Below are 261,903 nucleotides of genomic sequence, written 5' to 3'. Positions count from 1 at the left end.
CTTTGTATTGTTTTCGTGGATTGCTAAGACAGTTCAGAATATATAAAGTTGGCATAAACAATCTAATATCAGATTTTTAAAATTTTAAGACAGTGGACTATATATTTAGCAGCATAGATATAACTAATTCTTAAATAAAGAAAATGGCATAGGTTACTGCGCAGGGAAGTTAACGCAGCAACGGGGACGGCGACGTGATCACGGAAATGGCAAGGAAACGACGATGACAACACGGCGACATTGGCACGAAGACGACCACAATGACGACAACGGTGTCGGTCGACGACGGCATGCATGATGATGACAGTTCGTTGACTAAAATCTAACACAGCGATGAGCTGTCTTTGTGAAAGCAACGCTAAGAATCAGTGCTGCTCTGAAAGCCGCGCTGCCGACACCCCGCTCCACCTGACCAGAGGTAAGTTAGGTTACTGGATTTCAGAACTAAACTTGATCTACTTAGAAATGCCAGAAAACTGAAAGGATCTAATCTATACATTAATTAAGACTTTCCTGCGCGTTTACGGCAAAAAGGATTTGTTTGATCACTCGGTTGCTATCCGTAAAGAAGCAGCCAAGTATATATTGCAGTACGATTCCCTGATAGTCGATAGCGTCCGCTACACATGGGACAACGTTCGCAAAACAATCGTTCAGACTCCTCATTGGCATTTCTAAGCACACAGAGTGACTCGATAATAAACAGGAACTAACACTTATGAACGTAAATGCTCGAAGTTTCCTTAACAAGGTTGAAGATTTCAATTCGCTAGTAGAATGTCACAATTTATCAGTTGCCTGCGTAACTGAAACATGGCTAAACAACCCTATATCGCATTCAAAAATTTTGCCTCCAGCTTATTTGGTCGTAAGAAACGACAGGCAACTCGGTAAAGGTGGGGGCATAGCTCTTTTTATTAAAAAGGCATCGAAAAGTCTGTTTAGTACTCGATAAAGGTTTATGGTATTGTGACAGTAGTGGGCGCTGTTTATCATGCCTCGTTCTGAAGATGCCTTTTCCCATATTACAGAATACATAACCGAAAACATAATTCATAATTATAAAATAATCATTACAGATGATTTCAATGCTCCTTGTATTGATTGGACCTCGTTAACGTTAACAGGTCGCGAAAAGGCTGTTTGTGAACTCTCTGATTAATATGGCTCTTTCGTTTCATTTAACCCAAGTGGTTGAACGTCCTACTAGAGTGAACTCTGTTCTTGACCTTGTTCTTCTCAAAAATGCATCTCAAACAACGCATTAAACGTATGTGCAAGCGTAACCGGCTTCACAGCGAAAATGACGATTCACTCCTTTTCTCGCTCAAGTCCGAACTAAAGAGAAAACAGATAGAAGCTAAAAGCTTTTACTTTAACGCGACATTAACAAAGTTCATGATAAAAAATCCATGGAAATTTTGGAAAACAATACTACCCTCTTCTCATGACTCCGTAGCACTCATTATCAACGATCAGATTTGCAAGCGGTACTCAGAATGGAATGCCCGGTATCTTACAGTAATTTTTCATAAATCACTGGACACGTCAACCGTTCTCCGAGCTTGGGAAATTGCTAGCGTGGTCTCAATATTTAAATCTGGCGATAAGCAATTAATAGCTATTTACAGACCGATATCTCACATTTCCACTTGCTGCAAGCTCCTTGAACACATTATTCATAAGCACATTGTTCAATATTTAACCTGTAACAATCTCGTTTCCGAAAACCAGTATGCCTTTCGGACTGGTTTTCACACTGTCATGCAGCTCATTCAACTCACGCACGACATAGCTTTTGCACTCAATAACCGCGATCAAATGGACGCCATTCTTATTGATTACTCAAAAGGGTTTGACTTGGTCTGCCATAAAATGCTCTGTGTAAACTGCGCGCAATATTCAATGGGACTATTACTAGACTGGATTACTGACCGCCGTCAAGCTGCGTCTATACGCTGATGACTACGTCTTGTACCGCACTGTTACCAACGCTAATGATCAGCAGGAATTAAACAATGTTTTTTTTCAATGTTTTGCGAATGGAGTAACACGTGGCAAATGAAAATTAATTTCACTAAAACAGTCGCAATGACCTCTGGTAACAAAAATAAGTAGCTTCATTTATCTTACAATGCTAATGGTAGTTACTTGTCCCACGTTAATGACTTCAAATGCCAAGGTGTCATTTTTCACATAACTTAACATGACATGCTCACATTATTCACATTTCTGGAAAAGCACTTAGGAAACTTTGTTACTTTAAGCGAAGTTTTAAAATATGCATCGATGGAATGTAAACTAACGGCTTACAAATTACTAGTTCGCCCGATACTGGAATCCGCTTCAACTGTTTGATGCCCTCACTGCGCATGTGACATTGACCTTGTAAAGGTGTTTATTATTCACTGGCGTTTCGGACCAACCGTTACAGCAGAACACGGACTCTCAGCACGAGCGGCGTCTGTTGAGAACAGCGCTGGAGAGGATGGCCCATTATAGTGTTCCTCTTCTTTGCTACAATTACCCCCGGGAACGAAAGGGGAGCCGCCCGGCGACCTAAGAGCTCCTCACTATGAGCGGATCATAGTACGGCTTGAGGCGTTCGACGTTGACAATGTCTCGTCCACGACGGCGCATGCCCGAACACGATTAAATGGGTTCGGTCACGTAGTTAACGGAGGATGCACGCTCGACGATACTGTAGGGCCTTTCATACTAGGGCAGTAGTTTTGAAGAGAGCCCAGGTGCAGCGGAAGGAACGGAACGCCGCACAAGCACTCCAGGAAGGAAGGTGGGTGCAGAGGTGGTGTCACTGCAGAGGTGGGTCACTGGAGGTAAAAGCCCGTGCGAGATCGTGGCACTCCTCAGGATGTCTTGCCGTGGCAGAAATGGGCGCACATTCAGATGCATCCGGTCGGTATCGGTCGGTCGGTCCATTCAGAGACCTGGATTGGGAAGAATTGGGGATAAGAGTAAATGGAGAATACCTTAGTAACTTGCGCTTCGCTGATGATATTGCCTTGCTTAGTAACTCAGGGGACCAACTGCAATGCATGCTCACTGACCTGGAGAGGCAGAGCAGAAGGGTGGGACTAAAAATTAATCTGCAGAAAACTAAAGTAATGTTTAACAGTCTCGGAAGGGAACAGCAGTTTACGATAGGTAGCGAGGCACTGGAAGTGGTAAGGGAATACATCTACTTAGGACAGGTAGTGACTGCTGATCCGGATCATGAGAGTGAAATAATCAGAAGAATAAGAATGGGTTGGGGTGCGTTTGGCAGGCATTCTGAGATCATGAACAGCAGGTTGCCATTATCCCTCAAGAGAAAAGTTTATAACAGCTGTGTCTTACCAGTACTCACGTACGGGGCAGAAACCTGGAGGCTTACGAAAAGGGTTCTACTTAAATTGAGGACGACGCAACGGGCTATGGAAAGAAGAATGATAGGTGTAACATTAAGGGATAAGAAAAGAGCAGATTGGGTGAGGGAACAAACGCGCGTTAATGACATCTTAGTTGAAATCAAGAAAAAGAAATGGGCATAGGCAGGACATGTAATGAGGAGGGAAGATAACCGATGGTCATTAAGGGTTACGGACTGGATTCCGAGGGAAGGGAAGCGTAGCAGGGGGCGACAGAAAGTTAGGTGGGCAGATGAGATTAGGAAGTTTGGAGGGTCAACATGGCCACAATTAGCACATGACCGGGGCAGTTGGAGAAGTATGGGAGAGGCCTTTGCCCTGCAGTGGGCGTAACCAGGCTGATGATGATGATGATGATGGTCGGTATGGTACAATTGTGTCGATTGTGTGGGACGGGTGCCGACCGTACAGTAAGAAAAAGGGTGAAAAGCCAGTGGTGCTCTGAGTAGCGGTGTTCTACGCGTAGGTTACGAAGGGCAAAATGACGTCCCAATTTGTGTGGTCGGAGGCGACATGCATTGCAAACATGTTGCCAAGCGCACATCTGAAGCGTCCTGTAAGGCCAGCGGTTTGAGGATGGTACGCCGTAGTGACACTCTTTAAAAATGGATTCAACTACTTCGGACAGGAAGACACATCCGCGATCACTGAGCAGTTCCTCAGGTGTTCCATGACGCAGGATGAATCGATGAAGCGGGAAGGAGGCAATATCGCGCGCTGTAGCTATCGGGAGGGCGGCAGTTTCAGCGTATCACGTGAGGTCGTCAACTGCCACAATGGCCCAGCGGTTTCCAGCCGATGTCAGGGGAAGGAGCCCATACAAACCGACTCCGACGCACCCAAACGGCCGAGTAGGGCAGGGTAAAGGTTGCAGACCGGCTGGTAAGAGGAGGGCTGGAGATTTCCGGCGCTGACAATCGGGGCAACAGCGAAGGAACTTCTGAACGTAGATGTACATCTCTCGTTAGTAGTACCGCCGTCGAAGGCGCTGATAAGTTTTGAAAACTCCCGAGTGTGCAGACTGTGGATCGGTGTGGAAAGCTGCGCATATGTCGGAACGGAGACTGTGAGGTGCTACTAATAACCACTGGCGCCTGTCGGGATTATAATTGTGTCGGTGAAGCAGGTTGTCGCCAATGGCGAAATGGTGCGCTTGACGGCGCAGCGTGCGAGTGGTTGGTGGTGCTGATGAACCAGAAAGCAAGCCTGTAAGAGAGAGAATCCACTGGTCCTTGCGCTGCTCAGACGCGATGGTGGTAAGGTCAAGCGAAGAAACGGTAAAGTGGGATAGTGAGCAGCAGGCATTGTCGTCAGGCAAGGGAGAGCGCGAGAGGGCGTCGACGTCAGAATGCTGGCGTCCGCTGCGGTAGAGCACGCGGATATCGTAGTCCTGCAGGCGAAGTGCCCATTGGGCAAGACGGCCTGAGAGAATTTTCAAGGATGACAGGCAACATAGTACATGGTAGTCCGTTACTGCTTTAAATGGACGACCGTACAAATAAGGTCTGAACTTGGGGACAGCACAGATGATGGCCAGGCATTCTTTTTCTTTCACAGTGTAATTGGTCTCAGCTTTCGTAAGCGTACGACTTGCATAAGCCACGACATATTCAGCAGGCCCCTGTTTGCGCTGGGCAAGAACAGCGCCGAGGCCAAAACCGCTGGCATCTGTGTGCACCTCGGTGGTAATGGCGCAAAAGTGGCGGAGATAGCAAACGACGGAGCTTTGTGAAGGCCTCGTCGCACTCGGACGAACACGAAGTAAGAAGCCTGTTGCTTCTCAGTAGCTTCGTCAGGGGCGATATGATGGCGGCGAAATTGCGAATGAAGCGTCTGAAGTAGGAACACAGACCGATGAAACTGCGCAATTCTTTGACGGACGCTGGCTTAGGGAATTCAGAGACGGCCATAATTTGGCTGGATCGAGGAGAATGTTATCCTTGAATACGACGTAACCTAGAATTGCCAGCTGCCGAACAGCAAATCAACACTTCTTGAAGTTTCAGTTGTAGCCCTGCGTTTGTTAAACACGTTAAAACAGAGCGGCGCCGTTGAAGGTGCGTGGTGAAGTCAGGAGCAAAAACAACAACGTTGTCAAGATAGCACAAGCATGTGTGTCACTTCAAGCCGCGCAGAACTGTCTATCATGCGCTCAAACTTTGCGGGCGCATTACAAAGTCCAAAAGGCACTGCGTTAAATTCCTATCAGCCGTCGGGTGTGGAAAAAGCTGTCTTCGACCGATCGGCGCCTGTCATGGGCACTTAACCAAGGGAGACGCCGAGCCCTGAGTGCAAATCTAGAGATGAAAAGAGTTCTGCGCCTTGTAGACTCTCAATCGCGTCGTCTATGCGCGCGAGTGGGCAGACGTCCTTGCGAGTGATCTTGTTCAGGCGGTGGTAGTCCCCACAACAGCGCACAGAACCATCTTTCTTCGTAACTAGGACGACAGGGGATGCCCATGGACTATTGGAAGGTCGTATCACCTCGCGGCGAAGCATGTCGTCGTCTTTTTCGTTGATTGCACAACGTTCTGCAGGAGATACACGATACGAACGTTGCCGCAATGACGGCTTCGGGCCAGTATCGATGTGATGTGTAACAGTTGCCTTCCGGCACAGGGAGGATTGCCCTACATGGAAAGAAGAACGAAATCCTTCTAGAAGGTACAAAAGCTGAAACCGACGGACCAGTGTAAGGGCATAGGCAATAGAAGAAGCGAACACATCACTGGGTGATAGATCGCACGTAGAAACAGCACTAAGCACACTGAAGTAGCACAGTATTGGCATTGGGCACGTCCATGACTTGCATGTATTCAATTCTTTCTACATTGCCAAGACATTCCCCCTGGAGCAGCAACAGAGGGTATGGAAACGGGCTGCATACGAAAATCGTGCTGTAGCCCTGTGTGATGTCCACTGTCGCAAAAGTCAGCAGCGGACCTTCCCGAGTGAGAATTCAGTCAGATGGAGACACTCTATGTAGTGCAATAGCGTCTGAGATTCCACTGCAGGACATGGGGACCGTTGAGGCGCCCGGAGGAATGTGGGTGTCGGCTTGGACAAGTAGTTTCCTCGAAAGCGAAGAATCGTCGGTGAGCGACAAATCTAACAAAGGCGAGAGTGCTATTTCGGCCCGTGCGCAACGAATAACGGCATTTTGGCCGAAGCAACCTCCACCAATTGTAAAGGCGTTTATTAATCACCGGAGTTTGGTACCGATGTCAGAGCAGGGCACGGACTCTCAGCACGAGCAGCATTCCCAAGCAAAAGCACTGGATAGCTTAACTCACTAGACAGCGCTGGAGAGGATGGCCCACTATAGTGTTCCTCTTGTTCGCTACAAGCTTTTCACCTTCATCCAATGCTCACATCTTATCATTGCAGACTTTGAATCTTAGGCACACACGGGAACGAATCACCATGCTTCACAAAATCATTCAAACGTCATGCGGCATTCAGGCACCCTTCTCTTCCGTATACCTCCTAGCGCACGTGCAACCCGACAAAGCCATGCACTAAACGTCGTTCCTTTCAGAACACATATAGACTGTTCTAAATTTTCTTTTTTTTTTCACTCACAGTTGAAATTTGTAAGAACCTAGATGGTTCGCTACGCGCATTGCCATTTGAAGAACTCATTGAGCAACTGCCTAAATATATCAACTGTTAATATGTTTGTGTATTTAGCGTTCCTTCTTTTGTTTATACTAAAATATGTACCCACATCTGCTATGAGTCGAAATAAAGACAGCAGTACTTCTAAATAAATGAAAATAAAATCCTCGAATCATTACACCTTTCCGCATACCCCGGAGCACCCCGTAGCTATTGTATCCCAATAGCGCTCTGTGTTTCATTTGGCCGCATTTCTCTTACCCTTTGCTATTTTTTTCCTGTGTTTCCTTATATCTACTGCTTTCGTTTATCCATATACCAAGTCATTTGCATTCCTTTACCCGAGATATTTGTTGGCCCTGTATGACACTGTATGTTCATTGTTTTCATTCAATACTATAATGCCTGATTCCTTAACGCCATATTTAAATCCTAAATTATCACCTTACTGTCCACAGATATTACCCAGAAGGAACGACTAGTTGGCCTAAAAGTGTAAATTCCAATTACAGCGCAGAAAATGCACGTACACATAAAGAAGACACGAAAGACGCGGACAAGCGCTACTACCGACTGTTTATTCCAATCGACATACCCTCCGATTTTTTTTATAAAGTGAGCCCCACAGAAGTGTCACGACACCCACCGCGATTGCTGAGATCGCGGGATCGAATCCCGGCCGCGGCGGTCGCATTTCGATGGAGGCGAAATGCAAAAACACCCGTGTACGTAGATTTGGGTGCATGTTAAAGAACCGCAGGTGGTCGAAATTTCCAGAGTCCTCCAATACAGCGTGCCCCATATAATCAGAAAGTGGTTTTGGCACGTTAAACCCCATAAAAAAAGCGTCACGTCCCTCATCTCATACGAAGGTGATAAACATAACTAAACAGGTGAACAATACTGCTGCCTGCTTTAGATAGCAGAATTCAAGAAGTCCAGTTCGGCACTGTGCAAAAGAATAAATGCTTCGCTTACACAGAAAGGTGAATTTTTGTGGATATGGAATGCTTCTAAAGCAACCATTACAGCCATCTCGTTGACGATATCAAATGTCTTTATAGGCGTGTTTCGTGACCTTACTTTGGGGTGTGGCCCACTGATCATGCTGTAATAATGAGCGTCGCACCCTACCTCATTGCCACGCTCCCTTTAGAACTCCATTCACGGTGTTCTCAAATCAACAGTGCATGCAATGACGTGCTCCCTAAACGCGCATATAATTAAGGTTGTGGAGGGAGACGCAGGTGTCGAAACAGTCATCTAGATCAGGGTGTCTACAAACTAAGGCCCGCAGGACCGGTTCGGACCGCGGGGGCCTTCCGACCGGCCCGCGGCCTATGCGGTGGTCCATACGACGACGGCCATGCCGTAGGCGAGCCGTTTTTTCCCGCAGATCCTGCACTGCTCCTCCACAAAACGTTGCACTGTTGCGCTTCTTCCTAGAGCCCGGCCTTGCAGCACTTACAAGAGATCACGCCACCTCGTCCAAGATAGCGTCGACCAAGCGGGAGCCTCATGTGACATAGCGTGTAAGGTGCCACGAAGGACGAACTACAAATGTTCGAAAGCCCATTCATCTGAAATGTGAAAACATGCTGCCAAGTTCCATTACATTAGAAGTAACTGAACTGCAGAAACTGCATCTTGAAGTAGAAGTGGATAGACGAACCCCTTGCCAATTTCTATAAATTACTATGCCCTGAACACTGTGGTATAAAGTTTGTAAACAGGGATAAGGTGCCTCAGAAAGGCTGGCCAACGTTTCGATAGGAGGACCTATCTTCGTCAAAGGTGACCTCGTCATCATCGGCGTGTTAGCTTTAAAGGGTTAGGGCAGTGACGTCACGTGCGGGTGTTGTCGCTGGCGGCTGGTTTTAAAGAGAGAGACTACCAGAGGAAACGAGCGCTGTCGTCCGACGTCTGTGAGCTTCGTTCCCAAGACGAGGGGACAAGAGCGGGAGAGTGGGCACGCGGGGTGGACTTCCATGCCCTGAACAGTTCTCAAACATAAAGGAATTTGCCTGCAAGGTCAATTTCTGGCACTACTTTCCTTCTTGAGCAAACTTCCGCTAGTACGAAAAATGAGAAGTCGAGATAAAGGGCGGATTTATCTGACGAGCACATGAGTACTCCGCTAATTATTGGCTCATCAGGCTTACCCCCACAGTTCACCGAAATAATACAGTCAAAGCACCAAGTCCACCAATCACATTGGCCCCCGCACCGCGTTTTGGCGAAGGGATGCAAATCTCGTACGCTTAAATATAGTACATTCTGCTTAGTGCTACATGTGGCATTTTGCTGTCGCCACATGATCTCACATAAGTACTAACGTTAAGCGAACATGTGAATTTACTAATGTAAATATGTTAACAATTTAATATCTCGTGCATTTTTGGTGATAATTGTATTCCGCATTTAATTAATGCCGTTATTATCACCTTTAATATTTTATCAGCTTTTTTTTTTATGTTATTACGTTGCAACTGGTATCCGTCCCGATCGGTGCCGTTCCTATAGCACAGAATCTTACACATTGTAAGTTGTACTCGGCGGCTCCCGCCGCTCTCAGTCAAAAATTGTAACTTTTCAGTGCTTTCACACTTAACACTGCTGCATGTGCCATTTGGATTCATCTCCTCTTCTCTGTAGATATTGTGCGGTTAGTACGAACTCTAGGGTATACCTGTAATTGTGCTTAATCTGTTATGTGTTACCATACAATGTGATTATTATGTAAATAAACAGTTTCCCCACAAATCGCGTGTAACCTTCTGCCTCAGATTTTTTTTTTTTCTTAAAGCCCCGTGCACTTGAAAACCTGTGATGAAAAGCTTCCTTTTTACAGTTTTACAGTTTGGTCGAATAACTATTATTTATTTGTTAGTGGCTGCGTCGCGGTTAACTTTTTAACCAGGTTATCGGTTCAACCGTGCAAAAAAAAAAAATTGTTTGCGCCATTCGAAAATACCTGTGCATGTAAACCTCAAGATATATCTTGAAGTATAGCTCGCCTTCCTAATTAAAGAGCAAGGTATTCATACGACAGTGAATATTGTTCGTAAATAGCACGCCGCAATATGTAGCAGTGAAGGCTGCATGGCTGCGATTACAGAGAACAGAAAGAAGAAAAAAATGTGGCTGCTTTTTTGAAACACGCGCAGTCGCGTAGCATTTCTAATTCTCATATTAATAAAATAAACCTTAATTCCAGCTTACACGAGTAGTCTATTCTGACAACTCTTAAAAAGCAAACATTGACGAGGGTAATATAGCGCAATACACAGGACAGACAGCAAGGGGGAAAACATGAGTGCTCTCTGTCATGTGCACTGCGCTATTTTATTCTTGACAATTCTACACTGACTGGCCTGCGCTCCTACACTATACGGAAAAGTGAAAACTATGCCCAGAATACATATGAATTCAGAGAAAAACCGGAGTTGCGGTAATTACGACACACCAGCAAAATAAAAGGCCTTTTTGCAAAGATGGGTGACGATTCCCATGCACACCACCTGAACGTCCTGTATATATCTTCTTGGCTCTGACAGAATGGCTATGAACATGCAAAATAAACAAATAATAATAAAATAAATAAATAATTGCGTGTTACCGGGAAATGTGAGCAAGCTTATTTGACACCGTGAGTGTTTATTATTATTTGAAATCGATATAAGCACGGAGAATTGGCACGAAAAGCGAAGGTATTTCGCTCACTTAACTCCTTTTCTCGACATTATATCAGAAGTTCGTCGCAACTAATAAAGAAAATTATCCGAAGAAAGCACGTGGATTAATAGCAATTAAGTTTTTAGTCTACGGCAAGTGCCGTAACTTATGTCTGAAATTTTTTTTAACCACTATTTAGTAAGAACTTCATTGTCCGGCTCTCAAAACCGCCACTGCTTGCAAATCCAGCCCTCCGGGCAAAAAGTTCGGAGAGCCCTGACTCGGATCAATATCAAAACGATTTCATGGCAGGAACAAACGGGAGAGCTTATTCGATCAAGCGCTCGGCTCATCCTACAGAAATTATGAACGCCGTGCACGTTTTTGCTGCAATGTAGTATGCAGTCGAACACCTTTATAACGGAGTGCTTGGGACTTCCGAAGTGATTCGTTTTACAGTTCACTTCGTTGTAAAGGCCACGCATCGTACAGCTTCCAATAGAACTGGGACATTATTATTCCTTGCTCGTACAAGTCATTCCGTTGTAGAGGCACTCGACAGCTATAGCTGCAGTGAGGAAATTTCCCACAGACCTGTCTCTCTGTCATAGCTCAGTCTCCATGCCAAAAACTCGTAGAGACTAACAAAATTGACATATATACGAGCCACCTGGAAACGTGTATGACCTGTAAGCAATGCGACGTAGTACGCCTGCGGCTGAAGTGGTGGTACACACGCGTTGCAGGAGACGAAAGCGGATGAAGTCGGCGCGCCCCGGCTGACGTGGTCGGAGTTCAGCAATTCCATGCCTCTCAGCATACACTCAGATGACCAGCCTGCGATCTTTAAGGTACGCCAGTTCGTGACGTGGCAGACCATTCTTTGAAGTGTTCAATCTAACTGAATTTTGATTGAATATTGAACTCTACGCAGTTTCTGTACGTCGCCACTGACTACCTGTACAGTACCTGCAGTAATGCAACAGAGAGAGAGGAAACAGTAATATATCAAGTGCCGATGTAAGCGTTGAGGCCAGATTACTTAAATGCGCTTACGCTGCGGCTAACGTCCGTAAACCCGTTATCTTGACTCCTCCGGTGACCCTTTCAGGTGGACTCAGTTCAGTGGGGGAAATGTGTCGTTCCTCCGGTGCTTCAATGAAGGGCTCCTTTTATTTCACAGCCAAATGTTGCGGTATTCTCTATCTCTTCTAGATGACGTTCCCTGAAATTTCAATGAGACGAATATACTGATGTCCTTTTCATGCACGACTCACGCGAGAGTTCATTAGTTAAGTGCGTTGACCACGGCCGTGCAAGAGCACAAAGGCGAGAGTACATTGTTGATAAGCAGCGCAGTCTAGATTAGGGTCGTCTTAGAACAGCATAAGTACTGACAGTCCTTTTCTTGATTATTTAAATAAAGTCTGCTGCGTTGCGGTTATGAAAATAGTGTCACACTACAAAGGCAGACTCGGACGTTAAGAAAGAATGTATTCAACAAATTGCTCAGGCACTTGCGGCGGAGTTGTGTTTGTTTCTTCATAGTGCACCGCATACATTCGCATGCAGGCTCTGAATTTTCTCCTAAATTAAGGGAGTCTTGCCTACTGCCGTCTCTGGTGACGTGTCCTAGCAGCAAAGTATAATGCGCTCATATAATGCACTCATATAAAACAAATTTAACCAAAGTGAAATTTCATTGCAGTTGGCCTTTAACCACCCGATTCTTGGCCAATGGGGTATGTGCCGAGGACATTCAGTTAGACAAAAACAGTCGAGAACATTGACCCTTTATTTTGTGTCAGCCAGTTCCAAGATGCAGGCAAGCACCCTAAAAAAACAAAAAAAAACAAGGAACACGCCCCTTCCTTTGCTCCCTATCACACACTCCCGGCGGTACACCCAAACTCCAAGGTAGACGCGTGCATTGCGTCAGGCCTGCGCGACGCTCTTGTCCGTGAGCAGCACCTGCAGCGTGGTGTTGGCACGCCGCCACTGAGCCAGCGAGATGGACAGCACGCAGAAGCGGACGCAGCCAAAGGCCACCCAGAAGACGGTCAGTACAAGCAGCGCCGAGGCGAGCGAGGCCTGGGACAGTCGCGACTCGGAGTGGTACTCAAAGAGGGTGTACAGCCAGGCCATGCTGAGCACGCCCACGTTGCCCACGCTGAACACAAGGTTGGCGAGGAACAGCGCGGCGTCCTCTCGCGTCTCATCCTCCCAGAACCAGCGCCACAGCGGCTTGGTGCGACGCCGCACCGGGTAACGGGCGCCGCACGTGGTGCACGCTGCGGGGCCACCCTCGGGGCCCGGCAGGCACAGCAGCTCCTCCAGGCACGACCGGTGGACGAACGCGTCCGAGCACCGGCACGGGCACCGGAACAGCGGTTCGTCCAGGCCACTGCCGGCTTCCTCGCGGCAAAGTCGGCACGACAGGTTGGCCGTCGCCGCCATCGTGCCCGTCTCGGCTGGAGCCGACGCTGACGCGCTGCCGTCATCGCTGGTCCCGCTGCGTCTACCGCTGCTGTCACCGCTTCCAATCATCGCAGCGCCGGCACCGCCTTCGATGGAACCAGCATTTCGGCTGTCGGAGTCCACGTCGCCGGTGTCACTTTCTTCGTCGGCGGCGACGCGGATGCCGCGACCTCTTCCCTTTCTCTCGACCTTGCTGACGTGTCGGCCCGGTGCGGGGCTGGCCTCGTCCGCCTGAGGCTCGTCGCCAGGCGACGCGGGCTCGTCGCTGCCACCGAGGCTCTCGTGCACGAAGAACGGCATCGACTCCGAGGCTGACTGCAGCATTGGTAGACGAGAGAACGCCGTGCGGTCTGAACCTGTGATGACAGCGGAATGGAATGCCAGATCCCTTGCGTTGTTTCTTCCTCGTGTTTTATCCTCGTGGCTCACGCTCTAATGGCGCTCGTGCACGTGGCGCACGCCCGTGTGAGCGGCGGCCACGATCACGAGGCGGGTGTCTTAGTAATAAACATAGAGTTTCTCACTAAAAGAGAAGAAAACTGATAAAAACATTCCTGCTTGATCTCCCACGGTGGACATATGCCACTTGTGCTTAGCAATAACAACACCAGGTCATTTTATGCAGCGTTTGGAGCAAAGTTCTACGTCTGGAATGTTTCGCTGCTATAAGGGCACGCAAGCTCTTCCAATTGCCTCTTCTCCCCACTATGCGAGTGCTAGATGCAGCTGGATTCTGCCTTGGCATTTAGACCATGAAAGAATTAAGAGCACGAACTATTCTCATTGGACATGTGGGTAGTGGTGGTTGGTTGGTTGGTGGGCTCGGTTCAACAAGTACTTTTTCTATACTTTGGGGCTCCTGGCTGTTGTCTTGCACGATGTGCAGGTATCAGAATATTGCAAACACAGGCGACCAGGGTCAACCAGAGGCGTTATATATAGGACTCCGTGTTTACGGAGTTTATTTTTCTTGAAATTCGGAGTGTATTTTTCGGAGTTCATATTTTGGCGGAAATTCGGCATTTATTGGAGTTTATTTCTCGTATATCCCCAATTCTCCGAAATTCGGAGTTTAAGTTTGCATTATTCTCAATACTCCAATATCTTAGATGAAATGATATCTGAACACGAAAACGTCAGAACACACGAAGTGTATTTTAGCTAAGAGGCTTGAAAGCACAAACACATATACACACAAGCACAAATGCTTTTATAGAAAAAACCCAAGTTTGTGCACATTACAACCTTAAAGCTTGTTGGAATAGACGCAAGCATACTTTACGAGGTTGCTGTTACTGATGGAAGCGGGCTCCTTTCGATTGATGATCCTCAGTTTCGAAAATGCCCTTTCAACGTTTGCGCTAGAAACAGGGATAGCCAGAAGGTTTAGCGCACAGCGAGAAAGCACTGGCCACTGCACAGGGGAAGTCTCCAAAACGACAGGGGTTCAACAACGTTACTAATTTCATAGCTCTGATAGTCCGCAAAATCACTCATGAGCTGGCTCATGTCATCAGTTTCAAGAAACACTAACTAAATATCGGCGTATAGGTTTCGGGAGTGTGGGGTAGCTCATGCTTCACATTCGGAATTAAAATTTAAACACTGTACCAAAACGATTCACTGGTGTTCTGGAGTGCATCGCAAAGGTTCCTCTCAACTGTCTGTCCCCACTTTTCAGCGACAGCAGCGTAGTATCTATGAAAGTCTGCGACAGTTGTTGAGCGGTCATTTTCATCAAGGAGATCCAACAGACTTGCGACATCTGGTGTGAAGACCTCAGGCAGGTCACACCTGAGGTCTTCCCACCAGATTGAGGAGCACGTGTAAACTAACCCCCAGTGTAGGTTAAACCTGGTGTACCAGGGTACTCTCTGCCTCACGTTCCTTAATGATTGAGAGCACAGCACACGAATTCGCCTTAAGAAACCTCAGCTTAATCAGCAAGTCGTGCACTACTTCAGGTGGTGAAACAAGAGTTTTGAGCTTCTCACACTTCTTTCCCTTGGCATCGTCACTTCTCAAGAAAAACGATATAGCGCGCCAATAGTCCAGAACATCTTCTAGGGCTTCATAAAAATAGAACCAGCTAGACGGACATACAGGCTTCAGCGACTTGATGGTCATGCCCATGGCCACGCACACAAGACCAATCTTACCACTTAGCTCCTGCGACGACTTCAACAAGGCAGGAAAGTGCACAACAAAATCGTGAACTACCTTAAACGAGCTCGTCTTAATCAAACCTTCGAGAGCATTGTTAATAGGTGGCACGGATCTTTGAAGTGGAGTGCCTTGAAATCGGGTATGGAGAATTGCAAGTCCTTGTGAAGCTTCTGCATGTAGGAAGCTGAATCAGAGCGCAACATAGCTACGTCGGCTGAGGCCTTTCCAACCTTCTGAAGAGCGGTTTTTATCAACATGCAAATTGATATTGCGTTATACTACTGTACTACTTGCAAGTATATCATGAGAGTCCTATGTCCTGGAAGCTCGTCGTCGTAGAAGGTTGCAAGCACCGCCACTGCCGGACGTCCGCGGAGTTCCGCCGACTCGCCGATGGTGATGGGAACGGAAATGGGGCGGTCTTTCATCGAAGAGCTTATCGTCGCAATGTCTTTCGCACTGACCTCATGTAGGTATTTCCGATGTAGTTGATCACTACCTGGTATCGTGAGTGCCGCCGGACACTTGCTTCGAAAGAGACTGCCAAGAGGTCCATCGGCCTGGTGCAGGGGAATCTCAGCATGACAGATTCCACGGCAAAACTGGTGCGGGATATCATGCGCTTCTTGTGTGTTAGATCGGGCCCGTGTGATGCATTCTTCCAGCGACCTTTGCTGTGACGAGTTGCCAAAGGGATATGAATAACAAGACGATGTGAACAAATTATAGTGTGATCATGTGAAGTCAGTTAAGAGGCCTGGCATAGAAGGAAGCGTGCACAATAAACGAAGAAACCGTATCAGACTGCACGAAGCATATGCTACATACACTCTCAGATAGCCGTAAATTCAGAGCACCAACAGTTAAATGAGGACTCACCTGTGTCTTCAACTGGATGTGCATGGCGTTGCGATTGTAGATGCTCTGCAATTTTCAAGGCGCCCTTGCCGTTGGCAATGCTGTCACACGACAAAACTTGCAAACAATGACTCCTTCGGATGACGTTGGCTCTTCAAAATCACTAAGCTCCTTTACGTAGTCGCTAGAAAGTTTTCGTTTCCTTCCCATTTTGCTTGCTCAAAATTTCTGTTCGTGCGCTACAGGAATGCGTCATGTGAGCATGCCGTGCTTTCCGCCAGCAGGCTTTCCGCGCTCGAGTGCCCCCAGGGGACCGTATATCAATATGTCGTCTCGCGCTCCCGGGGGAGACAAGCCCTTTTTTAAATGTGCGATGAGTGCGGTGAGTGCGGTCTACGAGATACTGTTGACGTGAGGCAAAATTTATATCGGTCAAACCGGCCGATGTATCAATGGCGGCTGAGAACTGTTGTGACTGGCGGTCCTTCAGAGCGGGGGATGCCCCACCAGCGACATGCGGTTGTCACGGTTGATGTTCACACCTCATCATTCACTTCACTTCAAGACAGCAACGCCATCTTGACCGTCCCGAAGAGACCACGACATGCAGTTGTCACTGTTGATGTTCACCCCTCATCATTCACTTCGCTTCAAGACAGCAACGTCGCCCTCCTGACCGTCAAGAAGTGGCCAGTTATCGATAAAAGGGTCCTTCCCGGGGGAAAGCATCGACGACAGATGGTTGCCTCATATTGTGACGCGTTGGAGACGGGTGTACCACGTACACGAGTAGCTCGAGATCATTGAAAACATGAGCACCGCGAACAGCACATTGAGGACAGCACCCGAGCAGCACGCTGACGACCAGTGAGGGGCAATGGAGATGGTGAACGATTCGGCGTTGTTATTGACCAGTGAATTCCCTCAATGGAAAGAGGGAAGAAAAGGGCATAAAAAGCGGTTCCGGACGGCTGTGAGAAGGGGACGCTCAGACATGCAAAGCGCTACCATAGTGTGCTCCGATAGTTGGAGCCGTGTTGTAAAACTTGATTATGCACCTTTTTTGGATATGATCTTTTTTTTTTCATTCTCTTCAAGGTCGCTCGGAACCCTTCTTTCTCCTGGCACCTGGCACGGTACCACCAATAGAACCTTCGTTGGCCGCACGGACCCCCGACTTCACAACAGAAGATGCCCTTTATCGAAAGGCTTTCGATAAAGAACGGAACAGGGTCATATTGGCCGTTAAAATCGGAGTTTACCGGATAAATCCGAATTGCCAAAAAATTTACTGGCGAGTGTTTATCGGATTTTTTCGGATTTATCCGAAAACACGGAGCCCTATACCATGCCTGTACTCTATTTCATACATCAAATGCAGCGCTGTGGAGGCTAGAGACACTTTTTGCAGAGGCTGCGTTCGCACTAAGAAACCGTTCGGTGTATTTTGATAGATTTTTGTGAAAATGTTCTTTATATAAGGATAGTTCTGAACGTAAACAAGAATTTGCCCTCAGAAGCAAACAAAGCATGTGCTCAATCGGCTGCCAACACGTTCTTTTATACCAATTTGCTTTTCGTTGTTTTTTATTTGCAGCTAGTCGCCGCAGCCTCACGTGCGTGAGCGTGCTCGCGCGAGCAGACGCCGCTGGAGCGCAGTGAAGCATAGACGGAACACGCGGAGTGATAAACTTTGGTAACCGCACTGCTTGCGCAGCTTCCACAGCGTTGCACCAGATGTATGAAATGGAGCCATAGACCAAACGCAGACGCGAGCTCCAACGCAAGCAAAGCGCTACCAAAGCGTGCACTTAATGCAGAGGAAACACAGGCTCGAATAGGAGTGTCGAGCTGGAAAAGAATGCCATCGATACGCAGCGAAGCGTAGTGTTGGACGCGAGACTCGAGAGCATGCTGGCTCATGAACGCAAGGTTGAGCAGCGTCAATCGCAGGCAATGAGCGCCGTAAAACCCGGTGAACGTTTCGCTCAGAAAAGCGAAGCGGAGCAGCGTCGACGCGCAGTGAAGAATGCATAGCTTCGAACACGCGAGTGTACAAATTCTGCGAAGCCGGGCGGTTTCGATACGCTGCGACGAGATAGCAACGCAACGGAACCAGGTCGTTCCCCCCAACCTGTCGTTTACAGTTGCAAACAAGTAGCTTGAGGAACGTTTCATGTAGGGGGCATTCAGTTCTATGCGTAGCGTGCGATAAACTCCGGTATTCGCATCTGGACATCGTCAATTTTCGGCATATTGTCAAATTATGAAATGCGGCATTTCGAGTCAATCAGAGGCGCCCAGCGGGCCGCTAGGGCCTCTCCATAGCCTCTCTGATTGGCCCGAAATACCACTGTTACCAAATTTGACAGTACGGCGGAATTTCACAATGTCAAGGATAGCACCGCTGATTTCTGTCAGACGTGACTGTGGCGTGGAGCAGCACAAGCCAAAGCGTTTCTTCGTGTGAACTTTGTGCAACTTGGCCCCACCAGCCACTGGCCAGATGGCGCTTCAATTGTTTCAGCACTATGGCTTCTAAGGTGCCTTAATAGTATTGCCACTCACCAGCCGCTTGGACCATGATGGCTTGGACTACAACGAAAATGAAATGCCACTCTGAACAGCAAAAGATGCACGCTTGTTTCATGGTTCTAAATTTATAAAAGAAACCTTGCTTGATCCACAGCAGCATTAGAATGCATACGGTATGGACGCTTGCAGAACGTGGAAACACTTGCCTCAAGGTGAACGATGACAGAGAGCATTGTGGACGCGCAACATCTCAGAGATACAATTACTCCACTAGCTAGGGTCTGAGACCTGGCACTGCTGTCGGTACAGAAAGCTTGAGTGTCCGGAAATCTTTGCAAAACAAGAACAGTGTTCCTCGCAAACACCAAAGCTTCGCAATACCGATTCCTGCAGCCCGTGGGATCAGAATTTTTTATTTTTATTTTGGGGTGCCTAATTGTTACAATTCGGGGTTGAAATTCTTATCTCGCTTTGTATTCAATTCCCTTGTGGGTATGGACTATGTTTGAGATTACACCACCACCAACCACAGCCACAAAATTGTTCAATTCTTCACTCGTGCCAAACTTGGACCTCGCACAAAGCATGTGGTGTATAGTCTCCGGCACCGTGCGGACATCGCAGTTCAAACTGTCCTCATGGCCATTAAGATGGCGATCGTGTAAAGGCCATGCCAGGCATCAATCTATGTAAAGGCTTGTGTGGCTTTCTTGTATCAGTTCTTGTATCCCGAGTCGAAGCTCGGGATGAAGGAGGTGATGACAGTGTCTGGTTGAGACCGGTAACTTGCTTTTGCGACGAACATGAATGCGCATTCATGTTGTTGAATGCGTAGCTGTGACTTAGTGGGAAGTATACGCAAAGCCTGCAGACGTTTCACATCGGATGGCACCAACCTCTCATTCAGTCTAATGGTGAAAGCCACAACATTTTCCATCTCTATCATACTTTAACATTTTGATGTGAATGGCCTCTTTTACAGTAATTTCTAGCATCACATGTATTTCAGTTTGAAGATAAGCATTCATACCTGTAAAAAATCTTCATAGCATGTCAATAACCTTTGAGCACAGTTCCAGCAGGGTTTCATATCATTCAAAGATAACAAATAATACAACCACCTGTTTTGCGACCCTTTCTCAGTGACAGCAGATTCCAATTGCACAGTGCAGCTAAAGCTGCACCACCTGCAGTCCGGAGCTAAAAGGCGCAGAGGGACCAGCCCTTCCTTAAGTTTTATTTGAATCCTGAAAGAAACAAATACAGAAACATGGCTACAACAATGCCTTCAAACTGGTTTCTTGTCTCTGAAGTGCCTCCATCTGCGAGTAGACGCTTTCTTTAATGACTGAACAATAGCTGCCTACAGTCAGAAAGGAGTGACGTCACATTACAAGACGTACAGAAGGGTCAGGACAGCAACTAATGATACTACACAAACTAAAATTATTTTGTGTGTGATTCAACTCTGAGCTCCCATCAAAACTTCACGCAGACATTGGCGTCAATGTAGTACACAACATACCACAGTCCATGGCTTGGAAATCTGCTGTGCTTGTCCATAAAATTCTGGGCCATCACCGAGGGCGGGGCAGAGCAAAGTATGCTTACCTGTGTGCTTTCAAGGTGCCCAAGGGCTGGCTGATCATCTGCACTACCTAGATGTCTCTGTGTAGAGTGCATTTCAATCAACAATGTCTATGAGGATGTACTACGCTTTGTAGCACATGACCGTCTGGCACTGTCTAACAAAGATAAAGTATGCTCACGTAGCAGGCACAAGAGTTTCACTGCCACTCCACATCGAGGCAACATTGTAGGTGTTCGAGGAGCCAATGTAGATTACAATGAGCCATCGTGATGTATGGATGACTCCAGATCTTGCCCATGATGACGTTATAGCTTGTTTACAAGCTTCCATGACTGCGAAGACGCCTTGGCTGCAAGCGTGCTAAACGGCTACCTCATGCCTGTGTGGTAAGCGCAGGGAATCTTTGTGAACAGCTAGCAAAGCATTTTCTGTTTCGCCATATTCAGAATGGTTTTGTGGAACGACGAATGTAGTAGGCAGCACGGACAGGGACAGCAGCACAAACACTCGCAACCCTCTGCTAGCTAGTTGTATTTGAAGTTTTTTTAGCATATCAACACATAACACAGAACATAAGTATACAAACATACCAACAAAATCATCAGTTGTCTGGCTTTTCAAATCGATAACTCTGATACCTTCAGATGGGATGATTCTGACTGTGTAAGATTAGGCGAAGCTAGCTAAATGGTTTTAACTTATAGGAGTTATGAAGGCCAACTGGTGATATTTAGTTTATGGTCGTGCTCTTTTCTGCACATGTTGATACGTTCAAAAGCCATACATTTGCTGGTTTGCAGCGTTTGCTCTCCGAGCCATCTCTGTCCATTTTGCTTGATGAATTTGTAATGCAATGGCAGCAAGTAAATGACAATAGTGGTGATCACTCCACATATTGTGATGGAATATATGAACTTCCACGTGCGATGTGCACTGCCACCCTGATGACAATGACAGCTGCATCATGTTAAGTTCTAACGTTTACAACTATGAAGAATTACTTCATGCCACATGGTTAGTATCAAGGGGACGCACAACCTTTAAAATTATTTCAGTAAACGTTTTGGCAAGCACTTTTAACTTGCGGTGTGCATCATTGCTACTATGAAGTGCTAAAGTAGGCAAACTTAAGGCTTTCTTATTTTTCTTACAGTCATGCGAAAGCTTATTTATTATTTATATTGTCAAAAGCAGCTTTCAGGTATCAAAGCTAGCAAGGCGCCAGCAGTGAACTAACAAGTTACTTGCTCTACCAATTCCTGATCTAAAAGTTCGTCAATAATGCCGCTGAACACACGCTCGACTTCTTCAAGAACGCCGCTCAGGACGTCACCCAAAATGTCATTTGTAATACTATCAATTACCGTCCACGGATTGCGTGACGTGTCGTGTTCAAGAAGCGACTTCCAAGTCGCCTGTCCTTCGAGCTGTTCCTTGTACGATTCCAGTTCAGCAGTTAAACTCGCTGGCACATGAAGCGACCTAGTGGGCTTCACACAAATCACCTCCGCATCGTGTTTGTTTATGTGTGCATTACAGGAAGCACGATAGCTTTCTTTTTCACTCTCGACGACTGAACCCGCCCACGTCACGCGACGACGACTGCCGTCCAACGGTCTGAAGACTCGTTCTCTCCTGACGACAGAAAAGCGGTCGTTCGGGTCCGGATTCAGCATCACGCGGAATTTGTCTCGGGCAGCGTTTAGTATAGCTGAATGACAACACTCTGAAACAGGTTCGGGAGTTACAACAGCTGAAACAGTCTGCGTCTGCGCGCACATAGTCGGGATGTCATTCACACGACTCGTTTGCGTCTCCGAACTTTTCAAACGGACAACAGAATCGCTCTGAAGCCGCTCCAGTTCACGGTAATAGACAGCAAGCTGGTCCGACAAACTTCGTATGCAGTATGCAGGTGACGATGTGAAAATTTTTCGGATCGGTACTCTTCGAGGTGTCGTGTGGACTGCAGTCCGCCAGGGTGCCGCTGACGGCCCAACTGTAGCGCTGCGAGCACGCTGCGAACACTGCGGTTTCTCAGAGATGTTGTGCTGGACGCAGTAACGCCTCCATTCCTCTTGTTCTCTCAGTCGTAGAAGTCGGTTTTTCACCCTTTCGTGAAAATTCTGCAAAACAGTCAGTGTCTCTGGGGAGACTGAAAAGTTCATTTTCGCCAGTGCCACTTTCAGGAAAACGCAAACTTCAGGTTCAAGCACATAACAAACTTTGACGTTGACCAATTTGGATCACAGCAGAGTGATTTGAACTTCTCTGCTGTCATGGGAACACGCGCGCAGGTTCTTTATTCTATGCGCGCAGCACCATTTTGCTAACAAGCTTGCAACAACTTGCAACATCTTGTGTCTGCTCTGAAAACTTTAGTGGCAGCACTAATTTGAATTGTAACGCCAAGTAACGTCATATGGGCAAGCGTAAATTAAGGAATTAACACTAAATGTTAAAACTATTACATTATTTATAGCATGTTATTTAATTTTTCTTAAATAAAGTTTGAAGAGTCCTCTAACGGAGAAATGCCGCGTACTTTCGTCTTTCGGTTCGTGTTGACTAATGCTGCTAATACCATAGATAGTACGCTCTGGGGGTGTTGACATTGATTAACGTGATGTTGATTCCTTTATTTGTTTTCTGCATTCATAAAACGCGGTTATGCGTTTGTCCGGTTCTACAACAGTGGGGTCTTTGATGAAGCGCCTATACAAAAGGAGAAAAGGCTGCTAAATCGTAGGGGGAAGCCGTACCTTGACTTGCTGCGCGCTTCGTATTCGTTTTCCTCCTTCAGCGGCAGTCATGGACACAAACGCAAAGATGCGTGATCTCCTGGCAGATATATCGAAGTTCAACGCGCAGACAACCGGTAGGGACAAATTTTTTCGGTAAGGAGTGCTACATACGCTGCTAATCTTTCCGTGCAGTTTCGTTGACGTGATGGACCGACTGTCTATGCATTTGCTTTTGATTCCAGGCTCCTGCAGTACAGTAGTCGGTTCTTATGGTACTGGCTGCAGAAAACATCAAATCGTAGGGACACTGTGGCCCGCCTTCAGAATCTGGAGGTGACATTCAGCTCGGGACGAAGGCGTGAGTTCTTTTGTCACGATTTGGCTAATTAAAGGTGCAAGCTTCCCTGACATTGCCGTGGCATTGACAGCCCGTGAGAATCGTGAAATGAGCGTGATAATGAGACCGCTACAACATTTCTGGAGACTGTTTAAGCGTAGCTCAAAGGTAGTATGCGCGGCAATGACAGCGTGTCGACTTGTAAACATGGAGATAAAGCTCCAGAGGTGATAGCAACCTTCGGATGTTTCGGGTTCCGATGACCCGTTACATGCATTACCTGTCCGTTACATCATCACAGTCCGATCTCGCCGATTCAACCTGAAAGGCGCTAATGTCAGCTGGAAAGGCTTCCAAACATTTGACGCGCGTCAACTGGACGCAATTTGCCCCTTATCACACCTGTGTACAGTATGGAAAAAAATAAAAAAAATCGCGTGCCACTGCGCGTAATTTTGTTCATTCTCGTAACTAGACGCATTCATTTCATTTATGGGACACAATATCGCTTATTTGTTTAGCGTGTGCGTGTGTGCTTTTTGTGCACTTTTTATATGTGCTGTAGTTTCCAAGCAGACATTTGTTTTGTGCTGACACATTATGGCAAAAAAGCACACATTGTAATAGCGCATTTCAAATGCTCGGTTTAATGCATTTAATCAAGGGCACCTCCACAGTACACCTGAAGGAAGGCCCTTCCCCGTTGAATTTTATTGTTGAAGAGCTTTCCTCAGAGTAGAGGCACTTCCTGCGGAAAATATCGGCTCAACCATTTACTCATTGTGGCCACAGCACAAATTCATGGCATATACAAGCTGATTCATCCAGTAGTGGTTGTGCTATGCACTGTATGTTGCAATGTTGCCCTGGATAATGCATATGGCTACTTTGAGGTTTTTGTGGGGAGCTGGCAACAACACTTAGTTCTGCAAACAACATTCTTTCCACACTGAAGGCTGCTGCAAAGCTTGATATGGGCTAACCATGCTCTTATTGAAGGCAGCGTTATCACACTTGCAGTACAATGTCGTTTTCGGAGTCCGCGCACATAAGTACTCCAATGTGTGCTTGAATTTGTGATAGGCTTTCACAGCCTGCACACTATCTTGGTAAGAGCACAGTTGTGTAAGCTCTTCTCTTCCACCAACAGTTTGCCTAGTGTGCCCATTCTCTAGCTTGAGGAGGTGACTTAAGCCACAAGGCCATTTCCAGACAATCTCAGATACACTGTGCACGTGGCTTGCTTTGGCACAGTACACAAGTTTGGCTAACACTTGAAGACATGCAACATCTGAACAGGATGCATGATACCTCCCCTTATTAACAACATTCTCATGTACTTTATGTCCTTGCAAAAAATATGTAAATCCAATGCACATGTTGAAATCTATGTGAAGCAAAACTTTTGTAAAGTGGTTAATAAAGTGCTACAATATTAACAGTGATGTGTACAATTGTGTTTCATACTATGTAGCAATTAATTTCAACCAATATTTATGCACCACAAAGGTAATAACATTGATCTCATGCAATTTTTTATGTTTATGCACTACACTGTTCACGAGCTATGCCTAAACGCAAATGCCAAATTAGCGGATGCATAGTATGAGACATCTACACACTGATGTCACGAATACAAACGGGATGTATGATACTATAGTCGGGTACAACTTTAGAAAAAAGGGGTGTTTACTCCTCCAAGGCGGATGCACACGACCCTCCACCAATGGGCATGCACTCTAGACGGATGTCACGAGCTGTACCACCGGTGACCCCGCCGATGGAGAAGATGGCCGCCTGCGCTTCATAATGGGCCAAGTTGCGTCAGTCGTGTGCATCTGGCCCTGGTCAGAGTGCCGGAAATAATATTGCGAGCTTATGATGCACCATTTGTGCTGAGTGCATTTGTTCTGAGCCGTGATCCGGCGATGAAAGATTGCAGCGAGCATTGCTGACGCTACGCTACGCGAACTGGCTACACCACATGCTTGCAAAAGAAAAGTGTGAAAAGAAACAAAAAAAACTATCACATTCTTTAAAATAAGTTTGTGAAGACAGAAAACCAAAAAAATATCAATCTTATGCTATTTAAAACCAAGAGTATTTATTTAAAACAATGAATGAAACATTTTTGTATCTTTCCTTCCTCGATCGTCTTCTTGCCCCAGGTTTGTAATGGTTTCAATAAATTCATTGCTTCTTAAAGTACTTGTTAAATAGCAACTGATTCATTTTAAGCTCAGAAAACAAGCAGTAAATGTGCCATGTACATGTAAACCAGCGCTAAAGCCATGCAGAGCTGCTCTTTCTACTTATGTCCCTTGCAACCAAGCTAAAAAGCAGACGATGCGCAGCGTTTGTAGAAGGCACGGGGTTATTTTTCTCTCGCGATCCGGCATGTGCTGTAGCATTCCAATCATGAGAGCTCTACCAAACTAGTCATCAAAATACAAAAGTCATTATTTATACCGAGAACTATGCATTTTAGAAGCACGGTTTTTTGAGCGGGACTATTTTAGTCACGGAGGCAATCAGCTGTCGCACTTCGCTCATCTGGGTGGGGCCTCCCCTTTTTTCTAAGGTTGTACCCGACTATAGTCAAGGCAAGAATGGGGATGACAGCTATATGCACAAATAAGTGAAACACATATTTAGATACACTTAAGGATCTATACCTCTTGTGTTACAGTGGCACATAGGGATTCTTGAGGATTGGCCAAGAATGGGCACACACAGAATGGCGCATACCCAACAGCTAAATCAAAGAAGCCGTTGAATATCATTACGTGGCACTTGAGCATGGACTAGACAATGGTGCCTTGACCTCAAAGAAAACGAGGTGGTCAAGAAGCGCTGCACAAGCTGGCAATGTGCTATTATAATGTGCTCTTCCATTAGGTCCTCGGTGTGATTCAATCATCAGCACAACCTGTGGTATTAATTAAGGCAAAGCTACTTAATATAGACTTCATTAAGGCACTCAACTCCATGACCTGTGGTGGGAGTTAAATCTACTGGAGATATGGGTGAACTGGCTTCTGCAAATTGGATTCCACTTGACATCGAGAAGGTCGGCAGTCGAACCCTGCTACTCTTGGTGTTAATTAAGGCTGTTAATTAAGATAGTTAATTAAGACACTCGAACCCAGGCCCTTTGGTGGGAGTCAAACCCACTTGGAGACGTGGGCAAACCGGTCATATCTCCAAGTTGGATTCCAATTGACATCGTGAATATTGAGTCAAGCCCATGACCTTTGCTGTTCATTAAGGTGAAGTTAATTGTAGCACTCGGACCCACAACCTAACATGGAGATATGGGCAAACCGTTCATATCTCCAAGTTGAATTCCAAAGACATCATGAAAGTTGAGAGTCAAACCCACTACCTTTGCTGTTAACTAAGGTGGAGCTAATTAAGGCACGGTTAATTAAAATATAGTTAATTCAGGCATTTAAGCCCTCAACCTTTGGTCGGAGTCGAGCCTGCGACCTTTGGTATAAATTAGTACAAAGTTAATGAAGCCATAGTTAACTAAAGTAGAGTTAATTAGGCACTTGAACCCACGACCTTTGGTGGGAGAAAACCAGTAATAGGAAGTAACAGCACATTTGAATGAAAATGTCAAGTAATGTAATAAATGTCTCGGGAACGCACAGGCTTTCAGTTTCACCCTCTTTTGCATATGCTAAAGGGACTGTCAACGTGTTTAGTTGAACACTGCAATAAATATGAAGGCGGGTCTAGGAATGGTTTGCTATGCTAATATAAAGCAGCATAAGGAATGCAAGCCTGAATGCTTTTTAAACTCGAGTGAAGAGGCTGAAGGGTCATTACTTTCCATTAGTTTAGTAGGAAAATCGAAATTTGAAATACCTGAATTTTGGCCAGTGACTTCATGCTATGATGTTTAGCTTTGGTCCCTGAAATTTTTCGCTTGCCATGATTAACTGCGTACACCCATATTTATGTCTTTCAGTGCTGCGGCTTGGACGCTTTGTGGATGCACTTCATGGTGCAACCCGCACAATCAACCTTCCGGATGTGTCCCTGCGCCTCAGCCTGACCATGGCTCGTATTGGCAATGCTTTTTACATTTTAACGGACAACCTAGTTTGGCTTCACCAAGTTGGCTTGCTGACATTGCACCGGTAAGCTTTATGCACCAAATTTCAATTTATGCTGATGGCCATTGCAAAGACGTGTTGCACCTGTATTTATCCAGGAAAGTGGAGTCATCTTTTGTATAATATGACGTCCTGAAAATACAGGCAACTGCCAGTCTTTTAAGCAGGCATTTATGGTTTTGTAACGGAGATAGTGACAATAAGTTTGCCGTAGTCTATGCAGAAAACAAGTTTGCATGACATTCATGGTACTTTGCGCTCGGAGCATCAAGTGATGTCGTGTGTGAAAAGGAGAAAGCAAGATGTCTCATGCAATAGCATTCGTTGTTTTACAACAAAGTGCACCTTATTGTTTCTTAATTTGTTTCCTACAATAAATACATAAATTATTAGCTATTGAAAGATGAAAAAATTTTGCATGAGACTGCACTGTTTATGAATTGTAACATTTAGGTAAGCCATATTTCTTGAAGGGACACTAAACCGAAACACTAAATCAGTTTAGACTAATGAAGCATTGTTTGAGAACCCTGCAGGCAGTCATTTAAAAAAAAATTGTTTGATTATTAGATGAGAAAATGAAGGTCCAAGTATCAGTATTCGAATTTCGCGCCAAAACTCCAGCGCTGGTACGTCAGCGTGACGTCAGGGATACCAAAGTATATTTTCGCATTTGGGCCGCGTTGGCTGAATAAAGGTTTCCGAAACTTGCCATGTTTAATATTCGGTTCCTTTAGAACACAATGTAGTCAATCTGTGCCGCTATATATTATTAGTAGGCCCTAGAAGATGCCATCAATATCCAAGACGTCACAGCCCCCAGGTGCGGGAACTTAAGTAGGCGTCGCCACCCGTATTTCGTTCTTGCGCTTTTTCTGGCTTATTGAACGTCTTATCATTGTAAGAGTGGTGTTTTTGGTGTTGTATAACGGTAATTTACTGATGCAGAAGAAATCATTTTTCACTTTAGTGTCCCTTTTTTTAGCATTATTCTGAAAGAAGTTTTGTTTGTGCTCATATTGAATTGCAATAAATTCACTCTTGTGACCAGAAGAAAATGCACCATTCAGATATACTTTAATTTCAATAAATTCACTCTTGTGACCAGGAGGAAATGCATCAGTCAGATATACTGCCAGGGGCGGCATCAGCATATTTCTGTCAAAGGGGGAGGGGGAGCGGGAGGGCAAAACATAATTTTCTATTTTTATCGAGGGTGAATGAGGGCACTCTAATTTTTGGCAACTACATGATGAAGGAAGGGGCGATGTGGGAATAGGAGGAAATACTGAGGGGATAAGCACCCCCTCTCGCCCTCATATATAGCCACTCCTGCATACAGCCAGTCACTCAAAAAAATTGTGCTACAGTTCAGTTTGATAATAACTTGAGTGTCAGTGATAGTTGTTTATCATTGTCAGCATGGAGATTATCTGCCTCTCAACATGGTTCCATCTGTGTTTAGCACCAGTCCCTTTAGTTATAGTAAATGCTAGAGATCAAGAGGGTATGTATACTGTAGAATCTCGGTAAACAGAAATTACATAAACAGAATTGCCATTAAACAAAACAGCAGCCTCTAAATTAGTTGATTTTGAGTTTGGTAATGCAAAGGAACGTTCCTTAATCGAAGCTAAAATGTTTGCTACTTTCTGTAAATGGAACCGTAGAAGCAAGCTCTAAAATATGTTTTTAGAAAGAGGCAGGATCTGAAATTATCTTTTGTGACACCAATCTTTTATCCAGAAAGCCATTCTTAAAATGCGGTGGCAAAGACACAAGCAGGCAAAAATTTGATACATTTTTAATGCATAACATGTGCAGACCTGGACATCTTTGCGGCCCTGCCACTCATTTTATAGACAACCAAAAATAAGTACAACCAAAATTTCAGACACTTACAGCGTGCCATTCGTTAATTTGGACTACTGTTGAATGCTCACATACAATTCTGCCACCGGCTGGAGCTGCTAGAGCCATGTTATTGGTTTTACATGTCACCGCAGGGCATCCTTGAAACTGCAACTCGCCATGCTTAGTCAATTCAGTGGCCATAAGCTGCAACCTAAAACCATATCATATCCAATCGGGCCCCTCTGTTAACCCCCTTTCTTCTCGTTTAACCTAAAACCATGGAACACGCTAGCTGCTACACTCAATTCTTTATGCTTAATGTATCTAACAGTGTTAACAATGTGTGTGACATACAATGCTGCACCTCTGTGCATATTCTCACTAAATGGAACTCCTTTTAATCAAAACATAATTCTCAGAATCCTTGAGGTCCTGTTCAACGAGATATTAATGTAGGTACATGCCAAGTATGGCCAATAAAAGAATGAACAAGCAATTTTTATGATGCCACTTTTAAAAACACAAGAAATTATTATCAGTAAAGGTATCCAGACCTGCAGGTTTTTCTTGAAAAATGACCTTGGAAAGCATGAGAAAGTTACTAAACGGAATTTATCAGTCTGCATGCTATCTTGATATCAGGTGAATGGGCAGTGCCAGCACTAGTAACTGAGAATGGTAGTGAAAGTACGGCATGAAAGCTGAGAAACTGGAAGCAAATGTAGCTTTTGTAAAATAATTTTTCTTCTTTAGAAATGCAATTACAGCTTTAGCACGTCATGAATACATAATTGGTTACTGCAGCAGCTTCTAATATAGTATACAGGCTTATTTGTGTTTTCATAGTGTCCCTGAGACAGCTTGAACAAATTTTGTAGACAAATAGGGTACAGCCACAGTAAAACATTAGCACCACAATTTAAGTGAAGCGTCTCATATTAAGAGAGCTATGGATGATTACAAGTTGTACTCCTCCCTAGCCATGCTTTTTCTCCTCAACTCGTTCACCGAGGGATCCGAGCTAATATCCACCTTCACTGGCTGTGCATCATGATGTGACCTACTACATGATGTCATCTACTTCTAGTTGTCTTGGAGCCTGTGCACAAAGCCTCTCCAACCTTATGCTATCCACCTGGCCATCGATCCTTCGCAAGCACTTATCCAAGCAGCGTGCGTTGCGAGCGTTTCGTTGCAGCTCCGAACATGTCCGGTATTCCGGTAACCGCAGGCGAGCTGGGCCTATAGACAGATGGGCGGAGGCGTAAACCAAAGCCCCTCCATACTGCTACCGTTGTGATGAAGGGGCTTTAGCATAAATGTGAACGGCCTGAGCGGTCTGCACAGTGCAGCCACCTGGTGACGCAGAGCTCAACCAGCCAAACATGGAGCTACTATTGTTGTAAACAAGTGTGAAGCATTTTAAGCAGTTTAAAAGACAACATGTTCACAATTACACTTCTGCCAGAAATTTACACCAGAAGCAATATATAATACATTTGGTTACTGCTATATTAGCTCTGTGTTTGTCTGACTGAGCTGTGTGCCACCAGGTTGCTGCACCATGCAGGCCATTCACGTTTGCTTTGCGCCTCCGCTCATCCAGCGTAATGCCCAGTCACACTTGCGCTTGTGTTTACCCAAATACCGGACATGCTAAAGCTCTCCATCGTGGTAGTAATCCTCCGGCATGAAGTGACAACCATGGTGGCAACCATGTAGATCCTGGCATCGATCGGATACCAACAGTTCGATGCGTTACAGCCACTCCGCTTGCATGTTGCTGTGCAGAGGGTCACCGATTGCTATATTTGCAGCCCAGAACTTAAGGGCGATCCATGGTGCTCGTGAAAGGAAAGCTCAAGACCAACACTGACAGTGCAGCTTGCGTCAACATGGAGAATGTTGTAACACAAGCAAACGACACTTGCTGTGCGCCAGAAGTGCTTGAGCATAGTGATAAATTGCTGTTGTGTATTCTCTTTCTGTTACGTTCTTTATAGGAACAAATTAACCAACATTCCAACTATTACGAACATTTGTCCCCAATAAAGGTAGAAAAACTATCGATGGCACGACGTAGGTAGCCAATCGGATAGCTTGCCCAACTGACGTCCATTGGGCTAACTACATCAGTTGTGAGGGGGCGGCTGAAAACTCAGGGGAGCAGTACTGCTGCGATTGGTAGTGAGGAACATTTTTAAAACCTCATAGCAAATTACTGTACACGCAGAGTGCTTAAATGCATCACTTAATGATCAGAAGGACCTACCCTAAATGACTCAGTGCGTTCATACAATATCGTTGAAATCATTTTAGGCTCCCTGTAACTGTATTTTTATACATCCCTGCATTGTTTTAGGGGCGTAAGGGTATTTGTCGGAACATAAACAGGTGTTTGGTGAAAATAAGTTAGCTGCAAAGGTTAGCTTTAACCAAGACAGCAAGAAGGGTCATGTGAGCTCAACTGCATGGCAGAGAAGAGTGGGTACTGGGCAGCATGTGGCAGTTGATTTGGCAATTAACAATATCACCTCAACTTGGATAACTTGAGGGAGTGGTCATGACAGCTGCTCTTTGCCTTTTCGTCGTTCCTTGAAAACCTTATAGGGCCCCTTACTATGTTTGGCCATTTTAAACAAACAAGCATAGCACGTACATTACGTACTCACAATCGTGTCTGAAAAGTATTATGGCACTGCGCACTGTGAAAATATTTCAAACCAAACAGTTGCACCTTCTCTTTTGAAAAAGCCCATTCCAGCCAGAGAGTCACTATCACATGTACATCGCAATTCATGTTTCGTCACTCACAATTACTAATCATCTGATGCGGAAGGCACAATGCCGCAAAAAAGGAGCCAGGGGACAACATTCCTCGGCTTCAATATGGGAGAAAGCAAGGAAGGCACACCACTTAGGAAAGCTACTAGAGGCAGAGGGAGAGAGTGTCTCTGTGAGCAGCGACACTCGCCTGTTCACGGCATGGTAACAGGACAGTTATTTCTTCCATCCTCCAATAATGAGCCGATTCGAAAAATTGTTTCAGTAAGACACTTCTTAGACAGCATTTTACAGCTTCCACTGCATAATTGAAGTTGGCAATGGGGCCTGGTGAGGGGTCTTTAATGAAGTACATGTAAGAGGAGTTACGGTTACATGCCAACAGTGATTGCCTAATGTTGCAGACTTTTGGGTTCTACAGCTTGTATTGGACTATATTGCAGGCAGCATCCAGCTGGTTGTGTCCTTGCCTTTTCAAGCAAGTTGGTACATTTATTTAGGACGAGTTGCTGGACTGTGGTGGAGCAGGCAGGCTGATATGGGCATTGCAGTGGCATTTACAAATCCCAGACTTGGCCTTAGTTTATACCTGAGCAAGATGCGGCCTAGTGATAGAAGCAACAGTTTAGCTTTTAAGTAGCTGTTGCGAGTTCTTCCCAACTGTTTTCCATATGAGCTAATTTCATGTCAGTGCTGTAGTTTTGACACCATCAACTCACTGTGCTAATATGGGATACAGTACTTGTGTGCCTGAACTACAGGAGCATGCTTTTACCTGGCATCCCACCTGCAGTGTACCTGTACTTGTTTTGGAACTGATAATACTAACTTTAGGAATGACCCTCATAGATCTAGGTGAAAGTCATGCTGCCTGTCATGTATGTTCAGGGTCTTTTGACTTGTGGTAGCCTAAACAGCGAAAATCATGATAGTCATTGAAGAGCTCTGGCTTAGTCCGATGAATAGTTCCTTCTGAACATCTTTCAACAACAAACAGTCCTCCTGTTGCTGGTATCTCAGGGTCAAGACATTAAAAAGGTTGCATTATTTTCTTAGTGAATATGACAAAAATATTGCAGTCAGTGAGCAGGGAGGCAAATTAAAAACATCATGCTTGCAGGAGCATTATTGAGCACATTCTGTTCACATGCTGAAGCAGTGATTTGGCAGTGGCAGTGTTTACAGGTGTAGTCATTAATTGTTGAACTGAATGATGTGGCTTATATCCAGCCTCTGTTACACCTTGTCACCTCACGTTTCAGATGAATCGGCATTTAGTATGACATTTCTTGAAGAGAGTGGTGGTATTGCAAGTAATATAGAAGAGTTGTTCAAGGCTCATTGGGATTTTCACCATAAAAGATACACAGACAATAGTAGGGTGATAGTGCTTTCGAACAATATAGTATTATTATTCTTCCAACATCTCCCTTGGGACACCCCGCATTATGTGCATGGCAGTAGTTCCAGCAATCGTGTTATTAAATGAGATGATGCCATTTGTTTAACAATGATTACTCAAATTCCTAAAGAAATATAATGTTTTTCCACATGAAATTCCAAGCTATATTGTGAATAAGTGCTGTGGACAAGTATGTGCAAGGTCTCGGCAATTAGTTGAGGGCATTGCCCGTGACAGCAGCCTAATTCCTTGTACATCTGTAAGCAAAAGTATGTGGGCCATAGGGTCGCCGAAGGAACTGTATTTATAAATCGGACGCTAACAAAAATTGAGTGCATTGGAAAGTTCACAATGGCAAGTTTGGACTGCAGTCCTCAATTTCAAGTTGCATTGACAGGCGTAGACTTCCACAATGGTGGAAAGTTGGGCTTGTTAGCAGTTCAAGACTATAGGTAAGCGCAAAGAAGACACGACGAACAGTAGTAGACACAGACTAGGAACACACGGCACTATCTGTGTTTACTCCTGACTGTCTTGCCTTTTCCACGCTGCACCTATAGCCATAGTCACCTGTAGGCTTTATTGCAGATTTCTTGGTCCTCGCACTTTTGCTCAAGGGAGTACACTGTAGCAATCGAAAAGAATGTTGAAAGGAAAGGCATTCGCTGTGAAAACAACCTGCTTCCCTGTGCGCTGCTACAATTGGAAAGCTGCCAGAACGATGGCAGTGATGCCAAAAAGGTACACAAGGCGAACATGGAAAAAATAAGTGGAATTAGTATTTAGTAATTGCAGGAAATTGAATTTTTTTGTTAGATAAACGTCCCTGTCTTGTGCAACCTGGTAGATGGGCTCATAGGGCACTACCAAAGCGGTGTTTTGGTGCTTTTACAAGAGTCGCAGTACAAGAACAATCTGATGAAACATGTGCACCTCATAGTTCTGAAGGAGCAGAAACAACAAAAATAACACAATAACACGGTGAAAGCTGAAGGTCAGAAGTGCAAGGCATCTGAATAAACTATAAGTGCAAATAGTATCAGACAAACATTGGCACTAACCACATGCTGTGTGGTGCAAAATGAAAGTTCCTGATTGAATGCACCACGAGTGACTGGTGACATTTTGGTGCTCACAGACTAGGAAGTCAAAGTAAGGTAGAAGCCCACACATTTTCTTGTTGACGACAAGTTGGTGTTGGTACAAGAAGAGAGCATTTTGCAGCATAACCAGGCCAGTCATGCTGCACAAGGTTTCTCTGGTAATGAAAGTTTCTGTTATTTTGATGACAGCCTTTGCATTTCTGCCAGCTTGAGGAACCGTACCTCCAACTTTGTGGCCTACAGCGGCACAAGCTTCGTTGAAACTGCGCTTCTATTTGTCACTTTCCACCTTCCATTCATGTGTCATTAATGGGTGGTTTGTGAAGGTCAAGACAGCTGCATTGCTAGATGAGATCTGAACCTTCAGAAAACGTGACAAGCTGTTGGACATTGTTAACCGCTCACCTGTATAATGTTTGCTCTTATCTCGGGGTTCCAGGCTATACAGAATCACTTTGGTGCCAGTATTGTCTGCTTGTGCCACCAGATGGTAAAATAATTATTCCTCTATCATCATCAGTAGCAGCCTGCTCGCTATTTATGCAGTAACTACACTGATCCTGGTGCCACATCACCTGAACATTTAATGACGGTTGACCAGGCCAGTCTGAGCTCTCCACCTACTTCATTCTTCCTTGGGCAAGCATCGCAGCTTTGCATCAAGCACAGTAACACAGCAGTGTACAGTTTGAGAGACTTGTTGTCTATACTTTGGCAGCCAGGACCTCCTACAAAGCCACTTCTGGTGCCCCTTACGTGTGCATTGCTATAGCGATGCACTATTCATGTCACTCAGAAATGTTGGTACCCTTATGGTTTTTCATTGCAATGGTATCACCTGAATGACATGTCTGCTATCATATGCGCAAGTCATGTTCTGGTGTTGAAGTCTCACAGGGATGACAGGAAATTCACCAAATGTTTTGGTCAACCTATTCTGGTTATAATGCAATGAAGGATAGCCACGAGGTGTCTGCCACTGCAATTGGCATTGACTATGAGAACATCTCACCATCTTTGTTTGTTAAGCACCTTCTTGATGAGTCATGTACAAAAGGTTTTCATGTAGTTTGATGTCTGTAGTGCGATGATAAAAGGACGAAACAGATAAGATGCCTTGTGTTGTGTTCATCCTGCACTACAAGCATTAAAAACCATCAACCAACACATCCAAATCTTCACTATTCTATTGCGGAGTGCTAGCAACTACAGCGGTACTATGTTTTCTCAGTGCCACCTACAGTGGAATTCTCCAGATACCTACACGTAATTGTGATTTTGTTGCAGATAATCTACTTTTTTACGTTGCCTTGCCTGATTCATTCTTCATACTCATCTTGCACAATGTCTGCCATTGTGCCATAATCGTAATCAGCTGGCTTACGTTTACTGCAATATGATGGGCTCTCTTGGCAATGTCCAGTTACTCTAGCCTGCGATGTATTTTATTGTTTGTGTTCGCTACTGCTATTTGCTGCTTTAATTAATTTTTCTACAATCACTACTCTAGGAGGCCTCGATTCAGTCTTTGGCTATGGGACCTCTTTCTGTACACACAAATTTTGTAATTTATTTAATGCCTAAATAAAATCACTTCCGACTACTGACTTCCGAATCTTGCCCTGCATCAGCCGAACCTATCCTGTGCCTGCAAATTTCCTGATCTCATTGCTTTGTCTAATGCTCTGCCACCCTAGAGCGTATTTCTGATCACATAACATCCATTCTGTTGCTCCCAGATAGAGCTTTGGTTATCGTTCTTCTGAGTAACTTGGCTACCTGTTCCATAGGCTCATTCGATACTACAAGCCTGTGCCAATGCATGCTCAATTGATAGCAATAACAATGAATGACACAAAGGTAACTAAAATCTGTGTGTAAGTGGTGGTGCAGTAAAGAAGCATTTTTTCTGAACGTCTGCTTCCAGATGCCAAATAGGTGAATATTTTAATACAGCAGACCATGTGCAGACGAGTTCATATGTAAATTACACGTTGCACAGAAGTAACAATAGAGAGTTTTAGAATAGGGGCCCTAATAGTTTGGGGCCCCAAACAGCTTTGCGGGTGTTAGCGTTGGGGCACGTAGGAGTGAAGAGTTTTAGAATAGGGTTTTACGTTTGCGGATAGCGTCTTGCGCTGACAGCGCCACTATACGGCGTCAAAGAAAAGCTATTAGAAATAATTAAATAAAATATACCATTTTATGATAGGAATAATAATTTTGACTTGCGTGTATTTGCGTTTAATTACAATATAGAGGTTATTCTGTAAGCAGCAAATAATTAGTTGCGCTTAGTTTTGAGCAAACCAACTTTACTAGCCTTCACCAGCCAAGCTTAGCCATGTTAGGCTTACGAGCCATAATATCCACAATCGAATTCAAAATCAGCAGCGTCTAATGAGTCAATCTTCATAACACACGCTAGTTGGGAGAAAGCGATAACCGCAGTCACTTCTCCTAGCTTGCGAACTTCTCGCGTTACCTCGAATCGAACCCAGTTTTGTGCTAGGTTAGAGCCGTCGCTTCGATGGCTGCCGCCATGTTTGCCGACGCAAAGCTTTTGGGGACGCTATTTGGGCTCCCGCTAAATCGGTGAAATAGCGTTCCCAACGCAAAACCCAAACGCAGTTTGCGTCGTGCGCATGCGCAGTGGCTCCGACACTATTTCTTTGGGGCCCCAAAACGTTTGGGGCCCCTATTCTAAAACTCTCTAATGATGTGTCTGGTGTGAAGGACTCTTGAATGCTTGGCTGATGGTACACATTTTTGCAGTGCAAGGCGTACATGGCTTGGTGACTGCATCGATTGATGTCCGTAATCGTGGCTTACTTTTTGTATCATTTTTCAGTGTCTTTGGTTTCTGTGCATAATATCCCCTGAAGTTCAGTGTGTAGTGAGTACAGAATGTAGGCATCATGTACTGAGGCATACTTAACCCTTTCACTACCAATGATGGGTATATAGTATGTCATAGGAATTTCTACTAACATAGCCGATGAGTATAGTCGTTATGGAGGCATGTTTCACGAAATCTCTGGGAAATTTGGTACACATATTATAAATTCCTACATTATGGAAATGGTCACACTATGCTCTTTAACAGTGTTTTTATTGTGCACGAGGTTCCTGTATGAGAGACAAAACTTCCGTAAATCTGCAGTTTCTTACCACTGTTTCGTTTTGCATCCTTCTGCAACATGCCTCTTCCTGGCCAAACTTTTTCCTTGAAACATAGAATTTCAAGCCATCTCCTGTTCTCGTGCAGGGATGCCTGGAGCCGCACAAGCAATAAGTTTTGGCTGCTGGCCATCGTGGCCGCACTTATACGCGATCTGCTCGAGCTGTACCAGATACTGCCCATGCTCTTGGCTGTGCCATCCAAGGGCAACACCCTGAGGAGCTCGCTTCGCCTGCTGTGGGCCTCGACGAGCTTCCACAAGGCACTTCTGCTTGACCTGGTCAAGAATTTTGCAGACCTGTGGATACCTTACACGGCGCTGGGCCATGCCAGACTTGAACCGGGGACAGTTGGGCTGCTGGGTGTTATCTCCAGTGCAGCTGCTATTTTGCCCATGCTGGATTCAACATTTTCACTCATCCCAGTGTGAAGTGTACATGTGGTGACATGTATGTGCTGCTACAAATGAAAGCAAATAGTGGTTGCAGTTTGCTGAGTGGAACATTTTCTGAAGATGTTGAACTTTGGGACGTAACTCACTGTCACGAATTGCAATTTTGTGAATGCGAAATGGCAACTCCTCCTTTGTGGCATTATCTTCAGAAATCAGGAACAGTGTAAAAATGGTAGGTTCACCTGCTTTCCTTAAGGTACACAATCATTAATGTTACATTTTAGCTTTGCTCATTTGTTAGCACTGTCAGATGAAATAAAATTGCAAATGTTAAGCTACAGAAATTTTATGTTTGCTAGCATTATCAATAAAGATTCCTTCTCTTGCTTGTGTTGCTAGCTAGCCACAAGGACACATCTTGTTTGAATTTTTATCCAGACCACACTGTGATTGAAAAATTTCTTTTGAGCATTTGAAATATCTACATCGAGCACAGGTATGTGCTTTTCGCATACATATTCAAAAGTCGCAAAAGCATAATACTTTTGCTAGGTTCTAGAAACACAATGTATTGTATTTTAAAATTACAACGTATTTGTAGTCTCAGCTTTGTATGATATTTGTCCCTCTGCCTTATCATCCAAAATAGGTCTTTAGAATAAAATACTTTCATGCTAATAGTAGACAGGGCATGAAATATACCTATGGTACACACAACAGACACAGGGACAGGAACAGCCTATTGTAATTGTACTTGTATTGCATGCTCAATCTTCTATTGCATCAAAGCACCAACTTTGTCTGCATGTTTGTTACGAAATACATTTTTTCTGAAGTGTAATTTAACCCTTTGAGTTCCATGTCTCAGTGAGTGCCTACACACACTCACACACCCCAAATAATGCCTGTACATGCCAAGCATTTGCCAAGCCATTCCATTTTGTACTCCTTCCTCATAGTATTTTGGCTACAGCCAGTGTTTGCTAGGAAAGCATGATAAACAAAAACACAGCACATAAAGACACTGGATGCATTGAGTTATCTGTGCAGCAGCTTGCTATCCATTGAGCAAATAAGTAGTATCATGCCCTGCACACGAAACAGTTTCCATGCGCCTAGTTGCGAAAACGTAAAAAAGTTTTATGTGCCACTTTCATCACCCATAGCTTCAATGAAATTCTCAGACTCTGTAGATTTTCCGTCCACAATTTACTTTCATTAGTTTAGTACAGATTAATTATCTTCAATTAATGTGATCTCATTCTAGAGCCATTTGTATGGAGTAAAAGGCTTAAATGTGCCAAACATAGGATAGTTAGACTAGAGGGTCAGCAGGATAACTTGAACTAGACGGCAGTTAGTAGATTATGGATGCTAGCACTCATACTAAAAACTGACAGCGTTGTTCTCTCTTTAAACGTTGGGCCTGTGTGCTGCCTTTGCTTCAAGGCCTGCCACCTTCTGTACGCATGGAGAAGTAATAAGAAAATAGTGACTGCAGTATAAAGGAACTTGGGAATACAGTACGGAGGCAGTCGAGGGGACACTAAATAGCTTTAAGTAGACACATAAACATCGCTGAAACTCAGCTGTGCACCAACAGACATGTAGGTTTCCTTTGCAGGTAATAGCCTGAATAGAGGAATGAAGCAACAGCAGAAATTAGAATGATAGAACAGTTGAAATTCAAGTACAAATAAAATTCTAACCATGTTTTACAGTGTTTATTGATGTGACAGTGACGTCTGGTACATTGCCCATTACTGAGCATGAGTATTACACATGCGCATGAGTCTTACTGAGCACTATTGCAAAGTATTTCAAGCAAATAAATGCTTATTTTGCTTTAATTTCATGCCCATCTTTTGATATTAATGTTGGATAACTCTATGCAATCTGTGAAAGCATACAAAAACTTGAACGCTTTTCTCTTCTTGGGCTAATGAAAGGTTTTCCTATTTTCTGTACAATTGCAAGCTGTAGAAACTGCTCTCACTTAGTGAAGGATGTGTTTGGTACTAGGGTAAAATTGGGCTTACTTAAGAATATTGGTCTAGGCTTACAATTTTAATACTGAATTTGTTATTGCAGGTACTTAATTGACCATAATTCTATAACAGGAATGCAATGCATCTTTGATATACACAAATTTTTGTGACAGTTAATTTGGCTCTGCCATTATGAAAATAATAAAAATTGTGGGTTGTTTGTAAGTGACAAACTAAGAATACACCTTGGAACATATAGAGACGATTGCTTCTGTAACAGCTATGGCAGCAAGTGTTGCATTGGAGTATTAGTTTTCTAATTTCTGAACCAATTGTGGGCTGAACCAAAGGACCTTTGATCCGTTGTGTGCGTTGTGATCCATTGTGTTGGCATTTTCTAGAAGCAAAGTTGTAACTTGCCTGTTACTGGTAGACATGCTGAGACCAAGGAATGGTCACTTAACGAAAACATTATCAAAAGATGGCATTTTCAACAAATAGCTGTTAGAGATTCATTACATGGCTTCCAGGTTTACCATGTGTATGTGCATAACCAATATTGCCAAATGAAAGCTGTTCAGCATTGGCCTGGTACGTTCATTGCCTGTTGGAATGCATAACATCGAGATTAATATAGCTGCATGCTACCGATGAGATGTTCTGCCTTTGTATTGCTCTTCAAGGTCCTTACAAGTATTGAAAAAAAATGTTTAACCATGCGTACAAGAAGGCATGGCAGCAATAATGTTGCATTATGGCATGCTGTAGTACTGCACCTTCAGCTTTCCGCACAGTTGTGCAGAACTGGATAGGTTTTGCACAGAATTGCACAGGAATGAGGTGTAAAACCACTACTCACCGAGTTAGACTATGGAAGTACTAAAATGTGCACAAATTGTGTTTATTAGAAGTTTATTTCATCAAAAATACTGAGTGACGCACTCATACAAATTTTTCTATGTGCATGAAAAGACATTGCTGGCAGTGTACTCTCCTGACTTATACATTGGGACACATGCTGGTGACATATTGGTTGCATGGCCCAGTGAGCCAATCATTATGCAGCTTGAAGTTTTCTGTTGCTTAACAGTTGCAATAGGTATACACTTGAGAGCTACATGGGATGCAGCAAAACTTCATTTGAATGGAATTCGGGAGGCCTCAAGAAACCATCAAACTTGTGTGAAACCTTGCCATCAACATGATTTTATAACTAGAGAGTTTTAGCTGAGTGTTTAGGGCCTGCTCCACTTTCGTAATGGTTTACACACAGCCGCTCGGTGGGAACACTAGTGTGCGTGCTTGCAACACTCTTGCACAGCAGCAGAACATAGAATGCTGCCTTCGCTCTGCTACAGAGTCACTTCAGTTGAGCACAAGGGTTGCATCCACATAGGCTTCTTTGTTGCTTTGCACCCAAGCAGGCTGCACGTAGATGGTGCTTCGGGCAGACGCATTATAAAAAGCAGGAAACCAATGCTGTTGTTCTCTGCACTGCCTCAGCACTTCAAATCTGAGCAGAGGGGGGGCGTAAGCGACACTTAGCTAAAATTGTCTACTGTGGAGTGACCTGAATAAGTGCGTTTTCTTGACGTGTTCAGTTGAATGGTGCCTCACTTGACTTGCCTGGTCCGAGTCTTTTCCAGATTCAACAATATGGAAAAGGGACCAACTGAAATGGGAGTTGTTATAATACTAAACAACTGCTCACACATTTTTTTCATTGTTCAGCGTGGGTACCCTAGTTACCTCCTTGTTACCGGTGACGAAATGCACAAGGTCTCGTGTTTAATGCCCAAGATGAAACAGGCTTAGCAGTAGGAAGACTTGTACGTAACCAATTGTATGTAATTAATTACTTGTGATCAATTACGTTTTTTGGGCAATTTTGTACTTAAGGTTTACTTTGTTTACTCGGCAATGCTCCCTGTAATTCAATTACTTTTTCAGCAACTGTTTACATGTAACCAGTGAAATTTTTGATGAAACAAGCTCTGACAGGCAGCATAGCTTTGAGCACTTAAATTTGGTGGGAGCTAGAGCCCATAGGGATTAAAACGTATATGAGTTAATCCCAGAATCGGCGTTCACAATCACGATCCTTGATCACCTGAACATGGCAGGCTTGCATATTTGCATACTTCTTTTAGAAGCTCGACCTCTGAGCTTTTCCTATATAATAATTTTCTCACCCCCTCTCCTAAAGTACTTATAGGCGACCTTCATAGGTGGTAAGAGCTGTTTCTGAACAATTCTTCGCATAGTGCAGTCTATGACTTCTTTGATATAGACAGAAGTTTATGGCAGGTAAACTCTTATGTCTCATCTGTGTTATATTACGTGACTCGTATACACCTGGTTTTGTTATTGCAACACACAAACAGTATTTCTAGGGTTGAATAATATGCAGCAATATATTAAATTACATTACAGAATGGGACACTTTTTCAACTAATGAGAACGTTCGCTGGCATCTGTTACAAATCATTGTTTAACGGAGCCCTAAACTGCTTTTTATCGAAGTGGAGAAAGGCATTTGAAGTGAAAATAGCCTACTTCAAAAATACTTTGCTGCAAAAAATACTTCGATGCATTCAGCAGAAGCGGAATTATTGGCAATCAAACACGGCCTCCACTGTGCTCCCGTTCCTTTTTCAGTGCCTTGCATTGGGAAGGCTACGGCGCAGTGGGGCGTGCCCACAATGCTTTGCCTTCTAAGTGTCACCGTGGCACGCAGTTTAAATTTAATTTTGGATGTTAATGTAGACGCCGCGACTTCTGCCTTTGGTGCCTACGACGTGCTAAACGTAAACCAAACGCAGCTGTCCTCGGCAAGCTGCAGTGCACTTAGCCAGTGTACTCGGAACGGGACCCTGCGACAGCCGCGGTATCTACGCCGTCTAGCTGACTGCAACTTGATGTCAGCTATCGGCCAACAGCAGCCATCTAAGGGAATGATGAAATAGTGCGTCCAATGACGAAATAGTGCATCTAGAAGAGAGTGAGGACAAGGCCTTCTGTTGAAAAGAGAGTGTTTGAGAGAAAGGTGACTTCGCGATTCGCTTACGAGCTATGACAGCAAAACTTGGCTGAGATGTTCATAGAGGCGTATGCTACCCGCAGACTATGTTATTTCACCAAGCCCAAGGGGAGGTTCAGGGCCCCTTTAAGTATAAATGGCTAACAAGTGAGGGGCACGAAGAGAAGGTCCACCAGATGTTAGCCGACAAATTGCAGTGACTCGAGAGCAATGGCAATTTCGGACGTTGATGCCAAGGGATCACCTAATATGATTTTTCACTGGCCTAGTCGTGAACCCCTTCCCCTAGCCCCAGTAACAATGAAGCACTGCACTTCATAGAGAACCTAGACTCGAGCACCATAGCTTTGAGTAACCACAATCGTTTGAGAAGGGTGTTTACACATTGCTACACAGCCCCTCTCTCCAGTGCACATATTGAGCGAGTTTTCAGTGTCGCTGCACATGTGTTCACAAGAAAAGGTGGGCTGTGGAGGATGCATTGAAAAAGCCAGGCCAGCTCATTCTATTTAATGTATTCGTGCAGTGTTAATAAGTGTAGGGAGGAATGTAGCACTAAAATGATCATTACTTTTTAGTAATTGCTTCAATTACTTTTGTGGGGCAGTAATTAGTAATTGCAATCAGTTACATCTTTGAAAGAAGTAATTGTATTGGTTACTTTTTTGCTGTAATGTGTACAAGTCTGGTGGTAGGACATTGTACCAGTGTTGGCAGTGCAGGACATTTTTTCTGCCTGGCACTGAAACCACTTGTGATTACGGTGATTTTGTTGCAGTGAAAATTAGCAATAACTGTGTGTTCATTCTGTTTGGTTTGGATGGCATCTTACGTTATTTAAACCCCGCAATCCTCATGTGTGCTTTCAGATCCAAAATGTGCCAAGTGGCCAGCTCAAATGAAAACGATCAATAAAAATACCTCAAGATTGCGCATATTTCTCCACGCTTGTAACTACAGGTGTTCAAACTGTTGCAATAAAATATTGCAAGTGTTTTAAGAATAAAAAATGTGTCAACACTTAACAAGATGTCATTATGTCTTACACGGATGACTGACCTCTTAGACTGGTGACATTATTATATTGGGTCATAGCTATAGGCATGTGCCGTTTTATTTTGGCAGTAGAAATCACATTCTGTGTCTCATTTGTGCTAGTACATAGATGTTGAAAAGGCAGAATACTTCATGTACTGGCTGTTTCAGTGAATACATTAAATATTCTACAGAGGAGATAAGATGGTTATTTTTTGAGCAACACATTATGTATGCCTATAGACATTAGGAAGCGTATACTAATTACTGGTCAACATCTTTATCTTCTAAAGTACCTCTCAATATCTTTTTAATTATTTACTTGCGGCCAAGTGTTGCAATTTCAAGGTGTGTCAAATTGTGTCAAAGTGCTTTGGTATTGCACTAATTTTTTTCCCAGAAGGGCACTTCTAAAGCAGAGGGTTGTAAGACTGTATGAGAAACCCTTGTATTTCAGTGCAAATGGGTCCTGAAGTTTTGAAGACACAATGAACTTTCATGAAATGAATATCTTATTAGTAGCCATAATTCAATTTCCACTGTCTGCTATCATTCATAGCAAGTTGCTGAAAAAGTAACCTGTCTCTTGTGCATCATTTCTGCGAATTACTCAAGTCTGTGCTGATAGTGGACATGCTGTATGAATGTAAAGTTATTGTTTTTTGCATACCTTGCAATGTGCTAGGTAGGTGACATGCAATGCTTGTCATGTTAGCATGTTGTTTACTTTTTCTTCCCCTTCCCCCCACCCCCCTTTCAAGTGATGGTAAGTCTGGGCAAAATATCTGCCTAGGACCTTAAAAAAATTTGAGTGAGTGACAACAGAAGCAAGCATCGCAGATCAGTTCATGCTGCAAGTTCAACTGTTTGTACTTGACCATATCATTGCCTAAATTTAAATTCCATCACGATTAATTATTACTGCATGTGCATGACTTGATTTCTTCACATTCCTATTATCATGCATGCACGCACCATGACATGATGACTTCTTTTTGATAGCACTGGGCTCACCCAGTGCCTTGCATTCTATGAGGCCCACAGCTTCACAACGAACTTTCACTCCCTTTTGAGCGGAAATGGCACAAGATAACAGTATGTAAGAAGAGGGCACAACAGTGCTGTCTTCAAGATGCAAAATGCAAAAGGACAGCACCGTTGTCTGCCCTTTTCTCGTCCGTTATTTTGCAATATTTCTGCTCAAGTCGTGAACTAACCTGCTCAAGTATGTACGCTGCTTTGCTCCCTTTTGTTGCATATGTCTTCCTTTATTGCCCGCTAACCTCCTTCCTCACTCTTTGATTTCATCAAAGACCATGGAATAGTTAAGTTGCCCACAATGCTCCGAGGCACTTACAATGCCCTCGCTCCCCGTTTCTCCCTCTATCATGACTATCTTGCTGTGATCAGTCGATTGGACATGCAGGCAATTAGTCAATTTCCATCTGCTGTGTTAAAATCCGATTATGTACATCACACTTGTATGCCATAAGAGTGAAAAATTATATTAGTCCATAAAATGTGTGTGAAGTTGTGCAAAGCTAGAACAAAATGCACTGCTTTTACATGTGTTGAAAGCTTCTGGAGCTTTTCGTCCACGGAATTTAGGATTTCATGCATACAGGGATACGGTTTGCTTCAAGCACAGTACAAGTGGCATGGAGCATGCTGTGGTGAATTTGATGTGCTTTAAATGTGTGCGTAATACAAATTATGAGTAGTGAAGTTTGTTGAAATGGGTGGTCAGTAGCATGCATGGCACAGGAGATTGATCTTCAACTATCTCTCATTATATACTGTGCAGCATGCAGCTGATTCTCTTTTTAATCTGGAACTTAATTTTATCCCCAAACAAGTTTTAAGATTTCTTTCACCATAATTAACTTTTCCTTAGTTAACATAGTATCTTGCTTGACCCTTCGCATACTTTCTGAGAAAGTAAACGGGGAGTGAGAATGATGTTGGTGTTTTTGTTAACATGCAAGTTCATACTGCAACAACGTTACATGTCTTTAATGTAGAAAGTCTTTGGATATCAATACAAGTTTAACATCACCACTACAAGGGTGGCATGACTTGGTACAGTGTAACAGTGATGCAGAAGCTCGACTGGCTTGGAATCTGCTGTTGCAGCAATTTCATGTTGCTTCTTTATTCCTAATACATAAAGATTACTAGATATACTGATAGTTACATGCATAGTTTGAGAAGCCCTGTAGGAACATGTGGTAAGTTAAATCAATTGACAAGTTTTTGTAGGTTCCCTGCTTCTAACTGCTCAACACCTTGTGCACATGTGTGTGTGTAATATTAGTATGTTACAAATAGGATCGTAATATTAGGTATGAAGCTACACTCGGCTAAGGAAAGTCTGGTCGCAGGTTCGGTTCTCAGCAGAAAAAAACAAATTCCAATGTTGGAGGAATAAATGAATGATCGTGTGCGGAGCTGCGCACTAGCGCAACCACTGCGGTAGGCAGATGCAGCAGCTTGGCGACTAAAATTAACAAATTAATCAACGCTTGACATTAATGATTATCAACGTAGTTTAGAAGAATTTTCTCATCTTTAAACGTTTGACATAAGTGCCTAGGCTTCTCGTTTAGACTGCCTTAAGAAAACAGCAAAGAAAAAAAAAAAAGACTCGTAAAATTAGCAATCGCAATAGAGGTTGAGATCGCCGGTGCTACGATATGGGCAATTAGCCGTATAACAATAAAGTGCTCGATTAATACTAGTTTAATGATCCGCACAATGTGTTCCAACAGACCACTAACGAGGAAAATAAATTCACGAGAAACACTGCGGTGCAGTGCTCAGCAGCCCTTAATTTATGCCTACAAGGTCAAGAGCGGAGCGCACGCACACGCTCGGTGCGGAACGCGCCCCCTACGAAAGGAAACAAAAACGCCGTCCGATCCGAGAAGCGGGAGCGAAAAGCCTTCCTCTCTCCAGAATCTCTTGTCGCCGTGGGCGGCGGCCATATTGCTGGATGTTAGCCTTATATTTTGCTACTCTCCGGCCGCTAACCAGCGGTAACCAGCACAAACCTAAGAAAGCGTAACCACTGGAGTAGCCATCCCCATCGAAAGGCTCCGCTGCTTGAGGCATCGAGACGCGACCACGCGCTGCATCGCCCGATTTCTTGTGTCCGTCGCATCTCGAATAGCCGTAGAGCCGGGAAGACTGACTGTCCGTCAGCGACCGAATTCACATCGGAGCCGGCGGCCACTCGGCACCCAACGAAGCATCGGCGCCCCAGGCGCTCTGACACTCGAGTGAAAGCAGTGCTTGTGCGACGTAGGATTCGGGATTTGTGCCGGCGCGTGCAACACAAATTCCGCCGTAGACCCACGATTCTGACCTGGGATAATCGAGGTCTGCTAAGCCTAAATGTGTTGACTTTTGATCTGGATGCCGGCGCCGAGCAGATGGAGGTAAGCGGCCACTTTCCTGACTCTGGGGTCACCGTCGGTCTAATGATGCCCAGCGCCGCGCTCTCGTTGCATTCAGTCTGGGCGTTGCATTTGCAGGTCGTTTGTAAGCCTCCGGCGGCCTTCGCTATCGACGCAACGGAATTGTCTTTTTTTTTTTTTTTTTTTTTCCTCTGTCGAAATATTGGGAGTGCGAAGAGAACGTGGGTTTTGGTTCTTTTTTCTGCACGTCGCTTTCGCATAAAACAGCTGAGCGTGGTGCTCGGGTTTTTTTTTTTTTTTTACTTCATTCTATGCGTCCAGGCATGTAATGCGCCTTCGCCGAGGAAGAAAAAAAATGCGAAAGCTCGTGATAGGCGAAACAATAGTCGGATCGCCATGTTTGTCTTGTTTTTTTGTGCATGTTTGCTTTTCATGTTCACACGTCTCGCCGGTCCTGAGGAGGCGGCGCTAGGAGTGGGGGAGGGGCGTTGGAGGGGGAATTAGTAGTCATTGCAATTGGCGACGAGGACTTCGATCGAAAAAGACTGCGGATCGAAGACTGCGCCGGTGCTGCCGCTTTCGAAACCTACATAGAGTTTAGTGTTTCCATCACAGGCGGATAGCGCGCAGTCACGTCCGTGGGCCTGATTGTCATTCGTAGCGTGTCGTTCCTTCGCGCGGCTGCAGTAGTTCCTCGCCGCCTGTAGCAGTTATACATCTAATTCGTGTGGGGCAAGCAATTACGAAAGAAAGCAGAACTGACGATTTTAAAGGAGCGTTCAGTTCTTCATTTACTTTCATTACATGATATTCAGAAGAGTTTATGAAGATGAAAGCTCATTTTGTGTTGCAGGAAAAAATGGGTATGTGTCGCCATCTACTCGTGCGCCGTCGTTTTCTGATAGCGATAGACATTTTGAATGTGTGTGTGTGTTTGACGACGGCAGGAGGTGTGTATGGTGGGGGAGGGAATGAACTCGCCGGCTCCATGGGCATGGCTTGGGACATGTCTGCGCTGGGGAGGAGGAAGGAGCAGCGGCCCAAGCAGGCGCAGCAGTGTTGCCTTCCCCCCGCGTCGCTTATTCCCTTTCCTTCTCATTTCTTTTTTTATCGTGTACTGGCGCTCTCCCTTCTCGGCATCTCTTTGTTCGGTGCGATCCATGTGTTCTAAACCCAGCAGCTGTCGGAGTTGTACGTCTGCATTGAGTGTCTGCCCTAAGATGTTCCAGGCCATTGTTTTAGAGTCAACGTTACGTGTCGCTGCAAAGTCGCGCCAATCGCTGTTTAAGAAAGCAGCCGATGCGATCACGCCGTGCTGCATCTTCTAGAAGAGAGATTATAAGATCGCAGTAGACGGAATCTTAATCAATTACGGATTAATTATTGAGAATGTTTTCTTGCGCGCGTCTAGTACTTACGGTTAAACGTGCGGTACGTGAAGCAGACCACTGCGAAGAAAAAAAAAAGATCAGAAAGGATTGCGCAATAAAAACAAAACAAAAATGTTCTCCCGCGGCGGCGTTGTCCATCGCCGTCGTCGCAAGGCAGCTAGGTAGCAAAGAGAAAGAAGGGGCGGCAGACGAAAACCCGAGACGGTAATTAACGAAAAGTTCGCCATTTTGAAAACGACACGGCGCGTTGGGGCGCGATTGAGTTCTCGATTTGTTGTTTTTTTTTTGGCACATCTCTGACTTCTTTTCAAAGTTGCTTTTGTTATTGCACTGTGATGAAAAATGTGAGTGGTCCGCAGAAGCGAGTGAGCCAGCCCGTTCCGGAGCGTCCGACCGACAGAGCGCCATCCAAGTAAGCCGATGGCTGCGATGCCTTTAATTGAAAGGTCGGCTCGTCAGCTAATTGTTTGGTTGAATGTTTTCTACTGATTTCTTTGTAGTTTTGCTCGTGCGTTGTGTGCTACAAGGTCGCTGTGAATGGTTCGTCTTCTGTTTGACATCGCTCTTATGTTTTGGCGCGTTGTGGCCGTCCGTACGGCCGTTTTCTACGCGAAGTGCTCTGGCGCTGATAGAAATGACCGGTCGGGTCAGCGACCGACGACGGCTCGCCGTCCGCTCAAGCTTACGTTGTTGTTGTCAAGATTAAGATTTCTAACGCAGCATTTCCGATATACTTGTAATATGGGGCTGGTGGTGCCTTTGGCATCGCGTGACTTCTACCACGCGTTGTTCAGTATTAAAAGCAGGCCCTGTACTGCATTTCATGCCAGGAGTCCGCCGGTTAATGATTCTTTCATGTTAAGAGTAGGCTTTTTTCGCCTTACGACAAGGCTTCTGCGCCGAATGTGCGTGCGTGTCAATAGCTGCCGACAATGAGTCAAAAGCCGCAGTTATATTCTATACTGAATAGCTCGTAATGACTTCGATTGCAGTGTACGTAGGATTATGTAGTAAGCCACTTTCGATTCGCCTTTGCGGTTCCACTTGATCTTCAGGCGCCTTGTGCAATTCGAACGTTTACGCTCCATTCGTGTCAAGCTTGTCTTCCCTGGAAGCAAACCGGTCAACTGTTTACTAAGTTCGTACAACATGAAAACAAAAGAAAACTAAAATCTGGCAAGATGTCCGTGTCGTGAAGGAATCCAGAAGTCGTGGTGTCATCTCGCGCTTTCGCGTTTCCTACGTCGACCGCATTATTTGTCCGCCCTTTTATTTCTAGGGCGCTGGTAGCGCGCGCGGCAGCTGACGGTGCGAAGCGAGCACTGTGGTCGTGTTTTTGTCTCGCGGGCCGTCGCATCCACCGGCGACGTTTGCCCAACACGCTTGGGCGTAGTGCGTGACCTACAATTCGCTCAGGCCGCCGATTCGTTGCAGTTTCAGCGCCGCGCGGACACGGCGGAGGCCACTTTTGCTGCTTGAGCGAGTACGGCTCGCACTGTTGGTTACACTTCCGCCGACGCGAGTTGTTCAAGGGGACGCGATCGTTTGCGACCGCAGCACGACCGAGAGCAGTCGGCAATCGCGACAGGGATCCATGCGGTAGGCAGCGTCGGAGTAGTAAACATGCCGCCTCTAATCTGTGACGCTTGCAGGAGGTTGGCATGCTGGCAGACTGTTGTGTGAAGCCCGAGCCCACGGCATGACCATGGCGTGAAACATATGCGTACGGCTGCGTTTCACGTCACAACATTACTGCCCGTAGGGCGCATGGGCTTGGGGAAGATGAGTGATGATGATAATGAGTGGTTCATTCTCTGAAACAGGGCGGCGGATTGTGCTGCCATGCTTTATAGGGTACTTCGGAAATGTTTAACTGCTACTTTGATATGGCAATATAACCTTATTTTGTATGTGTGCCCACTATTTTATGGCTGGATTTACACATCTTTATTCCGTGTCACCCTGCTCCCTCTCTACTCGTGGTTTTACTAAAGTTCTAAATAGCTATTACATGCGTTCGCCGTTCTCTCGTAGCTACATTTAGGTCTTAGTGCTTTACGAAAACTCCAACATTGGGACAACATGTGCCGAATTCTCTCTGCAGCATTTTTGCATGTCACGCATAGGTCACCTTCCTGGGTAAACCCGTTTGTATTTGTGTTCTAAAGTAACCAGGCCTAGCCTCAAAAAGTTTTGCAGAGCTCCTTGAACTGCCATAAAACTTCCACGTTTTTTATCGTTTAATTTTTCACCTACTCCACTCTGACTGAAAACCATATCCTCTCACGGGTAGAACTAAAGAGGCTGGCATTCAGTTAGCTTACAACTTCGCTTTTTCATTAATAATTGCACTGCTTTCTTGTGGGAAGACCACACTGCTAAGCACGATATGCAGTGATCTAGTCATTCCCATGTCCATCGTGCAAGGCATTTGAACCGTGCTGCACTGCAGTTACATTTGACATTCAAATGCTTTTATTTTGGTTTCATGCATGTGATGTGCTGTGTGAAATCACAAAGGGGCATGCATGCATTTCGCTCCCAGTGCAGTATTACTTCTTATTAATGTTTAGGGCATATTCTATTGCTTTAGTTGGTTTAATGCAGTTCAGATTAGTTCAGCCTATAAGCAGATAATTACAAGTGCCCACTCTAGTCATGATTGTCATGAGAATTACATAGACTACTAAAGTAAGAAACAGCAAGCAAAATAAGAAAGGCACACTTGTTGCATGTTGAATATAACTGCAGAGAGGGGACCTGCTGGACCCCTTATCTGCTAATCTTATCCTTAGCTGTCAAGCCCTGCTGTGTGACTTAGTGACAGGCATGATGTCACTTCGGCTGTAGGCGTTCCAGCCAGTAACTTTTAGCCACTCAGCGTGTTTACTTTGTCTGACCCCTGCCTATTTTTTCTATTAGCAATGTATCTTGCGTGCCTTTCATTTAACGCTCTGCACCCGGTACTTCCAGGTCACAAATGGCTTGTGCATTATCAGCATTGCATTCTTGACAGAGAGAGAGAGAAAATAATGCAGAGAAAAGCAGGGAGGTTAACCAGAGGTAGTTCCGGTTGGCTACCCTGCTTCTTGACAGAAAAGTAGCAGAGTTCTGAAGACAGGAAATGCAAGCAACACAGACGACTACTATATTTTGGGGACAAGATGTGCCCAAAAGGATGTAAACTTCTTTTTTTTGTGTGTGTAAGGGTTGCCTTCACCAATTAGCAATGAGAACCAGAAAAAAATCTTGCCTATTCGACCTCTCAGTGATGCCAACAGAGGATTAGCAGTGCACGATGAACGAAACCCCTTCCGCTTTCTGAAACACAAAGCCGACTCTTCCCCTTGATTTGCTTAAAAGAGCCATAGCTTTCGCTGCACTACATGCTTGACCACTACATGTTAAGACGGAATATATAGATGTGATATCGTTAAAATAATCTGTCCAAAATATGAGGGCCCCTGCTTGCAACATCCTCTCTTCTGTGATAAAATCCGGTAAAAATATTTGGGATGGCCTACTCCCTGTTACACTGTACTACATGACTAGTGTTCTCTCTCTAGTTATTCCAACATGCCTGCAAATGCTCGCTAGAGAAGGTACAAAGTTATTCATGTGAATGTATCTGTTGAAGGGTGGCCCTGTGAATTATTGTAGGTGCAGAACCTGCATGGTCACGCTGTTGCTGGAAATGTATTCCTCATTCTGCTTGTACAAGCAAGAGATCTGTGTATAAAAGAAGGAACATCTAATTCCCAATATTTTGAGTTTTATTATGCACTTACATGGATACACTGCTCCTCTGAATCAAGCAGTGTGTTTTTGAATGAAGAATGAACTCATGTCTTATAAGAAACCACAATTTCAGTTCCGTAAAACCCATATTGCAAAAGCAAACTCTCACTTGGTTCATGCAGCAGCTAGAATGCTTTTATCAATAAGCCTTTTTAACACCCCTCTTACTGTGCAAACGCAATGCCCAACGGGTTCTAGGGAGTTATTGTCTAGGAAATATAGCCGGCAAGTGACATGCATAGGTGTAGTGCTACATTAGTGCAGTTAGAGATGTTTTACGATACTGTCAACAACCATGCATGGGTGTTAGTAAAACTTCAAAAAGATTTCGTATAGTGATGCCAATTGTTTACTTATTAACTCTTTAATGTTTTCACTATAGAAAAGCGCATGTTTATATTGTTGAATGTTCAATACTCCATACACACACTTACTTCTTTCTGTAGTCCTACCTTTCGAGTTTACTGGTACCTTTTTCGGTAATCCTGTATGAGGCACAGGGTATTACACCTAAAGGTTATGCATAGTGGTAAATGTGATGCGTAGCGCATGCTTTGTACTGATGGACTGTTGTGAGAAGTATTTATGATCGGGCAGAGGTACAGGAGAGCTTTGCTGTAGGAAACCACAGGAAATTGGTACAATTGGCACCATCCAGGAAATTGGTACCTACAGGGGTTATGGGCGGACATAGTGGTATGGCAAAAGGAAGCAATGTTTTCATTTGAACCTCTGCCGTCGGCAAGTAACGGAGGCAAAGTTTAGTGCCTCGGCGACATTCCCTGTTCGATCATTGCCGATTACTTCAAAACGTTTTATCTTCCTGTGAACTTCTGTCTTGCTGAGTTGTGTTGGATTTGAGGATGGCACACATCACTTTGGAATACTAAACCTGGTGCAATAAGAATGTGAGAGTGTAAAAAGTATTAATTGTTCAAGGGAATGATATAAGCACAAGGTTTTTAAGAAAAATTTAAAATTTAGGTTTGTGACTGCAGTCTTACCAGCTTTTAAATTATACTTTTCATGCAGCTGCATCATTTTTTTATATGTGTTATGGTATTGGGGAGTTTGCACATAGGTGAACTTCACGCATAAATTGCGTGACGTTAGCTCCTATTTTGGTGAGAGCTGCTTAGTATGTTGAGGGCAGAGCGTTGGTTTATGCTTTGTGGTTATGCTGTGGCTATCCATGGGGCAGCACAACAAGACAGAAAGCACGTAAACAGTTTTAAACTGCATTATTCTTACACTAGATTACACTAGATCTTCAGTACTCGTTTATTTTTTGTAAGTCAACACCAGTGATATTACTGATGAAAATCAACTTGTTTCAAAATTTTGGAATGGTGCCAACAAGACAAAGGGAAAAAAAGAAAGAAAAGCTAACACTCTCTTTGAGCTGAATTTACTAAAAAAAAGAAAAGAAAGCATTCTGATAAGCTTGCTTGGGAGTCAGCACTAGCATTATTTGTCTTCTCTGTCCTTGTTTCATTCGTTTTAACTGATAAGCACCTTCAAGATTAACCTTACTTAACCACCTCTCCCACCGCTCTGTTTCACTTGCCGATTGATATCTGCGCAAGCATTCTGTGGGCTCAGGTTGTGGAAGATTGTTGTGGAATAATATGAGGGCTATGTAAAAGACAAGTATTACTACTGAAGCTCCCAGTCACACTTGTGTTTACCCATGCTGTGTTGTTATCACCTGTATAGCTTGCCTCCAAATGATTATTTGCAAATTGTACAACCAACTTAGGTTACACACAAGGAAATAGCAAGGCTGCACATTACAGTAGAACACATTGTGGGGCTAGTTGGTTCATAGCTTTCAAAAGCGCCTTGTCCTGTCTTTGTTCTTTCTTAGTGTGCTGTCTGTTGGCACTTAAATCTTTTGAAAGCTGCGCATTGCATGGGTAGAATGCAAACTACTTTGCACATTACTCCCATCCACAGTTTGCAGAGCATGCAACATTGAAGTGGTTAGAGCAAAATGTTTAGCTTAATGTTGTATGATTGCTTTGGCTGTTTGGCAGATGTTGCAAATGTAAGAAAAGAACACAAAGGACAAGTCACGTAAAGTGGACAGACATTTAACTTTTACTTCTCCCACTTCAGTCGCCTTGCCACTATGCCTACTATGCGTTACATTATGCCAGTATGCAAAAAAAGAATTGCATACTTCTTTTTTTCTCTCTAAAATGCGGACCCATATGTGTAGTCAATTTCTCTGAAAATGTTACCATTAGATGGTCCTTGCACTGTGCAACTTTCTCTTCTCTTTAGAATATTTTGTTGCATGTTCGTACGTGGGAAGAGGGGGTATGCTGGTTTATTACTTTTCTTTTTGTGTCTGTTCTAATTGAGAGCTCATTAAGTTATTCCGATTACAGTATAGGAGAAACGCCGACCTCATTATCATCTTCAGCATCATTTATTGTCCCGTAAAGGCCCCTTGTAGTGTGTTACATGGCTGGGGGGGGCATGAACACCCTACAGCAACATGGCCTCCGATGATACTGTGTTGGTTTCCATGCATGAATCTTTTCTGCTAATATGATACACACTTGAAACAATACTTTGTTTTGTATATGTGTTTTTAGCATGTGCCATGCAGTTTTCCAACGTGGTTGATGCTACCCTGGATTAAGCAAACGTTAAGCTCAAAAGCATGGCACTTTGGGCGAGTTCGTATGTCATGACTTTTTTAGGCTTGTAGTGCAGCTCAGAAAGAGCAAAAAGGAAAGTGGAAGGGGTAATGAAGAGGAACGGAGAGCAGAGTGAGCGCTTACTCTGTTCCCCGTTACCTTTCATTGCCCCTTCCACCTTCCTTTTTGCTATTTCTGAGCTGCGCAACAAGCCTAAAGAAGTCACAGTATTAAGCTGTAAATAAACAGCATGTCATGAAATGTAGTGCAGTAGTCAACATGAGCTTCGATAGCTAGACAAATCTGACATACTTTGTGTCGCTCACAAACTATGCAGCACTTGGTGTTGTAATGGTTCTTGTAGACTCAATCTGACTGCTGCAAGGTTTAGCTCATAGAAACTATTTCATATCGGATTTAACAGGCATGATCTAATAAAAGCACCTGTGCCCGTTGCAGGGTGGTGGTATGGAGGCAGTTGTTCACTGGTAGTAAAAGTGACTGCTTGCAATAGGCTAAAATCATGGAGACCAACCCATTTTTTCGAGGGATCCTCGGCCAGGCTCTTCCACGACCTCTTCTCAGGCCACCGCCTGAGCCAAGGTGGGCAGCATTTCTGTCTCATTTGTGCTCATTTGTTGATGACAGAGCTTCATATCCCTGTGTGTGTGTTCCCTGTTCATTGTTTGGCAATTATTTGGCACTGAAGTGCATGCTGTGCAGCATGTTCTGTATAGACTGCTCCAAATTGAGCAGACAACACCAATACTGCGACACAAAAGTAAACCTGGCAAGGGCACACTTGCATTTGTAATATAGTTGTGCTTTTGGTGGACTGGCATAAACTTTAGCACCAGGCTGTAGTGCTAGATTACTCTGAAACAGAGTGAAGACGTGCGCCAGCCGCCATGCGGGCACTGCAAAGTGTCGCATACGTGCACTCACCAACTGCACACACATTCATATTGCCTTTTGCTGCACAGCCCCTGTGCTATTATGAAGCATCGTTTTTCAATCTCATGTGCAGATAACTATCAAACGTTGTATCAAGTCAATGAAGGTGCACTTTCCATTCTTGGGCAGTGCACATACAAACGAAACACGAGAAAGAATACAGGACAAGCACTGGTCCTTTAGTTAATGTGTGCGCTGCCCAAGAATGGATAGCTTCCAACTTGCCTACTTTTCAGTCCTTCTGCAGGTGCACTTTGATAGCAAACTCAAAGGCGGCAGTTAATTCGAGCTTCAGAAAATTTTTTATAACAATTTCGCGTCTCCTGTGAAGCCTAGAGAAAATTATTCTGACCATACTTATAATTATAGTCTATTGTTTGAATGTGGCATAAAGTATTTGCTCTTTGCTGTTGCAACAAAACTTGTTCTTCAAGAATACGTAAAAGAGAGTGACTTTTTTTTCTGTTCTATACTGGCTTAATGATAATGTTGCCCATGCGGCTTGAAACTGCCACTTGGTCAATCAGTCAGTCTTGTGTTTGCTGATGGTTGAACCCAGTTAGTGAACTGTAGCATTGTTCACAACTACTTTTGTTGTTACAAAATGAGTGCTCTCATTTGACATAGTATGCATCCTGTGTCAAAACTGTCAGAGTAGACCACTTTTGAAGCCTCATGACATGTCTTTTGCCAATCAGTTCTGTGGAAGCCTTCAAGGTGGAGGAATGTTCATAAAATGGAAAATTGTCATCCACCCATATGAGTTTCCTTTGTAGTGTCTTGCTACTGTTGGGTGTATGACAATTTTCCAATTCATGAATCTCTTTTGTTGAGTGTATGTAAAGAAGCACACTGGACTGTACCATACTGCTGTACTCTTGTTAACCAAGTGCTTGTTAACTGTTTACAATAGCAAAATTGCTGAGCTTCTCATACTGATGAAAATGGAAAACAGGGGCATGTGCGTGTTAGAAAAAAAAAACGGAAGTTTGTGTGGCCATAATTAAAGGGCCCCTGAAACGGTTCGGACAAATTTTGTAGGCGCGTAGGGTACAGCTTCAGTAGAACATTCGCACCACAATTTAAGTGAAGCGTTACGTATTAATGGAGCTGCAAGCGATTAGAAGTTACCCTCCTCCCTAGCTATGCTTTTCCTCCTCAACTCGCTCGCCGAGCGAGCAGCGCTAAGCTCCGCCTTCACTGGTTCAGCGTCACGATGCGACGTCACATCGTTCACTTCCGGTTGTTTAGGAGCACGCCCCCTCCCGCGCGAGACCTTTCCGCTAGCCGCTTGGCCGTCGACCGAGAGCTATCGAAGCAGCGTGCGTTGCGAGCATTCTGTCGTAGCGCCAAACGTGTCCAGTACTCCGCTAAAAACAGGCAAGCTGGTCATTTCGGCAAATGACTGGAGGCATAAACTCAAGCTGATGAAGGAACTTTAACCTAGACGTACGTGAGCAGCCTGATCGGTCTGCACGGTCCAGACACTTGCTGGCGCAGCGCTTAACCAGTCAAACAAAGCGCTAATATTGCTCTAACCAAGTGTAAAGCATTTTAAACATATATAAATCAACGTGTTGATGATTACACTCCTGCGAAAAATACACACCAGCAGCAAAGAAGAATACACTTCGTTGCTGCTACTGTGTATGGTTGAGCGCTGTGCCACCAGGTGGCTGCACCGTGCAGACCATTCACATTTGCCCTTCTGCTCATCTCGTGGCTCATCCCGGCACAGTCAAGCGGCCAGACCCTGTCCCCTTGCGCTTGCGTTTGCCCTAATACTGGACTCGCGAAACGGTATTGCGTTAGTAATCTTCCGGTGTAAAGTGACGGCCACAAACGCGCAAATCCTGGCGCCGATCGGATACCGGCAGTCCCCTGCGCAGCAGCCAGTTCGCTTGTATACTGCCTTGCAGAGGGACACGATGTCGCAGCTTGACATATTGCCAGTCGCTAGGTTTGCAGTCCACAAGGCAACAAAGTCGAATCATAGTGCTCGCGAAAAGACTGAGACCGACTCTGACCGCGGAGCTCTCGTCAAAATGGAGTACGTTGTAACACAAGCAGACGACACTTGCTGTGTGCCGGAAGTGCTGAAGTGTACTGAAAAATTGTTCTTTTGCATTCTCTTTATGTTACTTTCTTTTTATAAAAACAAATGAACTAACATTCCAACTATTACGAAGATTATTTGTTTACCATACAGTTGGAAAAATTATCGACCATGCGCCCTGGTCAGCCAATCAGATAGCTCGCCCACGTGACGTCATATGGGTTATTTGCATCATATGGGTAGGGGCGGCTTAAAATTCCGCCGAGCAGTGTGCTACGATCGGCAGCGATGTGTATATTTAAAACCTTATAATAAATTACACGCTTTACGCAGAGCACTTAGATGCATCAATTAATGATCAGAAGGACCTACTCTAACGACTCAGTACGTTTGTAGAAAATCGCCAAAATCGTTTCAGGGTCCCTTTAAGGCTATACTTGTCAGGGACTCAAATAATTGTGTTGCTAGAACATGTATGTTGGTGCAATGAGCATTGTATTGCATCAAGTTCGGGTAGCAGTTCAAGTCGAAAACTTGTACGTCGCATGCAGCACCCTGTAATGCTGGATTTTGCCAATTCACGACACATACTTTGAGGGCATAATATTTTTTATGAGCATATCTTGATGCACGAACATTGACTGTTTCCCATTTTTTAAACACTCAAGCTTTTGGTGTTGACATGCAGTCTATGATAAGTTATTGGAAGCTGACAGCCATGTTGCTAGCTATGTTTCAGAGCATCCGGATTCAGTGAAAGAGCTCTCATGGCGTGGGATCGAGGAGTAAACCAGAGTTACATAAAAATTCACTTAGCTCACATCATTACACGAGCCATAAGATGTCTCAAAGTACTGCTTTGCACTATAGTTAACATGCTGGCCATCTTTTCTCTACTTTAGAAGTTCTGGCAACCAAAGTATGTTTTTGTCAAGTTGAATGACACACTGATGAATCTCTTCTCTTCCTTGTGATAAACTCTGTTGCTTATCTAATGGCCCTCTGTGTTGCTTGATGTATATCTACCGTAATCCTGAAACCTTGCCCTGCAGTAGTTAGTGGAAAGTGTGGAATACACATACTAAACAAAGAGTAAATGCACACAGTGCACATTTTTTCTTCTTTTTTGAGTGTGTGCATTCATAACCCTGGAATTGAAAGATAATATTGGCTCTTTTAAGACGGGAAGTCTTTCGGGCAAACATTTCCCATGTAGTGCTTTGACATTTTATTCCATATTCTATGTTGGATTGAAGGGTTACAGCGCTCACTTGTGCCTTTCCTATGCAGGAGACGCCATGAACGGCCTGAGCCTTCCGCCGTTGCCTTGGACACGATGGAAGTGGAAGATCTTTCTATTAAGTGAGTGTCTGCTCCCTCCTCCAGATCTTTTCATTGCCTAAATTTCCATTTCTTTATGTTTTACCTGTGCATTTGCATGCTGTGACACGCTATTACATTATCAAAGTTAAGACACCATTGGCTGGTCTTCATGAGCCAAAATACAAAGCCTGGATCTGTGAAAAGGGATGGTAAAAGACACCGCATCATTTCATATTAAATTAAGTTCTAGGATTTGACATGCCAAAACCATGATATGGTTATGAATCGGGCTGTAGTGGGGGCTCCGGATTAATTTTGACGATCTGGGGTTCTTTAACACGCACCCAGTGCGTGGCACACAGGCGCTATTGCGCTGCACTTCAAGTAATCCAGCTTAAAATGTATGCAGAGCAGTAGGCCCCAAAAAGAACTATCTGTTAAAGTGTACAATAGCTGGTGTCCAAAACCACGCTCCAGAGACAACTCCGTCAGAGTAACAACAGCTTGAAGGCTATACTTTTGCTGGCTGCATGTACCGGAACCAATTTCGGGAACCAAAAGCAGGTCATTGCTGCCATATTTTGGACACCACTTATAAGACGAGAAATAATTTGGCTAAAGCAATTTCTTTGTAATGAACATTCACTGTACAAGCTTTCGTCTGGAGGTTCGTCTGAAGTTGGTGAATTGTAGCTGTCTGAAGAAAGCGGCGTCTACAGGAAATGACAGCAGCCTTCGTGGCCTTTCTTTTTACACTGTGGTATGTCAATATTAATTTGAGCCACTGTGTCTCTGACCATACAGGAAAGAGCCTGTGCCAGCAGTGGCACCCGTGCCAGTAACACCGTCACCGGAAGTGGTGCGCAGCTCTGGAGGGCGGCGCAAGGCAGGCTTAGGACCACAGCGGCTTGGTCCTGACGATATTATTGTGCTCTCGGATGAGGAGAACAGCCGCCTCAACGGGCACCGGCTTGTCAACGGAGCCACTGGCAGCAGTGGCTGGCAGATGCAGCCTCCGCCGCTACCGCCTCAGACACCACTTTCCCAGCAAGAACTGGCTGCTCGCAGGGCACTGGTGCGAAGTCTGCGCCAGGAGTTGCGCAATGAGGAGATGAAGCTGGTGCTGCTCAAGAAGGTCAGTGTGTGCTTCTGCACGAAATACAGTTGACTCAGTGGAGCACCACTTTTAAATTGAAGTATTATTTCTCTGCCTCCCCCCAGTTGTTGCATAACTGGGTTAATCAGTTGCCTTCACACCTTAAAGAGTCCCGGAACCACATTTTATTGAAGGCGAGAAATGCATTTGAAGTTAAGTTAGACAATTTCATTAATACCTCGCCACAAAAAGTAATTAAATGCATTCAGCAGAAGCAGAGTTATTGGCAATCAAATACCCCTTTCGCGGTGCTTCCCCTCCTTCTTCAATGACTTGCACTGCGAAGGCTACAGCGGAGTGAAGCTTGCCTGCAACACTCTGCTTACTGAATGTCACCGGGGTGTGCAGTTCAATTTTGGATTTGAATGCTCACATAGGTGCCACTACAGTCGACGACCGATAATTCTGACTCCACGGGAAGCGTAAAGAAGTACAAACTATTAAATGTCCAAAAAAACGTACGTATCCAAAAAGATATAATTTTATTTACATATTAAGACCCCTGTGCAAGGAATAAGAGGTCGATTCATTGCTGCACACACTTCCGCTTATGGACAAACAAGTACACCTGCATTTCTGCCAGTTTTTATCTGTTGCTGTACGCCCATGCAAGGACTGCAAAGGTTAGAGTCAGGTCTGCATGTGAAGGCTCCAGAGCGCACGTCACATTATCATCATCCGAAGCAAAAAAAAAATAACAAACGATAGTACGGTGCAAAAGAAAGGACTCGTGATTTCACCGCCCGCCGCACCTGTGGAGTGGGGGAGTGCACCCACGCTGGCCGCCATTGCTGCCAGCTGAGTCTGCCATCGTCTGCCCTCAATACAACGGCGCAGCCGTTGTAGCAGGAGAACACAGACGTGTGCACCGCAATGTGTAAGAACCGGATTGTGCATTACAGAGGTAGACCATTGCAACAGTTGCAACTCCAACAAAAATGGGAAAAGTGGGAAGACCACGCGTTGTGCACACGGCCGGTGAACAAGCCAAGCACGAAGCGAAGCGCGAGTTGCCACCTCCTTGGAGTTTCACCGGGGCGAATTCCAAATTCGAGAGTGTTTCTTGACGCGTAGTTTGGCCATAGTTCAGCCTGTAATCGACAGCTTCGCTGGGTAATCCGCCACCATATGAATGGTTTGGCCCAAAATTTTAAACTGCGTCAATAAATATACGCAGTAACAGCACAAAAGAGTGCACCGATTCCAACACCCTTCTTGATTGATGTTGGCTATTGGCCAATACCAGCTACGTATGGGGACCTGCTATATTACGAAATAAAGCATCCAATAAAGAGTTATGAGCAGGCTTCTATCGAAAAGAAAGCCTCTGAGATAAAGGTGACTTAGAGCTCTGCTTGCAAGCTCCATGCGTTGCGCACGACTGCAAAATTTGGCTGAGGTGTTCACAGCAGTGCATGCTATCCATGGATTGTTTTTTCATCATGCCCGAGGGGTGGTTCGGACCCCTTTAATCACTCAGTACAGGCTGTCGCTAAATAAAGGAATTGCATGTCTAATGGTGGAAATCATATCCAGATCCCCAGCACATCAGCAGCAGGCGAGTAAGATGTGTACAAAAGCCTCCTTCCAGAATTTGCATAAGTTTATCACTTTTCAAAAACATTTGAGTGAATGAGACCCGTTGGGTTCTGTGAACTTGCCTGTGTGTGGATCAGTTGGTCCATGACTGCCAAAAGTTGGCTGCTTTTCCAGTAGGTTCCATGCTGCCTGTTAGTCTGAGTGCCACATGTATGCCATAGGTGCGTCAGAGTCAACTGCTGCAAAGGCAAGAGCCAGCGCGACCTGCCCAACCAGTGGCGCCACCCAGCTTGCCATCAGCACGAGCGTCAACGGTGGTGCCGACGGCGGCACCTCCGTTGGCACCCCCGCCTCGAAGTGCCCCGACTGTGGTGGCCAATCCAGGCCAGAGCCTTGGAGCTTCGGGCAAGATGGCACTGAGCAACCACCATCACCACCACCATCACCACCACCATCATCACCACCACCACCAGCAACAGCAGCACCAACATCATCAGTCGCCGCAGACACATCAGGGGTCCAATAGCCGAGCCACACCCGACCTGGTGGGCATCAACGCCAGGGTGAGTACAGGCGAGAGGGGCCACCCATTCCTAAAGAGTGACTCTCTTTCCCTCTGTTCTTATTTTCTTTCTATATTTGTAACCTCTTCAGCCAAGCAGTGATTGACAGTTGCTAAATCATTCTAAATTACGAGTTACAGAAGAGAGACTTCATGGCAGTAAATGCTGGCCCTTGCTGAGACAATCCTAGACAAAGGTTTTAAAAATGTCTCTTTGGAACCAACAAGTACAAGAGTGCCAAATGAAATCGGACAAGGCATGCCACAGCTTAGCAACACAGACTTTATAGGGTTAGTGTACTGATTAGTATAGCAAAGTAGCAAGGTTTGCGCCTTCACCATGTGGTTTGTTTGGCTGCGTGGTTTGCTTCCTGTTGCATTCCTGATGCTCCAAACCTCTGGGTAGTGAGTACAAGAGTTAATTTCAGTCCCCAGGGCATTCAAAGTTATTGCATGCCACGGAGACTACATCAGCTTGGCAGTCGCGGCCAGCCTAGCCCGTGTACTTTTGACAAAGTCTGTACACATATTCCTCTTAGTAGGTACTTGCCACTTGATTCTTGACATGTCACTGGCTGACTGTTGTGCATGCATCTCTTTTTTTGCTAATGTGGCCGTGGCTGTGCAATTGGCTATATGCATGGCTGAGTGCATACGCAGCCTGCATGCCCTGTTTTAGAGGTATTCTGCCGCGAGTACAAAGACTCGGCGAGCTGAGATGGCGTGGCATCATAGTTCGTCTTGATCGTTTAGTGCTGCAGATTGCGTAATCTCGAGTTTCGGAGACTCGTTGAAGCAATAGGCAAACGAAGCGCTCGTTCCCCGCTGCCGGAGCTTTTCATGATAGTGTCGTCCCACTGTAGGTGGCACTATCAGCTGCGGGGGCGGAGTGGATACGAAAGCGTGGCTGGCTTTGTTTCGTAGCACCGCTGTGAAGATATCGTCGACACGGCTTGAAACCGCATCTTTTGTTGGAAACTCTTAAATACAATTATTCTTTTTTTCTCCTTCTCCCCTCTCTATTGAAATCTGCATTTAGCGATTGCCTGATATAATTCTGGAAATTTTTCAACCCCTTCTGTGTAAGAAAAGTCTTATCAACGACTACTTATTTGAATACAAAATCAAATTTCAATACAGGGTCCTGAATATTTCGCTGCGCGTGTTTGAAAAAGATGGGTCTGTTCGATTCGCCTGCACCACTGTGAACTACCTTATTTACTCCATTGCCTTCGTGGCCTCGATAGTAACGCGCACCTGTTTTTCGTGACCAAATAAAAGGGGAGAAAACACCCTCGATTGTGACGTGCACCCGTTTGCCGTGACGTAAAGAAAAGTCATTTACAGTACCATGCACCTCATTCTTTCATACAGAAGTACAACTTTCTCTCATTCAAAAGAAACAAATATTTACTCCCAATGCACTAAAGTTGCGATAAATAAAGTCGCAGTTTCGCACGAAAAGCGAAGCATCGATTACGATAGCAAATTAGTAGACATCTATACAAAAATTAAGTATAGTAGATTTATCGGCTGTATAAACCTTTAGACGTCCACTTACTAACAAAATTAACAAGCATGGTGCCACGCGCACACAAGCATGAACACGTCTCACTCTATGACCGCGGAAACTCTTTTAACGCTGGAGCGAGGAAGTGCGAGCTCTCGCTTCGATGCAAACTAAGCAACGAGAACACAGCACGGTGCGGCCAGATGCATAGACTCTTGTCTCCGCCGCAGATCGCTTTCAAGATAGGGGCCGCGCGGCTGCACCGTACATTGCAGCCCCAGATGTAGAATGCCTCTCCTGTTTGTGATAGTCCCGCACGCAAGTTTCGGGAACTTCGAACACCCAGAATAAGGCCCGATTTCCGCCCGTCTCCGCATACGTGATCACTTTCCTTTTAATTGCGGTATCGTGATGAACTCGGCATGTCTTTGCAGTCGGCACTTCCATGCTGATAGAGCAAACGCAGAAAACGGAAAGACAGACGGTGCACTAACCTAAGCCAAAGGAAGCATTGCTTAAGCACACATACTACAGCACATGGAGAAAGCTATCGCAGCTAGGCTCGAAGCACGTACAAGGCGGCCATATTAAAATGCCGATGGCGATATGGTAACGCAGATCTAGGGTCGTACTCGATTCAACACTCACGCAATTTTTGGACCAGTTTTATCAGAAAAAAAGTATGCATTAGATTCGAGTAAATATGGTAGCTCACAGTGATTCACAAGAAGTTCAGCAATTGTGCAGCTCGATTTCTGTGGTGCAAGCCAGCGAGACACTCGAAACGAATGCAAGGATGCAGACGGGGCGCAGGCATTATGTCATGTCAGACTAATGTGCACAGTGTGCGTAGGTTTGAGAGGTCCTGAACTGCAGGTTTGATCGGCTTCTGGGGCATAAATACACACCACACTTGCGTATACACATCAGATGTGCATAAGTGGGGTTTTAATGGCGCTCACACCCGTGTGCTGCTTTGCACCTGTACGCCTGCACCAAGTCGGCACCGACTGTGGAGTGGGTGCAGCAAAATCATGAACCAGCCCTGCACCTTCCTGCACCTTTTGAAACGAATGGTATGGTTCAGCGAGCAGCCATTGCTGCACCGCTGAAACGAATGGCAGTGTGCAGCACCTCGTGAACTGGTTCACGTGTTGCAGGCGAATCGACCGTACCCGATTTTGCTCTCGCTGCTGCACTGTTCTTGCTCATATTTTGCAGAACTATTGCGTTTTAGCGTCAACTTCATTTAGAATAACACTTGGCACAGTTAATTGCTTGTTTTTAAGGAAAAAAATTGAAATTTGCCTGCACGTATGGGGATGCGAGCTGCTGTCACGACGGTGCAAGCATAATCTAGTGTCGCCGCCTACCATCAGCTGTAGAAAGCAGCGCTTCAGGGAGGGCAGTCGCCTGTTCCAAGAGTGGGCAACACACCGCAGCACTCCTTGAAAGGCTGCTTCCTGCAGCTGACAGCAGGCGGCAACACAAGTTTATGCTTGCGCCATCGCGGCAGCAGCTTGCATCCCCATAAGCGCAGGCAAATTTTCATTTTCTTTTTGTACAGGTCAGTATAGAATTCTAAACTGACCTGTACAGTACCTAGAGGAGCCACGATACCTCTATTCTAAGCAGTAATGAACAGGTTGCAGAGACTCCTCCTATAACTAGCGATGAGGTCAGAAGGGCCTTGCAAGACATGAAACGGGGAAAAGCGGCAGGAGAAGATGGAATAACAGTCGATTTAATCAAAGATGGAGGAGACATAATGATAGAAAAACTGCCAGCTCTCTATACGAAGTGTCAATTGGCTTCAACGGTCCCAGAAAACTGGAAGAATGCAAACATTATACTAATGCGCAGAACGGGAGACATTAATAAATTGAAAATTATAGGCCCGTTAGCTTACTGGATTCCAGTATTATATAAAATATTCCCCAAGATGAATCTACAATAGAATAAGGGCATCACTGAACTTTAGTCAGCCAAGGGAACGGGCAGGTTTCAGGAAGGGATACTCTACAAGGGATCACATCCATGTCATCAGCCAGGTAATTGAGAAATCCACAGAGTACAATCGGCCTCTCATATATGGCTCTCATAGATTACGAAAAGGCATTTGACTCAGTAGAGATACCAGCAGTCATTGAGTCATTACGTAATCAAGGAGTACAGGCCACTTACATAAATATCTTGGAATGTATCTACAGAGATTCCACAGCTACCTTAATTCTACACAAGAAAAGTAGGAAGATACCTATAAAGAAAGGGGTCAGACAAGGAGACACAATCTCTCTAATGCTATTCACTGTGTGCTTGGGAGAAGTATTCAAGCTATTAACCTGGGAAGGCTTAATATTATAACTAAGTGATCAACGGCAAATATCTCGGCAGCCTTCGGTTTGCAGATGACATTGTTCTGTTCAGCAACACTGGAGTTGTCGCAACAAATGATTGAGGACCTCAACAGAACGAGTGTAAGAGTGGGGTTGAAGATTAATGCGCAGAAGCTAAAGATAATGATGAATAGCCGGGCAATGTAACAAGAGTTCAGGATTGCCACTCAGCCTCTAGAGTCGGTGAAGGAGCACATTTACCTAGGTCAATTAATCACAGGAAACCCTGATGATGAGAAGGAAACTTATAGAAGAATAAAAAGGGGTTCGAGCGCATACGGCAGACATTGCCAGCTCCTGACTGGAAGCTTACCATTATCATTGAAAAGGAACGTGTACAATCAGTGCATTTTACCAGTGCTGACATATGGGGCAGAGACTTGGAGACTGACAAAGAGGCTTGAGAACAAGTTAAGGACCGCGCGAAGAGCGATGGAATGAAGAATGCTAGGCATAACGTTAAGAGACAGAAAGAGAGCGGTTTCGATCAGAAAGCAAACGGGTATAGCCATTATTCTAATTGACATTAAGAGAAAAAAATGGAGCTGGGCAGGTCATCAAATGCGCAGGTTAGCTAACCGCTAGACAATTAGGTTTACAGAATGGGTGCCAAGAGAAGGGAAGCACAGTCGAGGACGGCAGAAGACTAGGTGGGGGCGGTGAAATTAGGAAATTCACGGGCGCTAGTTAGAATCGGTTGACGCAGGACAGGGATAATTGGAGATCGCAAGGAGAGGCTTTCGTCTTGCAGTGAACGTAAGATAGGCTGATGATGATGAATTAATTGATGCTGGATCGAGACATGGTGAGGAAGAAGGTGCTTGAATTTTCCTTTTCTAGGCAATAATTTTCTAGGTATTGCAATTGGCACTAAAAAACTGCTTCATGGTTTCAATTAGAAGTTGTAGTGTACTGATGGGTATTGCGAATAATGCGTGCCTCGCCATGACGACAGTCGGTTGCTACCGTTGTGTGAGGGGTGTGACATATTGTTGATAAGGGCTATTGAGGGCCACCATGAAACATTTCATCGCTTGCAATTGATCGGCTCTCGGTTTTAACCACGAAACATTTCTTTGAGCTGATTGCTACTACAGTGGAACCTCGCAATAACGAAATCGGCGGGAAACGCGAAAAAATTCGCTATCGCGAGAATTTCGTTGTTGCGAAAAGAGACAGCACAGATAGGTAATGCATCGCAGAACAACACTTTACTGTCCAAATTCCATTAGCCTACTTTGCAAGCTTTGCTCGAGGATATAGAACCGCATTGTTGACAGTACAAAGTGTGCCGCATGCGTTGACCAGCAGTGGCAGTACTACCGTAGCGCAGAATTCTCGGTCAACTGCTTTCGGAGATGCAATCACTTGCCGAGATTTTGCGTAACTCGGCACCGGACGCAGAGCAACAGTGCATGCAGCAGCATTTCTCCAGCGCACGCTGTTGCCCGTAGGCACCGACGCGGCCGGTGCCGATTGCAAAAGTGAACGTATCTCGTGTACGCGAAGGCAAACGATCGAGATAACGGCCCTTTCGCGCAAATCTACATCCGGTGTAGAATCTGCACACGATGCCTGTCGGGTGGCACCAAAACCAGCGTTCTTGAAGCAAGGGATGCGTATTCCCGGACGATCGGTCAATCATGGCCCCATGCGTGACGCTCCATATGCCGCGACCGCCGTCTCAAGCGCCATAAACAATTCCACGTAGGTGGGACGTGGATTTCTTTGTTTTTGCTGCATTTTTCTCACCGAGGCGCACATTACGCCGTGCACTGCCGCGATCGGGGATTGTTGTTCGAAATGCGCGTCCAGTTTGTGTTCAGTCTTGCCTCACGCGATTGGCCTAGGCCTCGCCGAGTCGTCAACCGCGGAGAACGCAAAATGAACGCGCGTTTCGAACAACGATCTGCTTGGTGGGCGTGCAAACACCGTCGTCACATGTCGGTAGCAACGTGCGTGCCGCTCATGGTGCCGCTTCAAACGCGCGATCAACAAACAAGATGGCGGCCATGACGTGTTTCCAGCACACTGATCGCTTCCGGTGCTTGGTTGTTGTGAACAAGAATGACGGCGCCAACACAAGTGTAATGTGGTGGTATTTTACGCAATTTTAATGCAAAGCAATCGCATTTGAGCACATTTTGGAGCCTGCTGGCCTTACGCAATATGCGGAGTTACGTTCCGGCAAATTTCGTTGATGCGGGATAGCAGTACAGCTACATTTCGTTGCCGAGAGGTACGAAATGCATTGAATCCTATGGCCGTTCGCCGGGGATACGAAAATATTTCGTTGTCGCGGGAATTTCGTTGTTGTGATATTTCGTTATCGCGGGTTTTGACTGTATGGTATTTGTGGATTAACTACACTCTAAGAACAGTTGCACCCTTTGGGGTGTGTATTTGCCGCGCAACAATAATTGTCATCTATCTTGCTTGCGTTTCCTTTCTTGACAACGCCACAATCATTACTTTCCTGTCGAGAATGCTCTTCATGCTGATAATACGCGTGCTGTTTGTGACTTGGAAGGACCGGGCTCGTATAAAGAAAGGAAATGTGGGCAAGACAGGCGACGATTGTTGTTGTGTGGCAAATATACACTTAGAGTGTATGTAAATACTCTACATGACGCGCCGTCATGTTAGCAGCCATGAGCAATTCGTTTTATGGGGTCCTATTTCAGAAAGCAGTGAAAGTAGCAGCAAACTTTTTCATACGAAATGCATGCCTAACTCTTTCTTTTATGCATTGATAAAGTGGCCATAATTGCCTAGAACAACTCATCATAGTAATAAGAATCGTGGTGACAGCTTCGCTGGGCAGGGCCTTTCTAACACGGATAACATGTTGACACCAAATACCAAGATTTTTCTTCCAGGTAAAATGCAGTGTCTCTCATAGCTAAGTACTAAGGGAATGTTAAGTGTTTAGCAAAGCATCATGCACAACTTCACATGTTGGATTTGCAGACATTCTTTTTATGCAAAATTTATGGACAGCCACGGCGCATATAGGCATTGCAAAACCAGTAGACCCCTTCAATGTTACATAGCTTGCAATATCCAAGCCGTAAATTTTCTCGCGTCGCACGCTTATGAAGAACCTGTGGTTCAGGCATGGTAGTAGAAATAAGCCAACATATCCTTCATAAAGTACGACTCGAGCGACCCATACTCCAAGCATACATGAAGAGAACGAGCGTCCATTGAAGCCGTGCGAGCCAGAGCGAGTGGCGTCCTGGCCGTGTCATCACTCGCGAGAGGGCGCCACTCCAAAGTTCTCGCCACCACCACAGCAAAGCTAGGCCTAGCTGCTTCGACATTTGCTATTAAACTTCTTGCTGTTCGGTGCCGTGTTTTTCATTAAATCAATTCGCCGTTGTCAGCAATGGCACTGACTCCGCCTTTGTAATCTTCGCGATTGGCTTCGAAGCTCGGAAAGCACTGCGCATTGCATAATGCCACTTCCCGAAAGTCAACATGGCCTCAATACAACAATGTTACACGGTGAAGTATACACAAAGTATTGCGGTGAGGCTTAAGCGTGTGAAGGGGCAATTGTCACGGGATACAGTATGTATGTCTTAATTATACATGCATGCACACGCCGTCTCCTGTCACAGTACAAGTGTCAATATGTAAAATCAATGTACTGGCAGGCCTTCAGAGCTTTTTTGGACATGCTGGTGGCAATTTAAGCCCTTAAAGGCAGTAAAAGACATGCATTCATTTTTTCGGACTGCCCGATTTTTCTGACGTTTTCGCGGCCCCTAGGGAGTCCGAAAAATTGTATGTTGACCCTACAGTAGACCTAGAGGATGCTTCAAATGGTTCGCTGGGCAAACGTGCGACGGAAGGAGAACGAGAGCACAAAGGACCGACGCATAAGGAACGAATGGAAAAGGAAGTGTGCCGCCGTTTCTTTGAAGGAGCGTGAGCTGAGAAAGTTGGCTGATGCCGAGATGCAGGTGTCCCTTATCCAAGCCAAAACACTCTTTAAAGCAGTGAAACGCAACACTGAGTGCGCTGGCTGAAGGTATGTCCAGGCAGTTGAGGTTGACTTTCGAGCTGCTGAGAAAGAAACTCACATGCTACAGTCTGGGCCTCATACCAATGAGCTTGTTATCAGTTGACGGAAATAGCTCATATTCCAAAATATTTGCTTCTGTATGCATCTCTTTTTATTTGTACTTGAAAATGTTCGATTCTGTTTGCAATGGGCTTTAGCCCCCCCCCCTTTTTTTTTTCTTTTGGAGATATTTATTTGCTGTGCAGTTTACTAACCTGTCCCTTCTGTTTTCTTTTTGAATAAAATAAACACTACTCCCTAGTGTTCAAACTGATGAATACCCGTGCCACACGGGCAAGGTTAATGCCATTAAAAATGTGAGGCCTTAAGACCCCTGTCACATGGGCACCCGCAAACTCCTTTTCAAGGGCCCCTCACCAAGCCCCGTAGGAAATTTTGGTTACACGCTGGAAGTTGTTACGTGTCCTCTAAGAACGTTCTGCCGCAAAAATTTTTCAGATCGGCTCATTAACAGCCGACATAGAAATATTTCAGTGCCGCAAACCCATGATTTCACAAGGTGAGCTCCACTGCCAAGCTAGACTCTCTCCACTCGCCCAGTCTAGCCTCCGCAAGCGAAATTCTTTCCCTGCATTCTCCCATACCGGACCTCGAGGATCGTGTGATGAATACGTCACTGGCCCCGCCTTCATTTTTTTTTTCCCTTGCTTTTTTGCGGCGCGGCGCACTTCCACTGATGACATCGCGCGCGGGCTGTTGTGATCATCTCGTTTCATGCAGTGCATGATTTTGCGCGCTGTGCACAAGGATACCTCACTAGCGGTACAAGGGCTACACGAATACTGAGGCAGACACAAGCGGATCACAGAGCATGATCCTGCGGTGGAACATAGTAGAAATCGACATGTTTTGGTGGCTGCGCATGCGACTGCACGACATGGGAACTAGCAGACGAAGAGGAAGTACATCTGTCTTGCTTCGGTGCATAGTAAAACAAAAAAACACGCAGACATTCTGTTTGTGTGTTTCATTATTTTTCTAAACTTCAATTCGTCAATTCAAGCAACAGATCACAAAAATAGCAGATGTTGCCTTGAATAATTCTCGAAGTCGCGTGTCTCGATGATTGACGTCACACTGCGAACACGAGTACGTGGGCCCAGGAACATGTGTACGTCACCGTCTGCCTTGGAGTGCATTCACCGCGAGGGAAAGGGAAAACTGCGTTCGGATTGAAATTTCAGACCTTTCCGCGGCGCATAGTGATGTAATAGCAGTAACACTTGCAGACCCGATCGTTATCATGCGTTGTATGCTCTGCGCTTGTCAGCTCAAAATGGCCAGACCTGGTGAGGGGCCCTTTAACTCCGTCGTCTTTAGCTCAACGGAGATGCACTCAGTGTCACACGGTCGCCCTTCCACTATGGAAGTTTAAAGGAGCTTTTGGTCAAGAGAGATCGGCGATCTCCCTCGGCAGCTGAAGGAAGTGCACTTGTGCCCATTCTTCTTTTTGTAAAAGTGGTAATTTAATTATTGTTTGCATTAAAAGTAACGTGGCCTGTGTTCAGGACAGTCCTATTGAATTAAATAAATCTCCAAGCACAATTCAGCAACAGATATGCTTGCTGCTGCACAATACTCTCGACCTAGGCCACTTGGCGCCATGTTTTTCTCGTCTTTAAGGGCATTTACACGAGCCCTACAGAATCGGGTCGAGTCGGCTTGTTGGGCTGGAATATGCCTGTCGAGTTCGTGTAAACGCTAGCCAGTCGGACTGAACAAGCGTCGAGTCCGGCTGAGTCAGCCCAACTGCATGGGGTGGGTTGAACCAGCTTGACCTGTTTGCAGCGTGCATGTGAACGCGCACGGGTCCGGCTCGCCACGCCGACACTTGCACAGGAACGCTGGGACGTTACTATTTATGCGTCAGCAGTTGGAATAGTATCAGGCTAAAGGCCAAGACAAGGCACTGTACAGTGCAACCTCATCGTAGCAATAAGACCCATGAAATAGAACTGCTGCAGACGGCAGCAGGGAACCGCAAGTCCAGTTCGAACGCATTGTTGTCTCAGCTCAACACTGTGTTCCGTCCTTGCCCGGACTCGTGAGAAGCGAGTTCATGCAAGTGCGGTCACGTCAGACTCGGTCAGCTTGATTACTGACTCAACCCGCTCGCCTCGGGTTCATGTAAACGTGGCCTTTGTCATGCTAGTAGGGCAGTGGTCAGTGTGGTCACTCATGAATGACACCACGGCACAGTAGACAAGATAAAAGGAAAGCCCACGAGTTCACCGTGCACCAAATGTTGCATTTTGAGTATAGTTTGCGGCAGTTCGTGTAGCAGAACAGAGCCTACTCGCCACGCTATGGTGGCTAATGTCGCTGTCAGCAATGCTATGTTTAGCGAGCGCACTTCGATTCTTAATGAGGGGTACGACTATCGCATCAAATACATTGAATAATATTCTTATGGAAGGAGCTTTAATTATAATAGCTACGCGCGTATTTAGAAGTTATATTCTTGTACTTGTGCAAAAAACACACTGCTGAATGCGCCTCTGGTGGCTAATTTTAATACCTCATTATTAGCCATGTGACACGACCACAACTTCCTTGAGGTCGAACTCCCTTAGGATGTCTCGTGCTCCCTTATCCTAAAGGAGTTCATGGGAGCCCGTGTGACAGGGGTATAAGTTTCTTAATGCCATTATATTTCAGTCACTGCTACACGCGCATTAAACATCGTGATGGTGATAGGTGCAGTGAAACGGTTAAGGCTGCTTGCCAAAGATTACTTAGGCAGCAAACATGTAAGAAATGGCATGAAAATATTAATAGGTGTATTTTGTGCAGTTTACTTCAGGAGTGTCATTTTTGAATCCAGCTGCAAACTTTAGAAAAAAATAGTGCTTTGTGGAGACATTGCGAACGAGAGTACTCATTCGATGGCCAAGTGAGTTATGAATACGCACTGCACCCCATATGGCATTAAGCATGTCCATGTGCCACCCCACGAACGGCATTAAAATTTAAGGCATTACAGTCGAACCCGACTATATCGAACCCGTTTACATCGAATTATTCTATATATCGAACAATTTCTGGTCACGGTATAGCTACAATGAGTATATATGGCAAAAGTTACGCTTACATCGAACAAATATTGCAGTGACTCCCGATATATCGAACGTCAAGCGGCGGAAAAGTGCCCCCAGAAGTTGGCTTTCCCTCGCGGTAGCGGGGAAACCCGGCGGCGCGGCTCCATCCAACCGCTCTCCCTACCGTGACCGCGCTGCCTCGGGCTGTTCGGGCGAGCCGTCGACACTCCCCCTGTCGCGCATAGTGAAGTCTATTATCCTCCCTCTTTCTCTATCATCTTTCACTTCCCACTCCCTCTCCCCTGACGACGCTTCGCCGTGCTCCCTCACGGGTTGCAGAATCAAGCGTCCTTCCTTTCTTTAGATCACTATCTATCGACACTCCCCAGCGAAAAATGATCCTGGCCCGCCTACAGCGCTTGCTCAGACAGCCAATCAGAGGCTCTTGTGCGCTCTTCGTGTAAGATGGCGAAAGTGCGAGTTGTGTGGCTGCTTCTCTGGTTTATCGTGTTTGCGCCTTGTGGGCCTTCTCCCGCAGTGTTGCCGTGATGAAGCGGCAGAATTCGCCTTTCGTCGTGAAGATCGAAATCATAAATCGCGTCGAACGCGACGTCCCCGCAGCGTGCAAGATTCCGAGGAGCACTCTCGGCACGATTAGGGCTAAAGTGGCCAGACTCGCAACCCGGTGCCCATGGCGCCCGACGCGTACGCACGGCCGTGTACGAGGCGTTCTTCATACGTGCCGGTTTCCGCGTGCTCGGTGATGACTGTAAATTCTGATGAATGCGACGAAGCCGTTGCCAGTGTTGCCGAAGTTTGAAGCGAGCTGTCAAAATTTCAGGGACATTCGATTCAACGGTGGACGAGTTTGTGAGTGGTGTCGCGACGACGGTAGATCCCGAAACGAAGACTACATCGCCGACATCGTACCGAGCACAAATGAATGTAGGCACGTTGAGGAAAGCAACTACGGTCCTTTGCCCACATCCCCCGAAGTGATTTGGTGCACTCGCATTAGTCCGGTGCTTCTGCGCGAATGCGGAAGGTTGCGGCCTCAGCTGCTCGGACTCCTTAGACAACGTGGGGAAGTGCGTGCGTCGCAGGCAGCGAAATTGGCCAAGCAGAAGAAAATGCAGGACTAATTTATGCGAAACTAAGCTAGTTTCGCCAATAAAGTGATTTTATAAATGGTATGTGCTTTTATGACATCCAATTATTTAGCAGGCGTATATCGAATTATGCTCTATATCGAACTGATAGGCGTTTTTCTGCGAGTTCGATATAGCCGGGTTTGACTGTATTAGCAAGTTAATGACATCCTCAGTGCCCGTGTGGCACAAGTATATGTCTTCCTTTTTTCTTTCCTTCATTAATTTTTTTTCCTGCGTGTCTCTCACGAATATTGAAAGGCACTTGGGGAAAGCCTGGAAATCTCACAAAAATTGGAAATGTCAACTTGGTAGACACCCTGGAAACTAACAGCAAATGTCAATGTCACCATGGTTGGTTACCAGTGCTTGTCATTGCAAGACTTGAAATAGTGCTGCCTCTAAATGGATATTTCATGCCCCTCAAGATTTGCCTACACTTTGAAAACACCTACAGCTCGAATTACAATTGCTTGTACACATTAAGCCATAATATATGCAGTAATTTAAAGCATTTTACATGACTGTATTAGATAAACCCCCTGTCTACTGTGTTAACTTCATAACCAAATTTTATGTTTTTAGTTATGTATTAGTACTTCTAGCTAGGCCCTGTATGCCTTTTATTTGTTCACCGCTGTGCATCACCTTATTTTACTAAGCCATCTTCTTAATCAAAATCCCAACTATGGGCAGTCCAGCGGGCCCACGATGTGACTGAGAGGCTAGGTCTGTCTGTCTCGACTTGGGAGCAGCCTGCTACATGCTAGTGCATGTCCCAATGCACCTTATTAAAGTTTTTCCATCCATCCATCTTCCTAATGATCGTTTTGAATAAATACCCAGTTTCGGTGCTCTTTAATCTCCGATGCCCTTACTTATAAAACCTCATCAATACTCTAGATACTCTAGATTAGGTCACGAGGAAGAAGTGGAGTTGGGAATGTAAATATGTAGAACAGTGATTTATAGAGGGACAGAATGAGTGCCAAGGGAAGGGAAAATTTGGTGGAGTGGTGAGCCTCAAAAAATTGCAATCATATGGTATGGTTTTGGTTGTCTGGAAACAGAGCTAGTTTGTAATTTCTGGGACACTGGTTTGTCCTGGCAATGGACGTCGAAAGTAGGCTGCTGTTAGCAGGGATGAAGAGAACTCTTGTTCTTGTTAACTGGTGTGTTCCTTGTTGCAGCTTCGCAACCAAGGCCCATCACCTAGCAGTGCACTTCAAGGAAGCCTGAGCTCTGGAGCTGCATTGCGAGCTGGTAGTAATAGCGGTGGAAATCTTGGACAGCTGCAGCAGAATGTGCTCAGATTGCCCGCCAATGCAGCTAGCTCTGCAGGCATCAACAACTTGGCTGGTTCACTGTCCCGAACAGTGCCCCACAGCTCACAGCACTTCAGTGGCAACCATACAGTTCCAGGAGCTCACCAGGTTGCCAACACAACCAGCCAGCCACCACAGCCTCAGGTACATCGCCATTAGGGGCACTGCAACACTTTTTGAACACAGCGAGAAACTGTTCACGATCTCTAGACAATTCTGCTATAAACATATAATCCAATTACAGCAGACTTCCTTTAATACAACTCCGTTTAATTCAATTTTTTTGGTTAATTCGATCTCGGCCAAAGGTCCTAGTCTGAACCTATGCATTTCTATGGGCACAAACTTTCATTATTTCAATCCTAAAATTAGCCTTTGACTGGTCAGCACTTGACCAGTCAGCACGCATGTAACCTAACCCCTATGGTGACTGCTTTAGTGGCAACGTCCATCTCTGCAGAGCTTAGAGGACAGTGAATGCCTTGAGCACACATCAACTCTCTTCGAAAATGACTATTTTTGGCCCACCCTAGGAAAATCTTCAAGCAATAACCATAGCTCACAGTATTTGATTACGGTATTTACTCGATTCTAATGGGCTCCTTTTATTATTAAAAAATAACATTGGGCCATAAATAGCCTGCACGGTGCAATTAAAACAAACCCAAAACTTCCTTCACATTGTCTGCATGCTTTTTTTGCATGACACAGATGTATTGCGGCGAAGCTACCTGTAAGAGGGGGAAAAAATGTAGGGAGAAGCTGACTTTAGAAAACTGCCACCATTGTGCAACAATTTTCCTTGCTAAAAAATCGTGGTTGACAGAAGCAGTAAATAGGGTTTTTACTTACAGGGAACACCGCCAAGCCTGACTGCCACAGCTGACAACCAGAGCCCTGCACAACGCCAGGCTGCAGCCAAGTTGGCTTTGCGTAAGCAGCTAGAAAAGACGTTGCTCCAGATTCCACCACCCAAGCCACCACCACCAGAGATGCACTTTGTGCCCAATGCTAGTAGCCCCGAGTTTGTGTACTTGCTTGGACTGGAGACTGTTGTGAGCTTCCTGACAGACGGAGAAGCAAGCTCACGTGCTGCACCTCCCGAGCCATTTGCATGCAGTCAGTGCGGTCTGGACTTCACACCCGTGTGGAAGTGGCAGGACACACGCCGTGCCGGCCGACCGTCAGTCATCTGCGAAGCCTGTGTCACCTCAAACCTGAAGAAGGCGCTCAAGGCAGAGCACACACATCGCCTCAAGACAGCCTTCGTCAAGGCCCTGCAGCAGGAGCAGGAGATCGAGCAGCGCCTTGCCAGTGGTGCAGCGCCGTCGCCTCCCCCATCGTCAACACCCCCGCCCGCCGCGCACTCACCACGGCTGGGCTCAGCAGCAGGTGCCGGTGGCTTCCTGCCCAAGCTGAGTGCCCAGCAGCTGCTCCAGGCACAGCAGCTGCAGCAGCAGCTAGCGGCATTGCCTGGGGCTCAACACCAGGCCACAAGTGGGGGGCCCCAGCCCGCCCATGTGCTGCCCTTCGGACCCCTTCTGGCTGCCTACTCGTACCAGATGCTGAGCGCTGCTGGTGCAGCAGGTGCAGCAGGAAAGCTGCCGCCCGCAGCTGACCTCCATCGGCAATACCTGCTAGACATGATCCCACCACGATCGATGGCTCAGGGCTCGCTCAACTGGAAGACGTGATGACACAGCCCTTCCAGCTAACACCCATTTTCTTCTGGCGACATCTCTGGAGCACACCGGCAACATTCTCTCTCTCTCCCTAAGGTACTGGCTATGTTAGTGGGTGGGTTGAGGTGTTGTGACTGTGGTGACCAAGAGGTGCTCCAGCTGTAGTGCTGCGGTTGTGCCCAGTCTGTAGTCCTGTCTGCCCCGATGGTGGCCCACAGTGCTGACTTGTTTCGAATAGGACTCCTCGGGTGAGACAGCCCCAGTGTGGTGGAAAGAATGCTTTTCACACACGTTCACTGGAAAGACTCTTGCAAGAAAGACTTGCATATTTGTCAGTGCAAACATGCACACGTTAAAGACATTATTGCCTGGTTTCTTATTGTCTGTAAAGGCAGTATTTAAGCTCTCTAATTTTTTTCTTCCCCTTCTCCAACCTTCTCTCTCTCTTTCTCTTCACATTTCTTTCCCCATACGTGTGCAAGTATATATATGTGTGTGTGCGTATGCGTGCATGTGAGCACGCGTGTGCGTTGAGTCTTCATGTCCGCACTTGCCGTGGTGGGATGCTACAGTGCTGCGGGTGCCGCTTTGTTTTTGTTGTCACCACGCAAAATACCCGGAGTTGGGGCTGTGGAAACCAGTTAGCCTGGGACTAAGGATTTTGTAAACGGAGATTCTGGATAACAGCTTCAATAAAGGGTAATCCAGTGGAGGGCAACCCTCCAAAATTTTTGTGTTGCTTTCCTTCCGGTGGTTGCAAAAAAATGTATCTGTGTGACAAGGCCAGTGTACAGTTAACATTGTTTCCAAGTGATTATGTAAGTGGCTTCTATACTGAAAGAAAGTACGCAGAAATATGTGTTTGGCCTATTTGAAGTTGCCAAATGCAAGCAAAGGACTTCATATCTACATGTTAAAGTACCATGAAAACAAGATTCAGAGAGGAATGTTTGAGCTGTTTTCCATCATAGTGAGTGGTGATTTTTTTTCTCAAGGCAATGCAGAAGGGCATTGGTGAAGCACTCTGAACAATACAGCCTGATTTAGTATTTCTTTTTAGCGCCTCTTTATTCAGAGCTGAAGTTCTACCCCTGTGACCTGATAATGTGGAAGCTTGCTAACTGTGCTGGCTAATGCATGGTTGTCTTCATCAATCTGCAAGTGTATCTGATAGCACAGATACATTTGACATTGCCCGTGTCAGGAACTTAACGTCACTTAATCAAGTTTACTTTTTTATTAGCTTCATTCACAGCCTGTCATGTGGAAAGGGTTGTAGTGAGACACTCGCTGTCGTATGCCACAGAGTGCATACCATGCAAACTTTGAAGTGTGTAGCCTCGATGGCAACGTCTCAGAAATAAGATAACACAGTCGAACCTCGCTATTAAAATTTATATAAGGATGTGTTGTCCTATTCGATTTGATTACTAATGAAATAGTCACTATTTGTTGGAAAAAATGTTTTTGTTATAGCTTTCAGACTCGTCAATTGCACTCGGACGCAAGATTGGTACAAAAGTATGATAAATTTAATTCCTGGGGCCATGTTAGGCATAATATCAAAAGTCGCATAGGGGGAACAGGCTTTGTCGTTCAGGGAGCCATATTTTACAGGCTAACTGCTGTCATTCACATCTTCCTAATTGTCCTGGGTGTGTGGACAAACTACATATTTGTTTCTAATGTCCCCATTTGTGCTTTTAATTAAGCAAGGCTTCGTAATGTGCAATGTAATGACAGAAACTTGCTAACATTATTACTAGGATACGGACATGTTTTATAATATCAGTGAAAACAGCTATTATTCGGATTAGCTTCTGGCACCATTCAGTTCATATTTGGTGTGGTCTCGAAATAACTATTTGCACACCCCTAAATGGATATTGTCTGCCGGCATTGAGAAGCGTTTAATATTTGCTTCATTATATACAATAATTTGTCATGTCTATTGTATCAATGTTTCGTTATACGTACTTCCATGCTGAGACTCCAAGAATTTCAAAACCTTTTCTCAGTAACCTTTTCTCAGTTTCAAATGCTTTTAAGCAGCTTTCTGTGAGCAATAGAAACCACCTTTTTTACTCTGCTTACTGCTAATCTTGTCTTGGCTTGTGACTATTAATCATTGAAAATTTATGCTAAATACTGTTTTTAATTAGATGCAGTGTTAGCTTGCAAAATTGTTTAGAATAAGAAACACATAATATGCCTACTCATTTGCTCATTGACAATGCCATTAATTCCAAAAGATCCTTTCCAATGTGACAGCATGCCACCAAAGTTACACTCGGTGTAATGAAGTGCACTAGATGCAAGTGGTACTAAATTTGCCAGTGTGACTGCGGTAATAGTGTTGCCTCAGTGTAATTGTGAGACTTGGCAAAATCAGACCAACGGCTCAATACAAGTAGTCTCTGGTGACGCTGCTGCACTTTCATTTCCTACGAAGTCTGGCAATGTGGTTTACTGGAGTACCGACTAAATTGTTGTCTCGTTTTTATTTCTTTATTGCATAGCCGCCAATCCAATAAATACTGCAGCTTCAGTTCCCCGATAATGCAACAAATAATTACTTGTTGATATACAACCATTTCAAAACATGCACCAAGTGCAACGCTGCTTTGGACATGACAAGGGAGACTATTCGTGTCACTGAAACCCAGTGTGGTGGTTCTGTGGTGGCAGACACCATTGATGTGCATGCACTTTCACAGTGCTGACAAAAGCAGAGTCCATTCTACACTTGACAGGACTAGAGTGCAAATAAAATTTTGTGAAATGTTGAGGGGCATGAAAAAAGCTGGTTTCTGTCATCTTTTTTTTTTTCCAGACAAATACGAAAAATTGAAGCAAAAAAGATGTATTGCCCTCACAGCTATGAAAAACCGGACACATTTATGTATCTAACACTACTAACACTAAAAAAAATATAATCGTTACATTATTGCATCACGGAAGTCCCAGCAGAGTTTCTGGGTTCAAAATCTAAGTACGTTTTCACAACAAGGCATTGATGTAGCATAAAGGCCGGCATTTGTTTCGACCTGTGTCCAAAATATAAGGTTTGATACCGTAATTATGAAGTCAACAGCTGCCTCAAGAAGCAAGAAGTCTAGAAACGTAATGTGTTTGCGTCAGTACGCATTTGTTGTGCAAGCAGTAGATGTGTATAATCATTAGATGCTTTTTTTTTTTTTCTCGTAGAAAGCTCTTGTGTTAGCAGACTTGTTGCAGTTTGCAGCAATGAAGGCAGTTTCTTTTCTTACTCTCTACATCGTGTTCGTTTGCTTTTTAATACTGGCACAGTACTAATGTTTAGGGCTCAACAAGATTAGCCGTTTCTCTACCACCTACTATATTAGTCACCAGAATTGGTACAAGCGTAGCTGATATAGGTGAGTGTAGTCATGCAAAAGTTAGTTTTCAACACTAGATGGTGGTGCTTGTTAGTGTTGGTATCATTGTCTAATTTTATCTTTTTAATAGGGGCTGCTTCAATGCTTTCATTGGAAATTTGGCTGCCTGCTCCTCGCATTTCTAGGAAATTTGGCACAATTTTGGTCATTTCCTGGGGTATGGAAAGGGTTACATGTCCATTGTCAGCTCTGTTGGCATACCCAACATTTTGCCTGTTGTCTTTCTTCCCACTATATCTTGGTCAGAGGCAGAAGTGTTGATTCTTATGCATGGTTTGGTTGTGCTGGTGCAAGCCTTTCAAGGTGACTCAGAGAATACTAGTGATAAGTGGAGTGGTCAGAGCATTGTATGTGCTAGCCACTGTGTCACTGATGCAAGACCAGTCATGATGGTTGGCATATGTTGGCCACAGTGTGGCCAGTATAATGTAGAGGTGGCTTAGCATGGCATGCAAAAGGCAAGCAGCCATTTGTGCTATCATTGAAATGAAGCAAAAGAGTACAAGTCCTGTCTGAGAGAAAGGGGCTTCAAGATAATTTGCAAGAGGGCAAGGAGGAAGTGCCAACTTTAGATAGTGTATAAAGTAGGACTTCGTGTAAAGTCATCGAAACCAGCAGAAATCTTGGCTATATCATTAATTTCACTACCATTAGTAGATCAATGTTTTGCCCACTTACATGCGAAGACATATGTCCCAACGAACTGGTTCTTGTGCTAGGAGTGTAAATCACTGCTGTAAATGTCTCCAATCTTTTGAGGAGCAAGGTGGTGCAAAACAGGAAGCCGCAAAGTTTGACTGTTGTGAATATCTCCGAGCTGTGATCGGCATTTGAAAGCTCAGTATAGTGACCATGGGTTTCAGGTAAAACTGTAAATTGGTGAAGTGCACATTAAGCAGACGTAATTTGATCCAACTGGTGCCTGTGGCAGCAGCTAGCTCAATTCTTTGTTATTGCTTACCAGTGGAAATGTATTAATCAGTTTCTTTACTATAGCCAGCATTACTATAACGAAAAGGAAGAATATATGGAAGCCTGCGAGCTAATTTGTGGGTGGGACATTTCCACTGTAGCCGCACCTTTGTTATACGCAGGTTTACTGCAGCGGTGTTCAGTGCAAGTGCGTAGAATGATGAGGGAAGGTAAGGTGAACCATTGGAAGTTCAGTCAACTATCAAGTTGGAAAACAGGTGGTCAAATTTTTGCTCATGTCCGTGCTGCTATTCCAGGTTTTGTAGATGATTCACAGGCTACGATAAAGACATTTCAGAAGCGGTAAGCCTGGCCTGGGCCTTGCGATTGCTAGCTTTGGCATTTCGGGCAGGAGCCAGGATATGGCAGCCACAGTTGTGTTGTATCCATTTCAATGTGCCAAGCGGCTGGTTCCTACTGCGCTCCGACCCGCCACAGTGGCTTAGCGGCTATGGTGTTGCACTGATCGCGAGATCAAATCCCGGCTGTGGCGGCATAATTTTGATGTGGGCAAAATGCAAAAACTCTTATGTTGAACATCCTCTGGTGGTCAAAAGGTCTGGTCGTTCCGGCCAAGTTTCTCTGCACCTTCTGCACCTAGGCCTTCGATTCCCCAGGTGCAGCAGTGCACCCTGCACCCCCGTGCTCGATTGAATGGGGTTCAAGGTAAGGTCCTGCCGTGGTGCAGTGCACCCTTCACCCTTGCAGTGAGTGGGTGCAGCCCGGCACACCATAACCGTAACCAGCACCCCCTGCACCTTTTTGTTTGTGAAGCCGTGCACATTTTTCTGAATCGAACAAACCTAGGATGCCGCCACGGTGCAGTGCACATTTGAACCTTGCAGTGAGTGGGTACAGCCCGGCGCACCACAAGTCGCACCACCTGCACCTTTTTATTTCTGGTACTGTGCACAGTTTCTGAATCGAACAAACCTAAACTTAATCTGGAATGCCCCGCTACAGCGTGCCTTATAATAAATTAAATCGTGGTTCTTGCACGTAAAAGCACAATTCATTTCCTACCGCACTCCTACTTGGTTTGCAGCGATATGGACATGGATGCGATGACCTTTCGAGATTGGAGCAAGTGGAAAAAGACACTTTAATGGTAAATAAGTGCGGTTGTGTCGAAGCTGCAGCCTCGCTGACGGAATTTCGCTCCGATGAAGTCCGCCATGTAGTACCGTTTGGTAGCTGAGGCTGGTGGCAGAGAAAGGCTTGCCCACAGCCTGCCCATGACTAACACTCAGTTGCTCCCGGTCAGCGCTGTCCATGCATAGCCACGCTTCCAGCTCGAAGGTGAGAGTGCCACCGAGCGCGAGCGTGAGCTTCGCGCTGTGAATGAATATTTCGACAGGCCAGGAATATGCCATAAGTACAATGCGTTCCTGGCTTCCATTGCGCTGCCTCTCGTACTTTTCAGAGATGGTGAATAGGCGTCGAAGTCACGGGGCGCGATATTACTGAACTCAGCGTCACAAATTAATGGGTGGGTGTAATTACATGTTTTCAATCGTGTTTTTTTACTAATAACGTGTCATTATTTCGTATTACTGGCAGCTCCTCAAGGACACCAATGCTAGAACCGGCACTGGTCTTTGGGTTGGGGCTCGCCGATGCCTGCGCGTGCCAGGAGGTGTTCGCAAACAAAATTGGCTGTCCACGATAACAGACAGCCAATTTTGAATGCGAACACCACCTGGTACGCTTCGGTCTCGCCGGTCCCAACATGCCCCAACCCACGGACCGCGCGCTGCTCCCAGCGTTGGTGTCCCTGCTGGCCCTTGGGTGCGCTGGAGATACTGCGCCGCCTCCTTTATTATAATCTCAAGTGCTCTCTTGAGGCCTCCGTTTGCCGTTTACATGTTCCCTCCTGGAGCAGTGCTTGTAAAAGATCCAATCTATCGTCACGATGAGAAAAGTTCCCCGAGGCTTCTACAACACCAGTCAGAATAACCTTGCCCACTATAATGTATGCGAAATTCAAAGCGTGTGTAAACGACGCTATCACGCTACATTAAAACTAGTTTTCTGCAAAGTTCGTCTGCGGAACGGTAACGCTATTTCCCTTAACCCCACTATTACACTGACGCTAAACTAAGAACTGTCTAATATCGTTCACGTTGCACCCATGTAGCACCACCGTAGCAACAAGCACACGGTTATTGCGGTTATTGTCTACTTGAAACATGACCTCTGAGATTGGGTGCGGAGTAACAGAAACAAACAATGTAGCAATGTGTCTGCGTTGTCGCATGGCTTCCCCACAGTAGTAAATAAGGAAAGAAAGTAATATGCAAGCACGATATTATATATATATTTTTTTTTTCTTTCACTGCCATAGCATGTAACAAAAAACCGACTGTCAGTCTCAAAGGCGATGCTCTTTGCGTCGCTGCTAGTGCGCGAAGAACGCGTTGCGCCCAAGACGCACGCTAGAGTTCGTCAAAAGCATGAACTGTGCATGAATGGCATGACTGGCCGCATGGAAATGCCGCATTCCAGGCGGCCACTTAAAAGTAGGACTTTACACAAAGTCCTACTTCATACACTACTTAAAGTTTGCACTTCCTTCTTGCCCTCTTGCAAGTTCTCTTGAAGCCCCCTTTCTCTCAGACAGGACTGGCGCTCTTTTGCTTGATTTCAGTAATAGCACAAATCACTGCTTGCCTTTTGCATGCCATGCTAATTACCACAACATACGCCAATCATGATGCCAACTATCATGACTGGTGATGCAAGACCAGTTTTTCTACAAGACGAGGCCCAGTTATTTTCTTGAACGCATCGGTTTTTCTTTTTCTCTGCCCCTTGGTTGCTTCCTGGTCTGTTTATTTCACTTTTATTTTTTGACACGAACCTGTTTTTGTAGCACGTGTACACTTTCATTAAAAATAAGAAACGTCCACTTTCATTTGACTTTGCTCCGAAGCAAGTTTCTGGCGCGAAATACAGCTTCGCGCGCACTCTTTCGATGCGGTGCGAGCAAAACCGGGATATTGAAACATTCTATGCCTATTACATTACATTACTTTTCGCTATGGTGTTGGGCTGCTGAGCACGAGGTCGCGGGATCGAATCCCGGCCACGGCGGCCGCATTTCGATGGGGGCGAAATGCGAAAACACCCGTGTACTTAGATTTAGGTGCACGTTAAAGAACCCCAGGTGGTCCAAATTTTTGGAGTCCCCCACTACGGCGTGCCTCATAATCAGAAAGTGGTTTTGGCACGTAAAACCCCATAATCTACATTACTTTTCGCATTTCGTGCGTGGTCAGAGTGGCGCTTCGGCCGCCTTATCAAGGGGGTTTTGTTATCAATGTGATGAGTCGGCCTTGAAAGACAGGATAATAAGTGTGACGTAGAAATGAGAAGAAGGAATAGCTGCGAAGCCACGAAACTTGCTGTTGGCGCGCCTTCCGTACCAATATCAAGGTGACGCGCTGTCTCTTTTTTGCGACAGACAATGCAATTGCTTTCAATCAGCTTACTTGCGGACGCGACTTTATGACCCGGATGGGAGCGCACTCACGTGGTATTTTTCATAGTTCGTGAGGTTTCTTTTTGCCAGTCGGAAAAAAATTGTACGCAATTAGTACGTAGCTGAAAACACCGCAATTAGATGTAATTTTGGGGTGCCTACAAATGCCTAATTGACACTCTGAAAATTAGGACAGTACTTCGCGAGTTAGATAATTAATTGCAATTACCGAATTAAATCTCAGTAACGCAAGAATTACTAGCGGCTACTCCACTGTACTGGAAACAATGTGCACTAGGTTTTCTTCGAGTAACGCAACTGCTCTTTTTTTTTTGTCTTGGGGAACACTGTATAATTCACTCAGTCACAGAAATGAGGCCGAGCCGGATTCACTCGAAATCAGAATCAACAGCAGCGATGCGCAGCAGCACTCGGACTCACAGAAAAAGAGAGAGAGAGAGAAGAGAGAGAGGTTGCAGTTTTGCCGTAAAGGCGAAGCAGTATTAGTGATAGCCAAGTATGCGACAATTACAGGAAGGAAGATTACACCACCGGGAGAACTCAGGCTGTGAAATTAAACTCACTCCTACCATGATCGAGGTCTTGTAGATACTCGCATAACGCCATCACTTCCGCGCTCAATTCTTCGAGGTCACACACAAAAAAGATATATATATATATATATATATATATATATATATATATATATATATATATATATATATATATATATATATATAGTATCCTAAGCACCTTGTGCCTTAAGTGCCAGCAAAAAGAAAAACAAGAAATCTGTGCGAACAAGATCTATAGAGCTTCCAGCAAAGCGGCGCAGGCGCGCCGAGTCAGTTAATTGCCTCTCAGCTGTGCTCAGCGTTGAAAGTTCCGAATCCGAGAGCCATGAAGGATGTGGTGTCCACCAGAATGCTGCTGTACCTGAAGAATGCACGCCACGCTCTAACTCTGAAGCAGCAAGCGCGCAGAATGGAGCTCAGTGCCGGCAAACAAAGTGCCATCTTTGCCAGCAGGGGAAGTATTCTGCAAGAGTGCACATAGTGGGCATGTCGATAAATATTCAGCTATCGTTGAAGTTCTGATTGGCTTAGCTGCGCTGCGCGTCCGCAGCAGCCAGGTGCCACAGCCAATCAGCACTTCAGCAGCAGATGAAATGCACATGTCCACTAGGTGGACTCCTACACAATACCTCCCCAGAATCCGCAGCTTAACGCTTATTATGCTCGTGACTGTCAATTTATTGGCATTCATTCTATGCATTCCTACAATTTACTGCCAATTTAGTTCCATGCATTCATTGATTCAATGCACTCATTCAATTTACTGTCAATATCATTCAATGCATTCATTCATTCAGTGCATTCATTCTATTTGCTGGCAATTCCATTTAATGCATTCATTCAGTTTACTGTCAATTTCATTCAATACATTCATTCAATTTACTGTCACGCTTGTGACTGTTAGTTTACTAGCATTTTACGTATAATCTAGCCAAACCACCCAGAGGAGGAAACCGCCCACCAGACGTGGTCAAAGCACTGCTGAATCCAAATGAGTTGTGTTCAACAACGGGCGCAGCAGCCTTCTGGACAGGATAGACGGCCTGCTTGACCGCGGAAGTATCAATGAAGCTGAGGATATCATTCAATGTCTTGCGTCCAGTGGTGAGCATGAAGCGCAAACACACACAAAAAAGGAGCAATAGTGATTTGATCTACTATACTGCAGGCTATGTTGCGCGAAAGATCATTGCCAAAAATTTGTATCCGTAGTGTGGAGGAAACTGAAGCTTGTGCCGACGCTGCTTCATACTCCACTACCCATTTTGACAATTGAGGCCTTGTCTATCCTAGTCAGAACTTGTCAACCGCTGTAAAGGTCATGCATGGAAGATGGTTTTATTGTGTTTTTTAGTAAAAACAAGTTACATGAAGTGAGTCTAACTGAATTTTCGAGTATGCTGCAGACACTGGCCTTTCCTCAACTATAGTGTACCCCGAACATCAAAAGCAGCTTTGACAGCAGTTCTATAGTTCTAGGTTCTCTTGAGGTTTCAGTTTTTGTAAAAGGCGTCAACAAAGAGAAGGAAGCGCAGAGGCAACGGCAGAAGCTCCTTAAAGGGCCCCTCATATGGTCGGGCCATCTTGAGCTGACAAGCGCCGTGTATACAATGCGCGCTAACGATCGTATCTGCTAAGTATTACATCGCTACGCGCCGCGGAGAGCTGAAATTTCAAACCGAACGCCGTTTGCCCTTCTCCTCGCGGACGCTGCGCTCCAAGCCGGAGCATCGACGTATATCGCACAAGTGCGCATACGTACATCGCACCGCTGCGACGTCGCTCGTAGTGACACGTGACTTCGAGAATTATTCAAAGAAACAGCGGTTACTTGTATAATCTGTTGCTTCAATAGACGAACTAAAGCTTAGAGAGAGAATAAAACACACAAACCGAATGTCTGCGTGCTTTTGTTTTACTTCGCACCGAAGCAAGAGAGATGTACTTACATTTTGTCTGCTTGTTCCCGTCGTGCAGTCGCGCGCGCAGACAACGAAAGTATGTCATTTTCTACCTGTCCCAGCGCGCGATCATGTGCTGTGAACCGCTGGTGTCCGCCTCAGTGTTCGTGTAGCACTGGCTTATACAGCTAATCGGGTGTTCTCCTGCACAACGCGCAAACTCTTGTGCTGCGCGAAACGAGACATACGCAACAGTTCGCGCGCGACGCCGTCAGCGGTAGTGCGCCGCGCTGCGTAAAAGCGAGGGAGAAAAAAGATGGCGGGGCCCGTGACGTATCCGTCGCGCGATCCTCGAGCTCCGGTATGGGAGAACGCAGGGAAGGAATTTCGCTTGTGGATGCTAAGGTCCCTAGTAGTTTCATCTAGGGACCTTAGTGGAGGCTAGACGGGGCAAGTGGAGAGAGTGTCTCTCTTGACAGTGGCCCTCGCATCCTGAAATCATGGGTTCGTGGCACTGAAATATTTCTATCTCGGCTATTAATGAACCGATTTGAAAAATTCTTGCGGCAGAACGCTCCATAGATGGCACGTAACAACTTCCTGCGTATAACCGAAATTTGCTATGTGGCCTGGTGAGGGGGCCCCTCACCAAAACATGCGGACATTCGGTTTATGTTCTATTTTTCTAAACTTTAATTCGTCTATTCAAGAAACAGATTACAGAAATAAGAGACGTTGCCTTGACTAATTCTTGAGGTCACGTGTCACTACGAGCGAAGTCACAGCGCAAGCACGTGTACGTCATCCTCCACCTTGGAGCGCGCCGGCCCCGAGGAGAAGGGAAAACGGCGTTCAGGTTGAAATTTCAGATCTTTCCGCGGCGCGTAGTGACGTAATACTTTACAGACACGATCGTTATCGGGCATTGTATGCTCTGCGCTGGGGAGCTCAAAATGGCCAGACCTGGTGAGGGGCGTTACGGATTCGACGGCTAGATGCCGAGGGCGGCAGGACGACCGGGCCACGGAACAGACGACTCACGCAGCGCCAGGAAGGCAATGACGTTTGTTCTTTCAGCGACGCGCTTTTTGAGCGCTAAGCAGCCAATCAGGGGGTGACAATAATAAAGAAAAGATATCGCGGCAAGCGGGGCAATCTTATCTGCAGATTCCAACGTAGAACGCGACCAGCACCGCGAATGTTACACGGGCTCTTTAAACTGCGCCACTGCGACTAGATATTCGATGTATATATGTGCGCATTATTTAATTTAGTGCTGCCTTGTGCCTGCGTTTGACTGTTGTCACGCTTCAATAAAATCTTTGTTAAGGTTAAATAAAAGCTCTGTATCCTATTTACGTTCACGTTTGTTAGACGTAAAAAAGAACTGCACGGATTTACCAGGTATACAAAATGTATAGCACACGGAACACCAGCAGTGAGTTTTACAGACCAATATAATCTTAGCATTCTTTTACTTTATTAGAATAAAGCAACCTAAAATTACCTTTAAAAGAATTACACTGCCATCATCGCTAAAATGCAGATTACGTTTTCCCTTCGCCAGCATAGAAGCACTGGAAGGTCTACGCTCGAAGCCGAGCTGAGGTAGCGTAAGTTTATCACGCAAGCGACAAGCGCTAAAGAAGCCTGTTGTAATCAAAACAAACCCTAATCAGTTCTCAGCTGCCCACATAAGAGCTGTGCTACTGATACGGCTTAATAATAACAAAAGTAAAAGTTATGCAAATCCCACGCACTGTGGGAATCGATGTAAGCGAAATATAACGTGCTGGATGCCTTGATTGATGATAGTTGGCGGGGATGTTGATGGCTAAAGTTTAATTTCTTCAATGTTTAGTCTAACACGAGAGTGGTGAGTTGATATTAAACGTTACCTTGCGGGCACCCCCGCTGTTTGTCTGCGTAGTACACAGAACACACAGGGAGACGTGTTTGCTTGAGGCATTGTTGTGCGCCATATTTCATAACCTCTGAGAGGGTTGAGCATAGTCATGGCCTCGCATGGCACATCGCATCGTGGAAGAAATATTAAACTTGAATTGGATTATGGAGCTAGCTGTACGTGCCAAAACTACAATCGGATTATGAGGCACGCCTTAGTGGCGGACTCTGGATTAATTTTGACGCCGTGGTGCTCTTTAACGCGTCCCAAAATCTAAGTGCACGTGCGTTTTCTACTTCACCCCGGCGAAATGCAGCTGCCGCGGTTGGGATCAAATCCACGATCTCTAGCAATGCCAAAGCCGCAAAGCTAACGCGGCGGGCACAGAAGTGTTGATTTGACGGTCGACCGCTTCCGTAGTGTCTCCTGGATCCCGCGGTGCGCTTTAATTAATGCGGTTCTGCTTCTGGACGCCCTGCGTAGTTCGTCCGCTCGACATATTTGCGTGGTGTTTATTTTTCAGGAATAGCAGCAACGTACTGTACCATACCTTAAACTTGAGCTTATCCAGTTCCCCTGCAAAAGCCGTCGTATAGTAGTAAGGTTTGCTAGCCTTCTCACGTTACCTCCACCCCTCCCTTGCATGGGAACTGCCTCTTCTCTTCCCTCCTCCCTACAGTTCTATCTACGTCCTCTCTGAACCAATTTAGGTGGCGTTATCTGGACTCGTACCTTAGTAGAAAGAGAAGCGCTGCAGTTTCTGCAGTGCTTCTGAGCGGAGTCGCGGATAAATACAGCTGTCGAGAGGATAATGTGGCGATGGCCAGAGAGCTTCAGAGGGCATTGTGCACATTCGACGCGGTGAGGTGACAACAAGTTTCTAGCGTCGCCTTTCCTTTCTGACTGGCTCCTGTCATGTATGCACACGCTGCGACCCCCCCCCCCCCCCTTCCGACGCGGTGTGCCTGACAGCAGCAGCCACAGCAGCAGCAGTGGGAAATTCGAAGGAAGAGGCAGGGAAAGCTTCGCTTAAAAAGAAACTCAGTGCCCTTCTGCTCTGTGAAGAAGGATGACTAGCGAAGTTGTGCATGTGGGCCCCTTATGGCGAACAGCACCTCCGCAGCGGGTCGGCCCGGCATTGCACTATCTTCTGAATTTTTTTTAAAGGGTACTAGGCATGTGGCTACAATCAAGTCAACACTACCAACACGGGCTTAACCTCATCAAGATGGTAACACAACAAGTCGCAAGAATGATAAAGCGGGTAGCCACGAAAAGTACGGGGATGAAGGAATCAGACACCCTTCGCCTAATCAGAAGTCTGTTGGTTAGCCGCTTCATTTACAGCTTCCCGTATTACCAGCTAACAAAAAAACAGAGAGGGATGCGATCAATTCGTGCTTAAGGAAAGCATACAAAATCGCCCTACAAATTCCGCAATGCGCCTCAACCGAAAAACTCATGTCTCTCGGGATTCATAATACATTCGAAGAACTGGCAGAAGCTCACGATAACTCAAAGAAACAGACTCACACAAACGACCACGGGTAGGATACTCCTTAGCCGACTCGGGTATCACGAGCTCCTAGAAAAACACAACCAAGCTATATCCATCCCCACAAGAATCAGAAACAGCATCAAAGTGGCGCCCATACCCAGAAATATGGACCCAACTCTATACATGCAGGCAGAAGAGAAGCCAGAGCTGCATACATTGAGAAAACGCACGGAGAAAAACCGAACTCCCGCTTCGTGGACGCGGCAAGATACCCAGGCAGGCAGAAAAGAACGGTGGCTGCTGTCACTGATTACTTCGGCAGAGAAATCACTAGTGCCTCCACTCACAACGCCACTATTGTGGAAGCAGAAGAAATCGCAATAGCCCTTGCTATCAATGCGACGGAACCAAACCAACAACAAATAACCATCCTATCAGACTCTCGAGCGGCATGCAGAAGCTACCTCAGGGACCAGTATGCACCGCAGCCTATAGGATTATACGAGATATAAGGCCCGGAGCCAGATTTCACCTTTTATGGGTACCCAGTCATAAGGGAATCAGGGGAAACGAAGAGGCTGACAGAGTAGCTCGTGCGCATGCTAACACCACGGGTGCTCACAGGACGCCTCTGACGACCTGATCCCGATTGACCAGAAGTACTCTGCAATTTTAAGCTATCACAGAGAAAATTGAATGAAACTACCACCCCCATATAAGAATCTCAGTAAGGAAGAACAGGTTATATGGAGAAAGCTGCAAACTTATACATATAACAACCTGCACATTCTCCATAAAATTCATCCCGAAAGATATACGGACACATGCCTATGGTGCGGGGCCACGCCAACCTTAGACCACATCTCATGGGCATGCACGGCATATACACAAAAGGCAAACACAGAAATTACGGAGCATACACAATGGGAGGCGGCGCTGTCCAGTTCACAAGGAAGAGGTCCATCACCCAACAAGCAAGACGGCGCGCGGAAGCCAATGCGATGGATGGGTGGATGTTATCAGCGTCCCCTTTGTAACGGGGCGGTGGGTTGTGCCACTAAGCTCCTGCTATTATACTGCCTAATGCCCTACCTAGGTTATAAAAAGAATAAAAAAAGAACACTATGAACTCCCACAACCAAATTTTCTGATCCCCTATTGCGAACTTTGCTTTTGTACCTCTCCGTTTTTTGTCGTTCCCCTACCTTTCTTCCACCAACCCTCCAATCGCCTCTTACTAATTAATCACTATTGCGGACATGTTTACTTTTCCACGTACTGCTCTCGCTGAACCCAAGGGCTTCAAGGAGGCCAGTGGTGCCTAAATCGACCGCTGGGTAGACGCCTTCACATTCTAATAAAACATATGTTCCATAGTTTCCCGAGCTTTACCGCAGCAAGCACATGCTCCTTCTTCCTTCTTATATCTCTCTCTTTATAGGTGCGTGTTCTAAGGCATCCCGATGCTGCACTGCTGCACTGCTTTATCGAAGCTCCTTCCACTGCGATCACTTCGATTGCGGTGTCAACGGTGGAGGTGTGTGCAAGCGAGATAACGGAGTGTTTTTTCTCGAACGGCGCCTTTTGTTCAGCTTCGTTTGAAATTAACGCCGCCAAGAGAAATTGAAACAACATACGCTTTGTATGTGGATACTTACATTTTACTTTTCAAAACCCAGACGTGAGATCTAGGCTTTATATTAACCGACGGTGGTGTACTACTTCCATAACATATTCTGTCAAAGGCGCGTTTGCTCGTACTACAAAGAAGCTTGGTAATGCATCGGGCCTTAATTTCTTGATGCCGTAATTCTGAAGGATTTTGCTTTCAAATTGGTCTTCGGTGAAGTGATCCTAAGATGAATAAGCTAAGATTTGGTATGGCACAACTTTTTGAGAAATGATACAAGGCACGGAAGAAAATATACGCCGTGACATTTCACATATAATTTCGAAAATAAGAACTGTTGATATGTCAGCCGCCGTGTGCATGGCCATAACAATTTTATCAATGTCAAACGTTGTAAATGGTCTGGGTAATTGCGCGCCCTTTCGTTAGAGGATTCTCTTACCCGACCTATCCGCGTTAAAAATGTTTCAACCAGCTTAGATTTGCACGACATTTATGAACCCAATATAATTTCAGCTGTGTTTAGCGGTTGTCTGCATCCTGATCTATTATGCGCGCAGATATGGCGCACTTAATATATAACTGCCGTTACTGTGTGCAGGCACAGTAACTGCCGACTTTGGTAACAATCCCGCAAATACAAATACATGCACCAGTGCACGCTACATAAAAGTTAGACCTGCATCGCGAGTAGCATGAAGAGCGGGGGCTCAAACGATAAGAACCGCCGTTTTAGTCTCGAGTTCGTCAGCGGAGTCCAACAAAAAAAAATTAATAAAACATCAAAATACGTCTAGCAGTGCGCGTCACTTCAGTATGCAATACGCGTCACTGAACGGCGGGTCGAACTAACATATGAGGCGCAACTTTGGTGTCTGAGCCTAGCAACGGTTTCAGTTATATAACGAAACGAGTGCGCCAAGCAATGTGCGCAACATCATAATTTAGCCTGCCGAACCAGAAGTGTGAACGGCGATGCTCAGACAGCATGCATGAAGCATAGCTTTCGTGGCAGCGAGTGAACGTTCACAACTACAACCGTGCCGAACGTTGTTTAGTTCGAAGAAAGGCTGCAGACGCTCGGGCTTCAAACCAAATCGTACGAAAAAAATACGAGTGACTTCTGATGAACGGCCACTTTCCTCACAAAAACGCGGATTCCGCGCATTTTCAAAGTTTGCCCGGCCGATCCTGTGCAGACAAATATTTCGGCGAGCCGCGTTACTTCTTGCGGATGGACTGACGAAGTCTTTTCCTTTAACCTCCTCGGTTGTTGCACCCATAAACACATCATAGGCTAGGCAACGCCGCAATACGTAAACGGCACCAGCGCTAGAGAAACGCTGCATTCCAAAACTCCGTCGCCAGAAACCAACCGAAGATCGATTTCGATACGCACCCGGGAATGGCGCCGGCGTCTGCTACGGTCCAAAAATGTGTGCGCTAGCACGTGACCACAGCGCTTCGACCAATAGGAGGGCCGACTCTCGGGAGGTGTGGTAGGCGAGAGAGAAAGCGGCAAAGTTCAGATCAAGTCGTTACTTTTCTATTCAGGGGTTTTACACCACCTAGTGTTCCTGTATATGCTCCCTGCGGGAGCATATACAGGAACACTACGCCTACTTACATCCACCAAAGCCCCTTAAACTTCCTAAAGTAGCGACACTATCCTCCTCCTCGTTTCTCCTTTCTTTCATGCTCCCTCCTCATCCGTGGCGCCGCCTACACTGCTCGAGCGTAGCAACGGCGCCAACACGCGCTCGTCGCCACTCCGTAGACGCTTCTCGAGCAAAACTGGCGCTGATGCACCGCCATTGGCACGGCGCGAGGGACCGTGTAGAGCGCGCGAGGAGGAGGCGGAATTCGAAACGCTTGTCGCTACTTTACGAAATTTAAGGGGTTTTATACGAATGAATGGATGGATGTTATGTGCGTCCCCTTTGGAACGGGGCGGTGGGCGGTGGATCCTAGCGGCAGCAGCCGACATTCATTGCGTACGAGTATAGTGTACTCATAGAGTTTCATATTAGTATTTATTTAGAAACTCTATGAGTGTACTAGAATAGTATGACTATAGTACGAGTATGACTACAGTAAGGATGACCGCGGTCGGCACACTAGCCAGCATGCCAGAGAGAGAGAGAGACAAAAGGGAAGGAAAGACAGGGAGGTTAGCCAGTGTAAATACCGGCTGGCTACCCTGTGCTGGGGAAAGGGGTAAAGGGAATAAAAGGAGAAGGAAGAGAGAAGAAAAAAAAAAAACAAGAAAAATGCCCACAGTAACGCGATGTCTGGACCAGCGTCCTAGAACTTTCTCTTCTGTGAAGGGGCGATTGTCCAGTTTTTCGAGCACGGTCACGAGCACTTTTCTTTGCAAATTGTAACGTGGACAGTCACAGAGGAGGTGCGCGATCGTCTCTTCGCAGCCGCAGGTGTCGCAAGCAGGGCTGTCGGCCATTCCAATACGGAAGGAGTAGGAGTTCGTGAATGCCACGCCGAGCCATAGGCGGCACAGAAGTGTTGCTTCCGCTCGTGGCAACCCTGGTGGAAGACGGAGTTGCAAACTTGGATCCAATCTGTGAAGACGTGTGTTCGTGAATTCGCTGGTGTTCCACAGAGTTAGCGTAAGCTCGCGTGCGAGGGAGCGAAGACTTGTGGCTGCATCTGTTCTTGACAGCGGTATGGGTACAATCTGGGCACCATCATGAGCCGACCGGGCAGCGTCATCCGCACTGTCATTTCCCGAAATTCCGCAGTGACCCGGTATCCACTGGTAGATGATGTTGTGTCCCTTGTCGATTGCGTAATGGTGGAGTAGTCGGATGTCTGCGACTAATTGTACATTTGGTCCGTGGTTGAAAGGGGACAGCAGACACTGAAGAGCTGCCTTTGAGTCACATAAGATGGACCATGAATGTGATGATTTATGAACAATAAACTCCAGAGCAGCACGGATAGCTGCGAGTTCTGCAGCCGTCGATGACGTAATGTGAGATGTCTTGAACTTGAGGGTGACAAACTCTGCGGGAATCACCACGGCTCCAGCTGAACTATTAGAGGAGGCGGAACCGTCCGTGTAAACGTGGATGCGTCCTCTGTGCTTTTCATGTAGCACTAAAAGCACGGTTTGTTTGAGGGCGAAAGTTGACATCTCCGTTTTCTTTTTGATACCGGGAATAACAAGAAGAACCTGGAGTGGATGGAGGCACCACAGCGGTTGAGATGGTCGTGCTGCAGGCGTGAAGTTTGACGGTAAAGTTCCATGGTTGCCGGCAATAATCTTGCTAAACGCTGAACGAGGTCGAGCGGCAGGAAGGGAGGCGAGATGATGCGATGGAAGTCGGGCGAAGTGCCTGATATGCATCCTTAAAGTGTCGACTTGAAGATACGTGTTGATGGGGTGGTCATGCGCGATGGCTATTGTTGCTGCCGTGGACGCACATCTGGGAAGACCTAGGCAAATTCGCAGAGCTTGAGCTTGTACAGATAGATTGGAGGGCACGGAGGTTGGTCTTGCCGGTCCCACCCAGTACAGGTAAGCTATAGCGCAGGAGAACGAGGAACAGTGCGTTATAGAGTTGGAGCATTGCACTCACAGACGCACCCCATGACTTTCCTGCAAGAAATCTGAGCACGTCTGTTATCATCACTAGTTTCCTTTTTAGGTAAGAGACGTGAGGACTCCAGGAGAGGTTTCGATCTATTATTACTCCTAGAAAACGGTGCGTCTTCTCGTAGGCAATTGGCTGTCCATTAATTCTAACAACGTATTCCAGTATATTCTAGGCACTATAGCCAGGGCGAATTGGAGTCTTTGCTCCTGTTTTTTGGGGGACTGTATGCGAAGTCAACCAATGCCTCCTTTACTAGATGCCTGCCGCGTTGTCCGGTAAACTCGGTTCTATGCCCTTTCCCTTTTCTCGTCTCGATGGATGGATGGATGGATGATTGAGGCTCAACCCTTTGAATTGGGCGGCGGCGGCGCGCGCCACCTAGCCTTGAATGGTACTATATGCATGCATACCTATGTATTTACTCCTTTACCTTTGCGTTGATATTATCCACCAATCAGATAGCCTCCGTTTAGTTATTTCTACCTGTTCAAAGTCTATTTTACTTTCACTGTCTTTAAAACCCAAAGCTTTGAATAGTTCCCCGTTACATTCAACTGCAGGGTGAAGTTGTTTACAAGCAAGTATCAGGTGTTCAGCCGTTTCCTCCTCCTCTCCACACGCCCCGCACAACAAATCTATCTCCTGGTATCTGGCTCGGTACGTTTTAGTCCGCAGTACACCTGTCCTGGCCTCAAACAACAATGAGCTTCCCTTAGAGTTATCATAAATATTTCCTTTGGCTATTTCTTGCTTAAACGTCCTGTATGCCTCTAATGCTGATTTGGTTTGCATCTGTTTTCCACATACCCCTCTCTGTCTCCTTAACCTCTTTCTTGACGGATGATTCCTTACCTGTCCCCCCGCTGCTGCACAAGTATTTGCTTGTCAATTTTCTAGTTCACTTCCTCCACCTTGTGTCAACATTCCTCGTGTATAAGTAACTGAAAACCTTCCTAGCCCACCGCATTTCCCCCATTTTTCTCAATCGCTCCTCAAATGCTACCTTGCTACTAGCCTCTCTGCCCTCGAAAGAAGACTATCCCAGATCCCCCTGCACCCCAAGATTTGGTGCCTTGCCATGTGCGCCCAGAGCGAGCCTACCCACACCACGTTGCCTAGTTTCCAACTGTTGCCGGGTCTCTGCTCTCATACATAGAACTGCATTGGCAAAAGTCAGGCCCGGAACCATTACCCCCTTCCATATCCCTCGTACTACCTCGTACCTACTGTAGTTCCACAGTGCCCTATTCTTCATAATCGCTGCACTTCTGTTACCTTTAGTTGTCACATATTTTTCGTACTCCGTCAGATACTCAATGCCATTATTTATCCACACCCCAAGGTACTTGTATTTATCGACTATCTCCAGCGTGGCCTCCTGTATCTTATGCTCGCCGCAAATGTTATAATTAAAAATCATGACTGCCGATTTTTCTTTGCTAAACTTCAAGCCTAATATGTCTCCTTCTGTACCACATATGTCTATCAATCCCTGCAGATCTTCTGTATTGTCAGCCATTAATACAATATCATCCGCGTACATAAGTCCTGATAATTACTGTTCAATCAATTTTCCTTGTTTGAAAAATGATAGGTTGTAGCCGAGTCCGCTTTGTTGTATTTTGGCCTCTAAACCTTGTAGGCACAGCATAAACGTCAGAGGTGACAATGGGCACCCCAGCCTAAGCCCCCGCCGAATCATTACAGGCTCCGAAACCTGCTTTTCCCATTGTATAATCACGCGGCTACATTTACATATATCTTTTAAGAAATTGGTTACTCCATCTTGCACTCCTAAAGTTTCCAGAATTCCCCACAAACCCTCTTGAAGTACACTGTCATAGGCTCCCTTGATATCCAAAAAAGCCAACCATAGGGGTCTGTGTTCCTTTTCAGCTATTTCAATGCACTATGTTAGTGAGGACAGATTGTCTTCTAGCCTCCTATGCTTCCGGAAACCATTTTGTAGCTCTCCAAGCACCCCCTCGTTCTCTACCCATGCCTTCAGTCTGTCCTTTATAATCTGCATAACCACCCTGTAAACCACTGACGTCACTGTTATAGGCCGGTAGTTATTTATGTCAGCTTTGTCCCCCTTTCCCTTATATATTGTTACGTGAAGCTGAAGCCGAATACTATTTACAATTTACAGGGAAGCTCACGGAGGCCAAAATGGCGACGCTATATCAAGCCGGCACACACGTCGTCTTCGTCCTCCTCAGTGCAGCCACACTGTGGCGGCTGTTCCGTAGCATCACCCCCGGCTGTAGAAGCACCGTCCCGGTGCTTAATCTACACATCCGCGGTGAAAGGTCTGTGGTATGGTTTTAGTCTTGCCATGTGAACGATGTCACTTGCAGCTGATGATGATGCTGAGAGATTGGCGGGGATGATTTCATATGTGACATCGGTCACTTGTCGTACCACACGGTAAGGGCCAGTGTAGCGCGACAGCAGCTTTTCGGAAAGGTCCACACGTCGAACGGGTGACCAGAGAAGCACCAGAGAACCCCGGAAAAAAGTGCACGTCACGATGGTGTCAGTCATAGAGGCATCTATGATGCTCCTGTGAGGCCTCGAGACGGGTGCGGGCGAGCTGGCGCGCGTGGTCGGCGTGTGCGATCGCGTCGCGGGCGTATTCAGTGGCGGAACGTGTGGCCGAGGGTAGCAGAGTGTCCAAGGGCAACACGGGTTCTCGGCCATATAGGAGATAGAAAGGTGAATAGCCGGCGGTGTCGTGACGCGATGAATTATACGCGAACGTCGCATATGGTAAGTGAAGATCCCAGTCGTGGTGGTCGGTCGCAACGTACTTCGAAAGCATGTCGGTGATGGTCCGGTTGAGGCGCTCCGTGAGGCCGTTGGTCTGTGGGTGGTAGGAGTGCTGAACTTGTGCTTTGTCGAGCAGGAGCGGAGGATGTCCTCGACGACTGCCGACAGAAAGCTGCGACCACGGTCAGTGAGTAATTGGCGCGGAGCACCGTGCACTAAAATGATGTCATAGAGCAGAAAGTCAGCAACGTCAGTAGCGCAACTTGTCGGGAGGACTCTGGTGATTGCGTACCGCGTAGCATAATCGGTAGCGAAGGCGACTCATTTATTTCCGCAGCCCGAGAGAGGAAATGGTCCAAGAAGGTCTAGACCAACACGGAAAAAGGGTTCGGGTGGCATGTCGATTGGCTGGAGACATCCAGCTGGAGGTGTGGAGGGCTTCTTCCGGCGCTGACAGAGCTCACAAGCGGCAACGTAGCGCCGCACGGAGGAGGCGAGACCCGGTCAAGACAATCGACGGCGTGCACGGTCGTATGTGCGCGACACGCCCAAGTGTCCAGCCAAAGGAGCATCGTGAAGTTGCTGGAGGACAGTCGAACGCAGGTGCGATGGAATGACGAGCATAAGGTCAAGGTCGTGTGGATCGAAATTGCGGCGGTATAATGCCCCCTCCTTAAGGAGAAACACCGGAGAGAGGCGTCGCCAGGAGTTGACTCCAGACGGTCGATGAGGGCTCGTAATTAAGGATCGCGCCGTTGCTCGTTGCCGATTTGAAGCAACTGGGACACAGAGAAAACGCAAGCGATGGCGTCCGCATCAGCCGGTTCGTCGACGGGGTAACGGGACAAACAATCGGCATCCTGGTGCAAGCGTCCCGTCTTATATACCACGGAGAAGGTATATTCTTGCAGGCGTAACGCCCAGCGAGCGAGTCGTCCCGTGGGGTCCTTGAGTGTGGATAGCCAGCAGAGAGCGTGGTGATCAGTGATGACACAGAAGGGGCGTCCGTACAAGTATGGACGAAATTTCGCAACAGCCCACACAAGAGCGAGGCACTCTCGCTCTGTGATTGAATAATTGTGCTCGGCGGGTGATAGAAGTCGGCTGGCATAGGCTATAACGCGATCATGTCCACGCTGGCGCTGTGCTAACACTGCTCAAATGCCGTGACCACTGGCATCTGATCGAACTTCCGTTGAGGCAGACGGATTAAAGTGGGCCAAAATTGGAGGCGTGGTAAGGAGAGTAGTCAGCTGCGAAAAAAAATGCGGCATGGTCAGGACCCCAAGAAAAAGGGGCGTCTTTCTTCAAGAGGTCGGTAAGGGGACTTGCGATGGTCGCAAAATCCTTCACGAAGCGTCGGAAATAAGAGCACAGCCCTACGAAACTACGAACGTCCTTGGTAGACTTCGGAACAGGAAAATTCGTAACGGCACGAATTTTGTCCGGATCGGGTCGCACGCCTCTAGCGTCTACGAGGTGTCCAAGGACGGCGATTTGGCGGCGAGTTGACGAGTTCAACTGGAGACCGGCGCGGCGGAACACGTCCAGAATCGCTGAAAGACGGTCTAGATGCGTGAGGAATGTGGGCGAATAAACGATGACGTCGTCCAGATAGCACAAACAGGTGGACCACTTGAACCCCTGAAGGAAAGAGTCCATCATTCGTTCGAAGGTGGCGGGCGCGTTACAGAGACCGAAATACATCACCTTGAACTGATAAAGGCCGTCAGGGGTAACAAATGCAGTCTTCTCTCGGTCCATGTCATCGACGGATATCTGCCAGTAGCCGGACCGTAAGTCGATAGAAGAAAAATAGGTGGCACCGTACAGGCAGTCTAGAGCGTCATCGATACGTGGCAGAGGGTACACGTCCTTTTTTGTGATTTTGTTCAGGTGGCGATAATCTACACAAAAGCGCCAAGTTCCATCCTTCTTTTTGACAAGTACGACGGGAGATGCCCAGGGACTACAGGAAGGCTCGATAATGTCCTTTGCAAGCATCTCTTTGACTTCCTGTTGGATAACAGCTCGTTCCGACGCAGAAACACGATATGGACGTCAGTGAATAGGGTTCGCATCGCCAGTATTTATGCGATGGGTCACGACGGACGTTTGACCTAAGGGTCTATTGTCAAAGTCAAAAATGTCGCGATAGCCTTCAAGAACGCGGCAAAGAGCTTCAGCTTGAGCAGGTGTAAGGTCCGAGGAAACCATCTTCTTAATGTCGACGTCAGTACCGTGCGATGACGTCAAGGTATGGGCTGAGCTGTAACGATCTTCCACTGCAAATGGCTCGACCTCATCATCCTGCAAAGCGCTAATTATAGCCAAGGAGATCCCCTGAGGCAGAACTTGCGCGGTTAGCGCGAAATTGACAAGTGGAAGACAGGTGCGGTTGCCAGTAATTTTCAGCACAGTGTGCGGCATGGTAACACCATGTGTAAGCATAACGGCCGGAATTGGTGCGGCCACGTAATTGCCGTCAGGTACAGCTGGTGAAGACAACAAGTCGACGTGTGTCACAGAGTGAGGCGGTAGGCGAATAAAATCCATGCAGCTCAGATGGCTTGGAGGCGGGTCCACAGGGTCGGCAAGAAGAGGCAAGTCAAGGCGAAGTGAGCCGCACGAACAGTCAATGAGGGCAGAATGATTGGCAAGAAAATCCAGACCGAGAGTGAGTTCGTGAGAGCAATGCTCGATGACAGTGAAGAGAACGACGGTGTGTCTCTCAGCAATGGTGAGCCGGGCAGAACACATGCCAACAATAGCGACAGTCCCTCCGTCGGCGACTTGTACAACTCGGTTCGGGGCAGGCGTCAGAACTTTCTTGAGCCGACGGCGAAGAGCAGCACTCATAATGGACACATGCGCCCCGGTGTCAATCAACGCGCACACAGGAACATTGTCGACGAGAACGTCCAAAAGATTCTTGTTCGTGGGTAAGGTGAAGCGAGGATTTCGTGCCAATGTCGTCAATGCAGCTTCACCTCCAGAAGCTGCACTGTCTAGTTTTCCGGTCGGGGGTGCGGCGAGTAGGTCGGAGAAGGAGCACGGCGTGACGGAGGCGAGCGAGATTGGTGGCGGGAGGGAGAAGGCGAGCGGGAGTAGCGGGGTCGTGTCAAATGTGTCGCAGGGTCAGATGATGAAGCGGGCATAGAAGGGGCGAAGGAAAAGGATGCGCTATAGGGGCGAGGGGGGTAATCAGGATAATAGCACGTCGGAGAAGTCCAGCGGCTGCGGCAGTGGCGAGCGACATGTCCAATGCGTCGGCAGTTAAAACAGATCGGCTTGTCGTCCACGGTTCGCCATTCAGAGGGGTTGCGCTGTCCATAAGAGGAGTAAGAAGAGCGCGGTGGGGACGTGCGTGGAGACAAAGGTTCCGAGCGTACGGAACGAATAAATTGCAGACCGACGTTGGACAACTCTTGACGGACGACGGCCTGGATCAAGGAGATTGTCACCGGAGAATGATCAGGTAACGGGAATGAAGGGGCCGCCGGTTGTGCCGCTTCGACCTCACGACGAATGATGCGGGTCAAGTTATCACATCGCGACGGCTGATGGAAGAGGTCGTCACAGGATGACGTAGCAGCTTTGTTGGGAAGTCGCGTGATGTGCTGGGATACCCGGCGGCTTTTAGCATGCTCGAGACGGCGGCACTCCTTGAGGGTGGTATCGATGCTGGTGACGTTCGTAAACACCAGTAAATTGAAGGCGTCGTCAACAATGCCTTTGAGAACGTGATTAACCTTCTCGTCCTCAGACATGGTCGGGTCAGCCTTGGCACAAAGGGCCAAGACGTCGAGAATGTACAACACGTAGGACTCGGTCGACGTCTGTACACGTCTCGCAAGGGCTTTTTTGGCATTGGCTTGGCGACCGAACGGATTGCCAAAAAGGTCGCGGAGCTTCTCTTTGATTGGAGATCCCAGCTCGAAATATGTCCTCTTCGTGACTCTGGAACCATGCAAGTGGAGCTCCGTCGAGGTAGAAAAGAAGGTTCGCAAGCATAATAGTCGGATCCCACCTGTGACTGGTGCTGACACGTTCGTATAAGCGGAGCCAGTCGTCAACATCAGGACTGCCGACTCCGTTGAAAACACTAGGATCCCGAGGTGGGGAAACGGCGACGTAAGTCGGGGCTGCAGGCGGAGACGCTTGCGTAGATGAAGTGCCGCCAGCAGGAGCCGAAGTTGCATTGTCGCCGTTGCGACCGCTGCGAAGCTCCATGACGGGTACGGGGAACGTCCACCTCCACCAAATTAATGTTACGTGAAGCTGAAGCCGAATACTATTTACAATTTATTTACAGGGAAGCTCACGGAGGCCAAAATGGCGACGCTATATCAAGCCGGCACACACGTCGTCCTCGTCCTCCTCAGTGCAGCCACACTGTGGCGGCTGTTCCGTAGCAATATCATTCTCATCCTACTTAGCCTCCATTAATCAGGTACTTTACCATCCATTAGCATTTTGCTCACCACCTCCCTTAACGCTTTCTTAGATTTCGGGCCCAATTTCTTTATTAACATAATTGGAATACCATCGGGGCCTTCCGATGTGCTACTTGGTACCCTCTTCTCGGCCCTTTTCCACTCTCTTTGTCCAAGTGAAAGCAGTGGATTGACCGGGCTATCCCTCTACGACATACTGCATGTACCATTTCTCTGTTCTGTAAAATTTTCCCTCATCATGGTTCCTATATGCTCCATTGCCTCCTCTCCTTCTAACCGAGTACCTTGAGCTGTTACTATATACCTCTGCTCTATGTCCTATTACCCAAGGAGTTCAGATGTTGCCAGAATTTCCTAGCTGCTTGTTTATCTTTTTTATTGATTATTTATGACAGCCATTGGGACCCTTTCGTCTTGATTTTCTCGTTGATCAAATAGGATGCTTCCCTTCTGCATTTTATGTAGTTTACCCATTTCCTCTCTACTTCTGCTTCGGGTTCTCCCTCACTTTTGGAATACCTGTGCTCCCTGTAGGCTTCCTGATGTTTCTTTATGGCCTTCTTAACCTCTTCATCCCACCAGCTCTTGAGTTTTCGTATCCCTTGCCTTGTTTTCCTGACTCGCGCCTTACCTAGCTCACGCTCAAATAGTCTCGTTAACTTTGGGTAAGTCCAATCAGTTTCAGTACCCTATGATATTTTCTCTTCAATTTGTTTGGCCGCTATTTCCACTTGGTCTTGTGAGTAAAAAATCACATCTGCCATTTCCTCATGCGTCGTTCGTGCTTTAGTTTCCCTCTTAAAACTCAACTTGATACGTTTGTGGTCGCTACCTATATTTCTGGAGCCCTGTTCATCTATAATCATGGCTCCTAATCTATCGTACATCCTATGTGACATTAACGCATAATCTATTGTCGAGTGTCGACCCCCTACCTCCCATGTTATGATCCGGTCACATTTTTCAGTATAGTTACAGACAACTAAGTTATGCCTCTCACACATATCCAGCAACATGTTACCTGTGGAGTCTGTGCACCCATCCATATCTTCAACATGCGCATTCATGTCTCCTAATGCAATTATCTCACATCCTTTTCCTAGCTCATTGACATCCGCTGCTATACAGTGCAACATTTTTTTTCCTCTTTAGCATATGATCCTGTCCAAAGGTATACAGAGCCTAGAAGTGTTTTCGCCCCTGCTACTTTTCCTTTTAGCCATAAATTCTCCTTGCATTCCTGTTCGACCCTTTGCCAATTTGTATTTTTATGAATGAGTGCTCCAATTCCCCCGCCGTTTCTGCTACCCTGCACTCTGTTGCAGTATTCCCATGCATAATCAGGGTTACAGGGCAGTTGTTCCATGTCCCTAAGATGTGTCTCTACAAACCCATAAACCATTAAGTTCTCCTGCCTTAGTTGCTCTTAGATTTCCTCCCATTTTAGCCTATTTCTGCCACCTTGCATGTTAATGAACCCTATGTCTGACTTAATTTGGCTCTGGAGCTTATTCCTGTCGCCTCTCCTACAGTACCGATGTTTGCTTGTTTGTGACTCCTGCCTCGAATCGTCCACGCCTACACTGGTTCTTTCAGGGCTCTGGGTCCCCCTAAAGAAGCTGTTGCCTGGCGACCCATCCTGCCCCCTATCCTTTTGCCAGTGGCACCACAGTAGTGAATGCCATCCTGCACAAAAGGCCGGCAGCTGGCTCCGTACACGTCCCTGTTGACCTCCATCACGCTGTACCCGAGTCTTGCGCTCAGACTCCTAATGACCCGATTGGCGTCAACCACCCTCCTTTCCACCTGGTAAGACTGGCCCTGGACCTCTGGAATAGTGCATATGGTCACATGCACCCTCCCGGAGGCCTGCCTCCCACTTCGCCTGTAGGGTCTGCCCTACTTTCTGAGTTTTTGCCACCGCTTTGATGTCCTGACCCGACATTCTCCGCTGCCCGCGTCTCAAGTGCATCGAGCCGCCTTTCCAGTTCGGCGCTCCTGTCTTTCTCTTCTTCAAGCTCGGCCACGGTCCTTACTAACAGCGCGGCCTGGGCCGCATCCACCTTGACGAAATTGTCAACTTTCGCCTGGAGTGCTACCCACTTCTCCTGCTCCTTCCTCAGGTCTGCCTTAAGCTCTTCGAACTTAGCCGCCAAATTCCCTTCCAGATTTTGGACGGCTTCCCTGACACTCTGGCACGACCTGCACGTGAAGCTAGACCCCTCCGCGTCTGCTAAATTCTGGAATTTAGTCTCGCCGAGGAAGCACCATCGCAGGCACTCGTCGCACTGCACTTGCTCCCCGTCCCCCGCGGCCTTCACGTTCTTCGATTTCATAGTTAGGCCTACGTCCCTAGGCCCAACGAGCAAGTTCGCCAAATCACTCAAGCAAAGCCGACCTCGACCGCTATCCCAAACAAAAATAAAGAATTATCACTCCCTACCACATGTAAGAATCCGAAGAGCTAGCTCAAAGAATTAAATAAGCCTATCAAATAGGTCCCTCCTACCACCTAGGCCTAACGGGGGAGCCGCCAGACCTAGACAAAGCCGGTACGTTTACTACTCTTACCAAGAATTCAAAATTTGCGCCCCTACTCCATGCAAAAGAAAACACTTCAAAACACTAGCTAATAAAGATAAAAGAGTACTTAGGTACGAACGAAGTCGCTGAAGCCTCGACCACAGGAGCGTCCGCGAGCGAACCCTTTCCGGTATGGTGGCTAGCACGGAGGAAGGAAACTGGAGAGACCCTGACGTCACTCTTTGTGAAGCTAAAGTGACGCCGGAAGTTCGCGTTGCTCATGGCGTTGCTCCGCCTATCGGGCCAGCTCTCCTCTCTTGTTTGCATTTCTCGCGAAACCACGCCGCGCTGCGCGCAACCGTGCTGCTCGGACGCGCGCGCTCCGCAGCAATACTAAGCAATCGTTAGCACGTTAGCATGATTCCGCGAAAAAAGGCAAAATTTCCCGCGGATATTCCTTCGTGCGTAGCCATTGCCGTGGCGCGGTACATTGCGTACAGCGTTGCATGCGCGTTCATTTCACGAACTTTAGTTCCTCCTGTCCCACCTTGCCACAGCAACATCCGGGAGAGCACAGTCCAGATAACGCAGCGCAACAAAACACGGAGACCAACGCAAACCTGCCCGCACGGCGCCTTTGCCACGGTACGAAACATAGAATAAAGAACGTACGAAACCTACGGAGCAACACGTGTGAGCGCACTGAACCAAAACAAAGCCGCCATTATGGCCCGAAAGGCGTGGCCACTACGACAAAGAAATAAAAAATCAGCAAAAAAGAGGAAAACGTACGACGTCACTTCCTTCACACTTTTCTCCTAGTGCGCGGAGGTGGTAGGGCCTCTCCTCAGTTTCCTTCCGTGGCTAGAGTCCCATACATAGAGTTTCTCATGTAGTGAGAAACTCTATGGTCCCATACTTCCGGGTTGAGCCGCAAAAAAAAAAAAGAAAAAAAAATCTGCGAAAAGGCAACGAGCGCCTCTCATGGCAAACGCCTGCAACTTAGATCACGTGCTGCAGCCTCTGTGATTACTATGGCATCTGTCATCGTCTCAGAGGCCCGCGAGAACGCTTGCTAAGCCCGCGTACATGCCCGCGCATATCGGCTCTACCATAGGCCATGCTATGGTGGCTAGCCATGCATAGGCTCTACCAGGGCTCTACGAACCCTACGAACGCGCCGGCGGAAACATTCGGCCGCCGCTGCCGCCGGAAGTTGAAAAGGCAACGAGCGCCGCTTCACGGATTTTATGCTGAACTAAGGGAACCGCCGCCACCATAGAGTTTCCTACAAAAATTTTGTAGGAAACTCTATGGCCGCCACAATGGGAAAGCAAGCAACGCGGCAGGCATCTAGTAAAGGAGGCATTGAGTCAACCATAGAGTTTCATATTGTAGAAAATTCTATGAAGTGAACAGCCCGACCTTGTGAACTCCGTACCTGAGCAGATCTCCCTGCTCCAGCACGCCTGGTCTAGTTCATTCTTTTACCGCTAGGGACAAAACATATGAGCAGAGCGGCGCTAGTTATAACCTGTTCGCTGCCTGCTGCGATCAGCGCTCGTGCTGCCACTTCCGCAGGCACAAAACGCTTGTATTGCTTGCAAATGAATAAATTCACACACACACACACACACACACACACACACACACACACACACACACACACATATATATATATATATATATATATATATATATATATATTAACAATATTTGCGAATGCTTTGTGCTTGCATAGTGAAATTAGAGGAGTAGGAATGGTGCAAGAACGAACACCGAGCATAGCTAGCTAGCTATGCTCGGTGTTTACCGTTCTTGCACCGCTCCTACTTGTGGCAGCTGCAGCAATGCTAGACGGCATAAATTTCCCCTTCATAACCTCCGTAAAGAGACCGAAAAAATTTTTTTAAGGACTCATAGGATACTGTAGCTTTTATTAATTGATTACATGTAGCCTAATGTTACAGATGCCATTAGGATTTAATGCTGTGTGCCGTAGTGAAAGGCAGAGGATCTGGTAAAAGTATATTCACAAGTAATTCCTGTGCCCGATGTGTACAAAAAATTGATCGAGTCTGTTTCTAGGAAAGATGAGCACAGCTTGTTTTTAATATTTTTGGATGTCTAGATGAGTAGAAAGCTTGCAAAAACAATCCCAGTGCTTTAAAACGTGCTGCACAGGCCACGGAACTCTTTTCAAACTGCAAAGCTAGCTTTGTTGCGTGGTATGGTGGCAGCATAACAGGGGTGCTAAAAATACTTACGCAGTGAAGCCATAGTGAAGCTGTATGCGTAATTCTCATTATGAACTAGCGACACATTCACGGACAACTTTTGAAAGTTAAAATAAGTGGTAATCGTTCTGTCGTTGAACGTTGGTTTCCAGTTTCTAAATAGCACAGAAAACTTTACAATGTATACAATGAAACTGTTGTGAACTTTACGAACTCTGTAAACACTGTGACTTAATGTGCAATATCTATGCGGTTTGCTACTGCGTGAAAAAGGCAATAGGAGCGGCTATTTAACGCTATTTTAGAAAGCAACGGACTACATGCACCAACATTTTTCAGGTTCGGGCAGTCAACTTTTAGAGCCAAGTGACCGATCAAAGCCTTGTGATATCATCATCACTGTGTTCGCAAAAATCATCAACTATGCAAGCACTTCGTCGCAACACAAAAGCCGCTGTACCAATTACAATGCCGCACCAGTCAACCGTAGAGTAGCAGACGAGCAGGTTATAAAAGCGACACCAACGGCCATCGGTTGAACGAGATTTGGCGCAAGCGGCTCCCATAGAAGCCGGATGTCTGTGCAGGTCTGGATTGCAGTAAGTCGTGGGGGACGCACTAATCGCGCTTCACACCACTCGTGCTTCGCACTCGTGTGAAAATGGCGGATGTTTTAGATCTCGACGGCGGCGCAGAAGAGTTTGAAGTCGATGAGGAAGGAGATCGTGAGTAACGAATTTGTTTAGCATAGGAGTTGCTTGGACAATTGAGTTCGTTTTACTGTGTACGAGAAGTTGTCTTATGGCCTTCGCTGCCAATGTGGTAGGGCAACTTTTGTGCACACGCACGGGGATGGTCTTAGTTTACAGCTCGGCTTAATTTTCGAGTTTATTGCCTGCTTAGTATTTCTGAGAGATGACCATTATTTGTTGGGTGTTGTTTTGCTTGTTAGCCGTGCTATCAATGAAGGAATGGTGGCGGTAGTTTGGTTCTATGCCTTTGACGGCACTCGAGTGGTACCTACTAAGAGCTACTGGCCGTTCCACAAACATTCCAAGGGTTCGTTGTAGCATCACATTTCCTGTGCCAACAAATTGTTTGCCTTGTTGCGTTGTTTTTGTGGTGAAATTTCGCAGCTCATAAATGGGCTGAAAAACGCATCATATTTTGTCATTTGTTCACATTTTGCTTACAAACGATAACTTTGGAGACTACACCGACACTGAGAGTCCAGGAAGCAAACGCCTGCTTGTGGAGTGAAAAATAAGTTGCGAAAATTCCAAACATGCGAAGCTACTCAGGCGTGAGCCGTCGCCAATTGTGCTCTCCGATGTCCGACGTCACGGAATACTTGCGCGCGCCCTTCGAAAACGCGTTGAGCGTCGTGCTACTGCAAATGTGTAGGACTTGTAGATTTAAAAAGATCGCCGATGTCACGTTTCAATTTCACAATCTGTTTACTCTTATTTAGCAATTTAATCTCTGTGCTGGCTGCCATAGCTTGCTAGCCATATTATTAGAAGTGGGCGAGTATAATTTTTTAAAGACGAATAATAAGTATTGAATAATGATACGCAGCTGCATGTATTTACAGCAGGGATACTTATTTCGGCAGAAATTGGTAGCACTCCTGTACTGACCAGTGGAAAAAGAAAGAGAAATTATCAGGGAAAAATGATCAGCTTTAAACCCAAGATTGCTGATTGTTATTAGAAAACTTAATGAATAGCCTCTCAACACTATTAATCTTGGTGCCTGATTGCAACAAAGAATGGCTGCTGTGTGACTACCTACCCAGAAACATTAAATAAATGGTTGGTGAAAAAAGATTAGAAGTGGGAAAAGCAAAGAAAGGCAGCTGAAGGACTTGCATACTGCAGACACATGTAAAAGGGCCCGTTTCAAGATAAAACATTGCTGGTTCTAGTGTAAAAGGTAACAGGAAACTCGGACATAGACTGACAAAAACATTAAATGACAGACTACAAGAAAACATAAGTTGTCATGTAGGCTTTTGCTGTGAAACTGAAAACGGCTTGCATTACCCATTTAATTTTTATATCACTTCGAAAATATTTTCCCACCTCTGATAATTATGAATACTTTGTTTAGCAGATAGAAAACAGTAACCAAACTTTAACAATTGGTTGTTGCGAAATATTTGGCTAGTTTCAAATATTCGAAAATACCAAATAGCTTCTTTTTAAATCTGAATAGTTATTGTGTAGTATTTGATTTGTACTCAAAACTTAGTATATTCACCCACCCGCAGAGATTATTTATGGTCTGCGCCTTTGTTGTCATCATACTTTTTGCACAGTGCTTCTCGCACAAGTTTTGTGCGCGCATCCTTTGTAGCAGTAAATGCTTTTTCAAATCGCTTCTGTCATTGTTGAACCTACTTAGTACATGGCAAATAGACAAAGCTGATAATTGTTTGGTTCTGTGGCTGCGCTAGACTGTTTTATTCTACTCGTGTATCTGTTTGTACCGTCACATATGTGATTGGTTTGTTCAATGCTCCTGTAATGATATTAGTTACCTTTCCATTCATTCTGCATAACTAGTTCATGTAAGCTTTGTATTGTAGCTCAGTAATGGGATTCTGTTTTAATCCATTTATTTCTAAAGCATTCTTGGAGTAAGAGTATCTGCTCTTGTTTAATACTGTCAATATTGAAGAATGTCAATAGATTCCCCAAGCTTCTTGCTAGCTAGTTTGTCGCTTTAGCTGTTATTACTTATCGTGTTATTTTCTCAAGCATATTCGAATTGTGCCTGTTCAACTTAAGCAAGTGTCTATACATTGGTATTCACAGTAATCTTTCATATTTAAAGCTCTTGAATTTTTCACCAATTGCCACTTCTGTGTATCTTACATCACCTTTTTACTGTTTAGCAGCTGTTTGTTTTTCTTGGTGTCTTTACTGTGTTAGGTCTTTGATGCACCATTTCTCTGTAACAGATTTGTTGTGTCATTCATTTCAGAGAGCGTGCAGAAACTCAAAGAGCGGGCTCGTAAAAGAAAAGGTCGAGGTTTTGGTTCAGGTATGCAGCATTCCAAAATTTCATGCAACTTTGTACGCCTGAACTACGCTTTTGCTGAATAGGCGTCATCAACATTTTCTTACAGAAGGAACTGCTAGAGAGGAGATCCACGAGTATGAAGCTATGGATACTGATGGTAATGATGAACCGGGCCCACAGAGGTGTAAGTACTGGTCTTCAGATTTGGACATTTGAAGATGTACAAGTAGCATCTACTTCCAACAATGTGGCATCAATGTACAGGATATTGCCTGCAGTAAATAGGGCACAGGGGTCGTATAAAAAGAATATTCTTGAACAGGTCCTTCCACACCCTTTGCTGAAGCAGTGTGCCTTTGTATATATAGATTTCTCTCTCGCATGATGATTTCAAGCTTCTGTGTTTAGTCCAGCTTGCCATGTGTAGCTCCTGTGATAGTTGGCACTGAGCCTTTTTGATTATGACTGAAAGTGGCAGTGTTGTCTGTATTCTTTAACATTGCAGCGGTTGAAGGCTGGATTTTGTTCGTAACTGGTGTGCATGAAGAAGCACAGGAAGATGACATTTATGAGAAGTTCGCTGAGTATGGAGAGATTAAGAACCTGCACCTTAACCTTGATCGCAGGACGGGATTCCTCAAGGTAAGATGCTTTCCTTGTGTATTCAGCTCGACAAAATAAGTTCTCAGTACTATATGTTTGACAAATTTTGTTTGAAATTTGTATTGATGTGGTTTGTGACTTCTGGCAAATTCTGGTGCAACTACAGTACAAGCTTCTGATGCCTGTTATAATGGTTCCAAAGCTTTCTTCTTCTAGTTAGAATACTAGTGGAATTAAAAGCTCTAATAATATATAGGGCTTCCCTTGTGGCAGAGTGGGCTTTTCACAGATGTAAATTTACTTGTTGGTCAGGGTCTGTTCAGGCAAGTTGCGGATACTTTCCTGGCATGGGATTCTACCAAGAAAGAAAGCTTTTGTGCCATTTTCTTCTAGAAAATAGGCTGCCAATAGAGGCTGCTGCTGTATGTTATTACTGGTTTGCTTTTGCTGGAAGTTTTTCTCACCGGAAACTGACCATTCGCCACCCAGGAAGTTCCTTTTTTCTCTCGTGTTGTGCGTGCTCATCACCAGTGATCAAATGATTATCTCAGCCTAATGCAAATATTTACAGGGCTGCTTATGTGCAATTATTTGCGCTGAAATATTAGTGACATTTGCAGATGCTGTATTTTAATACTGCAGTTTGCTAAATAACTGGGATAAATTAATTCAGCTTCAGCTGAACATTTTAACAGTTCAGTCAGTCTGCACTAGCAAAAGATGCACTTGTTTTGTTTGAACACGGCTCTTGTTTCCATGGCACATTTCTTTTTTTCTTCCATTGTCAATGATATGATGGTATGGATGACTTCCGCATTAACGAGGCCTTGTACTTGTATGGTGCGGGCTGGTGGGTGCACCTCTTGTTCACACAATTATGATGATGATGATGATAAGGCTTTATTGGGACAAACACCTTGACAGCCTAATGGAGGCTAAAGGATTTAGGATGAAATATAAACCAGGTCATTTGCCTAGGAGCGTTGTTATACATTAAACACCTTGCGGAGAGTACCCAATTTCGTAGCAAAGGTGGTCAGTGCCGGTAGGACACTGCAAGCCTCCACTGAACGATGGATCTACTACTGTTATTGCGGTACCTTCTGTATTGCACTTAGGACATTGGGGACATTGCAGGAAACATTGTGCCCAAGTTCTTCTGCCTTGACACAGCATGATATGCTTGAATTTAAGTGTTTTACTTGGCAGATCAGTTCTGCAGAAACATGCAGGGTGGAGGGAGTTTTATAAACGGGAAAACTGTCGCCACCCGAGGTAGCTTAGTGGCTATGGCGTTGTGCTGCTATGCTCAAGGTTACGGGCTCGATCTTGGCCACGGCGGGCAACATTTCAGTAGAGGTGAAGGGCAAGAACACTCGTGCACTTAGATTTAAGAGAGAGAGCAACTTTAATGGCTGAAAGGTGGAGAGCTCTGCCTGAGTGCAGTTCCTCTAGCTTACTACTCCGTGGTGGGGAAGGGGTTTGGGGGAGTGACAGAGATAGGACACAAAGAAGTAGGAGGATGGTATGGTGAAGTTCATGATGACAGCTTCTCAGCATACTGTTTCTGTGCAATGTGTGTGTTTATGCTTCACAGACTGTGAAGGGTCGCCAGGCTACTTTGTGCCAAATTGGCTTGTGACGAGAAAATTTTCGGTTTGGCTACTTGGCTACTTTCTGGCTGCATTTAAAATCAACATTTTTCTATAAGAACTACAGACAATCAGCCAAAGTATTAGTGGTATAATTTGCTGTACTATGCCTCTTATTACGCACACGATGTGCAACGACCGTCCTCACCATGTGTATTTGGAAGGGAGGACGCAACCTCCACTTTGCAAGCGACAAAATGTATTCAATAGGAGCGCCTTCTGGTTCATTTCTTGAAATGTCTCCTTTTATAGTTGAGTGCTCACAAAATTAAAAGATGGAAACAGGAGTTATATTACGGTTCCATGATGAATTTGAGTAAAGGCACGTGAGAACACATCAATATATGGCTATAAACACTACCAAAAAAGCACATTTCTTAAGTGATAAGAAATCCTGAGTAGTATATGATATTCCCTTGCAAAGTTTAGATATGGCACCAGGGATACATTGATGAATGACTAAAGAGCAAGAATTGTTCTCACAACATACTCGCTGGTACTATAGTTCAGTGACAACTACTTGTGCTTACTTGATATCGGCATTTATACAGGGATAACAATTCCTGAATACATATATGGAGCTACCAGTTCTAACTTGATCCCCAAGTCACATATTAAATAAGTCTAAGGGCACTAAACATAACAGCTCCAAAAGGAGCAGTTCATAATCGGCTACAGCAATGTTTTCTTTCTAAGTGATGGGCTATGGCAGCTTCCTGGCGACGTTTTGACTACTTTTTAAGCAGCTCCAATGTAGTAGTGGCTCCTTTTTTGCTACTTTCTTTGCGATTTCATGGCTACTTTTCGGTTTTTTGACCCGGCAACCTTGTTCACAGTAAATGTATCTTCACAGGCAGCGGTTTAGGCTACCGCAGCATAGCCAGGTCTTCTATAGTGTGCATTATTTTCACACCTCTCTGTGCCACTGGTGTGTTTAAACCAGAGAGTAGCAATTTCAGGGCATCTATGATCTGCCGCAGCATGGCCTTGATGGCAGAGTCTGGCAGGGTTATCTTGGCGTACCGTCGTTATTTGTTCTAACATTCCGACGTTCGTGACAGTGGTGGCAAGCGTGGCCACGTATTAAGAGTCCAAGCTTGCATTGTTTGCTTAATGGAATGTGTCTGGAAGATCAACTGAGGCTGATTCAAGCACCTCTTGCTGGACGTGTTTTGTTGCATTTAGATTTAGGTGTATATTAAAGAACCCCAGGGGTCAGAATTAGCCTGGAGTCCATGAGTCATAGTCTTATCATGGTTTTAGCACGTGAAACGACAAAATTTTATTGTTGTTTTGTGCCACCTCGCAGATTTCTACGGAACCTATCTGCCATAGTCAGTGTTCCTGTGCTCCAAGTAGTCGATCAGTCTGGCTTCCTTGTTAGCTAAGATGGTAGAATGACCACCCCATAAAGGTGTTGGTTCTGGTTTTGATCTTTGGAACGGACAAATTTTTCTTGCGAAGCTCTTGTCCTGAAATACCTATAATTGGGTTTACATTGTAGCATTGTGGTACTCTCAAGAAGTTCTATTTGTAACAGTGCCATGGTCCTGTTATGGTGCTGCCTTTCTTCTTTTAAAGCTGTCTTATTCTTATTTTGACCTAGGGTTATGCCCTAGTAGAGTACGAGACATTCAAGGAGGCCCAAGCAGCTATAGATGCTCTGAATGGGGCAAAAATCCTGGACCAGGTGATCAATGTGGATTGGTGCTTTGTGAAGGGGCCCACAAAAAAGTAAGCAATGGTTTTGATTTTGCCCAGAAGATTCATTGTTTCGTAATGCTCAGCATCTCATTACAGTGCACTGTTGCTCTTACTCAGGTGTTCAATTAAACTCAAACTTCTTCCTTCTACTTTTTAAATGCACTAACATTTATCGAGGATGACATTCTAGCTTCTGAGGTTTTTTCTCCCGCCACGAAAGAAAATAAATTAAAATAAATGTCCCATTTTATTGAACTACCACTTCTAATAGATTGAGCACATGTGTAGTGGCCTTGCCAGTGTCATGATGACAGTGTAATCCTTGACAGCTTTGCCACTGTACTTGGGCTCAAGGTACCATTGAGAGGAATTCCAAGGAGAATGCCATTATAGATTTTTACAGTTAATTTTAGGGGAAGTTTAAGAACGCATCTCCTTAGCCCCACTTGTATTGTAGAGTGTTTTTTTCCAAACCTCCCTGCCTTTTGATCTTGAGGGCAAAGCAGGTTCATTATGGCACAAAACGCAACATTCGTCTTGCCATAGTTGCTTTTCAGCCCGCTAAGAGCTACTACTACCAGCATGTTTTGCAGCAGTGTAGTGAAAGTCATGAAATTGGTCTGTTGTCATGTCTTGCCCTCTCACGCAGACTTTTATTGTAGGATCTTGTGTTTGGTATGCTGGTAATGAAATGCACAGTTGCTATTACGTTGTCATCCTTGTTTCGGCTCAGAAAGGCTTCCTGTGCACAAACAATATTTTAATTCTCTTTTGAGCAGGTGTCTAAAATCTTGCCTTTCCAAAATTCTAATGTCATGGATTATCTCGAGATGTGTAAAAGTTTCATGGGCAAGATAGTTGTAGGGTATACATTATAAAATCGGTTAGTGTCTTCGTTTATGTCCCACTAGCCTGAATTATGCTCCATAATGAATGGTAAAATACACTACAGCTTTGCTGTGTTTACTACTGGCTCACTTACCGGGACATTATTTTAACATTTGGTTAATGGCTGAACAGAACTGGACTGGTGGAAAGGAGCTGCTGTTTGCATCATGTACCGAGGTAGTCCAGCACAAGTAGTGCCGGAAAAAAATGTGGCTTAACCTATATTTCAAGTTAACGCAGAATTACTGTATCTTGAAAAGTATGCATGCTGTTGTGTCTGGGGGTTCGAAGACGAGGAATTCGCTTTGCTCATGGAGGAGTAAGGGAACGTGAGGCTGGGCCCAATATTCAGGACCTTTGACAAACACGTTTGTATTTACATATTTACAAGAAAATTCAAAGTAATACAAAAAAAAGTTCATGATGGAAGTTGTAGCAGCCGATCCCCACTCTCCTTTTATGCCCTGCGTAGTCATTGTTCAGTCACTTCCCCCAATCCGGCATCAGGAGACCTATGACATCAGGCCCCACCAATCCGGAGGTCGGTTGCCCCTTTTCCTCCGAAGGGAACTTTGTCAGAAATGCATGCACATCACTGGGCACAAACAGGGGAATGGGGGGGGGGGGGGACATACGCCGACTCCGATCGTACGCTGACTCAGTCTTCGGTGTGGACATGCCAATTAGGGCAGCTGACAGGTGATGGAACGTATCATTGCACAGACCGCACCTTCACCGTATACATGCCAAATTGTGTGGCTGACAGGTAATGGCCGTATCCTTGCTAATTGCCCAAACCTCTCCTGACCGAGGTACTCCCGCGCTGGTCATAAATCATCCGTTTTGAGAACCATTTTGACAAGGCTGTTGACCCATTCCCTATAATTGCGCGAACCGTGACCAGAGGGTGTTGCGGGTTGAACGGCCGATCACAACAGCCCATCCGCTGCCAGGAAGAGGGCTCGCAAGGGGGCAGCTCATTGGTGCCCCTTAAAGAGGCCTTGGCCGCTCAGCAGGCTCAGCTCTGGCTCGGAGTCTCGGGCTTGCCAGGAGGATCGAACGGCCAATCACAATGCACTAGCGAGAGAAAGTTTAATAACTGGAGAGGTTAGTGAAGTTAAAGGCTTGGCATGCTGCTGCAGGTTTGATCTATGATAAGGGATGAAATAAAAAGGGAGAAAAGAAAAACACACACATTCATGCACTTGCACACAAATTGTAAATGTAGGCAACAATGTACACGATGACATAAATGAAGTATAAACCCCATGCAAGCAATCTTGCGCGCGACAGCAACAAGCGACGCGATGGAGATGGCTGTCGTGTTCGCTCGTCGCCTACAAGTCCATGTGAGGAATGACTTCAAGTGACATCTCCTCAATGTTGCTGGTATGAGGGCGGCAATATAGGCACCGAAACAAGCGTGATGCGTGCTTTATTGACTTAAGTTGATGTGTTTTACTGTTAAAAGCAGCTTAAAATATTTTTGAAGATCTTGCAGCAAGTTCTCATCTTTGCACATATAAAAATTCTATCGTTTACTCGTTCCCATGTGACAATCGGAAGTGCTTGAGTTATGCACATCCAGTTCCGGCTTCACGCTATTGGCTAGCCGCTCAAGCACTTCCGGGCGACGAATTCTAGATTTGCAGAACTGAGCGACCGTGCGACAAGACCGAGTGTTCTGTTCAAGCGACGGCGCGATCTGTCGCTTGTCGCTGCATGCACAAAATTGCGCTCATGGGGTTTAGCCTTAAATTGGAAAATGGAGCGATATGGCACCAGCAGTGCACAGCCAGTTTGACAATATATTAAAAAAAAAGCAGCTCATAGCTTCGAATGTCGATAATGAATTTTTCACCGAAAACCAAAGTATCATAGTATATCTTTTTGTTCACTACTGGGGTGCAATCTTGTAATGGCTAGGAAAGCAAACACTCCGCTTGCCCACGCGCGACTTGTCAGAGTCGTGCAAGGGCAAGCATGCCTTCTAAGCCGTTACAAGATTGAACCCATGCACGTATACTAATAGTATATTTTTCCTCCCTCGAGGTTTCAGACATCTGGTGTTTTCTTTTTCTTTGTGGTAGCCCTCTGATTTTTCTTATGTCTGTCAGTATTTGATGGGTGCAATATTGCGTTGCAGAAAAAGAAGCCATCGTCGCAGGGACCGATCATCCGACAGGAGACGCCGTTGAGTCATGTCCAAAGAGGATTTCACTTTTCTTTTTATTTGTGTAATAAAACATTGTGTTGTCTGTCATCTACGATTCTTTGTGTAATAAAACATTGTGTTGTCTGTCATCTATGGTTGAATTTCTTGTGGCTTATTGTAGATCAGTAGCAAGAAGGCATTTATTTCTGCTCCAACCAGTTAGGTACCTGTGAGCCCATACTGTTGGACAAGTTGTCATAGCTTGCACTGATGGTGCCCGTTCTTGTCTTGTCAGTTGTGCTTTTGCTGCAACAGCAGTCAAAGGAACTCTGCTTGTTTGATCTTCCCCATTATGTTGCCAATCAGGTCGTTAGACCAGTTTCCTATTATCAGTTTCACCCACGCCACATGGTGAAACTCAACACTGTTGCGATTTTATTAGCCATGCAGACAGTCCAGACTGTAAAACTGCACTGTGACAGAAACCAGACCATTTGCTTTATATGTGCTTTTTGTACTTGTGAAGGAGATACTCAGTGGCTGGATCATTGGCACGCATTGCTAACGGCACATTTCGAAAGTTGGGTCCACGGCTGAAATGCTCTGCACATCAGGCTATTATGGCTTCTGAAAGTGAGCTGGATATGTGGCTGTAATAAGCATTCCAGATATTTTAATGCTAATAGCATTGTTTGCCTTTGCTATTTTGAAACTGTCTATCTAGCCTCCTACGGTGACCCAGTGGCCCAAGTTGACTAACTTCTTGGGCTACTAGGTATGTGCTCCTGGTCGTGATGACTCTTGATATCCCACTGTCACGATTCCCACTTCGCGATATCTTGCTCTTGTCATGCCGTCGTCGTCGCACCTTCTATCCCAACCCAGTGGCCCAAGTTGTCTAATAGCTTGGGCCACTAGGTATGAGCTCGTGGTCGTGATGCCTTCATGGTCGTTGCATCGCCGACATTCCAGCTTTGTCATGCCATTGTTGTCATACAGTCGTGCATTTGTTGTCGCACCGCCTTGGTTATGCCGTCATTCGATCGTTGTTCTTCCATTGTCAGTTCTACTCCGACCCAGTGGTCTGAGTTGTCTAATAGCTTCGGCTACTAAGTATGTGTTCGGGGCCGTTATGCTCTCGTATTCGTGGCAGCGTCATTCCAGCTTTGTCACCCGACTCCCATCAAGCCATCATCATCGCACCATCTTTGCACACTCGTGTCATGCCATCGTCGTCGTGCTGTTTTAAAATTGGCACCACTTCAGTGATGTCATCCTACTGTCGTACTGCCTTCCTCGTTTCATCATTGATCTTTCTTCGTCATTGTATTTTAGTGGTACTGTCGTCATTAATCGCAATTATGTTGCCCTTGTCATGTCGGACAGCCGGTATCGTGCCTCCATCGTCGAACCTTCATGGTTGTGCCATCCGTCACTCCAGCTTCGTCATGCTGTCGTCATACAGGTTGGTTTCGTGATACAGTCATCGTGCATTTGTCATCATACCATCATCTGGATTCTATCATGGATGTTTCATTGTCATCATTGTAACTTTGACATCCGACTCGTGTCATGCCATCATTGTCATCACTATGGCATCGTCGTCCCGTTGTTGTTGTACTGTACCACCTTCGTCGATCCATCGACATCATTCCTTGTTTGTCATTCTGTTGATTAAGCTGCCGTTGTCATGCCATCGTTGTCATTGCACAGATTCTATCATGCATTCATTGTCGTACTGTCTTGCCTGTCACACAGTCATCATCTCATTGTCTTCATGCTGTCGTCTGCACATTGTCATTATACAATAATTTAAATAATGACACTTCATTATCGTCATTCCGTTGTCGTTATACGTCTCTGTCATTCGATCGGTATCATTGCTTTATCGTCATTCCATATTCACTGTGTTGCTCTCATGCAGTCGTCGTCGTGCCTTTATGTTCATGGGTGACCTTGGCATGCAAGTGCCATAGCAAAGTGGGGCGATATCGGAGTATGTGGAATATAGCTGAAGCTACGATAGTCTTATAATTACCACTACACATCTTAAGTAAACGTGACTTCAGGAATATCGCTATGTTGCTTGATTGTTATTTGCACTGCCTCAACAGTCGTGACATGAGTTCTGTAATTTCTTGGTGTTTTTTCATGCCCTGCTTTTCTTATCTCCACTTTCTCCCTCTTTTGTTCACCTTACTCTAGTCGCGAGTCACAGGTTAGAACACAGTAGCTCAGGCTCACCTCTCATTTCCCTTGTAATCTCTCTCCACACAGCATAAACGAAAAAAAAAATAATCCACCACTGGTAATCAAACTTTTGCTCCTAGGCAATGTGCAGTTCAGAGCTGGAGACTACTTGTGCTTGCCAACCTGTGCGCCACAAAGACCACGAGAGTGAGGGCATCTGTGCGTGTATCCCAGGGGCAACATGAATATTGGACAAAGATTCAGATTTTTCTACATCTAATAATTTTTTTTTAATGCGTGCATCACAAGAAAGTTGTTCTTGGGAAGATGGCTGCCTTACTGTCAGTAGAGTGTACTAGATGGAGGGAGTGGGTCCAGCGCAGGCTCTCCATTGAGGATTTTCTTATTAAAAGTTGGTGACGCCACTATCGCCTTCACCTGAATGAGTGGCGCTGTGCGCCGGCCGGACGTTTGTCATGTCGGAGACCCTACCACAGCCAGTGTTACCGCAGCTGCATGGAGCTTTGACAGGCGTTTCACTCTGCTGCATCGTTTTGATACTCAGTGGCAGAAACTGAATTTATTCCCCACCGAGCTGTAAATAGAATGGAGAAGGAGCAACGGAAACGATGCAAATGATGCAACAACATTGCATCAAGCAGACAACAGTTACTTGGCCCATGAGCTTGCCTCAGCCAATGGGCACAGCTGAAGGAGCTGGAGCTTCAGATAAAGGCGATGGCAGCACCACCGCAATTTTTGCATTTTTTGCATCACCCTTGATGCTTGCCAAGGCGTCCACCCACTCCTCCATTCTAGTACACTCTAGTCAAAGCCTGCTGCTGTTGTAGTGGATAAGTTGACAGCTGAAGGAATTGCTGAAGACTTTTTCTTTTTTTGAAGCGACACTCCTTGCCTCTTTAACCCGGATGCTGGCTGCTGTCTTGCCCAATTGGCCGGTACAAGACTGCAGACCAAGGTGGACTGGGATGGCAGGTGATGCAATAAGTGTGAACTTGAGCTCCAACACAAACATGCTGTCGTCATTTCATCACCTTCATTCCATTGTGATCATTCCTTCTTTCCTGTGCCATCTTAGTTCTGCTTTCTTCATTCTGTTGTCATTGCATTGTCATTTCGTCGTAACACTGTGATCATCCCAGCATCGACATCCCAGTGTCGTTATTGGTGGGATTCGCATGTTCAAGTGCCACAAGCTTACATTGAGTGAGCCATTTTCTGGTGAAAATGCGTCTAACTTGATCATGTGCTCTATACTTACAAAAATGTGGCTAAACAAGAACATTCTTTGCAAATACCAATGAAAGCTTCATTTAGACAGATTCTTGCAGTGCATATTTTGTTTTTTCGAGTCATTCCATGCAAGCTACAAACAACCAACTTGCCCCCAGATTGTCTTGACCAATTTATCTTTTAGCTGGTTCTTGTGATGACTTTAAAGACTGCACATGCATATATATTTAAGGGGTACCATTGGGGAAGAATCGGGGCAGTGCAGGTTAAATGCAGTTGAAATTTAGCAAATAAGTTGTTTGTTTGAATTAAATAAAATTAAACTTCCAGCAGAACCAATTTCATAATAATGTCAATGCAGTTAGCACGGATGGAATGTATCAGTGCACCATATTGCCAAATTACTCAAGTGTAGCTGACTTACCAACATCTTGTCTAGCTCAACGGCCCTTGCTCGATGCACACTCTGGTTCCATCCCAATTTCTTCACTTGATTTCTTTCTCTGCACTCAGCTTGTTTTGGTGCTGACTTTTTAACTTCTCTGTCGCCGACTTCACTTCTTGCTTTTGGTTTTGCTTGTCTATCCGGGCGCCCAACCGGTGGCATGTATCCATCCTTGGGGATTGGCCAAGAATGTTCACACACCTAGTGCTCATTTGTATGTACCCATTGACCCAAGTCATTCTTGAAAGCTGCCGCGGTAGCTTAGGGGCTATGGTGTTGTGCTGCTACGCTTGAGGCTGAGAGTTTGATCCTGACTGAAGTGGGTGCATTGCACTCGTGTACTCATATTTAGGTGCATGTTAAAAAGCCCCAGGTAACTAAATCAAATCAGAGTCCCCCACTATGGCTTGCCTCATAATCATATTGTGGTTTTGGCATGTAAAACCCCAGAATTTAATTTTTTGTCCGTTCTTGCACATACCCAGGGGCACATGCCCCGTCACACATACTTACTGCCCCAAGTTGTCTATTTGGGCACCCACTCACTGACCCAAGTTGATGTGAAAGAAGAGGTACACACAGACGTACCGAAAAGTGCATGAAGTTCCCCAAGAATGCTAATTGCATTAAAGCTATCAGAAGGAGATAAGAGGAAGAAAAAACTCGTTATTGCTAGTTTTCATCTTCCTCGTCCATTGTGTTCTTTTATCACCATTTGATGCAAACCCAAACCTGCTGCAGCCGTGATCTACACAACTAGCAAGAAATGTTGAATTTGGAGCTCAGCATGCGTTTTATAGGAAATGTACAGTGCACCGTGATGGTAAACTGCACTAACAAGAACACTGCAGGAAAATCCATTTCCACACTCATTCATCCTGTTTTTCACCAGCCTAAGGAACTAAGAAAGCTCTGTATGGCAACCTGTGTGCTGCATGCCATGTTAAGCACACAAGAATTCTAGAAATACCCATCCCATGATGAATGTTGACGTTAATGAAATTAGCACTAAAGCAGTGTAGCGACAAACATTGTATTGCTACTGCAGACACACACAGTAGCAATCCCGCTGCCAACCACAATGCCAAATTATACCACGACACAGTATATCTTGTAATCACTGCATCCCTGTTGAAACTTTGTAGTATCCTAGTATTCTGGCTGGAACGTTGCTGCAATGTTTCTATGTCAAGCAGCCATGCTCGACATTGATGTGTCTGTTGTGGATAGGGCACTATCGTAATATATTCAAGGCTACATACCTGTTGGGTCAGCCATTGCGGGGGATTGGGCACTCCAAACTGGTGTCACCCTAGAGATTGATTTCAAGCGGACACACCTTGCAAGCTCACAGGCTACCATTTGTAGATTGCAATATGTACTGTGAAGTTAATTAAAAAGTAAATTAGTGTGAATTTCTGTAAATTAAATGTTTCAATTTCTTGTGCAAGTAATGCCTGCCTCTCTGAACAATCCAGCTGAAGGACTAGAATTATGTTATCTGCAACAGGCAATAATAAAAAAAAAAATTCCCTAACACTTCGAAATTATCACCACGTATATACAGGGTGTCCCAGCTAACTTTAGGCAGAGTTTAAAAATATGCAAATGCCACGTAGCTGGACAGAACAAAGGTAATGTTGTTTGCCGTCGCTAGGCGATACTCAAACAATTTTTTTCATTCTGCCTAATTAGATAATTAGCCTTAATAAATCAACTTCTCAAATGTTATAATTAGATAAAAAGTGTCAATGAGAAAATTGTACAGCGACATGAAAAACTACCGAAACAGCTTTCTGTTGCTAAATACGTGCTACATAAAAGTTTTCTGAGCGTGAAAGAAGCCCACAAATGCACACAAAATTGCCATGCGACTGGCTGCTCGAGCAACTTTGCGTGTATTCGCGGGCTTCTTTCACGCTCAGAAAAACATATTTACGTAACATGTATCGATGAACAGAAAGCTGTTTATGGAGTTTTTCATGCAGCTCTAAAATTTTCTCATTGACACTTTTAACTTAATAATAATATTTGAGAAGTTGATCAATTAATTAAGACTAATGACCTAAAAATGCGGAATGAAAAAAAGAAGTTTGAGTATCTCCAAGCGATGGAAAACAACATTACATTTGTTCTGTCCAGCTACATGGCATTTACATATTTTTAAACTGTGGCTAAAGCTAGCAGGGACACCATGTATACATATATGTTTAATATGTGTGGTATATAGATGAATTTAAATTGTTCATCTGTATTTTATTAACAGATGCATATGTACAAAGAAACCATTCACAGAAGCCACTTAAATACATTACCAACTTTCTAACTGCCTTTCTAAAGAGCACATTAAAACTGCAAAGATTTGCTAAGGCAGTTTCATTCTTTAAGGATTTCTTTTTGTTATGCAGTTGTTCTTCCAACTATGTTTAAAGTGCTCATTTAATGTGCTAATATGTGCATAGAAAAAGGCCGAAGCATCCTGCAAATGGTCCAACTCTGTGTTGATCAAATGGGGACAAGCCTGCAGATTAATCTTTTACCTTGCTTCTTTCTTTTATAATTGGTATATTAGGGTGGTATACTGGGCGGTAGCCTCCACAGAGTTACCTACTGTGAATGATATGGGAGTATACAAACATTCCAAGCACATTTACTCATGTTTTTAACATGATGATACTTCAGCTGGCCAGCCCAGCAGTGTTATAGAAATCTCACATGCACAGTGTATGCTGACCATCTGTATTTCATAAATACGTGTACTACACAAAGCATAGTTGCTCTCCCCAAATGCACAAACACTCATTTCAACTAACACTAGAAAGATTCATATTTTCTAGTTCTTTCCTTCAGTCACGTCACATTCTGGCAGGAGTCACTCAGGTCACACATAATCGGGTCCACTCACTTGCAGGCACAGGAAAAGTAATCTGCAAGGTTCTTTTCATTTACACTTGGCATTGCCTGAGAAGAATCGGCACACAATCTCTTCACAAGCCAAAGCTGAAAAAAGAAAGGGCCAAACTTATTTACCCTGTCGCACATTGTTCCTTTGAAAGCAGCAGTCAGTGGTGCTGCCAGCAGTGCCACATCACAAGCAGTTCGCTCTACAGCCACTCCACGAGGAACTAAATGCGCTTTAACAAGAATCAGCCCTAATAAAACTACATTACTTTGGGATCAAGCATCTGCGTACGCAGTGTCTGACAGGTGTGCATCAGATGCAAATTTGTCTAAGGTACTGGTTTCTTAAATGTCGCACATTAAAACTAAAAAAAAAAGAAACAAAGAAAAAAAAGTATACGGACTCTGCTATAGTTTGCAAAGTTGGCAGATCCGTGCCATTTCTCAAGGCGCAGCAGAGCTCGGCTGCTGTGATGGAGGCACAAGCTGATCCAATGCCGCATGCAAGGCCGTCACTTTGTCGTGATCAGGGCCCAACTTGCCCGCCAGGTCATCAATGGCCGCATGCAATGCCTGCAATCGAGCACCGACTTCCTCAGAACCGACTGCAGCAGGTGTTGCTGTTGGGAGTTCCCCATAGAAGCTGCCAGGTGATGCAAACACTGGCGCTGGCTGGAGCGCATGTAGTGAGAACGGCTTGTGTTCGGACAACGGCACCTCTTGTGTTACAATGGGGGCAGGGTAGTACACAGTGGCCTGAAGGACTTCAACACTGCGTGCAGTTTCTGGTGACCCTGGCAACCCCTGATACTTGTGCCCAGAGAGGTCCTGGAACCGGTCCCGGCCTGCCTCTACTCCGTCTGTCTCTGCTTGTTCTCCCTCTGTTTCACCATCCTCCTCTTCTCCTTCTTCCTCGTTGTCACCGTCCTCTTCACCGGAACCTTCGCCACACTTTTTGAGCCGCTTTGGCGTGTTCTTTCTGCGCTTGGCCGCATTGCGGTTGGGGCTTTGCGGTGTAATCACTACCTCCACAGATCCAGCAGGGATAACGGCTGGACCATGCTTCTCCTTGAGGTGCCGCACTAGGTTCCCACGAAGCGTAAACGTGCTACTGCAATCGGGACAGCGGTGGGGCTTACTTGTCTGATGAATGGCCATGTGGGCGCGCAGGTTGTGCGCTCGTGCCAGGCCCTTGCCACAGACACTGCATGAGTATGGCTTCACATCGGCGTGCGACACCAGATGCATCTTGAGTGTCTGGGGTTGCGAGAAACGCTTGCCACAGCGTTCACAACCAAACCTGCGCTGGGCCTCGTGTATGAGGACGTGCCTCTCCATGTTGGCCTTGAGGGAGAAGGCCCTGCCACAGACAGGGCACGGGAATGGTTTCACGGGGCTGTGGGTGACAAGGTGATTGCGGAGGTGGTGCTCTTTCATAAAGCGCATGCCACATTCTGGGCATGCAAAGCGGCGCACCTGTGTGTGCACCAACATGTGGTCTCGCAGCTGACTGGGATACTGGAATAGCCGCTCACACACCTCGCACTGGAGTCTGTGTGCTGGCGGTGCAGGAGCACCTGTGCTTGTGCGCAGCAGAGGCGGGGGGTGATGCTTGGCAACATGCGCAGAGAGGTCACTTGGAAATGCAAAGCGTCGGCCACAGATAGCGCAGGGCAGGCAGCTGCCACCATGAGTCACCAGGTGTCTCTTCAGGTGGGTCACCTGCAAGGACACGAGTGCTTTAGAAAGATGTGGAAGAAAGCAATAAGAGTGGCCAACGATACCTTTGTTCACACTTTCCTGCATTTCAATCCTTTTTTTAATTTTGCATATACACAATTCGCACAAAGATTCACAATTACGCCAATGATGATCAATTCGATCCATGACAAGCTATCTTGAACTAGACAGCACAGCACACTCGCAGGTGTACTAGCTATAAAGAATACATGAGTCAAATGATTTTTTTTTATGTAGAAAGACACTGTAAAACTCACCTGTGGTAGATATTGCAATTCTGACACATCAGCTGGCTTTCTTGAAGAGGTGGGCATTACTTGTACAAAAATTGCAGTGTGACATTACCTAATTAACAAAGATTTACTAATTAAGTATTCATTTAGTAGCTTTAGGGCACATGTCTTAATTGCAGAATTGAACCCAAGCTGAAATGAAGTCATACCCACTCAGCAGAAGTAACTGCTTAGCACCAAATTCAATAAAGATATCCCCAAATTTTGTGACGACTGCATTAACGTTCCAGTTAACACTTATCAACATGGGATTTGTCTACACTGCTGAGAAGCACCAGTTGCAAGCCAGGGGAGAATCACGTTACTGGCCAGTGTTGGCAGCACAGGGGAAGAAAGTTCCTTTCCTACATGGTTGCCACAGCAATCTTGCCACTGAGACTGACTTCAGCATTAGGAAAAGTACCCAAGCAACAGCATCCATGGTGCTACCATTGTACACTGAAGATCACACCTCAGAATAGCAGTTTATGCAGGAGGATTGAAACAAGTGGCTTTGCTGGATGTTAGGTTGTGATTTTGCAAGGTGACGCATGTCTGCACGGCTTATTTAGGATTGTGTTATAATAACGGAGATTATAAAAATTTAATGGAGTTCTGACACTAAAGCACTCCCTCCTGCCAAGCTATACTCGTTCACATAAATGGTGCTGTCAGTGCTGTGGTTTAGGTGCATGAAATAAAGCAGCACAACCTCCAATTACAACTCTGCTGCCTGATCTGTTATAGCGTTCTCTTTTTCACAACCCCCCCTCTCTTTTCAAATAGAAAGAGCAACTTTCACAGCCCATTTGCACATCAGTGCAAAATACTGGTTTAAGGCCATAATAACACAGATGTATGACACCTATAACCTCTTCACTACAGGTGTCCACATTTGCACACTTGTATACTAGATTTAGCACATCACTTTTCCTTTAAGATCTTAATCTTCGTCCACTTTGCAAATCATTGCAAAACTCATTTGTTAATGGTGATTTGGCATCTTCCTCCTCCAGTCAGATAGCAACCATTCACAGAATACGAAATGAAGTCTAAATATGTGCATGTTTTCCATCCTAATACTGCACCCTCATTCCCCATCAACCCTCAAAAGTGCCACACAGCTTATGACACCATAATTGAGAATATTTGATTTTGTATAGGAAAGCTTGCACAATTCGTAAAGGCAAGGCGCAGAAGACCAGGACTCGAGAAGAAGCACACAAACGACAGGACCGGAGCCACTCGAGACTGGCAAGCTGAGACGGCGATCAGGCCGACGCACAAAATGGCAGGATCGGTGCGAAAGCTTTGTTGAAAGCTTTGCCGGTCCTGTCGTTTGTGTTCTTCTTGAGTCCTGGTCTTCTGCGCCTTGCCTTTACTAATTCAAGCATGAACCAACTAGCCCAAGCAAGAGTTTTACTTGCACAATTCAGGTACTTACTTACCAAGAGTATCAGCAGAAAGTCCAACTGTGCAAATTTTTATCTTATGACCTCAGTGAATTGTGTAAAACTGAGCATCTTATTTAGTAGTTTCACACTGTTGTTGCAGAGTGCATCAAACTAATGCCTGCTTCTTCAACTGTTTCAAACGACATATTTGACTGTTTAGCAACTGGATTCAGACAAAAGGGTTACACGTATGTCACTGCATTCTCTGGCGTGGGCAAGTTTCTACTGCAATATGGTGACTGGACAGTAATCTTAACTGACATGTGTTCCGTGTAGTTCCCGATTGTGAACAAGGCTCTCGTGCACAAGCCGAAACGTCGGGTTGCTGTTTTTTTTTTTTTTTTAATTTTGCTACTGCTACCTCCCGCCCCTTTAGGTTTTCTAGTTTCCTATTGGTGTCGTGTTTCAACACAACTATGCCACGGTTACCAATTAAAGGAAATACTCGACTGCAGCCATTTCGACTACGATTCCAATAGAGTTAACGCGGGGATTCAAATGAATGCGGCGATGCCACCGCGAAAAAAAAAGAAAATGCAGACGAAATAAGTTCTATTATGATTACTACTCCAATGGGTAGTGCACCACACTTTCCGTACATGCAGCACAGAAACCAGGTAGCCATCGACGGCACCCACTCGCTGATCGTAATTATCATTCATCGACACTGCAGCTGATACAGATGGACGTCTCACCTGCAGGAAGCTGTGGTCACAGTGCGGGCACCTATGCGGTCGCCGACCTTCGTGGATGAGGAGGTGCGTGTTCAGGTGTGCTTGCTGCTTGAATGCCTTGTGGCACACTTGGCACTCGAACCTCTTCACACCAGAGTGGCAGAGCAAGTGTGTCTGCAGGTGGTGTTTTTGCGCAAACTGCTTGCAACAAACCTCGCACTTCCACGACCTGACGCCGCCGTCCGCCTGTGTAGGCACCACGGCAACCACCACTGATGTCCCATCTTCCTTCAGTTGGCAGTAGGGATCGTTGCAGTAGCGTGGTGCTACCACCGCCGTGCCTCCCGAGTCCGTACTCGAGTACGAGTCCGCCGTGAGCTCGGCTCCGCGTTGTGCGACGCACAGCGCCTTTAGCTTGGGATCGCCGCCTCCGTCAGCGTCGACGGAAGCGGAGTTGGCCGCAGTGCTTGCGGGGACGACGGGAGTACAACAGCCGCTCCCGTTGCCACTTGCGACTGTTCCATTCGGTCCGGTGTTTTCTGGTTTCACGCCACCGTCAGGACCACCGCTGAAATCCTGTACTACAACTGGGGCGGGCGCAGCTGAAGGAGCCGCGACGCACACGGAGATGCCGTTCTCCGCTGCCGGCTCCGACGGACACAACATGATGCGTTCACATTTGCCAGCAGGCGGAGGCGATCCTCAGCCACGAGTAGCGGTTAGCAAACCGCAGGAAGCTGTTGATGCCCGATCATAAGCGGCCCGGCTCCCCAGGTGAAGCGGCCGCCAGCGCCCTACGAGAACGTCGGCGACTTCGGAACAACTGCTGGCGTCTCGATCATGGAGTGTGCCGTTCAGAGATGGTAACTTCGATGCCGCATACGATGAGGAGGAACGTAGGAAGTTTTTCACGGCAGCACATTAGCGTGTGGCCTCACACTAACTCGTAATCGAACGGCTTGCTTACGCGTTTGCATCGACTGTTCCGAACAGTTGCTAGTCGCCATAGCGGAATTGCACGCCATCGTCGCTGCCGCTAACGCCGTTCGGATTACGGACAAAATGGCTTGTCGACGTAGATTCACAAATCTACACGTTCTCGTCAGCAAATAAATGACATTGTAGCTTGCGACATGCTTAAATATTGTGGTAATTCTGCTTGTTTTGCACCAATGAAGCCTCGGAACGCGTCTTGGCCATACTACGATGTTACATTCATCAAAACAAGAATAATTTATTTTCTTGTAAAATTAAGGTTAACTAAGTGATTTATTTGTTTGTAATTCTTATAAAAAAGCACCAGTAACGTTAGCCTGCATTCTTTTATTTAAAACAAAACAGCGCTTATGCCTGCAGCGCCACGTAGTTTACCGCTGCTTTTAACTTTATGTTTATTATTTTTGCAGCCGATCCAGGCTGCTCCGAGTTGTGCTTCGCAGTGCGGCACAGAAATGCTAAATATGCTTCATTCGTATGCTATGTTGAACGTGCCGCTGCGCTAATTATTTGTGCTGCATTGTGCATACTGTGTTTGAAGGGGACGCTGTGATTTAGCCGTCAAGCGCACTTATGACATCGAGGAGCCAATTGGAGGAGCTCTCGGCTGCCTAACCCAAGCCAAGAGTATTGAGGTAATTACTCAACCTTAATTTGCTGTATTGACGTACAAGGTTTGGCTCCCTCCAACTCCTTTCATCCTAGAATAGCGAGATGATACAGTTTTTTGGTATTGTAGGAGTTTTAATACATAGGCTGCACGTAAGCCGAGGCCCGAAAAGTTCAGCGATTCTTCTTTTGTTATTCCGCGTAACTTTAGGACGTTCTTGTTGCTCAATCAAATAGGCACATCTTCTCAAACGCTCACACACTGTCATAATTCTCTCTTTATTTTCTAAGAGACTTGTGTTTCGCAAATAGTCATGCATTTGAGAAGGCGATAATATATGCGCGCCTCTGTCATTACAAATGTAGGTGATCTCATCGTTCTGCCATGATGCTGGCTTCCTCATTTATTTGTGATCTTCCCTTTAAATAGTTGAACTCACGAGTTCGTTAATTGTGAGTTCGTTGATTATCTGTCCATACGTTGCACTGCCGTCAAATGCGCGTTAGAAGAGCCCGCTTTGGGGAAGCGCAAAGCGATATCGAATATGCAAATGACAGGGTTTTAGGTTACTGTTATGTACTAATAATAGTCGCGCTCGTACCATAGTAGACGTAAACAACGTCGGATTTTAATTGCGAAGAGATTCTAAACCATAACCGAGCTGTGTTCTAGGAAAAATTATCTCTGCTGTTTAATATTTCTCAGGAGTTACACAAGTTCTAAGAGATGCAGGAAATTAGAACCGATGTTTCTTGCCCAAAAAAGCTCTTACATTCTGCTGCGCCTACGTATAATAATCGGCTCATATGTTTCCAGATTGTATCAGTTGTAACTTGCGCGCGCACTTGGTCACTGAGATCGCCACGGAAGGGGGCCGCACGCAATTTCAACACATATTTTGTCACAAAAATATTTCTCAGATATTTGTCACGAAAAAGGGTAGTCCCACTGAAAGAGAAAAGTTTGACATTCAGGGAGGGCAGCAGGTTGTAAGAAACATGGACATTTGTAATACACAAGTAGACGTGAGTAGAAGTAAAAATGAGCATATGAATGTAAGCAAAAACTAACCTGATTAGTAGTGAGACACGTGCATTTCGTATGCATCAAATTCATGCAGTGAAGTAGGCATCAAAGAAGTTTGTCATAGAAAGCAATAGATTAATGTTCTGTGCAAACAACTTCTACTGATTAATTTTTTTTATCGCATTCTAACATCCTTACGTCCATCATTAAGTGTCGCCTGCAGCGAGCAGGTGTGTCACAATATGAAATTTTCTTTATAGACCACTTTTATTTACAGATGGAGTTGCACTCAATTGTATGAGACAGAGCATGTGTGTTGCTGTCGCTGGAACATTTGCATCAGTATTGATGCTTAGGCTTTTCGTTCTAATTTAACTGAATGTTGCAACAGTCATGCTAGCATAGTAAAAGTTCTTTGCTTTTGCATTACTCGTCATCATTGTCAAAATAAAATGGGAACTTACCTAAATACTAGGAATAAACATATAATTGATGCTTGGAGCCTGTATGGGACCCTTGTTTGCACTGAAGAGCCAAGCAAGAGGGTCTGATTATTTATGCACTTGGTGGCACAGAGTGCAGATGTATACCTCTGGATTTTTCCAGTGTCCTATGAAATGTCTAGTTGTTTTACATTTCTAACCACATTTCAATGTATCAATTGTTTTTTTTGTATCCTCCCGCCCTCTCTCCTTATGCAATACCCGAAAGGGACCTTTAACGGTAAAATAAATGAGGATGATGAAGGTTACCCCGCATCCAATTTGTTGCATATATTGGTAACTGAATACATAACTCTCAAGGTAGACATGAAGAGAGACACTTGTCTCTTGTGATTACGCCAGCAGAGATATACAGCTCACTTTGCTTCACCTAATGTATAAAGGATCAGACCTTCCTTCCTTGCCCTTCGCTGTGAACAAGGGGCCTGCAGTGGCCGTCAAATGCCAATTATGTACTTATTCCTAGTGCTTAGTCCAGCGATTGTTTCATTTTGACCATTCACTTCCTCACCTGATGAGTTGTCAGTGAACATTTCATTACTAGGCAGCATGTGATTAATCGTATTGCAGTGCACCATATGCTAGTCACCACTAGCAGGTGCCTTCACATGGCTCAAACACTGCTACACAAATGGTAGATTTTGTGCCTTAAGTGAGAGCAACACTATGGCTCATATGTGCTTTAGAGCAAGAACAAACTAACAGCACATGTGAATGCATTCTTTGAATGGTACCCACTTGTGGCATGAGCACTACCGCTTTACGGATAGCATGAGGAATCTGTGGAGAAGCCTTGGCCACATTAAAGTGATGATTGTATTTTAATACAGTGAATTCAGTCAGCAGGGCTGTCAGTGAACTGCTACATGCTGTCCTTAATCAAGCCCTAACTACTTGAGCACAAATCAAGTTATAAAATACGGTTTCATGTTGAGTGACAATGAGATTGCTGTTTGGAGAGAACAGCTGGGCCAGTGTTATGAAGAATACTTAAAGCGTGTACCTTTAATTAAAAAAAAAAATTAATTCTGTGCTTTCACGTGCCAAAACTACAGTATGATTATGAAGCACACCATAATAGGAGACTGTGGCTTAGTTTTGACCACCTGGAGTTCTTTAACATGGAACTAAATCTATGTACATGAGTGTTCTTGCTTTCTAATTTCATCGAAATGTAGCCACCGTGGCTAATAATCAAAACCGCGACCTAGACGCTAAGGAACCGCTACGGGTACTTGTATCTTTGACATTGATGCTGTATAAAATAAGTATTTATGATGCATATGTAAGATGTAGTAGACCAAAAATTTTTTTCCCTCTTTGATACTGCTATTTCAACGATGTCATAAGATACTTCACACTCACAGCCAGTTTTAATGCGATAGTGTTAAGGACCCCGCTTTGCAAAAAAATCCTGTGTCGACGTCTTATGTCAGGCATCGTTTTGTGAAAAATCATTCTAAACCACAACCACGCTGGCCCTCCACGAGGTGCAGAGGCATTTCATTAAATTCCTGAAAGTAAAATGCGTCAGCAAAAATTGTAAAGTACGACCTAAACACAACCTCCGGACAGACATGATAGTGTTGGATTGTAATTTGAATATACTAGAAAACATAGTTATGTTACACTGAAACTCAAACACAAACCCCTTTTCCAGCGTTTCCATCATTCATAGAGTGGTGCGGCCCACTCAGTTCCTTGCAATGCCATCCAGATGGCGCTCGCCTCCGTGCATCTGCAAGCGAGCTGCGGTTGCCGGGACGCTTAACTGTCACACCACACGCCACTTGCTGATTTTCTGGCTCTTGCTAAATTGTAACTAGACTTGCATCACAAATGCTGTGTCAGGCTTCCATAAAAGAACTCAACTGCTTCAAGCAGATCCATTTCTTATTCTTTTAAAGGGCCTCTCACCAGTTCTGGCCATTTTGAGCTGACAAGCGCAGAGCATACAATGCCTGATAACGATCGTGTCTGCAAAGTATTATGTCTCTACGTGCCGCAGAAAGATCTGAAATTTAAAACCAAATGCCATTTTTTCTTCTCCTCGCGGCCGCCGCGCTCCAAGCCGCAGGATGACGTACACATGCTAGTGCACCTAGCATGTGTACGTGCGTGTGTTTGTGCTGTGACGTCACTCGTGGTGACACGTGACTTCAATAATTATTCGAGGCAGCATCTGTTATTTGTGTAATATATGCTTGAATAGACGAATTAAAGCTTAGAGAAATAATAAAACACACAAACTGAATGTCTGTGTGTTCCTCTTTTACTTTGCACTGCAGCAAGAGAGATGTACTTCCGTTTTGTCTGCTAGTTCCCATGTCATGCAGTCGTGCGTGCAGACACCGAAACTATGCCATTTTCTACCATGTTCCAGCGCAGGATCATGCTCTGTGATCCACTTGTGTCTGCCTCAGTATTCGTGTAGCATTGAATTATACCATTAGTCATGTTTCCTTGTGCACAGCGCGCGATGCCGTCAGCAGGAATGCGTAGCGCCAGAAAAAAAAAAAGAAGCGAGGATCCTCAAGTTCTGGAATGGGAGAATGCAGGGAATGAATTTCGCTTGCGGGGGCTAGATGGGGCAAGTGGAGAGAGTGTCTCGCTTGGCATTGGAGCTAGTCTCCCGAAATCATGCGTTCGCGACACTGAAATATTTCTGTCTCGGCTATTAATGAGCTGATCTGAAAAAAAATTTTTCTGCAGAATGCGTATAACCAAAGTTTGCTGTGTGGCCTGGTGAGGGGCCCATTAAACTGTACACTCATGAAAGTGGGGCATTACCCAACATTTCAAGACTGAACAGTCCATCTTTGTATATTTATCATTTCTTCAAAGCTTTCTCCTTTGAGTCCAAATGCAACTTCTGCTCATTTTCGATACATGTTCTTGGAGGACAACCCTATGGTAGGTGCTTATTGCATTAGCTGACACAACCAGCTTTGTCCACATAAGAAAAATGGACGCGCATTGTTCATTCTCCTGTGCCTGCAATTACCTGGGCTATGGAAACAGTGCTCAGTGGGTTGTTGGCTTTCCACTTCGGTCTTGTCAAATATTTACCAAATTTATATAGAGCCTTTCAAAAACTTTTAATGACCAAATGTATGGTACTTGATTAATTATCATTTTATTTTGTTTTTATTTTTGGATGTAGTGCTTATTGAAAAGAAAAAGCCTCGCTAACTCTGAGCTGTTTTTTTTTTCTTGGTCAAGGTGGCAGCATTGCACAGGTAAAATTGCTGGCTTTGAACACTTCAAAGTTTTGTTTGCAATATATATTGATGAAGTAGTAATTCTTTAGTGACCTTAATTATTTATATATCTCAGCTTTGGCACTAAGCAAACTAATAAGCATTCCATGCAGCCAATAACTAAACAGAACATCAGGGTTAGTTTTGCATGAAATTACAATGTGCTTAAAAGGGCATCAAAAAGAGGCTGCATGTTGCCACTTATTATATCCTCATGACTTTAACAGACTACTGTGCTAGTTGTGTGCACATTTCATTTCTCATATTGGCAACTCCATGAAGTGTAGTTATTCGAGCACTTGATATTCCTTCTAATCATCTTTTGGTTAGCGCTAAATTTTTGGATGTAAGGATTCATATCTGAGAACTTGGGCAGATCGGCACTGTGGTATGGGTCCTACTCGTTTTTATTTTTCTGCGCGATACCTTTGCTTGCTTATATGGCCTGTTCTTGCATTCACGTGGTAATGATTCTGTTTTCTGCCAACTGTTTTAGACGCTTGCTGGCCACTTCACGCACCAAGCGTGTTTGCTGCTGAGTGAACACGCCATTGCATACCTGTCGAAATGCGGGCCACATTTGCTGCTTTGCTTTTGTCCTGGGCCATTCTTGTCGTGACCAGTGCCAGCCATCGGGCGCCTTGGGCAGGTAAGAAATGGTGCCAGTCCGCTGTGGATGGTCACCTACTAAGTGTAACATGATGATCCTTCTAGTGCTTCTGAAATTTGATGGTTTTTTTCACCAATGTTCTATTACAGTGGCCTAGTTACTAGAAGTTATGTATATCAAATTATAAGCACTCGCACAAAGGTGTACAGATATATTGGTTGCGGAAAGTACAACCTGCAGGTAGCTAAATTCTAAGAGAAAATGAGTCTCTGCATTTATTGTGCTCCAGTTTCAGTCATCTGTTTATTTACGATATTTATTATTATTATATAATAGCAAACCTCATTGAAAAATGTAACCTGGGAGTGTCGATATTTGCAACGAAGATTTAATTGCAAAAAAGCTCCACTTGCAATTTTTAGGCTAAGCCATGTTCGAGGCAACTGAATCTTCCACATCTGGGGTTCTCAGCCATTGGTGCAAGAAAGAGGGAGGCATTGTTTAATGAGTGTTGGAGATATTTGCCTGGGCATATTATGCCTAGCGTCTTACTCCAAATAACAAAGGTGATGCACGAAATGATGCACTCATACATAATACGCACACAGACAGCATAAACAAGTGACAAGCACTCACAGTGCAGGCAACTGAAGTGTCTGGCTCATGCCACTGTATTGGAGGAAGACTAATAGGGCTCTGTTTGCATGCACGCATACTTGCGTGCACACATGCACGCTGCCACGCAAATTTAAAACAGACTTAGGGACAGCTCTTGCAGTTGTGTAGCTCGTGGAGATATGCAAAATGCGATATAAATCATTGCAAACATTGCATGTTACAAAGTGATGATGTGTGTGCAGTTAGTGCAAGAAGTAGTTAATGCAGGTGACATTTAACCGAATATGGTGTAGACAGTTGCAGTCATGTGTTGTAAGGCCACTCGGTGCGTGAAAATTACATTTTGTGTTGATATATTTAATGGGAAAGGGCTGCTGGATTGCTGCAGAGGGGTAGAGGTCTGAGGATATGCAGGATTCAAGGACAATGTCCAAGTTATGCCTATGCCTATATATAAAAGTTAATATGTAAACAATACTTAAAAACTGGGTCTTAAAACTTAAGCAACTTGCCAAGTTACAAAACAATATCACTATGTATTTAACACATAAAAAGGAATGCTGCAAAATACCTTGAATAAGAACAACATATGGACAACAGACGTCTCGAAATAACCTACCATGATTAATGAATAGATTAAGCAGTGAAGTGATTCAATTGGAGAGCACTACCTTTAAAGTTATTATTTGTTATTTGTTATTATTTGTTATTTATTATGTTATTATTTTTATTATATGAAATTTTTTTTTAGCAAAAATTGTGTTTGGTCTGGTGCTTTCCCTTTTTTTTTGAGGAGAGCAGTATGTTCGCTTTGTTTCGTTCCTGCTCTGCATCAAGTAGAAATATATTTGCATAATAATGTACACCTTGTGCTCCTTTCTCTTGTCTCTCTGTACAAGATTGCATTTGTCTGTGTAGGGATGTATTTTATGGATTTATGGATTTTATTTTAGGATTGTACTTTATGTATTCCTGTAAGATTGTGCAAGATTGTATTGTTTGTAGACAACACTTTTTTTATTTGCATAACTTTTGTATTATTTCTCAGAAGCTATAGGCTGATTGTATTTGTCAGTGCTGCGAATGCCAATTCAGGTGCTGCGGCATTGTCAAGCTATCATAATGACAGCTTTTTTCACATGCCCCTTCATATCGTTACGCTGTACTGATGCGAAAAATAGATGTCATTGTCATTGTATCAACTCACCATAATGGTACTGCTGAAACATGCCTTGTGTAAGGCGTTGCCGTTAAAGAGGTTCATTGAAGAATGGCATATACCCAGTAATATAAGTTGGCGTGAAAGAGGGTAACTGATAAGCAGCACATACACAATGTCACATACCCATGGTCCAACTTGGCCTGACGATGGGTTTCAAACCCGGTTTCCTCATCACAGCAGCTCAGTGTTCTAACCATGAGACCATGGGCTACCCAGCAACCCAAGTTGGTGGGAGAATGGTAAGTGACAGATAGACAGTCCCTGGAAAGTGCGTGATGTACCATAATATTACTCTAGGAGCCATTGTCATCTTCCTCGGCTGCCTTTTATACATGGCATGCTCCGGCGCATGTGTCTCGTGCTGCAAGCTGCGAGAAGAAAAAAGGGAAGAATAATAAAAGGGAGCTTCCTCTGCTCCTGCTATCACTTCAAATGGTTCTCAGGCCTTTCGCCCGCCGAATCGCTCATTGTTGTAGTGGACCTAACCTCGGCCCCTATAACGTGGTGACGCGGATGTAATTGTATGGTGAGCATGACATCACAGATGCGGCCACGAACGAGAGACCGGTGACCGATGGCCACAATATCCTGCAGCCTGGTTTACTCAGTTGAAGGCCACCTTCGACCTTCGGCACATTACCTTGCAGTGCGCAAGGTTCCACCACGCTGTCTTGGCACTCTCTACATAGGTGGTCAAGGAGTTCTAAGACGTGTGGATGCACCCAACGACACCATCCCCTAAGGCCACTTCAAAACCACAGTGCTGCAACGCAAGTCTGTGTCTGTACGCAGGTGCCTCCAGCAGCTTCTCAACGAAGAGGAGCTTGGCAACCGTCAGAACTTCTATGTCATATGTGGCAACTCCTCAGTGGCTGTAGGTGGGACACAAACAACACGCTGCTGCGTGAACCATTCCTTCAGCGCCTGCCACAGAATCTTATAGTCACCTTGGCTACCTCACCAAACGACATGTCTCTCGACAATCTTGCAGAGCTATCCTACTGCATCGCTGATTATTCAGCAAGAGGAACTGTGTCAACAATGACCGTTCCACTGTTGTACCTCGAAGTTCGGCAGTCTCGCCTTCAGCAGATAATTGCCAAACTTGCTGAAACCAGTACTGCACTACGGCCCCTGCCCCACCGTTGTCAGCGCAACTGCGATTGTCATTCCAGATACCCTTCTCGGTCCAGCTGCAGCTCTGGCCCTCATCACGGTGCATTTTGCTGGTAGTATCACAACAAATTCGGTGCCATTGCACGTCAGTGCCATTCCCTTTGCAGCTGGCAGGGAAACATGTGTCACTGATGGTGGCTGGTGATTCTTGCTGCACGACAAGCCACCTGTTCTATGTCACTGACAAGGAACTCATGGACACAGAGGCAGAGGTCAGCATCGTTCCTGCCGCACGACTACACTGGCAGTGTGCCAACAAAACAGCGCACCTTCAAGCAGCCAGCAGCTCTTCTATCAACACGTATGGCCAGTGCTCTCTTACCATCGACTTGGGTCTCCAACGCACCTTCCGATGGCTGTTCATTGTTGCAGACATATGCATGGCCATATTGGCTGTGGATTTTTTGACCTACTTGGCCCTTAGTGTTGACCTCCATGCTCGTTGCCTCGGGGACACGACGACTTGGATGTCTCTACAAGGCTCCCTCGCGCCTATCACTTCAAGCACTAAAATGGTACCACAGATACCATCATCTGCATTTGCCTCAATTCTGTCAAACTTCCCAGCCATCACGAAACCTTCCAATCTTGAGCTGCCAGTACGTCACAACATTACGCATCATGTTGTCATCACAGGCCCCCCCCCTCCAGTGTCCTGCCGGCCCAGGTGACTCGCTGGTGACCGCCTTGCTATAGTAAGGACACAATTCGACGACATGCTGCAACTGGGCATCATCCGTCCTTTGTCGAGCAGTTGGTCTTCAGCTCTCCACATGGTACCAAAGCGTGCCCCAGGAGATTGGTGCCTGTGTCGCGACTAATGTGCGCTCAATGCGCGCACCATTCTTAATCACTATCCACTCCCTCACATTCATGACTTCGCAGCCAACCTTGCTGGAAAGGTAATATTCAGCAAGATTTAATGAAGGCCTACTTTCAAATCTGTGTCGAGCAAGCGGACATGTCTGCATGTTGTTCGGGCTGAGAAATGCTGCTCAGACGTTCCAGAGGTTTATCAACGAAGTCACCCAGGAACTCCCCTTCGTCTTTGCATACCTTCGATGATCTCCTGTTGGCTAGTATTTCCCCCAGACAGCAAAGCAACCATTTGAGCCTGCTATTTTGGCTCCAGGAATATGGCCTTCTCGTCAACCCTGCAAAGTGTGTCTTTGGTGTCCACAATATTGAGTTCCTTGAACACCACATGACTCCCGAAGGACTCAGACCGTTGGAAAAGAAAGTTCAAGCCTTGCGTGAGTTCCCTCGCCTTACGTCACTCTGAAAGTTCCGTTAGTTTCTTGGACTGCTCAGCTTTCACCGTTGTTTTCCTTCTAACATCGCCAGAAATATTATGCCACTGACTGAGCTTCTCAGGACTACTTTAGCTCTGTCCACTCCGCTGTCCTGTACATCTGACGCCAAAGAGTCCTTCCAAGCTACCAAAAATGCTTTGGCAGATGCCACCCTGCAGTTACGTCCTCTACATTTTGCACCAGTGTGTCTTATCACCGATGCATTTAGTGTGGCTGTCGGCACCGTTTTACAACAGTTCCAGCGCAACTCCTGGTGCCCTCTCGAATCTTTCTCCCAGAAACTGAAGCCTGCAGAAATGTGCTACAGCATATTTGGTCGCGAGCTGCTTGTAGTATACTTGGGAGTTCAGCATTTCCGTCACCTACTGGAAGGAACAAGCTCAAGTCCTCACAGATCACAAGCCTTTGACGTTGCTTTTTGCAGTAATCACAACACTTATACCGCACAAGAGACGCAGCACCTCAATTTCATCTCCGAGTTCACCGTGGACATACAATACATTGAAGGCCCAGTCAACGCAGCTGCAGATGCCTTCTCCTGTATCGACGCAATATCCACGGCCTCACTGGACTTTGAAGAAATTTTCAATTGGTGCAGAGTTTAGACTTCAAGTTTCGGGACCTCTGGTCCTAAGCTATGTCATTAGCACTGTCCGACGTGCCTCTCCCATTTTCTTGAGGCACTATCACTTACGGCTTGTCAAGGGGTCAAACATGGCCATTCGTCTATTCTGACTCTGCCATCAAGTATTGGACGAGCTACATGGCGCGAGTCATCCCAGAGTTCATGCCACCTAGCGTCTGATTACTTCCTGCTTTGTGTGGCCCAGTGTGAACTCTGAGTGTAAACTCTGACGCTCGCGAATGCCTTCACTGTCAATGCTCTAAGACGACACAATACATGAAGCTGCCAATCCAGTCCTTTCGTCTACCTGACGCCTGGCTCGTTGGCCCACTGCCACCATCCCGAGGTGCTTGCTACTTATGTAGACCGTTATGCCCACTGGCCTGAAGCATTTCCTCTCGCTGACATAATGGCACTTCAGGTAGCTTCCGTGCTTGTCAGTGGCTGGATCTCGTGCTTCGGATGCCCCAGCGTTGCTACGACCAATCACGGCCGACAGGTTGATTGTGATCTCTTTCGCGGACTCACGTGCCTGCTTAGCATCTGCCATATCCATACTATACTGTATCACCCATTGGTAAATGGAATGGTTGAACGCCTTCACTGTCAACTTAAAGCCACCTTGGTGGCCTGCCATGCTCACTCTTCTTGGTCTGAACGCCTTTCTCTCATCCTGCTAGGCATGTGTTCCTCTTTCAAGGAAGACTTCAGCTGCACAGCTGCGGAGCTGGTCTATGGTGCAATGTTGCAGTTGCCGAGTGAATTTTTTGCATCAGCTACTCTTGCCATGCTCAATCCAGACAGCTATGTTCAGCAGCTCCGCTTCCTGTTTGCACACTTGCGTCCTTGTCCTAGTCAAGCTGCATCCTCTGGTAATGTTTTCGTCAGCAAAGACATACCTACAGCAAGCCGCATTGTCAGATGGCTTGAAGGCGTCTGACCATCTCTTACGCCCTTTCGAGGCACTCAAGCAGACAGAAAAAACTCTTACAATCAATCTCAATGGATGGAAAAAGTCATGGCGATAGACAGGGTCAAACCTGCCTGCCTAGTGACCTCACCATTATTATACAATTTCAATGACTTTACATCCACTGGAATGAAGGATCTACCCGATCGCCCAGCATCAAACTGTTTCTTAGGCACCGCTGCACTGCTGCTCTTTTCCTAAAAGGAGGGCAGCCCTCTAACAGCCATCGTCATCTTCCTCGGTCGCCTTTTACACATGGCGTGCGCCGGCAAGTGTATGTTGTGCCTCGTGCTGCGAGCTGCGAGGTTAGAAGAAAAAAAGGAAAGAAGAATAAAAGGAAGCTGCTTCTGCTCCTGCTATCAGCCTGAATGGTTCTTAGGTCCTTTGGCTCGCTGACTCACACATTGTTGTGGTGGACCTAACCTCGGTTCCTAAATTAATAGTTGAAGCTACATACAGCACTCTCACCAAGATTGTGCCATGCTGACCACTTGTAGAAGCCAGACATAATCCGCCCTAGTTGGGACATTTGTACTCTTTGACCTTGCCACATTTACGCGCGGCACTGCAGCACTCACAAGTGTTTCCTTCATGGCGACATTGACGTCTGAAAGCGGAATTGCCCCAGCGTGCATATGCTATTCAAAAGAGAAATTTGACTTATGCTACTGTGAATAGCTTTAAGCTACACTGATGTTGCCGTCACTTCCAAGCAAAATTCATGACAATGGTGTTGTCCTGATCTTGTTGCACAAACTTGTTTCAAACTGTTTTCAGTTCAACAAAGCTTGTCTTTGAATTTTTGTGTCAATATATTATATATTCCACATAATGCGAAGGTTATGGGTTTGGTCCCCATGTGCGACAAGTTATGTTTTCATCCATTTGAATTTCTCTTTCCTTCATTATTTTCTAGATTCGAGTTTGGTTTTCCTTCCTTTCTCTTTCCTTGGTTATGTTGCCTGTTGACCTTATATGGCCATGATTAACAAATGCAAAGTCCCTCTGTTTCCTTTCTTCTCATTTATTCATAGAGAGGGTCTCGAATCTGGCAGCTTTGATGTCATTAGGCAACACACGAGTCTTTATCCATGTGCCGGCTCTCTTCAGTTCATGTCTTACGTGATGCCATCGGGCAAAAAAGGGTGTTCTACGTCCATCCACCACGACTCTGAGCAGCGTGGGCTAATGCTTCCGAGGCTAGATCTAGCACACTTAAGTGCTTAAGTTAGTGTAGTGGACGGATTGATGACTGTCGCTGTAGCACAATTGGTCACCCATTGCACGTGCAGTGCGAAGCTTGTGGGTTCGCTTCCCGCTGGCGACAAGTTATATTTTCGTCCACATTCATTTTTCATTGCCTGTTGGCTTTATTTGTTTATGATGTTACCAAATGTAATAAGGAATTCTGGTGCATTCCATTTCGTCAAATTAGACACGGATGATAGATGTTACGTTATGTATTTGCATTGTTACTGAACAAACTAATCACTCAAGATATCTGGGTTGAAAAATGCGACATATGCAGTATTCGAGACCGTTTCTTGATGTAATTAAATTTTTTTGTCGCTACAATGTATTTATGGTAGGTCTTCTGTGTTTTACTTTGAGGTTGTTCCTTTTGCGTTACACTGTTCTAAGAAGTGAAGCTGTTTTAGAATTTTAATTAATTCTGTTGTATTCCTGATGTAATCCTTGTATGCCATTTACACGGCGGGCTCGGGCACCCTCAGGTGAAATAATTTTTCACTTTGTAATGATGTATATAAGCAGAACTTGAGAAAAGTAACATATGCTTTGAAGTAAATCCCATGACCAACCACAACAAAAAGTCAAAGGACACATAGTGTTGAATAAGTGTATGATCAGTGCTACAGATTATATGCCTTTCCTTTCATCTGCCGGGCCACCTGTGAGGACAACGTTGAGGCAGTCTGGCCTACCACGTCATTGCTGCCGTCGCCGCCGTTGCTATTTGATGCAAGCATATTCGCGATGATTGCTTCATTGGTTAGAAGCGCTTAGTTTCCAAATCTATAGTCGTGCGCTTTCTTTTCACCGGCAACGTTGTTCATTGCCGATGATCAGCGGGCGCATCAGCCATCAGCCATTTCAGTGGCGAGTCGAACGCACTGTTGGTCAAAGGAGGCTGTGGAACCACGTAGCCAGGAACAATTTCGACGTAACCAACAAGGACGAATGCGAGTGAATAAGCTGTTAGCAGAACTGCGCTGAATGAAAAGCCAGCGAGCAACATGCGAGCAATCTGTCAGCAGTGCATTTGGCGCAGTCCGTTCGTGTTTTGGGGAGTGGGGTGGCTTAAGCTATGGGTGCAGCCCATTCATGTTCGGAGGGGTGGAAGGGTGACGGGAGAGAGGCGCTCGGAGATGGCTGGAAAATGGACGTGCGGAGGCTGTTGAAGCAGCGGCCCATCGGGCTCGAATTTCTCGTTTTCTTTTTTTGCTTTTCGAGGATTTCGCATTTCACTACCTTTTGGCTCGGACATTCAGCAGCCAGACTTCATAGTTATAAACTATAATATGGCATCGAGACATGGAAGTAAGCGGGTTATTTCACCATGGAAAACATACCAAAGTTGACAATGCAGCAGCTTCTCATCATTATAACCGATATAATGTTAAAACTGGTATCGTTATAAGTGGGTTCGACTGTATATGCATTGCTTAACAGGTGGACAGTATTGTGCAAATTGGTCACATGCCACTCTGAATGATGAGTGCAACTGATACTGCACAATGCACTGATAGGCTCACTGTGTGCAATGCTATGCCAGCGTTTACTCTCATTGCTTTGTATTAACGGGTGAAACTACTATATTTATGTACTGTGCACATGAATGGAACTTTTACAAAAGCCATGCGACCAAATAATGAATATGCTCAAGAAATAATTAACATGTTTTGACTGCTTTAAATGCAACCAAATAATGATTATGCTTAAGACATAATTAGCATGTTTTGTCTGTTTTAAATTCGTTGTCAGGGGCAGTTTGTAAAAGTGTGACGACTGCATTTGCTTTGTTTGCAAGGTTGAATACTGCGTTTCTCAAATGTGAGGTATTGAGATTTTTTCAGTATTTAACAACATTAAAACATGCGACTACGTAAAAAAATAAGTGATTTATCAATCTCTAGAACAATATTTTGTCTGGCAAATTAAATTCCAATCAGTTCACTGATCAATGACAGCGTTTATGTGTTTCACATGTACCTGAATGGACAAAATCAAGCTTCTGTTAAGTAAAACCGCCCCATTTACATGTAACTCCTTGCTGGACGTTCTCTGCAGTGCTTACTGAAAGAGGTAATTGCCAAGTGGGAATGCGTTATTGCACGAAATAAGCTTGAAAAGTCTATTCGCATGTGTGGTTCGGGCGCGCATAGGCGAAGAATGTGCGGGGGGCGAGGGGTTCCGAAAACGTTTGCGAAGGAATGGGAACCTCCTCCCAGGATTTTTTTTTACGCCAGACCTTGCACGTAATTTAAATTCATTTTGATCGCGGCCTCGGTGGTGGTTTCCTGAAACGAGCGATAGATGGCGTGACCTGTGCGTCAGCGCTTGCTGCGGCATGTGCTTGCTGCGGTAAAGCTAGGGAAACGACGGAGCATATTTTATTAGAATGTGAAGACGTCTATCCAGCGGTCGATTTAGGCACCACTGGCCTCCTTGAAGCCCTTGGGTTCAGCGGGAGCAGTGGTAAAGCAAACAGGTCCGCAATAGACATCAGTAAGAGGCGATTGGAGGATTGGTGGAAGAAAAGTAGGGAAACGACAAAAGACGGAGACGTACAAAAGCACAGTTCGCAATAGGGTATCAGAAAATTTGGACGTGGTAGTTCATAGTGGGTTTTTTTTTTTTTCATTGGTTAACCTAGGTAGGATATTAGGCAGCATAGTAGCAAGAGCTTGGTGGCGCAAGCCACCGCCCCGTTCCAAAGGGGACGCTCATAACATCCATCCATCCATCCATCCATCCGCTTGTGTTTCGCGGCGGAGCCGTTCTGTTTTGGGAAAGTCGTCGTCGACGAGAGCACCAGAGCGGAGCGCGCTGTCTTCGACCGGCAGCCACGGTGGTACTGGTACAAACCCTTAAAACTCTATAGATAAAAAAATTCTGACCAGCGTCAGAGCGTGCCCTAAATAATAAATTATAATACTTATCTTTTTTTTTTATGCCAACCAGCTTCGGTTTCGTCACCCAGGATGTCTATGCAGTCATGAGGTCATGATACGCTGGCTCGGTAGCGGCTGCCAGAGGAAGCGCGATAATAATAATAATAATAATAATAATAATAATAATAATAATAATAATAATAATAATAATAATAATAATAATAATAATTATTATTATTATTATTATCTACCTTGTTGCTACACGGCGTCAGAAAATTTTGCTCTGCGAGCGTCACGATAATGTCGATGGCGCCAAGTCCGGCATTTCAAGACCGACCCTAGTATCAAATTAACGTGTTTAGTAAGTGCTTCCCAAACTTCATACTTGCTAAATGTCATACATTTAGGAGCGAGGGCAACTTCTAGAATATGCGTCAGTAGTGCCCTTAAATGACGGCATGCACTACATCCGGGCGAGCTGGTAGGGACTTAAGTGCTGTGTTGATCACATATATTTATCATCACTTAAGCGAAAAAAAAAAAATATGCTTCGGGTTGCAGGCTGTCCGTTCCCACCGGCTTTCCGCCTTTCGCAAATACTACACGAGACGTAGTACGCATTAGTCAGCTGACGTTGCCCGCGCTGACGAGGGCGTATTTCTCTATAGGTGGTTCCTGCGTTTTATAACAGGTGACACTTTAAACTTTGTTACTGTAATCTAAAAAAATAAGGAAAAATTCTGTGGTTGTGCGTTTCAGAAACATGATCTGATTAAAACGCACTCCGTAGCGGTGACGAGGTGTTTTGCATTTCGCCCCCATTGAAATGCGGTCGCCTCGACAGAAATCAAACCGGCGGTTATACTTTTCAATATGTCCGAGCAGGTATGGAGGAAGGAAAAAAAAAAAAGATAGGAGGTAGCATACCGCAACGTGATTGTTCCCGCTCTGCCTGTTCCCGCTCTGCAGGCAGAGCCACGGCAGGGCAGCTGAACAAGCGCGCACCTAATAAAAAAAACTACTGGCATAGCTACTAGGAACCAAACATATCGGCAAATCTCGATTCTTGCTCTGTGATCTTGACGCAAGGCGTCACGTGTTGGGCCACCACTGTGGCTTCACGGAGCGTACGCTTGCCCAGGTTGGCTACGTGACGTAATGCTCCCTCCTATATTTTTTTCCTTCCTCCATGCGAGCAGCAAACCGTGGTGCCGGAGTCTGCGTGTTACTACCAGTCACGTCCTTCACGCCTCTTTCGCTTTCCCTTTGGAAGGGGCTGCCTTATTTGCCCAAAGCATAACATATACCGTAAAAAATTATTATAACAATATCGCTTTATTCGAAGTTTTTCGTGATCCCTGCAGGTATTTCAGAAGGATTATTCGAAGTGCAGTGATGCAGGGCTCCGCTTAGCGCATACATGGGAAAATCCGTACGGGATCGCTTGTTGCAGCGTACGCGATGACTCCGTTGCCTTTCTTTGTATCGACCGGCAGAGAGCGCTGAGGAGGCCACTGTCATGCGGCGGTAGCTTGTGTCTCAACTGCATCGCGTGATGATACGCGACAGATAAAACACGGGAGCCAGCAGATTTCCGCGCCACTGTCATGTCGATAGCTATCGATTGCGGCCTTGTTACGTTCTGCCAGTTCCCGCGCTGTTTGAGTTTGCGTCCCGTGGTACTATGGCTCCTTTAGGGTGTTTCTTTCTGCTTTTGACGAAATATCGCTTATAACGAAGTAAATTTTTTTCTATCCCCATGACTTCAGTAAACGAGGGCTTGCTGTATGCTACAGATGCGGGCAAGAGACGCTGCTTGGATCTCGAAAACGCGGGAAAATATTACATGCGCCTTGTAGCCCGTCGCCTGGGTCACGGCAGGGAGAGTAGCCGCGTTGGCTTCCGCGTTGACCTTGCTTGCTGCCGCGGTCGCGGTTCACGCACCTTGTTCGTGGTCAAAGCAACCTCGTGAGCTTCTTTTCAATCATTTGTTTGTCAATGTCGGCTGATGAGTGTGGGCTAAAAGGCGTACGCGGAAAAGGGCGTGCTCTGTCGTTCATCTGCAAATGCCGCCTGTGTCTTTCATCTCCTGAAGTTTTCCTACGAAAATCGCAGAACTTGAGAAACAGCGATGGCTGTGGGGATACCATGCGGGAACTGCGCCGAACGCTTGTCGTTTTGAGTAAAACTGCGAATATTATATAGTGCGTTATCGGCACGTACGCGGCCGTCACTGATAAGGGATTGGCATATATTTTTATACACGTCTTTGTATGAAACTATAATAGCTCTAAAGGGCGCGCGGGTAGAGCGCTTCGAAGATTGAAGTGTGCCTAAAGACAGTCGACGCAACCGCCGCGGTTGCTTATATTGGCTATGGCGTTGCGCTGCCACGCACGCGGTCCCGGGTTCGATTCCCGAGCGCGGCGGCCGTATATTTAGGTGGGAGTGAAATGCAAAAACTGGTCGTGTAATTAAAGTTAGGGGCATCTTTGCGAAACCCAGGGGATCAAAATTAATCCGGAGTGTCCCCGCTACGGCATGCCTCATATCAGACTGGGATGTTTATCAAGTCCTGTTGACTTCCTCGTCCTTGTCGTGTTTCGCGGCTGCCGTACTTATAATGGATGCCTATCAGAACAGAATCCTTACCTACTAGCACTTTTATCCCTTCTATTTGTCGTAAAACCCGATAATTTAATGCAAAAGGATAGAAAGTTGGGCAGGTTGGTAAAAAATCTTTATTTTTATTGCTTGGAATAGTCTAAAATGTATTTTTGTTTCTTGCTCTTAAAGCGCGACTCAGCTAGCGTGACGCTAGTGTAATAGGGAGGTGAAGAGCGCTGACATGTTTAAACACAGGCTTAAACACGACAAAATATTTAAAATCACGAAAATGCTTAAACACGACACAAAACAAGCGGCAATGAATTGCTTGACGGGCGGTAGAAGCGACGGCCTCGAAAAGATAGAAATAAATTTATGTAAGAACAGCTTCATGCATAGTGAAGCAGTAGCGTCGTCTCTTGACTCTCTTATGTTTTCAGCTTACAGTAACCGGTGCGTGCCTGAAGGGCGCCGGTGCGCGTCGTCGAATCGAATTAACCGAAGCGGCATGCTTTCGAGTTCGAACTAAGCGAGTTTTCCTTCCATAGCAAAGTATAATTTCTCGCCAGAACTCCAGTGCGTTCGAATTAAGCGAAAAGTGGAATTAACCGATTTCTGATTAACGGTAGTCGGCTTTATTCTCCGTCATTTTAATGCTGACTGACGCGCCTTGTTCTCAACTTGCGCAGTCACCACCGCCAGAGTTCCCTCTAGTAACTTTTGTACGAAACTCTATGCGGTTTGTATCCTCCGTACTATCGTCGTCTTTGAAATAGTCTCAAATGCCCATCCTTGTTAAGAGCTGGGTAAAGTAAGAAGAAAAAAAAAAGCACCGAGGGAAGGGACATGAAGCAGAGGCGTCGTCTCAAGCTACACGCGACGATGCCGTCCGGCCTGCTTCCGGGATATCACGTTCGCCAAGGGGCACAGTGGCGGACGTAGGGGAGGAGGAGCGAGCGACAGCGCGCGACTCTTCCTTTCTCCCTTCCTCTCTCCTTGCGGAGAACCGTGTGTGTCGCATTCCATGCTGTAGTGCTGCTGCTGCAGTCTCGCGTGTCTAGGCCGGGTCTCTTTCATGCACTATAGAAGACTGGACGCCACGTTGTTTCTCGCGCGCTGCTTTATTCATAATCGCGAAACACTTCCTGCTGCGACGAAGAGCAGCTCGTCAAGTGTGCGTATGTGCTTGTGCGTGTGGTAGAGAGAGATGTGCGGAGATAAAGAGAACGCGTAAAAATTGCAGCTCAGAAATGGCGGAGGCGAAGCACGAGCTGCTGCTTCGCTTAATTAATTTCCGCCTGACGCAACCGTAGCGAGGTACGCATACTGTACACAGAGCCTGCGCAAGCGTTGAAGGGAGTTGGTGGGGAGCGGTTGAGTGTATAGGGTGACAAGGGCGTGCGCGACTCGTCTGTCTCATTTGGTAAAGAGACTGGCGCGCTGCAGCGATAGTGCGCGCACGTGTGCTTGCTTACATGTACGCCCACCTTGCACTGGCTGGCACCCGCCAGGCGGCAGCGCAGTCGCGCGAGACTCCGTGCGGCCGCAGGAGACGTGTGCAGGCCCGAGCCCTCGTCCGCTTTCAAGGGCAACGCCTGGCCAGTTTGTGAGCCTGCCTCACCCCACTACGTCGGCGGCTCGTTCCTGCAGCAAATTTGTTGGGTCACTTTATGTCGAGCCAAGGATTGATGAGCCCCTGGCCTACAATGATTCCGAAACCGGCGCTCAACCTGTTGACCCATATGACAATCGCCACCCGCGTGCTATGTAAATGAAATAATATATTTTCCACTGGCGCGGGCGGTAGAACGAACTAACATGAGCGTTTATTTCTTTTAATTTCTTTTATGTACGTAATGACCAACAACAAAAAATCACCTATGGCATGCAGGTAGCGCAACGACTTAGGATAGATTACTTGGAGAGGCGAACGCTTATTTCCAGCGATATATCAGTGAACGGTTTGCTAATTAACAAAATTAATTATATTTCTTAGTGATTTCTGTATGTTGTGTATTGCAGTTGAAATATTGAGGCGGTTAGTACTTGAGATAGCCCATTTTGGTAGTTGTACCAAATAGAGCCTTGCCACATTAGTAGCACCTAAACCGTCACGGAGGCCTCTCCCAGTTATGTTCAATTACTTGCTTCTTGCATCAGCTGTACTCCGTCCTATGTCTGCAAATTTCCTAATGTCATCTCACCATCTAATTCTCTACTGTCCTAGACTGCGTACCTCTTCGCATGACATTTGTTCAATAACTCTAATAGATTACCGATTATCTGTACGTCGCATTACATGGCCTACGTAGCTCCACTTCATATTCATCTCACCAACGTACCAGCTATTTCAGTCATTGTTTGCCACCAGCTGCGTTGATGAACGGCACAATGTCAAGCAAGGTGGCTGTTTAGGTTTGTGATCCATTATCGGGTAGGGTACAGCATGAAGGTTAAACGAGGCCGTAGACAACGACAAGCGCTGCCCTTATATTATCTACGTATTCGTTTAACATTAGCGCTGTATACCCTCGCGATAAGTCATCTACAAACCGCAGGTTGCTGTGAGGTGAGTGTTCCCCGTGCATCCTAACACCTGATCTTCCGAGCATTGCGTCTCCTTGTCCGACACTGTTTCCGATTGGTATTTTGCCGCATCAACGTATTGGTGTATAAAAGCCTTCGAGATTTAACTTACCCGCAAACAACAATCGTCGTCTATCTTGCGAGCTATGATTTCCTTTATTTAGCACTCTGCGCTCACAACTACCCCTTCAAAAATTTGTAACGCTCATACGCGCGTCTCCTCGGTCCGTGGACGTACCTCCGTGTTGTCAGGGGCGACAAGATAAGCTTTTAATTTGCTCGCATACGTAAACGAAAGTTAAGCATTGGTATATAGTTCATGCTGCATTAAGAAGTTACGCAGCACATCAAGCGTACGGAGAATAGGTAATTTAAGATTGCTCTTCGCCGGGTTAGGTCGGGTTAGGTCGCTGGCGAAGCTGAAGACAACGTTAGCAACGCGTAGATAAGGATAAAACATTAGGGAAAGGTTCTGTTGGGGCAAGCCCAATTGGTATGGTACAACGAGGCATACTCTGCAGTGCGGACACTTGTGCGAGTAGAGAGTGAGTTGTACGGCTTGATATAGGCTTAGGTGAAGGTATACGTGACTTGTTTATTTTTTACGCCACGCAACTGCCTCCTCCAAAGTGACGGTTTCATAAGGAGGGCGACATAGACGGTGGTACTGACAGTAACGGTGGAGGAGTTGGGAAATTGGTGAGAGGTATGGGTTCCATGTGAACTCCACTTTCGTCTCCGTTGCGCGACGCCGGGCAAGCTCGGGCAACGGCGGGTGCCCGTTGGTTCCCGCTGGGAGAATCGTGGCCAGGAGGCCAAGAGAGTTATGCATGACTTGAAGCAGCGCGAACAAGGCAAAGACGGGAACCGAAAACAAACACAACAGGACGAGCGCTGAACTACCAACTGTGAAGGGGGGGGGGGGGGGGGGGTGGAGGAGCAAAAAAAAAAAAGCTGGTTGTTCCATTAATAAAATTGTCAGTAGGCAGTTCAGCGCTCACCCTGTCGTGTCTGTTTTCGGTTCCCGTCTTTGTCTTCTTCGCGCTGCTTCAAGTTATACTGAAGATGGACCAACTCGCCCACATCAAGTTATTGCTACTATAGTTGTGTAGGAGGGACGAGGGGGCGGTGTGGAAGATGCGATAGACAGAACGGGTGAGCTGGCCTCGGAGGTAACTGCGACATGCCTCCTCCGTGGGAGTCCGAAGTGACTATGAGACTATCTTGATTTGGGCGTGCCGCGATGGCGAGGGCGGGGGCCACGTGGCGGTGGCTGCCTTCTCTGATGGCGCCGTTAGAGTGTTGTGTTGTTGAGGAAAGATGCTGAAGCCATTTCCCTGCAGGTTGCTGTCCACGAAGCTCAAATGTGGGCTGAATGACGGGGGTATCCTTGATGCATCCTCGTTGAGTGCACGGGGATGTCGACGCTGGGAGTGATGCTCGGGGTGCACGTTGCGGGGAATGGGAATGATGCGAAGGCGTTCTCTCCCGTTTGGCGGTATTCGAATGAGAGCAGCGAGGACGTTGTCAGTGAGCGCGTACCCGAGGCTTCGCAAAACATGTCGGCCAACTGTAGTGCGTTGTACGCGTTCACGCTGATTGGTCAGATGCGCCGCGATAGTTTCCTGAGCATTGTTGTGCACTCCCAGGAATTCTAGACGTTGGGTGGAGGGGCCGGGCGCTAAACTGAGTTCTTGTTTGTAGATTTTTCGGATCAGTATGTCGTGGTTTGCTGGGTCAGAAGGCTTCATATATATATATATATATATATATATATATATATATATATAGAGAGAGAGAGAGAGAGAGAGACCTCGTCAACTCCTTCCTTCGTGCTGACACAGAGCTGGCGCCGAAGTGCTCCGGTACAATATATATATATATATATATATATATATATATATATATATATATATATATATATATATATATATTGTTTGTGTGGAGGGGGGGATCCGTCCGACCATCGCCATTACCTTTAATGTGGAGTTATACAGTATGTAGCCTGTGGAGTGCAGAAGTATACTTCCTTCGTCACTTTGTAGATGTATTCCAAGAATGCGGAGTCGGATCTGCCCTGGGGACGTGTCGGCTGGCTAATGTCAGATTGATGTCAAGGAATTTATCTCTGTCTTGCTGACGGGTTTGCGTCGAAGGAGCAGGAGCTCCTTGTCTCAACTTTCTCTACGCGTTTCTAACCTTGTCTTCGTCATCATTTCGCGCTCATTCATCTTTTGTACAGACAACATAAATAGGACGCTGTAACTGCCCATTCCTGTTTTCCTGGTCAGATGGTTTGCCATATTTTCGTATACGGAATATATACCGTTTAGAAAGAATAGAGTATTGGATACGATGATTTCATGTTTAATAATTCGATGCATTGTGCGCAAGAAGTGTGCTTATGCGTAGTGATTCCTGGAATAATAGTAACAGTATAGCGCCGTATTTCGTATCCTTCGCGGTCATCCGCGTCACAGCACGTCTAACTATTATAGAAGTAACCGAGTTGGTCCTGCTTAGCTGTTGGCGTGAAGACGTCGGCAGCGAACATAATCATTATAAACGTTTTTCGGCTCATTCCTTTGTTTTTAAGTTCCTTTTCGCCGAGAAGACTCGAACAACACAAAATCGTTTTCCGAAGCTTTTGTGATTTCATGAACTCGTCGTCTCGTTGCCCCGTCTCAGTCTTCCGAATTCCGTATAAATGGTGATATATATACGTACAGGCTAAACCCTGCGAAAGGAATCCTTAGATTGCTTTAGAAGTTATATACGGTGCTGTGTATACATACTCCGAAAGAAGAGAGCGTGAAGAGCTGTGTGCGCCCTTTAAAGCACTCACTCCGTCGAGCAGGCAAAATGAGAACAAGCGCACAAGAAGAAATAAAAAAGCACGCGAAGTGCTTCTCTTATGTACAAGGAACACCGATATCGGTTTCCACCCAGGGTAAGAGTCGCCTGCCGAGTCTTCTTAATGCTGACATTACTGTTCGTGTATGTATACGTACTATATATATTTATTAAGAGAGAGAGAGAGAGCGTGGAAGTGAAATAAATGTCGAACGAGGTATTACTGTTTCGGAAAGAGCTTCGAAATCCCTTTGAGAACCTCTTTCGAGCTATATAGGAGAGAGATTTGCATCCGCGTGTTGTCGGAATCGCGGAGTCGCGGCGCGGCACCGAAAAAAAAAAGAAAAAAAGAAGTATACATATATATAGGCATTCAGTCGGCTTTCGGTCGACAAGCACCGGCGGCAATTTAAGTTAGGAAGTCGGAAGTTTTCGTGCGCTAGTCAGGGCGACGCGCGAAGTTCTACCGCTTCGGCGTATCTCCTCCTATACTCTCTTTGGTTTTTCTTTTCTTTTCCACGAAGCACGAATAATATGTGCAGGAAGCCAAGGTTCGAGCCGCGCGGTTTTGCTAATTAGCCCGCGCGCCGCCGTAACGGGGCTGTATCCTTTGAGCTTTGCACCGACGTCTGCGTTCCGACTGTATATGCAGCGCTGAAGCGACTGCGCAGAGTATGCGATTTTCGTTCTTTCCTTTTCTCTCTTTTTTTTTTTGTTATCTGCATTTACTCGCCCGTGTTGAAAGCGAGGCTCTCACCTTTCTGCCTTCCTGTGTATGCGTGCAGACGCTCGTCGTTATTAGCGGTTCCCCTTTCCTAGTCCTAATCGATGCGTCCTCCTCCTCCTCCTTTCTTTTTGTCATTCTCCTTTCTTAGCTGTAGCTTTCTCTTTTCTGGCACGGCATGTACATCCAGGTACCCTCGCACGGAGAAGTTGTTACCAGCCTTTTTCTTTACTTCCCTCAAAAAAACCATCGGTGTGTATACGTGCATATCGCCGCGAAGCACGACAGTTCGCCATCGTTGGACCGTTTCGTGTGTATACTTGCTTGCTTTGTTCGTTTCTTTGTCATCGCTTATAGACATTTGCCCCCCCCCCCCCCCCCAAGGTTTTGTCGTTCCCGTTACGTCCGCGGGGAGCGCCCGCGTCGTCCCCTCCGCTGTAGGCCCCGCAGTCTATTTATCCATCGCGGTGCGGGCGTGTTCACCTTTGCGGTGGAACCGCGATTTCGAGCTGATAAATTATTCCACGCCAAGTATTATGATGCGAGCGTGCTTCGTGCACGCAACGATTCGCCTTGCCGGCGCAATGCGAGATCGCTCGCTCGTTTGTGTGCACAAAGCATGCACGGCTATACATGGGCACGAGTTCAGTGTGGGACCTGTTTTGAGGGCGTTGAACCGCCCGGGCGGCTCGTATACGAAGGGCCAGAAAGTTAAGCGCGCTGTTTAGGGATCGTTCGTCGTCGCTGTCTCCGCGACCGTGTGCAGCGAGGGAACGTCGACTGCGCAAAGAAGGAAAAAAAAGGAAGAAAGAAAAAAGTTCGTGATCCTGCGTCGTTGTAGGGATTTTCAGGAATAAGGGATTCGATGTTCGGTGATGCTATCGGACGTGCGTACAAAGGAGACCGAAACGCAGTGTAGGGTTTTTGGGTGGGCTAAGCCACTCGGGTATTACGCTATTTCTGAAACTTCCTTATGGAACTATAGCTCTAGCCGGCAAAACAGCGAATCGCAGGCTGTTGTAGTCCGCGCACCTACCAGTGCATCATATACTTTAGCTCCGTAGGCGCCATATGTATAATAGTAGCCTTGGAAATGAACCTTGTTGCATTTATAAAACGCGACAAATTTTAAACATGCGTACACCTGCTCGCGATGCATAATGCGCGTTATTCGTCCTTGCGAAAGTGAAAAATAAGGGGGTACCCCTTATAATTTAGTGCCGGACAGAACTCTTCTCAGCGATTGCCTTCATGTCTGCTTTGTTCGGTGCGAGTGTCACACACAGGTGTCGTCGCCTGCTTCCTTCAAGTCGCAAGCTCAAGGAGAGGAGAGCGTTGGAGAACGCGAATTGAGCTGACGCGAAGCTAGCGCCGGCCGACATAGAGCCTTCTTTGCGTTTACAAACGGAGTTGGCGAAGAACTTGCGCTTAAACACTCTGGAATAACACAAGTTACAATAGTCTATGTAAGTATATAGAAACCTCCAGCTCGCACCAGTTTTGATGTACAGTTAGAATTTTTGGCAATGAGCTTTATTGCTATAAGTATAGAGCTGCATACGTGAGCTCGACTCTTGGGGCGCGTTGCTCATAATCTGAGCACATCGTGTGCCTGTGGTGTACTGTGGGACAAAATACTTTTTTTTTCTTGAATAACTTGACTATCAAAATGCGTGACCGGAAGTTTTTTTTTTTTTTGGAGGGGGGGGGGGGGGGGTCATGACCACACTGCCGTCGCAGGAGGGATAAAAGAGTATTATACCGCCTACCTAAAGCCGGCAACGGCCGAATTAAGGTGCGCTATTATCTTTTCCGGAGTTTGCAGGAGATGAGAGCGACCATAAAGCCTTGATTAGAGTCCGCGTTAGGCATCTCACAAGTGGCTATATACGTGAATGGGAGAGTCAGCGTTTCCTTGAATATGCAGCGCGTGTATATATATATCTGCTAAGATGTTCCCACCTTGCAGGGGGCGCGCGTTTCCGCCGAATGACTCGTCTGCCTAGAGGTGTATGCGTTTCGTCTGCGCGGAGCTGAAGTTCTTCGTGTATTTACTAATTATTATGGGTATGTGGGCTTTGCAATGTTGTGCTTCTAATCTCCCCCTCCCCTCCCCCTCACCACCCTCCGTGCTTATATACGCGAGCTTCCTCGGCATGCTTCCTCGGGGCTCACGGTGCAAATGAGCGTCTCGGCATGGCTCGCGCTCCGTTTCGGTCGCAGTGAGTAGCTCAAGATGCGGTCCGCCTGCGTCGGGAGTCGACAGCTTAGGGCCGATTTACGCTCAAACCGCCCATCGCCGCACGCCGCACCGCAAGCCAGCGGTCCGCCAGTAATGGCCGACGTGACGTCACGAGGGGCGGTCGTGAACTTTCGCCTCCGTGCGGCGCCCGCATAAACATGGCGCTGGCTCGTAGCGAAGCGGAGTGCGAGGCCTAGGCACCTAGGCTGCAGCAACAGTTTGTTTTTTGTGTGGTTTATTGTGATCATTGCAAGAGCTATTCAGCACCTGCAAAGCTATTTGTCTAATGCAACAAGCAGCTGTACTCTTCCTGACCTCTTCAGTACGTGCGATCGCCAAAGGAAACAGACGGATGTGTGTTGTGTTTACGCGAGGGTCGGAAGTTATGGAGCCGCCGATTTCGTGTGTTTTGTCGTTTTTTGCATGTGCATTACAAATGCGAAGGCCATCGCATACACCTGAATTCTAAGCATGACACCAATTCGGTACGCGCCAAAATGAAAAGATTGCAATCGCCCTTCTCAGCATATGGTGTTCGTAGGTGTTGTGCGTGCGCGCTTCATCGATACGAAGATTGCAAGTTTGTGCAGTACTGGTTTGTGTTTCAGAAGTGATGACACGATGTGTAGCGATGAGCTTCATTATCGCCTCATCGCAGTCATTCGTAATGTGCTGTTTGTGTTTACCTTCGTGTGAGCTGTTTTGCGGGCTGCGATGCGCATTGGTGACCGCGAACACGTACAGAACGTTCGAGCGCTAGGGTTCTTACTTTTATGAAGCGTAAGTGTACTGTGATATGTACGTGCAATGCGTCGCAGTAGTGCTAGGTGTATAAGTGTTCGTTTTATGCAATATGCACATGTTCTGAAGTGAACAGTGCATAAGCGTTGCGGGCGAGTTTTGGTTCCGGCCCTTTCTGCCTCGTTCACGTATCTTGTGTGTTTTTCAAGAGTTATTTCTGTGCTATAAAGATGTTTATAATCTGTGAGGGCAATATAAGGAACAGCTTAAAAGTTACATGAGTACATGCACGCTGTCGTGAAATGTGGACGCGCGTGTGCACTGTTCTCATGAACGCAAATTTCGGGCACTCTTCATTTTTGTCATGTAGACATTGGTGTAAACAGCAGAAATCCTGAGGCGTATTTCTAGATTAAGCAAAGTATACATTCTTATACTGAGAGATGTGAGCGCCTTGCATGTGCAAGAAATTCAGCTGCTTGTTTCTTGTTAGTGTCTGAGTACACACTGTTAGTGCCAACACCAGTGGCACAGCATGATAGGCATATAATGTGTGAAAACTAGATACTTCATTTTGATTCTTGACAATTTGCATTTTTCGATGAAAAGCCATATGCATGTAACAAAGCATGAAGATGACAACACAACTGGTATGGTCAATATATGATTCGAGGATTGTAGCAGAAGAAACAGAGGACACAGAAGGAACGACTATAGTCGGATACAACTTTAGAAAAAAGGGAGGCCCCGCCCAGATGACCAAAGCGCCTCCGTGACTAAAATAATTCCACTCAAAAAATCGTGCTTCTGAAACGTGCAATTCTAGGTATAAATAAAGACTTTTGTATTTTGATAACTGGTTTAGTAGAGCTCTCATGTGCTACAGCACATGCCGGATCGCGACCGAAAAATAACCCCTTGCCTTCCACAACGCTGCCCATCGTCTGCTCTTTAGCTTCATTGCAAGTGACAAAAGTAGAAAGAGCAGCTCTGGCTCTTGCGCTTGTTTACATGTACACGGTACATTTACTACTCCTGTTCCGAGCTTCAAATGAATCAGTTTCTATTGAACAAGTACTTATATAAAACAATGCATTTATCGCAACCATTACAAACTCAAGATGCTCGGTGTCAGCGAAAGCACAGTGTTCAAGGTGAGGAGGGAGATCAAAGCTTCGCATATTTCGGGTGGCAAACTGTTGATGCCCTCACAAAAGCGCCCACGGAGGCTGCCCAGACCCTCTCTCTCTCGACCTTGTTTCGTACTTAGGGACTGTCTGGGGAATCTGTGAACTGAGGGGTGTTATTTAAGCAGCTTGCAGCTGCTCTGTTGGTCTCTCTCCTGATAACGACGACAACATGTAAATATTGTATAAAGAATTCTTCACCGAGAAAGCTCTCCTCGTCTCTGACTCTGCGTGAAGTGGGGTCCACACCTCCTGCCAGCCACACATACCTCGACACACGCAACAATGGATCTCCCATCACTGAAGTGGTGTACTGTGCGTCACCTGCTTGTCGAGATCTGATTCAAGCACAAGAAGAGGAGCCGCGATTCGCTGCTGATCGACCGGTATGACATCGCTGAATGGTGGAATCGCTACCTTCATAACGTGGAGCGCTACAGGCAGAAGGCCGAAAGATCTTTTTCCTGGACGAGACATGGGTGACGGCGGTACACACTGGGTCGATGGTGTGGACAGACATCGTGGTGCAGAAGCGCGGACACCTATGCGCTCAAGCAAATGGCCTGTCGACGGGTCTGAAACAACTTTCTGGAAAAGGCCAGCGCCTGATTGTGGCGCACATTGGCAGCAAGGATGGCTTCGTCGACGGCTGCTTAGATATATTCCGAGGCCAAAAAACAAGCGAAGAAACAACGAAGAAATGGACGGCAATCACTTCGAGGGATGGTTTAATGACATTCTGCAGAAGTTGCCTGCTGGTAGCGTCATTGTTTGGGGCAATGCACCTTACCATTCCCGGCGAGAAGAGAAATTGCCGACAACAGCTTGGAAGAAGGAAAAAATACAAAAGTGACTCAAAAGCAAGAACATCACCTACAGCGAAAGCGTGGTTAAAAAGCAGCTGCTTGAGTTGGTAGCATCTGTAAAGCCATGCTTTCTGAGCTACATCGGAGACAATGCAGCTGAAAGGGCCGGTTGCATTGTACTCAGGCTCCTACCGTACCACTGTGAATTTAATCCTATCGAGCTCATGTGGGCAAAGGTAAAAAATGGCATATCTGAGGACAACAGAGGCGTCAAACTGTCCACGGTCAAAGACGTCTTGAGGGAAAAAATCAAGCACGTAATGGCGGAAGACTGGAGGAAGAAAGTTCACCATGTGATGGACCTGGAGGCAAAGTTCAGGCTTGATACGTCTGGAAGTGACCGCATCCAACCCATCATCATCCAATCGGGTGAAGATGACTGTGAAGAAAGCAACTCCGACTGTGAGCTGTCCGGCATTGAGCCACTCGATGAAGCATAACAGCTTCTTATTAATGAAAGAACAGCCCTTATTAGGGCTACCAAAATATTGCCGGTGGGTTCGCAGCAGCCAAGCATTCTGCCGTGACCTCTCAAATAAATAAGCAGTTCATTTGGTGACATATTCCTTTTAATGGAAGCCCAATTCTGAAAAAGCAACGTCCTGCACAGATCGTGCTCAATATAAGTATTGGCATGGAAACGTGCTGAAATGCTGGAAAATCTGAATGCAAATACAGTTGTTAACCCTGAATAACTATGTGGGGCCCAAAATGCTCATTCGGGCAGCCACTGTCCAGCTTCACACGAAAAAGCAGTAGTCAACGGGAAAGTGACAGCCACATCAATGTGCACGCCAAAGCACATTGTGCTTTGCGTGCAGTTGTGCTGCCCCTACTGTTATTTCCAGCCCATTGAGATGAATAATGCCAATGTCAGAAGGCCCAAAATACTCTATTGGGCAGCCACCTACGAGCATGACGGGCCCTGTGATGAGATAACAGTCGTCAGGGCATGCTTGAAAGGCACCTTTAGCATCTGCACTTCAAAGCGCAGCCACGTCGTAGACATTGTTGGTAAAACAGCAGCAGTCAACGCGAAATTGACCGCCACTTTTGGCAGTTTGCATGCAAAAGCACATTCATGTGGTCGCATTCTTTATTTCGGTTATATGGCTCAGGCAAGTAACATGGACAAGAGAACAATTATCAAACATCATTAGCTTAGTGAGGACCAAAATACTCATTCGGGTAACTATTAATAGCAGTAGTCGAGGGCACGCTTGAAAGGCACCATTAGCAGTCTGCACGTCAAAGCACAGTCAAGCGGTCGCCACTGTTGGTGAAACGGCAGCAATCAACGCGAAAATGACGGCCACTGTTGGCAGCTTACATGCAAACACACATTAATGTGGTGGCATTGTTTATTTTAGTTATCTGGCCCAGGCAAGTAATGCAAATAAGAGAACAATTATCAAACATCATTAGCTTAGTTAGGCCCAAAATCGGGTAGCTATTAATAGCAGTAGTCGAGGGCACGCTTGAAAGGCACCATTTGCAGTCTGCACTTCAAATCACAGTCATGCCGCAGCCATTGTTGTATTTGTTTATCTGACCGGGCAAGTAACACCAATGTTAGCACAATTATTCACCCTAAATAGCTCTGCTAGCATTGTTTGTACTAAAAAATGCTGAGTGAAGTTGAATGTGTTTTATTGAGGCAATTATTTAATTCACAAGCCATCGGCATAGCGATCGACGGCCAGGTTCAGACAATGACATTTGTGAAGTAATAAATGGTGAAAGTTGCAAAAACTCTCAGTGCACTGCTTTGCCGGGCTCCATTCACTGAAAAATGTCTTTGCAACGACGAAAGCATCAGACAGAAAATCATACCCCACTGCACAATGTTATTCATGTTGAATATTTTTACCATCATATGTGGTGGGCAGTGAAACCGTCTGTTTACTAAGACTGAATGCAAGAAAAATGCAACAGCATAGCAAGGTGTTGTTTTGCAATATGCAGCCTTTCATGTGCACTTCTGGCGAGATGCCACATACACTGATGCATAAACATGAACGGAGGTAAGAGGCAAAGTTACTGTGCAACCCACATGACGCTTTTAAGAAAATGTATCTCTAAACCTTTGAAGTTGGTTAATCACATGCAGTAACAACACAAGAAGCAAGGACAGAAAACACAGCGAGTAGGCAGATTGAGAAGACGAGGTAGACCAGTGATACAGGTTTTAATGAGATGGAAGAGGCCAGCCCTGCAGTGTACAGGAGTTAGTGCTTTGAATGAGATTGGTTTATGAAAATGTGTAATGACTTTGCTAAAAAAAAAACTAGCAAAAACAAATGCTAATATAAAATAAAAGGACAGAAATAAGACTAAGCGCAAACACGTATGGTAGCAGGCACGTATTCACACACAAACGTGAAAACTAAGAAAAACTCAAATATAAAGAAATGTGGGAAATTTAAAAAAATTGACAAACGCAAGAAAACACACATTTATGAACAGACGCAGGTAGAGATATTATAGGAGTGGGTTCACAAGCTGCTGTGCCTACCTTCTCCTTTTCTTTTTTTTTTTTTTTTTTTTACCGCTCTCTTATCACTGTCTTGGGAATTTTTAATTGCAACATATCACGAGAATCGAAAAGCAGTGCGAAGCTATGTTGTGGGAAACCATATCGAGCGCTGGCAACACAACTTATGCGTGACTGTGCCACAGCGCGCATTCTACAGCTTGCGCGCGTGGTGAGCACTGGTAGAAAGCAATCAATCGACGGTGCTACACAATGCTCGAACACCACCGTTAGACGCTCGGCTATCTCACTGCTGACAATGATCGTTCACGCTAAGTTGATGGCGAGAAATCTTTGCGTTGGAGGCTTCTTTTGCAAATATTTTCTGTTGAGACGCTCGTAAGTTTGTTTCTTGCACGCACACTTTTCTCATTTCTCCTGAGAATGGTTTTGCTCCATCGCTTCACCCCGTCCGACGAGAAATGCAGAGACACTACACGAACACACACGCCGCTGACAGTAGGCACCAGACTTTGGCAAACTTTTCTCGTCATAGCTATGAAGTACAAGTCCTGAAAAGGAACGATGATAGGTTAACTCAGGAGATCCATGAGGCATTCGAGATAAGTAAAACAGGAGCATAATGTTTAAGCACACCGTCAGTGGCCTTGACAAGAAAGGAAGTCACCTTCTTGAGACAGCCTCAGATGTATAAGAGAAGAGATATGGCGATGAAATCAATTATAGTGGGAATTTCAATCAAGAAATCAGTTGACACTGCAGCTGCGTACTCGTCTAGTCGTTCCTTCTGTGTCCATTTTCCTTAACTTCTGCTGCTACAATCCTCGAAGAATAACCAAGTAGCCCAGTTAAACACCCTTTTGTCAGTATATGATATTCTGTTGGCTGCTGGAGCATGTAGTGTGTATGTAAGTGTTGAAACCATTATTTTAAGCTGTTGATATTGCATAAGGATGTGTGAATATTTGCAACATTGTAATTATGCATCGAATAGTGCCCTATTCGATTCGGTGGTCACTTTTTGTAAATGTGAATATTTTTTTCATACGTTTCAGGTATTTCAAAATGCCAACTGCACCCACATAAACACTAAATTGCAGAAAAGTATGGTAAATTTTCACCATGACAGGCATGCTATAGCCATAAAACATGAGAACTTGCGTAGAGGAGCAGGCTACGTCACTCAGGCAGCCACACTTTACAGGTTCTACAGTGATCATTTGCATCCTCTGAAGAGCCCTGTGCATGCGAATAAAGTACTTGTATGCTCGTATACTCAGTTTGTGTTTTTCAAATACAATACTTAGTAAGGTACTATACTATTACAGAAACTTGCTAACTTCAAAAATACACGGATATAATTAAACATCAGTTTATGTTAATAGTGATAATGGCTATTCATTTTTAGAAAAGTATTCGATTCAATTTGCTTCTGGCACTATACTATTCGGCCCTGAAAATCCTTATTTGCTCACCTCTAATATTGCATCGTTTTTGTGCTGTCTTTCACATGTGCATTGCAAACAAGACTCGCATAAATGTGCACTCAGAGCATATTACATATAATTAACGAAAATTTCCCAGTGGGCTAGTTGGTTCGACATAACACTGTTGCGCAAAGTGACGAAGGGACAGGACTTAAGAGAGAAAAACAATGCATGACACCCGAGTCCAAACTAACAACTGTCTTATTTTTCGGAAAATGAGACCTTCATATAGCCTACTCGCATGTTCAGGGATGTTCTTCCCAGTCTAACCACGCCATCTATTGTCATTCATTAAGCTAATCTCTTTGTTGAGTGATATAGATGGCACATGGGGTCATCTTGATGTTGTAGGCTTCCATGACTTCTTTTTCTTTGGTTACTACATTTCAGCAAGATCCCCATCCTGCGGAAGATACGGCATGAAGCACAATGTATGGCAAGGTCTCTGGGTGCTTGTATCAGACTGCAGTTGTATAAATGGTCGCACAGTCAATCATTTACGCACCTGCCTGTTTGGCGCATGTAATCAGCCCCACGTGTCAAAGGTATCTTGTAGACCATGTCTATCGTGCATTCAGTCAATCCTTTAACGTGGTTTATAGTGCATGCATTCAGGGTATTCCTTTCGCTGGTCATTCCATTTACTTTTGAGCACATTTCCTTTAGCTTTTGTCATGCTGTGAGGACCACCCGTTCGCTCGGTTAAACTGAGCGAACGAGTTCAGCAAAAGATGAGAGCCAAGGCAGCATGCAGTGGGAGATTAAAAAATTGGCAAGTGAGAAGAGGCATGAGGAGGAAAGTGGATAGGAAGGTGCAGCAGAACCATCAGGCAGTAAGCAGAGGAGTGTATGTTGAAAGCGTGCGAATAAAAGCGAAGTTCAGTGACGGTAGCTACGAGATGGTGCCAGAGTAACACGCAATGTCTGGGAGGTTTGTTGGCGATTGCTTCTGTGAACCACGCCCACGCGTCACCCATGCGCTGGCTCACGTGATCTCCAGATTGGCAAGGCAGTGGTGCCACATTTCGCTCCATTTGCAACATGCCACACGAGACCGATTGTCCTTGCTAGCGAAATGACAACACATGTAGAGCTGAACTAAAATTTCGTATTGGGGAGTATCGTAATTGTCTGTGATTTTTTTCTGTCAATTGCATGTGCTCTGCAGTAATAAACATTGCAGAAGCATCGCTGGTCGCTTATGCTCTTATGCCTCTCAGTATAGGTATTGTATCAAAGCAGATTCCTTGCTTTTGTACTCTTTTGTTTCCAGAGCTGTCTCTGCACATTTAACACTTTATGAAGAGGGGAGGCTAGGGAACAGCTTAGAAGTTATATCACTGCTCCACCTATTGCAATTATTCATTTTGTGCTAGGTGTCATGTGCTGTAATGTAAGCTATGGAAATGCTCCTTGTGCAATGTTTTGCACATGTGGCGACTCAGCAAAACACCTTCTCTGCCACTGCCCAACTGTCACATAACTGTACATGTGTACATGTGTGATAGCGTTTCCCTTTCTGTCATGCGGGCCATATTGCAATCACATCACCCTTGCTCACTATGTGTATATAATCGTTGGCCGCCAAGCTGTGGTGTACTTTTTGTCCTTATATTCCTTGGCTGTAATTCTGCCACGTTAAGTTGCTGCCATACAGTAAAACATGTTTCAAGTTCAGTCTGCCTCTTCGTTCACGGAAGCCCTGGAACACACCAACCTTCCACGCTAACAATTTGTTCTGTGAGCTGTACTCCATCTCAGTAGTTCCTTGCCGCACTGGGGAAGCTGCAGGGCTCCTTAGTTAATAGGAAGGCTGAATGACCCTCAAGGTGTCTTCATCGCACCGCACCATCTGCTCGGTGTCTGCTTTCCATCCTGTCAGTACATGCTCCATTGTTGGAGGATTGATGAAAAAAATGTTTTGACGCCATAACCAGAAGCTTTGTTTACGTGCATGTGACAGCGGAGCTTCGCTTCACCTGCACACTTTCCCTCCATTTACCTTGCAGCCACCTTAATAAACAGCAACTATGAACGCCCTCATAAATGTTCACTTGCGGCGCAGCGTCTGCTCGGCGTTTACTTGCTGGAATGAAAGCAGTTTAGGAAATAATCTAAAGCTCTATTTTACTGACTGCAGCATTTATCATGGGTGCGAAGAGGGTGTTGCGACAGAAAACCTGTGGTGCAAATTCAAGGAAATGTACTAGGATGCTGATCAAAAGTTTTTATAGGTGTATAGTGCAAAACCACATTTACACACAGGAATGACATGACACTGGTCATAACTTAAAGCAACGGTTCATGGGGCCCACATATATATGGGCACATAAACATGATTCTCAATGCAAGTTTGACTTGATATGATAGTCACTTTTCAGATAGAAGTGACATGATGACATACTGGTAATCAATGCCTGTTATTTCTTTATTGCCACAATGATCAGTTGTATAATACTTGTGCTTAGATACAATAACGCATCTCCGAATCACAGATATCGCATCCCATCTGCCCTATGCAACTTTGCCTCATGAAATGGGAAACTCATTGATATAATCAGTTACGGATTATGCCAAAGTGTTATGCTGTTTCTTGCAGTTTTGTCTTTCATGAGTATTTGCGTAATGTGAAAAATAGTAGCCTGATGTTCTAAATGTTATGTATACTATATGACAATACTATTCTTTTTCTGTGATCAGAGGAGGCTTTTGTGTCAATATATAAATTGGAAGTTCTTTTAACAACGAATATGTGACAAGTACTTGCATGTGAACAAGCGTATGCAGCCTTCCAAAGGCAAGCACGGTAACGAATGTATCGTTTAGCTGTATTGGCACAAAACTATCCCATAGGCTTTTTTTTTGCCTAAAGTCAACCACCCATCTCGATCTAGCAGATTTATCTTTTTATGTGACAAGTCTGTGCTGTTTTTCCTTGCAACAAATCCTTTTACATGTGTCCGCAAAACATTGGCCCATCATTATGTTTGTTTTTTTCTACAACTTTCATGTTTTTTTGGAAACAATTTATTTTGCATTTTTTGGAAGCTCTTCATACAGCAGCCATTATTTCTTGGAAAGCTTCTTTGCAACGAGGCTCTAAAGTTGTTGACACACTATTCAAGTATATTTTTTATATATAACATTAGTAGCCTTGCATTTTAAAACTTATCCTTTGTCCCCAATAGTTAGCTCTATTTCGCACTAGTTGGTTAAGATGTAGTACCTAAATATACGGAAATAAATATTGCTACTACAAGTACTCACGTCGTCGTTTCACTATTCAATATTTGACACTTACTATTTTTGTTCAATTTCTGTTTGAAAAAAATTGACATTCACCCACCTCACAATGCACGAAGATGCGCCCAAGCCATACTTGTGATGTAAAAAAGAGGTGAGGCGTGCAGACGGGACACAAGAGTAGAGAAGTGGACTTCTCCCCTCTTGCTTCCTGTCTGCACACCTCGTCTCTTTTTTTGCACAATGAATCCTTACCAACTAGCTCAGCTTTCTGTCGTTCTAAGCCATATTTGTGCTTTCTTAAGTCTTACTTTGCTGCATATAATAGTGGCAAAAAGCAGCTTTTCAGAGAGAACTTGATTTTGTTGTTCTGTGTATTCTGTTCTTCTGCCATAAGTATAGTAAACTGATAACTATATCGCATACACACAGCCTCTCAATGGAACAGACATTTATTTGATACACATGAATTTGCACCCTGTTCATCTAGATTTCAAAATTATGCTGATTGTGGCTAGCCTCTAGTATGTACAGAAGCATGTCTACGATGTGGTCTGAGGGTACATGTGCAGTGCTACTGTGAAGCTAGTTATAGTTCTCACAGCAATGCACCAAGTAAGGTTGTTGCTTCATTGTTATAAAGAAAGACAGCATCAGCTAGGCTGTAAGGGCAACAAAAATGATTTGTGCAATTCACCAAACATACAAACAGAATATAATATGACTATAATGCCATGTGCTAGTTAGTATATCAAGTGATTAAGAGAATGATGTAAGGGCTGTTTGGTTAATCTGGTTTATTTGTCGTGTTAAAACACAGGCTGGTGAAGGTAACTTCAACATGTCGAGGTTGTCAACATGTCTAATTATTTACGAAATTGGGGAGGTGGCAGTGAGACTCCCTGGGAAAGCAATACCTCAGTTGTACTAATGGTATGGCTTGATTATATAATTTCATCATTGCTTCTTTAGAAATATGATGGTGGGTTAGAACCTATGAAATGCCACAACAGCAAGGCTGAACATCCATCCTTACTCCTCAGAGCCTTAAAGAATGATAAACAGTTATGCTTTAGAGCATATTTTGGTAACAAATATATGCCATCTTCATTTCAGTGGAATGGAAAGAGGTGATTGAGCACAGCCATGCTATTGTAGCATGCATGAAGGAATGCAGGAGAGCCTGGGGGCTAATATATGTTAATAGAGTGAACAAGTAGCTGTGACTGGCAAGATTATTTTACTCCACAGAGGATGCTGCAGTAAGGTTTGTGCAACTGTAAGAAATACGAGAACGAGTGAAAGATTACTTGTAATATATGGATTTGTATGGCAGATGAGAATGTGCACCCAATTTGCCACTACGCATTTTTTCTATTTTATGTTCAGCACAGAGTGTGAGTCACTATGGCTTCTTAACTGGAAATTTCTGCATACCGTTTTACAGTGTTTATGGGGCTACCTGCATTCATTTGACTACTTATGAAGTGATTGGATAATAGAACATGCCCACATTACAGATTTACACAGAACGTAATTGAATTCATCATAGAGCTCCACCCAAGAAACTGTCTGTTGGTTATGAAAACAAAAAATGGCAACAAACATTCCCTTACTTTCTTGTGCTGCCCCGCACATGCTGCTAATTAACTAATGTCTACGGTGCAGACATTCTGTTCTTTCATTAGGGGTAGGTGCAAGTTGCCCTTACATAATAAACCTGCATTCATTGCCTACAAGCTACTGCATGTTGGAATTGGTGTTACAGCAGGCATGGCAAATGTTCTCCCCTACTTGTGTCTTGTGCACCACATGAGCCAGCATTTCATTTCATTGTCGTGTACCTGTTTAAGCTGTTACTGATTCAGAAAGGCAAAAATAAAACAACTGACTATGTCAACCATTTCGCATGCAAGATTACTGCACTCATTGCAAAGCTTGTTAGAGAGTTTTAGATCAGGGGGATGCAATCGTTGAGGCTCGAAGTACTAGGGGGCCTCAATGCTTGCATCCCCTTAATCTAGATCTCTATAGTCGCTTGATAATCTTGCTTTGCTTTGAGATGAAGTACACGTACTGTGCACCTGTTTGTTAGCCTATGCACTTCTCTTTCTTTTTAATGTGGCTGTGCATTAGCTAGCTAGGTTGTCACTACATGAATGAGATTAGGGCCATGCCCAACGCTATCAAATAACATTACTTTGCTATAGCTCAGTGACTATGCACACTTTTTTATCTAGGGAAAAGAATAAAAAGAGAATGCATGCATAAATGATGTTGACAGCAGCAAACGGTCTCAAGGCAATCATCCTTGATTGTCGCCATTGCTGAGAGAGCAAGCATGCCTGTATTCACTTTGACCACAGGCTGTACATTGTTTAAATGCTGATAGAAGTATGGATAAATAGTGAAGGGGCAGCAGATTGGTGACCCAGGCCTTTATGCATGGGTATTGCTGCCCTGTTTGCCCTGTAAACCTCTGTCATCTCTTAAGGCATGAATGACATAACACTACTTCTATTGGCAGGGACATTTTTAGCACCAACAAGAAATGTAAACATTAGGTGAATTCACGCCTATATGGGGTGTCTTTTCAGCAATATGAATTAATATTTGTTTTCATGCAAACATTCTTCTCTTGAAAACATATCTGACAAGCATCTCTGCCTGAAGAAGTAACTGTGATATGTACATATCACTTTTATGTATGTCATAATTGTAATCAATTGCTCAAGACGTACTGATGGCTAGTTGTTTAGTAACGACTTAACATGGCAGTGCACTTTGAAATAATGACGTAACATAGAATGAACAAATGCTAGCTCTGTGCGCTCCTGTACGTTCATTCGGTGTTACATCATTCTTCAGAAGTGCGATGCCATATTACATCATGTAAGCAATTGTAGGCTCACTATTAACTTGACAGCTACTAAAGAGACCTCAGCAGCAAAGTGCAACTAAATCAACAAGCCACTGTTGATGATTCACATGCGTGCTCGGTGACGAAGTGACTTGTCAATCAACACAGCTGTATTCCGTGATAATAGAACCATCTGTATAGGAGTATGTTAATAGATAATGCTGCGGCGCTTCAGCAGGCCATGCTGTTGCCGTGACAGATCCCTTGCTCATTGGCTTAGATACACCTGTGTGTACGTGTATGCGCGTTCTTCCAAGCTGTTACGTACAGGGTCTGGCCCTATCCGTGAAAGGAATGCGCATTGATTGGTGGCAGAAAACAGACAGAGTTTATTTTCTACAAGAGATGCAGATGAGAGCCGCATGTGTTCGAGGGGGCAAACTCTCGGTCCCTGTCTAGTGGCCGAGACGCTGGGGGTGATGGAGAATTCTTGGAACTCGACTTGGGGAAGGGTCACTTCTTGTTTCGTCTGCACTGGTGCCTTGTCCAGCTGAGGAGTGGTGGTGCATCGCTTGTACACAACATTTTCCTCCCTTCTCAGATGGAGTCGCCATAGTGATCCGGAGGGTGTCGTTCCCGCAGCGGGCATGACTCTGCAGTTGTGTTTGGCACGATCTCAGGGGCAGTGCCAATCTCTGGTTTGGTCACCGATGATTGCGAAGGCTTCAGCATTCCTGAGAGAGTGGCCTCTGATGACGTGGAGTTATCTGCTTTTATCCCAAGCATAAATGGGAGCGGGACACTGCTCACGGTTAGCGTACAGCCCTTATCCTGTGTCGCCGAATCTTCTGTGGGGTGTCTCAAAACACCGGGCTTGATGTGGTCACATTGTCATCGCACTAACCTGTTGGGGCCTTTAATGAGCCACGATCTGTGGCCTAGCTTTTCCAAAACCGTTCCATCTGTCCAGATCGGATTCCCTCCGAAGTTTCGAAAGAAAACTGCTTGTCCGACAGCGAGTACTCTCGACTTTGTTCGTATGGATTTTGTTCGCTTTTGCTTGGGGCTGAATGCACGTGAGAGCTGTATCCAGCTCACGCCCGAACCCAAGTGCAGCTGGCATTTCACCCGTTGATGTGCAGGTGGTGTGTTGCTCTAGAAAAACTGGGCCAGCTTACACGCGAATGTTCCGTCCTTGTTTTTGGCTAATGCTCGTTTTGTTTCAAAAGCCATCCTTTCTGCTTGGCTATTTGTTGTAGGATGGTACGGTGTGCTTGTTACATGGGTCACCCCATTCTTCTTTAGGAAGCTCTCAACTTCTACTGAAACGAAGGATGGCCCGTTATCAGTCACAAGCTTTTTGGGGAGCCCAAAAGCTGCGAAAAGGTTCCGGAGTTCCTCAATCAATGTGGCAGACTGTGTATTATGCATGGAGCACACTTCCAACAATTTGCTGTATGTGTCCACAACAATAAGCCAGCATTCTGCCTTCTATGGGACCAACGAAGTCTGGGTGAACTGTGTCCGAAGGCGTTCTGGTGTGTTCCCATTTGGGCACTGGTGCCCTGGCTGGTGCCCTTTGGTGTTGACAACAAGTTGCACAGTTTCTAGTGAGCCGTTCGATATCTGCATCAATGCCTGCCCAACAAAATTACCTTCGTGCACATGCCTTCATGACCACAATTATATGGTGGTTTGCAGGTGCGAGTTTAAGAAGGTAGTTTCTCACCTTTGTTTTAGAGTTACCATCCGGGAGCGTCTAACAAGGCACCCTTCCTGCGCTGAAAGCTCAGTCTCCAGTTTCCGGCACGATGAAAACTGTTCTTTTGGCAGTTTATGAACTTCACCGTTTGAAACAGCCTCCAGCACTTGGGACAGAACTGAGTCCTCTCGAGTCATTCGTGCTAGTTGACACGTTGAAAGCTCGAAGCTGAGCATGGTAGCCAACATGAGCACGTCTCTAGGGGTATAAGGTTCAACTTGTGCCGGTAGTGGAAGTCAGCTTAGAGTGTCTGCATTTTGGTGCAGTAGGCCAGGCCTGTACAGCAACTTGTAATCGTACGTTGCTAGTTTAAGGCACCATCGCGTAATTCTTGATGAAAAGACCCAGGGTACTTGCTTTGTTTCACTCACGATTCCAATCAATGCCTGGCGATCTGTTATGGTCACATGCCGGCCAGCTATGTACTTATGAAAATGACTGATGCTGTAGATTACTGCTGCACTTTCTTTGTTGAGCTGGAAGTAGCTCTTTTCGGCACTTCCCAGTGTTCATGAACTGAATGCAATGGGCGCCTCTCGGCAAATAGCATCTTCCCGAGCGAGGACGGCATCAACGCTGTACGGCGATGCGTTCACAGACAAAAGAAGGGGCTTCGTCCCGTCGTAGTGAGCGAGCACTGTAGATGCACGAATCATCTCCTTAAGTGCCTCGATCGAAATTGGCTTGATGCTTGCTCTTCCACTTCCAGGGCGTGTTTTTCTCTAGGAGCCTATACAATTCCACCACGACCATTGCTCTGTTCTCCAAAATGCAGTCGTCAAATGAAATAAGGCCCAGAAAAGCCCTTAGGGATGTCTTGTCAGATGGTTTGGGTGCTTGAAGTATAGCCTCAACCTTTTTCTCGGTGTTGCAAACACCACTGCCATCAATTCGATGTCCCAGAAACTAAACTGACGTAATTCCGAACCTGCAATTTTCTTTCTTGAGGCGTAAGCCTTTCTCAGTTAGTCTCGACAGAACCTGATTCAGACGCTGTCCGTGCTCATTTGCACTATTCCCGTTGACAATGATGTCGTCAAGGTGAACACTCACCCCTGGAATTCCAGGTATCTTTGTCTCCCTCAGGCACTGGAAGATAGCTGGTGCAGCGGAAATTCAGAATGGGAGGCATTCCACCCTGAATAGTCGTTTTGTGGTGTTCACTGTGAGCAGTGCTGCTGTTTCTTCATCAACTTTCAGTTGTTGATATGCTTGATAAAAATCCAACATTGAGAAGAGGGTTCCACCATGTAGGTTTGCAAACACTTCATCTGTAGTTGGTAGTGGGTAAGATGCCTTCTTCGCTGCTGCATTAACAGTAACAGTATTAACAGTACTCCTGTAGTCACCACAGACATTGAGTGTACCGTCGGTCTTCTGAACAAGTACCAATGGGGTTGCCCATTTGGTATGCTGCGTTGGTTTTAGGATGCCTTGGCGCTGTAGATGGTCAAGCTTATGTTCCATAAGCGCCTGCAGCGCCACTGAAATCGGACGAGCCTTGCAAAACATTGCTGTCGCACCGTCTTCGAGTTCCAGGTGAACTAAAGGACCTGTATAGCTTCCAATGTCTTCCTTGAAGACATCTGGGTGTCATCCCACGACCTCTGTAATTTCTAGTGCTGGCTCTCCAATGTGGTTGATCCCCTTCATCTGAATTTGAAGTGCCAAAAACCAATCTCTTCCTAGGAGGTTGCACCCGGTGCCCTTCATAACCAACAATGGCAGCAGAGAGTCCTTTGATCTCAACATCACATGAACTTGTGCGGAGCCCAGGACATGTAATTGTTTACCTGACTATGTGCACAAATCGAGCGGTTCACATGAAAGCCACAAAGTGTTTTTCTTCCACCTTCTGTAGTCCGTGTCCTCGCTTATTAGGGAGTATGCCGTACCTGTGTCCACCTCAAACTGGACTGGCTTTCCCTCCACTATCAAGTCCACGAGGAACTTGGGACAGTGTGTACGTACACTATCTGTGTGCAGCTTGCAGAAGGATTTGCTGACAGGTGGTGGTTTGACACTGTGTGCCCGTAGCTGCTAGTTGTCGGAGCGTGGTTCCGTGTTTTTCTTTTTCTTTGAGATGCAGGCATGCTCGACGTGACCTTCCTTGGAGCAGAAACGGCACTCGGCTGTCTTGAATTTGCATGTTTCAGGGTCATGCAAGCCGTCGCATCGATAGCAATGTCGCGCTGACGTATGCTTGCCTCCTGGCTTGATTTGCGACGTCCTGTTAATTTCCCCCGAGTTTACCACTCCTTTGATATCTCGCTGATGCCTTGACGCACTTTCCGCTGACAAGACGAAGTCCACAGCGCATTGAAGTGTCAGGCTTTTTCTGCGAACAGTCTCTGCGGAAGATGTTCGTCCCAGACGCCGCGGACGAACCTGTCCCGCAGCATCACATCTTGGGACGGCATAGTTGGGTTCGCCGCTGCAGCGGTCGTTTGGGTGTCAGGTGACGTCGTCGATATTGTAGCCGAAGGCAGCGCTCCGAAGTTGCAGTCGGCTGTCAAGGTTCCGAGGGCGGCAGCGTAGCTGCTGATCGACTCGTCTGGCCGTTGGTCGGGTCTTTGAAACACGTACCGGCTCTAAAGCTCGGATGTCCTGTTGTCGAAGTGCTGCCTAAGAAGTGTCACTAAATCATTTAAGTTGACTTCTGCCGGGATCTTCGGCGCTATCAGCGCGCGCACACGGTGTTCGAAAGTGTCGGCTCAACACGGCTTCGTCGCTGACGTCGCTCGCCTCGAAGTAAAATCGAGGCGCTGGATCCACGATTCCCATGATTTGCCCGAGAAAGGCTCGACAGCGCCAAGAATTCGTCCTGTAGCCACGGTCGAAAAATTATCCGCTTCGCAACTCCTGCCTCATCGCCTGTGTTACGTACGGGGTCTGGCGCCATCCGTGAATGGAGTGCGCATCGGTTGGTGGCAGAAAACAGACTACGTTTATTTTCTACAAAAGACGCAGGTGAGAGCTGCATGTGTTCGAGGGGGCAAGCTCTCGGTCCCTGTCCGGTAGCCGAGACGCTGAGGGCGACGACGAAGGATTCTCAGAACTCGACTCGGGATGGGGTCGCATGCCGTTACTTCCGCGCTGGTGCTTCGTCCAGCCGAGGAGCGATGGTGCGTCGCTTGTCCACAACACAAGCTTTCGCTAGCACAGCTACAAAAAGTTCGCCAGCGCGCCGTAAACAACCGAGCGCATAGTGACGTATGTTGTCGCAACATTATGCGGTAGCAATAAACAAATAACAAAAAAGCGGCGCAGGTAATACGACTGCACAGTGTTCCAAAGGTGGATCACCACGTCAATGCCACACATGCAGCACAGAATGTGACAGTGCAGGAGTCGCGTTTTCACCATGATGCGGAAGCTTCAACCTACATCGACAAAAATATGCTAGTGTCGTCTGCTGTTGGCGACAGTTGCCGACTTCGAACAGTGTTGCTCTGCGCACTGCCGAATGTTTGCCGGCTTTCAACAGACGTCGCGTCCCCAAACCGAAGTGCGGATGCAGGCGCATTCGAAGCGCTCGAGCTAACTAATAAAAAAATAACTAATAATACAGCAAACGTGATTACAAAATCCTGGCACGGTGCGAAATATTGCTGGTCGCCAGCACTCGAGGCTGCCAACTCGCTGATGCATGTTGCCAGTTGCTGGTAACCTATTTGGACAACCAGAGGGCGCATGCGAACCGCGCCGCATCATGCGGTTTCAGCGTAAATGCAATTTTGTGACCGATCGCGACGACCGCCCGTTTTTCGCGAACCGCATGCATGCGGTGCGGCGTGCGGTGCGGCGTGCGGCGATGGGCGGTTTGAGCGTAAATCGGCCCTTAGCCCTCCGTGTATCTGTGGCCTCTGGGAATTGAGAATGCGAGCAATCCGGACGAGCCGCAGAAGCGCGGAGCGATATACGCGTGCTGTATGCAGCTTCACCGAGAACACGCATCGCGTCCCATCATTACGTACGCGCACCGTATAAGCTGTATGACCACGTCTGTTGCCGTGGTCAAGTTGCAAGTATAAATCTCGCTCTCTTTTTAGAAGACGCGCAGCCGTACATTAACTTGCGCTCTTGGCCGCGCTAATTAAATACTTGACGAAGGGACGTGCGTCCACTCGCAGCGTTCCTTTGTCGTCGCCTCAGTGCGCGCGTCGTCGTCTTTTTCTTTTTTTTTTGTCACGTGTACGCGTTACCGCACAGACCCGAAGATTGTGTGTGCTATACGAAAGCCTAATGAAACCGGCAATTTCGGTGCAATTCTGTGCGGGCACGTGCTCCTTATCCAATGCAAACATCGTGATAAAACCACACGCTGTAACTTCGGAACAAAGTCTCGTAGTTAAACCACGTTGCAGAACAAAAAAATACGGAGATCAGAAACTGGCAGTGCAACTTCCCAACCTTCTAAACGACTACCCCTTATGTACTGGACACCCTAAACTCTGGAATTTCATGGCAAAATTTTAAGAAGACGGTGAAAATAATTGTTACTATCAGGAGAATAATGCTAGTGTTAAACTACAAGTATAAAATATTCGTATGTTTTTGTTCTGTGTTTCAAGTCCTTAGCAAGCTGTATAAGACTAAGTTCCTTTCTTTTTCTTTTTTCGTGAACTTTGTTTTGAACTGTTTAAAGATGTGTGCTAGTTCAATTTCGTGTATGATTTCTTGAATGCAATGTTTGCCATACTGCTGCCACTGTACGGGTGGCACGCTAGTCAGGCAAATGTTTGCCTTTAGCCGTGTCTCCTATGACAATATCAATATTATCTTAAATAAATCGATAAAGAAAGACGGCGTATAGCTAGGCGCAAGTGTGTGTGTGTGTGTGTGTGTGTGTGTGTGTGCGTGCGTGTGCTCGCGCGCAGGGTGTTTGAATTAAAAAACCACTTTGAATTAAAGAAATGCCTGTGGCAGATGGCACAATTCTAGTCCATGAGCTGGTCTACCCGAAGACGCGGACACACACAAAAAGTTTAAATGCATAGTCCACTAATTAACAGTAATTCACTAATTAAGATTTAGACTAATTACCTTATGGCACATATTGCATTTACAAATTCTAGCTGGTACATTGCAAGGCATATCCGCTTGAAAGGAATTGTGCGGACGACACCGTTTATGAGATCGGCGCCGTCAAACTTGCGGTAAAAATGCACTGCAGGTCGTTCCACTTCCTTACAAAACGTCGTTTTACACATTGGAGCACAAAAGCAACTGGAACGCCTATGCATTTCTCCGCAAGGTTAGGGAATTAATATCTCGAAACTGGTGTCATCCTGAGAATTCGTTCCAAGTGGATCCGCCTTGCAAATTCCCCTTCTAGAATTGGTAAATTGCAATATGTGCCATAAGGTAATTAGTTAAAAACGTTTAACTAGGAAGCTTTTGTTAATTAGTCGATTATGCATTTCAATTCTTTGTCATGAGAATAGGTTTATTAGCGGCTCCTTATGCTCAGCGACCGGGAACGGTGAGGCAGCCCGAAGCACCGTCCAAAAAGACACCAGCAATCAGCAGCGCGAGCCGCGCGTTGGCGATGCGGCTGTATAGCGCACGACGCGTCTTCTTCTTCGCAGTGCAAGCTATGTCCGCCTGTTCGAGTAGACCAGCTCAGGGACTAGAATTGTGCCATCTGCCACAGGCAATAAAAAAAAAATATTTTGAAAGTGTTGGCTGAAACACTGTTGGCTGTTGGCTGTGTCGTTATGTAGCATACGAGGGTTTCGAAGCTTATTTAGCCACGTTCCTGGTACTCCTAAGTTCACGTGTTACGTGACGCTATCGTGCAAAGAAGGCGGTTCCACATCCGCCCACCATGGCTCAGGGCGTCGCTGGCTAACATTCCCAGTGCCAGATCTAGTAAACATAAATATCGGAGTTAATGGCGGTTTGACAGCCGTCGCCGTAGCACAACTGGTAGTGCAACGCACGCGTAATGCGGAGGTTGCGGGCACGTCTGCCATCGGCGTCTTTTCGTCCACTTTCATTTCCATTGTCTTCATTATTTTCTACATTTCAGTTTCAACCACAGCTCATTTCCTCGATGCTTTTCTTGGCTTCTTTGTCTGTTGGCTTTGTATATCCATGATTAACGAAAAATTGAGCCCCTTACCAATTGAGCTACCGCGGCGTTGTTTTTCCATCCACTTTCTGGGGTATTTATGTCTACTAGGTCAATTGGCAAGGCCATCGCACGCGTAATGCCGATATGTGGGCTCGCACCCTACCTGCGGCCAGTAGTTTTTTTCATTCACTTGAGTTTCAATTTATTTATATCCTCGTTAACTGAGTTAAGAACTACAATTTGCGGTGTGCTTGATTGCTTGTTGGACTTATGATTTCGCTAATAGAAATTGGGCCCCGCGGTCTCCTTTTTTTTTTCTTGTCGTTCAGGTACATGTAGTTCAGATATATACATCTGAACTACATGTACCTGAACAACAAAAAAAAAAAAAAAGAAAGAAAGGAGACCGCGGGGCCCAATTTCTATTAGCGAAATCATGAGAAGCCCAACAAACAATCAAGCACACCGCAAATTGTAGTTCTTAACTCAATTAACGAGGATATATATATATATATATATATATATATATATATATATATATATATATATATATATATATATATATATATATATATATATAAGCTGTGGCGCGTGTATTGTGCGTCGTCTCTCGTCGCATTGCGTTACCCGTCCATTACGCCGACTCGCTCGAGAGCACTCGTTGCAATTAGCGGGAACGCGGGCTCGATGCGCTCGAACTTTGCTGCTAGTGTGCATGACAGCGTTAACTATACATGAGCACTATGCTGACTGGCAGCAGTGATTGGTTCTTCATTCAAGATGAACCCTTAACTTGGTCGAAATAATGATCGTCATTGCAGTAGGCTATACAGCAAAAGCTTTCCATAGTTAGTTTCGTGCCTGAACTGTGGCGCCGTCGGTTTCTCTTTTTTTTGCGTTAGTAAATCACGGATTTCACGGTATTCCACCTATTTTAGGGTTTTCTTTTCTTGTGTGCGTGCGCTTGTGGTGAATGAAATAGTCAATGCTTGCGCATGTCGGCACTGCATTGCTAAAACTTAGCTCGCGAAAGGCACACGGCAGCGCGCTTCTTACAACCGATAGTGCTCAGCTCCACCTCTTTGTCAGCGTTTTTCGCGCTCTTTGTTTTAGCATGCGCAGAAAAGGTTTTCAAACGCAGGGTCATCGTGCTTCTGTCCGTTTTCTTGTGCGTTGCAGTTTTTTTTAAATGATTAACTAGCCTCGGTGCCAGACTTTGCCTCCTGTCTCTGACGTCACTGAGATTTGGTGCGGCAAATTCAAGGCTGCATCGCCACCTGCTTTCTTATTTTGTGTCCCTTTCTTGCTCATTTAATAAGACTGAGCTCCGCTCTCGGTAAACGTCGCCTACTTAATATTACAGAAGTGTCATGAACGAATTTACTTTAATATATTTATGTACTCGTATATTTTGCTCAGTCTCCCGTTTAAGTATGCGGGCTTTCGGCTACTTTTTTCAGCTCGACGCAGCGTTCGCTTCGCCGCCTGCCGGCCGTCGCGGGCGTTCTTTTCCTTCTCTCTCTCTCTCTTTCTCTCGCTGCCATAAGGCTGCGCTGCTTTCGAGTCCAAGATTAATGGATTCTGTCCATTAATCTTGTCCGCATGGAGAGAAGTGGGACGGCCACCCGGACAGCGTTGCGCGCTGAAAGAAACAGCCTTGACGGGCACCGCGCATGGCTGACGTTGAGGAACGACCGCCGTATAGCGAGAGCGCACCAACCATTTTCAAAGGATATACGGGGGTCGTCCAAATGGAACGGCTATTGCGGTATTAAAAGCAAAGCGAACCAGAAAGTGTTATATGCCTCGCGAGCGTTGTGTGAATTTTAGGAAACTCTCGGAAAATAACCCCTGCAGGCGGCGTCGCACAACAGCGGATTTCGAAGAAAGCGGCGTTCTCCCTCCGAAAACTTGCTAACGGTCCCTTCTCAACCCTGTAATATGTTCCAAGATAGAGTGACTGCTGCGCCATGTTTTCAGTTTAGAATTTGCAGGGCGTGCGAGGCACGGCGGTATATTCGTCCGATTTCCGAGTTGGCGTTCGCAGCTCGCAAGACGTGGAACTCCGCGTCGACGTCGTTACCGCGAGGACGTCAGGGGCGGTGGTCAGACGTAGGAACACCCCTTGTGGGCGCTCGGTATTCGTTTGGGTAACGATTAGTGCCGCCGTCGTTTGTGTATAGAACTGCAACGCAGGTAAGCTAACTTAACGTTTGGATAATTACTAGCGCCTCCATCGCTTGAGCACGATAGCCGCTTAACGATCACGAGAAAGAAGGCGAAAAGATCACGTAGACAAGGACGAGGTAACTTCAACTGTGCACAGCTCGTGCTCACCTCGGAAATGACGTTCTCATCTTTTCGTGATCTCTACACTCGTAAGAAAGTTCGGCACCCTTTGGAGGTTATCTTGTTTCCAAAGAATAATTGTCATCTGCATTATATGCCTTTTATTTCTTTTAAGGCTGCGCTTCCGGTGATTTGACAGGTCACGATCGACATGCACGTGTCATTAGTAGTCGAACACATCTCTCGTTCGACCGGTGTTAATCATTTCAGGTCTCCATTTTCCTGTAACCCTCTGTGCGCGTACCAGGGTGACGCAGCGTTCTTGACAGGAAAGTTGCCAGCGCAGAGTGTGAAGGAATAAAGCAAAAACAAGCTAGGCAGATAGATGATGATCATTATTTGCGGAGATGTCTCAAAGGGCGTATTTTTTGTGTGTGTGCATTTGTGCTGGCGTAACTGCTGGTCCCATTATATTTATCACCCATGTTTTGAGGGTTCCCCGGTGGAGTGCGTGTACTCTCTTTTGAGCAAAAGTGTAGACATGCTTCATCTGCAGGTGTAGAAGAACTTCCGATGTAAATATGGGACGTGCGGCCACTCTGTCATGAAGGAGCAGTAGGTACACTTCAAAGCGCAATAAATTGAAAAATTTTGTTTGATGCGAAAGCGTCAAATGGCTCAATGAGCGAAAAAGCCGGCGTCCGTTGTCTGTAGCAACAAACGGCACCTAAATTCCCATTGGCTGCGACGCCACGTCACGAGCTCGCATCGACAGAGCAGAGAGAGAGAGAGAGAGAGAGAGAGAGAGAGAGAGAGAGAGAGAGGCCTTTATTTAGTCGGATAGTTGTGTAGGGCCCGGTCACATCGCCCGACTAGATGGCCAGCAGGTCAAGCCTACCGGTGACCTCATAGGCGCGCGCAAGGATCCGGTCTTGGATGCTAGGGTCCGAGCTGCGCAGCAGGGCCTCCAAGTCGTCTGGAAGCAGGATTTCCTCAAATTCTGAAGGGGGGGGGGGTCTCCCTTGCATCCCCAGAGCATATGGTTAAGGAGGCGGCCATCGCTTTCGCCATTACAAATTCACAGGCAGACATTATCTTCAGTGACTCCAAGACTGCCATACACAAGTTTGTTCGGGCGAAATGGAAGAACTGCTGCAGCAATAGTGCGCCAGGTGCTGCGTGAGGAGAGAGGGTATCGACGACACGCAACCCTCGCGGAAGCCTGTGTTATCCGCGCGTTCCTTGTCCGCGCAAGCTCTCGCCTGCGTTCTAACTGCGCCTCGGAAAGGCCAAATGAAAACGCGCCAAGCGTCTCAACGCGCTCGCGTGCAACTCGAAGGACCACTCGGCGATGTTCAATGGGACATTAATGCTTTCGCATTCACAACTCATAAGAAGTGCTTAGGTATCCTCGGATTTTTTTTATTCTTATCTCTTCATATTTTTCTTAGAGATTTAAGAAAAAGAAACACGTGTGGCGAATGAGAAAGGAAAAAAGAAATTGGCAGTTGCTTAGCTCGGCTGTGCCAGGATATACGTATAGCGAAAACTAAGGCATAGCATGGTTAGCCTTGGTTAACCTTGGTTGAAAGTCCAGGTTAGTCTGGTTGTCTAGCTATGTTGCAGCGTTTAGCCAGTCGTTCGGCGCGCTGTTCGTTTGTTTCCTGAACGATTCGTTTCCCCGTCATCTCGTTCCGATGTCGATTCCAGGCCTCTTCCTGCTTATCAGGATTGTCGCCGTCGATACTGCTGCCTCAACAATCCTCCGACATGTTATCAGGCATGCGACGCAGCTGGCGAAGCGAGCGGAGGCGAACGCAACAACGAGGAACGCGGTGTGACGTCATGTGCCTCCTCGGAGCACCGCCACGGCGAAATCGCAAGTTCGCGGCCAGTAAAGCTTTCGCTTTAAAAAAAAGAAGACACTAGGTATACGTTTGAGTTTATTGTTCGTGCCACGTTTACATGCAATAGCAGTGTGATAATCTTTGGTATCCTCCTTATACCTTTATCCAGAGTCGACGCTGCAAGAGAGCTTCGCAGTCTCGCCCGTACAATCACGTTAGGTTGCTGGCATACACCTCAGAACTCTAAGTGTCGTTTACACAGCCTCGACCCATCACTGAAACTTACATTACCAGCGAACCTTCCACGACGTGACGCAACACTGCTGTGTCGGCTGTGGGTAGGAGTAGCATTCACCAACTCCTACAGCTATCGTATTGGAATGGCGGATTCACCAATGTGCACGAAGTGCAAGTGTGAAGAGGCCATCAGTCACCTTCTGTGCCACTGTTCTCGCTTCGATAATCAACGCGAGACTCTCCAGTGTGCCTTAAATAGACTGGATGACAGGCCATTTACGGAAGCGAAGATCTTGGGGGCCTGGCCTCATAGTTCATTGGCCCAGAAAGCAGTTCGAGCGCTTTTTCGCTACCTGAGGGAAACAGACTTGAGTGCCAGACTGTAGACATCCTATACCTAAGTTCTCTCTCTCCCTCTTTCACTCCCCATTCCCCTCCCCACGTGTAGGGTAGCAAACTGGACTCAGTCTAGTTAACCTCCCTGCCTTTCTGTCTTCCCTTCTCTCTCTCTCTCTTTGGTATCCTGTTTTGCTCGCTGAATGCAACGCTTAATTTGTTTATAAATTCCTCATGAATTTTGCGGATACGCTTAAGCAAAAACAGGTGTTATCCTGCACTATCATCTATACCCGACTGCCTGCTGAAATGTGATTCCCAGATATGGGCGCTGCATAGTTCGCGGAGAAACAATAGGCACAAGTGCGGCCATTGTCGTTCGGCCGGCCGGCTATATTTCCCAGTACTGGCTACCTTCAGCCGCACACGAGAGTGCGCTTAATTCGTGGTGTAATATACGCATACGAAGTACTCTGTGAATGCAGCGCTGGAAGCGAGCCGGCTTTGTTGAGCGAGTCCTGTGTGCCCGCACTCTCGTGTTTCGCATCGGCGTACATGCTACGCTCATGGCCGGCCCTTGCGCTTCCCGTGGTGTGTGCGTGCGTCCTGAATGTGCGCGGGCCGAGGACCGATAGAAGAGCCAGCCGACACACCAGCCGCATGCAGTCTGGCATTGTGGCCGACGCCGCTTTCTATACGGCGCGCCTATATGGTACGGTATTGACCGTCTCGCGTGATGAGTCGCACAACTTCCGGTACATGGCACGTTCTAAGAACGAACCCCCCTCCCTCCGTGCACAGTTCGTTAACTACCCAAACGGAACGGCTTGGCCGCGACTGCTGTTCGACCACAGCGCTGTAGCTTGTGCACATGGCGCTCCGTTCGGCGTTCCAAAGAAAACAGCGCGCTGTTTGCTTACTTCGTTTCGCACATGAGCGCGTGTGTCTGCCGCCGCTGTCTGCTTTGGCAAGCTGAGTGTACGCAGTTTTCCACTCGCTTTCTGTGGAGCTCGATGGCTGTAGGTGAACGCAAACTTCGTTGCTACTGGACACCGGAAAGTGGCCGCGTCTCAGCGTTGCTCTCCAAGCGGAATCGAAGAAGCTTGGAGGTGGAATGATGCTGTCGAGGTTTGTTCGCCGAATGTCCTGTAACAGAGCTGGCGCTATTTGCGAGTAAACTTTTTTACAGAAATCGGAACGAAGGCAGCCCTCAGTCATAAACGCCAAGGAACGGACTAAACTTTTCCTCCGATGTACAGCACAATAAAAACTTCAAAGGGACTCTTCTTTTTTTTTTTTTCACTGTGTAACTAGTAGTCTATCGTTTAACGGTGGTTTGTAATACAGCATTCAATCCATTCGTTATTTCAACATATTTCTGTTCATTCCGTTAACTTTACGCTTCGCGTATAATAACAAGATGACGTCCATTATTGTGTTATCTTGCTTTAAAGGACACTAAGGCAAAACACTAAATTGCTTTAGATGGACACAACGTTCCTTGAAAATTGTTGTCGTTAATTTCGAGATATAAGGTAGTTCAATGCAAGAGTAAATGAGGGTCAATGTTTCAGCTATTGAATATCGCGCCGTATCCCCGACGTCGGTACGTCACTGTGGATCCACGTATTGCAAAGCGTCTTCTTGTATTTAGGGCGCGTTGGCCCAGCAAAAGTTCCCAAAACTCGCCTTGTTCAATCCTTCTTTCCTTTAGAACACAATGCAGTCTATCTTTACCGCTAAGGAGTTAAATAGGCCATAGAAGACGCTTTGAAAATCCGTGACGTCACAGCGAACTGGTGCGGGAACTTCAAGGAGGCGTCGCAACCCGTCATTTGTTATAGCGCTTTCGATTTTTCCGCTTACCAAGCATCTCATCGTGGTAAGAGTGGTGTTTTTGCTATTGTAGAAAGTTAATTTACTGGTGCAGAATAAATCATTTTCCTCTTTAGTGGCCCTTGAATCTCTGTCCGTTCTCTGTTTTCTTTGAATATTGTCTGAATTTCGCGATTCGTGATTAACCGTTTTAACTATAGAGCGCGACGTTCTGCAACCATGATCGGATTGCCGTGTGCGCTGGTCTTGTTACTGGAAAAATAGAAAATCGTAATGGTTGTGCGTGTTAGTGATACTCTTGCTGTCAACTACGCTCGGGCGTGGCAGCAAACAGTCAGTGAAAGAGAGAGGCTAGAAATAGGCACACCAGCCCGTCCTGGTATCATCCTGCTTTGTCTGCTTTGTCATTCGCCGCATCAGCCATCAACAGGCTACTCGCCCGAGTGCACATACTACATGCTCGACCGTTTGGCGTTCGGCATTTCCAGCATGGTCTCGCGTTGACTACTGTCCTTACGCTGCAACTGCCTGTTAGATAATAATAATAATAATAATAATAATAATAATAATAATAATAATAATAATAATAATAATAATAATAATAATAATGTGACGAGGTTTATTGTAGTTCACGACGATGTGGAACGCTAGGTAAGTCAAGGCACTGCAAGGGCTGTCCGTAGCACGGGGCTCGCTCGCGATCACGGCACGGCCCTTCGTCTTTCTCTTCAGACGGCACATACACAGGGGCGCGTCTGCTTCATTACAATAATAATAATAATAATAATAATAATAATAATAATAATAATAATAATAATAATAATAATAATAATAATAATAAGTTCACATGCATATTTAGACATCGATTCTGTCAAAAGCCTTCCATCTCCATAGAGCTAGCACAGACACTCACGTTAGTTACCCTCTCCTGTAGACGCAATAAATCAGATGTCCTTTTTGTCCACAAATTAATACATGGAAAAATCTGCTGCTCGAACTTGCTTTCTAATGTGTGCTTTTACATTCCGCAGAAAGGCACAAGGAAACAGCGTGTCTTTCAGCCTTCAGATTTTTGTTACCGTCTATCTAGAGTGCAGGCGACACATATAACACCCATTCAGAGTGCCTGGATATTTTCATGCTTCATTTTAATATTTTCCTGACTGGAGTTGCAGAGGATTTTCAATAACTGAACAAAAACTCTCATATCTGTTGTGTGTTCCGTCATTCTGTAATCCTTTTTTCTGTTTCTACACTTTTGCTTTGTATTCTCTTCGCGTACACATTTTATGCTCTGTTAAAATCTGTATTTGCGAAATTATTATTTTGTGTGTGTGTGTGTGGGCATGCACTGTTGTTCCTGTGCATTGTTTTGCCGAGTGCGCCAGCATAAAGACCCTCGAGGTTGTTTGTGGGCACTTTCATAAATACCTTCGATCGATCGATCAATTGATTGATTGATTAATTATTTGATTATTTGCGGTTACTTGCAGAAAGGGTAGGTAAAGCGGGCTTCTCCTCACGGGTACTGTCAATGCGGAGAAGCCACATTTAACGAGCGGGCAAATGACTCGCGCATTCACCATCCACGCGAGGGTGGTGAAGGCGCGTCGCAAGTGACTAACCAGGCTACTTGCTGTCCGTGTAAGGAGAAACGAGATTATTCGTGCATGTTATCCCTTCTTGCGGTGTAGCCGGGTGAAGCGCGCGCACAGGTCAGGTGGTGCGTGAATTGTTGCACGAGCAGGGCCGACGGGAATCGTGCCAACAGAGGGGGGGAGAACAAAAAACCGGGTCTGCGTTTGGTTTTATCGCGTGTGCTTCGTTTCTTCTCTCCCGGCGTCTCTTCCGCTGGTTGTTTGCTAGCCTCTGCGCTCGTTTTTGTGCTCTTGCAGTACTGACTGTGAAGGCCGCGTAGCTCCTTGCTTTGTATTGGTTTCGCTGTCTTGCATCTGTCTATCAACGCACTCTACCGCTGCCTGCAGGATGTGAGAGGCAGCGGATTTACATCGCCCGTCCGCCGGGTACGCGGACGTTCGGACGTGCTGCGTGTAAGAATAGCACTTCTTGGCCAGTTTTCTCTTTCTTTCTTTTTTTGAACTTGAAACGAGATAAACACAAATAATAATGTAGAAATATCGTGCATCCAGCCTCACTGTGCAGTGAATTCGCGTATAGTAACTCGCGCTTGCACATTTTTTTCTTGTTCTTATTAGTCTGGTCTCCCTTTTGCGCGATAACGGGTTATTTGAGAAGTAGGAAATGGTCGCGACGGTCGTGAAGTCCTTCGTGATTGATTGTTCGTTCAGTCGTTCCCGTTTCCACGATTCGAGGGCCACGTTCTCTTTCTTTATTTCTTTCTATCTATCCACCTTTTTTTCTTTCCATCTTCTTATCTTTTTATTACTGAACGATGTCACGGCAATTGCCAAAAATGCGCCGCTACATACACTGAAGTACTTGGCATCGATGCTTTCTTATTTGAGCTCGCGGGCAGGGAGCGAGTCGGAGAAATTTCGGTCGCCTGGAATTGATGTGTTCGTTGCTCACGTAAAAAAAAACAAAAAAAAAAACAAAAAAAAACAAGAGGAGCAGCGAAAGTGTGAGTTTCAGAGAAGGAGGGATCTTTTGGGGTTGGTACGAGGGTGTTGGCTCGGGACACACGGTATACATCATCTCCCGTGCGAGCCGCCACGGCAGAAACTGCAGCGCGCTGTGTTCGTCGGGGACCGTGGATCTCTGTGATTTTCAGAGCCCTGGGTTCGAGAGAAAAGTATAGTCGCTGCTGGTGCGTCAGCGAGGGTGGCGCCGCAAATCGAAATCGCGGCCCATAAGTTGTCGAGGTTGTCAGAGTGACGCGAGGCGTTTTATCAGAAGTGGGGAAAGGCAGACAGAAAAAGTAAGCGAGCAGGAAAAAAAAAAAAAAAAACTTTTTGTTGAAACGGACCTTATCGCGCGTTTCTTTATATTTTAGCTCTTTCCTTTTTATTTTCCTGTCATTTCTATTGTGGATTTTGTATATTGTACATAGACGGCGCACGCAGAACGCACTATTGGGCATTCGGCCGATTAAGTAATTGAAAGATTGGTCGCGGAACTTCTCTTTGCTGTGTAGGAGCCGCGACGAGCTACATACGCAGTCCGAGAGCTTATCGCTGTATGACAGCGACGTACACAAAGAGATACAACAATGACAATAAAGAAAAAAAAACGCCTTGAATTCAAGCACAGTGAGGGCCTTACAGCATACGTATGATATTCAAATCAAACATTATGCGCCTTATTGCGAGGCTTCATCGAGAGCGAGATATCTGCTCGAGGGAACGGCGGTTCAGGCTAGGATTTTGTCTTTCGCTTTCACTAAGTCAGAGCGAATAATCATAGTAATGCAGTCGAAAACAGCTGCGGCCACGCCGCCCGCCCGTGTTTCCGAAAGAAGGAAAACTTTTTAATTAATGCTGCAACCCGGGCTCCGCGCCCAAATGCTGCAGCCAGACCCAGCACTCGGATTTGCCGAGTTTTCCGGTTGGAAAAGGGAAACAGCAAACGACGGCATCGATGGGATGGAATGTTTAGATTAAAAAAAAATAAGAGAACATCCAAATCGCCAGACGGTTATTGGGCCGAACAGGAATCCAAAGAGTACGGTTACCGGGTGGTTTTAAGAAAGATAAGACAAAAAATAAAGGCACGTGTGTGCACTGATCAGACGCAGCCGGAGTAAACACTCAGCCTAGCAGTTATTACGGACAACAGACAAAACTCGGAATGCGCACAGAACGCCAGCAACAGTCAATGTGAACACGTTTTCTCTCGCTCCTCCTTGCCTACGGATAAAGTGAACGGGCCGCGCCGTGGTGGTCCGCTTAATGTACAATGACCCGAGCGGGCGCGGCGGGAAGCGTCCGTCTCCCCTGCGACGTTTGTCTCCCCGCATTTTCTGTTTGCAGTGCAGTGAAGCCACTTTTGGGCATAGAGCATCGATCATCGCATACGCTCGGCAAACGAGCGAGTGACTCTGGTGTTTTCGCTCGCGCTGGCCTTCATTCATTCCTATTGCCGAGCCATAGATCGCGTTTTCTTTTTATGCCGGTCTCTCTCTCTCTCTCTCTCTCTGTTTTCTTTTTCGGTTCAATGCACGTCCGCTTTGGCGCGCTGCGGCAGACGCGCGCTTCTCCAGAGATCGTTTGATGAAGCAGACGTCGATATAGAGGGAAGCTCACCGTGGCTTGTCCAGTAATGCAAACCATGCAGCCATCACCTCCCCACCCCTTCTACTCTGTTAGGGAAAGAAGCCATCGTATGCGATTGGTAAAGAGAAGCCGCCAGTGGGCCTTTTTTTCCCCGTTTCCTAATGGTACCTTTTGCGGATGGGGTGAACAGGCGTTCGGCTTTCTACCGATATTGTTTGGAGATGAGCGCGTTAGATTGCAAGAGGGCGTGTTTTATGCGTATAATCATATTTACGCGCAGACTTTGGTGGTGGCCGTCCATTAACTGGAAATGCGGCTCCTCCCACTCCTCCGCCCTGCCCTTCCATTCTGGCTCAACTGAGACACGAGGAAGCCCCCGTGTGCTATCGCGTCCCTTCCTCTCTATCTTTCTTTCCTTTGAAGAGTCAATATTCGGGCAATTTCATCTAAGTTGGAGTACTCTCGCCTGGCGAAGCTGTGGTAATAGGGCTGGTTATCTCTGAATTGCGCTTGCTCTTGGTTCCTGTGGCAGTGACGTCGCTCCATGGTAGTCGTTGCTCTCATGACCGCTTTACGACACGGGAAACGCTGGCTTTCTTGTTTGTCTGTTTTTTTTATTAATTTCGCCAACCTGATTCTCACTTGCTGGGCCGTATTTGTTTGATATCCACCTGCACCGTTGGTAGCCGTCATTGATTTTTGCGTTTGCGCCCAGCGATAACGTGCGCATTCGTGATTTGAAAAGGGAGGGAGATGTATATTACAACTTCATTTGAGGATGCTGCGAGCCGATGTTTTGGCAGTTCATCTGCCCTGTCTTTCTTGGCTGACGTTCTTAAGCAGTCGTTGCAATATTTCGGCTGCGGTGTGTGAAATTCCGAGAGTCCCTTGAAAGACGGGCGCCTTAAAGAAAATACTGTCTTGGCACTCTTTGGTCATGGCTTACCCTTGCGTCATAAAAATCCATACACCATCATTATCATGAGAGGCGGACGCTATAGTGACGCGGTAGATGGATGAAACAGAAAGAAGCGGACGGCAGTGAACGATATGGCTGGACAGTATATTACGGAGCCATGCAGCTGACATGAATCCTACGCGTATAGGTTGACGGACTCGCTCACGATCGAGTAAGAGCGTTCGAATCGGATGCGATTGATCGAAAGATGCAGGCTTTGAATATCGAACCAAACACCGAACATTGTATGTTTTGTTTCTATAAGTAAAAGAAAAAAAGCAAGGATAAGCATAATAAGGGAGTTGCTAAAAACTAATTGAAACTTCACCTGCAATGCGCTTGATACTCTCGGCAGATATGTTGTCGTTCCCGTAATTTCTGCGTAGTTCTGAAAAGCCCTGCCATGGATTCGCAAACTCCCCCAAATCATTGCCTTGTAAAGCGTGCTATAGTCAGCTTATTCGCCCAATAACGAAATATATCAGCAGTAATCGGATGTTCGAATCAGAGGTGTACTCGATTCCTGTTGGAAATATCAAACATTCGCGCACGTTGACTGGATTCACTCACTCACGAGCGAATCAGAGAGCTGCTGTGAGTGCGAGCGGGTGGGTGTGAGTCTGTCATTCCGACTTTTGTTTTCACATCTGAGTGAATATTCGTTCGATTCGCACTTTACTATGTGCAGTGTATGTAGTTCTCGGCAGTTCGGTGCCAGTTCAATGCTCGTGCAGAACTGGTCCGACAAATTGTGCACGAGGCGTGTACTGCGCCTCTCCAGCAAGTTCCGCGAACGGAACCAGCTTGCTCCGTGTGAAGCGAATCGCGACATTCAGATGGCTTCATATTGCACTGTTGGAACGAATAGCGAACTACATTCACCGGCTGGGCTATATAGTTGAGGCATTGCACGCGAATCAAATAGACCTTCAGCTTGCCCCCACTGAGCTTGAATGGGTACTACAGGGGCACTACAGAAATACATTGGTACAGCAAGGACTGACTCAGGAAAGAAAATATATATATTCAGAAAGCTCAGATAAAAGAGAGCAAGACTAACATGAGCAGGGAAACATTTATGCGAATGCGTCGACACGCACGAGACCACGTGCGTGTCGACTTTTCCCCGAATGGCTAAGCATTCTACGCGAAGCGCTGGAAGACATACAATGCTAGAGTGCTTAGGTGCATGGAATTTCGGATAGTCGGACACGGCTGGGCGACTAAACATGAACAGCGATTTGGCCCATGCGTGATGAAGTACATCATACAAAGGGGACGCACAAGGATAACGAAAGGAGCAAGTGCAAGCAATTTGCGTGGTCAGCAAGACAGAGCGGTAAAACCTAAACGAGTATATGCGCACGGAAACACAGAACACCGAGACTTAAGACCTGAACCGCCCTGCGTACCATATCATTCAGTTCAGTTGTTTGTCCGCGCCAGCAAACAGTGAGGCCCTTTCATATCATACGCGCCCTCGGTCGCTTTGTGCGCGGATAACAGGTCTGCCCACGAAGGCCAGCCGAACGCAGTCGCGTATTTGCGTCCGGATCCGCGCGTCGTTTATTTAGGTGCGTTTTGCGGGCGTCGCCGTGGTCGTTGCTACTAATTATGTCGGCAGTGGGCCTGCTGCTTCGTGTGCATTATATACGCGGTGCGCCGGCGACGCGCATGGCTCACTTCGGCAAACACGCGCCAGGAGAGGTGAAACCGAAAGCGGGAGTGCGAGGATGGAGAGGAAAGGCGCGGGAGGGCGAGTGCAAAAGTACACCTGCGCTTCCCGCCAGGCCCTGTGCTGCTCGCGTTTGATCGCGAGAGCAGGTACCGCGCAGCCAGCAGCACCCGGCGCCGGTAAACTGGCGTGTGCCGCGAACCCTCTCTCTTTCCTCCTCCTCGAATGGGACGGCGGCGCAATCAACGCGAATGTTGATACAACGCGGACAGGTCCTTCCGCGAGGTGACGCACACGCCCGTGCGCTGCGTCGCGTCGTTCCCTTCCCGGGGGAGTGCGTGTGTGTGCCGGCGGGAGAGCACCGTTCGGGACGATGGGAAAGCGGGAGAAATCGTGGGGAAGGGGAGGGGAGGGACGGCGCTCCGATAGCGGCGGCCGGGGATGCGCTCGAAAGCGCATTCGACCGTGGGCGCTCGGCCAGCGCGGCGGCACGTCTAGGTGCGACGCCGGAGTGTGCCGCGGGGCTGCGTCGGGGCCTGTGGTGGTGGGGGGGATGGAAATACTGAGTGCGTAGGTGACCCCCCTGTGCATCGATCGGGCCAAAAAGAGAGACGGACAGCCCGAGGTAGGAAAGGCGACCGTTGCGCCGCCGCCGCCACCGTCGTTAAAGGAAAAGAAAACGTATACAAGGGAAGCGCGAACGAGCGGCGCGCCCCGTCTGCGCCGCCTGCTGAGAGAACGGCAGTGTGCGCTCGGCCGGCTCAGCTGTCGAGTGCTAGTCAGCGATCATCGGCGCTGTTGTGCTATGCGGCGACCGGCACGCCGACGCGAGGGTCCGCTCGCTGGCCCACGGCTTCCGTCCACGGGTCGGCGTTGACTGGCGCGCCGATGGGCCGACCACTGCCGGCGTGCGTGGCGGCTGTGCCGCGGCGGTGGCCCCCGCTGCCGCTCCTGTTGCTGTTGGCGGCGGCGGTGGTGCTTCTACTGCTGCCCGCGGCTGCGACGTTTGCCCACAGGCACCGCAGGGGTGAGCGGCGCCAGGTTTGGTTCGGGGCCGGTGACAGGCGCTCCGGCGGGACACATTTCGGGCAGTGTTCTTCGGTGGTTGACGCTTAGCAGAGAGCGAAGTGAGGGCAGAAGTTGCACGGCGGTAGTGTGAAGAGCGCCGCGGCTGTACTTTTTTTGCGCTGTCCATTTCATTGCTCGGAGGGGAGTGCCACCGTCCTTTTTGTGTTTTTGTGGTCCATTTAGCATATACAATCTTTAGCGTATTACATTCGCATTTCTTTTGTTGCATACGTTTGAATATAGCAGTGTCTTGTACTAGAGACAAGGTGACAAGCCAATAAAATTTCGTAAAAATCGTACCACAACTTAGCTCATTAGTGCTAAAGTTTTCTATCTATCCCACCATTTGAGAGCATGAGATCCGTGAACAAACAAAATATTGTTGTAGCTAATCTAAGTGTGCAAAAATATAAAAAGGCAGTGTCTACTTTCCTGTGCAACCACCACACTGCACACTTGATTAGCTTTCGCTGACAAGGGAAGCTTCAGCCTGGAGCAAATGTTTCGGCAAGGGGACTTGGTTTTGGTTCAGGGTTAGCCTAACAAAGACATCTCGTCTCGTGAAAACAATAGCTCCAGGATATTGCTTCCAATGTTTGCCACTGCTGATTGATTCAACTGTCCATTTTTCTGTGGGCTCTTTGCCACGCATGGCACCCTAATATTTCATGCATTGTGGGTAAGTCAATAGAGGTTTTAACTTTTTCAGTACTTTCACAGCCACTTAAGGAGCACACTGAATTTGTATTACCATTGTGTCCCTCTTTATATAGCAAGTGAGTGAGGTAGGGAGTTGTCTGTAACAATGTTATGGAAGAGTGTGGGAGGGGTGTTGTGGAGGGAACTGTGAAGTGGCAAACCTATTGCATGACCAGTACTTCTCCCAACCGATTGGAATTTTGTATTGATGCTATGTATAAGGCCCAGTTTTGCCTTCCCTTACTAGTTCCACACGGGCGAGAGGCAAAGGGGTCTGATATGAATGAGAACAGCTGATCACACTCAACCTCCAATTACTTTGGAAGTTCAAGATCAAACTGCACTTGATGATGAATGCTAAGCAGTTCTTGTGTTGAAAAATGTGCCTTGCGGTACTTCCTTGATTTCAGCACATGATCTGGAACAGTTAGCCATCTTGAGCGCAAGATCAGGCATTTCTTTTTATGCTTTGACTGGTACATTTGTGTCCCTCCTCTCGGAGAGCACTTGTAACTCATATGTCGAGAAGTGGTTGTCATTGGTATGTGTGCAGCATAAAGGGAGAAGAAGCATTACTGTTTTTACTAACACATTCTGTTTTATTTTCTGCAGATCACACTCGGGAATTCTCATGTGGGCGCCTGTACTATCGCACCTTCTACATGGACCGCAAACGCGAGATTCTTTTTGTTGGTGGCATGTAAGCAACTCGTATTATACATTTTTGCTAGTAGAGGCATTATTCTGCAGCACCACAGTCATACAAAGAAAGAAGTAGCGTTATATTGTAAAATTTTCACGTTCCAGGGACAAAGTTTTCCGGCTCAACCTGGCAAATATTAATCGAACCAAGTGCAATGTAAGTGCATCCATTATTTTTTATGTTGTACATATACATACTCACATATGCTCCCACAGTACTGCAGCTACCTGTGGAAAACAGACAGTGTATCAGGAGCTCTTTGTTTTGGTTGGTGTGTTGCGTGTAATTGTGATAAGCAAGTAAGCAGAACATCCTTTGTTAGTTCCTAATTTTATGCACAAGATGGGATCATGCTGCGAGACGTTTTGCTATACTGTGCACTCATTCAGTGAGCTGTTGATTATAAAGCTGAGCAATTCTTATTACATCAAAGCTACTCATGTTGATATTTACAGTGATTGTTGACAAGTCATTTGCACGCTTTCTTTCATATCCCCTGATATTGTTACTGCATATTTGATCAAATTTTGGTGTTATAGAAGTTATTGGTAATATTAATTTATTGATCTCTATAAGTTTTGTATGTTGTCCAGCTCCCTTTTTATATGGGATAGGGATGTGAGAAGATAATTATTTTATTTCATTCTGACCTTACAAGTTCAAGCAGGGTGCTTTAAATATTCAAAAAGGTTTCAAAACCGTTGAAATTGAAAAGTACATTTTCAAGTTCTGGAAAACTTATTTTCCCTTGGAAACCCTTGAATTTCTTAAATAATACAGTCTTAAAATCAATTGTGTGATCCACTTTTTATGGTAGATTAACTTGGACCTGGGAAACTTCCCATTTTAGAAACAATGATATGTATGAAAAATTTAAAGCCAGCACGAATGCATACACATTCCTTCATACAACAACTTGCACGGAACTGGAAAACCCGACAGTAGGCGAGTGTGCTGGTTCCCCTCTAACGTTAATGCTGCTTATTCGCCCCTCATCAGGAACGTGAAGTGATTGAGGCTGTACACTCCGATATGGTTTTTGTATCTTCAGTGCAATAAAGCTATGTATAGTGTTTCGGAAACATTGTTATAGTAAAAAATTGCTACATGAGATATGGCTCTACACCATTGAAGAAGCTTTGATGAAGCTTTGAAAGTCCCTGAATACCCTTGAACTTTTGTCTCTGAAACTTGTACGAACTCTGTAAGTGGGCTGATAGTGAGGGACTACAGATTGATTGTTTGATTGTTACTGGGCACTGTAACAGCTTAATAAATGTTGTTAATTAGTAATCTGCACTACTCGTAAATAAGGATGTTAGCACCAGACATTGGAATCCTTCACTTCTTACCCTTTTAAACATATGCAGAAGATTGCGAAGGAAATGTTCAAAATTAAACTGCTGCATAAGGTTGCTGCTTCTTTTTTCTTTGTTTTTCTTTGTCACTCCCTCATACTAGAAAGGTCGACACACTGTATTGAGTGTGAACTATGTTGTTTGGAGCTAAATATTAGGTCAAAATATTGTCTTTACTGTGAGCAATGTCCTGTTGCTCATGGTTGCTTTCCTTTTCAGGACCGGAGTCTCAGTGCCAACAAGGATGTTGTTTCTACTTGTGTTTACAAAGGAAAACGAGAGGTACGTAGCAGCATAGCACACATGCCTTCAGCCTCTCCAGCATGACCTTTTTTTTTGATTAAACAGAAATTGTACCATAGATGTATGGCTATTACAAAGCATGGTTAATTGACTTTGTGCCAAAGGAACTTGTGCCTTTGTGAACATATGTCCTGTGCTTGAACATCTTTCACTGTGAACAGACAGATTGCTCAGTAAAAGCTTATTTCCATCATTTGCAACAAAGTTTTCATTGATATGCACTGTTTTTACTGTTGCTTTTTAGTAACTTTAGGCATATTGGAAAAGGCAAGGTTTGTCTTGGGGTGTTGCATTTGATGTTTGCATGCTGCATTCCTGCCCGTTATTCACAGCACTGTGTTTTGCATTTGTACGAACCTCTTTGCAGGATTACGAGTGCAGGAACCACATCAAGGTTATCCAGCCCATTGGAGATGGAACAAAGCTCTACATATGTGGAACAAATGCACAGAATCCAAGGGACATGGAAATTTATGTAAGCACTACAGTCATGTTTTTTAAACTTCACTGAGCTAAGAGCGAGTTAAAACTATTGCATAAACAGGGCACATAGCTTTTGCGCCTCTACTGTATGTGTGATTGAATAATCTTTTGAAACACTATTGTACAAATTGTATAGTTAACGAAACAGTTTTAATTCTCCAACAGGCATTCATAGAGCTCATTTGGGCTGTGTTCTCCAAATAATGAACTCACTTCAGCTTTAAAGTAAACTTAATCAATTTCCTAAAAAAGCTAATGAAAGAAGCCATCTGTGCAAGGCTGTATTGCTTGCAATGCAAATTCATGGCTAGCACATGCACTGATGCATTGTATTTTGTTGCTACAAAATTGTGTGGAAGGGAGGGGCATGTGGTTAGCCTTTGTTTCACATTGTAAAGCTCTGTTGCAGTATGGCCTACTGCATACCAACATTAAAATAGCCATTCAATTTTACTGGAAATGTCTGTTGTACAGACGACAGTGGCAGTGATCACAGATGTGAGTTTTAAATGTTCTGTGGGAACGTTATGGAAACATTACAGAAATTTTTTATTTAGAGAAGAATGTGAGTCTCATTACCAGCGCCAATGAGTAATCAGAAGCTGGTGATATTAGTTGCTGTAGCAACCTCTGTGTTGACATTAAGCAGCCTGTTGGTCGCCATTGACCCTCCGAGGCATTTCTTTCAGTAGTTCATAATGAGGCCCTCGAGAAACCCAATGATGCCCTGAATGCACTTGTGGGCTAAAACATGTGCATACATGAACTGCTGTGAGAGCCTGTGCTGTAAAAAATTATAAAATTTTCTTAATATCCACTACATGGGCTTTTAGAGTTACTTTTTTATAGTTAAGCTCCCAATTTAGCAACATAATTTTCAATGCCACTGAACCCTTTCCTCTTGCACATAACATGTGAATATTAGGGCTAGATGTTCATTAATGGAGTTTGCATAAACCACTCAGGCATGTAAAATGAGACTACAGTGGAGAATGACTACAGCTTGTAGTTCATGTTTGTGACAGGTCAGCAATGTGGCAAAAAATTCCCCACAAAGCGAACATGGATAAATGTTCCAGCCAATTGTAACCTCAAAGGTTCTCCCTCTTCTTCCTTCCCTGTGTTATTGACGTCCCCACTTTCACCTTGTTCAAATGCTGCAGTCGTGTGAACCTCCTCACTGTAGGTGGGAGCTGGAGCCTGTTTGTTTGTAGAGCCAACACCTAAGTCTGTGAGAGATTAATGCAATATTCAGTGACTCTTCTCGGCTGTGATGCACTGCTGGTTCAGTTCCCAGGAGAAGGTTATGAGGGGGTCTTGTTTGGTGTGATCCATCACATATTTATTTTCAAGCTCCCTGGTATTACTGAGCATGTGTTTGTGGCATTTTCTTTGCCCTCATGTGCACCGTTCTTGGCTGCTCATGCCTGAGGCATGTACTCACAGCACATAGCTGCTTAACTATTGATTTTTATCTGTGAAGTATGTCAAATAATTTTTTTTTAATGCATAGGGATCAAATGCAGGTGCAGCATGCTCATTCATCATTTTTATGTATATCGTGGTCACAATTATTATAATTACTGTTACCTGCTTAGTGTTACTGTCACATTTTCTTGTCTTTCTGAAAGCTCATGCACTTAGTTTCATTGTGTTAAACTACATATTCATCAGTTTGGTTACTTGGTGAAATACATTTTGTGTCTACTTCCTTTTTCCTGTTAAGGTGTGTGCTTGTTAATGAACCAACCAGCAAAGCAACACATTTTGTTAAGCCGCTTTGCATCATAGTGTACAGTTTCGCTCCTGAACTGTGTGCGTGGGTGATCTCTCTTACAGAGCAGCAACTTGACAGAAGTGTCGAAAAGTCAGCTGACATTGCGAGACATTGGCCGGGGTATAGGAAAATGCCCATTCGATCCCGATGATAACTCTACAGCTGTTTGGGTTGGTGAGTTGAGGCAATGTCACAAACTCTTTCTCATGGCTGTAGACCTTTTTGTTGGTTTATATTGTTGGCGAAAAATTTTACTGCCATTAGTCAGGTCTTGTGTTGCCTTTCAAAGCGTTCATTTGTGCATTTGTTTGTGGGGTTTTCAGGTATGGTATAACAACTTGTAAGAGTAATAAAACATGCATAATGTCAGTACTAATTTGGAACAGCGTTCACTGTTAAGAATGTTCCTTCACTTCAGTCTTTAGTTTATGTGTGAGGGTACATTTCATGTGTATGGCTTCACAAAAATAAATTTTTTAGAACTCGGGTCAATACACAATATAGTAGCTCCTTTACCTACATGTGCTCTGATCTTGATTTTAGCTTATAAACTTGCTAAATTATGTTTACATGCTCTGAGCTTTGATATTGGTTTTGTTACTTTTGCGTTGACTTGAAAGACTTGAAAGCATAAACACAAAGTCAGGTTAGCTTGATGGATTACTCTTCTGTAACAATTTTTTAGTGTTTGCAGAGGGGAAAAAGATTACTTTTTAGCAAAAGAAATAAAAATTACATGGCCTTCTTTTGTTTTCTCCTGAATCTTTCTCATGCACAAACTGTGCTAGTGACAGCATTATTCTGCTAAATTTGAGACATTACTTGGATTGAAAATTTGCATCCTTTTACTGTTGAAGATGCCTGCAACAAATATCAAGAAGAAAAATGTGTAGATAAAAAAAACGCAAATAACAACAGGCTGATCTAATTGCTTGTGTTTGTTAATGTTTGTTTGCTTTGCTGGGATTTATTTTTGCAGTGGCAGCCAACTCACTTAGTATGCTGCCTCGTAAAATTTGCTGGGCTGTATTTTTTCTCGTTCTTTAATGTAGCATTTTTCTTTAGTAATAACCAGTTTGCTGGCCCTTACCATTATTTGGTACTGTTTCTGATGTCATTAGGAGCTGCTTGACAAATTAAAAGGTTCTGGCACCTTGTGCCTGTCATGTTACCATCCCCTTCTATCATACCAAGTCTCTGTTCTTGGTGAAAGTGTCCCATATAGATTTACTAACCTTCTTGATAGGACCAAAGCTACCCATAAAATTCTTTCAAGTTTGCGTTGAAGGATGTCTACTGTATTTCAACTGACCTCAGTTTTGTACACGTAGATATTAATGGAATTTTTGTTAGCACAGCTAAGTTTTAGGAAGTACTATGCTAGCTTTTTTTTATGCTATTTTTCTGGAAGGAAGACTGAACAAAACAAAATGCTTAATTCTTGTTTGCTTGAAAAATAGAACTATATAATTCTTTTCGACAGTTGAAATGCTGTCATTGGTGTGTTGATATGCAATCAACAGTTTTGCAAACAGAGTGTTGCTAGTGTACCATTCTTTCTCCTCTTTGGTCTTTAGTTTATGTTCTTGGGATGTCGAATTCTGCAATTTTACTTAAGAAAGTGGTTTCTGCTGAGTGCCAACTCCGCTGTTGGAACATTGGTTGCATTTCTCACTAAAATTGGATGTCATGTGCTTTGGATAAAACTCATTTTTCTCTTTGTATTGGTGTAAGTTTCAGCTGTTGCAAAATGTTTTTACTGGGTTTATGTGTGCCACCTACAGAACATGGAAATCCTGGGGACATGCCAGGATTGTACAGTGGGACGGTCGCCGAGTTTACCAAGGCTGACACTGTGATCTTTCGATCGGCACTGTTCAACAGGACAACTCACGAACAGAGCGAGTTCTTTATGCGCACCCTCAAGTATGACTCCATGTGGCTTGACAGTAAGTTTGCGCTCTCGGAACAGTTTGTTTTCCTCAGAGCACCTTTCTGGAAAAAAACAACAACAACCATTGTCTCGCATAACCATGAAAAGTGCTCTGAAGCTGTTGATATTGAGATAAATACGACACAGACTTGGCAGCCAGTAGTGCACTAAGCAGTTCCACTGCAATGTACCATTTCACATGGCCTAGCAGCCACTGTTGTGCATTAGAACGAATGTTTACATAAGCATTGCATAAGATTGGTGTTCACTTGAAAGCAACTGTGCACTGCTGAATAGCTGTTGTCACTTTGTTGCACTGCAAGTGGGAAAACTCATTCTAGGTGGTAGTTCTCTGGTACATACGATGCATGGGTCCGGAATAACTTCTCCCAAGATGTGCGTACACATTGACAGGGGAACACAGTCTGCACTCTCAGAACAGTTTCCTTTATTTACACTGCTTTCTTTGGAAACACTGACTCCTCTAACCATTGGATATAGTAGTACAATGTTGAGGATAGTGATGAAAACACAGTAGAACCTTGTTCATACGCTTTGGAAGAAACCGCGAGAAAAGACGTACTAACCGGGAAACGTACAATCCGAAATAAAAATAATTCAACAAACTCGACTATTGTTCACATCTACGTAATGCCAAGCGTCGCGCGGATCGTCGCGGCACGAGACACCGACGCGCGTCGAGCTGGTTGGTGCTCCGGCGGCCCGAGACGCGTTTTGTTGTTTTCCTACTGCGTAGTGTTTTAAGAGGGCGACGGGAAACTGAAACGACATCGAGCTGGTGAGCGACGCCAGGCGAAACTTGATGCCCGTGCACATCGCGCCGCCTGCAGCAGGGAACGGCGGCGCGTTTGGATCATCACCTACTAAAAGCGTGCAGTACGCTACCAATGGCACTACGCCCCATGCGCTGTAAAACAGATAGGTGAAGATGCTTATCTCAATAGGTCTGGCGGCGATAGCTGTGAATGCGGCGTGCGACGACCCGGGCGGAGATTCGCCCGTACCGGAATGAGAAACTCTGCGCGCCGTCGCTTTCACGTGAGACGGGCGGCTACTGTTCGCGATCGCGCGCGCCTCGCGCCTTTTCTTGTTCACACAAGATCTAGTGGCCGGAAAGCGTACACGATCGCGGTCTGCGGCAGGGAACGGTGGCGCGTTTCGGTTATCGTCTGTTAAAAGCTTGCGCTACGCTTCCGACGGCACCACGCGCTCTGTAACGGATACGCGTAGATGCTTATCGCAATAGGGTTGGCGGTTATAGCTGTGAATGCCGCGTGCAAGGACCCTGGGATTTCCTGATAACGAAATGAGAAACAGTGGGAGGCGGCGTTTTCACGTGAAACGGGTGGCCGAATATTGCGGTGAAGCTGCTGCGGCGGGCAGCTATATACTGCTTCCGATCGCGCGCCCATCGCGCATTTTCTTGTTTACATGGGATCTAGCGGCCGGAAAACGTATCATACGATCGCAGTTTAGCGATGTACTGAACGTAGGTGCCGAAAACTCGGTGTTTTTCTGGGAACATATGAACCGGTAAAAGAGCGTAACTATATTGTGTCATTTTTTGTGTTCTCGTTTGCGAACGTTGGCGCCCGGAAAACGTACGTAACGGGAACGTATCAACGAGGCTCTACTGTATATGACTGGGTTATGACAGCATTGTATGAATGCATTAGTTGACCTTGCTCATGGGTTAATTGTAATTGCTATATTGCTACTAATATACTACCTTTTGTAATTATTGCAACATAGTTGTACTGGAACATAAACACGTACATTCATTTCCTTTTTGGCACCACTTGCTTGGATGCAAGAGCATCTTTCAACTCAGTATTGGTTCTGAAATCCAAGGAATTGTTGCAGCACTTGGGTTAAAACACAGGTTGTCCGAAAGTAGGAGTCCACGGTGAAGGCACCAAATTTATCTAAATAATTTGTGGCCCTGATTTGTATCTGAATGGTTTGCTTATTGCTTTTACCAGAAAAAACTCAACGTTTTTGACTGCCGAACCCTCAGTCTGGATGTTTATCATAAGTTATTTATACTATCTTAATGCAGTGTGCAGAAACCTGCAGAAAGCGGAGGTACTGCTGGAGTGAACGGCCCTCTTTAATAATGCTTTTGCACTGAAGTAGCCTCTGAGCCTTTCCCTGATTGTTGAGGTGGCTTACATGCTCTTCTGCAGGCACCTCCTACAATAATGTGACCCTACCCCAGTGCATTGTTGTCATTTGCGGATCACTCAAGTGCTGACCACCCAATGGCTTTGAGTTTACTGGGCCTGAACATTGCAAGAAAAATAAAATAACATGTTATGTATCTTAACGAACAGGCAACTGAACAAAGTTACGTGATATGAACGAAATATATTAGAACTTTTGCGGGTTCATACTGGCGTCATGTTTGCCTGTACATGTTACTTCTTTTTTTGAAGTGTATGCTGTGATTCAGTGTGCATTTTACAAACCTGTGTATGTTGTACTGTGAATCTTTTGACATTGTTGTGCCCCATTCCCCCATCCTTTCTTGCAGAGCCCAACTTTGTGGGTTCCTTTGACATTGGAGATCATGTGTTCTTCTTTTTCCGGGAGAGTGCTGTTGAGTACATCAACTGCGGCAAAGTCATCTATTCACGTGTGGCCCGTGTGTGTAAGGTGAGCACTCTCTTTAATAGATAATTGAGAGCACGGCTGCAAAACGTTTCCTGCATGTAATTAGAGTGCTCAGGCCACGTTCTTCTTTACCCAAAGCAATATTGCTGGTGAACACTTATAGCACAGTCAGCTTCTGTTCATGTTTTAAGTGCCATACGTACACATGTTCTACCATCATGCCATTTTCTTGATGACATTCTAACACAGCAACTATACCTGATGCCTTGATGAAAAAAGGCTGATTGAGACTTGTGTTAATGTGTGCAAGAAACAACGTTTTGAACCAAAATTGGTTGTTTTCCAGTCTTCACTGAACCCTGATGTTAGAAAGACAGTTTCCCTCATGCAACAGAGCCTGTGTCATTGATCACAGATGGCAGAGGAGATTTAAAGGACCTGGAATGTAATCCTAGTAAATTGAAATGTAATGTATGCTACATTAAAGCATACAAAAAGGACAGTGATTTATTGTCATATACATGTGATCTTCTGCATACACATTTTCTTAACGATAAATATACATGTGAAAGAGAGCATCTCAATAACCAGTGAACAGATCATACCATTTAAAATGACTGAATATATGTTTAAGAACTGCTGCTTTACAAATGTCTGAACAAACGCAGAAGTGTGTTTAAGGGTCAGACAACCGCTTAGAACATGTGTCGAGATAACCCTGCTGATGGAATGATTCCCTGTTTTAGTGGCTAAAACGAGCCATGTTTTTCTCATTAAGTGTGGATTTATATTTTTAATTCATCACTAAAAGTAGTGAAAAATGACCTTTGGTGTCCCATGTGGCAAAAACATGAAGCTGCATAAGAGGTCCACCACATGACGTTCTACTAGTGTGCACGGTTCCTGGTCTTTCTATTAGTAACGAAATGCAGCATACTTTTTATTATTATAAATTTTCCCTGCCTCACAATGTGCAGATAAGCCTCCTTTTCTAGTGAGCAGAAAACTGGCGCTCTCTTTGCCTTCGTTTTTGATGAATTGGCTTGGCTCGTCTATCGACAGAACAACGATGACGGGGGCCAGCCAGCCATTACATAGGCGTGCGCTTGGGGAAAAACTCTGTACAAATATAAGAAATGTTTGTACAACAATGTGAACTTATTGCACCAGCTTTTTATTTTCAAAAGTGGTTGAAAAGGACAAAATGTAGGTGGTTAACCACAGTTACAATCACTCATGTGAAAGCAAACGATAGGTGGCTTTTACAATTTGCAAGGCGGGCTATCGACATTGCTCTAACTTCTCAGCGTTGCTGGAGGAGGGACTCTTACTCTTTTAGAGGCTGCTCAGACTGAAAAATTCTGCTTACTGAATACCCACACACTTTTGGAAGTAACCACTGCAGATTTAAACATTACCAAGGGTGAGCATTGCCTTGCGCCACAAAAAACTAGGTCCTTAAAAATCGGTTGTCAGTCCCTTTAACATCTGTTTTCATGGTCACTGTCTTCAGCAGCCATATATGGTCACTTCAATATTGCCTTCAATCCAAGAATACAGTCAAAGCTTGTTATAACGATGTCCCATCCACCACAAAAATAACTTTGTTATATCCGATATTCGTTATAAGCATACACACTGATATTAGTGAAAAAGAGACAGTGCTATAGGCCTATGTGAAAGAAATGCAAGCGGAGTGCCTCCAATGGCCCAGCAGATTTATTGTGGATTTTGATGATCCATTGACAGCTTGCCTTGCCGATACAGGCACGGGAACAACAATAAGTTACACACGCATGCCCTGCACCGCCATGGATACAAAACCATGCGATCAATATTATCAAGCGCGATCATCGAGCTGGCTTCCCGACTACAGTCTAACTAAGCCAAGCCGCAGGCCCAAACGTGCATGCCGCCGACAGACCTTTCAGACATGAAGTGGATCGTACATGGATCCATAACATGCTAAAACGGCCGTCAGTCTAGCTCGTGCATCTGATCTGCTGCTTTATCACCAATAAGGTCTATGAGTGTGAACATATTTCTGGCAAGCTTCCTGTGACAGCTTATCACAGCCACTCTGCCAGCTGCACTCCTTAGGCTGCTAGGCCTAACCAGTGCCGCTTTGTTGGGAGTTGACAACACAGGTTGCGATGTCATGCCAGTAAACATGCCGGCAACTTTATTCAAAGCCGGCAAGTTTTTGTTTGTGGCATTGTGCGTTGTCCGTAATTTTGGTTATTGCCATTTTACAAAGGCGATAGGGGTATGTGGCAATGCTGCAGGAAACATGCAGGTCTGAAAGGATCAGTCGCCTGAAAAAGCAGCTGGCAACTACATTTGCCATTTTTGCTACTAGAATATATATCTTGAGGCACGTGCGAACAAAAATTTGCTTTGCTATTGCCAACACCATGTCAGATCTCACATTTTCGATTTGGTTGTAACGGCAGAATACTCCATTGAAATATAGCATAACCAACCAAATTTCATATTAGTCAACTTCCATAACTTCAACCATGACTGGCCGGCCGCGGCAGCCGCATTTCGGTGGGGGCGAAATGCGAAAACGTCCGTGTACTTAGATTTAGGTGCACGTTAAAGAACCCCAGGTAGCCGAAATTTCTGGAGTCCTCCATTACGGCGTGCCTCATAATCAGAAAGTGGTTTTGGCATGTTAAACCCCATAATTTAATTTTAACCATGACTGGACCGATGAAATTGACCGAATTAACTGGCGGATTGAATTAAACAAAATGCATAAAAAAATGCCCTAAACACATTGCTGTTGCATTTAGTAGTATTTTCCCAATTCTAACATTTCTTTCCTGTCTTCTTATATATTTCCTGTGTGCGTCTTTTTTGGCATTTTTTTTCTTAATGAAACACACTAACTAGCCCAACACGTTTTACTAATTAAATCTAACATGACCCTAAATCAAACTTGCACCTGCTTACTATGTGTCTAAAGGAGAACACTAATGCAGAAATGACATCAAAGCTTCTAAACAAAGTATAAATCTAATGCACACTAGATTCTTTAGCACGGAGAATGAGCAAGGATCCAATATCAGTTGCATAATGATGGCTGGGTTTAAAAGTCAGCTTCTCTGCAATACATTTGTGTTATGCGGTAAAGAATGCAAGCGCTGCGAAGGTGGTTTAGGTATCATGTCTGATTGCACAGCACAGGCAATTTTCGGCCCAATTTTCTCAAAAACAAAAAGGCACGTGTTAGAAACTGGTAAATACCATAGTCAATGTCTTCCTGTGGCAGGCCGAAAATGGGCATTTTTTATGGGAGGTGACTTGGTCAATGGATTCACTGGCCCCTAAGCTCCGCCGAGACAGACGCTGCCAATAATGGGGTCGCTATTGGAGTCAACATTGTGGCCAGGCAGATACGCGCTGACTAGTAAAGTTTGCATTATCCGGCGAAAGCCGTTTTTAAGATTCAAATAATGAAAGTTTGGGCCCATATGGCATGAATACCAGCCGGAGCCTTTCGCTGGAATTGAATTAGCTGAAATATTGAATTAACCGGAGTCGAATTAAAGGAATTTACTGTGTTTATTTTGTTACACTTAATAATCATTATATATTCATGTTTGTTGTGTCAAGATTTGACTGTATATGCTAATTTCAAGGCCACAATAGCACAGCACAATAATTTGATTATCCTGTGCTAGATAATTTTCACTTAATTGTGAGGAATATAATGATTGTGCTTAAGGAATAACTGAAGCCATAGCGGTTATAAAAGATAAAATGATAAAACTTGAGGGAGTTTCGATAGTGTCACGGTATAGGGACAGTGAAGAAGAAGGCAGGCCAGCAGGAAGCCAGAGATGAGGAGTAAACTGTAAACAGTTTATCGACAAAATTGTGCCCAGAAATCAGGCAGTGCTAACGCAGCAACATTGGCAGCAAGCATAGTCAGTAGTTGACAAAGCAGAAGTAAAGTGGCCCTCTGCCAGGTGTTGTCTATACGTGATGCAGAGAGCTCTTGACAGCCCTCACAAAGCGTGGCAGGCCAAGCACGCAGACAGCTTGCACCTTGAAACACAAAATGGTGAGACCATGCATCGGTGGCAATAAGAAAGATAAGATTAGGAAGCAAACACATTGTGCGGCAATATGTTGCATGTACATACTATATTACATCTGCAGACATTGCTGTTTTCCAAGTGTGTATGCATGCCTGAAGGTAAAGCTTTTAGATACTCTACTTGTATATAGTTGTCGAACGACCAGTGACCTTTTCCTTATTTGACCTTTCACATTTACAGAAAGACACGGGCGGTAAGAATATTTTAACCCACAACTGGGCGACCTTCCTTAAGGCGAGGTTGAACTGCTCACTTCCTGGAGAATATCCTTTCTATTTCAACGAAATTCGTGAGTACTTATCCGTTACTCTGTTAACTTCTCCTGTTGTAATGTCTAGGTCTGGGCAGTTTTTCTCACCTAGGCTTGCAATTTCTTTCATTTTTCAGCCTGTTTACTTCTGTCCTTCCTGTTTCCTACTGAAGTAAGACACTGTATTTTTGATGTGTTTGTGTACAGCCGTTCTTCTGAGAAACTGTATGAGGTATTGTATATATACGCAGTCAGAGTGTGGTGTGACCTGTCATTGCAAAGTGTTCGTTTCGTGCCCTTGTAAGTGAAACTATCTGATCAGCCGCTTTGTCATCATGCTGCAATCCCGCAGTGTGAGCACACCACCTTGGCTTGGCAGGCTCATGCCAATTTCATGCAATCTCGGAGGTCACACCTAGCTGCATCAGTACAGCATGCTGCAGTGAGAGAGAGAAGTGGAGGCACTGGTTTTAAGCACAACTAGGCATGGCCTCCGAAATTTGCAATCTCGAAAGGTGGGCTTGGCTTCACCAGCTACATACCACAGTGAGAGAGAGGTGCGATAAGATAAGAAAGAAGTGCTGCTCGTGCATGGCCACCATGCGTGCGGTGGTGAGAAGGACCAGTGTTGCTCAGCAAACTATTTGACACAGGAATTTTGAACTGCTGCACCAAACAAGTGTGGAACCCGATGGAAAGCAATATGCTAGGTGTGAAAGGGTCGGTATTTTTGGTTTCGGAGACAAATCTAGTGTGGTATGTCCATTGGCAGACCAATTTTATTTCGTTAAAACGAGGTCTAAGGTACATGGATCTCTATGGGGATTTCAAGGGGAATTGTATTTATGTTGTTATATCCATTAATTCGTTATATCCGGTTTCATTATCACAAGGTTCATGTGTAGTTTAGTCTGTTTGAGTGTGCTGTTGCAAAGCAACCAGAGGCATCTACTGTACTGGTTGCATCGCTGCAAAGGACGTCATAAAGCTTTTATAGGCGCTCTGTCTAACTAGCATGCTTTTGGCAAGCATTGTGCTTGCGTAAGGGACAGTGTAACTTTTTAAGTTACTGGAAACATGCATTTGTTCATGAAACTGAGCTCGTTCCTACTTGTGTTTGTGCTGAATTCAGCACAACAGTGATAGACTGTTGTACTGGATTGGCATGGCTTGAAATAAATGCAGGCATGAGGAAAAGTTGCGTGTGTTTCTTAAGGGCATAGGGACAAAACTGACTCTCGTTACCAAAATGACGGTTGTGGCCTTCACGCCAAAAGGAAGGTGGATTAAATTGAATTAACCATATGTTGTATTTCATGCAAACATGCTAATCGTAAACATGTTTACTGTACAGTCTGGCATGGTAGGGGGCTGTACAGTCTCCAGTGCTGCAGAAAATATTTGAGCATGTGTTGGGGTTTTATTAAAACAGCCTGTTGTGCCTTGCGGCTTGTGTAAGTTCTTGGACATTGCAAGGAACATCAACTCATTTAATTTAACTTTGCTGTTAACCATTGTACTGTGTAGCTAGCCCTAAGTTAGCTGCAACAGCAAGGCTGCAGCTGCATGCTTGCAAGGCTGATTTGTGGTATTTATTTCGCAGAGGCTGTTTACAAGTTTCCTGACGATGACAGCAATGTTTATGCTGTCTTTACAACATCACTGTGAGTATTCATTTACATAGAGTGGATGAATGTGTGTACATTCAGCTTACTAAATTCTATCTGTTTAGCAGGAAGAGCCTTTGTAGTTTTATTGCAGCAGACACTAGAAGTAGAGTCTTGACAATCAAAATGCAAATAAATGTCTTGGGTCTTCCGCACTGTTGCTAACAAGATGCGTAATGCCTAAATGGTATAGAGCACGTAGAGGAGTATATCACCACTATACATTTTTTAGACTTTCTTCTCTAACTTCAGGAAGTTCACAAGTGCCATGCTGTGTTAAATGGATGGTACATGTTTGAAGGTCACACATTGAATGCCATTGCAACCAATACTATAATGAATATTACGTTCTTTCAGTTGCAAGTTTACTGTACTTTGTGTGTTCGGCCATCATGATTGAAAAATATGATGTTCCCGTGTGTTTTGTGTTGCTTTCTTTGGCCTGGGAGTTTCTTCTGACCTTTAAACACACATGCATGCACAAAGACGGATTTCTGCTTTTGCATTACAGCAAAGCGGGTGCTGCCTTTCTTCTCTAGAAAACAAAGTGTGCTGTCTGCATGCTTTCCTTGGTCCATCATGATTCAGTTAGTTAACATCTCTTTTTGCCTGCTTTCTCTGCCTACCTAACAATATTTCAATTGACCTTTTTATCTTATTTTTGATGTGTGCTCACAGCTATAATTGCACTAAACCATGTGACATCTCTTGTGCAGTCACGGGGGCCCACACGGTTCGGCGGTGTGCTCATTCCGGCTGAGCGACATTCAGGGTGCCTTTGGGGGCAAGTTCAAGGAGCAGAAGACGTCGTCATCAGCCTGGCTGCCCGTGCTGACGAGTCAGGTACCCGAGCCACGCCCCGGCCGATGCGTCAACAGCACCAAGACGCTGCCCGACGCCGTGCTCAATTTCCTCCGCACCCACACCCTCATGGACTCGGCCGTGCCGCAGTCCGGCGGAAGGCCCGTTTTCTACCGTGAGAATGTCGTATTTCTCTCGCTTGCTGTGCACAAGGTGGATGTGGACGGCGTTGACTACCTCGTCTACTTTGCCGGCACACGTGAGTGACTGCGTTGCCTTCCTACCTGCCTGTTAATTTACAGCGAAGCTCTCTATGGCTACGATCTGGAAAAAAATTTGTCCGAGATGTTGACAAAAACAAATCATCATGTGGGCTGATCCTGGTGGTAGTGCATAAAGGCTCCAAGCACAGTGGCATCGTATACCCCTGTGGGCTTGGGGACCTGTAACATGCCCTTGAATTTATTATGACGATGCGTGGCTTAGCGTCAGTGTATATGCATAAAGTAATAATAATAATAAAAAAACCGAACAAAGGATGAAACAAACAATGCACCGGAGAGATGAACGCTGTTGCCCAAACGCTATTCTATGACGATGCGTGTTGAAAGGTCAGTGTATATATATTAAAGAGGTAAAAAATTAACAAGAAAAAAAAAAATTTTTAAAAGAAAAAGAATAAGAAAAAATTAAAATTAGAAATATACAAGAAGAAGACGAAACAAACAACGAAGTTATGTGTTTGTGCCTTTATTCACTGGTCTTCCATGTTCACATAGTGGAAAGGCTCTGAATTATTTGTCCAATACAAATTTCCTGTGCGCTGAAATGCAATGTGTAGATTACTTTCGCATGCAGCATGCTTTTGCAACATAAATCTTTCCTCTCCATTAGCCAACACATTAGCCAAATTGTCAGGTAGTTATGAACTGGAGAAACGCTATGTATGAAAGATGTATTTGTGTGTATGTTGAATGGCAAGGGAGCAGAATCCATGTGTATTATTTGACGCATCATTAACTGGAACGTTTATTGGCTCTCTTGAAAAGCTGGCTTAAGGGAACGACCCTTGAGATTGCAAGTGAACTTTAGCACTACGTATTGTGGGGCTTTTCGCCATGGGCTAGTCCTTAATTTCTGAATTATTGGGCTTATTTGGCTTACTAGAATATGTTGCTGGGATAGCTGGTTCATTCTTCATGATTACGTTGCGCTGAGTTTTACACTGGCGAAAAGAAAGATGACGAAATAGGGAGCACGGATGCGTATGGACGAAGCGCAAACTACCAACTCTTTATTTTGGTTAGAGAGCATATTAATACACAGGTGCCAAAAGGCGAGGTGGAATGTTCTCCAACGTGTTCTCTAACAAAAATAAAAAGTTGGTAGTTACATTTCCTCCGTCCGCGTCCTTGTTCCCTTCTTTTTCATCTTTTTGCCGGTGTAAAACTCAGCACAACGTAAACAGGAATGTGCACCAACTAGCCTCTTTCATTGCTTTACTTAAGGTTCATTCTTGTGTGGACTAATAAGTGCACTCTTGAGATGGAACAATGACCCTTGTCTGCCGCACTGTCCTGTCTAAGGTTTGCGCTTATTATTCCATGCATTATTTAGCTTACTGAACTGGCTGTATTGTTTGTTTTGTAGTAAATTGCTTGCGGGCACATGTGAAATATTGAGCTGACTGGTGGCATCATTAGAGCACTTGATTGGCCAGGTTTGTTCAGCACAATAAACTATAGATGCACAAATTTGCTACACAAGCAAGGCACAAGGACCATGAACAAGATGCTTTGTGCATAGGTTTTGTGCCTGGCCTGCATATAGTGAACTTGAGTATTTACTTTTTCTTGCAAAGCATAGTACTGTAATGGGTCAACCAAGACAGGTCGTGCTAGGCTTCACATTCAAGAAACAGACTTAACAAGCCGAAGCATTCTCTGGCCTGTGAATGTTTGAAAAAGACATCTTTGGGTTGATTTCAACACATACATAACTATGCACATTCAAGCTAAGAATGTTTATGGTATTATGGGATGATCCCTTTTGATTTGTGATGCTCATGACACTGCACATGTGACTTTGCATTTCGTTGAGGGCATGCTTGCTCATTGAAAAACAACCCGCAACAGATTTGTTCAGCCTGTAGTTCAGAAGCTGTAAACGGAAGTGGTCAGGAAGCGGTGAAGTACGAAGCACCCCTTTTTTTTTTACTGCAGGCGATGGCTTGGTTTACAAGATAGTGGAGTGGAAAGACCGCTCGGGACAGTCCTTCTCCAACCTGGTTGACATAATTGAAGCAAGCCCAGGGGAGCCTGTTCGCACCATTGACATCTCTAGTGAGGTAAGGGCTTTGTGTAGAACAGGCTGTGCCTAAATGTGAAAATTGAATGGTGCATGTCTGTCCATATTACCCAGCTGTGGAGGTGAAATTGTTTTATGTGCTTGGTGCATTTTTAAAAAAGTCCTCTTGGAATGAGAAAAGACATGCTGTGTGTTCTGCATGGAAAAATGTTAGTACGAGACTGAGATGATCTTGCCTGTTAGGCTCATTAATTGATTGATTGATTGATGGACATGCCCAAGAAACACAAAGGCCATTAGAAACATTGTAATGGAATGCTAAGTTAATTTTGTCCATTTGGGGTTACTTAACTTACACCTAGGGTTCAGCGCATTTGGTTCAAACCAAAAAGAAAATAAAGGTATGCCAATTTGTTTTCACAAATTCCATTTTAACCAAAAAGGATCAATGAAAGTATATTTGTCCGAGAGCCAAGATGGCAATTGACTTGCAGCCTTAAGCCTACATACACTCTAATGCGAAGAGCCTTGGTGAAGTCAAGGTCATCTGCCGTTCAAAAAATCTTCACTCTTTTCTGATTTTGCGCCCATTTTGCCTATTGCTGTGACAAAGTTGAGAAGCAGGAAGGGTGGGAATGGAATAGGCCGATGGGTTGAAGAAGCCCTGTTCGAGGTCCTTGCAGTCTTCTCACTGCATTGGGTTAAGAGGGCGAGGCTGATGGTGGTAATGTGGGGTCATATCTGTATCTTGTAATTTTGTTCTATACGTGTTGGCTCACCCCTTTTGTTGGAACTAACTGGGCAAGCAGTGATTCCAACTGTCTTGCTTTATAAGACGGCACAAAATGCTATCTTTGTGTTAAGTAACTGCTGTCGTAACTGTTGTAACTTTGTTGTAACTAATAGTATGACATTTGTGTCATATTTACTGTTTTGTAATTATCTGGTGTTTACATGTCTCCATGCCCCCCCTATTTTATGCTTTTAGACCCTTACTGGGGAAATAAATGACAGTATGCACACGAACAAAGCACGTGTGTACACAAAATAGTTTTAGTCACTGGAAGCTCACGAGTGCAGACATACACTGCTGCCTGAATAATCGTGAGGTAAGTGGGCAGAAATAGCGACAAAGATATGCGGGGAATTTTGTGAGGATTGCTTTGGTGCCCGCTATAAAGGTACCTGAGATTGCAACTTGTCATGCATGGGGTGGGAAGGTAGCTGACATGTGTAAGAAACATAAAATGTTTGTTACATATAACATTCATGGAACTGAAGCTCTATTGTGTGCACCAGAATGATATGGTTAAGCATCCACTGAGCAGGAGCAGATGGATTTCAATGCATACCCGAGGTCGGTTGTGTAAATAAAACATACCCACAATTACATTCTCATTATGTGGTTCCCTTCCATGCAGCACAAGTCAGTGTACCTGGGTTCGGACGATGGTGTCCGGCAGGTGCGTTTAGACCTGTGTCGTGGCCGACACCTGAGCTGCCTGCGCTGCGTTCGGGATCCCTATTGTGGCTGGGACAGGGACCACCATGAGTGCCGCTCCTACGTGACAGGGTGAGCTGTGAGCAGGCATTCCTTCACAGAAAACAATGCTAGGCTCAGATGATGCTTGCGTTTGCATGCACTCGTTGCTTTGTGCAACTACTCACAGAAGATTTCAAAACATGGAAGCTTCAAAACTAAACAAAACTGAGTTTCCTCACGGTCCTAGTATGTATGAAACTAGGAATCGAGATAGGTGGTCTGAAGTTTACTGTGTCAGATGTACCGTATTTACACGATTGTAAGTCAACCCATTTTTAAAATTTTGAAAATCTGAATTGGGAGGGTCGACTAACAATCGAAACCAAAACATGGCACTGCCAGAAAAAGCGAGACCAACAAGATATCAGGGGAGCTACAACGTAGTTACAACATTATGTTTGCTCTATTGCCCTACCTGTAGTTTTCGCTATCCCACACGTTTGTTCGCTTTTCGGAAGGTTTTTTTAACAGTTTTCAGTGTTTTACAGTGCACACAACACTTATGGGGGGGTGTTGATAGCTGATGGAAGTGCCGCTATTCCATTTGCGGCAACACTACCAGAACGGCGACGCTTGCAGGGAGTATCGATAGTTTCTCTTTCCCTGTAACGTGTTTGACTCGACTGCCGGCAACGTGCAACCTGTGGTGCTACTTCCATGCTTCCTCAGTCGTCGTGAGTGCTCCAGGCCCACTAAACATATGGCGCTCGTTCACAGCAGCGTTCAAGAGGACTGCCGTCCTTTACGCGGAAGAAACAAATCACTGCCCAGCAGGCCGCAAGTTCGATGTTTCTGAACGGGTGGTGCGAGAGTGGCGACTGCAGTGAAGCAAAATTTTCACCTGTGACAGCAAGCGAAGAATTTCCCACGGGCCAAAATCGGAACGCTTGCAAGCTTGCGGCGTGCGCCGCTGAAATGTGTGATCCGTCCCTGCGAGTGGAAATGCGACATGGTCATGAAACAAGCCCGGATCTTCGCCTTTTAAGGATAGCTCCGCCGGGAGTACGAGTGGCTGGTAGCAGAAGACCGCGAACTTACGCCAACCGAACCTGTCAAAAGAGCCTCCCTGACGGCTGCGTGTAGTTGGGTGCATTTGGCGTGGGCTGCTGTTCCACAAGACGTTGTGGTGCGGCCGTTTGCCAAATGTGGAATTTCGCTGGACGACGACGCACTGTGGGACCGTAGCAGCAATGACAATGGCAGAACTAGTGAGGACAATGGCACAAGTGAAGACCAGTGACAATGCCAGCTACCAATAAATTTTTGTTAACGAATACGCCCTTGGGTATGTTCTTTTTTTTCCCCCTCTCATACGCGATATGGATATGGTAACTCTTTTGTTACCACACCTATTCAGATCGGTCACTGGTGATCGACGCTATAAATTGCAGATTTCAGCATGTTGGAGTCGTTTCTTATGCACTTAGCACCACCCAGTGGTTAGTCCAGGCTTTGCACGTTTAAAATCAGTTTAATTTTTCCAGCTCTAATGATGTGATTTGTGACGGACCTTTTCAAGAACTAATGTGTGTGCGTTGTAGCAAAAAGGGGCATGGCTGTTACCCCTGCCGCACTCGGGAAAGAAGCATGCCGCTCAGGATTATGCCACACTAACATAAATTTTTTGTGGTTAGAAGGCTCCCAGAAAGTGAAGAATCAAATTATGTCGTGGGGCTTTTCCATCTTACATTGCTGAGAGGGGATAATTACCTGGAAATGATGCCAGCTGTTCGCTAGTGAGGTTTGCTTTAGAGCCTGAATAGTTTTATTCCACCAAAGAGCATTTCTGAAGGTCTGTCGCATGTACAACATGGGGACCTGGCATGTTCAGCCAGTTTCCAAGAGCTTCAGTTTTGCTTCTCTTGTAAAATCCCAATGAGGAGTGCTGCCGGTGCTACTACACATTTATCAGAAGTTTCTCCCATGGCGGCGGCATCCTGTGCAACTGCACCGTGAGAAAAGCACCCTGCTCGGAAATAAGGTGCACACGCGCCTGAATTTAGTAATGAGGATTTGACCTAAGAGCCTGAAGATGGCAGCAAATCAGATTCAAGCACTCATGGCGACAATGTTTTGAGTCAGCCTGGGACATCTGCAGCTGTTTACCGGCGAGTTTCGTGTACAGTTGAATGGTCTCCTTCCTTGTGCGCTTATCTCCCTATCTTTGTGCATGACCTAAAGGCTATACTGATTATCAGCAGGGTGCGTACTTCGCTTGGCAGCAAAGAAAATTCAGTTCATGCCGACAAGGCCGGCCGGAGCACATCTTGGCCCAGCACTATGGAGTAGCGCAAGACAGTTTACAATGGTGGGGACTTTCTTTCTGCTCTTCTTCGCTGCGGAGGTGATAAAGACCATCTGGAAAAATACAAACAGATATGCTTGGATGCATATTCTGGAGTTGCCCAGCAACGCTGAGAGAGATTGGTCTTGGAAAGAGGTGGCTCCAGACGAACTGGTGAAGTTCATTGGACTTCTCGTTAGACCTTCCTTAGAAGACGCCGAAAAGGCAGAACTGCTAAATTTGTTATACAAAAACTGCAAAGTTAAATATTTTTTTTGTGTGTGAAAAGTGCAGAGTGCTACGCTTAAAAAAAAAAAAGAGAGAGAGAAAAAAAATGGCTGTGGCTTCGCTAAGGTTAAGCCCAGGATGCGAAGCATACTAGCCTTTATTTTAGTTGTTGAACCACTGTTTAGCCTGGTGAACTGCTGTTGCTTAGCTATATTTGGTTCGGCTAGACGAAGAAACAACTCATGCGTTACTCTGCTTCGCCTTCAAGAGTGGAACGCGACAGCGTTCCCGTCGACCCGCCAAGGGGTGTAAAACAATGGGCTACGGCGCAACGACTACGCGCCCCGCATTGGACGCGGTGAGCGTCGAGCAACGCAGCGTTCGGCGCGGCAACGAAATGTGCGCCTGAGCAAGCGACGCACGCCTGAGCAAGCGACGCACGCCTGAGCAAGCGACGCACGCCTGAGCCTTAGAAACAGCTCGTTTCTAAGGCAACACCGCATTCACTAGAGGCGCTTTTGTACCGCTTTGAAGCATCGTACTCGTGGCTCAGTGGTAGCGTCTCCGTCTCACACTCCGGAGACCCTGGTTAGATTCCCACCCAGCCCATCTTGCAAGAGTTGAGCCAAAGCCACCTAGAAAATCAGTCTCTGTAGCACGCCGCAACCTTCGCTTCTCATTCCAACGAGCAGCTCTGTCTCCAGGAGGCATCTCACCTCGTGAGTGTCTAGCAGAGGCAAGCGCAGCTGCTTATATATTGCCGCGACGCCGCGAGCGACGGCGCGAGTTGGAGCCCCGTTTCTCCTCTGTCGTGACGTCACGGTGTCACGTGGTATTGAAGGCGACACCGCGCCTGAGGAGCTGGGTTGAGCTCTCGTAATATGCTTCGCATAAAACAGCAACAACAACAAGAAGTGCTTCGCCGGATGGCACGAGCGATGAAGTGCTTCCTGGTCTTAGTTTCTTTTCTGTATCCAAAGAATGGCAGTGTACAGAGCATTTATATTTTCAGAAATGATTTTTTGGTGATTTATCTTTGAAATGTATATTCTGAATTTCCTTTGACAGTGATGTACTTATATATATAATTTTCTTTATTGTTGTTTTTATCAAGTGCCCACAGAAATAGTGCTTTCTTAAATTTTTATGTGTTAATACATTTTTTTGCTTTGCAACATATGCTTTTGGAAAGAGTATTTCTTTTAAGTACAATTTGCTATGCTGCAAGTGTGCTGTGATATTAATTGTGCCAAAAATTTTTTTTATGAGACCTATAAATAACCATTTCCTCGCCTAACGAAAGAGTTAATTAAATTAACCACTACATACTCCAGGACTTAGCCATGTTAGCTGCAAGACTGCGCAAACCGCTGTAGCATAACGAAAACATGTCATGTGCAGCATCATATTTATCACACAAGGACACGTTATAAGCTATCTTTCGTACATTGTATTCATACTGAAGCGGGAAAAAATGAAAAGTTGCTGTCTGTAATAACTTTTATTGAAACAAGACAGGGCTTTCTAATTGCCATAAAGGCACAGTAAATTTGTGTTTACGTTCGCCTTTCATTTGGAAATTGAAATGTGCCTGGTGATTCGCTGTCCTTGCTGTGCTAAACTGGTGTCTCTTATTTTAGTATCCATTATCATTATTTTTACTTCTGCAGTTTCCTGCAAGATGTGAGCAATGCTACTCCAGACATCTGTGAAGAAAGTGAGTTTTGCATGTATTTATAAATTGCCTCCTCCTGTACTCCCTTTTAATGGGAAAATGGTGCACTCATTATCAGTTGGTTCCCGATACTAGAAGTGCCATAGGCAGCATGTAAACTATAATGCAGACAAGGTTTCATTGATCAAACCAAGTCTTGTTGAAAGAGTCAAATGATTGGAATGAGATTGATCAAAATGAGCAAGGAAAATAAAAAATTCGATTGACCTGGAGCTTTTTCAGAAATATTTCAATTGGTGAGTTTGACAATGGTGTTGTTATAGTTCACTATCTTTAAACAAATCTGCATAAATAATGGGCATTCAAATTCAAAGCTTTCCACATTGTGATCAGTTTATTATCTAGTTTTTCATCTTCAGCTGGCTATTTAGGAATACTTGAGCACCTTGTGCACTTTCTTGATATAAATGTGTTAACCATCCATTCATTCCGTTAACAATGTTGAAATGGAATGTTTTAGATGATCATGCAGTTAAACCTCGATATAACAAACTTCAGTGTAATGAAATTCTCAATATAATGAAGGATTGAGCATTTTATAACTTCTTGTCCATAGAACACCCGTATTTAAAACCTCACTACAGTCCAATCTCGTTAATTCGAACACGCTTAATTCAAACTTCTGGTTTATTCGAACTGACGCCGGGGGTCCTGTCAAAGTTGCTTGTTTTGGTTGGCTTGATTGATCTCGTCCGCGATTTTTTTTTTTTTTTTACAATTACGCGTCTAAACCGGGACGCCCTGATGGAAAGGTTCTTTCACATGACAGTGCACCATATCCGACTCTGTAATACAAGACAGACCCTAAATACAAAGACGCGAAGGCTACACCCAATACACCGTTCTCCTTGTCTTTCAAACGTGGCGACGCTGCAACAGAAGGTAGCACACCAACATGGTTAGGATCAGTGACAACAACTTCGTCATCTTAATAAGACATGACTCACGTTAAGAACGCAGGACGAAGAACGTAAACACAACACTGATCTGTCAGCAGACAAAGGAAAAAACCTGCGAGCATGCAGAGGGAAGCCGCAGCGGAGGCCCAGTCTGGCTTCAGCAACTCCACTGCTTCGGTGGCAGTAGGTGGCAGAGGTAATTAGCGCCATCCAGCAATCTGGCGGGAAAGCAAATCCGCTTCCCTCCCGCCCTTCCTTTCAACTAGGCTCCCCTTGCCCTCCTTCTCAACTCCCTTACCTTCGACGGTCTCTGCATGTGCCCGTCTCTGCACCAGCGCTGCAAGCCCAGTCGGCCCGGCACCAGCTTAGCCAGCTCCTTGAACTTTCATTTTCTGCCGTTATCAGGAAGTGAGCTTTGGCCGGCATGGGCAGGTTCGTGGACTTCGCTCACAGTGTGCTTCCGTGTCGCAATATTTCACGACTGGCACCGTTTGTGCATCGTGCTATGGTGCATTAATACTTCAAGAACAAGTCCTTCTTTTAATTTTGAACTTCTTTTAATTTGAACGAATTTTCGGGACCCTTCGAGTTCTAATTATCGAGATTCAACTGTATAACAATATGTGTTTATACACAATTTCAATATAACGAAATGTCACTATCGCTGTGAAGGAACACCGAGGCAACAAGAGGAAATTTCCATGCACGCAGATGTTTAAATCGTTGAATTATATGCAGCTGCTTGCAAATGCACCTCTCAAATCGCGTGCCGCACGACCAAGAGTGGCTGCCAAAGATGTTCCATACGAAGTCCAAGGGCGATAAGATTTTATTGCGCTCCATGTGCTGCATGCTTTGGGTGCAAGTGAAAGTGCGTGAGAGTGAGCTGAGAAATATGATGGCTTGATGAGTGCAGTCTTCCCACATGAGCAATGGGAAAGGAAGGGAGGAAAGCAAGCTTGTGGTGACGCGACCAAGTGCGCGTGAGGGGAGGGGGGGAGGAAGAGGTGGGCAATTTGGAGCGTGTCTCCTTTTTCTAGTGCTGCCGTGGCTGCACATGGCTGTTATCACGTTTTGAGTGCATGTGTAGCCTGCGCGCCCTGTTTTGGAGGTAATCTGCCGTGTGTGGAAAGAGTGAACACGCCGAGATTGTGTGGCATCATGTGTGCTGTCTTCCCGCATGCTTGGTGCTGGAGGTGGCGTAATTTCGAGTTTCAGGGATGCGTTGAAGCGAGAGGCCAGACGAAGCATCCGTACCCCACTGCCTGCGCTTTTCATGATGGGGTCGTCCCTACAAAAGCGTGGCTGGCTTCGCTTCATACTTCCAGTGTGAAGACACCGTTGACATGAAATGAAACCATATCTTTCGTCACCAACTCTCAAATTCAGGAAAATTATACTTTTTTCTCATGCAAGTTTGCTTTCTGCGATTTCCAATCATTCAGAAAATTTCATAGTCAGCTGCATGGTCCCGGCTGCATTTGCATGGTCAGCAAATCCAGCCGTGTTTAGTTATCTACGTAAAAGGTCAAATTTCAGTATCAAGAAATTTCAATATAACAAAGCAAATTGATGATTTTACTGACTTCTTTATATTGACGTATAACTGTACTAAACATAGTTAACCACTGAATACGTAACTTTTTCTCTTGTAAGATCATAATGCCTGTACATAACAGTCAGTTGTGCATCCTACAGAACTCTAGAAACTTGCCTTGAGCATAGTTTTATAGTGAGCAAGGACTGCAGTGGCAAAGAAATAAATGCGAAAACAGTCCTGTGCTTAGATTTAGGTGCACACTAAAGAACCGCAGGGGGTACAAATTAATCCGGAGTCCCCCACTACGGTGTGCCTCATAATCAGATCGGGGTTTTTGCATGTAAAACTCGATAATTTAATTTGTTTATGAAGAAATATACAGATTCAATACTAATATCACATTTGGCTGCGACAATTTCTAAAATCTTGTGCCATTTTGATGAGTAATGACGCTAATGTGATCTGTCTTGGCATCAGTAGTGTCCGTGCTGAAATGTCCAGAGTATCGCGTTCAATTTTCAGCCATTCTCAGTGTCTCTGTCTACTCATGCTTTTCTCTTAGCAATGCGGGTGCCTCCTTCCTGACAGATTAATGTTGTGAGAATTTCATCAAAGTTTCATTCCCTCGAGCTGCGAGAACCTTGTGAATGCTCACTGCTTTTGACTGGAACAATAAGTTAAAAGCCTACTATTGCCTATTACTGTATTTACTCGCATAATGATCGTACTTAAAAAAAAATTACGCAAATTCAGAGGTGCAATTATTGTGTGGAGTAAATTTTCCACACACCTGAAAATTTTTTTTCATCCTGCATTTGCTGCGGGATGACAAGTCAACAAACAGGCAGCTGCCGCTGTAACAGTGTGGTACATCAGAACAAAAATGACGGCCGATGAAGCAAGCCGAATGCACCGAACGTGATTTCTTTTTTTTGTTGAGTACATTACGTGCACTGAAACATTTTCTTCTGTATCAGTAATGAATAATATTGTTAATATCAGCAAGTTTGTGGCAATAACGTAGCCATGTGCACTTTGAGGGGACATAAACAGAGATTGGTGCGCTCAGTTGCCAGTGACAGAAACACATGGCGAGCATGCTGCAAAAACTGTGGCATTTATCTTCACTACAATCCTAATACATGACGTTTCCGCTAAGGGTGGGTGAATATCTTAGCTGTGCTAAACGCGCCAGTGTATGAATAGGGTACACTTCTAACGTATCAATGTAAACTTGGCTACTGTCATTGTCACTCACGATTTGTTGCGTGCCCACGTGTGCAGACGAGAGGAATTGAAAGGCCTTTTTTTGTTGTTGCTGTTGACCACAACCATTAAAAGCCTACAGATAATAAAGCCAAGGCAAGTTTGGTTGTAGATTTTTTCTTCTTGGAACTGCAGAAAGTGATGAAAGGAATGAAATGGGGCATCTGCTTAAGAATCTGTTTGGTGCATGCAGACCGCTTGGTAACTCTTGAAGAGTTGTTCGCATAACATTCGACAGATGGTAAACATGATCATCATCAGCTAGACATGGCACACAACATATCGCTTTGGCAAGTTCAGGGTGCGATCATTGTGTGGAAAAAAACAAAAACAATTTTGACGACAAAATTTAGGGGCGCGATCATTACATGAGTACGATCATTATGCGAGTAAATACGGTATTATAAATTGTTACACCCTTTCTAGGGATGCCTCTTGCATACTATTTGGGGAGCTTGAATACACACTAAAATCCTGGTAATTCGAAATTGCTTCATTTGAATTGACGGCTAGTTCAAACTGTTCTAGGTCCAGACAGAGTAGCATGCGTTTGAATAGGGAAACCCTGCTTTGAATTCGATCTCTGAATACTGCACAACAGGTCCTTTGTACAAAACTTCTCTCTCTCTCCCACGGACCACTTTTCCAAAAAACCTAGCCAAGGACAAAGGCCAGATTCATCGCTAGGCACCATAATGTCCCATAATTGAGTGTTTTAGCTATGCATGATATTTACCGTGATATGGGATACGTTACCCACGGCACATGCATATTTCTCCACTGAACTGACGTACCACGTTGCTTGTTTTAGCATATGTCATCACATACTGCAATTCAGCGTATAAGTAAAATCAAACAATAAAATGTGGCTAATGCTTTGTCCTCAGCATGTGGCTGATTTTGCCGCTTATTTCTTACTGCCACAACTGAGAGCATGTAGAAAGAGCAAATTTGGATTGAAACAGGTTAACCTGGGCACTGCCATGTGGTTGCGTAATCACACGTTAACCAGCAGTTGCTGCCACTACTGCTGCAGGTCACTGATGCACATTGGTGCTTTTGTCCTTTTTGTTTGTGTTCCTAGATCTTATTAGCTGCCGTCACTCAGTGATTGCTAATTTCCAAGACAACACTTCCAAAAATGACTGCTAAGGCCTGCTGCAACGCTCAATGAGATACAGTATTTGTTTGCTGTACCGTGCAGATTACTGAGCCCTATATTCAAAGAAACTCTCCCGAGTTCAAACTCCATCTTATTCGAATCATTTCCCAGTCCCCTTGAAGTTTAAATCAATGAGGTTCCAATGTAAAATGGCATGTTCCTTTCAGCAACTAGGACCAACATTCTTTTATTTTTTGAGACACATTCTTAACAGTTCCAGTCTCTGAGGTGTAGTTGAATATGAGCCAATTTGCTGTAACATCCTTTAATATAAATTCTAATATAACTTTAATATAGAAGTGCCCAAGGAACGTCACTTCTAAAAGTGAAGCTGAATGCGCTTGTGGTGTGTTGTGCAGGTGTCCGCCGACGCCAGTTGCATGCCCACTGGGGTGAGAGTGTGCACCTCAGCTGTCAAGGCCACCATCCAGAACTCATGGAGCCACCAGTTGGAGCTGCTGGACCTGGCACCACACACAATAAGGTCAATGTTACTGAAAGAACTATGATTACCTACGTTGCGCTAAGTTTTGACACTGGAAATATGAATGACTGCGACAAAAAAGAATGAAGTGCAACATCCTTCCTTGAACAGTGTTGCTGTTTGCTGTTCATACACAACAATGCCTTAAAAATATAGTTTTTTACGAAAGAGGGTAGACTAGGGGCCCTATAACGTAAAACTATTCGAATATGTTTTTATTCCAATCTCCTGACGTGAAATTTGCGTAACCGCCGACGCAAGCATCGGGTAGTGACCCGCAGGGTTTTGTGAACAGACCAATCAAATGCGCTCCTCGTTTATAGGAGGTACTTTTGGTTGCTTTAAAAACGAATAACATTGCCTACAGTGAGCGGCTTGTCTTATATAATTGGCGGACAAGAGGCGAGGATCATGATCAAGTGGAGAGGGATTCGATGGGGCCGAGCCAGTGCATTGAAAATCGATAACCGGATGAAGAGCGTGGTGCCGGCATCTGCGACTGGTCCGCTTTCCCTTACTTAGCTTGTGATGGCTGGTCGAAAATCGCGGCGGCATGCAACAGAAGGTAAAGAAAGCCACAAATCGGATCCTCAGCAAAGAAGAGTTGGCAGGGCGAAGTCATAAACTTGCCGAAAGTGCTTGAAAACGATACATGGCCACGCAGAAAGTTTTATTGTGCGCAAATAAACCCATGCTCTCTGGCAGGTGTGAGTAGCCAGTGCCTGAGTGATCGGCGGTAGCTATCTTTTATTCCTTTCGGAAAGGGCCAGCCTGCGGCTATTCAGAAAAAATTTCATAAAGGGAAAATCTGACATCCACCTGTTCGTATCAGTTGCTAGAAAGGAAACCCGTACGGGTTACTCGTGAGAAAAGCCTCACAGTTGAAGAAAAATTCGTCCTGGTCCAGGACTCGAACCCGTGACCACCGCCTTTCTGGGGCAGCCGCTCTACCATCTGAGCTAGCCAGGCGGCCAGCAGATGGCAGGGCGAAGTCAAATTTATCGACAACTCGAAGCAAAGGCAAGAGTTTGACGTAATAGTTCTGCGGAAACCCGCAAGGTGTAGAGAACTAATTAATAAAGGGAAAATCAGACATCCACCCTTTCGTAGCAATTGCTACAAAGGAAACCCATGCGGGTTCCTCAAAAGAAAAGCCTCACAGTGGAAGAAAAATTCGTCCTGGTCCGGGACTCGAACCCGGGACCACCGCCTATCCGGGGCAACTGTGAAGCTTTTTCTTCAACTGTGAGGCTTTTCTTTCTAGGAACCCATGTGGGTTTCCTTTGTAGCAATTGCTACGAACGGGTGGATGTCTGATTTTCCCTTTATTAATTAGTTCTCTCCACCTTGCGGGTTTCCGCAGAACTATTACGTCAGAAAAAAAATTTGGTTTTGTTCGGCATAATAATGCAGATTTCACGCATACACATCTCTTTGACGCGGTGAGTTTTCGCGGTTTCGTGACATCGCGTGACAGGCAGGTGAAGTGCATGCAGCCCAAAACTTTTGACCAATAGCCAAGGGTTAATGGCTAAAAGGCGTCCAATCAGAAATAACTATTTGTTTTTGTTCTGTCCAATTAGGCAGAATCAATGTGTATGCGTCATATCAGATGGGCAGCTATCGTGGTTTTCGTGACATCGCGTGACAGACAGGCGAAGGGGTGGTAGTTCAACAAAGTTTTTGACCAATCGTGGAGGGCTGATTGCAGAATTGGAATAGAAAGATTTGGAATAGCTTTACGGTATAGCGCCCTAGCTTCGGCGTGTTAAATAACTTCTTATGAATGTGCTTTTGTATTGGATAAAGGTGTACAGTCGCCAGCCAGGATGCGAGAAAATTAATTTGGGTGTTGGCACTCCACCCAACGACGTGACTAGATAGCGTGCATCGTTCCTGTTCCTCCTGCGCCTATTTAAACATTGACAGGTGGCGCCATGACATGGAGTCCTACCAAGATGTGCCAGCCCTACTGCACTTGCTGCGGGTTCATTCAGCGCTGTAGCTTGAATGTGTGCATTTTTAAGTGTGGCAAGTGAAAGGAGTATTCTAGCGGCAGTCGACACCGGGTCATTTCATTTTACTCTGTGTTCTCTATACTGGAACTGCATCAATAGGTTTAACAACAACGAGGACACGGCCTTCTCGTTCATAAGAGCTTGTTATCAAGGTACATATTATTTCAGGCTTTTCTGGCTCACCCGAATGACTGCTGATTGCTTCTGAAATATAAAGAGATAAGAAAAGTCTGCACACATCCGGTAGCACAAATTGCAGTTCGGAATGAAGCACCTCTTGCTCATAGTTGCACCTAATTACCTTCTGGGTCCGGATGGTGTTTGCAGATTGGCTAAAAGAAAAATGCGCCCATCACAGCCACCAGACGTATAAACGGCCATAGCTGTCCAGAGGCTCAGCCCCCACATTACTAAAGAATGCGTACCAATGCGATGCAGAAACCCAGTAATACAAAAGCTTGCATCTGCATTGTGCCCACTACAGTGCAGCCCACTTATAGCGATACCACATATAACAATATATCGTTTATAATGATGAGTCGGTTTAGGAGTGCCAACCTGTACATTAGAGCTGTGAGAAAGAAAACCAATAGTAACGCTACGTTATTGACTACATATCTGATATAACAATAAAAATTTTGCCTTCTGGATGGAATTTTCCATGCAGAATAATCGTGAAATTTGCATTGCTAAGTTCCCTTTAAATGAACAATGCCAAGATGAGGCAATATGTTTGCCTGCACAAGTCCGTATCTGCCGTCACTAACCGCGTCACTAACCGTCACTAACCGCAGTGCGTCCTGCGTCCCCCCTGCACGTTGATTGTGAAAGCCATGAAGGGCATCAATAGCTAGCGAAGCGCACCATCCACAGCGTGTCTACCAACCGAGAAAACCAGAAACTCTCTGGGATTTTGAATAGTCGGGAAATATTCAGGGAAATGTCACGGAATTTGTGCTTCTGTCAGGGAAAATTGGCTGTAATTTTATTGAAAGGGAACGAAATTCGCGCTAATGCTGGCTCGAGTAACAGAGAGGAATAGTAAAGAATCGTCTTTGACGTCGTGTTGTCGGCTGGAGGAGTAGCCTGTGTACAGTCAGCGACCGATTTTCTGGACGCCCGATTTTTGGGACATGCCCGATAATTGAGACGGCCTTGCGACACCACCATGTGCCCCATAGAGTCGGTGTATAAAAACGTATGAAATTTCGGACGCAAGAACTCTTCGCCATCTGCCCTTCTGGAATTTCTGCCGTGGCTGCAGTTCTGATACAACATTAATCAAAGCCACCACCACCGCCATTTTGATTATCTTGCTGCCTCCAACCGGCGCTCTCGCATGCAAATCTGCTGGCAGCCGTAGCCACCACCACAGCAATGCTAGGCCTAGCTACTTCGTTGTTTGCTACTGTCAGCAGTGGCGCCGATTCAGCCTCTGCAATTCTTGTCAATGGCTTCAAAACTCGAAAAGCACAGAGCGTTGCTTTATGCCAGTTTCCGAAATTAAGTTTCATGAAGTAGTGCGGTGAAGCTTAACAAGTGTGGGAAGGGGCAGTTGTCACGGGACCTAGTATGCATTCCTTAAAGGGACCCTGAAACGATTTTGATGATCTTGTACAAACGTACTGAGTCGTTAGAGTAGGTCCTTCTGATCATTAATTGACACATCTAAGTGCTCCGTGTAAAGTGTGTAATTTATTATAAGGCATTAAAAATGTACATCGCTGCCGATCGCAGCACACTGCTCGGCGGAATTTTCAGCCGCCCCTATCCATATGACGTAAATCACCCAATTGATGTCGGTAGGGCGAGCTATCCGATCGGCTCCCGGGCGTGTCATCGATAATTTTTCCACCTTTATGGTAAAGAAATGATGTTAGTATAGTTGGAATGTTAGTTCATTTGTTTCTATAAACAGAAAGTAACAGAAATGCACAAGAACAATTTCTCACTACATTTAAGCACTTCTGGCACACATCAAGCATCGTCTGCTTGTGTTACAACGTGCTCCATTTTGACGAGAGCTCCGCGGTCAGAGTCAATCTCAGTCTTTTCGCGAGCACTATGATTCGACTTTGTTGCGTTGTGGACTGCAAACGTAGCGACTGGCAATATGTCAAGCTGGGACATCGTGTCCCTCTGCAAGGCAGCAGACGAGTGGACTGGATGCAGCGCATCGGACTGCCGCCATCCGAACAGTGCCGGGATTTGCGCGTTTGCGGCCGTCACTTTACACCGGAAGATTACTAACCCAGCAGTGTTTTGCGAGTTCGGTAACAGGGTAAACGCAAGCTCAAGGGAACAGGGCCTGGCCGTTTGACCGTGTCGTTTCACGGGATGTGCAGAAGCGCAAATGTGAATGGTCTGCACGGTGCAGCCACCTGATGGCACAGAGCTCAACCTCACACAGTAGCAGTAACGAAATGTATTCTTCTTTGCTGCTGGCGTAAATTTTTTGCAGGAGTGTAATCGTTAACACATTGTTGTTGTAAATGTTTAAAATGTTCTACACTTGGTTAGAGCAATATTAGCTCTTTGTTTGGCTGGTTAAACTGCACCAAAGGGTGGTTGGACCGTGGAGACCGATCAGGCAGCTCACGTACGTCTACGCTAAAGTTCCTTCATCAGCTTGTGTTTATGCCTCCACCATTCCGTCGAAACGCCCAGCTTGCCTGTGGTTACCGGAATACCAGACACATTCAGCGCTGCAACAGAATGCTCGCAACGCACACTGCTTTGATAGCTCTCGCTTGGGGTCGACTGCCAAGCAGAAGGCAGAGAGTTTGGCGAGGCTTCGCACGCTCGCTCATAGAGAACCGGAAGTTGACGACACGACGGGCCATCATGATGCAGAGCCAGTGAAGGCGGAGCTTAGCTCCGATTTCTCGGCGAATGAGTTGAGGAGAAAGTGCATGATTATGGAGCAGGGTAACTTGTAATCGTCCATAGCTCTCTTGATATGAGACATTTCACACAAATTGTGGTGTGAATGATTAACTTTAGCTGTACCCTACACGTAAACAAAATTTGTCTGAACCATTTCAGGGGCCCTTTAATTATACATGCGTGCACCCGCTGTCTCCTGTTGTAGTACGAGCACTGATGTACCTAATAAGTGTACTGGCAGGCCTTCAGAGAGCTTTTTTTGATGTGCCTGTAGCGATTTGAGCCATTTGGGGCAGTAAAAGATATGCATACATTTTTTCGGACTGCCTGATATTTAAGACTTGTCGCAGCCCCTGGGAGTCAGAAAAACTGGACGTTGACTATACGACTGACTAAGAGGAGGCTTCAAATAATCCACGGGGCGAACGCGCGGCGGAAGGAGGACAAGAACAGAAAGGACCGACACATTGAGGATTTAACAGGAAAGGAAGTGTGCCGCCACTTCTTTGAAGGAGCTTGAGCTCAAAAAACGAAGTGGTGGCTGACGCCGAGATGCAGGTGTCCCTCATCGAAACCAAAATAAACTCTTTAAAGGGACACTAAAGGCAAATACTAAGTCGACCTGGACTGTTTAAATAGCTTTCCGGAAACCTTGCAATGCTGATTTCATGCCAAGAAAAGATTTAGTTTACGAGAAAATTGTATCTGAAGGGTCCGAATACCTTTTTGGAAATTCAAATCTCCTGGACCCAACCGGGGGAGTGGTGACTACATATGCCATCACCGCCCTTTGCTGCTGTTGTTGAGTAAAATGGCGCTCGACAGACGGCGGCACCGAGCCAAGACAGAGCGGCTGATTCGCCACTGCGGCTGCTTTTTCTTCAAGTGGCATAGACCGTTTGGGCATCCCGTGACGTCACATGGAAGTTGAATCCTCTGCTACTTGCAGTTTGTGCAAGTTTCGCAAGCCAACAAAACCAGCACAGCACTATGCGATCAGAAAAGTACTGAAACGCAAAAGCGTGGGCGGCGCAGAGTCGAGCGAAAACGAAACTTTTCCACCACCTGCGTCATTGTCAACGGTCATTTCAATGAGTTCCTTTTTCTAAACATGAAATGGAACTGGACAAGTAACATTTTATTTCATCTTATAATGAGTAATGAGTAGTTGCAATGAGTAGTTGAGTACTAGTGACAGAAGTTAACTGAGGAGTGCTTTCGTCATTGGGCAAGTGCTTGAATGTCCCGGGGGAGTCTCTAATCATGTCTTGCATTTACCTCGATTTCTCCATTATTAAGGTTCTATTTATTGACCCCTTAGATATTCTCGAGTACTAATCTATCACTTTAGCTTGACTTAGTATTTGCATTTAGTGTCCCTTTAAAGCAGTGAAATGCAACACTGAGGGATTGTGCACAGGCTGAGAGTATGTCAGGACAGTTGAGGTTGACATTCCAGCTGTTGATAGAGCAGCTCACATGTGACATTGTTTGGGCCTCGTACCATTGAGCTTGCTACAAGTTGATAGAAATAGCTTATATTCGAAAATATTTGCTTCTGTATGCATATCTTTTTATTCGTATTTGAATATGTTTGACTTTATTTGCAGTGGGCTTTATCATTTCTTTTTGAAGATGTTTTATTCGCTGTGCATTTTACTAACACCTCCCTTTTGTTTTCTTTTTTAATAAAATAAATGCTATTACTCCTTGCTGTTCAAACTGGATTAAATCGTTTTTTATTTTTTAACATGTTTACTAGAGAGTCACAGCAATAGGGAGACACGGTGTCAGCCCATCTTGACATAAAACAAAGTTCTGTGTCACTCAGGGAATTTTGCAAAGGCACTCAGGGAAAACCTGAAAAACTTGGGAAATTTGGAAATGTCAACTTAGTGGACACCATGCACAACATGGCGCCAGCCGCTTCACGTCCGCTTGCCCACGATTGTGCTAGGCATGAAACTGGAACTGCATGGCGAGATTTTTGACGCGAGGGCACGGGCATTGTTTCGGTGGACGCACCCATGGAAACCGCATAGCCGCGTGGTCCTGTTGGGAGCGGAAAAAAAAAATTCTTGTGATGCACTGCTGTGTGTGCGTCTGCCAATGAGAGTGTAGCGCCCTTTATCATGTGACACGGAGCTTCCTCAAGTGCCACTAGATGGTGTTGCCCTTCACACACCTCGGCAGGGTTCCTCAGCGGGCGCTCCAAGTGGCGGCAGGAATGCGCTTCGTGGCTTTGGGTGTAAACACATTGCTAGTGTTTCAATGTGCGAGTGCATCATTGAAGCTTTTCGTTTTTCACTGTCATGATCCAGCTGAGGCTTTTATGTTTGTTAATTTACATGCTTCAAAATAAAAAAGAAGAAATGTCATGATCTTGTGGAGAGGTATTCTCTAAATGTCCATATGGTGGACAGGTACATTTCGGCTGCTGCTGAAATGCTGATTGGCTGAGCGTTGGGTACCAGGGAGAAAACAGGTGCCCACACCCAGTTACCTTCTCGATGGTTCAGCTCCAGCCAATCAGCAGCGGCCGAAATGTACAGTCCATTAGGTGGACACTTACAAAATACCCCCAGCATTCATCATGGACAAGGCCACATTTACCAAAGCGCCCATCACTCAAGCCAAATAGCGCAGTGTTGGGTTGGATGCACGGCCCGAAGGACGATCAAGCATGGAGGACAGCAGGTCCACGATGAGTTTGCATTCCATGCGCGTGCCACTGCATCAGCAAAGGCATGGGCATTCTTCTGTGCGCGTGTTTTCGCTCGTGAAAACCGTGCCATGTGGTTCCAGCTTAAGGAGAGGAAAAAGAAAAGCAAGAAGCGACATGGTGCCCGCCCTTTGCCCCTTCTCAGCAAGTGTGGAAATGCGCCACGGAAGCAGCGACAGACAGCCCATTTGATAAAAGATGGCGCCGACAAAGCGAATTTTTTTTGTTACTTGAGACGAAACTGCAAATTTTGCAGGACTCAAAGTATGAGCTCACGCAGGAGTGCCGCAATCATGATGGCTGCAACCAGGGGCCATGCTAATTAACGGAAAAGACAGGCTATGTGTACCAGGGCGAAAGCTCCTGTGATAGTGGAACCAACATGGTGGAAGCCGCTGACATTACCGAGCTCTGGGAGCATGTCGCTGCTGAGGATGAAACAGGTGGTGCTTCGATGGAGGAGTTTCTGGGCGCAAATAGTGCTGCCTCATTATGGGAAAAGATCTCTGATGGGATGATCGTTGTCATGACAGAGGCGACGAGATTAACAGTGAGCCGTCTTTGACATCGACCCTGATGTTTACACGAAGGGCACTGTTGTCGATCGAGTCACCCATTGATTTCATGCATGCTAAATTATTGCCACTAGTGTTTGCGCAGCAGCTGGACACTGCAGTTGTGAACCTGAAACTCCCACGAGAGCAACTGCTGATTGTGGGGTCTCGCACATGCTGTTAGGACAAAGGAACGACAACACAGTAGTGCAAACAATCACAAGAGCATTTATTGCACCTTTCACACACTAATGCTTGCTAGCCGACTCACAACACATCGAACATTTCAATGGGGGTGCAACAAATCTAGGAAGTCCGACTAACTGCAACCGGATAGCGAGCGAATATGTTCGCCCCCATGCTGGACACAAAACGCCTGGTCATTCATGTGAATGGTGGTGCATTCAAACGATCGTGTTCTTCCATTCTGGTCTCCTGCTCCTAGGCCTTGTGATACGGTCTCACAGAAGCATGAATCGGAGCGCGTGCGCGGAATGTCCATGCCGCTTGCTGACCCTGAGCCAAAGAGGAAGAGCATACTCCCTGTCGCGCCTGACTAACCCACCATTAGGTGGCGTTAGCAGTGCAACACTCGCGCCATCTCTCATAATATGCTGCAACCACACCGCTGCCGACGCTTAGCTACTGGGAGAAGCTGGATTACAGGAGACACGAGAGCCATGCGGGAAAAACAGCATCAGGGGACGTGTGAGAGTCGAGCATCCCCACAAGATTTCTGACTATTTCAGCACGCCTAAAGCTTAACATGCTGCTTAGAGGTATATAAACGTTTGAATTTTCACAGTCTACTTCATACAATGTCTATTTCTTAGCGCAAGTGGTAAATTTGCTTTTGCAGCTACGAAGGTATGTTCGGCAGCTTTCCTTTTTACAGCAATCCATATATAGCGATGATCGGTTATGACAATCCGATTTCCTTTTTTTTTTTGTCTTCTTAATATCGTTATAAGTAGACTGCACTGTACAAGGTAGAAGGGGGGAAGCTACAGTTGACACACTGGGATGCACCATGGCAGCGGAGATAAAAACGCTTCATGCACGACCGAAAGCCAAACCTGCTGCTTTGATGTGTTTGCCGCTGAACTCCTGGTGGGCCCCCGTGCTGCAGCCAACCCCACACCCCCTCTCCCACCATATTGTTACAGTCGGTGTCTGATCCGCAGCAAACACTGTTACGTCCATGTTCGTTGCTGCGGCAGGCAGCAACTTCAACACCTAAGCTATTCATACACCATGTTGCCAGCTTTCGCCTAAACATAATGGAAAGATGTTCTGTCACCATTATGGGAATACAGTGGTGATGATGATGGCTCTGGTTGTAGGGGTTGCTAACACTGATATGCAGTTTTGATTTCGTGCCTCGTTGTAATGCGCAGGTAATATGTGCACTCATTTTAAGGTGAAGCTTTTGTTGTGGAGTCTGACAAGCTTTGATGTTTTTGTCGTTGGTTAGACTGGGCTACTGCGGAGGCTCCCTCCAAAGCAAAGCTTTGTTTGTGGTGTCCGATTGGTTCAGATGCTGTGGTCATTAGTGGTCATGGAACTGACTTATCCGTGTTTTGTTTGCAGGTGCCTCTCTGGTACCACCAGCATGGCAGAGAGCGCCGCCTAGTGACATCTAAGAGAGACAAGTACATCCACACTTCTGGTCATGGCCTGGTACTTATGTCACTAACTGAGAGGGACTCTGGGCATTATGACCTGCATCTGGAATCAGTTGGCACACTCTGCAGCTACAACCTTACTGTCGATGCTGGTTAGTTTGCATTTGGTAATGTCGTTAACTGATGCACATATTTAGATTGCGCATCAGAAAAGTTGCCTGTTCTGACTACTTCACTATGAACAGTGTGCGATCAACATTTAGTTGGTTCACATTGAGCAAACTTATTTGTGATGGTGTGTTGCATTTGAGTGGACATATGGTGTTGAAAATGGTTCCGTACGCTTCTAGTGCCATACTGCTATCATGAGTTTTCTAAATGATATTGTTCCTGTCAGTCCTGTGCATGTTTTGACTAGACTATCATATATTCTGGTTTGAAGGTCGCCCCTTTGTGCAAATCACACACCCCACTTTTTGTGAGTTTCGAAGAAAAATATGGTATCTAGGTTATACCGATGTATAAGACTCATCTATTTTAACTAGGTCGGCATGATTAAATCTGATTTTAAACGCTTGTACACTCATTGCAAAATGCCTTACTTCCCAATTTCAGGACACTAAACTTCCATAAACATAATTTGACTAGCCGCAAATTCTAGTGGAAAAATATTTCGACCAGCAATCCTCTTAAGCACAGAAAACCAACATTTACCACACTTCACTTGAAGCAATTGAAGGCCTTATCCTTCAATGCAGCTATATCAGTCAGAAAGTTCAGCCACTTCTGCCAGCAGTGTCGCTAGGTCACCGTTGTCGTCCTGTGAATAACATTTACAAAATGTGGTTGGCACGTCGCAAGCATTGCCTCTGAGGCGTGGCATGCTTGGGAAAAAATAAAAACTTGTTTGTTGCTCCAGCCTGCACAGTATTATGCATATGTGTAACACCGTTGTACATGCTTTGAGAACATTTTATGAAAAGAAGAAAATGCAAACTATAGTCTAGAAAATATGGTAATTGATACTGATTGGTTGAAAACTGTGACAGTTGGCCTTGTAGACCATATTTACTTTCTTAATTATTGCACACGTGTAATTATTGCACCCCCAATATGTCAAAAAAGAAAAAAAGTTTTTTTCCTTGCGTAATAATTGCACCTTTGTCGGGATGGAGGAAAGAAAAAAAGATTAGGAGAGAGCATAATGTCAGGTAGTCAGCCTTCGCAAGGTAGTCTCCTCTGGCATCGTTCTCTCCCTGCTTTCACTTTGAAATGGGACATGCACACATGGCAGTTCAAATCCTGGGATAAGTTGTGCTGTATGTGGCTTGGTTCATGGTAGGTTTGAGTGCTGCTGACTGCTGAAGTTGCCACCACTTCCTACGGCCAATGTTGCTCACTTTCTGCTTGCCGCGTTTGATGCCTTTAGTTCCCTGCTGCAATAGCAGGAAATATTGTTGCCGTTTCAATGGCAGCAGTAGCTTTAGAGCGTCCACACAATTAGCCACACATGACAACTTCCGAGCTGTGCAGCGAGAAACCTAGCACAGCTGTGCGGTGTGACTAGAAACAACTGCTTGCTGTCACATGCTTGGGTGCTTTTCCCATGATCCTCCTTTTTATTTTTTTATGACTAGGCTTTAAGATTGTCATGTGCCACTCTTTCCTATTTTTTTTCTTTCTTCCATGTTTGTCTTGGTGCCATTTTGCCATGGGCAGCTTGCAAGTTGCACAGCTGCCTTCATGGCTTTATGTATGTGCTGGAACACAGCAACTACGCTGCCTGCAGGAACTTCAGTATCGACGACATATGTGTCCGGTTGGAGAGGTCAGCATCTCAAGCTAAAGCAACAAACAAGACATGTCGGCCTTTTTGTGGAACAAAGATCGGCAAGCTTACACAAGTCGAGGACGCAGTCCTTCAGTACGTAGGGGATCTCCAGAAAGAAGGATGTGCAGTATCAATGGAGATGATATAGAATAAGGCATGCACAATTGCAAGGAAGCAGGGAATCTTGGTGAAAGACTCTGCAACCAGTGAATGGAAGGCATGCTTCATGCAACGGTGCGGATTATCACTGAGATGGCAGATGCCGTGCCAGGGGCTCTTGTCTTCCTATGAAGACGAACTGATAGAATTCCACCAGTTCATCATGAGGACCTGTGAAGAAAAATGGTTCCTCTTGTTACATGTCAGGAATGCTGACCAAACTCCACTGTACTTAGACATGCCCCAAAGTATGACATTCGAGGAGAAGGGTGCCTGGAGCATCCTAATCAAGATGTTGGCTGTGGAAAAGCATTGATGCACAGCAATGCTGGCAGTGACCACGGACGGGCATAAGCTGCCACCTTGCACCATTTATATAACGAAAGACTCTTCCAAAGGAAAACTTTCCCTGTGATATCCACATCTGAGCTCAGGAGAAGGGATGGATGACGGTGGACCTCATGGTTATGTGATGTTTGGGGACATTTGAGGATGGTGATTGGAAGCGCTTCTGTTGCCCGTGTGGTGGACAGCTTTGGTGCTCACTTTGTGGGAAGTGTTTGTGCAGAGCTGAAGGTGTTATGCTCTGGCATCTCTGTCATACCAGGTGGCCTCGCATCACTACTGCAGCTTTTCAACATGTCCTTGAATAAGCCTTTCAAGGACAACTTTTCAAGGCGGTATGCAGACTGGATGGCCGCAAGCCAGCGTCACCCGACACTGGGTGGCAAAATCAAAAGGCTGTCAGTAGTGGTACTTTGTGCCTGAATCTCGGACGCGTGGAACAGAATCTCAAATGAGCTGGTCATCAAGAGTTTCAAGAACACAGGGTAGCGAACTCCCTGAACGGGACCAACAATGACTTGTGCTGTGGCGCTGTGACAATCCACCCAGTGATGACAGTGTAGCCTCCGACGAGGAAGCTTGCGGTGGTGGCAGTGTAAATTCTGACTCTAGATAAGAGTGAGCAGAGGAAAGTAACTGAATAATAGAGACAGTTAAAAATAATAGTGCGAGGGGAAACTTATGTAATGCATAGTAAATGCTTACATTAATTACAAAAGTAAGCCTTGTTCAAGTTGTGTCTTTGGCTATGTTTAAAGTCGCTGTCGTAAGAATTTCAACCTGCATCGTGTATTTATTCTTAGTACCCCATATGTTCTCCTTGAAAATTTTACCATGCATAATGATCTCACCTCCAAGTTTGCATTAGTTCTTTTTGGAAAAGATGTGCAATCATTATGCAACTTTGCGCATTCTTTCTGTGTCTTGTCCACAAAACGCGCCATTATAACCATGTTCTGTCAAGCCAGCAACCAACTAGCCCATCTAAGTCTGTTAAGGAATATATTATTCCTTCCATCGGAGGTACAAATAATTTGTGTGCAATGTAGTATTGAGGAGTTGAGGAATTTGTCAGCATTTACTCATGTTGCATGTCGTGCTGCTTTTTCAGAGACCTGTGGAACCCCGACAGAAACTGACTATCGAAAGATCTACTCAAACTGGTGCCATGAATTTGAGAAATACAAGCTGGCAATGAAGACTTGGCAGACCAAACATGCCGTAAGTGTGCCCGTCTTGATTTACCTTTCTAGAAATAAATTGACCTTCCTAAAAAGCAGAGAGGTTAGCCAATGTAACTGTCCAGTTGGAAAAATAAAAGGAATATGCCACTGAGCATGAGTGCCCAGAATATTCTAGGACCAAGGTAACTTTCAATTCTGTAACAAGCTTGAAAGATATCAAAACAATGGAAAGTGTATTTGACATTCAGAGATATCTGCAGCTGACCTTACAGACACCTTCTGGAGCACTTCTTACTAAACTGCATCCTGTTGGTTCCCACAGAATTGTGTAGGATAGAGGTGTTCTCAGGCTGTGTTGTTGCATTGTGCATATGCAGTCAAATCTACTTGTAACGATACCGGTTTTAACAATATATCGGTTATTAACAATGAAAAGCTGCTGCACCGTCAACTTCTGTATGTTTTCTGTGGGGAAATAACCTGCTTACTACAATGTCCTCATGCCGCATTATTGGTTATAACGATGAAGTCTGGCTGCTGGGTGTCCGTGCTGAAAAGTAATTGAATGCGAAATCCTTGAAAAGAAAAAACTCATGACACGATCGCCCGCCACCCCAACTGCCGCCATGGGCTTCTCTACAACCATGAGAGTCTCCCATCACCCTTCCACCCTTCCGAAGACGAATGGGTTGCACCCATAGCTCTGCGCTGCGCCACCCTCTGAAACACGAATGGACCATGCCAACTACACCGACAACACTGCCAGCGCTGCTCCCAGATTGCTCGCTGGGCCCTTACAGTTGGTTGTTTATTCCATGGCCCTCATTCTGCACAATTCTGCTAATGGATTAAGTTGCTCGTGCTTGTCTTTGTTTGTTGCTTCGAAGTTGTTCCTGGCCACGTTATTTCCCAGCCTCATTTGACGCGCTGCCGAAATGGAAGATGGCTGATCCGCCCACTGATCATCAGCAATGCACGAAATTGCTGGTGAAAAGAAAGCGCACTGCTATAGATTTGGAAACGAAGTGCTAATCAATGAGGCGATTGTTGCGAACGTGCTTGCATCGGATAGTGACAGTGATGGCCACGACGGCAGCACTGATGCAGTAGGGCAGGCTGCCTCAACATTGTCCCCGCTGGAGGTCCTGTAGATGATTCAGTCCCTCATGGGCTTGTTTTCACGAGGGACCCTCCGCTTCGCTATGTGGAGCATCTGGATGCCTTGGAGAAGGATGTCGGCAAGCTACGGGGTGAGATGCTTGTGTCGATCATGTCCCAACATTTCTTTTGGATTTCTCAAGCTGAGATGCTGCCGCGGCAAGCCTCCCGCATTTTTTAAAAGGCGCCTTTTGGGGCCATCAAAGCGATGCCTCGGCGGAGCTCGTATGTCACTTGCCACCCGTGACCCCTCTTTGCAGTTGTTATAGCAGTGCCATTCTTGATTGCCTACAGACGCGGCTTATTAACAACACACAATCGGGGGACTGCGCAGGAAACAGAGTTAAACAGTTAATCGAGTCAACACAATCAGAAGCTAGATGGAAGAAGGTGGTGGGGAAGAGAACTGGCCTCTCCGCCATTATAGCTTTCTCGGAACTATGCCAACCCCCATTTCCATTTCTTTTTCATCCATCCCAGTTATAACAATTATCAGTTATAACAATAGAATTTTCGTGAACTTAAATATTGTGGTAAGTCGGTTCGACTGCAGTGCTAGCATTTATTGTTGGTATATGTGGCAACAATACACACATTGACATACATAGTGATGCAGAAATTAACTTTTATGAACTTGGTTTACAGTTGGATCTTCATATAACAAACGGCTATAACGAATTAGTGCATACAGTAGACTTTTTTTCTGTTAATTCGACTCCAGTTAATTAGATTTTTCGGTTCAATCGCAATCGAAGGTACCGCTAGAGCCCATGCATTTTTGGGGGCCCAAAGTTTTGTTATCTCAATCCTGAAATTGGTCTTCGGCGAATAATTTAAGCTTGACCAGCCACGACGCATGCGCCTGACTCCTCTAGCAACCCCAATAGCAACCCCTTAGTGGCAGTGTCTGTTTCGGCAGAGCTTAGAACACAGTTAATGCGTTGAACAGACGTCAATCTTACTTTGAAAACGTCTCTATTTTTGGCCTACCCTAGGAATATTTTCAAAAAATAATCATGGCTCACAATGTCTTATTATTAGGGGTGTGCGAATACTAGAATATTTGATTTTGAATCAAATAATGAACATTCAAATAATTCGATTCCCGAATCAAATATGTGATATTAAATTTCTCGAATATTTGATTTTGAATGTCGGTACCTTCGGTGAATGACCCTGTCGTTGTGGGTGCCTTAACATGCGCCGCATTGCCGCGCCGCGCAATCTTTATTGGCAGAAGGTTCTACCAGGTTGACCCGACCGATTGAAATGATTAACACTATGCAAACAGAGGGAACAACAAATGCAGCGCTTATGGAAAGCACGGAAGCAGGTGTGAAGATCGGGTCGGTTAGCCACTGATAGGCACGCTAGCATGATTGCGTCAAATACGCAAGTTCAGTGTTCACACTTGCAGATTCACATATTTCGGAGCTTTGTAACCAAATGTGAGCACATAGACAAACTTGGCACGTGTACTTGAGCTAGTTGCCGGCTGGTTGACGGCTGACCCACACGCTGCTTCAACGGCTGTCAATCTAACCAGTATGCATGGCTTGTGATCGATCACTGATGAGCCACCTAGCCACCTGTCGGAACATACTAGCGGCAAGCTTTCCGCAACGGTTTGTGGCTCGCTATCACATCAGCCGGCGGTGTATTTTCGCCATGGCTACACCATTGGCCACACTGTCTATCCCTTCAGGCCTAATAGTAGCCACATTATCGGATGTCGGTGACTAAAATTACGGTTACCCAATCAACTGAGACCTATTCACAGCGGTCACACGACCCTCAGAAAGCCGACTAACCACTTCACCAATGAGAGCAAGTGTGTGGGATGACCGTTGCATGTTCATGGCCACTATCTTTGTGAAATGTCATACGGTGGCCCCTCGTTCCAAAGGCTGTTCATAAGCGCACAACCGTTTCTTTTCATAGCTTTGAGCGTACCATCACAAGAACTAGCTCTGGATTTACATGGTGGGCTCAAAAATATCATGTGACAGCGCGCTGGCCCTGGTCTGCAGACATTTACAGAGACAGATGCGTAGGAAGAAATAAAAAGAGGTGGGGGACGTCACATGAACTTGCCATGGGCTGCTCGATTTGGGAACTCTGTTCTGTTGACGCCAATCGCAGTCGATGCGTGCTGCGCGAATGACCACGCAGAACCGTGCCGAGTGATGTGATGCGGATTCCCTGCATTCCCCAGATTAGCCTTAACGAGCTGACAATAACCCACAGAAACCACCTGCTATAAAGATGAAAAACCTACCTGTTTTCTGGAAGAAAACTGGGAAGCAATACATGTACTTTCTATGCAATAGAAGATTGCCATTAAGCACAGTACGGCCCACCATTAAACTGAAAACCCCATTGGTATTTAGGACAACTTTGCTATTTCTTCAGCATCAGTGGGAAAAAAGCACTTTTCACTTTTCAAGCGTATTTTCCAGACATCCTATATGAAATGAATTATCAGTACTGGCATACTAATTTGGTGTTACATTTGTAAGGGTAGAGAATACTGTACATCTTGATTTATAGGTACCTAAGTTACTGACATCAACTAGCAAGGTTTTTGTTGAAGGAGTCCTGAACCACCACTCAGGCCTCGTGAAAAAAAAACAAAAAAAAAACACGGTCCCGAGATAACATATGCTGCCGTTAACATCTCAGCCAAATTTTGCTGTCGTGTGCGGTGCATGGAGCTTGCAAGCGGAACGCGAAGTCACCTTTTTCTGAAACACTCTCTTCTCAACAGAAGCCTTCTCCTCACTCTTTTCAAACTGCTTTATTTGGTAATAAAGCAGATTCTCGTACATGGGTGCTATGGCTAATAGCTGACATCAATGAAGTAGGGTGTTTGGATCAGTGCGCTTCTTCCTACTGTTACTGTGTCTATTTTTTTATGCAGTTTAACCAACAGGCTGAAGTAAGCAAATATCTGCTTTTGAATTTCGATAAGAACTACATACTTCTGGAAAAAGCCCATTATTGTCTGCTCATGCCTGCCCGCCGCTGCTCTCGTAGGAATTGTAGAACTTTGGTCACCCAGCTTATCGGTGTCGTTGCCGTTGATTCTCGCTAATTTCTACTAGTTTTGAACCCTTAATTAGTCTCAAACCACGCTACACCTAAGGTCAGACCACGTGCATGCTTGCCAGCGTGCGCTCACTCTTGGCTGCTCCTAGCTAGACCCCCCGGCTGACTTTGCTTTGTATTGAGCTATTGACAGCGCTTCATAATGTGCAAGTTAGATGTGGCTGTTATCTGTCGGTCAAGCTGGTGAAGGACAAAGCCATTCCACACTGCGTAGCATGGCCAGACTGGAACATATGAGCACGAGTGCACACTCAAGCCCTGCCGTGTACAAGCACATACTCACTACAGTTTCATGTAACTGCAGTCTGCTACGTAGCATATATTTCACGTCCACTGCGAGTTGTTGCGACGAGTCTGCTGGCTGAGCGCACTGTGGCTCTTTGAGGACAATCGCATTTGGCAGGTTGTAGGTGCCAAAATTGGAAATTGTGGTCCCTACATGAGCACCTGAAATCAAATTTGAACTGCGCGCCGCGGTGACATTACGTAGGCAGAGCGTTGTGGACACACCTTGCTCCACCATAGTGTTAGCAGTGGAAGGCATTGAAGAAGGAACGGGAGCACCACAAAGGGGATCTTTGATTATCAATAACTTCGCCTGCGCTTTACACATCAAAGTACTTTTTGCGGCAAAGTATTTCTTAAATAGTCTGTTTTAACTTGAAAGGAATTTCTTTACTTTGATAAAAAGTGGTCGAGGGCCACTTTAATTAATGTGATGAGCCTCCTGAGCATTTGCATCACTGTGTTTCTTGAACAAAATTTGAAAGCATAAATGTTTGTGTCAAATTTTCTGATATTCGATATACAAATCGAAATCTACTATTCAGTATTCACACACCCCTAGTTATTATGGCATTTAACTGATTCTAATGCACATAATTTTTTTTTTGCAAGATAACTCGGCTGAAGATTGCTTGCACTGCACGGCCACATACAAAACAAAAACCTCCTCCACGGCGTTCTTATGCTTTGCCGCAAAACACTGATTTATTGCGGTGAAGCTGACTTTAGGAACCTGGCTGCCGTTATGTAACACATATTAGACTCTTGCCTGCATTTCTTGCTAAGATATCGGGTGTGCATTAGATTTCTACATTGCTTACGAACTTTGATTTCATTTCTACATAACGTCATTTCAACTTTGGACATGTAGAAACTGGGCACGTGTTTCATTCAAAGGCATGTTACGATTGGGCAATACTGAGAAATGAATTAGCGGTGTGCTTTGGCGGTTATTCTGCATTTTGTCTAATTTGACCCCTTGTATTATTCAATCAGCTTCATCAATATTGCTGGTCCCGTCAGGGTCGAAATAACGGAAATCAACTCTGTAAAGAAGTAAATGTAAAATTAGGCAATTGTTTTTTGTTTTCAAAATTATCTGCCTGTATGGCTATAAGAAATATTAGATGCAAATAATAACAAAAGTGTTTTTATGTTCGGTTCAACTTTGCTGTGATAACATTTAACTGTAATTTTCTTGTGTGTATGCTAAAATGCAAAAACAGTCAATGTAGTCAAATCCTGCTTCAATGACATTTCTGTTACAACAAAGCATTTTTGATTTCCCATTAGCAATCCATACAACTACAGTTGAACCCCACTGCTATAGACCTCTTCTATCGAGTTCCAGTCCATAGAAGTCTAGTCTATTTCTAGTCCATTTTCCTGTAGACTGCTAGTCCGTAAGAAAAATCAATGGTTTCAGGGTGTGACTGTGGCTCCGCCTGTAACATCAGACAAATCAGTGGGGAAACTGTCTACCACCTGACAAAATTTATCTTGCAGCCCGAGAAACACTTTACCTTGTGACTTTGAAGTTGATATTATTGCAAATTCTTTAGTTAATAGTGTTAAGTTGGAGTGATTTGTTGCACTCCTCGGTCTCTCGACTTGTGCAGTAGTGCTGAAGATCTGAAACACTTCTCCAGAATAACTCTGCGAGCGAACTTTTTTCTCTTTTTAGAAATGTCAAGGTGGAGGTCACCCTAACGATGTCACCTACCAAGGGAGGGCACCAGCTGCCTAAAGCTGAGCGAGAGCTTTTTATTTCTCCTTCTTTGAAGAAGGTAACACACCAAGGAGGAGTTCAACAGACTTCATGGCGAAGAACTTCCCCACAGTCATCTTGGATCTAAGGTCTACATCCATGTTTATTTTGACATGGGAACCACCACTTTTTTAATTTTTTGGTTGTCATACCAGCCAGGCCTCTCCTAATCCTGCAGTGTGATGGAATTGATATAATGCTGATTGCAGCTACTTATACACAGCTTCCAAAGAGCAATTGTCACACATATTCACTCAAGCTTCGCATACTAGAAGGTACGGACCTGAATTTATAGTAGCCCAAGTCCTTGAGTATTCAAAGAGCTAAAAACTTGACACATATGACAAGACTGTCATTTCGGTATTGGTGTACCCCATTTTAATATGTGCTGTGTGCACCATATGATTGCAGAGGGCAGCTCAGTGCAGCAGGAAAATGTTAAATAATTTGCAGCGGGAAGTGCTGCAGATCATTTGACATCTTTGACATATTTCACATTATTGACGCAGGAGAGTGCTGGTGAAAGCATAGCTCCATTTGTTCATGTAGCCAAATTCATTAAGTTCTTGTATGCATTGTGTTCAGCACAGTGAAATCGAGTGAGGCATTTTGATTGTGTCCACTTCCACTATACCGGTCCTGATCTGTGTTTTGTGTGCAGCAGCTACTGTAAATATTGCTTTTATTATGACTATGAGTATTTTTCTTGTTTTGTGTTTAGTGAATATGTTTAGGAGGGAACAAGATGCAGATCAAGTTTTTCTTTCTTTACTACCTAGTTCATTGCTTTGTGCTAGGTGCAGGAGGATGAAGTACTCATGTTTAGACATGTACTGTATGTCTGCATCATTTTAGATGCACATTTTAACTGGGTGACTAGCCCCTACATTCAACAATCTCATTTTCTTGCCATGAGCCTGATCCATGCATCCTATGTTCATTCAAACTGCTTATACACAAACTGTAATATAAAGCTCTGTAGATGTGAACCAGACATTCTATATTGTACTACATTTCAAAATTTTAGAATTGTGTAATGTTTTGCTTGTAATGTGCATAAAATGTACAGCTGCTGACGGAAGTTCATGGGACATGGAAAGGAGCTAATTTAATTCTATTGTGGTCAAAGCATGCAGCCAACACTTCATGTATGTACTGTTCTCATGTAAGTACAATTCACTCAGTGTGCTTTTTTTATATAGCCACATTTATGTTCCCAAAACTCCTCTCAGCAGTGTTACAGGCCTCACCGCTGTCAGTAACAATCCTTGAGCATTGGGTATGTACACTGTTTGTAATGGTTAATTAGAAGTAAAACAATGGTATAGTCAAAGCATGCAAAAAATCAGACAGCACCCATGTTTCAGAGCACACACACAATTTGCCGATAATATTGGTGTTTGTGAGGAGATGCTGCTATAATTATCAGAAGCCGTGTCCTTGTGCATTGTGGTAGACAGTTATGAAGACTGTTCATTAGTTATTCAGTGTATTGACAATGCTTTGCAAAACCATTACTGCACCCTTGATGGGTTAGTAACTTAAGTTCACTTCCTATGAATGTTAATGGCATTGGAGCTCCTGAACCAGCTTTCATTAAAGTGTTTCCTAATCCAAAGACGTATTTTTAACTGCAGTTACCCTATGTATTGCTGTCACATATTGTAATGCTGTGCACAAAGGCATTGTGCCATTTACTCATTTTGTTATAGTGCCATGTAAAGCTTGGATTAGCACCTTGTCTTGTTCATCTATCATTTTTTTCTCATGTCAGTGATCTTCATTGCCATGGCAGCAGCTGCATAGAACAACACTGAATACTTGGTGGCACCTTGCAAGTTAAATATGATACAACCACGTGAGCAATACTTAAGAACTTGATGCAGATGCAGTGCAAGGCATCCGTGAGACTACCACTGTTTTTCATTCCTAATGTGGGATGGCCTGAGGCATTATCAAAAGTTGTTTTATTTGCCAGAAACATGCCAGTGTCAGCTTAAAGGGACACTAGGGGGCAGCACTAAATCATGGTGTATATGATGTTAGATTTATCTTTCCAAGATCTCTCTGCATTTCTCTTGTGAAGAAAGAAGTGAAGGCCCAACTTGTTTTAATGATATCTTGAGCCCTACTGCAGTGCCACTGAAATTATGGTGACAACGTGGTTTTCATGGTATTTTCACACGTTGTGGTACTTGTGGTACTGGTATACGCATGCCAAGTTCACAGTTTACTGTTACTGGCATATTTATGCGATCAACTGTCAATTTGAGATACGTTTTAGTGTTTTCAAAATGCAATGTGATTGAGTTTTTAATAAACAGTCAACTAGACACGGCCAAAAGCACTGATGTTAATGGAAGCCAGTGTGAGAATGCTTAGGTAGTGTTGCCACTTGCCTTTATAATTTTTCATGTCCTTTAGTGGCACATCAAACCTCTACTCATTATGGGACTGACATTTTTATATTTCTGGAAATGAAGTACACCAATCTATTATAGTCCAAAATTTCTCTTTGCTGTCCTTTTAAGAGAAGGGTGCAAGCATTGCTGATCTTGGTGTGTTTCTGTGCCAGGCCTTCTTAGCATAAATGCCTCTTCCCACATTTGCAGGGTCGGCACAAATATGTGTGCATTACTAGGAACTGCTGATGCCTTGTGCTGTGTGAGTGCATGTCATAGAGTCTATTTATTTACACACCATACAATTCCTTATGACCTCTAAGATTGCATTGAGGCTTTTTACCCCTTGTAAGTATAGTAGGTTGTGCTTCTCGATTTGTATAGCCACATTGCGTAGAATGTGCTCATAGTGCTGTGACGTCGTCGTACGAACTCATGTGACTTTTGTCGTTTACGGTGTACGCATTGCCAATGATGCGAGACGCAAAAGAGAGTTGTGAGAATAGTGCTGCCCAAAAGCTCTTTTTTCCCCCCTTTGTACTGTGAGCCGCATAAAGAATTGACTGGCCTGTTTTTGTCATTATCCTCTGTGGTTTTGATGTAGGTCCAGTCCACATCCTGCTGCCTGTTGGCAGCAAGTGTCCATGTGAAAAGTGAACATTTCAACATGAATGAGGCAGTTTAAATAAATATTGCCCTTTTACATGTCATCTCAGTGCTTGCGTGCATGTTTGTGTGCATGAGAGAGAGAGAGGGGGGGAGATTAGCCTATGTATTTAGAAATGTGCCTCAACTTGAAGCCCAGGCTTGTCTCGATGTAGATGATGCCTTGCTCGTACTTCCTGGAAGAAATCCGGAGTGTCTTGGACACATTCACACCAGGCATCATGTAGATCAAGTTAAGCATGGGCATCAGGTTAAGGTCTACTTCTGAATATGGGGATAAGCTTGACATATCAAGGCCTGCATCGTTTGCTAAAGGGATTATATGGGAGTACCAAAAATGGAATTCCAAGTTTTGAAGCTTGTTGCATTTTCTTACGTCAGAAACGGTTTACCAGCGCCTATTTTTGCAGGTATCAGCAAAGTCTCTTAGGCATCATTTTTTACTTTTTTAAAAATCTTGGATGTGGAAATTGGCACCCTATGGTTGGTTGACAGAATACGGCATCATAGGTGGCTCAGTGCTCCACGTGTGCTTCTTTATGGCTGTCAGAAAAAGCAAGTGCTCTTCGTTTGGCACTATGAGTAAGTGCCAAATGAAGCAACAGTGCAAGAAAAAAAAAAAAAGACCTGACATGATGCACAAAACATTTAGTAACTGAGAGTCACTCAAATGTCATGTTGCCTTGCGACACCTGAGAAGGTTTGTCCCATCTCATTAATGCAAGTACCATTGAAAATCTTGGACTTGTGCTCACTAGAGTGACTGTATATGCTTAAAAGGAGCCACATTCAGTAGCTCTAGTGCTAGTGAAACGTCACTGGGCACATTCCACTATCCACATAGGGTGCCACTGGCGGAGGTACTACTTCAGTGGCTGCTGGCTGAGTGCCAGGTCATGGGTTTGACTGCTGGCAATGGCAGCTGCATTCGTTGCCATCGCTGTCATTGCTTTGCTCGAAGAGTGCTCGACCAGCTTTCCAATCCTCATATATATATATATATATATATATAGTCATATGATAAGAAGTTAACAAACACTGACACCAGGGTCAACATAGGGGAAATTGCTTGTGCTTGATAAATGAAATAAAGAAACGATAAATTAATGGAAATGAAAGTGGATGAAAAAACAACTTGCCGCAGGTGGGGAACGGTCCCACAACCTTCGCATTTCACGATGGTTGCGGGATTTGTAATTTTTGGGATTGTTCCCCACCTGCGGCAAGTTTATTAATCCACTTTCATTTCCATTAATTTATCGTTTCTTTATTTCATTTATCAAGCACAAGTAATTTCCCCTATGTTGTCCTTGGTGTCAATGTTTGTTGGCTTCTTATCATTTGACTAATAAAAATCGGGCCCCTCAGTTAAACCCCTTTCTTCTCGTTTGTATATATATATTCATGTTCAAGTTTATTTCCTAGACAATATGCTGGAAGGTTTGCTGGGCTAAAAGGCATGAAAACGGCTTGACAGGACCCAGGTGAGCTTTACATGGCAGCGGCTATACAAGGTGCACAGGTAGAGAACTAAATATAAGCCGTGACAAAGGCAAGAATGAAAAACATGCAGATTACAGTGCATAATATAACATATTCATAAATTACACAGATACACTTGAAATACGATGCACATGAAAATGCATATGCAAATTACAACACACAGTACAACATATTTATCACTTGCATAAGTACTCTGAAAATGCTGCAAAACAATTTTAATGCTTTTAATGACTGATTTACAAGTAGTATAGTAGATATTTATAGATATTGAATCTTTTACTAGCAAACAATAGAACAAAAGAAAGAACATAACTGTTTTTTACTACAACTGGTTATGTTTTCATATGTGTTCAGTGTTGTTGGGACGTTGTATGCCAAAGTTTGATACTTATAAGTTGTACGAAATCGAGCTACAGACCATATATGGGTGTTCCTTGTAGGCACTGTAATAACATGACGCTCTAGACATGATAAGGCTGTAATAAAGTCCAAGATTTCCTATGTAGGGAATTATCCTTTTTTGTAGAACAAGGATTTTATTTGTTTGTTTTTGTTGTTGTGCCCCATATCAACGTACATTAATTTAAATGATAGTTAAACAACGCATGATGTACTTGAAGTTTGGCCCTGAGTGGCAGCAGAATACGGCAGTGAGACACGACTCATGTTACAGACGAGATTTTCCTACATAGGTAGTTAATGTGAGCATCCCAACTTAAGTTCGATGAAAAATAAAACCCAAGTATTTTATGCGTATCAGCAATATCCATTCGCTGTGAATCAAGAATGAATGACTGGTGAATAGGCACTATTTTATTTTTAGCACGAAATATAACAGCTTTAGTTTTATTTGGATTGATCTTAAGTCTATTCATTTTTGACCACGAGGATATCTCTGAAAGCACTTCGTTAGCTCTGGATATTAAATGAGGCAGGTTAAGGTCAGAGATAAGTATCATTGAACCATCTGCGTATATTACATAACTGCTCTGCTCATGTTCACTATATCGTTGATATAAACATTGAACATCAGCGGACCCAGAATACTCCCTTGCGCTACACCGCAACTGATAGGTAAGAACGACGAGCTACATTTATTGATGTGTACACTCTGGAATCTATTTTGAAGATAAGATTCAAGTAAAGATAAGCAATTACCACGAATGCCATTTGATTCCAGTTTCTGCAAAAGAATACTGTGGCGAGGGAATCAAAGCCTTTATATATATATATATAGGTCACCTGTCCTAGACTATGAGAATATGAGAATTTACTACAAGACCTCATAGTAGGAGACAGCTCAGTTTCACAGCCCGAGTCCTCTCACACCACCAAGGATCTGGCGTCTCGGTGGTGTAATCTTCCTTTGTGAAATTGTTTCATACTTCGCTGACGCTAATACTGCTTCACCTTTCCGGAAAAACTGCAGCATCTCTCTCTTTTTTTTCTGTTGCGCATGACTGCTGTTGATTCTGATTTCGAGTGAATCCGGCTTGGCTTAATTTCAGATGCTGAGGGAATTATACAGGGTGTCCCAACAATTGTGCACCAAGACTTAAAAGAAGAGCAGTTGCCTTATTCCAAGAAAACCTGGTGCGTATTGTTTCCAGTACAGTGGAGTAGCCGATATATTTTTGTTACTGAGATTGAATTAAGTTATAATTAATTATCTAACTCAAGAAGTACTGTCGTAATTATCAGCGTGAATAAGGCACCTATAGGCACCCCCAAATGACACCTAACTGCGGTATTTTCAGTGACGTACTAATTGCATACACTTTTTTTTTTTTCTGATTGGTAAAGAAACCCCACGAAAAAAATGAAAAATACCACGTGACTGCGTTCTCACCCGCATCATAATGTAGCGCCCTCAAATAAGCTGATTGAAAGCAACCACTTTGCTTGTCGCAAACCCGAAGAGACAGCTCATCACCTTGATAATGGCATGGAAGGAGCACCAACAGCAGGTTTTGCGGCTTCGCAGCTTTCCTTCCTCTCATTTCTACGTCACACTTATCCGTCTCAAGGCTGACCGATCTCATAGATAACAAAAGCCCCTTGATAACGCGGCCAAGGCGCCGCTCTGACCATGCATGAAGCGCGAAAAGCAATACAATAGGAACAATGTTTCAAAACCCTGGCTCTGCTCGCACCACATCGACAGAGTATGCATGGAGCTAAATTTTGTGCCAGAAACTTGCCTCGGGCTAAAGCCAAATTAATGTGACGGTTTTATTTTTTATGGAAGTGTGTGCGTGCTGCAAAAACAGGTTCGCGGCCAAAAATAAAAGCGATACAAACAGACCGAGAAGCGACCCACGTATATAGAAAAGGCAAAACCGATGCATTAAAGAAAGAAATATACCACTTCTAAATGAACCAAATTGGCAATCAGTATGCCTGCGAAAAAGAAAAAAAGATTTCAGTGTGCCCTTATTATCTATGAATTCGTAGGCCCTGTTGAAGATCAGTTGCTGCCTATAGGACATGTTAGAATAGGTCTCCTTCTGCAGCTACGCAGTTCTGAGTCCGCTTTATCACATCTTCAGTGGCTTTCCCGATGACCGACGCTGGAATTATACGGCAGACATCCGTTACCCTTGCCTTGAGCTAATCTGACATCTGTCTTGATCATGTAAGCATGATCTTTCACATAACCCCAAAAGAAGAAATCGAGTGGAGATAGGTCAGGTGACCTAGCTGGCCAATTTACAGGCTTGTGCTTCCCAGTCTATTGCACATGAAAAGTTGCATCCAGCCAGTTTCATGATTGGCTGCTGCTGTGTGCTGGTGCTCCATATTGCTGATGCCACAGAAGTGAAGACATGAAAGTGGGACTTCGCTGAGAAACTCGTCCATCACTCCTTCAAGGATTTCATCCACCTAACGCTGTCCAGTCAGTGTTCGATCGAAGATGGGACTGATTATAGCACCTGCGTAAATTCCGAACAAAACATTGAACGACCACTGGTGCCGAGTGCGTGTTATTCACAGTGTGGATTGGAGTCACTTCAATAGTGTACATTATGCAAATTTACCTAGGTGTTTCTGCAAAAGTTGGCTTCACCTGTGCACATGATGTACAAAAAGTCAGGTGACGCATTGACTTTTTTCAGGACTCAATTTGAGAAATCTAGGCGACTCTACAGGTCCCTATCTTCCAAGCATTGGTGCTGGTTAAGGTGATACGGGCTAAAGGCCATCATTTAGAATCCTCAAACTGATGACTTGGAAATTGGTACCTGGGCAGCCATGTCGCGCAAGATAGCATGAGAGTTCGAGGCCATAAATACTAGAACATCCATGCGTAGGCTAGGACTCAAAGATGGAATCTTTCGCCGCTGTTTCTTGAAGCTGCCAGTTCATCTCAGGTTTTCATAATTCCTGATGATAGTCGATGTGTTTCTTCTTGCACCACACATCAATGAGTAATATATTGCCACATGCAGTGGCACAGCAAGGGGTCAAAAAGAAGAAGAGAACGAGGTTCGTCTCGGCATCGCGCATCAACGGTTTCGTTTCGTGAAGGACAAACGCCTGGATCCCCATTCAGTGTGTATACTTCAGCAGAGTATACGCGACATTTTTGGTGGAGCTTGCTGGGTACACCCAACTTATGCAGGAGACCCCACTGGGCAGCAAGAACCTCGCACAATTGGAGTTGACTCCAGTTCACCGCACAAGCCGGCGAATCGGAGGCCTCGCCCCAGAATTTGGAAACCTCCCGGAAATAGGGATGACTACGACCACTGCGACTTTTACGGAAATGGTGACACCGACTTACCTAACGCTGCTGAACCCCCAAGTGCCGACGGCTTTTCATGGCGACATATTTGAAGACGTGGGAGACTGGCTGGCGGAGTTCGAGTGCGTGGCTGCGTTTAACGAGTGGGGCAACAACGCTAAACTCAGGAACGTCTACTTCAGCCTCCAAGATGGTGCTCGCACGTGGTTTGTGAACCACGAAAGTGCCCTGTCATCCTGGCCTGAATTCCAGCGCAAGCTACTGGAGACTTACTCCAGCCCCGATCGCCGGGAAAAAGCGGAGCGAGCCCTTCAGTCACGCGTCCAAAAGCCAAACGAGAGCGTCACGATGTACATGGAGAACATGACGCGCCTCTTTCAGCGTGCCGATCCGAGCATGTCGGAAGAGAAGAAGGTGCGTCATCTGATGAGAGGCGTAAAGGAACAGCTCTTTGGCGGTCTTGTTCGGAATACGCCCAGGACTGTCGCGGAGTTCCTCACCGAAGCCACGGCAATGGAGAAGACGCTTCAGCAACGGTTGAACATGTATAACCGACAAGTAAATTCCGCCTGCACTCCGGATACGCCCGTAGGCTTCGGGTGCGACGTCGCCTTGCTTTGCGAGCTGATTCGCTCAGTGGTTTGCGACGAGCTGCAGAAGCACCACGGTACGTCGCCGCCACCAGTCAGCTCCCTTGCCAGCGTCGTACGCAACGAAGTACAGCAGGCACTGCAGGCATCTATTTCCAGCAGTGGAGCGCCACCTCTGCCAAGTGAATCCCGGCGCAAGACTTACGCAGAAACGTTACTGAGCCCCGCCCAAGCTTTCGCACCTACTTATGTTGCGTCGCCAGTCGCGCTGCAATCGGCGCAAGCCGCTCCAACAACTCCGCTACCGTACTTCGACGACCGCCGAACACCCGCGAGGAAATCAGAGGTTTGGCGAGCACCCGACCGACGACCGCTGTGCTACCACTGCGGCGAAGCGGGTCATGTGTATCGGGAGTGCCCCTATCGACGACTCGGCCTGCGGGGTTTTTCCATCGATTCACCTCGACCTAGGTTTGGCCAGAGGCCTCCCGACATCGCAGAATTTATCGAACAGCAGCGCAGGCCGGGTACATCGCAGCGGGAGTCACGCTCACCCTCACCGCGGCGATATTTCCCTGCTCGTGATACCACTTCGAGGACGACGCAAGGGCGATCACCAAGTCCACGCCGGGAAAACTGACGTCAGCGACCTTCCGAGGCGGGGCCGCTGATACTCGACGCGCTGAAGACCTCGTATCGTGCCGACCGCAGAACAACGAGAGCACGACGACGCCAGAACCAGTTCCCGCCAACAAGATTTCACTGGACATACCTGTGTTGATCGACGGCAGAAAAATGAGTGCACTTGTAGATACCGGCGCCGATTACTCCATTCTTAGTGGCAAACTGGCGAGCGTTCTGAAAAAAGTTACGTTGCCCTGGAATGGGGCACCAGTTCGTACGGCAGGTGGCCACGTCGTCACACCGCTTGGCTTATGCACGGCGAGAGTAGAAATTCGCAGTGCTGCTTTTCTCGCCACTTGTCTGGCTCTACGCGAGTGTTCCCGCGATTTAATTCTTCGGATGGACTTTCTCCGGGAATATGGCGCCATTATTGACCTCCGCGAGCGCTGCATCACTTTCTCGACACAAAGGGCAACAACACAGACCGACGCCGTTGGACACAGATCCACACTTCGCGTTTCGGACGACAGCATCACGATACTGCCGCGTGCGAGTGTTATGGTCCCGGTCAAGTCCGACGAGCTACGAGACGGTGAAGCCATTGTAGAAGGCAACATTTCTATGTTGCTGGCCCAAGGTATTTGTGTAGCACGAAGCCTTGTGGAACTTCGTGATAGCCAGACAGCGGTCCTCGTTACCAACTTTAGCTTTGAGCATTGGCACATTTTTCGTGGCACTGCCGTCGCCTACGCCGAACCATCAACGGACATCGTCGAGTGTTTTGCTTCTGAAGTGGACACAAACGACGGTTCGCTCAGAGACGTCGATGTAGACTCCGAGCTTACGGATGACCAAAAGAGCGCACTGCAGGAACTCTTGAACGAATTCCGCGCGTGCTTCGCTCGGTCTACTAAGGGGGGCCAAACGCCAATCACGAAGCACCGAATCACGACATCCGCCGACGCACGCCCCATCAAACAACAGCCTGATCGTGTCTCGCCGAAAGAACGTGAGGCAATTCAAGCCCAAGTCAAGGAGATGCTAGATGATGGCGTCATTCAGCCTTCGCACAGTCCGTGGTCGTCTCCGGTCGTTCTGGTCAAGAAAAAAGACGGAACGCTTCGTTTCTGTGTTGATTATCGACGCTTCAACGATGTCGCCAAGAAGGACGTGTACCCACTACCACGTATCGATGATTCTTTAGACAGGTTGCGGCGAGCTAAGTATTTTTCGTCTCTCGATCTAAAGAGCGGTTACTGGCAAATTGAGGTAGATGAACGAGACCGCGAAAAAACTGCTTTCGTCACTCCAGATGGCTTTTACGAATTCAGGGTACTTCCTTTCGGGCTCTGTTCGGCACCAGCAACTTTCCAGCAAATGATGGACACCGTTCTCGCTGGTCTGAAGTGGCAAACCTGCCTCGTCTACCTCGACGACGTGGTCGTTTTTTCGGTGACATTTGACGACCACCTGAAACGACTGCGGCAAGTTCTCGAAGCCATCCGATCAGCTAACCTCACCCTTAAGCCTCAGAAGTGTCACTTCGGCTACAAGGAGCTTATGTTTCTGGGACACGTGGTCAGCGCGGAAGGCGTTAGCCCCGATCCCGCGAAAACTGCCGCTGTAGCCACATTTCCAACACCGACCGACAAGAAAGGTGTCCGACGCTTCCTGGGCCTTTGCGCATACTACCGGCGTTTCATCGAAAATTTTTCGAAGATGGCGGAGCCGCTGACTCGACTCACGAGGGACGATGTATCGTTCGTCTGGGCCTCAGAGCAAGAGACTGCTTTCACTGAACTTCGACAGCGTCTGGTGTCAGCACCAGTTCTGGTCCACTTTGACGAGGAAGCGGACACGGAAGTTCATACAGACGCCAGTAACGTTGGTCTTGGCGCGGTACTTGTACAACGGCAGGAAGGTATTGAAAGAGTGATCGCTTACGCAAGTCGCACACTATCGCGTGCAGAGACCAACTACACCACTATGGAGAAAGAGTGTCTTGCCGTCGTATGGGTGCTGGCCAAATTTCGACCTTACCTCTACGGCCGCCCATTCAAGGTTGTAACCGATCATCACTCGTTACGTTGGCTTGCAAATCTGCGGGACCCTTCTGGACTTCTGGCACGGTGGAGTCTACGTTTGCAGGAGTACGACGTGACCATCGTGTACAAGTCAGGCCGCATACACGAAGACGCTGACGCACTTTCGCGCGCCCCTATCGACACTACCGACCAAGACATTGAGGACGACGGCGTTTTCCTTGGGGCTGTAAGCGTTACTGATTTGTCCACACGGCAGCGCGCAGACAACTCACTACGACCTATGTTCGAACATCTGGAAGGACGAAACCCATCAATACCCCAGCACGTCGCTCGAGGATTGTCGTCTTTTTGTTTACGACATGGCGTCTTGTATAAGAAGAACTCCGCTGCCACCAAGAAGACATACCTTTTGGTCGTTCCAGCAGACCTCCGTGCCGACGTTTTAATCGCCTGTCATGACGAGCCTCCGTCTTGCCATTTGGGTTTTACGCGCACGCTTGATAGAGTGCGCAAATCCCACTTCTGGCCGAAACTTGCCGAGTGTGTTAAGCGGTACGTCCAAGCCTGCTGTGAATGCCAGCGCCGAAAGTCGCCAGCTGTGAAGCCTGCGGGATTGCTGAATCCGATTGACCCACCTGGCAAACCTTTCGACCAGGTCGGCATGGATCTTCTGGGCCCGTTTCCACTGTCATCTTCTGGCAACAGGTGGATAATCGTCGCCACAGACTATTTAACGCGATATGCTGAGACAAAGGCGTTGCCTCGAGGCACAGCTTCCGAGGTTGCCCAGTTTTTCATACAGAACATCGTCTTACGGCATGGCGCCCCATCGCACGTCATCACAGACCGAGGCAAAGCCTTTACAGCGCAGCTCATTGAAGACGTTTTTAAACTCAGCTGCACAACCCATCGAAGGACAACTGCCTATCATCCGCAGACAAACGGCTTGACCGAACGACTGAACAAAACGATGACTGACATGCTGTCTATGTACGTAGACGCACAGCACAAGACGTGGGACGAGATACTCCCATACGTAACGTTTGCGTATAATACTGCTACGCAAGAAACAACACGCTTCACGAAGTTTCACCTCGTTTACGGCCGTGAAGTACAGACTATGTTAGAAGCAATGCTGCCATGCGACAACATCGATCACCTCGATCTCGCCCAAGATGCCGAACTCTTCGTGCAACGAGCGGAAGAAGCCCGTCAGCTTGCCCGAGTGCACATAAAGAAACAACAGAGCATCGATGCACAGCGTTAAAATCTCCGCCATCGACAAGTCGAGTTCCAACCTGGCGATCAAGTTTTGGTCTGGACTCCCGTGCGCCGAAAAGGACTATCCGAGAAGCTTTTGAGTTGCTACTTCGGACCTTACAAAGTGTTGCAGCGGATTAGCGACGTGAATTATGAAGTCCTTCCTGACGGAAGCCAGCCTCCCCGACGTCGACAACCGCAATCTGAGATTGTGCATGTCGTGCGGTTGAAACCGTATCATAGCCGCTAAAATCCGACGTCTTCAGCCGCTTAGGTTAGTTTTTGTTGTTGCTCGTCCCTCAGCGTCTTGTGACTATATCGCACACCACAGTGATTGTTACTATAGCCTATGTGTTCGTCCTAGGCCATCTCAGTGCTCTCACGTCAAGCCTATGTATGTTTTCATTCCTTTTTTCTTTTTTTTTGATGAGGGGGTAGTGCCACATGCAGTGGCACAGCAAGGGGTCAAAAAGAAGAAGAGAATGAGGTTCGTCTCTGTATCGCGCATCAACGGTTTCGTTTCGTGAAGTACAAACGCCTGGATCCCCATTCAGTGTGTATACTTCAGCAGAGTATACGCGACAATATGTTTGCGGCCTTCCTCTTGTTGCCATTTGCAGATCCCCAGGCAAAGATCAAGTTTTCCTTCTGCTCATTAGAGAAAAACATGGCGACTTGGACGAAACAAAACGCACCTTTAAACATTTGCACTCACGTTGTCAGTTTGCTTTTGTGGTGATAGGTTTTGTGGAAAAACAAAAAAAATTGTGCACTTTATCTACGTTAAGATAACAACTATCACAGCTTGTTTTTAACTAACACCAAACGCTACGTGTTACTTTGGCCGGGGCGCAGCAGATAAAGCACTAGCTCGATCACGATGTTTACCTTTATTTACTTTATTTAGTTTATTATAATACGGAGGGAGCCTGTTCGAGGGGGCTGCTTTATGATGCGGGTAGAAGTGCAGTCACATGGTATTTTCCATATTTCATGGGGTTTATTTATCGGTCGGGAAAATTGGAACGCAATTTGTAAGTCACGGAAAACACTGCAGTTAGATGTCCCTTGGTTGTGCCTACAAATGCCTCATTGACACTTTGATAATTACTATAATGCATCTCAAGTTGGATAATTATTTACAGTTACCTAATTAAATCTCAGTAACAAAAAAATTACTGGCAGCTACCCTACTGTACTGGAAACAATAATATGCACTAGATTTTCTTCGAGAAACGCATTGCTCTTTTTGAAATCTTGGTGAATGATGGTTCATTGGGACACCCTGCGCATATTTATGACTTTTGCATGCAAGTGACGATGTTTCTATCGCTAATAAATGTTATTAATTATTAGAAATGCTTTCTCTGTTCACGAGTTAACATTGTTTACTGGAAAGAGAAGCAATACTGAGACATGTATCATTCACGTGCATTTTACACGTCGTTGATAATAGACTCTGCCAAAGGGGTCACTGAAGTCTATAGTTTTTTTTCAGGGTCAAAAAAGCACGCACAACAATTTGAAGCGAAATAAACATACCACAACATATTCATTCTCTTGGCATGGGCTATCCATACGTTTAGAAATAATTGTTAATTGGCTACCTCCTTCGCTCTAAAATATGTAATGAAATTTACGTTAACAAAATTTGTTGCTGGGCTAGTTGGTTCATGCCTAACAACTGAATACTGGTAAGCACAGTTCTAAGACGGGACAGAACACTTGTCCTGTGCGTCTATGTCTATCTTCTGTTCCGTCTTAGAATTGCTTTTACCAGTATTCAGTTGTTAATAGTCAAATTTGTCCTGTGTATATATTTAAATATATTGTATATGTGCATAGTGTTTACAGTATAAACTTAAAACAATGCTGAAGTGAGAAAATAATGAGGCAGCCGCCACTGGTGCTTCTAATGTGCTTGTCCTCCTATTGTCAAGATTTGCAGAAATAAAGCGAAAGTATGAATTAAAAGCCATGCACGTCCGCACCAACAATGATGCAGTAAGCTATTAGCCACAATGAAATTTTAAGTGAAAAGGTCTAGGCAAGCCAAAGAAACCTCAAATGATGTGGGTGAAAAATCTCTAGTAATGATACTTTAGGTGTGTGGGAGGGGAGGGGGAAGGCTTCGGCATTGCTGGGGGGGGGGGTGTTCTGCTCCCCCTCCCCCAGGAAAACTCTGGAGGGGCTCAGGCCCTGGAGTTTTGCACAAACGTTCATGAATTTACAGGGGGAAAAATTACTACTACGTTGCCTCGTGAGACGTGGCACTTCTTTTATAAAGAAGTAATGCCTTTCCATATTTCCATGCTTTCATTGACCTGCTGCGCCCAAGCCCGCAGGTATGATTGTTTTCCGGGGAGCACTCGTTTCGCATGGCATCATAACTGCCCGCTTCGGGCAACATGCGGCCTCAGCGTCTGGAGCTTAGTAAGAAAATAAATACCTAACCGCAGGAGGCATTGGTGTTCTTGTGTAAATTTGTATTCATCGCGGTTTTCCCGCCACTCTTCATCACGCAATACGTCCAAGGCGCCGCACATCGCCTCGTGCGAAGCCATAGCAGGGGAGGCGAGGGGTCGGGCACGCGCGCCGCGGTGCGGCGAAAGGAGCGGCCACGCCACTCTCCGCAATCACGCCCTCTCCGTCCGAATGGAACGGCCGGAGCAAGCCCCGCCGTGCGCGCGTGATCGAGGCGGCCGTGACAATTGCAATGTGGTTGCATATGATTGCACCAGATGGCACTCCATGTAGCAGTTGCATCGTATCGTGCCACTTGTCACGCGATGTGAGATGCACGCCGCGTAGCCTCTATACGTGCAAACCATAGAGTTTCCTACGTAGGAAACTCTATGGTGCAAACTATGCATTGCAGTTGCGTTGCATTCCACCAGGTGTCACGACATGTAGCAGTTGCATAATATCGTGCCAGGTGTCCAGGGATGTGACATGTGCGTTGCGTAGTCTCGATACCTGTGTTTACTTTTCGGTACACGTTATGATGCCTCCTAGCAAGGTACGAACCACTGCTGTAGAAGCCAATCGTAGAACTACGCGTGCAGCTGCAGCCAGGCAACGTCGTGTCCATCATACCGCTGTGCAGAGAGCAGCGCAAACCGCAGATCTCTGTCGACGCCGGGCGGACCGTTCAGTTCGTTGTCGTGAAAACGACGCAAAGAGACGGTCTCCTATGGAGCTGCTCGTCCAGCTTACGCTGTGACTGTACTGTCTGTGCCGCGCAGGCCTATGTTTTGTTTTGTTTTTGTTTCTGACTTTTTTTTTCATTCTCCTTCTGGATACTTCTAATCCCCTTGCCCCTCCCTACACAGACTAAGATGTCAGTGGTTGTAAAACGTCGGCAAAAATCTGTTTTCTTATAAAAAGCTTCTCTCTTCCTCTTTCTTTCATAGTTTGCATTTCTAGTGTTTTATGTGCACGTTTACTTTAATAAGGTTCATCTTGACATTCATGTGACGAAAACTATTTGCTCTGTTTATTTGTCGAGTAATGTACTTTTCCGAAATTAAAAAAAAAATTGCACATTCCTATTTTTCTGCCGGTTGATGCATACAAAATAAACACGAAAATACGCGATTTCGATGTGGTAAGCTGATTGGGACTTTGCATGGTGTACTCATTACTTCAGACATTTCAAGAAGAATTGAAAATAATTAGTCTTTAGCTTCAGAACAAACTGTACGCCTAAAAAAGCCATGAAAATAAGGTTCTGCCTCGTTGCTTGAAACTAGAGGGAAAACATTGGGGTGGGGAGTGGGGGAAGTAACGGCGGGCCACCCTCTGAGTGCCGCTGACCCTAGTGATGCCTTTGCCGTCTAGGTAGGGAATGCGCGCGAACGTATTTTGGCGAGGCTTTGATACTGCGTGTAATGAGAAATTCACTACGCTAGAGCTATAAGAGCTGTGCCTTCTTGGAAAGAGCTTCAAGGGCCCATAGAAAATTTTGGTTATACGCTAGAAGTTATTGCGTGTCCTCTAGGGAGCGTTCTGCTGCAAACATTTTTCAAATCTATTCATTAATAGTCGAGATAATGTTTCAGGGCCGCGAACCCATGATTTTAGGAGGCGAGTTCCACTGCCAAGTGGGACAACCTCTCCACTTTCCCCGACTAGCCTCCGCAAGCGAAATTCTTTCCCTGCGTTCTCCCGTACTGGACCTTGACGATCGCGTGACGCATACGTCACGGGCCCGGCCTTCAATTTTTTTCTCCGCGTTTTTTTTTTTTTTTTTTTGCGGTGTGGCGCACTTTCGCTGACGGCGTCGCGTCCAAGCTGTTGTGATTGTCTCGTTTCGCACAGCACACGATTTTGCGCGCTGTGCACGAGGACACCTGACTGGCGGTATACGTCAGTGCTACACGAATGAGGCAGACACAATGAGTGCTGAGGCAGACACAAGCGCATCACAAACCGTGATCCCGCGCTGGAACACGGTAGAAAGTAACATAGTTTCGGTGTCTGCGCGCGGGACCGCACGACCGTAGAAATAGGGAGACGAAACGGAAGTATGTACATTTCTCTTGCTGCGGTGCGGAGCAAAACAAAGACACGCAGACATTCGGTTTGTGTGTTTGATTATTTCTCTAAGCTTTAATTCGTCTATTAAAGCAACATATTACACAAATAACAGATGTTGCCTTCAATAATTCTCGAAGTCACGTGTCACCACGAGCGACATCACAGTACAAACACGTGTACGTAGGCGCACTAGCACGTGTACGTCATCCTCCGGCTTGGAGCGCGGCGGGCCCGAGAAGGGAAAACGGCGTTCGGTTAGAAATTTCAGATCTTTCCGCGGCGCGTAGCGATGTAATACTTTGCAGACACGATCGTCATCGCGCATTGTATGCTCTGCGCTTGTCAGCTCAAAATGGCCAGACCAGGTGAGGGGCCCTTTTGGAAAACACTCGCATACACGCACGCACTCCACGCACACGAACGTGCAAGAAAGGACTCCCTTTTCAGGTCACGTTAAAATAGGGCTCTCTTCGTGGACGTTTGTGTGGATGTGAGTGCATGTACATGAGTGTTTGCTTGCGCTCTTAAGCTGTCGCCAAGATGCTTCACCAACTAGACCAACTACATCTTCTTTTCATGAGATGCCAATACTTGGGAGGATCAGAGGCTGTAATAGAGTCGGACAACGCTTGCATAACCGTGGCCCATTGTGTACCAATGGAGGATTCACCATTATTGGAGTGATTACCGAAAATTAGCTCGACCTGTAGCGACCTCTACTGTGACGCATGCGTGTGACAGTCTCCTCTCTTGGACATAAAGATGCTTGATCGGCCGTTGAAGAATTTCTTCTTGTTTCTAGGCGATCTTCCTGCCAGATTCGTAGCACATTACGTCATTTTCCGTTCCTGTAATATTTCCTCAAATATTTTCGTTGCTTTCTAGCCAGAACGAAATGACTTCTTTTTTTTTTCGAATTCTGTGCGAGCCTCCCATAGTGGGCACAAGCCACGAACAGTGGGGAACGAAATCGAACCAATCAAGAAGTGCTCGACTCCAGCGGCTGGCTGTTTCCGGCGCTTTAGGGCTTTTGTCGCCTTCCTGCATTTCTGCGCTTTTCCACGAGTGGAGTCGTGCCCTTTCGACTGCACAGGTCATACACCGCCGGTATAACACAGGTGAGGCCCCCAAGCCGCAGCATCATTTCCATCACTCGGCGTGTCCGCCGGTTGTGCTGT

The 261,903-nt window shown here is 45.4% G+C and overlaps 5 protein-coding genes across 9 annotated transcripts; 4 read left to right on the top strand and 1 right to left on the bottom strand.

Annotated features, from left to right (window-relative positions):
* Positions 1-22,885: 22,885 nt before the first annotated feature.
* Positions 22,886-40,122, top strand: Pex11ab (peroxisomal biogenesis factor 11ab). Its single transcript, XM_050189024.3, has 4 exons — positions 22,886-23,246; positions 23,336-23,451; positions 27,407-27,578; positions 37,966-40,122. The coding sequence occupies exons 1-4, from the start codon at positions 23,161-23,163 to the stop codon at positions 38,306-38,308; spliced, it is 717 nt and encodes a 238-aa protein (XP_050044981.1). The 5' UTR covers positions 22,886-23,160; the 3' UTR covers positions 38,309-40,122.
* A 6,258-nt stretch (positions 40,123-46,380) lies between these two features.
* LOC126542030 (uncharacterized) lies at positions 46,381-81,642 on the top strand. 4 transcript variants are annotated; one of them, XM_050188998.3, is made up of 7 exons: positions 46,381-47,772; positions 56,048-56,191; positions 59,889-59,960; positions 60,726-61,056; positions 62,838-63,179; positions 76,551-76,829; positions 77,540-81,642. In XM_050188998.3, the coding sequence occupies exons 2-7, from the start codon at positions 56,112-56,114 to the stop codon at positions 78,377-78,379; spliced, it is 1,944 nt and encodes a 647-aa protein (XP_050044955.1). In that variant the 5' UTR covers positions 46,381-47,772; positions 56,048-56,111; the 3' UTR covers positions 78,380-81,642. The 4 variants fall into 4 exon arrangements, with proteins under 4 accessions (XP_050044955.1, XP_050044956.1, XP_050044957.1 ...); XM_050188999.3 differs by lacking the exon at positions 46,381-47,772 and adding an exon at positions 48,677-49,554; XM_050189000.3 differs by lacking the exon at positions 46,381-47,772 and adding an exon at positions 48,677-49,588.
* A 28,304-nt stretch (positions 81,643-109,946) lies between these two features.
* tsu (40S ribosomal protein S12 homolog tsunagi) lies at positions 109,947-119,530 on the top strand. The gene is made up of 6 exons (XM_050189025.2): positions 109,947-110,077; positions 112,341-112,400; positions 112,486-112,563; positions 112,885-113,021; positions 116,241-116,368; positions 119,373-119,530. Exons 1-6 carry the CDS (start codon positions 110,014-110,016, stop codon positions 119,422-119,424), a joined length of 519 nt encoding a protein of 172 aa, XP_050044982.1. The 5' UTR covers positions 109,947-110,013; the 3' UTR covers positions 119,425-119,530.
* Positions 119,531-125,995: 6,465 nt separating this feature from the next.
* Positions 125,996-131,503, bottom strand: LOC126542031 (uncharacterized). The gene is made up of 2 exons (XM_050189002.3): positions 130,333-131,503; positions 125,996-127,893 (listed from the first exon to the last, which is right to left on the bottom strand). Exons 1-2 carry the CDS (start codon positions 130,975-130,977, stop codon positions 126,616-126,618), a joined length of 1,923 nt encoding a protein of 640 aa, XP_050044959.1. The 5' UTR covers positions 130,978-131,503; the 3' UTR covers positions 125,996-126,615.
* A 203-nt stretch (positions 131,504-131,706) lies between these two features.
* Positions 131,707-246,463, top strand: Sema2a (Semaphorin 2a). 2 transcript variants are annotated; one of them, XM_050188996.3, is made up of 19 exons: positions 131,707-131,942; positions 137,203-137,355; positions 194,855-194,942; positions 195,050-195,101; positions 196,523-196,585; positions 196,974-197,081; positions 198,929-199,040; positions 200,651-200,815; positions 203,354-203,475; positions 207,723-207,831; positions 209,396-209,456; positions 210,176-210,519; positions 212,483-212,607; positions 213,989-214,140; positions 218,293-218,339; positions 223,584-223,708; positions 233,479-233,665; positions 236,960-237,069; positions 243,268-246,463. In XM_050188996.3, exons 2-19 carry the CDS (start codon positions 137,274-137,276, stop codon positions 243,328-243,330), a joined length of 2,115 nt encoding a protein of 704 aa, XP_050044953.1. In that variant the 5' UTR covers positions 131,707-131,942; positions 137,203-137,273; the 3' UTR covers positions 243,331-246,463. The 2 variants fall into 2 exon arrangements, with proteins under 2 accessions (XP_050044953.1, XP_050044951.1); XM_050188994.3 differs by lacking the exons at positions 131,707-131,942; positions 137,203-137,355 and adding an exon at positions 192,982-193,502.
* The last annotated feature ends 15,440 nt before the right edge of the window (positions 246,464-261,903 follow it).

The sequence above is a fragment of the Dermacentor andersoni genome, chromosome 2 (assembly GCF_023375885.2).
Source record: "Dermacentor andersoni chromosome 2, qqDerAnde1_hic_scaffold, whole genome shotgun sequence".
Classification (NCBI taxonomy): domain Eukaryota; kingdom Metazoa; phylum Arthropoda; class Arachnida; order Ixodida; family Ixodidae; genus Dermacentor; species Dermacentor andersoni.
This window is presented reverse-complemented; position numbering and strand designations above follow the sequence as displayed.

Excerpts from the sequence above, each read along its gene's own strand:
- Pex11ab (XM_050189024.3), top strand. The coding sequence starts at position 23,161 with ATGGACACAAACGCAAAGATGCGTGATCTCCTGGCAGATATATCGAAG. Across the intron at positions 23,452-27,406 it reads ATTCAGCTCGGGACGAAGGC|TGCTGCGGCTTGGACGCTTT; the intron begins GTGAGTTCTTTT and ends TATGTCTTTCAG. Across the intron at positions 27,579-37,965 it reads GGCTTGCTGACATTGCACCG|GGATGCCTGGAGCCGCACAA; the intron begins GTAAGCTTTATG and ends GTTCTCGTGCAG.
- LOC126542030 (XM_050188998.3), top strand. The coding sequence starts at position 56,112 with ATGGAGACCAACCCATTTTTTCGAGGGATCCTCGGCCAGGCTCTTCCA. Across the intron at positions 61,057-62,837 it reads AGCTGGTGCTGCTCAAGAAG|GTGCGTCAGAGTCAACTGCT; the intron begins GTCAGTGTGTGC and ends TGTATGCCATAG. Across the intron at positions 63,180-76,550 it reads TGGTGGGCATCAACGCCAGG|CTTCGCAACCAAGGCCCATC; the intron begins GTGAGTACAGGC and ends TCCTTGTTGCAG.
- tsu (XM_050189025.2), top strand. The coding sequence starts at position 110,014 with ATGGCGGATGTTTTAGATCTCGACGGCGGCGCAGAAGAGTTTGAAGTC. Across the intron at positions 110,078-112,340 it reads AGTCGATGAGGAAGGAGATC|AGAGCGTGCAGAAACTCAAA; the intron begins GTGAGTAACGAA and ends CATTCATTTCAG. Across the intron at positions 112,564-112,884 it reads TGAACCGGGCCCACAGAGGT|CGGTTGAAGGCTGGATTTTG; the intron begins GTAAGTACTGGT and ends TTAACATTGCAG.
- LOC126542031 (XM_050189002.3), bottom strand. The coding sequence starts at position 130,977 with ATGTTGTGTCCGTCGGAGCCGGCAGCGGAGAACGGCATCTCCGTGTGC. Across the intron at positions 127,894-130,332 it reads GTGACCACAGCTTCCTGCAG|GTGACCCACCTGAAGAGACA; the intron begins GTGAGACGTCCA and ends GTGTCCTTGCAG.
- Sema2a (XM_050188994.3), top strand. The coding sequence starts at position 193,364 with ATGGGCCGACCACTGCCGGCGTGCGTGGCGGCTGTGCCGCGGCGGTGG. Across the intron at positions 199,041-200,650 it reads CTCTACAGCTGTTTGGGTTG|AACATGGAAATCCTGGGGAC; the intron begins GTGAGTTGAGGC and ends TGCCACCTACAG. Across the intron at positions 237,070-243,267 it reads CTTGGCAGACCAAACATGCC|AAATGTCAAGGTGGAGGTCA; the intron begins GTAAGTGTGCCC and ends TTCTCTTTTTAG.